Source organism: Hemiscyllium ocellatum, chromosome 37 (assembly GCF_020745735.1).
Source record: "Hemiscyllium ocellatum isolate sHemOce1 chromosome 37, sHemOce1.pat.X.cur, whole genome shotgun sequence".
NCBI classification, from domain to species: domain Eukaryota; kingdom Metazoa; phylum Chordata; class Chondrichthyes; order Orectolobiformes; family Hemiscylliidae; genus Hemiscyllium; species Hemiscyllium ocellatum.
This window is the reverse complement of record NC_083437.1, coordinates 43,454,318-43,695,774: the sequence shown is the minus strand read 5'-3', so window position 1 is coordinate 43,695,774 and position 241,457 is coordinate 43,454,318. Positions and strand designations below refer to the sequence as shown.

The 241,457-nt window shown below is 40.8% G+C and overlaps 1 protein-coding gene across 2 annotated transcripts; it reads left to right on the top strand.

Moving 5' to 3' along the window:
• Positions 1–20,146: 20,146 nt before the first annotated feature.
• On the top strand, positions 20,147–221,644 carry cfap74 (cilia and flagella associated protein 74). Of its 2 annotated transcripts, XM_060852039.1 has the most exons (39): positions 20,147–20,178; positions 23,209–23,269; positions 35,152–35,239; positions 46,610–46,741; positions 66,095–66,193; positions 70,422–70,526; positions 77,354–77,515; positions 84,717–84,827; positions 87,212–87,314; positions 88,854–89,008; positions 96,003–96,222; positions 100,605–100,766; positions 101,381–101,551; positions 106,618–106,736; positions 111,847–111,913; positions 113,912–114,001; positions 115,404–115,550; positions 116,489–116,519; positions 121,378–121,427; positions 136,468–136,590; positions 141,628–141,749; positions 150,335–150,463; positions 156,653–156,740; positions 159,098–159,271; positions 165,342–165,475; positions 178,615–178,891; positions 180,838–180,984; positions 183,295–183,428; positions 183,707–183,841; positions 185,999–186,108; positions 190,970–191,025; positions 199,353–199,472; positions 204,043–204,195; positions 206,776–206,905; positions 207,488–207,642; positions 211,850–211,970; positions 216,804–216,931; positions 219,990–220,124; positions 221,323–221,644. In XM_060852039.1, the coding sequence occupies exons 2-39, from the start codon at positions 23,233–23,235 to the stop codon at positions 221,413–221,415; spliced, it is 4,713 nt and encodes a 1,570-aa protein (XP_060708022.1). In that variant the 5' UTR covers positions 20,147–20,178; positions 23,209–23,232; the 3' UTR covers positions 221,416–221,644. The 2 variants fall into 2 exon arrangements, with proteins under 2 accessions (XP_060708022.1, XP_060708023.1); XM_060852040.1 differs by lacking the exon at positions 159,098–159,271.
• Positions 221,645–241,457: the final 19,813 nt, after the last annotated feature.

Here is a 241,457-nt window from a genome sequence, read left to right as displayed (position 1 = left end):
TGAGGCGTTCTTCCTCCAGGCGTCTGGTCGTGAGGGAGCAGTGGTGAAGGAGGCCCAGGACCTCCATGTCCTCGGCAGAGTGGGAGGGGGAGCTGAAATGTTGGGCCACGGGGCGATGTGGTTGATTGGTGCGGGTGTCTCGGAGATGTTCCCTAAAGCGCTCTGCTAGGAGGCGTCCAGTCTCCCCAATGTAGAGGAGACCGCATCGGGAGCAACGGATACATGTGCAGGTAAGACTTTGATGGATGTGGAAGGCTCCTGTATGGCCTTGGATAGAGGTGGGGGAGGAGGTGTGGGCACAGGTTTTACAGTTCCTGCGGTGGTAGGGGAAAGTGCCAGGATGGGAGGGTGGGTCGTAGGGGGGGCGTGGACCTGACCAGGTAGTCACGGAGGGAACGGTCTTTGCGGAAGGCGGAAAGGGGCGGGGAGGGAAATATATCCCTGGTGGTGAGGCCTTTTTGGAGGTGGCGGAAATGTCAGCGGATGATTTGGTTTATGCGAAGGTTGGTAGGGTGGAAGGTGAGCACCAGGGGCGTTCTGTCCTTGTTACGATTGGAGGGATGGGGTCTGAGGGCGGAGGTGCGGGCTGTGGACGAGATGTGTTGGAGGGCATCTTCAACCACGTGGGAAGGGAAATTGTGGTCTCTAAAGAAGAATGCCATCTGGTGTGTTCTGTGGTGGAACTGGTCCTCCTGGGAGCAGATACGGCGGAGGCGGAGGAATTGGGAATACGGGATGGCATTTTTGCAGGAGGTAGGGTGGGAAGAGGTGTAATCCAGGTAGCTGTGGGAGTTGGTGGGTTTGTAAAAAATGTCAGTTTCAAGTCGGTCATCATTAATGGAGATGGAGAGGTCCAGAAAGGGGAGGAGGTGTCAGAGATGGTCCAGGTAAATTTAAGGTCAGAGTGGAATGTGTTGGTGAAGTTGATGAATTGCTCAACCTCCTCGCGGGAGCACGAGGTGGCGCCAATGCAGTCATCAATGTAGCGGAGGAAGAGGTGGGGAGTGGTGCCGGTGTAATTACGGAAGATCAACTGTTCTACGTAGCCAACAAAGAGACAGGCACAGCTGGGGCCCATACGTGTGCCCACGGCAACCCCTTTGGTCTGGAGGAAGTGGGAGACATTTTTTACAAACCCACCGACTCCCACAGCTAACTGGATTATACCTCTTTCCACCCTATCTCTTGCAAAAATGCCATCCTGTATTCCCAATTCCTCCGCCTCCGCCGTATCTGCTCCCAGGAGTTCCACCACAGAACACACTAGATGGCCTCCTTCTTTAGAGACTGCAATTTCCCTTGCAACGTGGTTAAAGATGCCCTCCAACGCATCTCGCCCACATCCTGCACCTCCGCCCTCAGACTCCACTCCTCCAACCATAACAAGGACAGAACGCCCCTGGTGCTCACCTTCCACCCTACAAACCTTCGCATAAACCAAATCATCCACCAACATTTCCGCCACCTCCAAAAAGACCCCACCACCAGGGATATATTTCACTCCCCACCCCTTTCCGCCTTCCGCAAAGACTGTTCCCTCCGTGACTACCTGGTCAGGTCCACGACCCCACTACGACCCGCCCTCCCATCCTGGCACTTTCCCCTGCCACTGCAGGAACTGTAAAACCTGTGCCCACACCTCCTCCCTCACCTCTATCCAAGGCCGTACAGGAGCCTTCCACATCCATCAAAGTTTTACCTGCACATCCACTAATATCATTTATTGTATCCGTTGCTCCCGATGCGGTCTCCTCTACATTGGGAAGACTGGACGCCTCCTAGCAGAGCGCATTAGGAAACATCTCCGAGACACCCGCACCAATCAACCACACCGTCCCGTGGCCCAACATTTCAACTCCCCCAACCCACTCTGCCGAGGACATGGAGGTCCTGGGCCTCCTTCACCGCCGCTCCCTCACGACCAGACGCCTGGAGGAAGAACGCCTCATCTTCCGCCTCGGAACACTTCAACCCCAGGGCATCAATGTGGACTTCAACAGTTTCCTCATTTCCCCTTCCCCCATCTCATCCTAGTTTCAAACTTCCAGCTCAGCACTGTCCCCATGACTTGTCCGGACTTGTCCGACCTGCCTAGCTCCTTTTCCACCTATCCACTCCACCCTTTCCTCCTTGACCTATCACCTTTATCTCCTCCCCCACTCACCCATTGTACTCTATGCTACTCTTTCCCCACCCCCACCCTTCCCTAGCTTATCTCTCCATGCTTCAGTCTCTCTGCCTTTATTCCTGATGAAGGGCTTTTGCCTGAAACGTCGATTTCGCTGCTCGTTGGATGCCGCCTGAACTGCTGTGCTCTTCCAGCACCACTGATCCAGAATCTGGTTTCCAGCATCTGCAGTCATTGTTTTTACCTTGAAAACAATTTTCTACAGGTTTCATTGTAATTGCATCAAAGAACTTTTATTCATATACACGACTATATGCGCTTTTTAAAAAAAAGTGCAAAATGAATATAATTTGTAATCTAATATAATTGATTCAAGGAAATCTGAATTCTCAAAACCAATTTTAAAACTGACTGTGAGAACTATGAGCTGACATACAATGAAATACTGGAGTGAGAATTCAGTTAAATTACCCCTCAGTAAAAGGAGAAACACACCAAATCTAATCAGCCCTAATTAATAGTACTAAAAGGATTACTTAAACAAACCAAACATTTCCATGTTCCAGCCTTTAAGGGAAATTATTTGAAGATTTCTTGCAATGAGTGATTTAATAAAGCTCAGATAGCACTTCAGAAGATCATTCTAGAATATTGAAGGTAGCACTTTAATTTGAAGAACTGTAATGTAGAGCAATGCTGTGAAGAGATAAATTAAAGTGGTTACAGGCAACTGGGAAGCATATATGATGTACAACAATTGAATTTGCACTCAGGCATGATAAAAAATATGGCTATTGTAATTAATGTGCTTCTATCATATTTCTTGTGTAAACTGAAGAGGCAACCCCTCTTATGAGCATAATCATTTGTTTAACATGGAAAATGTTATTACGGGATACCTTCAATGAGTGTTAAGGTAATACAATGCAAAATGTAACACATGCACATAATTCATTTGTTTCTCATTTCTCTGACGTGGCTATTTTTCAAAAGCACTTCAGTGGTTGTGAAGAATATAAGGATGTCCTGAGGTCATGAGAGGTACAAATGCAAGTTTTCCTTACTATTTTGATTTGCATAGTTGGAGAAAGTATGAAAGTCAGAAAGGAAATGCTTGATTCTGATGAAGCTTGGTCTATATAAAAAAACAGTTGAAATGCTGCAAATTAGTTGGTGTTAGTTAGATTATATGGCTGTCTATCAAAATTATTTTGTTTAAATTTTCTCCAGTGAATTAGTGGCTAACTGTACCATATACTAAAACTATAACATTTAGTTATAATGCACAGAAGAAGACCAGTCAGCCCAATAACTACAGTACTCTTAATGACAAGTTTGAAATGCATTTTCTGTGCAGCGTTTGCTTATCAGGTTCAGGGCTACCTGTCATGCTCCTGACAATAAGACATTCTCCCAATACTAATGATCTGAGAATGCACAATAAAATGTTATCCCTTGTCATCCCTGGAGTGAGACACTGGCAAAATATTGATTGGTATGTGTTGAATTGCATCCTGGAAATGCTTAAAATGCTCAACAGATGAGGAAAAGAAGGGAAATAATTGACAAAAAAAGCAACACTGCATCCAGATTTCTTTAGTCATTATGCATTTTGTCATAAAGTGCTTCAATTTATGTAAACTGACTCCTATCCAGAAGTTTACAGTTTATCCTCCTGAGAAGCAGATGCTTATCATTTTACTGCAGATGTTGGAAATCGGAAGTATCTTTCATTTGATATTGCATTCATGCTTAAGTCTCCTCCAGCAAGTATTATAAGCATTAGCACATTTGTAAGTTCAAATATAGAAAAGTACAGAATTATACACAGTTTGTGACTACAGTTATTTCTCAGCAGCTCTCTTCATTTAGTAGTATGTTCAATTCTTTTTCATCAATCAAATACTTCAAAGGAAGTCCTACCTTCCGCAAATGAGCTCAGTGTACAACATTTGTTATATATTTATTTTGTATTTGACCAACATAAGTCTCTTGTAATAGTCTGCAAAACCAAGGTGTATATTGACTTGTCAAAAAAATTGAAGAGAGGTTATATTCAATTGAATTACCATATACATTTTAATTGTTGTAAATGTATATACTGATCTTCAAGTCACCTCTATGTTTTGTTTACACAACCAGGATCCCTGGGCCTTATTAACTACTTTCCAAGTATTATTATGAACAGATGATCTTTGGAATGACTACAGCGCTCCTTTGAATCAAGAACTTGTGGTGGATATTCTATTTCAATTTTCTATCCAGAAATACTCGTACACACAACTGAATGTTTTTCTCCCCATCACCAAAACACCCATGATATTCTTTTCACCTATTAACCACCAACAGTAAACAACTGTGTTTCCAGCTGAATAATTTACGTCAAAGCCTGATAAGGGCAATGCAAACCATCAAAGGTGAGGGAGAGGTAGGAAGAGGGAGGAGGGCTAAATCAAAATAGAGTTGAAACAGGGTGGGTATCCTTCGCTCTCTCTGCTTTAACTTTTCTCATCTGTTCTTCCTAAGGTTCTGTTTCTGCTGGTGAATCATTCAACAGGTATTAGCCAACTGCTCAATCTGGCACCTGGTAACAATCAGCATTTCTCCACATGGGTCTAGAAACTGCCAGCTACCTGTTCAATCAAAATAAAATCTCAACCCCGTGCTGTAGTACTCACATTAAAGTGATAGCCACAGACACCAATGCCGAGCCACAAATCAACTTGATATTTCTCCTCTATCTCATAATATATCCCTGATTATGAGGATTCATTTTGCATAAACGACATCTAATGTTACTATTTACAAATGCAATTAATTTGTGCAGTTTATTTTATTCAGTTGCGGGGTATGGGCATCACTGGCTAGCCAGCATTTACTGCCTGCCCCTTGTTGCCCTTGAGAAGATGGTGGTGAGCTGCCTTCTTGAACCACTGTAGTCCACCTGCTATGGGTTAATCCACAATGCCATTAGGGAGGGAATTCCAGGGTCTTGAACAGTGAAGGAATGCTGACATATTTCCAAGTCAAGATGGTGAGTGGCTTGGAGAGGAACCTGAAGGTGGTGGTGTTCCCATGTATCTGCTGCCCTTGTCTTTCTAGATGGAAGTGGTCCTGGGTTTGGAAGGTGCTGTCTGAGGACTTTTGGCAAATTTTTTCAGTGCATCTTTTAAATAATACAGATTGCTGCTACTGGAGGGAATGGATGCTTGTGGATGTGGTGCCAAACAAGTGGGCTACTTTGTTCTGGATGGTGTCAAGCTTCTTGAGTGTTGTTGGAGATGCACCCATCCACGCAAGTGGGGAGTATTCCATCAGACTCCTGACTGGCACCTTGTAGATGCTGGACAGGCTTTGGGGAGTCAGGTGTTTCTCACCACAGTATTCTCAGCCTCTGACCTGCTCTTGTAGCCACTGTGTTTTTGTGGTGAGTCCATTTGAGCTTCTGGTCAATGATAACCCCCAGGATATTGACAGTGGGGGATTCAGTGATGGAGACACCATTAAATGTCAAGAGGCCTGGTATTTGTGTGGCGCAAATGTTAATTGCCACTTGTCAGCCCAAGACTGGATATTGTCCAGATCTTATTGCATTTGAACATGGACTACTTCAGTATCTGAGGAGTTGTGAATGGTGCTGAACATTGTGCAATCATTGGTGAATATTTCTACTTCCGACCTTATGTTGGAGGGAATGTCATTGCTGAAGCTGGTGAAGATTGTTGGGCTTAGGACACTACCTTGAGGAACTCCTGCAGAGATGTCCTGGTGCTGATATTAGGTTATTTTCCCAAGGTTTCACATAAGAGATGCAATCTGCACGCACCAACTTCTGCAAACAGTCAAAGTTTATTAAAGTTTGTACAAGCTAGGTGACCCCCTTTGACCCTCTTCGCAGGCGTGCAAAGTCGAGTCAAAAGATGCCCTGAACAAAGAAAACACATCCCATTTATATGGGTCAGTTGGTAATGCGCACAGATACTCTGGCCACTCTCCCCATAACCATATGTTATTCTGGGTACAATAGGAGGATGAGGTCATCCTCGGAGATAATGTAAATGTAAATGTAAATGTCCTAATCCTGGGGAATCGTTATGCAAACAATTTCCTGATTCAGTGATATCCCAAGACAATGTAGGTGTGATATGTCCTAGCTTCGCGGATGGCTATGAAAACATTTCTGAATGGAAGGGACAAACTGATAGTTTAATTTGATAATAGTAGGGGAGCAATAGCAAATGACTGTTTAAATGGTGTGGGAGTCATCCGCATTCCTGCATGAATGTTGTCCCCACCCACTTCCAGATTGTTCAGTCAGTGCAGTTTAACTCTTTAATATTACACTAATGTCCAGAGAAACAGTCCAATTTAATCTTTTAGCATTACATTCCACCCTTTTATCATTCCATGATAACCACATAGATGACACTGCCAGCTTTAATAAGACTCTGACAGCCAGTATTAAAGCAAGTTATTCAGCAACGATGAAATCAAAATTACTAGTCCATGCAGTAAATAGAATTTGCTGAATCCTCCCATGTGAAACAAAAGTTCACCAGTAAAGTTCTTAAATCCACAGTCTTTAGTGACCACTCCGCCCCCTCCAAGTTGAGTGGAAACGAGCCAGTTATGCAAAATCTCCTTCAGTAAACTCCAATGTGGAAACAAAATCCAGTCTGTCCTTGTACACCACTCCATGGAGAAATGTGAATTCTTGGATAAGGGCAGTTAAATACTTAATAAAACTGACGAGACTTCTGACTTGCAGAAATGCTTCAGATGGAGGATACCAGCGCATCTGAGCATGCAGCAGCTGCAGACTAGCATTCTTTGCTGCTTCTGCTCTCGCTCTGCTGTTAAATGTAACAAAGCCAACTGGCTGTTGTGATGTTAGCTTGATCAATGAACTTTCATATCCCTTAAATGATCGAAAGACAAGGTAAAGCTCACGTGATTTAATGCCCATAGGAAGGCCACTGACAAAAAGCATACGGACCTCCACTTCATTATTGTTAGTTTCTTCACTTTTCGTGCTCATGACTGGGGAGCTGATTGAATCCGTTGGATCAGGTTGTGGAGGGACTGGTGGTGGTTCGAAGATATGCTTTACTGTGAATGGAGAAACTCTAGAGATGATGTTAACTGCTGAAAGTACCTTTGCATTTCCTCTCTCATTCATTCCTTGCCAAGATGGCTATCAATATGAAGACAATCGCACATTTCACTACAATAAATTGTGTCTGCCTATTTCAACATTCTCAGTTGTCTTGAAGCCTGTTACTGTGTTTGCTATTTATCACATTATCAAGTTTTATACAATCCATAAACTTCTAAATTGTACTGCCTAAACAATTCAGTCATTTATAAACAACAATCAATGGCCCTAAAATTAAACCCTCAGGGGTCCTCATTCAGGTTATTCAAAATTATTTTCCTTTGACAAATTAATACTTGGCTAATGTGAAAGCTGTCAGGGAAAGTATTTCAAAACTCTGGAACAGCAAGAAAACAACATCCCCTTCATATGGGTCAGTTGGTAATGCTCACAGATACTCTGGCCACTGCCCCTATAAGTTATAGCTGGGGGAAAGGCAATTATGATGCAATTAGGCAAGATTTAGGATGCATAGGATGGGAAAGGAAACTTCAGGGGATTCGCACAGTTCAAATGTGGAGCTTATTCAAGGACCAGCTACTACATGTCCTTGATAAGTATGTACCTGTCAGGCAGGGAGGAGGTTGTCGAGTGCGGGAGCCATGGTTTACTAAGGAAATTGAATCTCTAGCCAAGAGGAAAAAGAAGGTTTATGTTAGGATGAGATATGATGGCTCAGTTAGAGTGCTTGAGAGTTACAAGTTGGCTAAAAAAGTTGACCTATAGAGAGACCTAAGAAGAGCCAGGAGGGGACATTTTGTTGGTGAATAGGACCACAGAAAACCCTAAGGCTTTCTATAGGTATATCAGGAATAAAAGAATGACTGGAGTAAGATTGGGGCCAATCAAGAATAGTAGTGGAAAGTTGTGCATGTAATCAAAGGAGATAGTATTCACACTAGAAAAAGACAATGTTGTCGAGAGAATACTGAGATACAGGCTACTAGACTAGATGGAATTAAGGTGCATAAGGAGGAGGTGTTAGCAAACCTGGAAGGTTTAAAAATAGATAAGTCCCCCAGGCCCAATGGGATTTATCCGAGTATTCTCTGGGAAGCCAGGGAGGAGATTGTCAATCCTTTGGCTTTGATCTTTATGTCACTACTGACTATAGAAATAGTGACAGAAGACTGGAGGAAAGCAAGTGTTGTTCCCTTGTTCAAGGAGAGTAGAGACAACCCTGGAAATTATAGACCTGTGAGCCTTACTTTGGTTGTAGGTAGTGTTGGAAAAGGTTTAAGAGTTAGGATTTATAATCATCTAGAGAGGAATAAGTTGATTAGGGATAATCAACATGTTTTTGTGAACAAATCTTATTGGGTTCTTTAAGAAGGTGACCAAAGAGGTGGATGAGGGTAAAGCAGTTGATGTAGTGTATATAGATGTCAGTCAGGCGTTTGGTAAGGTTTCCCACAGTAGGCTAGTGCACAAAATATGGAGACATGGGATTGAGGGTGACTTAGTAGTTTTGATTAGAAATTAGCTAGCTGAAAGAAGACAGATGGTGGTGGTTGATGGAAAATATTCATCCTGGAGTTCAGTTACTAGTGGGGTACCGCAAAGGCCAGTTTTGGGTCCAATGTTGTTTGTCATTTTTATAAATGACCTGGATGAGGGCATAGAAGGATGGGTTAGTAAATTTGCGGATGATACTAAAGTCAGTAGAGTTGTGGATAGTGATGAAGGATGTTTTAGGTTACAGAGAGACATAGATAAGCTGCAGACCTGGACTGAGAGGCAGCAAATAGAGTTTAATGCAGAAAAGTGTAAGGTGATTCACTTCGGAAGGACTAACAGGAATGCAGAGTACCGGGCTAATGGTAAGATTCTTGGTAGTGTAGATGAGCAGAGAGATCTCGGTATCTAGGGACATAGATCCTTGAAAGTTGCCAATCAGGTTGATAGGGTTGTTAAGAAGGCATACGGCGTGTTGGCTATTATTGGTAGAGGATTGAGTTTCGGAACCATGAGATGACACTGCAGCTGTATAAGACTCTGGTGCAGCCACATTGGAGTTTTACATATAGTTCTGGTCACTGTATTACAGGAAGGATGTGGAAGCTGTGAGAAGGGTTCGGAGATTTATCAGGATGTTGCCTGGTATGAAGTGAAGGTCTTACAAGGAAAGGCTAAGGGACTTGAGGCTGTTTTTGTTGGAGAGAATGTTCATAGGTGACTTAATTGAGACATATAAGATAATCAGAGGGCTAGATAGGTTAGACAGTGAGAGCCTTTTTCCTCAGATGGTGATGGCTAGCATGAGGGGGCATAGCTTTAAATAGAGGGGTGATAGATATAGGACAGATGTCAGAGGTAGTTTATTTACTCAAAGAGTAGCGGAGCAAAAGACGCACTGCTTTCAACAGTAGTAGACTCTCCAAATTTATGGGCATTTAAGTGGTCATTGGATAGGCATATGGATGAGAATGGAATGGTGTACGTTAGGTGGGCTTCAGATTGGTTCCACAGGTCGGCGCAACATTGTGGACCAAAGGGCCTGTATTGCGCTGTCATGTTCAATGTTCTATAACCACGTTACCCCAGGTACAATGGTAGGATGAGGTCATCCTAGGAGATAATGTAAATATAAATGCCCTAGTCATGGCAAATCGTGTTGCAAACCATTTCCTCTATCAGTAATTCCCCAAGACAATATAGGTGTCATATGTCCTAGCTTCGCGGATGGCTATGAAAGCATTTCTGAATGGAAGGGGCTAAATGATAGTTTAATTTGATAATAGTAGGGGAATAGTAGCAAATGACTGTTTAAATGGAGTGGGAGTTATCCGCATTCCTGCATGAATGTCACCTCCACCCACTTCCAGAATGTTCAGTCAGTGCAGTTTAATCCTTTAATATACATTATTGTCCAGAGAGATAGTACAATTTAATCTTTTACCATTACACTGAGATGACTGACATCTAATAACCAAAACCATCTTAGTGTGTGTCAGGTATGACTCCAATGACCAGAGAGTTTGATATCTATTGATTCCAGTTTTTCTGGCGCTACTTGATGCCACACACAGTCAAATACAGCCTTGATTTCAAGGGCTTTCACTCTCACCTCAGCTCTAGAATTGAGCTCTCCTGTCCATGTTTGAACCAAAGGTGTAATGAGGTCAGGAGCTGAGTGGCCCTAGCAGAACCCAAAGTAGGAGTCAATGAGCAGGTTATTGCTGAGTAGGTGCTGCTTGGTAGCACTGTTGGTCACAGCTTCTATCACTTTACTGATGTTTGAAGGTAGACTGATGGGGTGATAATTGGCCAGGTTTGATTTGTCCTGTTTTGTGTGTACAGATTATACCTTGGCAATTTTCTGTCAGGCAGAAGTCAGTGTTGTAACTGTACTGGAATAGCTTGGCTAGGGGAGCAGCAAGTTCTGGAGCACAAGTCTTCAGTACTATTGCTGGAATGTTGTCAGTGCACGTAACCTTTGAAGTATCCAGTGTCTCCAACCATTTTTTGACATCATGTAGAGTGAAGTGAATTGGCTGTCGACTGGTATCTGTGATACTGTGAACCACTGCAGGAGGCTGAGATGGATCATCCACTCACGCTTCTGGCTGAAGATGGCTGCACTTATGTGCTGGACTACTCCAACATTGAAGATGGGGATATTTGTGTAACCTCCTAATCCAGTGAGTTGTTTAATCATCCACCACCATTCATGACTAGGTGTGGCAGGTCTATAGAGCTTAGATCTGATCCTTTGGTTATGGGAAGCTTAGCTTTGTCTATCACTTGCTCCTTATGCTGTTTGCCTTGCAAGTAGTCCTGTTTGGTGGCTTCACCAGGTTGACACCTCATCTTCAGGTATGCCTGATGCTGCTCCTGGCATGCCCTTCTACACTCTCCATTTAACCAGGGTTGATCCCCTGACTTGATGGTAATAGTTGATTGGGGGATATGCCAGATTATCAGGTTACAGATTGTTTTTCTCAGCAATTGAACAAAAGGTATCAATAGTATTAATGACATTTCATTGAGTTAAGTGCTTCTCAAGCATTTTCAAATAATAATACAGCATTTTTAAATACTGTGACTCTGAAGGACTCAAAAGGTCATTTTGTGATTTTGCAAAAGCCTACCGTCAAATACAAATGACTCCTTTAGCTTATGGGTAAAGAACTATGGGACTGGTACAGATCAATGCCAGTCAGAGTCACTACGATAATATATAACAAATTGTCTAAATTATAAACACACGCAATCATGTAGTCTATTAAAGAAGCAAACATAACAAACTATTGACGATGTATGATGCTATATGTATCATGTCCCTATGTGATTGTGATCAAGATAGTCTCAACTTTCTCAAGGTGGTCAATTATAACATCCTCCTCCAATTCCTTCCATTGATAAGACTGCTCTCACTTGGTTCCACCCCTATATATTCAATCAAAGCTAGAGAATCTCCTCACACCATATTTTTCTTATAACTATATGAGGAGTCACTTTGCCATCTAAGCAGAAGAAGCAATTGTGGTTCTAGGACACTGATTTAAATGGGACCCGAGGGTGACTTTTCACATATAGGGTGGTGCATATCTGGATTGATCTGCCAGAGGAAGTGATAGAGGCAATTAATTAACAACATTTAAAAGACATTTGGATAGGAAAGGTTTAGAGGGTAATGGCCAAATGCAGGTAAATAGACTAGTTCAGTTTAGGAAACCTGGTCAGCATGGACAAGGTAGGCCAAAGGATCTGTTTCCAAGCTGTGTGACTCTGATTCTACTATACCGCCTGATACTATCCTTATTCCCTTTCTATACCTCATGCTTTCATTAACAGCATCATGCTAAAACATGATTTGATTCCACACATGTGCTAAAGACACGACCGGCTCTCTTTGTAATGCCTCATTACTTCAAATCGTCCTGCTGATTTTCCAATATCATGTAGTAGATGAAAGAAATTTCCTTCAAATAAATAATACTTACACCTCTGCAATATCCTCTACCTCGATTCATCTCCCACCAAATCCTCAGCATGCTTTTGTTATTTCAGACTCAATTATTTTAATGTTCACACCTATCCACCTCTGTAACCTCCTCCAACTCTACAGTCCTTTGAGATCTCCGCAGTTCAAGTTGAGCCTCTTGTGTATCTCCCATCGATGACCATCAGCTTGAAAAAAAGAGAACTGCAGATGCCATAAATCAGAAACAAAAACAGAAGCTGGAAAAGCTCAGCAGGACAGACAGCATTTGTGATGAAAAGTCATTTCGGGTCCCAGTTCTGAGGAAGGGTCACCAGCCCTGAAACGTTACCTTTGATTTCTCTTCACAGATGCTGCCAGACCTGATGACCATTAACTGCCTGGCCCCCAAGCACTGGACTTCCCTCCTAGATTTCTCTGATTCTCACCTTCAAGTCAGTCCTTAAAATCTACCTTTTATACCAAACAATTGATCTTATGCCCTAATACCTTTTAGTCATTCTGTCAAATTTTGTCAGATAATAATCGTGTGGAATGATTGGGATGTTTTATTGACAATAAAAGCATTATGTAAATATTAATTGTTGTTTTGAAACTCAGTAGCACACACTTTGTTTATTCACTCATGGAGTATGGGTATTGCAGGGCCAGGTTTATTGCCTGACCCTAGTTGGCCTTGAGAAGGGGGTGGTGAGCTGCCTTCTTGAAGCACTGCAGTTCGCCATTATTTATTCAAACACAAAATACCCAAACTGCTCATATGCAATGACTAGAAATTGACATCTGAAGCATGTTAATTTTCCTTTAGAAAGTTCACTACCATCATTTTAAAAGGGTCCTTCCTTACATAAAAGTGCTCAACAATCATTTTACTCAATAGAATGATCAAGCCATCAGAAGCATTCTTAAACCATGAAAATGTCATTGCTTTATGCCTGATATCTCAATAAATGCTATGTGCAGCTCCCCAGGGTAATTTTTTTTCACTTTCTAAACTAAGCATCTATTCAAACCAGCCCAGTAACAATATTCAGTGCATGGAAGTGTGCAACTGTCTCAACTATTTCCGTCAGTCATTTTGGAAATATAGGTCACTTTATCCTAGCTTGTTTATTGCAAGCAAATTAATCATCAACACATCAGTTATTTCCCACATATTTTTCCAATATTGCATCAGATGATTTAATGTTTAGTCACTATTTAAAATATTGTCTGGATGTAAAATTCATCCCTGCAGCACCAATACTTTGAAGGTCTGGTACATTTTTTTGTGGATGCTAAGAGGGCTGTGAAATCGGGCTATTCTGACATCACACAGTCTGCAATAACAGAACACCTGAACTGGATCACACAGGTTCAGCTTGCTCTCTTCGTAACTCCTTCAGCTGGGAAGATGGAACCTCTTGGCTAACTGTGGGCAGAAATTCAGCATGGAAGGTGTAGTAGGGAACAAGACATCCCTGGTCACATAGGAACACAATGACAGGCTCCCTGTTCTCAGTGACCTGGAAAGCGTGGATTCTGCCGCAGCCATTTCCAGAATGCTGACAGCCATCCCCTTCATAGAGGTCAGCAACTGCTCAATTTGTTGGGCTTTGTTTTGCTTCCTTTTTTAAAAATCCTTGTTTAGATTCCCTACAGTATGGAAACAGGCCCTTCAGCCCAAGTCCATACCAACCCCCTGAAGAGTAACCCACCCAGCCCCATTTACCCTTGACTAATGCACCTAACACGATGGGCAATCTAGCCTGGCCAATTCACCTGGCCTGCACATCTTTGAATTGTGGGAGGAAACCTACACTGACACAGGGAGAATGTGCAAACTCCCCACAAAGTCACCTGAGGCGAGAATCCAACCCAGGTCCCTGGTGCTGTGAGGCATCACTGAGCCACCATGCTGCCCCACACCTGCAAGGCACTATGAAGCTGCCTCAGCTATTTGTGTCAGACATTTTGAAATACAGGTCACCTTCGAGTCAGAAGGTACATATGGAGCACCGTGTTTAGATGATATGCCTGCCAGCTGGATAGCTAGGGCTACAGAAACAGTAAGCGGTACTGGGAGGCTGGTATCATGGTAAGTGTTTAGGATTGAAGTAGACTATCAGGATCAAAAACAGAAACTGCTGGAAAATCTCAGCATGTCTGGCAGCATCTGGAGAAAGAAATCAGAGTTAATATTTTGGGTCTAGTGACTCTTCTTCAGAACTGATGTTAGATATAAAGAGTGACTGGATGTTAGATCTAAATCCTGAATCTCAGAGAGTCCAGCTGGATAAGTGATAGAAATGTGCTGTGTCGTGTTGGGACGGATTGGTAATATGGCAGGTAGATTTCACATGAGGACGCATTCACTGATCTTGACCACTCACATGAGGTCACTAGGCTGCTTGAGCCATTACTGCCAGATCATTGAGACCAGATTCTGGGAGATATTTACCCTGGCCACATCCTCTCATTCCACTCTCATAGGGGCCCCTCTTCAGCTACCTACAACTGCCTTGAAGCCTCCAGTACTACGTATCCGTTTGCTTTGATGTTTCATTTTCTATGTTGTAGATTCCAGCAACATTATTCATTGTAGCTTCCCCATAAGTAAGCTGAAGGGCTCTGGCCTGAAACGTCGAATTTTCTGTTCCTTGGATGCTGCCTGACCTGCTGTGCTTTAACCAGCAACACATTTTCAGCCCATAAGTAAGAAAGTCAACTTTAAGAAGAAAAAGGTGGCTTTATCAAATGCATTTTGCAAAATGCTGTTTTGTTCTATGAAAGCACGATACAAAAGGTCATATGACTTTATCATGAAGTTTATATGCTGTCTACCTGCGTGGAACCTCCATGGGTAGATCACAAATTGGGAATTTGCACCCAAGAAGCAGGGCAGGTCTATTTAACCCACAGTCTCCATTGAGCACAAGATGAAATTGTTCTATGAAGGAGAAGCATGGCATTTAAACCATGTTGAGTGGTTGAAATAACAAGAAACCAAATTGAGGAAAATTGGGAGAAATTAATAAAAGAATCACAGTTGAAACCATTGTTAAAATTAGTTACCAAATTAAAATAATCACGTATTATTGTAGCCATATTTTTGAAGTACAATTAATTCTGATGAAGGGATTTATTCAGTTTTGAGGTTTGTCATTCATTTGAAACAAATGGATATTTTATGCTCAATAATCTGCTTGAGGATAATGCTCTGCAACTAGCTGTCTGTACCAATGAAGTATATAGTATGAAGTTAATACAGCTAATTTCCTAGAGAAATGAATATCTGAAAAGGAAACTAAAATGCATTTCATATCATGGCTTTTGTGATGATTGGACTTCTCAAAGTGTTTGATTTCAAAGGATCTGCTTTTAAAGACCCCACAGTTCTGTGGATATCTGTTGTCCCCTCATCATAGACTCCTGTGCATTTCCAACCATAATTGGTCAGTATTGTTCCAGGCCCCAAGTTCCAGAATTCCTTACCTCCATCTCTGTGCATTACTCAAGACAATTCTAAACGTTCCTCTTTAACCTATTTATCGGTTATCTGACTTGATATCTCCTTATATGGCTTGATGTGTTTTAATGGTCCTGTGAGGCAGCTTGGACAATGTTTTATAATGTCAAGTGCTATACTAACGTAACTTATTGTTAGAATGCCGTTATTCATTTATGAGATGTGGGCTTCACCAACTGGGCCAGCATCATTGTCCAACTCTAATTGTCCCTGAGAAGGTGGCAGTTAGCTCTAGTTCATTTGGTGTAAGAGCATAAACAATGCTCTTAGGGTGGGACTTCCAGGATTTTAACCCAGTGACACTGAAGAAACAGTGATGCATTTCCAATTCAGGATGCTGAGCATCTTGGAGGGAACTTGCAGGTAGTGGTCCAATATTTCTGCTTCCCGTGTCCTTCTAGACAGTAGTGGTCAAGCATTTGGAAGATGATATTTAGGCAGCATTGGTGAATTTCTTCACACATTGTTGCTACTGAGTGTCAGTGGTGAAGGGAGTGAATATTTGTGGATGTGGTGCCAATTAAATGGGCTGCTTTGGCTTAAGTGGTGTCGAGCATCCTGAGTACTGTCAGAGCTGCACTCATCCAGGCAAGTGGGCAGTATTCCATCATTCTCCTGACTTGTGCTTTATAGATGGCAGACAGGTTTTGGGGAGTCAGAAGTTGACTTGCTGCAGGATTCCTAGCCTCTGACTTGCTCTTGTCACCATAGTTAATAATATGGCTCATCCAATTCAGACTCTGGTCAAGGGTAACTCATAGGGTGTTGAAAATATGAGCTGCTAAGTTGGTGCTGGCATACTATTCAGGTATGACGTGCTGTATACTCAAGTCTTTAGAAGAATCATTGGCCTGGTGTGTGCTGGAGTGGGACATTGAGACAGAAAGCAAGGGCTTCTTTAAATATACAAAAAGGGAGATAGAGTACATAGGCTCCTTAGAGAATGAGGCTAGGGGAATAATAATGGGGACCCAAGAAATTTCACACTTTGCATCACCTTCACAGCAGAAAACGCTAACTGCATTACAAAACTACTAAATAATCCAGGGGTAAAATGATGTCCAGTGGTTTGCATCCTAGGACATTAAAGTAGCTATAGAGATAGTGGATGAACTGCGAATAATCTCCCAAGAATCCTTAGATTCTGAAAAAAATCCCAGAGGATTGAAAACTGCCAATGTAGCACCTTTCTTTAAAAGGGGAAGGAGAAAAAAATGCTAACCATAGGCCAGACACTTTAATGTCTGTTATTGGGAAAATATTAGAGTCTTATTATACAGGATGCAAAAATAGAGCATTTAGAAATGCACAATGTATTCAAGCAGAGTCAGCATAGCTACATGAGGGGAAATAATGCCTGAGAAATTTATTAGAATTCTTTGAGTAGATACAATACAAGTAGCAAGAGACAATGAATGTAAAATATCTGGATTTTCAAAAGGTGTTTCATAACGTACCACATGTTAACTTACTTAAAATAAAAATTCATGACCCCTCGTGGCTTCTGACCTCACAGTCTCTGACCTGCCAGCCTCTGAGCATTGGACATCATGGCCTCAGAATTCTCGGCCTCCGACCTTGCAGCCTCCCAACTCAGGACTCCTGGCCTCTGCACAGATCCGATGAGGCATGTTCTCAGCCTGGCGTAGGAGCCTGATGCGGAGTCTTCTCAGCATAACGAGGCGATCTCCTAGTGGCCCACTGTGACAGTCCCTCAGCCTGGCATGGCCTCGAAATGGTTCCAGAGTGATCTCCCAGCTTCATGAACCCCGAGTAAAGACTGGCACATCCTAGAGTCAATGCCTGGTGCAGATGGAAGCTAGGTGCCAGCATGGATTGCGCTGGAAGATCACTGTACTGAATATTCTTTCTACATTTTATGAGTTATTCCTAAAATCAGACATGCTGGACTTTTTCCTTCTCTATTTTTCTAAGAACTATAACTGAAGAAGCTGTACTGAGGTACCTTGTACCTAAGATGGTGCCAGAAGCAGCGACTTATACACTTTTCATTGTATTCATTTGAGTACATGTGACACTAAAGCTCATTATAATTCTAATTCATGGTATTGGAGGTAGTAAAATAGCATTGTCAGAGGATTAATTAATTAATAGAAGGCAGAGAATAACTAGTGGAATATCACAGGGATCACTGCTGTGAACAAAATTATTTGCAATATATTTATGACATGGATAAGGATAGGAAATGTACTCTAGCCAAGTTTGCAGTTTGGGAATGCAAATGTTGGCAATTACTCAAAGAGTCTGCAGAGGGATATAGGCAGTTTACGTGAGTGGACAAAAACTTGTTAGACTGTACATGGGGAGGCAATGGCCTAGTGGTATTATCACTAGATTGTTATCTCAGAGACCAAGGCAATGTTTTGGGGACTTGGCAGATGGTGGATTTAAATCCAGTAAAAAAAAATAGAATTAAGAATCTCATGATGAGTCCACTGCCAACTATTGGGAAAAACACATCTGGTTCACTGATGCCCTTTAGGGAAGGAAACTGCCATCCTTTCCTGGTCTGACTCCAGACCCACAGTAATGTGGTTGACTCCTAACCCCACTCTAAGCAATTAAGGATGGGCAATAGATGGTTTGCCTAGCTAGTGATGATCTCAACCTGTGAATGAATAAAAAATATGAGGTTATGCACATTATTTATGCAATATTATTTAAAAGGAAAAGGCAATGAAGGAGAATTAAGGTCTTACTAAAACAAGGCACTGGTCAGGCCACAGGTTGAATCCAGTTAACAGTTTTGGGCTCCTTATCTAATGAAAGATATATCAGCATTGGAGGCAGTCCAGAGAGGTTCACAAGATCAATCATTAGTATAGATGGACAGTTTGATAAGGAGAGGGTGAGTCAATTGGATTGTACTCATTGGAATACTAGAAGAATGAGAAATCTTTATTAAAACACACAAGATTATTAGGGGTCTTTACAGGGTAGATGCAAAACATTCTTGGAATAAGAGGCTGCACATTTTAGAGAGAGGGATGAGAAGGAATTCCTTACCTCAGAGGGCTGTTAAGGCTGGGTCATTAAGTATATTAAAGGCTGAGATAGGTAAGATTCTTGATCAGTTGGGAAATCAAGGTTACAAGGAAATGGCAGGAACATGGATGTGAGGAATGTTGGATCCAGTTCAATGGCAAAGAAGGCTCAATGGGCTGAATGGTCTACTCCAGTGGGCTGGCACGGTGGCTTAGTGGTCAGCATTGCTGCCTCACAGAGCCAAGGACCTGGGTTTGATTCCACCCTCAGGTGACTGTGTGGCGTTTGGACATTCTCTCTGTGTCCTCCAGGTGCTCTGGTTTCCTTCCACAATCCAAAGATGTGCACGTTAAGTGGATTGGCCATGCCAAATTGTCCATAGTATCCAGGGGTTTTAAAGCTAGGTAAGGTCAGAAGTCACACGGCACCAGGTTATAGTCCAGCAAGTTTATTTGAAGTCTCAAGCTTTCAGAGTGCTACACCTGATGATGGGGCAGCACTCTGCAAGCTTGTGACTTCAAATAAACTTCTTGGACTATAACCAGGCGTTGCGTGACTTCTGAACTTGTCCATCCCAGTCCAACACCATCACCTCCACATCAGGCTAGATAGATTAGCCATGGGAAATGCAGGTTTAGAGGGAAAGGGTAGAGGGTGGATTTGGGTGGCATGCTCTTCCGAGGGGTGGTGTCGACTCGCTGGGCTGAATGGCCTGCTCATACACTGTAGGGAGTCTATGATCAGTACTGTAATTAATCTGTGCCTAAAGAAGCTGTACTTAGGTACCTTAGGTGCTGTAAGTGGCAACTTATAAACTTTTCATTGTACTCATTTGAGTAAATGTGACAATAAAGCTAATCTATTCATTCATTTAGTTTCGATTTCTTATGGTCTAAAGGACGATGAATCTGTGAACTTTTTTACAGCAGAGGGATTGAAGGCTGGCTGGTTAAGTCTATCTTACTGAATGGGAGAGCAGACTGGATGGGCTGAATGGTCTGCTCCTGCATCTTGTGATGTCTGGTGGATGGGAATATGAACAATAATTAATATTATTAATTATTACTGTACCAGGAGGACCACAGAAGCTGAGCCCCCACCTGGAGCGGACATTGCAGGGTGGATGAAGGAAGGTTCTGGAAGGTGTCCCTCCTCAGCAGCAGCTTCCCCAGTGACCGCATGTTCCATCGCAGCTTTCACACCCAAGAGAAAATCAGCCAGCAACACCCCAAAGCACTGCCTCACTCAGCCTCCTGTACATCAGGAAGGTTATGTATAATTACTGTGTTCACCATTCAGACACTTCGCTGCAGTTTTGTTGATTATAAACCACCCACCCCCGAAAATCGCGGACTGTTCCGCCCGGCCGTTACCATGGACACCGCCAAATGCTAGGCCCGAAGCCTGGGCCTCGGGTGGATAGGGGCGGCCGGCAGGTGAGGAGCGCTGGGGTTTACCGGCCCGGGTTCGGCCAGGGTTTTGTGTATCCCGGGGGGGCACACGGACCAAACTCCACCCTCCACCCTGGAGCTCTCCCCTCCTAATACCCCCCCCGCCCGTGAGCTCTCCCCTTCATACCCCCCCTCATACCACCCTGAGCTCTCTCCCCTCTTACCCCCCCCCAGCGCTCTCCCCCTCATAACCCTCCCGAGCTCTCCCCCCCCCATACCCCCTGAGCTCTCCACTCCTGATATCCCGCGCTCTCCCCCCTCCTAACCCCCCCCAGCTCTCCCTTCCTCATACACCCACCAAGCTATCCCCCTCATACCCCCCGAGCTCTCCCTCCCCATAACCCCACCGAGCTCTCCCCTCCTCCGACATCCTCCGAGCTCTTCCCCCGAGTTCTCCCCCCCCATACACACCCCCCAAGCTCTCCCTTCCTCATACCCCCCCGAACTCCCCCCCCTCATACACCCCCCGTGCTCTCCCCTCCTCATACCTGCCCCGGAGCTCTCCCCCTTATACCCCCCCAAGCTCTCCCTGCCATACCCCCCCGAGCTCACACCCCCATACCCCCCAAGCTCTCCCCTCCTCATACCCGCCCCCGAGCTCTCCCCCTCATACCCCCGAGTTGTCCCCTCCTCTTACCCTCCTGAGCTCTCCCCCTCATACACACCCTGAGCTCTCCCCTCCTTATACCCCCCAAACTCTCCCTCATACCCCCCTGAGCTCTCCCCCTCAAAACCCCCTAGGCTCGCCCTCCTCAGACCCCTGAGTTCTGTCCCTCATACCCCCGAGCTCTCCCCCTCATACCACCTTGAGCTCTCCCCTCTTCATACCCCCCCGAGCTCTCCCCTCCTCCAATCTCCCCCATGAGTTCTCCACTCCTCATATTCCCCCCAGCTCACCTCCCTTCCCTCATACTCCCCCCCCGAGCTCTCCCCTCCTCCTATCTCTCAAAACTCTCCTCCCTTCATACTCCCCCTGAGCTCTCCCACTTAAACTTCCCTGATCTTCCTCCCTTCTTCATTCATCCGTCAGAGTTCTTCCCTCTTTCTCCTCAAGCTCTCCCACGCAAATCCTACCAGAACTTACCCTGTCAGCAGCAGTCCCCCAATCTGCCCTCCTGCTAAGCCCCTACAAGAGCTCTTCACCTCTCTTTAGCCATCTGCCCATTCCCCCACCCTACCCCATCCCAAAGAACTCTCCCTCTTTCCTTCAACTTCAAGAAGTTCCCAAATTCCTCCCCCAACCCCTTAAAGCTACAAGAGTTCTCCAGTGGAAGCTATGTAGTGTGCTACTGAAGAATACAGACTTGAGCCTGATCCCTGCATCCTGCAGAGTTAATTTTATGAGATGTTGTTGGTCTTTGTGTTTCTGAAATAGGAACAAGTAAAACTATATCAAGCAGGATTTCTCTCCCTGATCCATATTCAGTGAGCTCCTTCGGGCATATTTGTGTGTGTGTGAACTATTGGCACACACAAAATTAGCTAAGTCTTAACTGTCCCCATAATCCAATAACCTAGCTGCCAATACTAGCTTTGTAAGTTTAACACTCAAGCATTGTACTAAAGAGTAGCTGATATCAATGGAACTGTGTCTTGATATAAACCAGACTTCAGCTCAGGACTATTTAGCAAAGTATAATGTGTAACGATAATGAATTGTATTTATACAGTATCTGGATGGAATAAAAAAATTCAAAGATTTTGTGTTAATTTGCAGTCAACTAATAACATGAAGAACTGGTGTCAAATGTTAGATTTTCCTTATTATGAAAAAAATTGATAGAATCATTGAATCCAAAAGATTCTGCACTGGACCATAAGTCCTCTTCTGCACCTCGTGTAAGTACATGTGACAGTAAAGCTAATCCAAACCAATTCAAAAAGAGGCCATTCAGCCCATCCAGTTTGTAGTGACTTTCCGAAGAACAGCCCACCTCGACCCAGACCCCCACCGCCCAATCACCGTAAACCTACAGGAGGTTTCCACCATGGCTAACCCACCTAACCTGCACATTTTTGAACTGTGGGAGGAAACTGGAGCATTGGAAGAATCCCACGCAAACACAGTCTAACTTGATGCAGAGTGCAAACTCTCTTAACAAACATCTAACAGCTTTCAAACATTATCTTTTATAATTGAAGATTGTAATTTCTTCATGTAGTAGTAATTAGATAGCAGTACAATTATTTTTTATATTTATTCACAGGATATTGGCATCATTGACTAATTGAGAATTTATTGCACATCCCTATTTGCCCAGATAGTAGTTAAGAGTCAACCACATTGCTGTGGGTCTGAAGCCACCTGTAGCTCAGGACTGCAGATTCCTCCCCCAAAGGGCATTAGTGAACCAGCTGGGGTTTTCCAACAATTGAAAGTGGTTATGTGGTCATCATTAGCCAAGCTGGTTATTCCAGATTTTCATTGGATTCAAATATCAGCATCTGCCATACTGGAATTCAACCCCATGTCCCCAGAATATTAACGCGAGGCTCTTACTGATGAAGGGCTTCAGCCTGAAACATCAACTTTCCTGCTCTTCGGATGCTGCCTGACGTGCTGTGCTTTTCCAGCAAACACACTCTCAACTCTGATCTCCAGCATCTGCAGACCTCACTGTCTCTGGATTACTGTTGTAGTGACATTACCGCTGCACCATTGCCTCCCCTTATTATCTCTTATTTGCTATGAAAAATGAACTTTGTGCAAGGTACTTTGCATCTAATGTAGTACATTTAACAACACTCAGCTCCACATGTTATGTTAATGCATAAATACTGTTAACTTATTGCACCTAATTATGGATGGTTCCCGAATAAATATATTCTGTGAATAATTGCTTAAATAGGGCAACATAGTTATGTGACTGTCAGCAGTTTTGTATGTGTAAACAGAAATTTGCTTAATTTGCATCCAGACATATTTTTTGGAAAGGGCATGTGTTTATCATTATTATTTAGGTTTGAAACAATTGCATTAAATGCATGAAATTCTTATTTCTATCCATGTTACAGCCACTGCAGACGGAATACTTGAATATGGAGGAAGAGGATGTTTATCAGGTTGAAAATGAAGGTGAGGGAGAAACAAAATCTGAATGAGAACAAGAATTAGGAATAAGTAAAGATGGAATTATTACTTTCAATATTTTTCTTCACAGATAGCATATTGCTAAGATATTAGTATCATTGCCTTAAATTGTAATAAGTGCATATGAGGGAGATCATTCAGTCCATCAGCTCCTCTTATTCCAGTTGTGTAGCCAGCTGCTTCCTGAATGACTGCAAAGTTTTTACCTAACCTATCCCTCTGGAGGACTAGCATGCATATTGTTTACTTTTTATATGAGAATGTGTTTATAGCAGTTGACCTGACATGATCTTATGCCATTATCATTTGCCAAAGTATTCAAATGACAATCAAAAGAATGTCTATTCAATTTACAGAAGACAAAAACTTTAATTGAGGAACATGCAATCATTGCAGAAGGGAGAAATTTAAACCCCAAATTACTGAAAAAAATGCTCAAGAACAAGCAATTGCTGAAAAGGTACAAAATAAAATTGTTGAAATAGTTTCCATTCCTTTGGATGGCTAATGAACAACATTGTTTCTTCGGCCATATGTGTTTGGTCCAGAAAAGTTACTATCCGTATGGCTTAGGTTTTAGTTCCACTTCCTAACAATGCTTTGAAACACCCATAATGATGCTTCTTTACATATTGCAAGTTCTTTGTCCCTCGATGCTTTTTGGAGGGTTTTTGCAATAATGTGTTTCATCATTGAGTCTAAGAATTAGTTTGCACAAAACAACCGAGCATGTAGCTTCCTGGATACTTTAATTCTGTGCATGACCTTGTGAGACTGTGCAGTTCTTCGGCACAGTGGCTCAGTGGTTAGCATTGCTGCCTCCCAGCTCCATGGACCCAGGTCCAATTTCAGCCTCGGGTGACTGTCTATGTGGAGTTTGCACATTCTCCCGGTTTCTGCATGGGTTTCCTCCAGGTGATCCGGTTTCCTCCCACAATCCAGAGATGTGCAGGTTAGGTGAATTGGTCATACTAAATTGCCCATGGTGTTCCGGGATGAATAGATTAGGTGTAATAGTCAGTGGTAAATGTAGAGCAATAGGGTAGGGGAATGGTTTGATGGATTATTCTTAGGAAGATCGGTGTGGACCTGTTTGGCCTAATGGCTTGTTTCCACACTGTAGGGATTCTAAAAAAAATGCTAACCAACTCTAGCTTTCAGCAGTTTCTTTGTCAGGGGTTATGAAACTCTGACCTTGTCAGTAATCAATGCCTTCATGGGGGAAGGGGAGAAAACAGACAGCAATGCGAGATAGATTGGATTGAGATAATGGGAAAAAGAAGTGAAAACTATGTGTACCCTCATTACTGAGAGTGTTGTGCACAAATCACATTTTGTTCCAACACAATAATGCATTACAGTATTCATATAATGGAACAAATGATGAAACCAAACCTTGAAAAGTTATCAACATTATCTGGATCCTAATATGTGTCACATTCTTCAAATATATTTCAGTGTGATTGCAAAATAGATCAGTACAGTTTCTGGAGTCAGGGTTGACCTTAGTTACAGTTGTTATAGTGGACATTGGCTGGAATTCCCTACTGAAGTAGAGTTTTTTTTTCTCGAGGTTTAAGAGGAAATCCCTTTTTAATATAATTTAATAATTATTGAAAGGAGTTAACAGGGTTGTTCCAACATAAGTAAAAGCACAATATTCTGACCTTTTGTCAGAATGTAGTTTAAGAGGTTTGACAGAAATCATCAAACTTAAGCATTAACCCTGTCTCTCTCCCTTCATAAATGCTGCCTAATCCATTGAGATTTTCTAGTATCCTCTGCTGTTGTTTCCTGGTTTCTGTCTTCCTCCCTTTTCTGGATGAAGAAGTGGACATCTACTCAATTCCATTTCATTTTTATGTTTCTAGCTAGCTTTCTGTCATATTCTAATGTTTCCCTCCTTCTTAATCTTTTTTCCAGTCTTTGCTTTTTAAAAATATGTTGCCCAGTTTGTTGACATGCATCTGTCTTTGTGAATTTTTTCTTAATATATGTTTTTAGCTTTAGTCCTGTCCTTGGAATTTTTCTTTCATATTGGAATATGCCTATTTTGTGGCGTCTGATGTATCCCCTTAAAGGTCTGCCACCATATCTCCCATGACTTATCCCTTAATCTAATTTGCCAGTTCACTCCAGCCACTCTGCTTTTATGCCCCATGACTGCCTTCATTTGAGTTTAAAATAGTAGACTTGTACTCAGTCTTCTCTCCCTCAAGCTGAATGTAAAATTCAATCTTATTATGATTAATGTTTCCTCGAAGTGCCTTCACTAAGAGATAATTAATTAAATCTACCCCTTTGTACAATACCAAGTATGGTACAGCCTGCTGTCTGGTTGGCTCCAGTACATGCTGTTCCAAGAAATTATCCTGAAAACATTCTGTGAAATTCTTTTTCAGCCCACTTTTATCCATCTGATTTTCCCAGTCAAAATGTGATTAAAACCCCTGATGATTATTCCCATACATTTCTGACAGTCTCCCATTTTTTTCTTTCTTGTACTGGGGTGTGTTGCTGAACAAAGAGACCTTGGAGTGCAGGTTCATAGTTCTTTCAAAGTAGAGTCGCAGGTACATAGGATAGTGAAGAAAGCGTTCAGTATGCTTTTCTTTATTGGTTAGAGCATTATGTAAAGGTGTTGGGTGGTTATGTTATGGCTGTACAGGACCTTGGTGAGGCTACTTTTGGAATACTTCATGCAGTTCTGGTCTCCTTCCTATTGGAAGGATGTTGTGAAACTTGAAAGGGCTCAGAAAGGATTTACAAGAATTTGAGCTGGAGCGAGAGGCTAAATTGGCTGGGGCTGTTTTCCCTGGCGTGCCAGAGGTTGAGGGGTGACCTTATAAAGGATTATAAAATCATGAGGGGTATGAATAGGATAAATAGACAAGGTCATTTCCCTGGGGTGGGGGAGTCCAGAATTTGAGGGCATTGGTTTAGGGTGAGAGGGGAAAGATAAAAGGGATCTAACGAACAACATTTTCACACAGAGCGGTGTGAGTATGGAATGAGCTGCCAAAGGAAGTGGTGTGGACTGGTACAATTACAGCATTTAAAAGGCATCTGAAAGGAAGGGTTTAGAGGGATATGGACCAAGTGCTGGCAAATGGGACTAAATTAAGTTTGGATATATGGTCAGCACGGACGAGTTGGATAGTAGGATGGAAGTTTCCATGCTGTACATCTCCACAATTCTGTGGTAATTACTGTTCGAGAGTTCATACTTTATGCCCAGAAGTGACTTGTCTTTATCATTTCTCCACCCAAACTACTTCTACATTCTGCTTTTCTAAACAGAACCTTTATTTTTGTAATCTTGAGCCGTATCTATTATTTTTCTTTTGGATATTTATTTTCAATTTATTCTTGACACAATTTTGATCCTTTGCCCACTATTTAGTACTTCCCCAATTATGAAGCTTGTTAAAACATGAACTAAAACATTACAGGGAAGACATTAGATGTTATTATTACAGAGTTTATAACAGGGCACTTGAAATGTTCCAGATAGTCAGGCAGGGTCAACATGGGCTTGTAAAAGAAAAATAATGTTTATCCAAACTGAGGAAGAAGCACATACTATGGATAGAACATAGAACATAGAAAAATACAGCACAGAACAGGCCCTTTGGCCCACGATGTTGTGCCAAGGTTTAATCCTAACGTAAAATATAATAACTTAACCTACGCATCCCTCAATTGATTGCTATTCATGTGAATTACTTAAATGTCCCTACTGACTCTACTTCCATTACCACAGCTAGCAGTGCATTCCATGCATTCACAACTCTCTGTGTAAAGAACCTACTCTGACATCTCTCTGCATAAAGAACCTACTCTGACGTCTCCTTTATACCTTCCTCCTAATATCTTCAAACTATGACTCCTCATACCAGTCAATTTGCCCTGGGGAAAAGTCTCTGGCTATTAACTCTATCTATTCCTCTCATTACCTTGTACACCTCGATCAGGTCTCCTCTCTTCCTCCTTCTCTCCGGAGAGAAGAGTCCGAGCTTATTGAACCTTTCTTCATAAGGCAAGCCCTCCAGTCCAGGCAGCATCCTGGTAAACCTTCTTTGCACCCTCTCCAGAGCCTCTGTATCTTTCCTATAGTAGGGCGACCAGAACTGGACACAATATTCCAAGTGTGGTCTCACCAGGGACTTGTAGAGCTGCAGCAAAACCTCACGGCTCTTAAACTCAATCCACCTGTTAATGAAAACCAAAACACCGTATGCTTTCTTAACAATCCTATCCACTTGGGTGGCAACTTTGAGGGATCTATGTATTTGCACACCCAGATCTCTCTGTTCCTTCATACTGCCGAGAATCTTGTCTTTAATCCTATATTCAGCATTTGAGTTCGACCTTCCAAAATGCATCACTTCGCATTTATCCAGGTTGAACTCCATCTGCTATTTCTCAGCCCAGCTCTGCATCCTGTCTATGTCGCACTGCAGCCTGCAGTAGCCCTCTATACTATCGACAATACCTCCAAATGTTGTGTCATCTGCAAATTTACTAACCCACCCCTCAACCTCCTCATCCACGTCATTATAAAAGCTACAAAGAGCTGAGGCCCAAGAACAGAACACTGTGGGACCCCACTCAACACTGACTTCTAGGCAGAATACGTTCCATCTCTCTGCCTTCTGTCGGCCAGCCAATTCTGAATCCAGATAGCCAAATCTCCCTGTATCCCATACCTCCTGACTTTATGAATGAGCCTACCATGGGGAACCTTATCAAATGCCTTGCTGAAGTCCATATACACCACATCCACTGCTCGACCTTCGTCAACCTATCTTGTCACCTCCTCAAAGAACTCAATAAGATTTGTGAGGCATGACCTGCCCCTCACAAAGCCATGCTGACTGCCTTTAATCACACCATGCTTTGCCTAATAGTCATAAACCCTATCCCTCAGAATTCTTTCCAAAACTTTGCTGACCACAGACGTAAGACTGTTTGGTCTGTATTTGCCAGGGATTTCCCTATTACCTTCTTGATAAGAGGAACAACATTCACCTCCTTCCAATCCTCCAGTATGACTCCCGTGGAGAGTGAGGAGGCAAATATCCTCATCAGCGGCTTAGCAACCTCCTTTCTTGCTTCCCAGAGTAGCCTAAGATAAATCTGGTCTGGCCCTGGGGACTTATCAATCTTAATATTTTCCAAAATTTCCAGCACATCAACTTCATCAATCTTGATCTGGTCAAGACTGTATCCAAGCTCCTCAAAGATTTTATTCACAACAAGGTCCGTTTTCCTGGTGAAAACCGAAGCAAAAAACTCATTTACGGCTTCCCCTATCTGCTCAGACTCCACGCACAAGTTCCCTCCACTATCCCTGATTGGTCCTACCTTCTCCCTGATCATTCTCTTATTCCTCCCATATGAGTAAAATGCTTTTGGGTTCTCCCTAATCCTCTTGCCAAGCCTTTTCCGTGCCCCTTCCTGTCTCTCCTCAGTCCATTTATGAGCTCCTTTCTAGCAAGCTTGTAATCCTCTAAAGCTGTGCTAGATCCTTGCTTCCTCCACCTTACGTAAGCTGCCTTTTTCCTTTTGTCGAGAAGCTCCTCTGTTCTCGTCATCCAAGGTTCCTTAAGTTTACCCCTTCTTACCTGTCTCAGAGGAACAAATTTGTGCATCACTCGCAACAACTGCTCCTTAAATAGTCTCCACATATCTGCTGTGCCCTTTTTGTGGAACAATTGTTCCCAATCTGTACTTCCTAACTCCTGTCTGATGGCATCATCATTTCCTTTTCCCCAATTAAATATCTTCCCTTGGTAACTGCTCCTTTTCCTCTCCAAGGCTATTGTAAATGTGAGGCAGTTGTGATCACTGTAACCAAAGTGCTCTCCCACCGCGAGATCTGACACCTGTCCTGGCTCGTTGCTGAGCACCAAATCCAAAATGGCCTCTCCCCTTGTCGGCCTGTCTACATACTGAGTAAGGAAATCTTCCTGAACACACCTGACAAAAATGGCTCCATCCAAACCATCTGCACTTAGGAGGTTCCAGTTGATATTGGGAAAGTTGAAATCACCCATAACTACAACCCTACTACTTCTGCATTTTCCCAGAATCTGCCCACCTATGAATTCTTCAATCTCTCTACTGCTATTAGGGGGTCTGTAGAAAACCCCCCAATGCGGTGGGTGTTCCCTTGCTGTTCCTAACTTCCACCCATACTGACTCAGTAGACAAACTTTCCTCAACAACCTTCGTTTCTGTAGCTGTGATGCACTCTCTGATTTGCAATGCTACATCCCCTCCTTTTTTAGGATAGAGGGAAGCTAATGGATTCACTGTACTTCAATGTCTGGAAAGCATTTGATCAGGTGTCATATCCACGATTTTCATGGGATATGGGCCACACTGATGGCGTTTTATAATTGATATAAATTACTTGGATGAAAGGACCGAAGGTATTGTTGCTAAATTTACTGATCACACAAAGCTATGTAGGAAAACAATTTGTGAAGAAGATGTAAGGAAGCTACAAAGGGATATGTACAGGGATATAATTGAGTCAACAAAAGTTTGGCAAATGGAGTCTAATGTTGGAAAAGTGAAATTGTGCTTTTTTGGCAGCAAGAATAAAATCAAGCACATTAGTGAGAGATTAGTGAGACCTGAGATGCAGGGGGATATGTATCCTGTTGTAGTATGCACATTCAACAGTAATTAGGAAAACAAATAGAATGTTGTGATTTATTCTGAGAAATATTAAATTCAAAAGTAGATAGCTTCTGCTTCATTTATATATCAGTGAGATCACATCTGGCGTAATATGTGCAGTATTGGCTAGCTTATTTGTTGAAGGTTGTAAATGCAATGGAAGCATTTCAAAGAAAGTTTTTTGAACTTCTGTCTGGAATGGGTGGGTTCTCTTATGAGGAAAGGTTGGAGAGTCTAGGCTTGTATTCGGCAGAATGGAGAAGAGAACGTGATGACTTGATTGAAATGTATAAGATCCTAAAGTGTCTTGACAAGGATGGCTGTGGAAAGGATATTTCTGCTTGTAGAGTTTACAGTATGGAAAGAGGCCTTTTGGCTCATCATGTCTGTGCTGGTCATAAAGAACCTGTTAACTCTAATCCCATTTTTCAGTACTTAGCTCACAGCCTTGTATGCTGTGACTCTTCAACTGATTATCTAAGTATTTTTGAAATGCTCTGATGGTTTCTGCCTCTTTCACCTTTCAGGCAGTGAGTTACAGATACCCAACACCCTCTGAGTGAAAAAAACGTGCTTAATTTTCCTCTAAGCTCCATCCCCTTTACTTTAAATCTATGCCCCCTGGTTATTGGCCTCTCTACTAAAGATAAAAGTTCCCATCCACCTTACCTACACCCTTCATAATATTGTACAGCTCAATCAGGCCCCCCCTTTCAGCCTTTTCTACTTTAAGAAAAACATCTCAGGCCATCTAATCTTTCTTCAAAGCAGAAATGCTCCAGGCCAAGCAACATCGTGGTGAATCTCTTCTTGCACTCAGTACTGCAGCTATGGCTGAACCAACTTATGCAACTAATTGGACAGATCTTACAGAATTGGGAAGATACAACAGGCTAAATGACCTGCTGATGTGTGATAAACTCTTCTGCCGACACCTGATAACCTTTCACCACCCCTTGCTTATTAAGAATGCACCTACCTCTGCCTTAAAATAAAATTCTGCAAAGATTTCACCTTTTGAGGAAAAGATTTCCAATAACTCAAAAACCTTTATGAGAAAAATATTCTCCTTATCTCTATGTTAAATGTGTGGCCCCTTATCGTAAGATAATGACTGCTAGTTCTAGATTCTGCATGAAAGGAAACATCATTTCCACAGAATTTTATACATTTCAATCAAATAATTTTTCACTCTTTCTAAATTCCAGTGGATACAGCCGTTGCCAGTCTAACCTTTTGCTCATCCTGGTATTAGTCGAGTAAATAAAAAAAAAATTGCTGATGAAGCTCAGCAGGTTTGGAAGCATTTGTGGAGAGAAAACAATGTAAATACTTTGAGTCTCATATGACTCTGTCATAACCCTCAGATCTCCAGTATCCATATTACTTCACTTTTGTTTTAATTAACCTTCTATGATATGCTTCCAATCACTTGCGTCCTTGCTTTCATAAGGAAACCAATGCTGTATACAGTACGGATATGGTCTTATCAATAGCATGTATAACTAAAGTATAGATTCCATACTTTTACATTAAAGTTCCTTTGCAATAAGCAATATCATTCTGTTAGCTTTCCTAATTACTTGCTGTTTACACATACTAAATGTTTGCAATATACAGTATATATTAGGACACCCAGATCCCTCCGTATCTCAGAGCTCTACAGTCTCTCACCATATAGATAATATGTTTCTTTTTATCTCTCTTGCCAAAATTGTCAATTTCATATTTTCTCTTCATTATACTTCATTTGTCAGCTTTTTAATCTATTCACTTAATTTATCCATATCCCTTTGTGGCATCCTTATATCTTCTTCAAAATTTACTTTCTTACCAATTTTTGTATAACCAGAAGCTATAACAGCTATACCTAATAGCTGTACCTATGGTCCCTTCAAGTCATTTATATAAATTGGAAGGAGTTGAGGCACCAACTGATCCCTGTGGTACGCTACTTATTACAGAAAATAGCCCATTTGTGCCTACTCTCTATAGTCTGTTTTCCCAAAATGTCACCTCCTTCATGATGAGCTTTTACTTCCTGCAATAATACATGATGTGGCATCATTAACAAATGCTTTCTAGAAATCCAGGTACAGTACATGCATCCCTTCCCCTTTACCCACAGCACGCTACTTCTTCAAAGAAGCTCAACAAATTGGTTAAAAATCTTCATTTTTATAATATCATGTTAACTCTACCTGATTATCTTGAACGTTTCCAATTGCCTTTCTATAACATCTGTTATAGTAGCTTCTAACATTTTCCCTATGTCAGATGTTAAGCTACCTGGCTAAAGTTTCATGTTTTCTATTCCCCTCCTTTTTAATAAAGGAGCTATTTACAATCTAATAGAATCTTCCTTGAACTAAGGGAATTTTGGAGAATTGAAAGCAATGTATCAATTATCTAATTAGCCCTATTTTTACAACCCTAACCATCAGGACCCATAGACTTGTCAGCTTGCAACTCAAATCATTTCCTTAGTACCACTTGCTTGGTGACTGGAATTTTCTAAATTCCTCCCTTCCGTTTTCTGATTTACAATGTTTTGGGGGATATTACTTGTGAAGCCTCCTCTAATTTTATTTATTTTTGACAATCTTATTGTTTGGTACGAGCACCCAGGTTCCATCCTTACTTTCAAGACATATTTCATGCTTTCTTTCCTCAGCCCAAGACATCTGATTCTTCATCCCCAGTAATTTCAGTCTTTGCTTCAGCATCCCCATTTCCAAGCTAATCTCCTTTTGCCTTCCTGTTGTGCCCTTGCTTTGTTCACCAGTTGGTGAGGAGTTTGGGAGGCTGAGACTACTCCCCTCTGAACAAGTAGGGATGGACAATAAATGCTGCCCTGGAAGTGATGACCACATTCCATGACTGATTAAATTAAATCTTTCTTTCATATGGCATCTTTACTGGAAAAAAAACCCAACCTACTTCACAGAGTGCAATTCAACAAAGATAACTAACTCTGAACCAAAGTAGGAGATATTAGGAGGGATGAAGAAGAGAGTGTTCGAAGATCTAGACATTGTCATCTGGCACCTGAGCCTGGATTATTGAAGGATGTCATTGAGGGCAGCATGCAGAAGAGGAAAGGTTCAAAGATAGATTGCTGAATTCTTCAGAGGTAATGTCACACTGTTCAAAGAGATTGACTGTAACCAGGTAAAGAAGAGAGGAAACCAAACAAGGGCAGTTCCACTCAGCTGGAAGATGGAGGAGAAACAGTTTGAGAGGTTGATGAGATACAAAAGTTACAGAGCAATTAAGCAGTATGAGGACAGAGAGTGTGGCATGCTCAATATCACCTCTCACAGATTCTAACAGTTGGTGAACATCTTTTTAAACAGTTTCCTTGAGTCCCCCTTTCTTCCACCAAATTATAGATTCCCCCAAGTCCTTGAACCTTAGACATGAACTCCCTCTAGTTTCTCACCCATACCCTTCCTAAGATAAGTCATAGAATGGTTTTGAAAGAATTTAGACTCTACTATTAGCTAGTGCTAAATACAGTAATTATAACTGACAGCTTAGAACTGTCTTGGTTTATTGCTGTAGTTGTTCAACTGCAGCAAATCTGTCCTCCTTTCATTGCCACTTGGATTGTTCTGTTACCAAATGTTATTTTATGACACAAATATTAACAATATATTATTGCATGACTACATTTTTAAATTGTTTATTTGTTGCCAAGGCAGCATTATTATTAAAGACGTTGAGCACATTTTCAGTTGTGAAATAGGAAATATTACACATCACCATGAAAAAGTGTTTCACATTTAATTTGCACATAGAAATATTTATCTCATACATTAATTCTGAGAACCTTTCATATCTTTTCAAACTAGTTTATGGTTATACATTGCTTCATTTTGACATCTTATTGCAGAATTTGGAATTATGAATAATTATTTTATTATTAATAAAATATACAAAAATATATTTCTAAATTTAAATAAGAAAATTCCATCTTTGCAAAACAATAGATGTTATTAATGGACCTTAACCATGACTTAATTCAATTATTTCTACTATTTGATCGGTTGCAAAATATTATAAATTGCTACAGAAGATATCTGTGATTAGCATGTGTTGGAGCCCTGTGTAAATGATTCTATTTTACAAAAATGTGCACTTGGAATTCTGCAGAACAGATAAAAGTAAGCACTCGGCAATCGATTTATATTTTGACGCCAAGGAAGCAAAAGGAGAACGGAATGTAGTATTATCAACTCAAGATTAACTTACTACCTTTAATCAGACAGTTCATAACCTTGACTTGCCTGGATAAGAACAACTCCAATAATGCTCAAGAAGCTTGACACTATCCAGGACAAAGCAGCCCACTGATGGTCATCCCATCTGTGACTTTAAATGTTCACTCCCTCCACCACTGTCACCAAGATATAACAACTCAGTAGGGCTCCTTCAGCAACATGTTTGAAATGCAAAATCATGCTTACCTGAGAGAAAAAAGACCAACAGACTCATACACCACTTCCTGCAAGCTTGCTTGCAAGTCTGATATTATCACAGATGGAACTACATCCAATTCTTTCACTGTCATTGCTTCAAAATCCTGGAATTCTCCTCCAATTAGCACTCTGGATATATCCACACTACATGAATTGCATTGATTCCAGAAAGCAGTTCACATCACCTTCTTAGAGATAATTGGAAATGGGCAATAAATGCTGCCTTGCCAGCAATACTCACATCCCATCAATGGATAAAACACTGATTGTTTTTCTATTCCCAGAGCCATGAGGGAATGCCTTGTTCAATAATTGTATTTAAGTAATTTACTAAGCTTTCGGAATACCTTTCATTGCTATTTTGGTCCATTCTACTTAGCTAGAGTCTGGTTTGTCATAGAGTTGTAGAGCTGTACAGCACAGAAACAGACCTTTCGGCCCAATTTATCCCTGCTGACCAGTTGTCCTAACCTAATGATATATACTTGTACTTTTTTAAAAAATTGACATCGTTAAACATGTGTGAAACCCTCAGTGATACAATGATCATATGGATGCTCTGGTGCTTTAATAGAAGTATTGAATAAGATGTTATGTCGAGCAAAGTGCACTTATAAGAACAATTTTGGCACAGAGTCACTTACAAGTTGTAGTTAACTGCCAAATAAATATTGACTTTTCTGTTTTTATTTGTAGGTATGGAAAAACAGTTTTATGTGTTCGATAAACTAGGCATGGAATGCGATGATGAATTTTCAGATGATGATGACTCTGAAATAACATGGTGAGTTGGTGAACTCAGTGGAGCATTGATTCAAGTTAAGCAGGTTAATTGGAGTAGGGAAACAGATCAGTTATGATCTAATTGAAAGGGGATGAATGGTTGTTCTTGTTTCAATATATTTTGTTCACACCAACATTTTTAGTATCCTCTCTGGTTTTCTTTTGCAGCATACAGTATTTCAAAATTTGCTATATCAATATAGGCTGTTCTGTTTTTTGATTATGCTGTTTTCTTCAAGAGAAACTCATCCTAATCTAAAACAATAAATGCATATATTATTTTAAATTAGTAACTGTGGTTTGCCAGATTAATTTTGATGGTGAACTTTCAACATTTATAAGATGAGCTAGAAAAATTATATTTTCAGTTTTTTTCAAACCTTAAAAGGATACTTTTACTTAGAAATTTCACCTGCTCTTCAATATATATATTATTGTGTTGGTTCATGCTGTACTTCAGCATCCATAGTAGAAAGAATGATATTTCTAAAAAAAACAAAAACAAATCTGTGCAAGGCACAGCAAGACCCCTTGTCCAAGAGAATTTTCTGAGTCTTTGCAAGACCCAGGGTTTCTGAGATAACCAAGTTATCTGTTTGGATTTTCAAAGGAAAAATACAAAATTAGGTTTTAAGCGAACTGATGGTAAAAAAATAAACTGACCTCAAACCGAACAGATAAAAGAAGGAACTGAAGAGGATTAGTTCACTTGATGGTTTCTGTAATTCATCTCATTGCTTTTCCCTGGAGGGAGGCAAGTGTGCCAGCACTCCCACTAACATAACTGTGGGTGTTGAGTTGGCAGCAGTATATTGCAAATTGTATCATAATTATAGGATTGATACTGTAAACTACAAGTGTAAACCTCAGGTGCTATGTTATATTACATGTGTCAAAGATTATTATGTTTCTATTACATTTGACTTAGTAATCAGAACTATTTCTGTTTAAACATTACACATTTGTAGCTAAAGAGGATGACATATTTTTTGTTTGTTATAATTATACATTTTAGGACAGATCTTACAAATTCTTGCTCCTAGTGCAGTTGCATTTGCCAGCTGTGCAGACTAGAAGTTTAAGCACATATGTCAAAAAGCCACCAGAGGATTTAGCAACTATTATTGTTCAGCTACTATTCTCTAACATTCTTGAACACTGCCTCTCTAGCTCAGTTTCTATCTTAAACAGAGACTGGGTATAGGTGTTCAGCAAGGCTCAGTGCTGGGCCCACAAACTTTCACTTTATACATTAATAATCTAGATGAAGGAACTGAGGGCATTCTGGCTAAGTTTGCAGACGATACAAAGATAGGTAGAGGGACAGGTAGCGGTGAGGAGGCTGCAGAAGTATTTGGACAGGTTAGGAGAGTGAGCAGAGAAGTGGCAGATAGAGTACAACATGGGAAAGTGCAAGGTCATTCACCTTCATAGGAAGAATAGAGGCATGGACTATTTTCTAACTGGGAGAAAATTCAGAAGTCTGAAGTGCAAAGAGACTTGGGAGTTTTTGTCTAGGATTCTGTCACTGTAAACTTGCAAGTTGAGTCAATAGTTAGGAAGGCAAATGCAGTGAAGGCATTTACATTGAGAAGTCTTGAATTAAAAACAAGGATGTACTTATGAGGCTCTATAAAGCTCTGGTCAGGCCATAATTAGAGTATTGTGCGCAGTTTTGGGCCCCATACCTCAGGAAGCGTGTACTGGCCCTGGAGCGTGTGCAGAGGAGATTCATGAGAATGGTCCAAGGAATGAGCACCTTAACATATGAGGAACGTTTGATGACTCTGGATCTATACTCAATGGAATTTAAAACGATGAGGGGGATCTAATTGAAACTTACAGAATATTGAATGGCCTGGACAGAGTGGATGTTGGGAAAATGTTTCCAATGGTAGGAGAGACTAGAACCTGAGGATATAGCCTTAGATTAAAAGGAAGATCTTTTGGAATGGGGACAAGGAGAATCTTTTTCAGCCAGAGAATGGTGAATCTATGGAATTCTCTGCCACGGAAGGCTGTGGAAGTCAGGTCATTGAGCATATTTAAGATTGAGACAGATAGGTTCTTGAGTATCAAGAGAAGTAGGGTTACAGGAAGAAAGTGGGAGAATGGGGTTGAGAAACTTATCAGCTATGATCGAATGACAAAGCAGACTTGATGGGCTAATTGGCTTAATTTCTGTTCCTATGTCTTACGGTCTTAAAGCCTACCACTTTAAACAAGTTTTTGGTGATCTAGACTAGCAACTGCATATAGAGTTATAGAGTCACATAGCATCGAAACAGGCCTTTCGGCTCATCATGTTCCATGCCAACCAACAAACATCAAACTACACAATCCCATTTACCTGCACTGATTCATAGCCTACAATGCCCTGGCATTTTAAATGTTCAGCTAGATGCTTCTTAAATATTGCAAGAGAACCTGTCTCCACCACCTCCTGAGTAGCACATTCCATATATTTAACACCCTGTGGGTGGAAACATTTTTTCTCAGATCTCCTCTAAACCACTTGCTCCAGCATTCTAATCTTATTCCTTCTGGTCTTAGACACATCTGACTTGGGGAAAATATTCTCATGATCTACTCTCGTCTGGGTAAGGTTTTTTTTCTCTCTCCCCTTATTTAAACGCGCAGGCGAGTCACCCGAGGCACTACACGAGTAGTGCCTCCCACCCTTCCACCTCCTCTAACCTAATAATAAGACCAATTGTGACTAGCGGGTAAGTGCTGCATTTTCCTTGTTTGTTTCTTTAGATTTAGTTGGTTTTTGTTTTTTTTTTAAGGAAAGCTTACTTTTAGAGGGATGGCAGTGCAGAGAGGGCAATGTTCCTCTTGCAACATGTATGAGGTGAGGGAAGCCATTAGCGTCCCTGCTGATTACACTTGCAAGAAGTGCACCCATCTCCAGCTCCTCCAAACCCGTGTTAGGGAACTGGAGCTGGAGTTGGATGAACTGCGGATCATTCGGGAGGCAGAGGAGGTCATAGATCGGAGCTATAGGCAAGTAGTTACTCCGAAAGTTCAAGATAGATGGGTGACAGTGAGGGGGAGTGGGAGGAGGAAGACAGTGCAGGGACCCCCTGCGGTCATTCCCCTCAAGAACAAGTATACCGTTTTGGATACTTGTGGGGGGGATGACTTACCAGGGGTAAGCAACGAGGTTCAGGCCTCTGGCACGGAGCCTGGCCCCGTTGCTCAGAAGGGTAGGGTGGAGAAAGGTAGAGCAATTGTTCTTGGGGACTCGATAGTGAGGGGTACAGACAGACGGTTTTGTGGGGGCGACAGGGACTCACGTTTGGTATGTTGCCTCCCAGGTGCAAGGGTACGTGATGTCGCTGATCGTGTTTTCCGGGTCCTTAAGGGGGAGGGGGAGCAGCCCCAGATCGTGGTCCACGTTGGCACCAACGATATAGGTAGGAAGAAGGGTGAGGATGTAAGGCAGGCTTTCAGGGAGCTAGGTTGGAAGCTCAGAGTTAGAACAAACAGAGTTGTAGTCTCTGGTTTGTTACCCGTGCCACGTGATAGAGAGTCGAGGAACAGGGAGAGAGAGCAGTTAAATGCGTGGCTACAGGGATGGTGCAGGAGGGAGGGATTCCGGTTTCTGGATAACTGGGGTCCTTTCTGGGAAGGTGGGACCTCTATAAAAAGGATGGTCTACACTTGAACCTGAGGGGCACCAGTATCCTTGGGGGGAGGTTTGCTAGTGCTCTTTGGGAGGGTTTAAACTAACTCCGCGGGGGCATGGGAACCAGGACTGTAGCTTTAGGGTACAGGACCTTGAGTGTAGGGAGGTTAGGAATAATGCAGCGATCTCTAAGGAGGGTGCCTGTAACCAGAAAGGTGGATTGAAGTGTGTATACTTCAATGCCAGAAGTATAAGGAATAAGGTAGGTGAACTTGCAGCGTGGGTTGGTACCTGGGACTTCGATGTTGTGGCCATTACAGAGACGTGGGTAGAACAGGGACAAGAATGGCTGTTGCACGTTCCAGGGTTCAAATGTTTTAGTAGGATCAGACATGGGGGTAAAAAAGGGGGAGGCGTGGCATTACTTGTCAAAGACAGTATCACAGCAGTGGAATGGACGATGGAAGAGGACTTGCCATCTGAGGTAGTTTGGGCTGAGGTTAGAAATAGGAAAGGTGAGGTCACCCTGTTAGGTGTTTTCTACAGGCCTCCTAATAGTCCTAGAGAAGTAGAGGATAATATTGCGAGGATGATTCAGGAAAAGAGTGAAGGTAGCAGGGTGGTTGTTATGGGGGACTTTAACTTCCCAGATATTGACTGGGAGAGCTATAGCTCGAGTTCATTAGATGGGTCGGTGTTTGTCCAATGTGTGCAGGAGGGTTTCCTGACACAATATGTCGACAGGCCAACAAGAGGGGAGGCTATATTGGATTTGGTTCTAGGTAATGAACCAGGCCAGGTGTTAAACTTGGAGGTAGGTGAGCACTTCGGGGACAGTGACCACAACTCGGTGACTTTTACTTTAGTGATGGAGAGGGATAATCGTGTGCCGCAGGGCAAGAGCTATAGCTGGGGGCAGGGAAATTATGATGCAGTGAGGCATGACTTAGGATGTGTGGATTGGAAAAACAGGCTTCAAGGGAAGAACACTAATGAGATGTGGGGAGTGTTCAAGGAGCAGCTACTGCGTGTCCTCGATAGGTATGTACCAGTCAGGCATGGTGTAAAGGGCCTTGTGAGGCAGCCGTGGTTTAGTAAGGAATTGGAGTCCCTTGTGAAAGGGAAGAAGGCGGCATATGTAAAGATGAGGCGTGAAGGTTCAGTAGGGGCGATTGAGTGTTATAAGGTAGCCAGGAAGGAGCTAAAGAGGGAGCTAAGAGAAGCGAGAAGGGGACATGAAAAGTCTTTAGCTGGTAGGATTAGGGAAAACCCAAAGGCTTTCTATAGATATGTCAAGAATAAAAGGATGACTAGGGTAGGTATCGGTCCAGTCAAGGATAGTAGTGGGAAGTTGTGTGTGGAGGCGGAGGAGATTGGAGAGACATTAAATCAGTACTTTTCCTCAGTATTCACTCAGGAACAGGACACTGTTGCTGATGTGAATATGGAATCACAAATAATTAGAATGGATGCCCTGGAAATATGCAGGGAAGAGGTTTTGGGAATATTGGAAAGGATGAATATAGATAAGTCTCCTGGGCCTGATGGCATTTACCCCAGGATCCTATGGGAAGCTAGGGAGGAGATAGCAGAGCCATTGGCCTGGATTTTTATGTCGTCGTTGTCAACAGGAATAGTACCAGAGGACTGGAGGATAGCGAATGTGGTCCCATTGTTCAAGAAAGGGAGTAGGGATAGCCCTAGCAACTATAGGCCAGTGAGTCTGACTTCAGTGGTGGGCAAAGTCTTAGAGAGAATGGTAAGGGATAAGATTTATGAACATCTGGGTAGGAATAACGTGATCAGGGATAGCCAGCATGGTTTTGTGAAGGGCAGGTCGTGCCTCACAAACCTTATTGAGTTCTTTGAGAAGGTGACCAAGGAAGTGGATGAGGGTAAAGCAGTAGATGTTGTGTATATGGATTTTAGTAAGGCGTTCGATAAGGTTCCCCATGGTAGGCTAATGCTAAAACTTCGGAGGTATGGCATTGAGGATACATTAGAGGTTTGGATTAGGAATTGGCTGGCTGGAAGGAGACAGAGGGTAGTAGTTGATGGATTATGTTCATCTTGGAGCGCAGTTACTAGCGGTGTACCACAAGGATCTGTTTTGGGACCATTGCTTTTTGTTATCTTTATAAATGATCTAGAGGAAGGACTTGAAAGCTGGGTAAGCAAGTTTGCGGATGACACAAAAGTCGGTGGAGTTGTGGATAGTGAGGAAGGAAGTGGTAGGTTACAGCGGGATATAGATAAGTTGCAGAGCTGGGCGGAAATGTGGCAAATGGAATTCAATGTAGCTAAGTGCGAAGTCGTTCACTTTGGTAGGAATAACAAGATGATGGATTACTGGGCTAATGGTAGGCTACTTGGTAGTGTGGATGAGCAGAGGGATCTTGGTGTCCATGTACACAGATCTCTGAAAGTTGCCACCCAGGTAAATAGTGCTGTGAGGAAGGCATATGGTGTACTGGGCTTTATTGGCAGAGGAATTGAGTTCCGGAGTCCTGAGGTCATGTTGCAGTTGTATAAGACTCTGGTGCGGCCTCATCTGGAGTATTGTGTGCAGTTCTGGTCGCCATACTATAGGAAGGATGTGGAAGCTTTAGAACGAGTGCAGAGGAGGTTTACCAGGATGTTGCCTGGAATGGTAGGAAAATCTTATGAGGAAAGGCTGAGGCACTTGGGGCTGTTCTCATTGGAGAAGAGAAGGTTTAGGGGAGATCTGATAGAAGTGTATAAGATGATTAGGGGTTTAGATAGGGTAGATACTAAGAACCTTTTACCGCTAATGGAGTCAGGTGTTACTAGGGGACATAGCTTTAAATTAAGGGGTGGTAGGTATAGGACAGAGGTTAGGGGTAGATTCTTCACACAGCGGGTTGTGAGTTCATGGAATGCCCTGCCCGTATCAGTGGTGAACTCTCCTTCTTTATGGTCATTTAAGCGGGCATTGGATAGGCATTTGGAAGTTATTGGGCTAGTATAGGCTAGGTAGGATTCGGTCGGCGCAACATCGAGGGCCGAAGGGCCTGTACTGCGCTGTATCCTTCTATGTTCTATGTTCTATGTCTCTCATACTTTTGTGTATCTCAATAAATTCTCTCTCAGGCTCCTCTGCTTCAATGAAAACAAACCCAACCTATCTAGTCTCTCCTCATAACTGTGACTTTTCATCCCAGGCAACACCATGGTGAATATCCTCTGCACCCTGGCCAGTGCACTCATGTCCTTCCGGTAGTATGGTGACCAGACAGTACACAGTATTCCATCTGTGGTCAAACAGATGTTTTATAAAGTTAAAACAAGACTTCCTTGCTTCTATATTGTAATCCCTGGTTAATGAAGGCAAGCATCCCACATGCCGCCTTCACCATCCTGTATACCTGCACAGATAAAATTCAGGGATCTGGGGACTCGTACATCAGGGTCCCTTTGTTCCTCAATACTCTCTAGAGATCTATCATTCAAGCATAAAAAATTCCTCCACCATTGCCCTTTGCCTCCTATTTGCAACCCAGTTGCCAACTTGTCTTGGATCCCATGGGCTATTATCTTTCCACGTGTGACATTGTTAAAAGCCGTACTGAAGTTCACTTAAATCACTTCAACTGCACAACCCTCATCAATATATTTAGCCACCTTATGAAAAAAAATCAATTAAATTCATCAGACAAAATTTCCCTCAATCAAATCCGTGCTGACAATCCATCATCAATCCCTGCCTTTCCAAGTTTTGATTAATCTGTCCCTGAAAATTGTTTCCAATAATCTCCGATCACTGATGTCAGACTAACTGGTCTGTAATTACCTGGCCTATTTATGCTGCCTTTCTTGAACAAAGGAACCACATTAACAGTTCTCAGTCATCTGGCAATTTATCTGTGACCAGCGAAGTATTAAATATCTCTGTCAGGGCCCTAGCAATCTGTTCCCTTGCCTCCTATTGCAGCCTGGGGTACCTTTCATCAGGCTTTGGAGACTTTTACACCTTTATGCCCACTGAAACATCTAATATTTCCTCCTTATTAATCTTAACATGTTCTAGTAACTCACCATCTCAACTGAAATACTCAGATACAATGTCTTTCTCATATGTGAATCCATTTAAGAAGTATCCATTTAAGACCTCGCCCACATTCTCAGGCTCTATGCACAGATTGCCCCATTGGGCAATTCTCACTCTTTCCCTAGTCATTGAGTCATAGAGTCATACAGCATGGGTAACAGACCTTTCAGACCAACTCATCTGCACCGACCTGACATCCCAATCTGACCTCGTCCCATTTGCTAGCATTCGGCCTATTTCCCTTCAAACCCTTCCTGTTCATGTACCGATCCAGATGCCTTTTAAATGTTGTAATAGTACTAGCCTCCACCATCTTCTCTGGCAGCTCATTTCAGACTGTTCCACCCTCTGCGTGAAAAGGACTCTCTGATCCTTTTTAAATCTTTCCCCTTTCACCTTAAACCTATGTCCTCTAGCTTTGTCCTCCTAATTTATTTTTTAAGCAATCCCCTATATCCCTTTTGAAGAGCCTCCCCTGTTTTTAATGCTCTGTACTTGACATCTGCTTCTTTCTTTTTATTTATCAAACTTGCAATATCTCTTGACATCTAACATTCCCTGGACTTGCTGCCCTTGCACTTCACTCTTAGAGGAACATACTGGCCCTAAATTCTCATTATACTCTCTCATACCCATCTGTTCACCCCCTATTGGACTGTTTTAGCATCTTTTCCAAATCAGTTTGGACCTTGCTCTCAATTTTACAGCTACTCTATGCCCCAACCCCCTGCCAAATTATTTAAAACTTCCCCAACAACACAAGCGAACCTCCTATCAGGGCTATTGGACCCATTTTTGTTCAGGTACAGCCTATCCAGGTTGCACAGGTTCCTTCTACTCCAGAAGCTATCCCAGTGATTCAACAGTCTGAAGCCCTCCCTCCGAGGGCTTTAACACATGTAAAGCCACCATAACATCCCTTTACCACATGTATAGTTGAGCTATCTTCCTACTCCTATACTCAGTGTTTGACACTGGAAGTAATTCAGAGATTACAGCATTAGTTGTTGACCTCTTTAATTTACTACCATCTCTCTAGATTCCTGTTGCAGGATCTCATTTCTTCTTTTTATCCATGTCGTTGGTACCCACTCTTACCAAATGTCCTACAGCTGATCTGAGACTTCCCTAACCCTGGTACCAAAGAAGCAACATGTCATTGAGAGTCTTGCTTGCTGCCACAAAACCGCCTTGATGTGAGAGTGTTAGACTAGGGTGGACAAAGTCAGAAGTGATTCGACACCAGGTCATAGTACAACAGGTTTATTTGAAATCACAAGCTTTCGGAGGCTGCTCCCTCGTCACGTGAAGACCACTGAAGGTCGAATATTTTAACTCCCCCTCCCTCTCCACCAAGCACCATTGGCCTCCTCCATCGCCAAACCCTTACCACCCGACGCCTGGAGGAAGAACGCCTCATCTTCCACCATGGGACCCTGCAATCACACATGACCAATGTGGATTTCACCTCATTTCCTCTTCCCCCTCCTCCCCACCCTATCCCACTCCCAAACTCCAACATGGCAGCGCTCCCTTGATCGGTTCTACGTGTCCATCTTCCTTCGTCCCACCCATCTGCTATACTCTCCCCTCCGACCGGTCACTTCCACCTGCACCTTCATCTACCTATCACATTCCTAGCTACCTCATCCCAGCCTCACCCCTCCCCCTCCCATTTATCTCTCAGCACTCCCCCTCAAGCCTCACAAGCCTCATTCCTGATGAAGGGTTTATGCCCAAAGCGTTGATTCTCCTGCTTCTTGGATGCTGCCTGATCTGTTGTGCTTTTCCAGTACCACACTTTCGAATTTGAAAGGGAGGTGGCCCCAGGGAACTCCTGCACCACCTGTCATAGTTATCAGTCTTCCTGGTGATCACCCAACGCTTTACTGCCGATGAAGCCCTTACTTGTGGTATGACCAGCTCACTAAACGTATTATCCACAAGGTCGTCAGCATCATGGATGCTCTATAGTGAGTCCATCCACAGCTCCAGCTACTCCATGTGGTCAAACCGGAACTGCAGCTGGACACACTTCCTGTAGATATGGCTCAGTGTCATACTTCTGTTTTATAGTGCTCCCAGGAAGGAAAATGTGAGCTCACAACTAGATTAACCATGATTTTAATGAATGGTACAGCAAATCAAAAGGGCCAAATGGCCTACTCCAGCTCCTAGGCCCTATCAGATTGTAATGTGTAAGAGCTAAAGTAGGTCACTTGACCCATTGAAAGTGCTGTGCCATTCAGTGACTTCATGGCAGATTTGATAAACCTCAATTCCACCTACTACATTATTCAAATAGTCCTTGATTCCCCCAGCTGATTAAAAATTGTCTACCTTAGCCTAGAATTGTTTAGCCACCCAGCCTTGACAGTCATCTGGGGTAAAGAATTCCATAGATTGACTACTGTCAGAAGAAATTCCTCCTTATCTCTATGATTATGCCCTCCGGTCCAATACTCCTTTGCAAGGGGAAATGACATCTCTGCATATAACTTGTCAAGCTCACTAAGAATCTTATATCATCCTACAAAGTCTGTTCTCATTCTTCTAAACTCCAATGAGTATAAGCCCAAACTACTTAACCTCACCTCATGAGAAAATCCCTCCACACCCAGAATCAAACAAGCTAGCCTTCTCTGGCCAGTATATCTTCATTTAGAGAGGGGGACCAAAACTGTTCACAGTATTTTAACTATAATCTGACTGATACCCTGTATAGTTTTAGCAAGACTTCTTATTTTTATGTCCCTTTAAAATTAATGCCACCATTCCATTTGCCTTCCCTGATACCTGCTGAACCTGAATGCTAGCTTTATGTAATTCATGCATGAGAACCACTAAATCTCTCTTATTTATTTATTATTCATTTATATCTCAGAATGTATAGTGAAAAGTGTTTTGTTCAATTTTTTGATTCATGCTGCCAAAGTGCTTAACCTCACATTTCCTCACATGATATTTCATCTGCCAAGTTTTTACCCATTCACCCACCTACTTAGATTCTTTGTGTCATCCTCCCTACATGCCTTCACAACTATGTTTGTGTCATTCACAACCATGGCTGTAGCACATTTACCACCATCATCTAAGTCATTAGTATACATTATGAATAATTGTGGCTCCAGTACTGATCCCTGTGGCACACTACTAGTTACAGGTTGCCATTGCTGAAAATATCTCCTATATCCCTACTCTCTGCCTTCTGTTAGTTATCCAATTCCCTGTCCATGCTTATATACTAGCCCCAACACCAAGAGCTCTTATCTTAGTAATTAGCCTTGTGTGCATTACTTAATCGAACACTTCTTAGAAATCTAAATATATTACATCGATTGGGTCCTCTTTGTCTAGGTTAGAGTGGTGCTGAAAAAGCACAGTAGTTCAGGCAGCATCCGAGGAGCAGGAAAATCGATGTTTCGGGCAAAAGCCTTTCTCGTTATCTACCTGTTTGCTACCCTCTCAAAGAAATCTAACAAACTTATCTGGCATGATTTCCCCTTTGTTCCTTTGGGAATGTCTTAGGACAAGTTTATTCTGTTAAGGGCACCAGGAAGTACCATAAGCTGTTTGTAAGCTAATGTTGCATACTGAGCAAGTTGTTGAGAAAACTGTAAGAGATTATTTTGATTTTGATTTAAGAATGTTATTCATTATTTTATTTTAAGGGAGGAAAATGATTCTACTAATGTAAAAGACCTGAGCTATCCTGAGACTGTGCACATCCAAAAACGCCAGAGAAGGCTGAAGGAGCTGGAGATACTGCATCAGGAAAAGGATTTGAATGTTCAAAAAATAAGGTACTTAATAATTTCTGTAAACCTTTAAGTGTTCTGGGTGAATTATGTTTTATGAATTGAAAAGGAGATATGTGAGTTTGATTTGGACATCTGCATATGAAAGTGAGATTTTTCTCCGTGCGTGTTTGACAGGATATTTTAATAATTTATCATTACAGTATCTGTATAATTTCAACATATATTTGTTTCAATATATATATTCATTGCTTTTTTTCTTTCCAATTAGAAATCATGGGCTGAATCTTACCATATTTTGGCAAAATGTAATTTTTTTGCCAAGTTTCTCTCCATGAGGCCTAACTGGTTTTCTCAAGCAACTGTCCCAACTTGATCTCAAATAAAATACCACACCTGTGTGGTGCCCCACTCGTCCGATGCTAGCTTGATTCTCGCTCCCACTTGCTATGGCTGAGCGTACTCACCAGATATCCTGGAACATTTGGCATATGTGAAATCTGTACCCTGCTTTGCGGACAAAGACCTGAATGTCCTGATAAATGAGTTGGTGCAAAGGATTGTGTTCAGTGTTGGAACACGGCATTCAATTCTGGTCTCCCAGCTACAGGAGAGATGTTGTGAAACTTGAAAGGGTTCAGAAAAGATTTGCAAGGATGTTGCCAGAATTGGAGGATCTGATCTATAGAGAGAGGCTGAATAGGCTGGGGCTGTTTTTCCTGCAGCGTCAGAGGCTGAGGGGTGACCTTATAGAGGTTTATAAAATCATGAGGGGCATGAATAGGGCAAATAGACAAGGTCTTTTCCCTGGGGTGAGGGAGTCCAGAACTAGAGGACATAGATTTAGGGTGAGAGGGGAAAGATTTAAGAGGGACCTAAGGGGCCACATCATTCACGGCCTGGGAAGATTCCACCCCATGGTGTGTTAACACTGGGACAGGTAAGGAAGGGAAATTGAGGCCACAATCACGTTAACCATGATCTTACTGACTGGTGGAGTAAGATAGAAGTGCCATATGGCCTACTTCTGCTTCTAATTTATGCTTTTGCATTCAACACACAATGTTTCACCAAGTGGAATTGTTAGCTGAGAAATAACAACACTTATCTGTCTGTCTTTATAAGTAAGCATCAGATTCAAACTATACAACTATGTTCGAAGGTAGTCTAATTTGGAGAAATATTTCAGATTGACCATGTTCAGTTTACTTCTTGTACTTTCATGATGCAGTTTGAGCAACATCATTCTTATGATGCAAAATGTTGCTCTGACCTGTGGAACCAATCTGAAGCCCATCTAACCTACATTGTACCATTCTCATATGTATGCCCATCCAATGACCATTTAAATGCCCTTAAAGTTGGCGAGTCTACAACTGTTGCAGGCAGTGCATTCCAGACCCCTACTACTCTCTGAGTAAAGAAACTATCTCTGAATCCTGACCTATATCTATCACCCCTCAATTTAAAGCTATGTCCCCTCATGCTGGCCATCACCACCCGAGGAAAAAGGCTCTTGCTGTCCAACCTATCTAACCCTTTGCTTATCTACAGTATGCCTGAATTAAGTCATCTCTCAACCTTCTTCTCTCCAATGAAAACAGCCTCAAGTCCCTCAGCCTTTCCTCCAAGGATCTTCTCTCCATACCAGGCAACATCCTAGTAAATCTCCTCTGAACCCATTCCAAAGCTTCCGCATCCTTCCTAAAATGCGGTGACCAGAACTGTACACAATACTCCAAATGTGGCTGCACCAGAGTATAGTACAACTGCAGCATGATCTCATGGTTCTGAAACTCAATCCCTCTACCAATAAAAGTTAACACACCGTATGCCTTCTTAACAACCCTATCATGGGTGGCAACTTTCAAAGATCTATGTATCTGGAGACTGAGTTCTCTGCTCATCTTCACTACCAAGAATCTTACCATTAGCTCAGTACTCTGCATTCCTGTTACTCCTTCCAAAGTGAAATCACCTCACACTTTTCCACATTAAACTCCATTTGCCACCTCTCTGCCCAGTTTTGCAGCTTATCTATGTCCCTCTGTAACCTACAACATCTTTCAGCACCATCCACATCTCCACCCACCTTAATGTCATCTGCCAACTTACTAACTCATCCTTCTATACCCTCATTTATATAAATGACAAACATTGGACCCAAAACAGATCCTTGCAGTACCCCACTAGTAACTGAACTCCAGGATGAATATTTCCCATCAACTACCACCCTCTGTCTTCTTTCAGATAGCCAATTCTGATCCAAACCGCTAAAGCATCCTCAATCCCTTGCCTCCATATTTTGTATAATAGCCTACCGTGGGGAACCTTATCAAACGCCTTACTGAAATTCATATACACCACATCAACCACTTTGCCCTCATCCACTTTTTAGATTAGACTTACAGTGTGGAAACAGGCCCTTCGGCCCAACAAGTCCACACCGACCCGCCGAAGCGCAACCCACCCATACCCCTACATTTACCCCTTACCTAACACTACGGGCAATTTTAGCTTGGCCAATTCACCTGACCCACACATCTTTGGACTGTGGGAGGAAACCGGAGCACCCGGAGGAAACCCACGCAGACACGGGGAGAACGTGCAAACTCCACACAGTCAGTCGCCTGAGTCGGGAATTGAACCCGGGTCTACAGGCGCTGTGAGGCAGCAGTGCTAACCACTGTGCCACCGTGCCGCCCACTTGTTTTGTCACCTTCTCAAAGAACTCAGTACAGTTTGTGAGGCATGACCTACCCTTCACAAAACCGCGTTGACTATCCCTAATTAACTTATTTCTCTTTAGATGATTATAAGTCCTATCTCTTATAACCCTTTACCCACAACAAGTAAGGCTCAGAGGTCACTAATTTCCAGGGTTGTCTCTACTCCCTTTCTTGAACAAGGGAACAACATTTGCTATCCTCCAGTTTTCTGGCGCTATTCCCGTAGACAATGATGACAAAAAGATCAAAAATCAAAGCCAATGTTCTGTGTCAGTGCATCAAGCATGAGATGTGTAAAACAGGTTCACTGTTCTGATCCATTTTCCTCGGTAAGTGACTTGGGAATTTATTGGAAGGTACGGAGCAGAAGTTATTTCCCCTTCGAGCAGGTGGAGTCTGGTGACATCAACAACTAGATGACTCAAACAATATCTGAGCATTAAGTGACATTCCTATTAGCAGAAATAACAGATCTAAAAGGTTTTTTTCGAAGAAGATCTTATAGCTTTAAAAGTTGGAGTTCTGCAGGATTAACAAACTTTCACAGGAGCTTTGTCTTGTGGATTGAGAAGGCCTGATACAAAAATGTGTGAGATTCCTTGTGGAGCCATTACCTACACATTCACACATGGGAATGAAACTGAGAGGCGATGCTGAGGAAACCAGTTTCATTATGGGGCTGGAAAGATGTAGAAGTATTTCATATGGACAAGGAGGGATTGAAGCTTGGCAAGTGAATGTGAACAAGTGAATGTGCTTGTGCTGTGCAACTAGTGCGAAGAAGATTTAAAGGGATGAAGCGAAAATGCTCTCAGGATATATACAGAAGAAGAGAATTTATTGAGGTGCACAGATTACTTCTTAGTTGAGAAGCATAAACTTCTGGTGCCCTACTTTATCCCATTTGGGAAGGTCAATGAACTTCTTCCACCATTGTGTTCTACACCTTCCCTATGCATTACTGGCCAATGCAGCTGGTATTCTGTTCCTTTCTGTTTTCGGGTATGCATTACGCCCTGTTGCTTTTGAATTTTTTTTCCTAATGTGACAGACAGCACCACTCTCATTGAGATTGTTACAATTTGCAGCAGCGTTTCTATATGCATCAGTGTCCTGACGAAGGGTCACTCAACCAGAAACATTAACTCTGATTTCTCTCCACAGATGCTGCAAGAGTTGCTGAGCTTTTTCAGCGATTTATATTTTTATTTCTGATTTCAGCATACGCACTTCTTTCGGTATTTATTTGTTATAATCCCATCTGATTTTATTACTGGATAAGTCGGATCTCAGACTGAAACTAAAAGATTTTCCAAGCTATGGGTGGTTACCCTAAGCAAAAAGCAGTTATTGATGCTCCGAACTGAAAGCCTAATGCTTTACTCTGCTCGTAAAATCTCTCCCAATGTAAACACATTCCCATTACACTCCAGGAGCTATTTCTACCGTGCTATTTCTTAAAGACATTCAGACTTTGGAAAACCTGACAAATTAATCATTCAACCCCTTCATTCATGCAGACCAATGCTTACATGCCACTCATTCAAAATCTAAACTTTATAATAAATGATGTTAAAATATATATAACATTTTACATCACAATACTTTTATCAAAGTTTTGTGAAGTCATTTGATTCCGTGATCATTTTGTCGCCATCTTATCGGAAGAGAAGGCACGAAACGTATTAAGCAGTTGAGTTTTAAAATAAGCAACAGCAGTTAAGTCCACGGCAAGCTTCCATACCTAATACTTTGAAAGAATTTTACATAAACTGACAGCCAGTTTTAGCCTTTTAATATGAAAAAGCACCTGAAATAGCTAAAACAGTTCCTTAACCGCACAAAAGAACCTAGGATCTGTTAATTACAATGGTTCTGCTAGGTTCTAGTTTTGCCTTCTTTTTCACAAGTTCCTGTCATCAGACTTTGGTTCTTTGGATTTACCAAAACTTGCTTTCATCTGGATGTAGCTGCACAAGTGCATGATGTCCAGAATGTATTCGAGTGAAAACCTGTGGAAATCAAGGCATGCCAGTTCTTTGCATATTTGATTGCCTAAAGTTTGACTTGACTTGGGATTTAGGTGTTTTTCTAGATAGGCTACTATTTCAGGGGAGTAAAAAAAAATTAAAATCCACTTTTATTTCAGTAGATTCCTGGAAATTTTGACTTGTTTATCTAAAGGTTGCATCCTTTCTTTCTGGCCATTTATAATGAATCCATTTCATTTTAGTTGACTGAATATCCTGTTTCCATTGCTTAGGATTGTGGTATTTTCTGGAAGTGATTCCCAATATGTAATGGGCAATATTCCATGTTACTAGCAGCTATCTGCATAAAAATTAGGAGTTGAACTTCACAAAGCCCTTTCCTCCTTGTAAAATTCACTCTAGATGCCTTTCCACCTTGAACTTGGGAGTCTGTTGTTTCATCCAAGAGTGTTTACAGTGTTCTGAACACAGTTCAATAGGTCAGCAATAGAAATAGTTCTGTGCATCCACTGGATATAATCGTGAGAATGTATTTTGGACAGCCAAGTGTTCATTTTTAGTATGGAGATTATAATACTTTAGATTCAAACGATTATTTGATAATAGCATTACAGCCAGAGCAAAATTGTTTGCCCTGAAAATAAAAGGGTGTTGCATTATTTGCAACATCTTGCAATCAGGCAGCTCATTTGCACATGGCATGTTGTGAGGTTGGGAATGATCAATGGCAGTAATTAGAACATCTCACTGAGGGATTCTGACACTTTACTGCATCATTGCTCTTTCAGCTGTTTAGATTCAAACAAAAAAATTTCCAGCAGATGTCTATGAACATGGATACCCGTATTACCAAATATGTTTATTTTTAGAACATGGTCTTCTGATATTTTGCAATGTTAAATAGTTATCTTAGATGCATTAGTCTATTTTTCTAGTAATCGTTTATCTAATGTAAATTTTCATTTCACTGCCATGTTAAGTCAGATTATTTAGATGTCTGAATGAACTCAATGTTGTTTTTAATACATTTCCAAAGTACATTTTCTTCTGTTTTCTTAAAATCCTACCTTTGTAAATACTACATGGTGTCATGCTAGAAATCATTCCCAACCTCTCAACACCAGGGATTCAGTTTTGATTCTACCCTTCAGGCTGTGTGGAGTTTTCACGTTCTCCCCAGATATGCGTGTGTTTCCTCCAGGTGCTCTGGTTTTCTCCTACAGTCCAAAGATGTGCAGGTTAGGTGGATTGGCCATGCTAAATTGCCTCATAGTGTCCAGGGATGTACAGGCTAGGTCAGTTAGCCAGGATAAATGATGACTTACATGGATAGGTTCTGGACCTTGCTTCAAGCCTATTCTTGATGTCATGTCTTCATTTTGCCACTTGGTGTTTTCATGTTCTTTCTTTAATTCAAGAAAACCTTCTGATTAGCTTGTTCATGTAAACATGTGTTAACTCAGTTTCACTTGGAGAAAGATATAGCTTTGTCTTAAAAAGACTTCAAGCCTTTGTTGCTCCCAATCGGGGAGAGGGCTGAAAAGAGGGGTTTCAGTTCATCTCTTCCAATTTGATCTTAACAGCGGTGATTGCATGATGCTGATTCTCCATAACCTATTTGGGATCTTATACATAAGATAACTCACTTGATTGTAACCGTCCTGAATAGATTAGAGATCCATTGAGAAAACTGATTGTATTTCAACACAGTGCCAGGGACCTGGGTTCGATTGCAGCCCTGGGTGATTGTCTGGGTGGAGTTTGCATGTTAGCCCCGTGTCTGCTTGGGTGCTCCGGTTTCCTCCCATAGCCCACAAACATGCAGGTTAGGTGGACTAGCCATCCTAAATTGCCTCATAGTGTCCAGGGATGAGCAGGCTAGGTGGATTAGCCAGAATAAATGATTTCTTACAGGAACAGGTTCTGGATCCTGGTGGGATGCTCTTCAGAAGGCCAGTGCAGACTCAATGGATGGAATGGCCTCTTTCTGTACTGTAGGGTTTATATGATTTTTCCTGCCATTTTGTATTTCAATATCAGGCGCCATGCATACATGCTGGTATGTCAATAATTATAAATTCTAATTATTCATTATCACAGGGCTTTCTGATTGATTGCAATTATCTATTTTATTACTGGGTAATAGTAAAAGCTAAAAAGAAATATATTTTCTAATATATTTATGATATAAAATAATCATGAATTCAGATTTCTTATGAATATAGATCAGCATCCATTTGTGATTTTGACTGACCGTTTGCCTGAGTATTAACTGACAAAACATAAATGACTGATCCTACGTATCTTTCATCAAATCAATTTAACTTTATAATATTCCTTAAGATGTCTTACTTATTTCAGATCTTTATTTCATCTCATACCAAAATAATTATTGTGGTTTGATTCTTTAATCATGTTATTTCAGTGAAATTCTACAGTAATTTTCTGTGGATAGCCCTCCTGAATTTCTGAAAATGTCCTGTACATGTTTACATTTCTGGATGAATCCAAAACTGAAGGTCACAAATATAACATAGTCACCAATAAATCAGGAGAAACCTCTTTACCCATATTGTGGTTAGAATGTGGAGAACTACATGGAGAACATGAAGTGAATGGTAAAGATATACTTAAGGGGGAAGCTGGATAAGTATGCAAGGAAGTAAGAATAGAAGAATGCCCTGATAGAGTTAGGTGAAATACAACATAAAGAGAAACGTGCGCTAATACAGCACTTCTAACAGAGTAAAACATTGTCAGGCACTTCAAAGGAGTATAATCAGATGAAAATTGTTACGAAACGAAATAATGAGGCAAGATTCAGAAACAAGAATTTTGGTTTTTGGGGATGAGTGTATTATATTATTATGACCAGTGAGATGGGATGGTTTGGCCATAGAACAGTACAGCACAGAAAGGCCCTTCAGCCCACAATGTTGTGCCAACCACTGATCCTCATGTATGCACCCTCAAATGTCTGTGACCATATGCATGTCCAGCAGTCTCTCAAATGTCCCCAATGACCTTGCTTCCACAACTGCTGCTGGCAACACATTCCATGCTCTCGCAACTCTCTGTGAGAAGAATCCACCTCTAACATCCCCTCTATACTTTCCTCCAACCCGCTTAAAACTATGACCCCTCGTGTTAGTCATTTCTGCCCTGGGAAATAGTCTCTGGCTATCGACTCTATCTATGCCTCTCATTAACTTGTATACCTCAATTAGGTCCCCTCTCCTCCTCCTTTTCTCCAATGAAAAAGATCCGAGCTCAGTCAACCTCTCTTCATAAGATAAGCCCTCCAGTCCAGGCAGCATCCTGGTAAACCTCCTCTGAACCCTCTCCAAAGTATCCACATCTTTCCTATAATAGGGCGACCAGAACTGGACGCAGCATTCCAAGTGCGATCTAACCAAAGTTTTATAGAGGTGCAACAAGATGTCACGACTCTTAAACTCAATCCCCCTGTTAATGAAAGAGAAAACACCATATGCTTTCTTAACAACCCTGTCCACTTGGGTGGCTATTTTAAAGGATCTATGTACCTGCACCCCAAGATCCCTCTGTTTTTCCACACTGCCAAGAATCCTATCCTTAATCCTGTACTCAGCTTTCAAATTCGACCTTCCAAAATGCATCACCTCACATTTATCCAGGTTGAACTCCATCTGCCACCTCTCAGCCCATCTCTGCATCCTGTCAATGTCCCGCTGCAGCCTACAACAGCCCTCTATACTGTCAACGACACCTCCAGCCTTTGTGACATCTGCAAACTTGCTGACCCATCCTTCAATCCCCTCATTCAAGTCATTAATAAAAATTACAAACAGTAGAGGCTAAGAACAGAGCCCTGTGGAACACCACTCACCACAGACTTCCAAGCAGAATATTTTCCTTCTACTACCACTCGATGTCTTCTGTTGGCCAGCCAATTCTGTATCCAGACAGCTAAGTTCCCCTGTATCCCATTCCTCCTGACCTTCTGAATGAGCCTACTATGGGGAACCTTATCAAATGCCTCGACCCTCATCATCTTTTCTAGTCACATCCTCAAAGAACTTGATAAGGCTTGTGAGGCATGACCTGCCCCTCACAAAGCCGTGTTGACTGCATTTAATCAAGCCATGCTCTTCCAGATGGTCATAAATCCTATCCCTCAGAATCCTTTCTAACACCTTGAAGAAGACAAACGTGAGACTGACTGGTCTGTAATTGCCAGGTATTCCCTATTTCCTTTCTTGAAGAGAGGAATTACATTTGCCTCTCTCCAGTCCTCAGGTACGACTCCAGTGGAAAGCGAGGATGAAAAGATCTTCGCAAGTGGCGAAGCAATTGCATTTCCCGTTTCCCAAAGCAGCCGAAGACAAATCTGGTCTGGGCCTGGCGACTTGTCAATCTTAATGTTTGACAAAATTTTCAGCATATCAGCTTCCTCTATCTCTATCCATTCCAACATGCACACCTGCTCTTCAAAGGTTTCATGCTCTACAAAGTTTGTTTCTTTCGTAAAGACAGAAGCAAAAAACTCATTTAGGGCTTCCCCTACCTCCTCAGACTCCACACACAAGTTCCCTATGCTATCCCTGATCGGCCCTACTCTTTCTTTGACCGTTCTCTTATTTCTCACATAAGTGTAAAATGCCTTTGTGTTCTCCCTAATCCGTTCTGCCAAGCCTTTCTCGTGCCCCCTCCTGGCTCTCCTCAGACCATTTTAAGCTCCTTCCTCGCCTGCCTGTAATCCTGTAGAACTGAGCTTGACCCTAGCTTCCTCCACCTTATGTAAGCTACCTTTTTCCTTTTGACGAGAAGTTCCACCGCTCTCGTCATCCAAGCTTCCTTTATCTTACCACTTCTTGCCTGTCTCAGAGGGACATATTTATTCATCACTTGCAACAACTGTTCCTTAAACAGTCTCCACATGTCTATAGTGCCTTTACCATGCTTCCTAACTCATGTCTAATCGCATAAGTTTCCTCTTCCCCAATTAAATATCCTCCCATTTTGCTTAATCCTCTCCTTCTCCATAGCTATGTAGAATGTGAGGCAGTTGTGGACACTATCACCAAAATGCTCTCCCACCACAAGATCTGATACCTGCCCCTGCTCGTTTCCGAGCACCATGTCTAAAATGACCTCTCCCATGTTGGCCTATCAACATACTGAGTTAGGAAACCCTCCTGAACACACCTCACAAAAACAGCTCCATTCAAATCTTCTGCTCAAAGGAGGTTCCAATCAATTTTGGGAAAGTTAAAGTCACCCAATCCACTTCTTAACCCCTTCTGGATCGATTGCAAGAAATATTTTACTTCTTTCTAGCTTGTAACTTTCAATGCACTTCAATTAAATCAAGGTCAAAATAAATGAAGCAAATGCAACATTTATTTGAATGAAAGAAACAGAAATGTTATTACTTATTTACCACTAGACATAAACATAAACCATGATATTAAACACACATACACCCAGACACCAACACAGGTACAGGGTTTTCAAAGAACTGTCACATACAGACAGGAAGAATACAGTAATTAGAATCCTGGAATGATTAAATTTTGACCTAAGACTGTAGTTGTTCAATTGGTGGTGATATCCTCAGTCGTGCAAATATAAAGATTATCTTGAGGCCGTGGTCACTGGTTGTTTTCTCTGATTTGCTTTTTTAACCAGGCACTGTTTTCATGATGATGAGGAACAGGCAGAGAAATACTTTCAATCCTTGCTGTTACAAATTTTTGTCTTTTGGTAAAAAGGCAATTTTAATTCAGATAATTTTGTTTATTGGTTACTGATCTTGTCTCAACCTGTCGTCAAATAACGCTGCAGCAATTTTAGATACATGATTAAAATCAAATGATGGCAGTTGAAAATTGAGTATTTATTTTACCACTATTGTGTCACTATTCAGGCCCTGAAATCTCAGTGTTCCTTCAGTTGACTCAGCATTGTAAATGCATTGACATAAACTTCCTATAATCATTATGTCAGGTTTTGTGAATGCACTTGAACAGCAAGAATCACGGCATTGTGCTTGTCTGTGATGTTACATTTTTCTGTCAAGACCTGTTTGAAACTGAGTTTCAATGTCACAATTTTTTTTAGAATGGAGAAGGAGAAATAATTATGTTGCAAACAATAAATGGCCAAAAGCAAAAAACTTTAGGTCTGATTGTCAACTCCAGTTCACAGAAAGTTTGTACTCCAATCTTCTGTCTGGCTGTTTGCAGCGATTTCCTGCATGCCCAAAATAATATTTGCCTTTGCTTCTTTTCCATCTCTCACTTCTGTCTGATATATATCTCATTGCAATTGTAATAGGCTGTGTGACTCCTAGTCTAACACATATATGCATATTATATACATAATATTTCACTTTGGATAGATATATCCATGGAGAAACTAAACTGTATACAACTATTCTGATGATGTCTTCCCCTTGTTTTCTGCTATGTTGTTAATTTTAAGTCTGAGATAGTTCATTTTTTGTTAAGTAAAGATATTAAGGAATATGGGCCAAAGGCAGACATATGGAGTTAGGCCACAGATCAGCATTGATCTCATTGAATGGTGGAATAGGCTCTTGGGGCTGAATGGCCTAATCCTGTTCCTATCTTCCTATTTAATTCAGCAAAGCAAGTAGATGCTTAATGTAACAACAGATGTAACAGTCTTAAATAATTCTTAAACATTTTCGATACTTGCTTAGAACTTAACATGCAATATTAATGTATGAATGGTTAATGTATTTTCATCACACACTTTATTATTTTTAGCAGATATATTAACCCACTCAAAATAACTATACTCATTAAAATATTTGATAGTGGTTTGTTGTGTGAGTGTTCAAGTGTTGCTAACAATTTCTTGGATATTTAGTTGTTTATTGATTAGTATTTTGGCAACAAATACAGCCACTGGCTCATCTCCCTGCCTATTTTGGGTCACTTTACAGTTTTGTATTGTTGTAGTTACTAAATTATTAGCAAATATATTTTGGTTGAGTTTTTTTCGACATCACAGATGTTTTAAGGAACATAATATATATCATCTAATAAAAAAGGTCACAACAGAGACCCAGGTCTGTTGGCCAATCAAATCATTGTTTTTTACTCCAAGACGTACCTACCTAGTAAAATATGGTCACCTCGATAATTTATTGAATATTTACATAGCGAGGGAGAGCATCAACTGTACAATCTGAATATTGATATTGTCACCTTTCATTACTGTTTGATAGTTATCGTTTTTGATGAATGATTGAAATTGAAAAATTGAAATTGAGATTGTCGTGAATATGAATATTTGATCATATTCACATTGGCCGATCAGTTTCACAAGCATCATGCCTGACGTAATCTTCTGCAGGCCATCTTAATATGTTTACATGATGGGAGCTGGTAACTCCTACCACAGTTCAAAGATTTTGGTAATGAGGAGGAATAATTATGTCTTTAGGATTCAACCACTGAATGTTTCACTTTGAAATTAATAGTAAGGTCTTCCTACATTTAGTTTTGCTAAAAGTTTATGTTTCCATGTTGATTTTAGAAAATTAAGTTTCATTCATCTTTTAGTTATTTATTTTTACTTTTGTCTTTAAATGGGATATAGACATTGTTGGCACAGCTGGTAATGCTGAAAATGTGTTGCTGGAAAAGCGCAGCAGGTCAGGCAGCATCCAAGGAACAGGAGATTCGACGTTTCGGGCATAAGCCCTTCTTCAGGAAGTACATTACCATTACAGCTGGTAATGGTTGAGCATCATTTATTGCCCTTTGAGAGCAGTTAAAGATTAGCCATATTGCTTAGGTTGCAGTGACATCTAAACAAGAGCAGATAAGGGCAACAGATTTCCTTGCCGTAAAAGGCATTAGTGAATGAAATGGGTTTTTATGACAATCAATGATAACTTCAATGATAATTTATTTTGAATAATGAGTTGTATTTAAATTCCACCAGTTGCTGAAATCTTGTCTGCAGAAATTAACCTGCACTTCTGCGTTACCAGTCCAGTGGCATTACTACTGTGTCACCATCTCCCCATGGCTGCTCATAACCCCATGCCATCTAATGTCCACACTCACTCCCTCATGTTCGCTCATTCCCCCATGTCAAGTCAATGCTAATTCCCCAGTGTCCATCATGAACAAACCTCAAGAGCCTTTTAAAGATGAAATGGTTCACTTTCATTCATCGTGGGAAGTGGGCATTGCTGACTGACAGCATTTATTGCCATCCCTAGTTCTCCTGGAGAAGTTTGTGATGAGCTGACTTCTTGAATCACTGCAATCCATTTGGTGTAGATAGACACAATGCCGACAGGGAGGGAGTTCCTGGATCTCGTCCCATTAACACTGATGGAATAGTGATATAGTGGGCGGCATGGTGTGGGCGGCACGGTGGCACAGTGGTTAGCACTGCTGCCTCACAGCGCCTGAGACCCGGGTTCAGTTCCCGACTCAGGCGACTGACTGTGTGGAGTTTGCACGTTCTCCCCGTGTCAGCGTGGGTTTCCTCCGGGTGCTCCGGTTTCCTCCCACAGTCCAAAGATGTGCGGGTTAGGTGAATTGGCCATGCTAAATTGCCCGTAGTGTTAGGTAAGGGGTAAATGTAGGGGTATGGGTGGGTTTCGCTTCGGCGGGTCGGTGTGGACTTGTTGGGCCGAAGGGCCTGTTTCCACACTGTAAGTCTAATCTAAAAGTCCATGCCAAGATGGTGAGTGACTTGAAGGGAAACCTGCAGGTGACAGTGTTCCAATGTACCTACTGCCCTTGACTTTCAGATGATAGAGGTTGTGGGTTTGTAAGCTGCTGTCTAAGAATGTTTGATAAATTCTGCAGTCCACGTTGTATTTGTGTACACTACTACAACTAAGTATCAGTGGTGGAAGGAGTTGATGTTTATTGATATGGTGCAAATCGAGAGGGCTGCTTTGCCTGAGTGAGATTGAGCTTCTTGAGTTTTGTTGGAATTGCACTCATCCAGGCAAATGGGGAGTATTCCATTACACTCCTGACTTGAATCATTAGATAATGGATAGGCTTTGAGGAATCAGGAGATGAGTTACTCAAATGATACTCCTAGCCTCTGACCTGGCTTTTATTTTAGATTACTTACAGTGTGGAAACAGGTCCTTCGGTCCAACAAGTCTACACCGACCCACCAAAGCGCAACCCACCCAGACCTGTTCCCCTACATTTACCCTTTCACCTAACACTATGAGCAATTAACCTCGCCAATTCACCTAACCTGCACATTTGTGGATTGTGGGAGGAAACCGGAGCACCCGGAGGAAACCCACTGCACACAGAGAGTCACCTGAGGCGGGAATTGAACCTGGATCTCTGGCATTGTGAGGCAGCAGTGCTAACCACTGTGCCACCGTGCCGCCCACAAGCGTGATATTTATTTGGCAAATTCTGTTCAGTTTCTGCTCAATGATAACCCCCAGGATGCAGATAGTGGGAGTTTCACTGATGGTACTGACATGGAATGTCAAGGGGCGATGCTTAGATTCTCTTCTATCAGTGAAGGTCATCGCCTGGCACTTGTGTGGCACAATGCCACTTCTCAATTGTGAGTTATTGTGTTATAGGCTATCTTTATTAATTCACTCATGAATATTCAATATAATATTAATATATTAAATTAATAACATACAATTCACCATCAGGGTTCCTGTTCATTCATTCACTAATTTAGCAGGGGATGGGAACCTAAATTTGAGTATACAGGAGGTTGAGAGTAGTGAGGTCAGAAATAAGGTTTCAAGGTGACAGGAAGGCACCAGCAAGCAAGAAGTTGGTTTGAAGTGTGTCTACTTTAACACCAGGAACATCGGAATAAAGTGGGTAAACCTGTAGCATGGATTGGTACCTGGGATTTCAGTGGTGTGGCCTGGAATTGTTATTGCAGGTTCTGGGATTTAAATGTTTCAGTAAGAACAGAGAAAATGGTAAAAGAGAGGGGGGGATGTGGCATTTTTACTTTTGTCTTTAAATGGGATATAGACATTGTTGGCACAGCTGGTAATGCTGAAAATGTGTTGCTGGAAAAGCGCAGCAGGTCAGGCAGCATCCTTAGAGAAGGACATTTGAGGACTCGTCTACTGAGGTACAATGGGCTGAGGTTAGACATAGGAAAGGAGAGGTTACCCAGTTGGGAGTTTTCTGTAGATCTCCAAATAGTTCCAGAGATGTAAAGAGAAGGATAGCAAAGATAATCCTCGATAAGCGCGAGAGTAACAGGGTAGTTGTTATGAGGGACTTTAACTTTCCAAATATTGACTAGGAATACTAAAGTTTAAGTACTTTATATGGGTCAGTTTTTGTCCAATGTGCAGGAAGGTTTCCTGATACAGTATGTAGACAGGCCAACAAGGGGCAAGGCCACATTAGATTTGGTACTGGGTAATGAACCAGGCCAGGTGTTAGATTTGGAGGGAGGTGAGCACTTTGGTGATAGTGACCACAATTTGTTTATATTTACTTAAGTGATGGAAAGGGTTAGGTACATACTGCAGGGCAGGAGTTATAGTTGGAGAAAAAGCAACTACAATGTGATTAGGCAAGATTTAGGAGGCATAGGATGGGGAAGTAAACTGCAGGGGATGGGCATAATTGAAATATGGAGTTTATTCAAGGAACAGTTACTGCGGGTCTTTGATAAGTATGTCCCTGTCAGGCAGGGAAGAAGTTGTCAAGCATGGGAGCCATGGTTTACTAAGGAAGTTGAATCTCTTGTCAAGAGGAAGAAGAAGGCTTATGTTAGGATGAGATGTAAAAGCTCAGTTAGGACACTTGAGAGTTACATGTTAGCCAGGAAAGACCTAAAGAGAGAACTAAGACGAGCCAGGAGGGGACATGAGAAGTTGTTGGCAGTTAGGATCAAGGAAAACCCTAAGGCTTTCTGTAGGTGTATCAGGAATAAAAAATGACTATACAAAGATTAGGGCCAATCAAGACTAGCAGTGGGACCTTTTGCGTGGAGTCAAAGGAGATAGCAGAAGCGCTAAATGAATACTTTTCATCAGTATTCACACTAAAAGTACCTTTTCGATTAGTAACCTATGATGCAGAAATTCCTAACAAGGAGAAAAAAAGACACAGGAAGATCCGAAGACAAGAACCCACAGCTGCCTGATTTTGAGATAAGATGTGTTGTTTTGTAAATCTTAATTGGGAGTTTTATCAGACTAGCATTATAGCAGGGAATGTAAAAGATAGGGTAGAGAAAGAAATTGTAAACGGTGGTTAATTGTTCTCAGTTATACCTTAAGAAATAAAGTTGTTAATTTTTGTTTGACATAGTTCTTAGCCACTCGAATTTTTACTGCACGGGATAAATCTTTTCTGTGTTGCTGGTTTTAAATCAAGCAGGAGAGTTTACCCCGTGTCATAACAGTTTTCGATTTTCCCCCAGTCTTAGACCCCAGAGCACTGGATTATGTCATTGGCTTTTAAGATTGTCAATATACTCAATTCAAACTTGATTGGGAATTGGTACTTTTTTGGGATATAATTTAAACTGATTGGTCGAATTTGAATTTGTTTTTGTCTCCAGGCAGATCATTTACAAAGATTTTAAATAGTTGAAGTTTGAGAAGTGAACCCTCAGCACCACCTACTTATAGTTTGCCATCCAGAGAAGGACCCATTAATCCCAACTCTCTGCTTTCTGTCAGTCAGCCAATCCTCTATCCAAGCCAATACTCTACAAGCCCTTAACCCTCTTCTAGATCAGTCTTTTATTCAGCACATTGTCAAATGACTTCTGGAAGTCTAGATCTACCACATCCACTGGATCCCCATTGTCCACCTTGCTGGTTACATCCTTAAAGAATGCCAGCAAATTTGTAAGGCGTGACTTGGCCTTCATGAAACTGTGCTGATACTGGTGAATTGCGCTTTGGTTCACCAATGTTGAGTTATTTCTTCCTTTATGATTGACTGCAGCAACTTCCCCACTTCAGAGGTCAAACTAACTGGTCTATAGTTTCCCACTTTTTGCCTATCACACTTAAAGTGTGATAAAAGTTCATGATATGTTATTGTTATCATTTGGAAACTTGGTTCTCATGTGGAGAGAATCTTGTTCAGTCTTAAATTTGATTTGTATTTCTATATTGTTTGGGTTAAGATGAATAACACTTTGATTTCTTTCTTGAGTTTTACAAATAACACTAGGGTGTCTGGAGATGCATTTACTTGCATGTAAATGGGTCTTTTTGAAAACAAAATCTGGAAGTGAATGATTCAGTGTGTCAGGAAGACTAAGTAGAAGTGATGGGGGGTGGGGGTGAGGGGGGTTAGTGGAAATGAGCTATTGCCAAGATGTCCAATAACACAGGAAGGCAAAAATATAAACAGTTTCCTTTCAGAAAGAGAGAACGTCCAGAAGGTCAGTGAGTGTGTGCAGGTTTCTTTCAAATAGAAATAGATGATGCAGGCAGAAAAACCTCAAAAGAACAATAGAGCAATTTAGCAGTTTCCTAAGTGGTCAGGCAGGAGAGAAGTCCTGAGTGATTTAATGTCAGTAAGTGAAAGTAGATGCTGTGAAAGAGTTTAACGAACTAATTTTAAGAAATAAGTATGCTATGCTGGCAGTTTTCTAAATGATCTTAAGAAAAGACATTAACCAAAGAAGATTGCGTCAGTGAAAGCAGAATTTTGTTATGAAGAAATCAACATGTCAACTGAACCGAAAACTTTAAAGTGGAAACAGGCTGACCCTTCCCTGAGAGTTGAGTATCTGTAAGATTGTTGAGGTAAAAAGGTGGAATAAATTTTTCTTATACTTGTAATAAAGACTTTAGCTTCTCTGCAATAATCTTTGATGTTCTTCTGCTAAAAGTATATTGGCAGCCTCTTGTGAAAATGTTCAGTGACTGACTGGCAAGACGACCAAATTGTAAAAATAAGATTAGTGATAGTTAAGCCAGATTTAACTCTGGGATCTTACTTTTGCAGTAATAATAACATTGGGATCATAAGCAATGTTTCTCTAATCTAGATAGAGGAACCACTGAGAAAAATCTCAATGCTGCAAAATTATTGGTGCATCCTCTTCTCCTCAAATGATGTGGAGATGCTGGTATTGGACTGGAGTGGACAAAATTAAAAATCACACAACATCAGGTTATAGTCCAACAGGTTTATTTGGAAGTACTAGCTTTTGGAGCACTGCTCCCTCGTCAGGTAGCTAGTGTCACAGGCTACATAGTGCCTACATAAGAGGGGAGATGGAAGTGTTTAGAGAAAATGTACAATAGCTTTTGCAAAATTAGCACTGGTGGTAATGAGAGAGAAGCATACCACAATTGACATTACTGGATTGGTTATCCATTGGTATTTCCCCACAAGCACATGAATGATTCTAGTCTTTCCTGTTCAGCCTCACTGTCTTCTTCTCATGGGCAGTAGAAGCTTTAGGTCTACTAATCCCCCACCTGTCTTCGACATGTAAACCCAGGTGTGAGCCAGTTTCTGTTGCAATGAGATGAAGGGAGGGATTGAATGTGATGGAACTGGATGCAAGAGCAGTCAGTGATCATGCATTACAGGAGAGGTGATTAAGTTTTCCTATTGAGTTTGTAGGAAGCCCAGTGGACAGGTTACAGAGGAAAAAGTGGGTGTCAGCCTTGAGTGGACATGATGCATGTGATGCTGAGTCCATCAGCCTTTGTGAGAGGTATCTGCAGTGAAACAATTAGACTGAGTGCTGGCCTTCAAGTATGAATTAGTAGGAAGTGCAGTAGATCATTGACTTTCTTGCACTGCGGTCATCCCTCTTGACCCAGGAGAAAATATGAGTTGGTCTATCAGGTTGGCTGGGATTGGTGGCATGGCCTCTTTCTGCAATCAAACAGGAAGCAGATAAATCTTACCGTCAGTGTCTCCAGATCCTTCTTTCAGAACCATGTGTTCACAGTATGGAAGTGAGCATCACAGTGTGATGCATCAAACCTTGTGGGCGGCACGGTGGCACAGTGGTTAGCACTGCTGTCTCACAGCGCCTGAGACCCGGGTTCAATTCCCGACACAGGCGACTGACTGTGTGGAGTTTGCACGTTCTCCCCGTGTCTGCGTGGGTTTCCTCCGGGTGCTCCGGTTTCCTCCCACAGTCCAAAGATGTGCGGGTCAGGTGAATTGGCTATGCTAAATTGCCCGTAGTGGTAGGTAGAGGTAAATGTAGGGGTATGGGTGGGTTGCGCTTCGGCGGGTCGGTGTGGACTTCTTGGGCCGAAGGGCCTGTTTCCACACTGTAAGTAATCTAAACATGTCAATCACATTATTCAATGAGAAACATGTCCAACATCTCGCTTGCATAATTAATAAGATGAAAGACAAACCCAGCCTTATTGCAAGATAACTCGCCCAGTCCATGGCAGTGTGGACATTGTGAAACTCCCTTGCCACCACATCTTAACTGCAAATCAGAAAATCCATCCTTACATTCTATGCCGAAACTTGAAAAGCATAATTGTTGCTTTTCATGTTATAGTGTTGGAATGCAGCCTCAGTGCACAAAGGCTAACTGTTGCGATTTCACTCAGTCCAAATGCAGCTTAATGATTCGATTGGAATAATAGTATTTCCTGAAATGTTTGATGCATGTTATTTTGAAAACTGTCTACTTACCTTTGCATGTTCTTATACTGACATATCTTCTAATTTTAGACAAGAATTAAAAGAATGCTGCATGAGAATAGAAACTTTGGAGAGAGAGAGGAAAGAAGTGGAGGAAGATATTCAACAGCAGGAACATGCCAACAACATGTATGTGATGTTTTTGCTATTTACTTCATTCTATTATGTCTCTGTATGAATCAGACTCTTTGTACATCTACTAAAGTTAATATTGCTTATTAGTTATTAAATATATTCTCAATTCTTTTCATAAGATCTTAACTTATCTCACTTGTTTTTTTCTCCCTTTCTCACAACATGGGAATCAACTTAACTTCTTGATGTTGGCTGCACAATACAGATAAAGAATTCTAATATAGTTTAATTTTCTTTCTTCTGATAACTAAAATGAGTCTATTATGAATTGCCTTTATACAGTTGTCATTGCTTTATGCTTAAAAAACATTTATTTGTTTTTTAAAGTATCTTACAAATAATGAACTTTGAAGATAAGCAAACAGCTTAAGACTTCTAAATATATTGGATTGAAAAAAAAACATCCACCATTTGTTCCTTAACTTCAGAATACTCAAGGGTGTTTTTCAGCCAATGAAATAGTTTTTTGCTGTAATGTAATAAACTTCAGCAGCCAATCTTTCTCACTGCAGGATTGCATGAACAGTACTGTGACACTAGCAAATTGACCATTCTTTACAAGTGTTGGCTGAGAGATAAACAACCAGGACACGGCAAAGCATTCACATCCACTTCTTTAAACTAGTGGCTTTGGATCTTTTACATCCAATGGAAAATGCAGACCAGAGTGCAGTTTAAGCCTCACCTAAAGGATGGAGCCTCCGACACATACAGAACTACCTCACTGCATTGGCGTGCCAGTGTAGCTTCTGTGCTGAGATGTACAGAGTGGGACTTGAACCCACAACAGTACGACTCGAGTGAAAGTAAACTACTAATCCATGACTGATAGATTATAACAATGTTGTATAGAATATCAGTTACTTCAATTTATTGTAGTATAGAACTTAAGTATTGCTGAAGAAAAGGCATGCTGTGGAAGTTTCAACAAGCTTGATTAGTATGTAAGCAGCTTTACTCAATTATTCAATGCCTTTACTGCCCTTACGTGAATGTTGGAAACACTGAAGGTTTTATTATTGATCCCTATTTCAAACTCCATTCTCTAGCTACCAGTTCCATCCTTTTCCCTGGCTGAGTTTGACATTAAACCAATTTGTTCAAATCTTGGTGTCAAATTTCCACCAGCTATTTCAACTTCAGTAATGTTGCCATGTCAAAGCATTTCTGCTCCTGAAATCCTCATTCATTCCTTTACTGCTTTACTGCATACCTGACTATTCCAACACTGTCTGGTTACCCAAAACTCTGCTGCTGTGTCATAATTACTGATTTACATTGGCTCCCAATCTATTTGTGTCTTGACCTAAACATTATCATCCTTGCTTTCAAATCCCTCAATGGCCTGACTATCCCTATCATTATATTCTCCAGCAGCTTCAAAATACTTCAAGATCACTGCAGTAATCTAATTCTCGTCTCTTGAGCAATTTAGTCACTGCCCCATTGATAGTCATTCCTTCAGATGTCTGGGCCCTGAGCTCTGGAACTCTCTTCCTAAACCTCTCTGCTTCTCTCTCTCTATCCTCCTTTCTCCTCCTTTAACATACTCCTTAAAACTTCCCTCTTGGACCAAGTTTTTAGTCATCCATATGAATATCTCCTTTTGTGGCTCAATGTCCTGTTAAGCGCAATGGAACATATAGTAATGTTAAATGCTGAACGTAAATATAAGTTATTGATAACATATATGCATTAATTGACGGTCCTAGTACTTGCATATTGAGCATTGTGATGGAAGGATTTTGATAGTGGGGGATTTAACAATGGGACTGTTATTACATGTCAAGGGGTGATGATAAGATTCTCTTTTGTTAGAGATGGTCATTGCTTCGGTACTTGTGGGTCATGAATGGTATGTGCTACTTGTTGCACCAAACCTGGATATAGTCCAAGTCTTTCTACATTTGAGCACGAACTGTTGTAGTGTCTTAGGAATCACAAATGGTGCTAAACATGCTGCAATCATCTCCATTTCTGACCTAAAAATGGAAGGATATTCATTGACCAAGTAACTCATCTGCTAACAAAGGGGAGTACTATTGTATGCCATTTGCTTCAGGTTATGGTAAAAGCTAAATGACAATATCATGACTCCCCTTACTAACTGTTTCTGAATTCAACAGTTCATGTTCAAACAGCTGGCCTAATTTATTCTGCACACTTGATCAGTTCAGGCGATACTCACCACTTCTACCTGGTCCCCAACACTAAGAAAATGGCTTATTCTTGCTGACTCATTTTTTAAAAATTACTGCCTCCTTGGCATGGATGTTAAGTCTTTTTACAATTCCTTGGCATTGACTTTAACTTCAAGCAAGGTTAGATCAAACAATGTATTGAGAAAGGCACTCAGTAAAATAAAGTTATTTTTAATTTCATAGCCTAGCATACTTAATCAGTCCATTTTTCTACCCATTATTTGTAAAAAGAGACTGCTCAGCAGCTGTTGGTAGATAAAGATCAACCAGTTTTTGATTTCTCATCAGCTTGCAGCAAAGTGGCGAGAGAATTGCTTTGAGAAGGAAGAGAGGAGTGAGCCTGGAGTAGGAAAGTTTGCGTCTCTCCTTGGCAAATCTGGAGGAGTCTCAACCTTGAACTAATGGAAATAGTATCAAAGAATGAAAGGAAGAGCAGATAAATGATCTATTATAATCATAATTTTAACTGGATATCTCTCTGGTTTTGATCAGATAGGGGGCTAATTTTTACCATGTTGCCCATTGAGTTGTGTTTATAGGCATTTCCTCCATCAAATGTGCCTGCAACAGCCTCAATTTGGTTGTCTTCCTCACAACCTGAACGAGATTTGTTTTAACTTAAATCCCATAAGTGAAGTCTATCTGAATTGTGTAACTTCTTTACCATATGTGAAACATTCCTTTTTCCAATCCTCCTCAGATCCCTCATTGACCTGTTCTTCTGATACATTGATGACTACAATTTCCCATTTCTACTTATTCCTCATTATGTATATTGTCCACCATTGATTTTTATCTTCCCCTGCCTGGATTCTCTCTCTCCATCTCTGACGATGAGCTTCCACTTATACTGATTACAATGCTACTCAGCATCAATTCCTCTTTTTTCTGAATGCATAAGAAGGAGAAATGGATTTGATTTTGTGCTCCTCCTCTCTGCCGATACTATGGCTTTAAGAGATATATTTTGTCCTGATTTTTTTTAATGAAAAAAGGTTGTGACAGAGATGACAGGCAGTCTGCTCCAAAGCCAATAAAATAAACAAATTGTGAGGCCTAGTTTTTTTTTGAAGAGTTGGAACAATAGAAGCAGCCTGAATGGGTATGGTCAAGCTCTCAAAGAACCAGGATTTTTAGTTTTAATTTTTCAATAGCAGTTGCTGCTGGGGTCTTGAAGCAAGGTTTGGAAACTGCAGTTCAACTCTTCCTACTACTCTCTCTTAGAGATTTATCTTGATGTTTTTCCTCTTGGGCTAGAGACTTGCATGAGAGATAACCTATTTAACTGAACTTGCCTTTGCCAAGGGTGTATTTATAGGATATTGCTATATTGGAACAGTTCCTGTTTAGTAGCTAAATAAGCTGTTATTATTAAGTTTTCCAATAAAGTTAATTATTTCAATTTATTCTTTCTTTTGTTGTATGTTGACTATAGTGTAATGAATAAAGTGTGATTTGCTTCAAGCATGTTGGTTTGACTAATTAAATTGCATGCAGAATACAGCACCTGGCTGTTGCCCTTAAAATAAGAAAAAGTGGAGTCTAGGCTACCTTCTTAATATATCTTGAGCGGGTCTGATCTGGTCCATAACACCCTCTAAGCCAGAAGATGAAGTAAGTAACGAAAAGATTAAGCATAAAAGAAAAGGAAGTACTTGTCTCTGCAGTCTGCAGCTTGGCGCTTATTGTGGTTAATTCAGATATACCATGACAAAGGTCATGTGCATTCATAGAATAATATTTTGTATGTATAATGTGAATTTATACTTATATAGTAACATTTTCTTTTCTGACTCTGTATAACCTTTAACCTGATTACAATCCGACTTGTGACTTGTGCCATTTTGCTGTTAAAATTGGTTTATAAATACAAATTGTTGTTTAGGTGGTTCCATAATGACAAATATGAAGAAAAGAATAGATGGTGAAAATTAGATGAAATGAAAAAAGCATTTATTGCCTTCAGCCATAATAATTTTGCTTATTATTAATATTTATTGTTTCTCCTGACGTTGTTCCAGTGCTGCTTTGTTTCGTCTTCGGGCACAACACAGACGACTGTGTGATGAGCTTCGAGGGGAGGAAGATCTTCAAGCGAAAATTACTTTGAAACTGCAAGAGAATGAGTGAGTTATAGATTGAACAATGACATTTGCAAATTCATTACTTTGCCATAGGAGTAGTTTAAATGTTTGTACCTGTTTGTGATATGCCCTGACAGTTGCTTATATGTGGTACTCAAAAGAAAATGTAGATGCATTTCTTCAAATTCTTATACTGATATTTTCCTGTGGTCTGTTGATGAGGATTGAATGACCTAACAGCACTATTTTACAGTAGTTGCATGTAAAAAACATCATGAACATAGCTGACATATGTGCCCTATTTTGACATAGAAACCTTCTTATTAGCAATAACTTCACAAAAAAATGAAATGACATTTCTCAGCAAAAGTAACCCAAATCAAACGTCCGAAGACATGCGCATGAACAAATCATTACTTTCTGGTTAGACTGATCATTGGTAAGAATTTGTACTAAGTTGAACTGTAAGAGCATACATAATTAAGGAGTTAAAAATCACACAACACCAGATTATAATCCAACAGTTTTAATTGGAAGCACTAGCTTTCGGAGCGCTGCTCCATCATCAGGTCGTTGTGGAGAATAAGATTGTACGACACAGAATTTATAGCAAAAGTTTACAATATGATGTAACTGAAATTATATATTGAAAAAGACCTGGATTGTTTGTTAAGTCTCTCATCTTTTAGAATGACCATGTTGGTTTCAGTTCTTTCATATATAAATTGCAAAACCTTTTTTAAAAAGTGAACTTTCATTCTCAAGTGAACTTTAACATTTGGTGTTATGTCAGCCCAGATAATGTATTGAAGGTGTCGGCTCCCTGTGAGACTGTCTGTGTCACAATGGTCAGACTGATTCTAATCTAAAAAACGGATTTACAGAATCTTACATGGATTCATGCAGTTTTTGAGCAAAGTAAAATGCAATTCTGCAAGTACAAATTCACCTCACAAACTTATATGTGTATGTGGGTCTTTGAGGGGGGGTGGCGGTGGTTATGATTGTCTGTGAGAGGATGTGTATACATGTGTGAGTGTAAAGGGATATAAGTCTGTGAGAGGGCATTTGTGGGAGTGTATGTGTGAGTGTATGAGAAAGGGTCTGAGTGTGTGTAAGTGTATGTGTCTGTGTGTGTAGGAGTGTCTATGTGTGTCCATATTCCTGTGTGTGCCCGTCTATCCGCGTGTGTGTGTATAGTGCAATGGTGGTCACCTGTAGTGTGACATGAACCCAAGGTCCCGGTTGAGGCCATCCGCATGGGTACCAAACTTGACTATCAGCCTCTGCTCGGCTACTTTTCGTTGTTCCTGAAGAAGGGATTCTCCTGCTCCATGGATGCTGCCTGACCTGCTGCGCTTTTCCAGTAACACATTTTTCAGCTCTAATCCCCAGCATCTGCAGCCCTCGCTTTCTCCCACTTTTCGTTGTTGCCTGTCCAGAAGTCCGCCTTGGAGGACGGTCAATCGAAGGTCTGAGGTCGAATGTCCCGGACTGCTGAAGTGTTCTCTGACTGGGAGGGAACACTCCTGTCTGTTGATTGTTCTGTGGTGACTATTCATCCATTTCCATAGCCTCTGTTTGGTCTCTGTTTGGTGTCGTACAATCTTATTCTCCACAATCACCTGATGAAGGAGCAGTGCTCCAAAAGAAGTGCTTCCAATTAAACCTGTTGGGCTATAACCTGGTTGAAAAATGTGTTGCTGGAAAAGCGCAGCACATCAGGCAGCATCCAAGGAGCAGGAGAATCCACGTTTCGGGCATAAGCCCTTCTTCAGACGTTTTTCCAGCAACACATTTTTCAGCTGTGATCTCCAGCATCTGCAGTCCTCACTTTCTCCTGGTTGACTATAACCTGGTGTCGTGTGATTTTTAACTTTGTCCACCCCAGCCCAACACCGGCATCTCCAAATCATGACTACCATCGACACCACTAACTGCCGGCTTAAAGTGGAGAGGATCTCCAGGAAGATCACACGTACCAACACACACATCGAGTTTCTACAGAAATGCAAGCAAGCAGGAAAGATTACGGATCACAAACTTGCTCAAGTCGACCTACAACACAGACTACGCGGAGAGACTTTGCCATCGCACCTCTCGCAAACTCCTCAATCACCTCGTGCACCAATTCTACAGCAAGGGCCACAGCCTTGAAACTAAGATGGAGTCCACGCTCTCAGCTTGCGCTCAGGATACAGCAGTACAGTTATGGGAAATTGCCAACAAGCAAGGTGACAAAACTACATCACCTACAAGTACACCAAGAACAACAAATTGGAGAACCTTGGCATAATCACCAGCAGTAGCCAAGCCCACCCTGGCACCAAAGTGGATAACATTATAACCAACTTCGACAACTTCGATCATCAACTTTGCCACACCCTTCAACCGGAAGAGATTGAAGTTCTTAGCAGGGGTCTCAATTTCTGCCCCACCACCAAAATGGACCCCATGGTTCTTGCAGCAGACATGGAGGAATCCATCAGACAAATGAGACTCCGGGAATTCTTTCAAGATGCCAGCAGTAACCCCAATGAGCCCACTGGCGAACCTGAAGAGTCATCACAGGGATCTGTAGAGGAGCGACCAAAGAAGGAGTCAACTTGGACTCCACCGGAGGGCCGCTGCCCTGGGCTTGACATGTATGCTCAAACCATCAGGAAATAATATAACTGCCTGATTCATCAGCCATACCCACAAGGTGAAGCAGAACATCACCGGATCACAACGCAACGCCATCCATGCTCTCAAACTCAATCATAACATTGTCATCAAACCAGCAGATAAAGGAGGAGCCATCATCATTCAGAATAGAACAGGTTACTGCAAGTAAGTGGACTGACAACTAAACAACCAGAAACACTGCAGGCAACTACCAGCTGATCTGACCAAACAGCACACCCGTGAATTAAACACATTGATCAGGACTTTGGATCCAGTCCTTCAGAGTTCCCTACGCACATTCATCCCACGTACCTCTTGTGTAGGCAACTTCTGCCTTCCGAAGATACACAAAACCAATACACCAGGACAACCCATCATATAAGACAATGGGACTCTGTGTGAGAACCTCTCTGGCTATGTCGAAAGCAGCTTGAAACCCATTGTACAGGGTGTCGCGACACTTCATATTTCTCACAGAAACTCAGCACCCACGGACCAATAAAACCGGGAACATTCCTCCTCACAATGGATGTTTCAGCACTCTCTACACCAGCATCCCCCACAATGATGGCATCGCAGCAACAACCTTAGTACTCAACACCAACAACTGTCATTCTCCAAGCATCGTCCTACAACTCATTCACTTTATCCTCGATCACAGCGTCTTCACCTTTGACAACCAGTTCTTAATCCAGACACATGGAACAGCCAAGGGGACCAAATTTGCACCCCAATATGCCAACATTTTCATGCTCATGTTCTTCTCTACGCAGGACCTCCAACCAACATTATACACCAGGTACATTGGCAACATTTTCTTCCCCTGGCCCCATGGAGAGGAGTCACTGAAAAAATAACACTCTGATATCAACAAGTGTATACCACCATCAAATTCACCGTGGACTACTCTCTACTATCTCTCATTCTTGGACACATGCATCTCCATCAAGGATAGGCACCTCAGCACCTCACTGTACCACAAACCCACGGCTACATTTCTCCAGCTTCCAGCTGAAACTTATTAAAACAGCCATCCCCTATGGGCAAGCCCTCTGCATATACAGGATCTGTTCAGTTGAGGAGGAACATGACGGGCACTTGGAAATACTAAGGGATGCCCTCATAAGAACGGGGTACAATGTTCAACTGATCAACTGCCAGTTCTGATGTGCCACAGCGAGAAACCATAATGACCTCCTCAGGAGACATACATGAGCTGCAACCAACAGGGTACCCTTCATTGTCCAGTACTTCCCAGATTCTGCGCCATGTTCTTCACTGTCTGCAACACATTATCAATGAGGATGAGCACCTCGCCAAGACCTTCCACACATCTCCGCTACTTGCCTTTAAACAGCCACCAAACCTCAAACAGATCATTGTTTGTAGCAAACTGCCCGGCTTTCAGGATAATACCTTATCATGGTGGACGCTGCAAGATGTGTCAGAATATTGACACGGATACGACCATTACGCTTGGGGACACCTCCCACCATGTACGTGGCAGGTACTCATGTGACTCAGCCAAAGTTGTCAATCTCATATGCCCTGAGGCATGGTACATTGGCGAGACTAAAAAGAGGCTACGGCAATGGATGAATAGGCACCGCAGAACAATCAACAGACAGGAGTGTTCCTTCCCAGTTGGAGAACACTTCAGCGGTTCGGGACCTTCAAGGCCGACTTTGGGACAGGCAACAATGAAAAGTGGCTGAGCAGAGGCTGATAGCCAAGTTTGGTACCCACGGGGAGGGCCTCAACCGAGACTTTGGGTTCATGTCACTCTATAGGTGACCCCATTGTACTATACACACAACAGACAGACAGGGACACATAGACATATGGACACACATAGATACTCCTGGACACACAGACACACACACAGAACTCCTACACACACGGACCCTTTGACATACACTCCCACACAGACCCTTTCACAGACTTAAACCCCTTTACAGTCACACACATACACACACCCTCTCACAGATACTTATAACATCAGCATGGCACCAATAGTCCGTAACACCTAAATGTGTCGAAGAAACTTCAGAGTGAAGCAACTTGATATGATGAGGGGCTGAAAGCTCTCTGCTCAACAGCAAACCATCCCTGCAGGCTTTGTCCAAAACAACACACATCCTGTGCTTCTTGCTTTGAAGAATGCATAAGGTCAGGAGTTAAAAAGTCTGTTTCAACTTTCCTGGAGAGTGCTACTGAGACTGGACATTCTCACTTGTACCAGCCTGTGTTCGAGTGTTAGCGTGCTGTGAAAGTTACAATTGATCCCCAGCCTGTGTTGCAGATAAAGTCGCTTTCTCATTCAGTGCTGTAAGTCAGCTAGCTATCAACCAGTCAAAAGGAGATAGGATAACAAAAGCCCTCCCTTATTTTAAATGCTGGAATCCAGTAACCGGTTGAAGGGTATCAGAATCACAGAATCTCAATGAAAGTAGAAAGCTGAGGATTAAGAAACTGACTACTCAATTACCACCATCAATGCTACTGATAACCTCCATTGCAATATCCACAAAATTCAACTATCCGCTCTTCATAAACAATTCAGTGATTGATCCAAAACTTTTGTATTTTTGCACTTAACTCTTATTTCTAATCTGTGAGTATAGCTGTTGCGTTGCTAATTCTTCACATGTTTAATAATTATTAAACTCACTCTTTGTTAACTCTCTTAAAGCCTGGTTAAATGGGACAGCATGGTGGCACAGTGGATAGCACTGCTGCCTCACAGGACCAGGGAACCGGGTTCATTTCCAGCCTTTTGTGACTAGATGTGTGGTGTTAGCATGTTCTCCCCGTGGCTACGTGGGTTTCCGCCTAGTGCTCCAGTTTCCCCCCACAGTCCAAAGATGTGTAGGTTAGGTGGATTGGCAATTCTAAATTGCCCCGTAGTGTCCAAGGATGTGCAGGCTAGGTTAGCCATGGTAAATGAGGGGGTTATGGGGGATTGGCCAGGAGTGTGGGTCTAGGTGGGATGCTCTTCCAAGGGTCAGTGCACACTTGATAGGCCAAATGACCTCTATTTGCACTGTAGAGATTCTGTGATTCAAATAAAAATTAGCTTTTTTTAAAATATAAGTTCATTTGGAATGTGAGAATGGCATCCAAAAGAGAAGCAATCCTGTAAGGTTAACTTTGTTGCAACCAACTAAAAGGTAGGTGAATAAGAATATTCATCCTCCTCTCCAGGGAGCTTAATGATTTTGGGGTATCTTGTCTGGAATGTGCTGAATTGAAGAACATCGCCTAAGATCTGGTCATAATAAAGGAGATAATTGAACTGCCATTCAGGTGAATTTGTAGAAATTAGTACAACTTGTGCATTTCCCATTTCTTCTAATCTGAATTCACCTTAGAAAATCTAATTACCTTGATATCAATGACCCATGTTAAGGTATACTGTATTCTTTTGCATCAACAGTAAAGTGATACATTTTCAGCTGTGGTGGAATTTCTTGTCACTTTTGGGTGAACAAAGAACACTTCTGTATTTTATGTCGATAAGTTTACCTTAAGTGCCAGAAAAAGTGTTTAGCAATAGAGCAAATAAGCATAAAAATGGTAAAACTGAAATTTATTGAATTTAAACATTTTACCATATATATTTTCTATCAGATATTTTCACTGTAGATTATTTATATATAAATATTTTTAGAACAGTATTGTATGGTTATATTAATTGTGATGGCATATGGTTTATTAACTTATAGCTTCAGCTTTTAGATTAAATCATTTAATTGTTGTATCAATTGAAATTTTATCTCACAGCATTTTACAATTTTACATTTCAATGTTTGATTATTGTCTCATTTAATATTCCTAATATTTTCAACTATGATGTGGAGTTGCTGGTGTTGGACTGGGGTGGACAAGGTCAGAAGTCACACGACACCAGGTTATAGTCACTTCACCTGACAAAGGAGCAGCGCTCAGAAAGCTTGTGGTTTCAAATAAACCTGTTGGACTATAACCTTGCCTCTTATGAATTCTGACCTGGTATTTTAAAGTTTTTTACAATAAGAGTGGTGATAGCAAAGAAGCTGAATAATTAACTACTTACACCAGCATTTATTTTGAAACGGTGTTTATCTACTACAGAAGAATTCTCCTGTACACCGTTTACTTTTTGAGCTTTGATAAAGATTTGCTCAGAGATGTATTTTAGTTTGTTCTTTCCCCCATTTCAGACGTGACATGTTTGAAGTTGAACTTGAACAAGGAAAATTGATGCGACTCTATGAAGAACATAAGAACGATGATGCAAAATATGAAGCACAACTCTTACTAGAGGCAAAACAAAGACTGGAAGCTGAAGAGACAGCAATTTTACAAGCAGAGAAAAGAAAAAAGTTAGTGAAACCTAACCCAGTAATTTGCTTTACTCTTAGTCACTGCAACAGTATTGTTGTAATCTGACAAACAGTCATGCATTTCAGTGCGAGACCTTTCATGGTTTATATAAACTTTCTAAACCTCTCATTATTGGCTAAACATCAAAATAACATTGCATGTAAATGAGAGCTGCAGTCAGTTATTAGTCACTGGGAATATTTACTCAGTGTTTTATCAACATTTTTGTATTCCTTATTTACATAGGTTGTGCTTTAAAAAGATAATGAATAGAACATACAAAAGCAAAAACTGAAGATGTTGGAAATTTTTAGCTAAAACAAAAAATACTGATATATTTAGCAAATCAGAAAGCATATGTGGAACATTACATACCAGACTTGCTAAGTATTCCAGCATTTTCTGTTTTTATTTATGGATACAACATATTCCACCTATTGTTTGGTGTTAATAAAAAAAATTTCAAGCAGACATTTAAAAGTGAACAAACACTGTAATCTGAAACAAGGGACAGTGCTGAAAATACAATACCTGAACTGGAAAACAATGGGTTAATTTTTTCACTGTATCTCGTAAGACACTGATCCTGAAACTCGGTTTTACTTGGTAGTGAACATATTAACAGTGGAAAGCCTTTAATTTGTCATGGCCATGTTGAAGCCCCCAAGTATTACGGACATTTTTAACATGTGATTCTATAATTAGTTTTTTTTCAAAAGAGGTGTGATAAAGCAAAAAAGGGCTGCAGGTGTAAATTAAGTGACTGAGCGGAGAGAGTCCTTGGGGGCTCCGAAAGCTTGCAGTTTCAAATAAACCTGTTGCACTATAACCCAGCATCATATGATTTTTGACTTTGTCTAACCCAGTCCAATACCAGCACCTCCACATCGTACCTATATATATAATAAGGGAGCCTCAAACAACAACAATCCTTCAAAGAGTGAAAGAGGCAAGTCAAAACAGACTGGACTGTGATCTTTTGTGACTACAGAGATAATGGGAGACTGAAACCTTGCTCAACAGCAAGCCAACTCCTGCAGATGATGTACAAATAACAGATGTACAATTTGTGTTCTTCCTGTTGAAGAATACACAATTTCAACTCTGCTGGAGTGTTCTACTGGAACTCAATGTTCTCATACATACCAGCCTAGATTTGAGTGTCAGTGTGCTGTGAAGGTCACAGTCAAAGAATTATCCCCAAATTACCCCTGTATTGCAGTAAAGGACCCTCTCTGTCTCAGTCCCGAGTGCAAGAAGTCTACCAACTAGCTAGCTACCAACCAAAGAAAATGGACAAGAAATAAACCGTCACTCTGAATGCTATGATTAAATTCATAAGAGAATAGATGTAATAACATACAGGAACACAATTAGGCCACTTGGCCCATCAAGTCTACTCCACCATTCGACCCTGGCTGCTATGTTTCTCAACTCCATTCTCCTGCCTTCTCCCTGTTACCCTTGATCTCCTCACTAATCAAGACCCTATCTATCTTTTAAAAGGATCAGATCTACAGAATCCCAATCAGTTTACAAATTTCACCATCATGAAACCAATTATTCAACTACTAATATCAATGCTCCTGGTAACCGCCACTGCAATGATGCAATGTTCAACTATTATCATTTCAGAAACAATTTAAAGATTGATACATATATCTAATTTTTGGACTCACCTCTTATTTCTAATCTGTATGTATGAATGTTACATTAGTATTTCTTCTAACATTTTGTGATTAAAAATTTACACTTTTTGTTAACTCAAGAAGTTTTACTAATTTGGCTCTTTTTGAAAACATAAGTTCATTTTCTGAGATAAAAGTATTATTGTGGGTAAATCTTCACAACTTACCTTTAATTTGGCCACTTACTCAGAAATCTCACAGACAATGAAGTACTGAAACAATAATTCAAACTTTATTGCACGTAGTAAACCAAATATTAGCCCCTTCAAGTGAGCAACTATAAACCTGTGACCCAACCTAACTATTACCCGATTAATGGTGAAATCTGACTGGGACTTCAACCAATAACTGGCAGCTGGAAGTGTCCAGGGATCAATCCTTGTGCAGTGTCGTTCTTTGAAATGCTGCTGTTGTATTGTTCTGGTTTTCGATTCTTATACAGATTTTTGCCCTTCAGTGTCTGAGGTGATACATCGATGATTTTGTTTGTCTTTCATTTGAGTTACTGCAAGTCTGTAACTGGCCTTCTTATCAAAAGTAATTTCTTTGTTTCTTGTTACATTTGGCATTGACTGTCTATTCAAAGTCACAGATTTCCTGTGATTAACTCCTTAAATCCTTCTGCAGGGCAATCTTTGTCCTTTGTGTTAATATAGCATCCAGTTTAACAGGCGGGTGTCAAAACAGTTTTTTTAATGCAATCTCACCAAGACATGCTTGAGTCTCTGCATAATAGCTTGTCTTTATTCCTTAACAATTTATTCCAGATGGAGATTTTTTTGTTGTGTGTAATAGTTTATGATTTGTTGATTCATTCAGTCTATGAACAGTATTAAACTTCTTAAATCTATAATATTACAGGATCCACAAGGGAAGGGATCCTTTTAAAATTAACCTTGTTGTAACCAACTGATGGAGTGGGAGAATAAAGAGGGGAGCCAATTCATCATCTGGGGGTTTAATGGTTTGGTGAATCCATTTAAAACCATAATGGATTGGGGAATCACGCTTAGATCTGGATGTAGCAGTCTTAAATCACGTTCAGCTATTGAAATAGATCATGCTGTACATCTATTTATCCACCTTTATTTCATATTAATTTACGTTCTTACTATCACGGTTTGAAAGTGAAGTTGACCCAGCATCCACGGCCTTGAGCAAGAAGAGTTCCAGAGTTTCACTAGCATTTGCATGGAAAATTGCTTTGTGATTTCATCCTTAAATTGACAAGCTCAAAGTGTAAGGTTATGTTCTCATTCTGGACTCCCAAACCACCAGAAAAAAGTTTCTCGGTATCTATGATTTTGCATTCCTTAATCATTATGGACAACTTGATTAGATGATCTTTTAACTTGTACGTTCAAGAAATGATACCTGAACTTCAGGGGTTAACTTCTATGAGGGGAGATTACACAAATTAAGCCTGTTTTCCCTAGAAATTGTAAAGTTAAAAGATATTGACAGGAAAACTAAAGATAAGCTATTTGGGGGTTGGGAATTCTAGAACTAGGGGCATAGTCTAAAAGTTAGGTTCGAATTATTCAGAATAGTTTTGGAAGCACTTCTATATTCCCAGGTTGCAATAGGTTTGCAGCTCTCTGCACAAATGGCAGTTGATCTTAATCAGTTGTTATTTTTAAAATCAGACATAGGTACATTTTTGTTAAGCAAAACTATTTAGAGATATGGGCCAAAGGCAGGTATATGGAGTCATGCCACAGATCAGCATGCTCTCACTGAATGATGGTACAGGCTCGAGGGGCTGAATGGTCTACTCCTGTTTCTATGTTCCCATGCTGCAAGCAAATGACCAAATCTGATAGTCTAAAGGAAGCAGTTTAAAGTGGGATCAACAGGGCTGCAGTCAGTCAAGGGTGCCACCAAGAGGCTTGGCGATGGTCAGGCAGTTGGTCCTACCAGAACTGGAGTTCTGAGGAAGGGTCACTCAAACTGAAACATTAACACTGATTTCTCTCCACAGATGCAGCCAGACCTGCTGAGCATTTCCAGCATTTTCTGTTCTTGTTTCTGATTTACAGCATCCACAGTTCTTTCAGTTTTTATTTAGTCCTACCAGAATCCAGGCATCCATGTCTTTGTCGTCTGTGGATTTGGCCATGGCCATTCCTGCAGACCAAGTGCGACCAATCTGGGGGTTCAGTACAGAGAGATGCACTCCATAACTTTTGGTGAGATGCATGTGAAGTGGCAAAGTTAGAGTGAATGGTCACCCATTGAGTGTGTGGTAGCAGACCAAAGATAACGTTATGGAGCATAGAAAATCATTAACCTTCTTTCCGCACTGCTGTGTGTTTAGTATTAATCTGAACAGAGCACAGATCATAGTGGCACTCACATCCCAACAGACAGTGTCTGTTGGCAGGTTCTCCTTTCCTGGTCAACAGAATAATGCACTGCTCTCCCCTCCACTTAAGAAAACACTTGGAAAATGGGACAATTCAGCGCTATCACATTGCTGATTGTGGGAGCTGAGTGTGTAAAACTGGTTGACATATTTCCCAGGTTAGAATGACTACAATTCAAATACACTTAATTGGCTGCAGAAGTACTCTGAGACATCCTGAAGTTGTAAAGGGTGCTAATAATCACAAGGCATTTTAAAATATTGTGAGGATGGTTTCTTGTGATATTCTCATATGCATTTCTAGCAGAATGGAATCCTCACTGGGAATATACATACATTAAAATCAGCCCTCCTGAGTCCATTCACCAATATCTTCACAGTTGGGCAAACTAAAGGGCTAGCTTTCCAATCTGGGCCATGGACTGAATGTAGATGCTCAAGGACCAGTGTGAGAGGCACTTCCTGACTTGCAGCATCTGAAGTGATGTGCAGCAGGGCTTTCAACACAGTGCCAGTGTGTGAATGATGGAGGGTCTTTACAGAGTGCTTGATCCAGGCAATGCATGCTTAGATTATCATTCACTAAGTGTGGTCTGTACAATGCACCGTCACTTCCTGGTTGAATTGAATTGAATTGATTTAGCAACCGATGTCCATTCTTCAAGGATAGGAAGGTTAATTAGCCAATTGTGTCAGATTTTGCTTATTTCATGTGCATTCCTAATTAAACTGCGTCTGTATGTTCTTGATTAGATCAGTTTTTTTTAAATAGCTGCTTTTCTGGAGGCCTCCTGCCATGTGATATCTTTTACTATGGCTGTTGTGTTTGGAATGATTACTTTTAAAACAGTGACTGCGAAGTTACTTGCATAAAGCAATATCCAACTAACATAAAAGATCACCACAGTGGGTATGACTCAAAATCTATACAGAATGTGTGTGACATAGTTGGATTACAATCTCGAATATTTTCAAGGTATAATATTTGTGCAGTAATCAGTGATCAAAATCAAAGGGATTGTATAGCTCCAAAGCTAATAACCCACAAACAGATGTTAAATCTAATATAAAAACTGCATTTACCAAGTTTGAGTCAATGTTATTACTGAACTAAATTCCTAACTCCTACACTTAAGAAAACATGGGACAATTCAGCTCTATCACATTGCAGATTGTGGGAGTTTAGTGTGAGAAAACTGGCTGACATATTTCCCAGGTTACAATGTCTACAATTCATATACACTTAATTGGCTGTGGAAGTACTCTGGGACATCCTGAAGTTGTAAAGTTACTTCGTAATTGCAAGGCTTTGCATTTTAAAGAATTATGGGGATGGTTTCTTGTGATATTCTCATAAGATTTCCAGTAGATTAGAATCCTCACTAGGAATATACATTCATTAAAATCAGCCCTACTGAGTCAATTGAAGCATTGAAAGACAAATTGGAGTTATTTTGTTTGAGTAGGTTTGGAAATAAAGGCAATCTAGATCATTGGGCTGAACTACTGCTTTCTGTATTCATATATGTATCGTTACTGTTTCATTTTGTTATCTGGCCCATTATGAATAATTTAGAATTACAGCCAATTTATGTCAGAGGTATAGTCTTAAATCCTGTTCAAACAAACAACATTAAAATATTTTCTCTCAACTCCAGGAGTGCTAAAATGAAATTTGGTAGTCTCTTGTGAATATACCTAAGTCCTGACGGATATGACCCATATGTAATTGGTATGAGTTTCTAAGAGAATTCCAATGTGACTAAGTTGCTGATATATCCTTGCTGAAACAAGAAAGTCCTGAAGTAAGCAATATCGGATGTGAAATATTAACTGTTTCACTCTCCACAGATGCTGTCAGATGTGCTGAGTTTCTCCAGCGTTTTCTGTGTTTGAGTCATGAAGAATGTTCAGTTCAGGTCGAAAGTGAGGACTGCAGATGCTGGAGATCAGAATTGAGAGTGTGGTGCTGGAAAAGCACGGCAGATCAGGCAGCATTCAAGGAGCAGGAGATTCTCCTCGCATGTTCCTGACCTGCTGTGCTTTTCCAACACTACACTCTTGACTCCGATAACTATTTCACAACCCACTATCTTAAGTGCCATGATTTTGAACAACTGTTATTTTGTGAGATCTTCCAGCTAAACTCGGTGAGAATGCTTTCAGTGAATGGCTCTTGAATGGCTGAATCAAACAGTAGTATCTGATCCTGTATCGAAAGAAGGAAGAATAACAATTATTCTTTAAATTAGATGTTTGTTCAAAATGAAACTGTGAGATATCCAAGTATGTTCAATTATCTGTTCCCATTACTTAATCCATTTAATAATATTGGGAGTAATTTTACTTCTAGAGCAAAACGAAAATCGTGGGAATAGCAAATGGGCTATTGCTTGATTCTCTTATTTTCTTGTGTAATATTGGTTATTTGTGTTTCATAGTTATTGTGTGCAAGCATCTGTATATAAAGGACAGTGTGTGAGGTTAAAAATCACACAACACCAGGTTATAGTCCAATAGGTTTAATTGGAAGTACTAGCGTTTGGAGGGACAACCACCTGATGAAGGAGCACTGCTTCCAATTAAACCTGTTGAACTATAACCTGGTGTTGTATGATTTTTAATTTTGTACATCCCAGTCCAACATCAACATCTCCAAATCGTTTTGTGAGACATAACACTTGCTGCCAATTTGTCACCATGTTTCTTTTAGGCCATTGGTAAAAATAAAAATTATCCCAGCATCTTTAAATGATTTAAAATAATTATTGAGTTCCTTCAGAAAATAAGTCTACAATGTAGGAATGAAATGTGAATTATTATGTGAATAAAATGGGAATTGATTTACAACTGTTAGCGTTTATGATGCAACATACAGCCCCTGTGCTGATTTAGAAGCAAAATGGAAAAAAAGGAAGAAATTGGCAAAGCACAATACATTGGGGAGAGAAAAGTAGCAAATGAATTTCAGAAAATGTGCAAATTAAAACACTTCTGAATAACATATTGGTTTCAAACCTTTGTTTATTTCAATTTTATTTTGCATTGTTCTAAAGTGATTTCTTGGAATACAAATAACCTTGGTGGAGTGGACAGATGACTGAGTAGCTGAAATGTTGACATTTATTCTCCTCTATTCACATACAGGAAGTCAACAAAAGATGTTGAAAAACAAAAGCTGGAGCATAAAAAAGCATTTGAAGATGCTAAAAAATACAATCAAAAATCCATACAGTATCTGAAAGAATCTATGGCCAGGTAAAGCATACATGTAATACTATAAAGTGAAATGACTGTTTTGCGAGGATGAAATAATCAAAGAAGGTTTTTATATTTGTTGCATTCAAGACCATTTACCTTTTTAATCACGTATGAGGATAGCAATCAGTAAAATTTTGAGATTTAAAGATAGGACTGCTCCAATTTCTCCTTGCTAATTATTTTTATACATTTTTTATTCCTAGTGTCAGTTAGTGCATTAGTGAAATAAGGAATTTTTTATTTTTATTGTTTTGCTAAATTCATATGTTTTGGTAATACTCTCTATTTGAACCTAAAATGAAAATGGATGAACAGGTACTATCAGTATTTCACTGCATTAGTCTTACCTTACTAATGAATGCAAGAAGGGAACATTTCAGAATATACAGAATAAATAAATTCCAATGTCTAATAAAAATGCCAAGAGCCAGACCCAGCAACCATAGTTAACTAGAAATGGATGAAGGGGAATCAATGGATTTCCATTGTTTATATTTTACATAAATGATTTAGTTGAAGGGATGGAAGGAATGTTGACAAATCTCCTTATTTATCTCAGTGCCAAAGGTTGTTCGATTATGCTACCGTGAATCATTTTTGGGTATCTTACTGTCTTAAAGGCATCATATAAATACAAGTTATTATCAAACATGAATTTGCTCTATATAATTCCCTTTTGACTCAACAAGTCACAGTTCATTTGTTTATTCCAGTTTTGCAGAAATCTCTGTGGGAAAGTACTTCAAGAATTAATATCGTTGTTACCATGTTAGAAGATCAGGCATTTCAAATAAATTGTCTCATCTATTTATATCTTTTGAGATCTGAATCATGAGTTAAATCTTATGCTCCTTCACTGGCATGTTTTCATTGGGAGACATAAAATAAATTGGCTGTTAGCTCACCACCTTTCTTTGCACCCAAGTTCACTCCCATAACACACCAGGTAGGCAGGTGCTGAAATCAACTAGGTGAAAGTGAGGACTGCAGATGCTGGAGATCAGAGTCTAAATTAGAGTGGTGCTGGAAAAGCACAGTAGGTCAGGCAGCATCCAAGGAGCAGGAAAGTCAACATTTCGGTCAATAGCCTGATGAAGGGCTTTTGCCCGAAATGTTGATTTTCCTGCTCCAAGGTGCTGAAGTCAGCAGACCTTCTGCCATGATAAATAATTAAAGGTCAATTAGGCTTATAAGTAAGCCAGTGGACTGGGACAGTATTCTGGTATGTACAAGCAAGTACAAGTGAGCCAGCTGTTTCTAAAGACCAACATTAAAAAAAGGGAATGCTTCACTTTGGGATTTCTGTGTATATCAGGACCACCGCTCCTGTAAGATGTTATCCTCATTTCTTAACCAACTGAGTGACAGAACCCAGCCTCCCAACCCTCTTCTACTCCTCCCTGGATTCTGGGAATCACTTCCCATTCAAAGCACCTGGACTTGTCTTTTTGGGGCAACCATGGTCATCTTCAAGCCACTTTCTGCAATCCCAGATGCATCTAGTCCTGAGTACCAGTCCTGCCAGGGAGTGATGGACCTGCCAGTCCTCCAACCGTCGGTGAGATCTCACAAGGCCAGGGCTTACTCCCATGACAGGGGTGGATGTCCCACTGTTCACTGACTTTCCTTCTAAGATATTTGCGAGTAGTTCACCTCATTGTGAAATCCATTTCACATTAGTTTATGGAAAGCTGAATGACTGTGTGTTGCTGTTTAAGCAGATTAATTTCTCCTTTAAGAATTCAGGAAATCTACTACTACTACATGGACAATTAGAATATGAGTATTGACTATGTCGAAAATTTGGTATTCGCAGTGCATAAAACCTTTGTAGGGAAAAACTTACAAATTTAGGGAGGACTTGCAATGTTGGTGATGACTGGCTTGCAGCAGAAAGGGTTCAGGTAAAACCTAATGAGCAGAACTGAAAAATGATAACCACAGTGAATTATTCATTGTTAACTGTCATAGAGTACTATTAAAATTGGAGAAAGATGATTGGAGTTGTTGGCTCAGGTTGATTATATTGACTAATGGAATGTGGGACATTGTAGTCTGTCTGTTATAGGGAAGTTCAAAAACAATCAGAGGAAAATATGAAAATAAATTCATTGCGAAGGTATTGTTTGCTCATATAAAATGCATGGCAGATTACTGGAAGGGATGCTGTGTTGAATCCACTAAAATGTGGAAATTGATAATTCTGGGATCCATTGATCATTGAATTGATCATTTATTTCTCATTAGCATGGCTGCTGCCAGTAGTGCAGGGAGGAAATGAAACTTTATGGCATAATGAGTTCTGTATCAACCTAAGTTACAAGAATAAACTGAAGTGAATTTCTGAGCATAATGTAATGTGATGTTTTGTCCCAAAATAGAGCTCGTCAAGAACAAGCTGATAAAGAAGTAAAGATAAGAGAGGAGCTGGAGAAGAGGATGCAAGTCATATTGTCATTGAAGAAAAACATTACAACAAGTCGAGTAAATATTGCTGTGATAGCGGACTGGATAGACTAAATCAAATGACAGTTTTATTGATTGACAGAAGTTAAGTTGTTCATCCATCAAAAAAATCAAGATGATGAGGTCTGGTTCTAGTGTAATAACAACTTTCAGAACTAGAACACATTTCAGGTGTGGGCTTTTACTCAGTTTCACAAGCAATTAGATACGACTTCTGCTAGGCAATTTAGAGGGAAAACAAATTCCCAGCTGGGGGAAGTATGTATGCAAATTAAACATTAAAAATCAAAGAACTGCGGATGCTGAAAATCAGAAATTACTGGAAAAACCCAACACTCAGACTTGGGGAAATGTCCCTGGACATGAATTATTGGCTGTGCCTGCACTTCCCAGATGCTGCCAGACTTGCTGAGTTTTTCCAGCAATTCCTGATTTTGTAACCGTTTGCACATAGCCTTTTAGTAATGGGTTTACAAAATATTAGTAACATCTGGAACATCTCAGATTGAACAGAAGCATTTAGAGAAAAGGAGAAATAATATTGACTGAATATAGTAAAATAAATATAATTTGATTCATCTAATTTTGATTAAATTATAACAAGATAAATACTGTTTTAGTCTTATTCACAATTCATCAAACAGAGCTCGAAATATACAGAAGTCTGACAATTATTAATTTATTTACTCAATTCACAGACATACCCATGTTTTACTAATGGTGTCCACAATGATGCTATCACTGTGTGCTTGCCCTGCGGCCTATGGAATGCAGTAAGCAACAAGTACCTAGCACACCATAGATAGATTTATTCATGTTTAATATTTACAAACTCAGAAAATCGTTGATTCCCATACTCCACAGGGAATCGTTAAATCAGTCAGCAAAAAAAACTATAATAAATAAAGAAGAATAAATAAGTGCACTAAATAAAATGCAGTGCTGCCCAGAATAGAGTCAAAATTGCAGACGTAAACCACACATTTAAGAAACTACATTCCCTGGCAGTCTTCAGCAGGTTAAGTTTTAAATATCACCCCAAAATGAAGTTGTTACTCACCTGAGCTAATAGTATAGACTGGCTGAAAAATTCCCAGCTTTGTTCATTGGAAATACACCAAACTTCACATCTATTTGTCCAAAATTTTAATAGTGGTGTTTGGTCAGTTATTGTGAAAGGGAAGATAGCACATCTGAGACTGTTTCAATTTCCATTAATGCATAATTCCAACAAGGATCTCTGGATATCGAGATTAAAACAGGGGCTTTGGCTAATTCTCCTAACTCACCCACTGTAACCCAAAATCACTGAGATTGAGTGTAGAATTTCTACTGTCAGCTTGAATTAGCTGAGATCAGCTAACTTGCATTTAGTTTCTTATGACTTAGTTGCAAAGCAAATACAAATACAGAACAGTGAGGGATTTTAGTTTAGCATATTTAGTGTTAGGTGATACTGCAGGACTGTAAGTGTTGTGTGTCATATACTGTGTTCATTATCTCTTACATTTAAAAAGTTGTCACATAAAATTATGTTTATTGTATACTTGCTAATAGGAAAACCTACAAGCAATGCAGGCGAGGAAAGCTGCTAAGTCTACAACAGAAAAACAGAAGAAGGACAGACAAGCATCAATGGTCTCAGAAAGTGAAAATTTCCAACAGCAAATGCTTCAGAAAAAATACCTGCAAGAGTTTGAGAAAAAGAAGCAGTGAGTATTTTTGACTGTTCGATAAATTAATTGTTTTTACGTTTATGTAAGGTTTGCAACTCAAAATTTTACAGTCAAAGTACTGTGTAATTGAGGACACAGTACAGAGATACATCCCAAAGAAAAGAAAGATTACACAGGGGAGGGGGGATTAGACAACCATGGCTGATGAAGGAACTCAGGAAATGTATCACAGAAAAAGAGAAAGCCTATAAAGTGGCCAAGAGCACTGGGAAATCAGAAGATTGGGAAGACTACAAAAACAAACAGAGGAGAACAAAGAGAGAAATAAGGAAGGAGAGGATCAAGTATGAAAGAAAGCTAGCCAGTAATATTAGAAATGATAGTAAAAGTTTCTTTCAATACATGAGAAACAAACGAGAGACAAAATTAGAGATTGGGCCACTCCAAGTTGATGCAGGAAGGCTCGTGATGGGAGATAAGGAAATAGCTGAAGAACTTCATAAATACTTTGTGTCAGTCTTCGCAGTGGAAAACATGAGTAATATCCCAACAATTAAGGAGCATCAAGGGGCAGAGTTGAGTATGGTAGCCATTACAAAGGAGAAAGTACTCGACAAGCTAAAATGTCTAAAAACTGATGAATTTCTTGGCCCCGATGGGCTACATCCTAGAGTTCTGAGGGAGGTGGCTGAAGAAATAACAGAGGCGTTGTAATCTTTCAAAAATCACTGGAGTCAGGGAAGTCCCAAATGATTGGAAAATTGCTGTTGTAACCCCCTTGTTCAAGAAAGGATCGAGACAAAAGATGGAAAATTATAGGCCTAACCTCGGTTGTAGGTAAAATTCTGAAACCATCGTTAAGGATGAGATTTCTAAATTCTTGGAAGTGCCGAGTCAGATTAGAACAAGTCAGCATGGATTTAGTAAGGGGAGGCCATGCCTGACAAACCTGTTAGAATTCTTTGAAGGTGTAACATGTAGGTTAAACCAGGGAAACACAGTGGATTTTATCTACCTAGACTTCCAAAAGGGTGCTGAGTAAGGTGAGGGCCCATGGCGTTCGAGATGAGCTACTGGCATGGATTGAGGATTCTGGATTAGTGATGCTGGAAGAGCACAGCAGTTCAGGCAGCATCCAAAGTGCAGCGATATCGACGTTTCGGGCAAAAGCCCTTGATCAGGAACAAAGGCAGTGAACCTGAAGCATGGAGAGATAAGCTAGAGGAGAGTGGGGGTGGGGAGAGGATTGAGGATTGTCTGTATGACAGAAGGCAGAGAGTTGGGATAAAAGTTTCTTTTTCGGAATGGCAGCTGGTGACAAGTGGTGTCCCGCAGGGTTCAATGTTGGGGCTCCAGCTATTCACTTTATATATAAATGATCTGGACTGGGGCATTTTCTGGTGAAGTTTGTCGATGATATGAAGTTAGGTGAACAGGCAGGTAGTTCTGAGGATGTGGGGAGGTTGCAGAAAGATTCAGACAGTTTAGGAGAATGGTCCAAGAAATGGCTGATGAAATTCAATGTGAGCAAGTGCGAGGTCTTGCACTTTGGAAAAAATAACATAGGCATGGACTATTTTATAGACGGTGAGAAAATTCATAAAGCCAAAGTACAAAGGGATCTGGGTGTACTAGTACAGGGTTGTCAAAAGATTGACTTGCAGGTTGAGTCCGTGGTTAAGAAAGCAAATGTAATGTTGTCATTTCTTTCAAGAGGGTTGGAATGTAAAAGCAGTGATGTGCTACTGAGACTTTATAAAGCTCTGGTTAGGCCCCATTTAGAATACTGTATCTAGTTTTGAGCCCCTCACCTCAAGAAGGACATACTGGCACTGGAGCATGTCCAGTGGAGATTCACACGGGTGATCCCTGGAATGGTAGGCCTAACATATGATGAATGGCTGAGTATCCTGGGATTATATTCATTAGAGTTCAGAAGGTTGTGGGGAGATCTAACACAAACTTACAAGATGATGCATGGCTTAGAAAGGGTGGACACTGGGAAATTGTTTCTAATAAGCAGGGATACTAGGACTCGTGGGCACAGCGTTAGAATTCGAGGGGATCTATTTAAAACGGAAATAGATTTCTTCAGCCAGAGAGTGGTGGGCCTGTGGAATTCACTGCCACGGAGTATCTTCAAGGCAGAGATTGATAAATTCTTAATCCCACAAGGAATTAAGGGATATAGGGGGAGTGTGGGTAAGTGGCATTGAAATGCCCATCAGTCATGATTGAATGGCGGAGTGGACTTGATGGGCCAAATGGCCTTACTTCCATTCCTATTTCTTATGGTCTTAAAATACAAACAGATAAATGATGCAGATAACATATATATGTTCAAAACTTTTTAAAATTAATTTGTGCATATACTATAAATCAAAATTTCTGTTAACCTCATTGTCAGCTAAAATATGTTGGAGGCAGAGAGGATCTTGAATAGGACTAAACAAACAGTGCATTTTTGCAGTAAGATCTATTCACAGTGAACAGTCTGTACATTACAACAACCCATAGAGTCTATTGAAGAAGAGACTCCACAAACTACAGCAAATAGAGCTCATGACCACAACTGTGGGAACTCTCCCAGTAAAAGCAGGATGATTCCTCAGGTAAAAAATGAGGTCTGCAGATGCTGGAGATCACAGCTGAAAATGTGTTGCTGGTCAAAGCACAGCAGGCCAGGCAGCATCTCAGGAATAGAGAATTCGACGTTTCGAGCATAAGCCCTTCATCAGGAATGAGAGAGAGTAGCCAAGCAGGCTCAGGTAGTTGAAGGACAGTCACATGCATATATGACCACAAAATCAATCCTAGTTACTTAGAGCAGTGCTGTCTGCAGGTACGATCGTTCGGGGAATTATCTAATAATGCCGACTCTTGCCAGCAATAATAGTATTACTGTTTGCAGCTGGTACAAGTTGATGTAACCTGTACATTCCTTCTTCCAAACATTATTCAACAAATTGTGAAACTAAGAAGCTGTGACCTGTAGGCAGTCAGTCACTGCAGCTTTTGGAGAACAAGAAATTATATTTTAATGGACTTTGCTTATTTTGCTCTCTACCATCTCTGTGCAGAGATAATAATGGGAGACTGAGTGGTGGAAGAGACTAAAGAATCTAGAATACATTTAAATGCCTAATATACCTGCAGGGAGCAGAATTTTACTGATAAATTTTACTGGTAAATCGATAAGATTTGAATCCTACTCATATCAGCTAAAAGTTGTTGCTGTTTTATAAATTAATTATGTTACTCATCTGATGATTTAAATTTGAACTACCTCAAAGTTGATTTTATATTGAAGTCAATTCAAATGCATGGCAGTATGAACTATAGGCTGACTTGTAGTCCATCCCATTTGCTCAGTTTCAACAACTTGTTTTGACTACTTTTGAAATACCTGCACATATGGACACACTGGGTCTGACATATGAACTCACTTTTTGGCATGCGTATTAGCTCTGTGAGTTTGTACTAAAAATGTAACCATGAAGATGATCATGAAGATCATGACAGCTAGGAGTATTAATAGCATACACAAATCTAAATAATGAGCCCAGATTGTAGCACTGCGTCTTGGAAAAATGATATTTGTGTCATGCTGTTTCATGTGGGGTGCACAGGAATTTACTGTCGTTTAAAATTCATGAGTACAAGATGTTTAATAATACACTTCAGAACTTTCTTTGTTTCCAATTCCAATAGATTTCATGTTTTCACCAATGAAGCTTGATTTGAGTCCCACCAACTCTGATGGGCTAGAGGTTTACTCCTTCTTCTCTGTAAAGGGAATACTTTAAGTAGTCTGAGCTGATTTTGGTGAACGTGCACAGCAATAATCACCACACCCTCGTGGTGAAACAAAGTAGATATTGTAAAGTTTTGACATAATTCTGTCTTCATCAAAATCATTTTAAAGTGAAAGAAAAAAATAGAATTCTGAACTTTACAGAATAGGAGAAATTGGAGCTGGATCTAAGTCCAAGGCCTCAGTTTTTTTATTGCCAAGTTGAGTAGTGAGTAACATTCCCAGCTCTGCAAACCTGACCCTGAAGGTGTGATTTTAATTCAGGGAGGGGGCGGAATGAGTTTGGAGGCAGCCACGGAGTGGGGAGGTGGGCTGTGGGAAAGAGATAGTTTGGTGATCCAGCACATTGTTGTGAATGTTAATAAAACAAGAAACTAATCACCAGCCCTTGGCTCTCTCTCTCTCTCATCCACACACACTACCCATGCCCATCCATATCAAACCATACTACCCCATGCCCTATTTTTCCATTCACCCCATGGCCCATCCTAGCTTTATACCAACTTATTCCTCTCCAGGCAGCCCTAACCACCACTTACTGCCCTTGCACCCTCCATGCCAACTCAGCAGTATCCACCATGGACAGTCTCCAGGACCCATGCTGAATTCTACATGTCAAATGCAGACTTTATTGAAAATCGGGTGGGAATCAGAAAGCTTTCCAATCAGACCTGGAGTCAGGCAGGGCTGCCCACTTGTTCCTGCCTTGTTTATGTGTTGTATAGAGCCTTTTGCCGAGTCTATTCAGGAAGGATGCGCGTTTGAGAGGGGTAAGTGATCGGGCAGTAGAGACATGCAGGTCAAAGCCTCCCTGTACATGGACGAAGTCACTGTTTTCGGCTCTGATCCGCTGTCAGTGCACAGACTCATGAGAATCTGCAACCAGTGTGAACTGGCTTCAGGTGCCAAGGTAAATCGAGGCAAATGCAAGGCCATGATCTTTGGGAACTGGCTTGACCTTTTATTAGATTAGATTTCTTACAGTGTGGAAACAGGCCCTTCGGCCCAACAAGTCCACACCGACCCTCCGAGGAGGAACCCACCCAGACCCATTCCACTACATTTACCCCTTCACCTAACACTACGGGCAATTTAGCATGGCCAATTCACTTAACCTGCACATTTTTGGACTGTGGGAGGAAACCGGAGCACCCGGAGGAAACCCACGCAGACACAGGGAGAACGTGCAAACTCCACACAGACAGTTGCCTGAGGCGGGAATTGAACCCAGGTCTCTGGTGCTGTGAGGCAGCAGTGCTAACCACTGTGCCAGCATGCTGCCCATCATCCTTTAGCCCTTTCACCATCAGGATAGATTACCTGAAGGTGCTAGGAATATGGTTCAGAGGGGCTGGGGCATGTGCAAAAACTTGAGAGAAGCATATCACCAAAGTGAGGCAAAAACTGGGCTGATGGGAGCACCACTCCCTCTCTGGTGCAGTAAAAACATGGTCATTGGGTGTGAGGCACACTCAGTAATGTTTTATGTGGCACAGGTTTGTTTTATTCCCAAACCTGCACCAGCTAAATCACCCAAGTCAACCTTTATTTCATTTGGAGTTTGAAGATGGATTGGGTCCAAAGGGACACCATGTATAAAGCACTGGACAGCAATGGGAGGAAGAACCCCACTACCCAGTCCCATCTTCATTGTGAAGAACATCTTCATGTGTGGCTGTGTCAAGCCATGTGTAGATACTCAATATACTAACACCCAGTGTCACTACTTACTGACGTTCTACTTGTCCCCAGTGTTACGAAGGATGGGTGTGGCCTCACTGTCACAGAGCACTCCAAGCAGTTGCACTGTCCTTCATGGAGACATTTGAAAAGAAAAACGCCTTTGACCACAAGTCCATCAGGAAGTGGTCAGCACGTAGTGTCCTTGAGACTCTGTGGGAAAAGGAAAGAGCTCCCTGAGTAAATTGTCCAAGTCATTTGGCAGAATGCCTCATCGCCAGAGCTTTCCAACAAGCACCAAGACATTACTTGGCTGGTGGTGAGAAGGGCACTACCTGTGAGATCCTTCATGTACACCCAGTTGGTCTGTGTCACTGCATTTTGCCCTTGAAGCGACTGCGACGGGGGATGACACTGTCAATATTTCTTTCTGGAATGTGTCTTTGTAAAGGAAGTCTGGAGAGAGATGCAGTAATTTTCGTTGAGGTTCATCCCAAACAGCTCCATGACACAGTACTCTATGCTCTACAGTCTGCTCCCCAGGATACCTACCGAAACAAACATCAACTGTGCCTGGAAGTCCTTCAACTCGGTACAAGATGCTCTTTGGTCTGCCCGGAACTTGCTGATATTCCTGTTGAAAGAATTGACCCTGATCGAGTGTTGCAGGCTGGCACATTCCAAGGCCCAGGACGATGTGCTGAGGGACACACTAAGCTTGAGGAAGCTACTGCCAAGGTGCAGTGGGGAAAGACCACTGTCTAAGGTGTCCGTTCAGTTCTTGGACCCTCCTGACGCCTCAGATACACGTAAATAGTTCTTAGTACCCAGATTAAAGAAATGACTTTAAATTAGCTGTAACTATCAAAAAAGTCAAACCCCAATGTTTGTTTTCTTTTCTGGATGCAAAACCTGTACAGATCGAAACTGCATCAGTAATTGTGTAAATACATAAAAGATTTCTATTTTTATGAATAAAGTATACTTTTGCAAAAATAATGGAGAGGAAATAAGATAAAAATTGGTCTCGTGATTAACAAGATGTGTCCCCTCCACACTTCAGCTCTGATAAAGAGTCATCTCAACTTGAAACATTAGCTTGCTCTCTCTCCGTGGATGCTGTCTAATCTGCTGTGATCTCCAGAATTTGATCTTTTCAGCTCAAACTGTAAATATTTTATGTTTAATGTTTAATTCAGTGAACAAAAATAATCTATCAGTAGATAAATCATAGTTTCTGAAAAAAATATTTTTTAAAGAAATGTAATTCATTGAATTAATCTATATTTGGATGATATGTATCTGCGGTTTATCTGTGGTAGCTATATGGAACGTGCTACCATATTGAACAGCTGAGATGAGTATATGTTAAAAATAAAGTTAATAATGAAGGATAAAGGAATGGGAGAATGTGTTAACAGTGAGAGATGATACAAGGAACATAACCTTCAGGGAAAGCCTGCTGGTCTGAATGCCTTTTCATGCCAATAATTCAGTATAAAAACTAGAGTTTTGTCATATATTTACCATTGAAAGGGAATTTGCAGAAGAGCAGAAAACTTTGAAGGCAGAAATTATGGCTAAGATCCTCAGGGAAGAATCCACTATGGAAAAGAAGAAGAAGATCTATCCTGTACTATTTCCAGACGCACAGAAGAGTGAACATAAAACATCAGAGGTGTGGAAATTCAAGGAAAAACTGCTGCAATACATAGAAAATAGCTCTGAGGATGACAGAGTCATAAATACACCTGAAGTAAGTGCATGAACTCATCTGTCAAAATAGTGAACTTTATTATAGCTATTTGGTAATATTGAATTTGAATATTGCTGACAAAGACAAATTTTGTCTAAGCTGTTTTTCTTGCACTCATCAGGACAATTTGTAAGAATACCACAGTAAAATAAAAGCAATACAGTATTGATATTGTAAAAGGCAGTACTGATTGGTTGGCAAGTGAATTCTAATTGCTACATTGTCATAAAGAGGAATACTCTGCTTTTGTATCATGTGAACCTTGTTTTCTCTTTATTTTGGTATTTCCTATGAATTGTCTTGCTGAATACAAGATAAAAAGTTTCAACAACATGTGTTTTCAACAGTACTTAATTTTACTATCCATATGTTTGTTGCAGTTCTATTTTGCAACACACAATTGTAAAGGTACATATGCCATCTGACTGTGATGAAAGAATTCTGACAGTCTGCAGAATATATTAAGCAAAAATTTTCAATGTTGAGTGCTGCAATAAAAAAAAGACTCAGATTGATGACTTAGGAATTAAGATCAGTCAATGTGAAATGTTCACCAAGTTTTCTACAGTATACACAGATATAATGGTGTTACATAATTTACCCCTTGCAGCTATTGAGTAATGTGTTTATATTAAGGATGTATGAATTGAGAAACTGGTTCTTGTTGAATGATTGACTTTGCAGAGCATCATTGGATCAACCTTTCTAATTAAGAGGTGCAGAAAAACTTTTCATAGTAAATTAAGGTAACTGGTTGAAGCTGTAAATGGAACTGAAAGGTGCTGTGTTTGTTTTCTATTGTAATTCTGAGGCTGTTGATGCGATAAACTAGCTTTTCATGTCATGCTGTTAAGGTAGTGCCGTGATCTATTCAAATGGAAATGTTTGAACTCAGCACTATAACTCCTGCGGTGTTACTTCTGGAACCCACAATCGAACTTTGAGGGGATGTACTATATACCCAAAACCTGGGAGGAGATGCAGTAACCAAGTTTCCTAATAGAGCTGGAATGCAGAAGGGCAAAACCCTTAGCAAAGGGCAGCAGGTAACAGTGAGGTCCTGCTGCTGACAATGGGGTTAGCAAAACAGGTGTTTGTAAAAACCTTCAGTAACTCAGCTTTGAAAGTAAGGGCATATCTATATTTTTTCTGTTTGATGGTGCATGTAGATGCGGTGGCATCTCAAAGAGACTTGATTTTTACTCTACCCAGTATTCAGGGAATAGGGACAGGAGTAGACCATTCAGCCCCTCAAGCCAGCTCCACCATTCAATTAGATCATTTTCCTGTTCCTGCCTTAGCCCCATAACCCTTGATCCCACTATCTTTAAGAGCTCTATCCATCTCTTTCTTGAATGTATCTAGAGACTTGGCCTCTACTGCCTTCTGGGGCAGACCATTCCATATGTCCACCACTCTCTGGGTGAAGAAGTTTTTCCTCAATTCTGTTCTCAATGGCCTACCCCTTATTTTTAAACTGTGTCCTCTGGTTCTGGACTCACCCATCAGCAGAAACATGCTTCCTGCCTCCAGAATGTCCAATCCTTTAATAATCTTATACATCTCAATCAGATCCCCTCTCATCCTTCTAAACTCAAGTGTATACAAGACCAATTGCTCCAATCTTTCAGCGTAAGGTAGTCCCACCATTCCGGGGATTGACCTCATGAACCTACGCTGCACTCCCTCAATAGCCAGAATATCCTTCCTCAAATTTGGAGATCAAAACTGCACACAGTACTCCACATGCGGTCTCACCAGGGCCGTGTACAGCTGCAGAAGGACCTCTTTGCTCCTATACTCAATTCTTCTTGTTATGAAGGCCAGCATGCCATTAGCATTTTTCACTACCTGCTGTGCCTGCATGCTTGCTTTCATTGATTGATGTACAAAAGTACCAAGATCTCGTTGTCCGTCCCCTTTACCTAACTTGACTCCATTTAGATAGTAATCTGCCTTCCTGTTCTTGCTATTAAACTGAATAACCACACATTTATTCACATTAAACTGCATCTGCCATGCATCCGTCCACTCACCTAGCCTGTCCAAGTCACCCTGTATTCTCATAACATCCTTGTCACATTTCACTCTGCCACCTAGCTTTGTGTCGTCAGCAAATTTGCTAATATTACTTGTAATGCCTTCATCTATATCATTAATGTGTATTGTAAATAGCTGCAGTCCCTGCACCGAAATTTTTGGTACCCCACTGGTCATCGCCTGCCATTCTGAAAGGGACCAGTTTTAGGGACCACTACTCTTTGCTTCCTGTCAGTCAGCCAATTTTCAATCAAAGTCAGTATTTTGCCCCCAATACCATGTGCCTTAATTTTGCTCACTAATCTCCTACGTGGGACTTTATCAAGCACTTTCTAAAGCCCAGATACACTACCTCCACTGGCTCTCCCTTGTCCATCTTCATAGTTACATCTTCAAAAAATTCCAAAAGACGATTTCCCCTTAGTAACTCCATGCTGACTCTGGCCTATCCTGTTACTGCTATCCAAATGAGTTGTAATTTCATCTTTTATAATTGACTCCAGCATCTTCCCCCACCACTGACATCAGGCTAACCGGTCTATAATTCCCTGTTTTCACTCGCCCTCCTTTCTTGAAAAGTGAGACAACATTAGCCACCCTCCAATCTGCAGGAACTGATCCCCAATTGATAGAACATTAGAAAATGATTACCAACGTGTCCACAATTTCTAGAGCCACCTCCTTAAATACCCTCGGATACAGACCATCAGGTCCCGGGGATGTATCAGCCTTCAGACCTAACAGCCTATCCAACACCATTTCTTGCCTAATGTAAATTCCCTTCAGTTCATCCATTACCCTGGGTCCTTCAGCCACTATTACGTCTGGAAGATTGCTTATGTCTTCCGCAGTGAAGACAGATCCAAAGTACGTATTCAACTCTTCTGCCATTTCCTTGTTCCCCATAATAAATTCACCCGTTTCTGACTTCATGTGTCCAATTTTAGTCTTAATCATTTTTTTCTTCTTTTCGTATACCGAAAAAAGTATTTACTATCCTCCTTTTTTTTTAGCCAGTTTGCCTTCAAACCTCATTTTTTTTCCCACATAATATCTTTTTAGTTATCCTCTGTTGTTCTTTAAAAGTTTCCCAGTTGTCCGGCTACCCGCCCATCTTTGCTATGTTATACTTCTTCTCTTTTATCTTTATACAGTCCTTAACTTTCCTCATCAGCCACGGCCACCCCAGCCTCCCCTTAGGATCTTTCTTCCTCTTTGGAGTGAACAGATCCTACACCTTCTGCATTATATCCAGAAATACCTGACATTGTTGTTCTACTGCCATCCCTGCTAGAGTACTGAACTATTGAACTTTAGCCAGCTCCTCCCTCATATCTCCATAGTTCCCTTTCTTCAACTGCAATACTGACACCTCCGATTCTCCCTTCTCCCTCTCAAATTGCAGATTAAAATTTATCATATTATGGTCACTACCTCCTAATGGATCATTTACTTTGAGGTTCCTGATCAAATCCGGTTTGTGGCACCTGCTTAAATAGCACACACTAACCTTCCCGACAGCGTCTGTGCTCCGACCTCACTCCGCCCAGCTCCCGCCGCGCTCTGCTGCAAGAAAACTTGATTGTTAGCAACCAGAAAACAGCACTTATATTTTCATTGCTGGTATTTCATTGGTCTGTCTTTACATGAATAACATAAGAATATATTTTTACTTTGTAACCCAAGCAAAAAGCCTGCACCACAGACTTGATTAAGAATTGGACAAAAGCTGTTAGTTTATGAGGTCAGGCCTGCCACAGTTATCTGCAGTAGTTCACTGATAATAGTTGGTCTTTTAAGCCACTTAAAAAAGTTGTCTCCAACTCTGCTCCATATTTATTGATGTGTTCCTGGCTCCTGCAAGCCAACAATCAATTTCAATTATTCTCTAGTTTGGATTTTCATGTAATATACACACTTTTATTCTTTTCAAACCATGTTTAATATATTTCATATTGTTTTTAAAATTAATAAATGCCTTATTCCACTGCAGGTGTGCAATTAAAGTGATTGGAAACAACAAAATTCAACTGCTTAGGTACTGTAATATAAATAAAGAACTTGTGCATTAGTGCAGTCAGGAATTTTGTTTGGTATGAGAAAGTAGGCTAACTCTGCTATTTGTCCTTTGAACAGATTAATAGTGCAGCATATGATTAGCTAAAGCCATGAATGGATTTTAGATAAGCTCCTTAAAGCTCAGGTTTGGATCTAATTCATGGAAAATTGGTTCCAAAATTCTGAATCCTTACACTGAAATTGATCTTTCTGATTGGCTTAATTCCTCGATCAGACATGTTTATAAATGCAGAGACATTATGGGTTTCTTTCTTTCCCTGCAGCAAGAATGGCGATCCCCATCACAAATATCAGATGAAGAAACGGTCACAGAACAAATCCCAAATCATTTCACACAGGATGTCAATGACCAGCTTGTGGATGAAGAAAGTCTTAATTTGCCTGAATTTCCAGGGCTTTGGGATAATGATCATACACCCAGCAAGGTATAAAAGACATTTATTCCAGCAATGATTGGTCGTGATCATGCATCAGAACATGACACAAAGAGTGGCTCATAATAATACATATTTATTAACACTTCTATAAAGCTACCTACTTTGATATTTTTTATTCAGTGGAACTCATTGAGTACATTATTGTAAAGTTTGAATTATATATCACTCTAATATGTTACAATCACCATTACAGTAAAAATAAATTTGTGGTAATTGCAGAGAATAAGCAGAAGCAATAAAAATAAAGGATACAATTAAAAAGTGGAATAAATGAGCACGAACGATTGCAGGTGACAGGGTTGAAAAGGTATATGAAATTATCAAATATACATAACCTCTGATATTCATTGCTTTCCAGAGTCCTACCGTTCATAATGTCTTGTCAGCCATTTCCAACTGCATTATCTCACACTCTTCTCAATTGAAATAAGGCCTGTTTTAGTAAATTAATAAATTTTTTGACAGTACATTTAAACAAATGCCTTTTCTTTTGAAAACTGTGTCAATGTGTAAAAAGGCTAGGATGAAAGATATATATATATATAGGTTTATTTTTAAAACGCTTTGTTACCATATATTGAATATATTTCTGTATCACAAAGGATGAAACAGTCAGCAAACGTTTAGGAGTGGGTACTAGTAAAATGGAACAAGAGATTTTGGCACGACAATTGGAGAAGCAAAGAAGTGGGATCGTCCAGAAACAAGTAGCAGCTGGTCGGGAATTCAAAGGCTGCCCTTTCTACAGCAAGCCCGATGTTATTCACTTCAAGGTTGGTGTCATATAATCGATTCAGATTGTTTTAAGTTATTTAATGCCAATGTAGAAAGTAACATCGTGCTTCATTAACTTCCTACGCACAAAGAGCAAGTTATTAATTTAGAAAACTGTAGGTGTGTTTCCTTTGTTCAAAAGCTGCATGTTTGATAGCAAGGAGGCTGCTGCATAAACTAAGTGCCACTTCCTTTATTTACTTGAAGATCACAAAGTTGGGTCAATTCCATTATAGTATTCATCATCTTAAATCTTGGGCAAATATATATCATATTCTTCCTTTTCATTTGTACCTCAAATTTAAAATGTTTTATCATAAACCCTAAATTCTGAGGTCCTTGTATTCTGAGGTCCCACTGTCCGTTGATACAGTATCCACTCACTGTGAAGAATCATGCAACCCTTTACTGACTGCTGGTGCCCAACACTGAAGTTTGGGTAGTTGCCACATCATAAGTTAATGCCAAAAAAAAAATCAGTGAGCTGATTTTTCTTTACAGTTATGTGCAGGGCTGCACAATGTTGAGATAATTTAATGTTGAGCCTTGTTTTCAAGAAGTCTACTGTGATAAAGATGTATTTTAGTTTCTAAAAATTAATACCATTTCAGTGCATTTAATCCTATGATAGTTAACAATTATTAGGAAATGGTAAATATATTGTAATTAGTTTAACTGAGCATCCAGTCAATGAATGTCATTTTTCTTTCTCCAATCCCGTTCATCTTGGTTTTCTCGCCTGTTTGTGTTGGCTGCTTTCCCTTGAATCCCTGCTCATTTTGTTTATGTCTCCTCACTGCTGGTAATGTTGTTCCTGTCTGCGTCCTCCTGCTGATTTTCCCTTTCTAATTTCACTTCTCAAGTGTTCCTGTTTTTCTCTGGTAAGTTCACTCGTTCAATTTTTTCTTTTCATCTCATTTTCATAGATAATGTCGATGAAGGCTGGTCGCTTAACTTGGAATTTGAATGTAGAACTAATGAGCATAAGTATAAAATTAATGAACTGAGAAAATATTTAGAGTAAAATAATGTTTTCTGCTACAGTCTAATGGGTACATGGAATAGCTCCTAATTAAAATAGTTAATGTTGTATCAGTGAAGAGCTCACAAAATAACAGTTGTTCAAAATCATGGCACTTAAGGTGTTGGGTTGTGAAACAGTTATCACAATCGAGAGTGTGGTGCTGGAAAAGCACAGTAGGTCAGGAAGCATCCGAGGAGCAGGAGAATCGACGTTTCAGGCATAAGCCCTTCATCAGGAATCAGCTGTGCCTACAGAGGGCACAATCAAAAATATACAACATCACAAATTCAAAAAGCTGAATCAAGCTCTCCAATTTTATCCCTGAAATATAATTAATTCTATCCTTACACTGGGTTGTATTTATAATAATGTGACGATGTGGCCTTAGTAGTTTGCTTGGGAGTCTATTCCAAACATTTATAACCCTGAGTAAGTTTCATTACCTGTTCCGACATTATTCTTCACAGGATTTTCACAAATATCCTGTGGTCCTACTTAGTTGGTATTGTATAAAGTAATAATATAGTGTGTGTGGAATAATGTACATACACTACAATTATATGATTTGTGTATAATTTTATAAATATTAATAGTATTTTTGGATTTTGAGTTCTCAGTTTTAGATAGATGACAGTTGGTTATTTCGGTAAAGGGTTTCCGTTTAAAAAAACAAGGTCAGAAAGTTCTTTTGGAATAGTGAACTAAATCCAGAATTTGTCAGAAACCAGGTGACTGCAGACCCCGAGGAAGATAATGGAAAAATGTTTGTGCTGTTAGGTTTATGACAGGGAGAGTTACCTTTGTTTTCAGCTTGGACGAATCTAGGATTGAGCAAGTTTCTTTTTTAAATCTGTTTGGAAAACACCAGAACTGAGTTTAGAAGCATATTTAATTTCTGGCCTGTAGGAGTTGAAGGCAGTTCAGGGAATTGGTCCTCAGCAGAAAGGTTTAGAGTCATAGTCATAGAGATGTATAGCATGTAAACAGACCCTTCGGTCCGTGCCAACCAAATATCCCAACCCAATCTAGTCCCACCTGCCAGCACCCAACCCATATTCCTCCAAACCTTTCCTATTCATACACCCATCCAAATGCCTCTTAAATGTTGTAATTGTACCAGCCTCCACCACTTCCTCTGCCAGCTTATTCCATACACATACCACCCTCTGTGTGAAAAAGTTGCCTCTTAGGTCTCTTTTATATCTTTCCCCTCTCACCCTAAAACAATGCCCTCTAGTTCTGGACTCCCCAACCCCAGGGAAAAGACTTAGTCTATTTACCCTATCCATGCCCCTCATAATTTTGTAAACCTCTATAAGGTCATCCCTCAGCCTCCGATGCTCCAGGGAAAACAGCCCCAGCCTATTCAACCTTTCCCTATAGCTCAAATCCTCCAACCCTGCAAACATTCTTGTAAATCTTTCCTGAACCCTTTCAAGTTTCTCAACATCTTTTCCGATAGGAAGGAGACCAGAATTGCACGCAATGTTCCAAAAGTGGCCTGTACAGCTGCAACATGACCTCCCAACTCCAGTACTCAATACTCTGACCAATAAAGGAAAGCATAGCTGAAAATGTGTTGCTGGTTAAAGCACAGCAGGTTAGGCAGCATCCAAGGAACAGGAAATTCGACGTTTCGGGCCAGAGCCCTTCCATTCCTGATGAAGGGCTCTGGCCCGAAATGTCGAATTTGCTGTTCCTTGGATGTTGCCTAACCTGCTGTGCTTCAACCAGCAACACATTTTCAGCTCTGATCTCCAGCATCTGCAGACCTCACTTTTTACTCATAATAAAGGAAAGCATACCAAACTCCTTCTTCACTATTCTATCTACCTGTGACTCTACTTTTAAGGAGTTATGAACCTGCATCTAAGGCCTCTTTCTTCAGCAGCACTCCCGAGGACCTTACCATTAAGTGGATCAGTCCTGCTAAGATTTGCTTTCCCAAAATGCAGCACCTCACATTTATCTAAATTAAACTCCATCTATCACTTCTCAGCCCATTGGTCCATCTGATCAAAATCCCATTGTAATCTGTGGTAACCTTCTTCGCTGTCCAATACACCTCCAATTTTGGTGCCATCTGCAAACTTACTAACTATATTTCTTGTGCTCTCATCCAAATCATTTATATAAATGATGAAAAGTAGTGGACCCAGCACCGATCCTTGTGGCACTCCACTGGTCACAGGCCTCCAGTCTGAAAAACAACACTCCACCAACACTCTCTGTCTTCTATCTTTGAGCCAGTTTTGGATCCAAATGGTGAGTTCTCGCTGTATTCCATGAGATCTAACCTTGCTAACCAGTCTCCCATGGGGAATCTTGTCGAATGCCTTACTGAAGTCCATATAGATCACACCCACCACTCTGCCTTCATCAATCCTCTTTGTTACTTCTTCAAAAACTCAATCAAGTTTGTGAGAAATGATTTCTTTTGTTTAGGTAGGAAGCACAAAGCTATGTTGACTATCCTTAATTAGTCCTTGCCTTTCCAAATAAACTTATATCCTGTCTGTCAGGATTCCCTCCAACTTGCCCACCACTGATGTCAGGCTCACTGGTCTATCATTCGCTGGCTTGTCCTTACCACCTTTCTTAAACAGAGCCACCACGATAGCCAACCTCCAGTCTTTCGGCACCTCATGGCAGTATTGGAAAAGGATCATCAATTTGTCTCCACAGTAACACCAAAGAAACTGTAAGTCAGTTAAACGGAAGCTTAAAGGTATGATATGGGACGTACTTTCTCATTATTTGAATCTCTGGAAAGGTTTGCGAGAAGATTTGTAGCTCGGGTGCTCATTGTTGTGGTTCTGTTCGCCGAGCTGGGAATTTGTGTTGCAGACGTTTCGCCCCCTGTCTAGGTGACATCCTCAGTGCTTGGGAGCCTCCTGTGAAGCGCTTCTGTGATGTTTCCTCCGGCATTTATGGTGGTTTGTCTCTGCTGCTTCCGGTTGTCAGTTCCAGCTGTCCACTTCAGTGGCCGGTATATTGCGTCCAGGTCAATATAGGTCAAGCCAGACAGAGAACAGCCAGGGAATTCCTAGAGGCATGGCACTCATCCACAGATTCTATCAACAAACACATCGACCTGGACCCAATATACCGGCCACTGCAGCGGACAGCTGGAACTGACAACCGGAAGCGGCAGAGACAAACCACTATAAATGCCGGAGGAAACATCACAGAAGCGCTTCACAGGAGGCTCACAAGCACTGATGTCACCTAGACAGGGGACGAAACGTCTGCAACACAAATTCCCAGCTTGGCGAACAGAACCACAACAATCTCTGTAATAAATAGTGTCAGGAAACAGGTTGTGTATTTGAAGATCATTCTCTATGCCTTTTATATTTAGCCAGCACAGTTTGTTCTTTTCTGTAACAAATGCCTGTGCTCGTGTTAAAGAAAATCTGCAGGCTCAGCACTACCTACCTAAACAAAAGAAAATGAGATGAGTGAAGCCAGATTTCATTCTGGGGTCTACCTTTTTCAGTGTTCAGCTGGGTTCATAAACTTCATACATATATCACACTAATGTGTCTGAAATAGACAGATCATTCATGCTGCTTTTTCCACAATAAAATTTACAAAAATTTGTTCATCGACCAAACTTTCTAATCAAAGACAATTAATAAATTGGCCTCATTAAGGAACTTCCATTTGGCCTCATTAAGGAACTTCCATTTGGCCTCAGAGTAACCCTGTATAAAACAATTAGATCTGTTTCTCTTTCTACTGTTTCCTGTTTCACTCAATCCTGTCAAGCAATTCTAACAATACCTTTTCCATTTCTAATAAAATATTAGCATTCAGAAAGTGAAAACATCTCCTTATTTTACAGATGCAGACTGACCTGTTGTATTTCTAACATCTTATGTTTTCCTTCAGAATTCAGCAATTGTCGTATTTTTGATTATTTCCCTGATTTTTATTTTGTAACTTGAAAGTCACCATCTTATTCTGGTCTGTCATAGCTTGCAATACAAACAAATTGATGTAAAATAATAGTCATGTGGTAAACTGTTGTATTTTTAGAACTTTGACATCAGTCAAACATACAAGAAAAAGGCAACACTGATAAATGCTTCATACGGTATCACTTTCTGCAGGCTGATTGCCATCACTGATTGCTTAAAAGACTTCATTGAGGTTGAGTGAGTATTATATATAAAGCTATGAATGTTTTATTACCATTGAAAAGGCATTTGCAATTAAACAATTAAGTTGTGTATACTTCAATTCAGTGGTTAAGTAATTAAAATTTAATTCTTCTTTTGCTCAATAAGTACATAATGTAACCTTCACACTATGATGTGACCTTGACTCAACATATAAAAATCTAGGTCTATAGCTTTAGATTTGAAATGGCATCCATCGTGTTAGCATTAAATATCATGGGCCGAATCTTTAATTTTTGGTTAAGCTTCGTCAGATTCCATGGAGGGTTTCTATCGTGCAATCTCGCAAATTTCTTGCTTCACCTGACAAGCTCATCTCATGAACTCTTCGAGTAAAAAGTGAGGTCTGCAGATGCTGGAGATCAGAGCTGAAAATGTGTTGCTGGTTAAAGCGCAGTAGGTCAGGCAGCATACAAGGAGCAGGAAATTCGGTGTTTCGGGCAAAAGCCCTTCATCAGGAACCATGAACTACCTACGTTGCCGCTGTAGTACTCATGATTAGGAGGTGCCGGTGTTGGACAGGATGGACAAAGTTAAAAATCACACAACGTCAGGTTATAGTCCAACAGGTTTATTTGGAAAGTACAAGTTTTCGGAGTGCTGCTCCATCATCAAGTGGCTGGTGGGCAGGACCATAAGACACAGAATGTATAGCACAAGATCACTCTGTTATGTAATTGATACAATATATTGAACAAAGCTGGATTGCTGTTAAGTCTTTCATCTTTTGGAATGGGTTGCGGGTTTCAATTCATTAATATGTAAATCCCAGAACTTCTATGGTACTCCTCTTACCTGAGTCTGGCTCCATTCCACCACATGCAGTTCCTGGAAGAAGTTGCATTCACGGGATATCTGCTGAGCAATGAGTATCCCTGGTGACGAGGCCAAATGTAAAAGGCTGTGAAACACCAGGACAGCACTGGCATTCTAAGCTGCCCTGACTGGTGATGGACAGTCCTTCTGATGATGTCAGAGAAGGGGTAAATGGCACTGTGGTTCTCCAACAGCACCTGAAGATCCTGATAGAGAAGGTGGTCCAGAGTAGGATCTTCTCTTCCCAGATATCTAGCAGAGGAGGCCATGGTCCTGTGTCACCACCCAGCATGGTGCTGTTTCTACAGCTTGGCGGAATGGACAGCAGTTCCTAATGGATGTCATTGACTTACTTATTCTGCCAAGATACGTGCCACACTCATCTCTCTGCCACCTTATACTCTATCTCTGTTCCTGCACCCACCTCCCACAAAGGCTGATGCTTGGTGACTCTCACAATTGCATGCAACATTTGCAATCATTCATTTTGTTTCCCTCCAACCCTCCACATCATTAATGCTACAGCTGCATTGTCTACTCACTCATCCATGACAACTCTCCATCTTTCATCCACCTGCACAAGCACTAACAACTGTGCCAGCCATTTTGACCTCACTGCTTTATAGGAGAGAACAGCCCATAGCAACACAGAAAGAGCCAGGATAGGTGGATGCCCAACATCAGGCTCCTCATTCTTTCCAAAGAGAAAATTCTGTTCCTCACAGAGAACAGGGGTGCCAAAATATCCATGTCCCACAAACCAAGTAAATACTATTCTTCATCTCACAGCAACTCTGACATTAATCCCACGATCAGAGTCATTCATTGTACACAACTACTAACCATCAATCAAGACACCTTCTCTGTCACATCCTGTAGATGTCAGCAGGATGGTCCAAGCAGAGAAATGGATTTGTTCACCAGAAAGGATCTCCTCAACCTCCCAGCAAGAGAGTTCCAATGCCTCTGCGGAAGCATCAGCAAAGCTGCCTCCTTCACCCCACCAACGCAGATACTGCTACCTCGGTATCAACACCAGGTGTTGAACTATGTTTAAGAGCATGATCTAGTGAGCACTTTACTGTGACCACTCTATAGTTGCTAAGGAAGTAACACCCAGACCCGCAGGCACTCGGAAGACTTCTGGATACCAGGCACCCGCTTAGCTCAGGAGAGAACCCTATCGAGCTTACAATCAGGGAATTTGGCAGAATGCACGACCAAGCACAGGAGTAGCTGGCAAGGATGTTGCAGGAAATGCCCTCATCAGCCTCATAACTACACAATGGAGACCCAGCTACCTCAAATATGTTAGCAGTGCCATGGAGAGCAGGATCCTGCGCCAACAGGGACTGCTGGAGAGGGTACGCATGACTGCACTCCATTGCCCCAGCCATTCACCTCAGGATCAAAGATATGGGGACAGGGAAACTGGTGAGCACTCCAGGTGCCTCTTCATCACAAGGAGCGAGGCAATGCCAGGAGGCACCCAGTCAGAGGAGGAACCACACACAGGCCACTCAGAAATCTCCCCTCAAGACCCTCCAGAGGTGGCTGGGCTCTCCACCTCCACTTTGCCTTCCCCACTCCGGGTCTGAGCACAAATGCCCCTGGAGTCATTCAGGACCAAAGAGCTTCACTGCCACTTTTCCTGCCCTTAAAGTATTTGCCTTAAGTGAATAGTCATCAGTACCTGGGGCAAGGTGATGAACAGCACACTGGGAGCCAATGCATTAGGTTTGTGATGCATTATGAGGATGAAGGTCTGTGTTGGATGCCTCCATGGACTTCGGTGAGGGCTACTCCCCTAAGACTTTGAGACATGGTTGCTTGCTTGTTGTACATGCAGTGTATTTGCTGTGTAAACTGATGGCATGTGGTGCAGGTTTGAGATTAACGTGGTACAGTGCCAGGGAGTAGGGTTTTAGCTTCCTTGACTGAGGATTGCCAACTAGGGGGGATGGTTAGCTAAGTTGGCAACACAGAGTGACACTAGCTTTGTGGGTTTAATTCCCACGATGACTGAGGCTACCATGAAGCACTCACTTTCTCAACCTCACCCCACCTGAGGTGTAGTGACACTCCGGTTAAACACCAGCAGTCATCTCTTTCTAATGAGACAGCAGCCCTATGGTTCGGTAGGGCTGTGGCAACTTTACCTTTATTGGTTTGTGGCGTGATGACCAAGTTGTTGATAAAAATCATTACCCTATTAGTGTGATGATGCTGTGACTTAAATAGGTTATTTTGTCCTGATTTCTTTTAAAAGAGAGAGATTGGAGGACATGTACCAAGCAGTCTGTGAGAAGATAAACAACCTGTGAGTTTTTGGTCAAAACAATAGAGCAGCCTGAGTGGTTGTCATCAAGCTGTCACAGATCCAGTTATTGCTGGGGTCTCAGCAGGGTTAGCTGCTGCATACACCTCTTTCTAGCTGAGAGGTTTGCAAATAAGACAATCTATTTCTCTGAATATGCCTTTCTGCCAAGGGTGTATTATGGCATGTTGCTATATTGGAACAGTTATGATTTAGTCGTAAAAAAAGTCTTATTTTAAGTTGCCTAATGGAGTTAAATTATTCCACATTCCTCTTTTTATTGTTGTATTTTAACTATAGTTTTTGAATAAATTGTATTTTGCTTAATGTCAAGCAGTTTAACCAACTGAGTTGCATCAGGAACACAGCACTTCTACCTGTGAAATAAGAAAAACTTAGAATCTAGGCTACCTTCTTAGTATAGTTTTAGGTGGGCTGGTCTGATCCATAGCATCAGCAACTATGTGATTGACTGCTGGATAGTTGAACAGCTTGTAAATGGGAATGATATTGCCAGAGCCTTTGGACCTCTGGAAGCAATTGTAGTATGTTTCTCACAGTAGAAAGTATTTGAAACATGAAGAAAGCCAGTTCTCTTCTTCCATCAGTTACTGTGAACTGTTGCTTTTATCTTATATGTCATATGTTATAATTTGTGAACTGGTCACTTTGTATCTCCTGCAAAGCAGTGGGAAGTACCTAGACAAAAGAGATTGAATAACAACAAGTCTTGTATCAGACCCAAGGGCACAGCATCAAATTAAGGGACAATCCCTTAGAACTGAGATGAGGAAGAATTTCTTCAGAGGGAGGTGCATCTGTGGAACTTATTACTGCAGAAGACTGTGGAGGCCAAGTCATTGAGTGTATTTGAGACCGTCATAGATGGGTTCTTGATTAGTAAGGGGATCATGGGTTATGGGGATAAGGTGGGAGAATGAGATTGAGAAACATATCAACCATGATCAAATGGCAGAGCAGACTCGATGGGCCAAATGGCCTAATTCTGCTTCTATATCTGCTCTTATGGACTATTGCTGATTCTAAATGCACAAAGGAATTGGAATCAGAGTGAAATTTGAAGTAAAAGAAAATCCTGTTGATATTCCTATTTGCCTATGTGATCTGTTGCCTGATTGTTTCTTGCTCATAGAACCATAGAAATGTACAGCATGGAAACAGACCCTTCGGTCCAACCTGTCCACGCCAACGAGATATCCCAACTCAATCTCGTCCCACCTGCCAGCACCCGGCCCATATCCCTCTGGAGGGGCATAGGAACCTAGACTGTAGCTTTAGGGTGCAGGACCTTGAGTGTAGGGAAGTTAGGAACATGGCATCAATCCTGTTTAATTGCATTCAATTATTTCAGTCATCTCAGTAACAGTGACTGACTGACTAGCTCAACTTAACCTATTCAAGCAAATTCACTTGCTTTTTATAAAGTAGAAAAATCACAGGACACTCAATATACTCCATTTTGTGTTATATTCAGCTTGTGCCAGACAGTAAGTGAGTTTGTTCCAGTTGTCTTTGGGATGTATGGTTGTTCAAGAATAAGTGTCACAATTCATGCTACCATCCATAGTCGAGTTTATTATGATTGGGATGGTTTATCAACCCAATTTTGTACATCAGTATGTCAGTCATATAATTGCTTTGTTTTTTTTTGTCATAATTTCAGAGGAAAGGTTTTGATTGGAAGCTAAAAGAAAACTTGAAGAATTGTCAAATTTTGTTCTGAAAACCAATCAGCTAATATTCTAGATGACCGTTGGCTTTAAAGGGATTGCGATTATATTTGTCCCAAACATACATTCCATCCCATTCTACAGTTATCTTTCTTGAAGCAGCATTTCTAGTTTCTTGACGATGGTTACAGATTTAGGATATAGTTGCTGTCTTATCAAGTTTCTTGTTACCTAATGTTTTATTATATTTATTTATTCCTAGCTTCAAGCCTCCAGGTCAGATTTCAGCTGGTATGTCTTGTGAGATGGCAGTGACTTTCAAACCTCTGGTAAGAAGAAATATATGCATGATGAAAGACATATGTGCCACAAGTATTTTGGGAGTAAAAATAGCCACTGGAATTTTTTTTTTAGTCAAGTGGTTCACTAATAACTCTGTAAGCCTTAAGACTGTGCAAATAAAGGTGTACAAAGTTAAAAATTACACAACATCAGTTTATAGTCCAACAGGTTTATTTGGAAGCACTAGCTTTCGGAGCGCTGCTCCTTCATCAGGTGGTTGTGGAGTATAAAAGTGTGTCTTACAACTGAATTTCAACTTCTTTCCTTTCAAAAGGTCCAGTTATAAAAGCTGTGTATAAATTAGTTCCCTCATTGGACAACCATCCATTCTAAGCATTGACCTCGGAAACCTTCAAATGTGTCTGCTATTGAAAAATACAGAGTCATTTAGCTACATACATTAGAATATCACAAAAAACATAAAAAGCAAGTTGGTGAAAAGTACTGAAAGACCTTCAACTAACCATGTAGGTTAAGAATGCATTTCTGGTGTAGAATAAAATCAAAAAATTGAGGATGGTGGAAATCAAAACCAAAAACACAAAGTGCAGGAGAAACTCAGCAAATCTGATAATATCTATAGATAGACAAACAAAATTAACATTTCAACTTCAGGGTCCAGTTTTGATTAGAAGTCACTGGACTCAAAAAACATTAATTTTATTTTACTCTGTACAAATGCTGTGTTTCCCCTGCACTAACTGTTTTTGTTTTATAATGTATTTCAGTAACAATGAGCTATAAGAGAACTTTGAATAGTTTTTATAATTGATTTTAAAATAGTATTGAATTGTGATTGTTGATTAAATCCACATTAATTATCCAATTTCTCTCTTCTTGAGCCACAAATATTTCTAGCCAGGCTGGAGCAGATTTTTGTTCTTACCGCCTTATGTTAAGCATCACCTGGATGAGTGAGAATCGGGCAGGAAATAGACCCACCTGATTTTTCCTTCCACCTGAATTAATGGAATTATAAATGACAATTTTTTCTTCATTGTATTGCTTTTCTAAAATTCCAAGTAGTATCATTTTCATACTTCTCCATTTTTGTTTTCATGTATAACTGAAAAATTTGCAACTAAACATAAACACCGGTAAAATAGAACTTGCATTTATACTCTGTCTTGTTTACCCTCAAAATATTCAAACATTGAATAGGACAAGTCAGTCGCTAATGTCTTGTTTTTTACCGGTTGAGAGATTATTATTGACTATCACACCAGAAGATTTCCATGGTCATCTTTAAGTAGTGTTAGGGAATTTTTCAACTGTTCCTGGTTAAGCAATTAATGAAGTTTCAATTAAGGGTGCTTCAATGTAACAGTATATTCTGCGTTGCAGCACTCCCTCATTAAGACACAGAAATCATGGGAACTCACTTGCTTCTGTCTCTGGAAATCTGTTTCAAGAAAAATCATGAATAAAGGGTCAGTGTGAGCCCAGACCCATTTGAAACATAGAAAAATATATTTTAAAAATCAGCTTAATTTTCATACGTTTACCTTGCCTTCCTGTCTGAACCTTTCCAAGTGAGTTTTGAAATATAATTTTCTTCATCATGATGTCCTAATCCAAGGAGCTGAAGTCTGTGAGGGATCAGGCAGAATATTCCGGGACACTATTTAAACAAGACACATGTATGTGATATTTTGCCAGTAAGATAGGGGAACAAAGCATAGGGGAAACATGCAGTTAAAGGTGATGCAAATTATGAAAGATACTTAGCAAAATGTTTAAAGGCTAAATTGAGAAGACAGAGATTAACACTGACCAATTAGGAGAAATATACAGCTGATAATGTACAGAAATAGGTCAGATGATGCAAAGAAAACTGTACGTTTTACAAACCTTTACAGAAAAACATTAAAATAAATTTATAAGAAGAATGTAGGATTATCCTTTTTTGAGTAGCCATTGTTGAAGAAAAAAGTTTGATATTTAATGCATAAATCCATGAAGATTATTTTTATGTTTGTATTCAGGTTAATAAAGATTTTCAAGGAGAAATAATGTTTCGGACTCATATTGGTTCCTTTGCTGTTCCACTTTATTGTACAACTAAAAAATGTGATGTAAGTCTTGACACATTGCATGTGCACCTTTGTCATTGTTATATTTATTGTTTGAAATAAAATGTACAAAGACAAACTAACTTCTCCCTAATTCCATTACGATACCTGAACTATTATAATAAATGCTCCTACCAAATTCTATCCACAGAGCTCTGAGATACTTAATAGACAAGGCCAAAGACAAAGGCTCCAAGACTGCAAGGCAGACTTGTAGATGTCTGCCTTAGTGATGCTGTCACTGTGTCTTGTTGATTTGATGACTTTAAAAGTGAAAAAGCTAACTGCGGTATTGTTATTCTCAGTTATTGAACTACTGAGACCTCAACGAGTTATGTTATGTCCATTTCTTGACAGCTAACAATAGAAGAGTAGAACACAGAGTCATAACAAGAGTTCAACATCTTCAGAGGCATATTGCTTATCTTGTTCTTCCCAATTGTAATCTAAAAGAAAGGGAAAGTAGAAAGCAAAAGATTTTTTCCTTATGTCAGTAATTTAGTTCCACCTTAATGAACTGATCTGGAGCTCAAATTCAATGGAGAAAAGAGGGGCAGCACGATGGCTTAGTGGTTAGCACTGCTGTCTCACAGTACCTCAGTCACTTGTAGGGATAAAATTCAAAACAATGTTCCAATCAATTTGAAAGAATCCTTTGTTCCAAATTTACTTTATTTCAAGGTTTTTTTTAATATTTGGATGGGTAAAAGATATTCTTATATTTTTAAATTATGTAGATTAGAAGTACTCCAAGTTAATTCCCATGTTGAGTTCCTTCTTTTCAGCTTCTCCAGGCAGCAAGACAACTGAAATAGCTTACAATGTGCAGAGACTAAGGATAGGCAAAATCACGTCCTGACCATTATTTGTTATGGATGTTGGCTTTGGCCTTTGACATACTGATGAGGGCAATGGAACTGGCCTACCAGTATTCACAAGAATAAATATCTGCTAGGACCAGTAGAACATTGCTCAGATTTATTGTCTGCAATATTACTACTCAAGTAGTTATTGTTTTCATATATAGGTGTGCTTTTTAACAGGCACCATATATCTATCTAAAATCAAGTTATTTTGCTGCTAAAGTAAAATGAAATCTATTTCATATAAATGTGTCGAGTACTCATACATACATCACTGTCACCAACCAATATTTCCAGATTAATATCACAGGAGAGGTCAGGTCTTCAGAAGGAAAAGGAAAAAAGCCAAGGAGAAAATGTGACATTGTATCTGTGTTGGCTTTTCAAATTGCTTTAAACTTTCTGCATAGGCTGAGTGTTTACAATTGAATCCAAAGTCTATAGTTAACTAGAAAGATCAAACTTACATATTCTGTAGAAGGTTTTGTTCAAATATATACATCAATCTGCTCTGTGTTACAACTTTATATTTGTTCCTGCAGCTTGTTGTAGATAAGCAAGTTATTGATTTTGGATGCCATACTATTGGTGAAACAATTACTCGGACCATCACTCTGACAAATCGTGGAGCACTGAACACATATTACCAGTTTTTGAAATCTGCTCCGAAACGATTGCTAACTGGAGAGGTAATTATCAGATTTCTTTTAAGTAAACCATCACGATATTAAAGTGTACAAAATTCCAATTATTTTAATTCATTTGCTCATACTGTTTATGAACATATTTAAATAGAAAATTGTTGTTCCAAATCGATATTGATCTTTTAATTGTACAGAAATTTTGCAGATTGAAGGATACAATGGACGGAGGAAATTTTTGTGTGATGACAGAAACTGGACCTTAAAAGGAATATTGCTGTTATTCTTGAGAGAGACAAAGGATTGAATTGAATAGTACCCAAATTTGATTTATATTGGATGGGACAAGATGTGCGAACATACTCTATCTGAATGAAGTACTGCAGACCACAAGCAAACTTTGAATTCATAGCTCTTCTCATTGTGGTGTGCAGCTATGTAACAGTAAAGTACACAGTACCAGATGCAGTCTATTTAAGTAGCTATTCCCACCTTAACTGGGAGGTTACCCAGAAATTATGCAATCCTAATGTAATTGAGTGGTCAGCCCATAAAACTATTTTATTAAATGCCCTGGCATTAGAATTGCTTATTGTAAACAGGCGCTATCTGGGGAAATTTGGCATTCACATCATCCCTCATTTATATGAATCCTGCCATGAGTTACAGTCAGAGCTCATGAATTGGAATTGTTTATATTTAGGCTGGTCCGATTAGCTCTGTGGCAATATGACTAATGTGCATTTCAAAATAGTGTCAACAGCGCAGGTTTGATTCCTATTCAGCTGAAGCAGATTTGAAGCCAGCCTCTGACAGGTGGAAGACAATGGCATACCGCCACAGTCAAAACTGCTGAGGATGAGTATCAGCAGACCATGAGCAAGGACCTGTCTTTGGCCAGAGCAGACATAAATGAATTAAATGAATATTTAGGCTAGCTGTCATTATAGAGCATGTCATTTCATTTTACTTTATTATTTTTCCAGATGACTGAATTGAGTGTTCCAACTTCAGAAGGTAATATGCTAAGTTCAGAAGTTGAATTTAAACACCAAGAAAATGATTGAAACTGTCCTCCAATTAAATATCAGGAAGAAGAGACACACTATCTTTGGCCACAAGCTTTACACATAAGCCACAGACTTTAATCCTCTCCCTGGCAATTGTCTGAAGCTGAACTTTGTTATGCACAAGCTTAGTGACATACACCGAGCTGGAAGTTTTTGCTGCAAACGTTTCGTTCCCTGGCTAGGGAACATCATCAGTGCTATTGGAGCCTCCTGTGAAGCGCTGCTTTGATGTTTCTTCTGGTATTTATAGTGGTTTGTTCTTGCCGCTTCCGGGTGTCAGTTTCAGCTGTAGTAGTTTGTATGTGGGGTCCAGGTCGATGTGTCTGTTGATGGATGTTCTTGCCGTTTCCGGGTGTCAGTTTCAGCTGTAGTGGTTTGTATATGGGGTCCAGGTCTATGTGTCTGTTAATGGAGTTTGTGGATGAATGCCATGCCTCTAGGAATTCCCTGGCTGTTCTCTGTCTGGCTTGTCCTATGATGATAGTGTTTTCCCAGTCAAATTCATGTTCCTGGTTGTCTGAGTGTATGGCTACTAGGGATAGCTGGTCGTGTCGTTTTGTGGCTAGCTGATGTTCATGGATGCGGATTGTTAGCTGTCTTCCTGTTTGTCCTATATAGTGTTTTGTGCAGTCCTTGCATGGTATTTTGTAAACTACGTTAGTTTGGCTCGTGCTGGCTATTGGGTCCTTTGTTCTAGTGAGTTGTTGTCTGAGTGTGGAAGTTGGCTTGCGTGCTGTTATGAGTCCTAAGGGTCGCAGTAGTCTGGCTGTCAGTTCTGAGACGCTCCTGACGTATGGTAGTGTGGCTAGTCCTTTTGGTTGTGGCATGTCCTCGTTCCGTGGTCTACCTCTTAGGCATCTGGTGATAAAGTTGCGTGGGTATCCGTTTTTGGCGAATACCTTGTATAGGTGTTCCTCTTCCTCTTTTCGCAGTTCTGGTGTACTGCAGTGTGTTGTGGCTCTTTTGAATAGTGTCCTGATGCAGCTTCGTTTGTGTGTGTTGGGGTGGTTGCTTTCATAGTTTAGGACTTGGTCTGTGTGTGTTGGTTTCCTGTGTACCCTTGTGGTGAATTCTCCGTTGGGTGTTCTCTCTACTAACACGTCTAGGAAGGGGAGTTGGCTATCCTTTTCCTCTTCTGTCATGAATCGTATTCCTGTGAGTGTGGCGTTGATGATTTGGTGTGTTTTTTCTATTTCTGTGTTTTTGATGATTACAAAGGTGTCATCGACGTATCTGATCCAGAGTTTGGGTTGGATTTGTGGTAGGGCTGTATGTTCTAACCTTTGCATAACTGCTTCTGCTATGAGTCCCAAGATTGGTGATCCCATGGGTGTTCCGTTGATTTGTTCGTATATCTGATTGTTGAATGTAAAGTGTGTGGTGAGGCACAGGTCTAGTAGTTTAAGTATGCCGTCCTTGTTGATAGGTTCCGCCTCCTGTGTTTTGTTATGTATGTCCAGTTATGTATGTACATAACAGAACACAGGAGGCGGAACCTATCAACAAGGACGGCATACTTAAACTACTAGACCTGTTCCTCACCACACACTTTACATTCAACAATCAGATATACGAACAAATCAACGGAACACCCATGGGATCACCAATCTCGGGACTCATAGCAGAGGCAGTTATGCAAAGGTTAGAACATACAGCCCTACCACAAATCCAACCCAAACTCTGGATCAGATACGTCGATGACACCTTTGTAATCATCAAAAACACAGAAATAGAAAAAACACACCAAATCATCAACGCCACACTCACAGGAATACGATTCACGAGAGAAGAGGAAAAGGATAGCCAACTCCCATTCCTAGACGTGTTAGTAGAGAGAATACCCAACGGAGAATTCACCACAAGGGTACACAGGAAACCAACACACACAGACCAAGTCCTAAACTATGAAAGCAACCACCCCAACACACACAAACGAAGCTGCATCAGGACACTATTCAAAAGAGCCACAACACACTGCAGTACACCAGAACTGCGAAAAGAGGAAGAGGAACACCTATACAAGGTATTCGCCAAAAACGGATACCCACGCAACTTTATCACCAGATGCCTAAGAGGTAGACCACGGAACGAGGACATGCCACAACCAAAAGGACTAGCCACACTACCATACGTCAGGAGCGTCTCAGAACTGACAGCCAGACTACTGCGACCCTTAGGACTCATAACAGCACGCAAGCCAACTTCCACACTCAGACAACAACTCACTAGAACAAAGGACCCAATAGCCAGCACGAGCCAAACTAACGTAGTTTACAAAATACCATGCAAGGACTGCACAAAACACTATATAGGACAAACAGGAAGACAGCTAACAATCCGCATCCATGAACATCAGCTAGCCACAAAACGACACGACCAGCTATCCCTAGTAGCCATACACTCAGACAACCAGGAACATGAATTTGACTGGGAAAACACTATCATCATAGGACAAGCCAGACAGAGAACAGCCAGGGAATTCCTAGAGGCATGGCATTCATCCACAAACTCCATTAACAGACACATAGACCTGGACCCCATATACAAACCACTACAGCTGAAACTGACACCCGGAAACGGCAAGAACAACCATCAACAGACACATCGACCTGGACCCCACATACAAACTACTACAGCTGAAACTGACACCCGGAAACGGCAAGAACAAACCACTATAAATACCGGAAGAAACATCAAAGCAGCGCTTCACAGGAGGCTCCAATAGCACTGATGATGTTCCCTAGCCAGGGAACGAAACGTTTGCAGCAAAAACTTCCAGCTCGGCGAACAGAACCACAACAACAGACACCCGAGCTACAAATCTTCAACCAGACTTTAGTGACATACATATATGATCCTTCAGCCACAAAACAGTGTCATCACGAGGATTGCCTATTTCTACTTTTGTAACATTACCTACTTAAGCCCCTGCTGAGTATTTTTGTCCCTGTAGATTTAACTATTCCAATGCATTCCTGATTGGACTTCCACATTCTACCCTTCATAAATTTGAAGCCATCCAAAACATCCATTTAACTTGCGCTAAATCCCATTCACCCTCGCTCCTGCACTCACTGATCCACACTAGCTCACAATTAGGCAGAGCCTGAATTTGAAAACCTAATTTTTGTGTTCAAGGTCTCCATGACTTCACTCCTCCCACTTGATTCTCCTAATTCCAGTCACTTGACTATCACTAGGTTTAAGTGCACCAACATTGCTGGCCACATCTTCAGTTGCCTAGACCCTGAACTCAGAAATTCCCCCTACATCTCTCCACTTTACTCCCTCATTTTCCTCTTTTATAACATTCTTAAGACTTTAAGTAAGTATTTGGTTAACTGATGGAAGTTCTCCCTGTTTGGCTCGGTGACATTTGGGTTTAGAATGCTTCTATGAAGTGCCTTGAGAGGTTTTATCAAGTTAAATGTTACCATATAAATGCTAGCTGTTCTGATTGATCCTTCATGAATTCTAGAACAACAACATGTTTACAACTTTCTCATATTAAGTTCAAGAAATTATACTTCTGCTCAAGTGACTGGATAGGCAGAATGCACAGTATTTTCACAGAACAGAGTCGTACAGCACAGAAACAGACCCTTCAATCCAACGAATCCATGCCAAACACAATCCCAAACTAAACTCGTCCCACCTGCCTGCTCCTGGCCTATATCCCTCCTTTCCTATTTGTGTACTTATCCAAATGTCTTTCAAGTGTTGTAATCGTACCCACATCCACCATTTCCTCAGGAAGCTCATTCCACACGCAAACCACCCTCGGTGTAAAACATTTATCCCTCATGTCTACTTTAAATCTCTCTTTTCTGCCGTTAAAAATATACCCCCTAGTCTTGAAATCCCCCATCCTAGGGAAAAGACAATTACCATTAACCCTATCTGTACCCTCATTATTTTATAAACCTCTCAATCTCCTACACTTCAGTGAAACACAATGATACATGTAGCTGGACTAGCAGGTCTTTGAAGATGGGAGAGTTCACTTAAAATTTAATCAGTGCCATGCTTATCACCTGTCTGCCCAGCCTTGCCTCAATCACAATAATACAAGCACAGATCAACAGCCAGAAAAAAAGTCACTAAAGAAACAGGAAACAAGATTCAATATAGTATAATGTAGCGATTAGCAAATATATCCAACATCGTAACACGTTTTATTTTGATTTTGGTAGCAATATGGAACAGCTATAGCCTTTTCAAGCACACTAATTTGCATATTTCAACTCCCAAATTCCTTCACTCTTCTGTCCCATTTCAATCTCACTATTCAAGCACTCATCTAACACTTTCAGTGTTCATTTCATCCACTACCAATGCAGTGGCAGCAGTGTATACCATATAAAAGATGCACTACAAAAAGTCACTAAGACCCCAAACCCAGGGTCTCTACCACCTCGAAGAACAAGGACAGCAGGTACCTTAGACCACCACCACTTACAAACTCCCCTCCAAGCCACCCTGACTCAGAAATATATTGCCATTCCTTCACTGTCACTGGGTCAAAATCTTGGAAATTCTTCCTTTACTTACACCCACTGGACTGCAGTGGTTCAAGAAGACAGCTTGTTGCTATCTTCTCCAGGATAAGAAGAATGCCTTGGAGAAGATGGTGGCCTAGCCAATGACAACCCCCCCGCCCTCTCATTATATGAATGATTCTTTTTTAAAAAAGCATTAAGTGGTTTTCTTATCAAAATGCAGCACCTCACATATACATAAATTGAATTCCATTTGCCAATTACTCATCAATTGGTTTATGTCTTTGTATTTATTTGAACTTCCAGATTTATTTGATCTTGACAAACAGCTTCATCAAGAGATCAAAATTGGAAAGGTAAGAATAATGAGAAATGGTCTAAAGATTAAGAAGAGCCTTTTTTTTTCAATATTTGTGTACACCAGTGTAGTCTTGATTTCCAATGTTGTAACAGATCAGAAAATGGCAATCAATGAAAACATCTTAGGCTCTGTTCTCCAATTCCTTTGTCACTGGTATGTTAATTGATCTAGATAGGAGTATACTCCATGATTAACAATGCTACATCTTCCTCTAACCGTCTTGCCACTCTCTCCCCCTCCCCCACCACCCTACGTCTTAGCAGGGTGCCTTATATGTAAGAGAGACAAATAAAACTGCAGATGCTGAACTCCAAAATAACCTGGCAGGAGAATGGAAGAACACAGCAAGCCAGGCAGCATCAGGAGGTGGAGAAGTTGACATTTTGGGTGTGACCCTTCTTCAGGACTTGGGGTGGCTGTAGGGGAAGCTGCAGATAAAGGAGGTGGTGGGGCAGGGTCATATGTAAGATTGGTCATAATGCCCAAACTGGGCCATTCCAGTCAAGGCAAAAATTATAAAACCAGAATTCCCGTTAATTGCCATCAAAACCTCAAATGCTTTACATGAAAACTATGAACACAGCTATTAGTTGCAATTTATTTTGTAAAGGCAAACTGTTACAATCTTAGAGTAGAAAATTATTCATTACATTTTCAGCTGATTGTCATGTAGGTGGCTTCCTGAAATGTCAGTTCTTCCCAGATACACACTTGCTGACCAACCTATGCCACATATTATTTTATTATTTTTCTGTTTCCTTGTTCCCTGACAAATTATTTTTAATTTCTCCCTCCTTATATTGCCTATATTGCTGAAGTTATGTAGTTACACTGCTTATCCTACCTGTTGCTTTATATCTGTTGCCTTGATGTTTTCTCTTTAAAGTAACCTCTTTATAGTTACAACCATTCGACAACAGGACAGAGATCAGGGCACTCTATCGCTTTATTATTGTATGTCTTTATTTTCCAGTTAGATTTTCCAGCATGCTGGTGCCTGTGGAGCTGGAAGTGTAACCAGGATCAATGAATAGCTCCATAGACAATGGGATTCCTGCCCATCCCAATTGGAAAATTGAAATTTTCTTGAAATTTCTTTAAATACATTATTTAATTTCTCTTGAAGAGTTAATTCATCTTCACAAACTGACAAACAAGATGACAATTCAATGTGTTTTACATCATTGTTTGCTAATGTCTCACCATTTATTTAAGTCTTTCAGTGTCAGAGGAAGGAATGCTATTTGATAAGCCAAGAATTCCTTAAAGCCTGCAAATTGATTCATGCTGTGGAAGTTCCTGTCAAGATTGGCAGAAACAACAATTTAGGATTATGGTGGCAGAGCTAATACACTACTAACTGGAATTACAATGGCGGCTGACAATATCCAGTGCTGCCTGTTTACTTCCTCCCTCCTCACTATCCAAGGCCACAGACACATCTTCCAGATGAAGCAGCGAATTACCTGCACTTAACTCAATCTAGTCTAGTGTACCTGTATTCACTTCTCACAATGTGGTCTCCTCTAGATTGGGGAGACAAAACACAAACTGGACAACTACTTTGTGGAACATCTTTGTTCTGTTCATAAAAATGACCTTGAGCTTCCTGTTGTCTGCTGCTTCAACACACCAGTGTTCTCCGGCCAACATCTCTGTCTCAGGCTTGCTTCAGTGCTCCTACAAAGCTCAGCTCTGCTGGAAGAACAGCATCTCATTTTCCACTTGGGGACCCAGCAGCCTTCAGGACTCAATATTGAGTTCAATAATTTTCAGGTTTGAGACACCTTCTCCCCTATCTTTACCCCAACCCTCACACAGCAGGCCTTGTCATCACATGGGCTGTTATCACAACCATCCTATTGTCAGTAGCTATTGATTTCCAAGGCTAACCTTTACCAATTCCTGTGTTGGTCCAACTGTTGTTCTCTCTCTCTCTCTCGGCTTCATCTCAACCTATTGTTCACCCCTTCCTCCCCTATTCCCCCCCCATCTTCAGAATATATACCAACCTTTTTCTTGCTGTGGTAACTCTGTTTCCACTTCACAGGTGCTGCCAAACCTGCTGTGTTCTCCCAGCAATTTTGTTTCTAATATATAGTGCGGGCCCATGTTTAGATATTGTTTGGATAGTTTAACTATGCTGCTTTAGGTATAGAATCAAAGTTAGTAATGGAAGTGTAGTGCAGTTATCCCAATATCATTGGATGGAGATAAATGGATCTGGCTGACTGGATGCATTTAAGCACCAATAGAAAACAACGGAAAGAAGAATGTTAAAAAAAATGTGTGACCACATTTGACACAGATGATTTACATGGGCAATGCAGCACAAAAGCAGACAATTTATAAGCTGGAAACGTAGCAGAGATTCAGCAGATCTGGCAGCGTTTGTGGAGAGAGAAACAGAGTTAATATTTTGAGTCCAGTATAACTTCTTCAGAACAGACAGAAACAGACTATTTTGTTCAATCTATACTGCATTTATATTCCACTTGAGACCCCTCCCATCTTTCCTAACCTAAACCTATCATTATAATCCTCTATTCCCTTCACTGTCACGTGCTTCTCCTTAAATCCATTTGTTTCAATGACTTTCTGTAGGAGCAAATTTCACGTTCTCATCATTCTCTCACCAGCTACCTGCATACAATACTATAAGCTAACATTTACCCAAAGGTAATAAATCACTGACGTCACGTTTTCAGTGCAAACAATAATAGTTAGTTCATAAAATCTCATGTTATGAAACCATGTGTTATGGATTTAAAAAATGAACCCTATTTTATGAGATCTATCTGTTTGAAAGATGATTATATTTACCTAGCAATGTTTTATAAAGTTTAAATTGTGAGGCCAAATTAGAGTTTGCAAACTTATTGCAAGTTGTAGAAAGGATACAAAAGATGTCCTATTCCAGAACAAATTGTAATATTAGCAAGAAAGACATTGGATCTTTACCTGAAAAGGAAAGAAATTGCAGGTCTGTGAGGAATTGATGTTGGAGTGGCAATATGTGATGTGTTTCTTCGGGGGCAAGCACAGACACATGGGTCAAAAGGGCACCTCTGTGTTTTTATGATTTTCTGATTTTATGATGATTGTGCCATTATCTAAATGTAAAGTATGGTAATTTGTGTACATTTTAATGTCATTATAATATAATTTTAATATAATGGGCAGCACAATGGCTCAGTGGTTAGCACTGCTGTCTCTCAGTGCCAGGGACCTGGGTTCAATTCCAGCCTAGGGCAACTGTCTGTGTGGAGTTTGCACGTTCTCCCCATGTCAGCATAGGTTTCCTCCAGTTGCTCCAGTTTCCACCCACAGTCCAAAGATGTGCAGTTTAGGTAAATTGGTCATGCTAAATTGCCCATAGTGTTCAGGGATGTGTAGGTTTGGTGCATTCACCAGGAGTAAATGTAGTGTAATAGGATAGGGGAATGGATCAGAGGGTCGGTGTGGACTTGTTGGGTCAAATGGCCTGTTTCCACACTGTAGGGATTCTATGACTTTTTTAGAGTTTGGATTTGACCTAGAGGCATATGGGCACAGTTTATGTGTCTGAAGGGGGTTTAATGATTAACTTCAAAGTGGTTCTGAAGCCATGTGAATTATTTCAAAAACAATCTGAAACAGATAGCTTACGAAGGTTAAAAGGAATTTGTTAGCATTGGGAGTTTACAGTGCACAAAGTAATCAATATAGTGTCTTACGTTTTCAGATTTAGGAATTATTTTGGGCTTGAGGAAGCACCCACAGCTTGGGAAAAAAAAGTGTACTTCAGTTTTAGTTTAGGAGTTTGTAGAAACCTTGGCTGAAGCTGAATGTATAAAACAGTTGCTCCTGAGAAAAGGTGTTAGTTTAAGACTGTTAAGAAATAGGCTACCTCAATGTAAGGAGTTTAGCTTAAAAGTTCCAGTCAAGGTGTGTTTAGTTAAAATTCTGGTTATTTTAATCTGAGATAGTCTAACCTCAGTTTCATAGAATCCTTACATTATGGAAACAGGCCATTTAGCCCAACACGTCCACACCAACCCTCGGAAGAGTAACTCACCCAGACTCATCCCCCTAACCTACGTTTACCCCTGACAAATGCACCTAGCCTACACATCCTTGGACACTATGGGACAATTTAGCCTATTAATCCACCCTAATCTGCACATCTTTGGATTGTGGGAGGAAACCCATGCAGACACAGGGAGAACGTGCAAGCTCTACACAGATAGTTGCCAGAGGATGGAATCGAACCCGGGTCCCTGGCACTGTGAGGCAGCAGTGCTCACTACTGAGCCACAGTGCCACAGCTGTATGACTGTGGAAAGAGGTTGCCTCATCCTTAAAATGTGAATTTAAACTACAGGTAAATTAAGCCATATAGATATAAAAGAGAAAATAATTCTGTCTGGTGTGAGAACTGTAAGGATTATTTTTTGGGATGAGTGGAGTTTTAATTTACTAGATTTTTTAAATATTTAATTTATGTTGTATGTAAATGGTATGGTTTATACTATTTTATCATTTCATTTGCTCAATCAACTTCCATTTTATTGCTAAAACTGACCCTACAATATTTCATGTTCATATTTTAGTGGAAGACTAAATTATTACAACTATAATAATATATAAAATGATCCATCAAGCCAGGTTTCAGTCTGCCATCTGACTTGTCCAGTAATAACCATTAGCTGGAATTATAACACAGCATTCATTCTGGCCCTGTCTAGAACACATGCATATTAGTTCGAATTAAGCAGTTGGTCACAAATTAAACTAGCTTTCTATTTTCTGTTTTATCTCAATCTCCATATACTCCTAATTATATCGGATAATACTTTGAGCTGCACTGCATGTCTACACCGTGTCTCTCTCATTATATTCTAAACAACCCATCATGGGCTGTGCTTTTGCCAGCCATTTATATTGTCATGGAACACTATTCAGCACCCCATGCAGGGCACCTACAGTTGAACACATGCTGTATGGTTGACTGCATTGCTTCAATAGTTTTGAAATGTGCGGAGAGAAAGAACACTAGCAATTAATGGCAAGAGAAAACAGTAGCAGATGACTGGCAGCTCTAAGTAATATCAGGTTGTCATGCAGAGTGTGTGAGGGAGAGAGATCAGTGCCAAGAAAAAAGTTGGGGCGAAATGGCCAAATATTGTGTGTGGCATATCCTCTGGCCTTACCATCTGTTTCTGTCCACAATGTCCATGGTGTCCAACTCCATTGGCATAAAGCCTTTGTAGATGGCAGCTTTTCTCTAGTTCACATCAGCATGTGCCAGATTGCACTATAAGAAGTGTAGGTGTATTATTCCTTCAGCAAGAACCAGACCTATTCCTGGCAGTGATGAAAACTGCCTCATAGAGTTGAGGGTATTGTACAGAATTCAGTTAACTTCCACCCACTCAAAATGAAGTTTGGGAATTGGAACAACATTACCTTCATGAACACTATTTAGTCATCTTGGGACTTGAGCAGAAACTCTTATCCTCAATCCCCTGACAGACTGCCTAAAAGAGAGAGAGAGAATTATCAGAGCCAGTGTAAATTCCTGGACTACCACTGATCTCCTAAAGGAATCAGAGAGAAATTTCTCAGGTGATTTTACCCTGAATTGGCCTCCATTCATAATCTGTTTCTCATCTCTCCCAGGCAGTGGGCTACTCTCGAAAGATTTTTAAAAATGATATGTTTTACCCCTGCTGCCGTGTTTATTTGAATATTTTTTTTTCTCTTTGATCATCCATTTAATATATTTTTGCATGACCTGATATCCACACTGCCTAGATTCTCTTTTTCTCTCTGCAGAATTTCTTCAGCACTTTGTTTTTTTGTGTGTGCTTCATTTGTGAGATCAAGATGAGCATTGTGTCCCTTGTTCACTGAGTCATGATAAAACCATGAAGCACACTTTCCAATTCTGGATCTAGACCAATTTAGATCAGGCTGATTAAAATCCTCCTCCATAAAATATTCGAATTCTCACATACCTTTAGAATATCAAACATTACAGCGCAGTACAGGACCTTCAGCCCTCAATGTTACGCCAATCTGAAACCTAATTATCCTACACTATTCCATTTTCATCTGTATGTTTATCCAATGATCATTTAAATGCCCTTAAAGTTGTCGAGTCTACTACTGTTGCAGGCAAGACATTTCACGCTCCTATTACTCTCTGAGTAAAGAAACTACCTCTGGCATCTGTCTAATAAATATCACCCTTCAATTTAAAGCTATGTCCCCTTGTGCTAGCCATCACCATCCAAGGAAAAACGTTCTCACTGTCCACCCTATCTAACTCTCTAATTATCTTGTATGTCGCAAATAAGTCACCTCTCAACCTTCTTCTTTCGAACAAAAACAGCCTCAAGTCCCCCAGTCTGTCCTCCTAAGACCTTCCCTCCACACAAGGCAACATCCTACTAAATCTCCTCTGAACCCTTTCCAAAGCTTCCACATCCTACCTATAATGTGGTGACTAAAACTGCACGCGAAACTCCAAGTTCAGCCACACCGGAGTTTTGTACAGCTGCAGTATGACCTCGTGGCTCCGAAGCTCAATCCCTCTACCAATAAAAGCTAACACACTGTATGCCTTCTTAACAACCCTATCAACCTGGGTGGCAATTTTCAGGGATCTATGTACATGGACACCGAGATCTCTCCGCTCATCTACACTCCCAAGAATCTTACCATTAGCTCAGAACTCTTTATTCCTGTTGCTCCTTCCGAAGTGAATCACCTCACACTTTCCTGCATTAAACTCCATTTGTCACGTCTCAGCCCAACTCTGCAGCTTGTCTATTTCCCTCTGTAACCTGCAACATCTTTCAGCACAATCCTCAACTCCACCGACCTTAGTGTCACCTGCAAATTTACTAACCCATCCTTCTACACCCTCATCCAGCTCATTCATAAAAATGACAAACAGCAGTGGCCCCAAAACAGATCTTTGCGGTACGTCACTAGCATTGAACCCTAGGTTGAACATTTCCCATCAACCATCACATTCTATCTTCTTTCAGGTAGCCAATTTCTGATCTAAACTGCTAAATCACCCTCAATCCCATGTCTCCATATTTTGTGCAGTAGCCTACCATGGGGAACCTTATCAAATGCCTGACTGAAATCCATATACACCACATTAATTGTTTTACCCTCATCCCCCTGTTTAGTATCTTGTGAGGCACGACCTTCTCAAAATCATGTTGCCTATCCCTACTCAATTTATTCCTCTCTAGATGATTTTAAATCCTATCTCTTATAACCTTTTCCAACACTTTACCCACAACCAAAGTAAGGCTCACTGGTCTATAATTACTTGGCCCTAATCTTACTCTAGTCATTCTTTTATTCCTGATATACCTATAGAAAGCTTTAGGGTTTTCCTTGATCCTATCTGCCAACAACTTCTCATGTCCCCTCCTGGCTCTTCTTAGCTCTTTCTTTAGATCTTTCCTGGCTAACTTGTAATTCTCAAGAGCCCTAACTGAGCCTTCACGTCTCATCCTAACATAAGCCTTCTTCTTCCTCTTGACAAGAGATTCAACTTCCTTAGTAAACCATGGCTTCCACGCTCAACAACGTCCTCCCTGCCTGACAGGGACATACTTATCAAGGACACGCAGTTCCTTGAATAAGCTCCACATTTCAATTGCGCCCATCCCCTGCAGTTTCCTACCCCATCCTATGTATCCTAAATCTTGCCTAACTGCATCATAATTGCCTTTCCTCAGCAATAACTCTTGCCCTGCATTATATACCTATCCCTTTCCATCTCTAAAATAATTCTACCAAATTGTGGTTACTATCACCAAAGTGTTTATCTACCTCCAAATCTAACACCTAGTCAGGTTCATTACCCAGTACCAAATCCAATGTGGCCTCGCCCCTTCTTGGCTTGTCTACACACTGTGTCAGGAAACCATTCTGCACACATTGGACAAAAACTGACCTATCTAAAGTACTCAAACTATGGTATTTCCAGTCAATATTTGGAAAGTTGAAGTCCCCCATAGCGACTACCCTGTTACTCTTGCTCCTATCCAGAATTATCTTTGCTCTCCTTTCCTGTACATCTTTGTAATTATTCGGAGGCCTACAGAAAACTCCCAACAGGGTGACCTCTTCTTTCTTGTTTCCCACCTCAGCCCATATTACCTCAATCGATAAGTCCTCAAATGTCCTTTCTGCTACCGTAATACTGTCCTTCTCCAACAATGCAAACCCTCCCCCCACCTTTTACCATCTTCTCTGTTCTTACTTAAACATCTCAATGCAGGAACCTGCAGCAACCATCTCTGACCCTGTTCTATCCATGTCTCCGAAATGGTCACAACCTTGAAGTCCCAGTTACCAACCCATGCTGCAAGTTGAAATAGATTAAAATAGATTACTTACAGTGTGGAAACAGGCCCTTCGGCCCAACAAGTCCACACCGACCTGCCGAAGCGCAACCTACCCATACCCCTACATTTACCCCTTACCTAACATTACGGGCAATTTAGCATGGCCAATTCACCTGGCCCGCACATCTTTGGACTGTGGGAGGAAACCGGAGCACCCGGAGGAAACCCACGCAGACACGGGGAGAACATGCAAACTCCACACAGTCAGTCGCCCGGGAATTGAACCCAGGTCTCAGGCACTGTGAGGCAGCAGTGCTAACCACTGTGCCGCCCACCTTATTTTGGATGCTCCTGGCATTGAACTAGACACACTTCAAACCACCTTCCTGCTTGCCGGTGAACTCTTGTGACCTTGAAACCGTATTTCTGATCTCACTACTCTCAACCTCCTGACACTGGAGCTACAATTTAGGTTCCCATCCCCCTGTTGAATTAGTTTAAACCCTCCTGAATAGCATTCATAAATTTCATCCCCAGGATATTGGTACCCCTCTGGTTCAGGTGTAGACTATCCTGTTTGTCGAGGTCCCACCTACCCCAGAATGAGCCCCGATTATCCAAGTTTCCGAAACCCTCCCTCCTGTACCATCCCTGTAGCCACATGTTCAGCACCTCGCTCTCCCCATTCTTTGCCTTGCTCGCACATGACACAGGCAACAAACCAGAGATACCAACTTTGTTTGTTCCAGCATTAAGCTTTCATCCTAACTCCCTGAATTTCTGCCTTAAATCCCCATCCCTTTTCCTACTGATGTCGATGGTGTCTATGTGGATCACAGTTTGGGGCTGCTCCCCTCCCCTTCTTGGATTCCCAAAACATGATCAGAGACATCACAAACCCTGGCACCTGGGAGGCAACATATCAACCATGAGTCTCTCTCGTTCCCACAGAACCTCCTATCTATGCCCCTAACTATGGAGTCCTCAATGTCTAATGCTGTGCTCCTCTCCCCTTCCTTTCTGAACAACAGGGACAGACTCTGTGCCAGCAACCTGTACCCTATGGCTTACCTCTGATAAGCTGTCCCCCGTAACAGTATCCAAATTGGTTTATTTGTGAGGGGAATGGTCCCAGGGGTTCCCTTTCCATTCCCTGAGTGTAACCCATCTGCCTTTTTCTTGTACCTGAGGTGTAACTACCTCCCTGTATCTCCTCTCAATAACCCCCTCCACCTCCTGAATAATCCGAAGTTCATCCAGTTCCAGCTCCCTAATGCGGTTTTCGAGGAGCTGGAGTTGGGTACAGTTCCAACAGATGAAGTCGGCAAGGACACTAGTAGTGACCCTTACCTCCTCCATTCTGCAGGAAGAACATTCAACTGCCCTAACTGCCATCCCCACTTTCTAAATTCCCAAAGGGACTGTAGAAAAATAAAGAATTTTTAAAAACTAGTTACCTCATCAACCCAGCACACAGAACCTTTTGTTTTGGTTAGAGGAGGAGGATGGGTGGGCAACACTACTTAAGTAATGTTTCGGGTAACACAACCACCCAAATATATTACTTACTTAGCAGCCCCATGTCTGCTCCTTCTCAGCGTGCACTCTGCCTATTCACTAGGTAAGTTTATATAATTTTAAATTTACCTTTCTGGCAGGCCCCGGTCCTCACTGTCGCTCCTCCCACTGCTGCTGCTCCTGGCAATATTGCTTAAATCTTCAAGCAGAACTCCCTCTTTCTGTTTAACTGATGATCTGCAGCACATTTTTTTCAATCAGCTATAGCTATCCATACTAGTTCTTCATGTTGCAAAAAGATTTGAGATCAATTTCATTCACTCCTGTACTGTTTTGGCATACATGATAAGCCACCTTATATTCTCTTTCCTTAAGTGATGTTTAATTAAGTTCCACCCTCTGTTTTAGCTCTATTTCTGATATTCTCAGCAGTTTAAATTTGCCAGCTACCACAGCAGCTCTAGTTCAATCATCTCATCTCACCAAAACAAGTAATAGCATAGAGGACCAGATTGTGGCAGAAGCAACTAGGGAATAGGCAGTTCTAAATTTCGTGATGTGTAATGAGGCAGACTTGATTAGGGAGCTTAAGGTGAAGAACCCTGTAGGTAGCAGTATCTATAGCATGTTAGAATTCACCCAGCAGTTTGAGAAGGAGGAGCTGAAATCAGATGTGACATTATTACAACTGAGTAAAGACAACTGTAAAACATGAGGGAGGAGTGGCCTGAGTTGATTGAAAGAGCGGCCTAGCAGGGAAGATGGTGAAGCAGCAAGGGCAGGGGTTTCTGGGGGTAATTGGAGAGCTACAACAGAATTTCATCCAAAGGAGGAAGAAACATACTCAGGGGAGGACAAAGCAACCATGGCTGACAAGGGAAGTCAGGGTCAGCATTAAAGGACATGAAAAAATATACAATGTAGTGAAAATCAGTGGAAAGCCAGAGGATTGGAAAGCCTTTAAAAACCAGCAGAGGATAACTACAAAAAGCAATGGGGATGGTGGGAGAAAATAAAACATGAGAGTAGCTCGCAAGTATTGTAAAAGAAGATTTCAAGAGTTTTTTAAATATCTAAAAGGTAAGAGGCTGGCCAGAATGGATATTGACCAACTGAAAAATGAGGTTGGAGAAATACTAGTGGGGAACAAAGATATGGTGGTGGAATTAGGTTGGTACTTTGCATCAGTTTTCACAGTGAAAGGCACCAGCCACATACCAGAATTCCAAGAGAGCAGGGGGTAGAGGTAAATGTAGTCGCTATCGCTAAGGTGCTGGTAAAACTGACAGGTGGACAAATCATCTCGGATTAGATGGACCGCTCCCCAGAGTTCTAAAAGAAATAGCTGAGGAGATTGTAGAGTCAGCGGCGGTGACCTTTCAGAGATCGCGAGAGCTAGGTAAGGTGCCAGAGGACAGGACAATGACTGATGTAACACCCCTGTTTAAGAAGGGAGTGAGGCAGAAAACAGGAAACAATAGACCAGTTAGCCTGACCTCAGTCATTGGTAAAGATTTTAGAGTCCATTATTAAGGGTGAGATTGTGAAGTACTTGGATAAAATAGTGGTGGAGTCAGCATGATTCGTCAATGGGAAGTCATGCCTGATAAATCTGTTAGAATTCTTTGAGTAGGTAATGAGCAGGTTAGGCAGGGGTGACCCAGTGACTATGATATATCTGGATTTCCAGAAGGTCTTTGACAAGATGTTGCATGGAAGGCTGCTAAATAGGAAAGAGCCCATGGTGTTAGGGAAAGATACTGGCATGGATAGAGGATTGGCTGACTGGCAGAAGATGGAGAGTGGAGATAAAAGGTTCGTTCTAAGGATGGCATTAATGATCCAGATGAAGGAATTATGGACATTGTTGCTAGGTTTGCAGATGAAATAGAGAAAGGTGGAGGGGCAGACAGTATTGAGGAGGCAGAGAAGCAGTAGAAGGATTTGGACAGGCCAGGAAAGTAGGCAAAGAAGTGACCAACAGAATACAATTTGGGGAAGTGTGAGGTTACGCACTTCGGTAGGAAGAATAGAGACATTGGCTATTTTCTAAATGAAGAAAGACTTTAGAAAACTGAAATACTAAGCAACTTAAGAGCGCTGGTTCAGGATTTTCTTTCAGTTAACATATAGATCCAGTTGACCATTAGGAAGGCAATTGCAATGTTAGCATTCATTTCAAGACAGCTAGAATACGAGAGCAGGGATTTAATGCTGCAGCTGTACAAGGCTCTGGTCGGCTGCATTATGAATATTGTGAACAATTTTGGACCCCATATTTAAGGAAGGATGTACTGGCCTTAAAAAGAATCCACAAGAATGATCCCAGGACTTAAGGGCGTATTGTGTGAGGAATGGTTGAGGACTCTGGGTCTGTAGTTGTTGGTGTTGAGCAGGATGAGGGAAGATCTGATTGGCATTTACAGAATACAGAGAAGCCTGGATAGAGTGATTGTGAAGATATTTCCACTAGTAGGAAAGACTAGAACCTGATTGCACAGCTTCAGAGTAAAGGGACAACCCTTTAGAACTATGAGAAGGAATTACTTCAGTCAGAGGTGGTTAATCGTGGAGTTAATTGCCACAGCAGGCTGTGGAGGCCAAGTCAATTAATGTATTTAAGATAGATTCTTGATTGGTAAGGGGATCAAGGGTTATGGGGAGAAGGCAGGAGAATGGAGTTGAGAAACATGTCAGTCATGATTGAATATCAGAGCAGAAGATTGGTTGAGTAGATATGAAGAGATGTTGAGTAGATTAGGATTGTTTTCATTAGAAAGACAGAGGTTGAGGGGGGGACTGATTGAGGTCTACAAGATCATGAGAGGAAAAGACAGGATGGATAGCAAGGAGCTTTTTCCCAGAGTGGAGGGCTCAATTACTAGGGGTCAGGAGTTCAAGGTGAGAAGGGACAAGTTTAAGGGAAATATACATGGAAAGTTGTTTATGCAGAAGGTGGTGGGTGCCTGAAACGCATTGCCAGCGGAGGTGGTGGAGGTGGGCATGGTAGCATCAGTTAAGATGTATCTAGACAGATACATAAATGGGAAGGGAGCAGAGGGATGCCGATCCTTAGAAAATAGATGCCAGATTTAGATGAAAGATCAGGACTGGCGCATGCTTGAAGGGCCGAAGGGTCTGTTCCTGAGCTGTAATTTTAATTTTCTTTGTCCGAACTCAAATGGGCCAAATAGCCGAATTCTGCTCCTGTATTTTATGGTCTTATGATGTAAACCAAAAGTAGTGTCGGCTGCTTTTGAGAGGTTTTTAGTTGTTGAAACAAAATGAAACATGCAATAACTCTGTTAATATCAATGAAGAGAAAGCACAAGTCAACTTGCATTCTGAGAATAATTCTACACCCTAAGCACCCAAAGCTTTTCTGTCTATAGATCCTGATTGCTCCATTGTTTTTAAATTTGTTCTCGGGCTGCAAGTATTGTTGACTGAACTAGCATTTATTGCTCATTCATAAACACCCTTAAGAAGGCAGTGAGGGTAACCTTGAACCACTGTATTTCATGCAGCATAGGTGCACCCGCAGTGCTGTTAGTGAAGGAATTTTAGAAAAATGTTTGGGTTTCTTGTTGTGCAGATTTGACAGACGTGATCATCTTTTTTAAATTTTAAACTGATCACTAGTTTAAAAATGACACTTTACTCATGAAATTAAACACAGATCCATATGAAAAGGTGAATTGAAACAGATACATGAAAACTGCAAATTTCAAATGAATACTTTTGCAGCTGCATTTATTGAGGAATGAATTTGAGTTGTTTGCACAGGTTTGAACCCAAGCATAGACACAAAGCAATGAAAGCTGGGCACTTTTTAAAAAACAGTGACCTACCATGATATATTTAGGAAGAGTCAAGTCAGTATTCAGTCTATTCCTGAATTCATCATATTAGAGGCTTGTGGTTGTTTAATGGCGGAAACATTAATGGTATGATGAAAACATCGTAACAAATACATGCATATTTGAAAGTTGTGCAGACAATCTCATCTCCTGTGTGTATCTGGAACATTTTTTAATGAGCTGTGGGTATATACATGGCACCTGTAAGTTGCATCTGACAATAGTGTACAGTCTGTATCTCCTAATTTCTCTGCATTTTTGATTATGGACTGAAATGGGAAAAGAGCTGTTTTAAAAGCTGAGGATAGCTGCACATTTTTTAAAAGTAAATTACCTGACACTCATTGTAAATGATGGTTACACAGCAGTTGATTCAAGCAATGGGGAAAGCCTAGTTACAGGTAAGCTGAAGTCAGGGGACTGTGTACAAATGAAGATTTGGCTGATAGCTAGTAACTGATTGGTCTGTGAAATGGTGATCAGTTATTAATAACAAAAGCCACCTGTCTGGCAACAATTATGCGATTGGCTCCCAGGCAGCTGAACAGCTTCGGGAGTCAATGTTCAAAGCATGGACTTCTGGAAGAAGAGCTGTTTTTGCTCTATCATAAAAGGCATCTAAAACCTGAAGAGAGCCAGCTTATTTCTCCTTGTAAGCTGTAATTTTTAATTACTAAGTCATGATCTGCATAACTGAAACCTTGTGCCTCCTGCAAACATGTGAAAGTGTCTGAAGAAGAAGCATTCTGAGCAGCAAAAGGATCTAATTCAACAAACCCTGTGAATAGCGACCACTGAATTACTTATTTCTTAATTCTTCACTCTGCCCTTAACACTTTTTTTGTGTGTATCTGAATATGTTTATAGAGAGGAGTTTATAAGTGGATTAGTGTTTTAACTAGTAAAGTTTATTACTGTGTAAGTGGTTCATAATCTGTAGTCAGAATCTTTTAATTTGTTTAAAAAAAGTAATTATTGCAAAGTACAGAAATGTAGTCCATGTCAATCTGCATGTAAAAGGCAAGTCATTTAGGGAATTCTGCGCTGTTTATAAAATCATTAACTCTTGTAATGACTCTGGGAATAGTGGGGCTAGATTTCTAGCATAGTACCCCAGTGAGGCACATCGATTCTTCTAACACTGTTTCTGTCAATACAGACTGTTATTTGTAAATTGATAGAATCCTATTAATTAAGACAAGAATATGCTAAAAATCAATGTCTTTGCCACTAACTTTTGTTACTTTTAATCATCACATGTTTCTGTTTATAAATCATCACTTTTTTTTTGTTTTAGATCACAGCGGATGAAATTGGTGCATTTACTTCTGTCAAGTTACCAATCATCTTTGCACCTTTAATCCCTGGTGAAACACAAATGGATTTTGAATTAGTGTTTTCTGATCCAGCATCCAAAAATGTAAGTCTCATGCCTAGTTAGTTGATTACATTAATAACTAAGCTTTAAATTTGAAGGAAGATGAAATAACTGCACCAAGGCCAGTACTGTATCACCAAGTTACCCTTTATTTACACATAAACCATCCTTAACTATAGTATTGCCTCATACAGAGTCAGACACCAGGGTTTCTGTATCTCTGACACTCCTTTTATATGTCAGCCAGGGTTCCCTGATTGGACCAGATTAACAGCCCCAGTCAGGGAACTCATATTCTATAATGTGAAGCTTGCTGACCTCATTACAATCACTACAGAAGAAACAGCAGGTTGCGTAGAACATAGAATTGTACAGCACAGTTCAGGCTCTTTAGCAGTTGATGTTGTGCCAACCTTTATCCTGCTCTAAGATTGAACTAACCTATATATCCTCCATTGTACTAACGTCCATGTGCCTATCCAAGAGTCGCTTAAATGTCCCTAATGTATCTGACTCTACTATTACTACTGGCAGTGCATTCCACACACCCACCACTCTCTGTGTAAAGAACCAACCTCTGACATCTCCCTCAAACCTTCCTCCAACTGCCTTAAAACTATGCCCCCTCATGATCAACATTTCCGCCATGGGAAAAAGTCTCTGGCTATCCACTCTATTTCTGCCTCTCAACATCTTGTACAAATCTATCAAATCACCTTTTATCCTTCTTCACTCCAGTGAGAAAAGCTGTAGCTCGCTCAACCTTTCTTCATAAAACATGCTCTCCAGTCCAAGCAGCATCCTGGTAAATCTGCGCTGCACCCTCTCTCAGCTTCCACATCTTTTCTCTAATGAGGTGACCGCATTCCAAGTGTCGTCTAACCAGGACTCTATAGAGCTACAGCATTGGATGGATATGCGAATAGGAAGGGTTTAGAGGGATATGGGCCAAGTGTTGACAAATGGGACTAGATTAGTTGAGGATATTTGGTCGGCGTGGACGAGTTGGACTGAAGGGTCTGTTCCCATGCTGTACATCTCTATGACTCTATGACTCTATAGCCTCACGGCTCTTAAACTAAATCCCCTTGTAGATGAAAACCAACATACCATACGCATTCTTAACAACCCTATCAGCCTTGGTGGCAACTTTGAGGGATCAATGGACATGGACCCCAAGATCCCTCTGTTCCTCCACACTGCCAAGAATCCTGCCTTTAACCTTTATTCTGCATTCAAATTCAACCTTCCAGAGTGAATGATTTAACACTTTTCCAGGTTGAACTCCATCTACCACTTGTCAGCCCAGTTTGACATCCTATCAATGTCTTGTTGAAACCTACAACAGCCCTCCACACTATCAACAGCTCCACCAACCTTAGTCATTGGCAAACTTACTAACCCACCCTTCCACTTCCTCATCCAAGTCATTTATAAAAATTACAAAGAGCAGAGGTCCCAGAACCAATCCCTGCGGAGCACCACTGGTCATCGAGCTCTAGATTGAATACTTTCCATCTACCACCACTCTCAATGATAGTCACACAGATGGAAACAGGATTTGGCTGGTCAGGCCTTTTATTTAGTGTGATCAATGCCTTTTTCCATTCTACCTCCTTAATCCTTTATACCAGTGATAATCAGAGATCTCTCATCCTCTACTTTAATTATATCCAAAGACTGAGTTTCCACAATCCTCTGGGATAGAGAATTCCAAGGATTCACAAACATCAAAGTAAACCAATTTCTCCTCACTTCAATCTTGAATGGTATCCCCCTTATTTTTTAATTGTGCCCTGAAAGTAGACTCTCAGTTAAGGGAAACTGCTTAATGCTTGCTAGTACATTACCACCTGGCCCACATACTTTAACTTTGTTAATCAACAGCCTGTGTGGAACCTCATCGAAAGCCCTCTGAAAATCCAAGTATGCAACATTCATTGACTTCTCTTTATCAAATTTGTTCATAACAACCTCAAAAAACCTCAAATTGAGTTCTCATTCACAAATCCATGCTGACTATGACCAATCAGATAATTTTTATGCAGTGCCTATTTATCGCACCCTTTATCATACTATTACTGATATAAGGCTGACAGATCCAAATCGTTTAATATGTGTTGTGAATAGCTGAGGCCCAAGCATTGATCCTTGTGGTAACCCTGCAAATAGCTGCCTGCTACTCAGTAGGAAATTATTTTTTCCTCTCTGCTTCCTTTCTGCAAACCTGTTCTCCATCCATGCCAATATATTGCCCATTTTCTTTCTTCCTCCTTTCTTAAATAATGAAGTGACATGAACTATCTTCCAAGCTGCAGGAATCATTCCAGAACCTATGGAATCCTTCTAAAGTTAGTGAATACAAGCCATCTTCTCCCTAGAGGGACATCCCTGATAGCTGTGTAATGAACTGCCACCTCACTGTTTCCATGGCAAATATATCCTTTCTTAGATAGCAAGACCAAAATTGCATGCAATGCTCCAGCTGTGCTCTCACCAAGGCACTGTATAACTGAACTAAGACATCCCTACTTCTGAATGAAAATCCTCTTGCAATGAAGATCAATATTCACTTCGTGTTCCTAATTGTTTGCTCATCTACCTGTCTATGTTCATAGACAGTTATACAAGGCCAACCATATCCTTTTGTACATCTCACTTGCCAATATAGCACCTTTCAAATAATACCCTTCCTTTCTATTTTTCATATCAAAGTGTATACCTTCACATTTAGCCATAATACACTGTATCTGCTATGTATTTGCCAATTCACTCACCTTGAAGCGTCTTTTTATGTTCCTCCCAACTCACAATCCCACTCAATTTTGTGTCATCAGCAAATATGGAAATATTGCATTTGATTCCCTCATCCAAATCATTTAGTATGTGTTGTGAGTAGCTGAGGCCCAAGCATTAATCCTTGTGGTAACCCTGCAAATAGCTGCCTGCTACTCAGTAGGAAATTCTTTTTTTCGTCTGTGATTCCTTTCTGGAAACCTATTCTCCATCCATGCCAATATATTGCCCATTATCCTGTATGCTTTACCTTTACCCACTAACCTCTTCCAAGGATTTTATCAAAACCTTCTGAAAATCTGGATATGCCATATCCATTGGTTCTCCCTTGTCTATTCTATTAGTCACATCCTCAAAAAAACTCCAGTAGTATTGGTAAGCTTGATTTGCCTTTCACAGATTCTAACATTTGCCCCGTTACTGAAATTAGTCTAGCTGGTGTGAAACTCGTGATTTTTTTTCTCTCCCTCTCTTTTTAAATAGTGGGGTTACATTTGCCACCCTCCAATTTTCAGGAATTGCTCCAGAGTCTATAGAATTTTAGAAGATGACTATCAATATATTCAGTATTTCCAGGACACTTCCTTTTGTACCCTGGGATGTTGATGATCAGTCTTTAGGGATTTGACAGTCTTTAATCCTATTAATTTTCGGTACCATTTTCTTACTCATACTGATTCCTTCAGTTCCACCTCTGACTGGATCTTTGGTTCCCTAGCATATCTGAAAGAACATAGAACATTACAGCGCAGTACAGGCCCTTCAGCCCTCGATGTTGCGCCAACCAGTCATACCAATCTGAAGCCCATCTAACCTACACTATTCCATGTATGTCCATATGTTTATCCAATGACGACTTAAATGCACTTAAAGTTGGCAAATCTACTACCGTTGCAGGCAAAGCATTCCATACACTTACTAGTCTCTGAGTAAAGAAACTACCTCTGACATCAGTCCTATAGCTATCACTCCTCAATTTAAAGCTATGCCCCCTCATACTCGCCGTCACCATACTTGGAAAAAGGCTCACCCTGTCCACCCTATCTAACCCTCTGAAAGGTGTTGATACCCTTTTGTGAAGACAGAACCAAAGTATGTGTTCAATTCTCCCATCATTTCTTTGTTTCCCATTATAATTTACCCAACTTCTGACCTGATTTTTTGAGGGGCATCCCCTGCTACAGTGAAAAATGTACCAGAGGAATCTATTCATTGAAGAATTTCATCCCCTCAACATAGAAAACTATTGTTTAATAACTGGAGCTAAAATAATCACCAGACTATCATATGCATTATTTTCTGTTATAAACGTCAACATCTCCTTATTGTTCAACTCTATTTGGCCTTGAAAAGGTGGCAGTCAGTGACCTTCTTAAATCACTTCAGTCCATCTCATGCAGCTCAGTGCTGCTGGGAAGGGAGTTTCAGGACACAGTCAGTCACACATGCTTCTTCCAGTCCTGTTGTGTTTAAGTTTCTTGCTCCCAAATCTTTCCATCTGTTCTTCAGTCTTACCTTCCTGGCCATTCTATCTGTGTCCTCAGTCTCTTCACCATAGATGACCACACCACTTCAATCTATTCCTAGCTACTTTCTTGGATGTTGCCACAATCTTCACTGACCCCTTATGTACTACTTATGTTAAGAAACTTAAAACTTGATTTAAATTTATTTATTTCCACAGAGTTATGAATAAGACCAATTGGGAACTCACATTTCTAAGGTGCTTTCTTTCTATTTCTCCTGAGAAGTTGATTAATGAAAACGTTGCACAATTTTTTTGTATAACTGGTAAAACTTACTTGATTGCAAAGACATGCAGATTCTCTCATTCCATTTTGTTGGCAGATTATGGTCATGCCTTTCCCACATTCTCGTATGTGTGTAACTGACTTTAATTAGAAGGGCCTATTAATCCTTTGTGCTTTTTCTGCCATTCATATTTCCTTCACAAGCCACTCAGCCTTGTTCAATTTACTTCTCGCTTCGACAGGATAGACTGAAGATGCTCATCTTCTGTTGATACTGTTCCAAAACCAGCTGTCATTCAGTATATAAGATGTATCAGGGTCACCGGGCAAACCCTTCAGTGTTACATAAAGACATCATAAAAGATACAACTCAAAAAAAATTACAATTTTTTTCTGATTTGGGACTGTTCTGCTCTGCTTTTATTTGTTGTAAAGCAATAACTTTCTTGGAACTGTTGCAATTTTTAAACTAAGCACAGCATGTTATACAGATTAGCCCTGATAATTTGTTTTTTCCAACTCCTAAAAATAGATAACCATTACGGCTCGAGCAAAGGGTGTTGACGTACCAGTCTGGTTATCAAATCCAAATATAGACCTGAAAATCTGTATGTATGACCGGCTTTACCAAGACTCCATTTGTGCTTGCAGTAGGTAAGCTGATAAGAAAAAATGATCCTTTACAGTAGAGTGGATTTGATGTAAAGAGACAAGAGGTGAAATACATAGTGATTCTGCAAAGGATGACAGCATATAACTACTTCTCATACAGACACATGTTTTGAGAACCATGCCTTGGTGAAGGTCATTTTACATTGAGTAGTTTACCCGAGAACATTACATAACTACAGTAGAATTCAGTTTGTGTTTTTCCTTCCATATTTCTAATGCTTTCCTTAGCATTATAGTTGCTTATTGTGATTCTTAGAGAAGAACATTTCAAACAAATAAATAACAAATAAATTTGATTTACAAAAATCCTGCAAGTATAATAATTTATTCATTTTGGTGTGCTGGTCAAAGCCTGCTTTGGAGTTATGAAATAGAAAGCAGACTTATTCCAAGAGTGCTGCATTGGCAGTGCTTATTCCATTCTGAACCTATACAACATTGTAGCATGTAACAATGCTCAAATAATATATTGGATGCAGAATATGAAATATCTTAATATTTGCAAAGGTTATGTTCTCATCCAAACTACAAAAACACAATGCCTCTCGATCTGTCTCTCACAAAGAGATCCACAAAACATGCTGATACAAAATTAATAATGTTCCAGGAGTTCAACACCACCTTCTTGATGTGTATGCCTGATTAAATGGACATTTTGTCTTTGAGTACAAGAATTTCATATTTGTCCCATGTTCTTATTCTTTCCACTATTTCTCATTACAGTGTATACAAAATAATTTTGCTACTGATAATCAGCTGTCTTTCAAGTGGCATCCATACGTTATTCTATATTGTTATTTAAGTAATCCCTGTTTGCTTCCTGTTGTTTCTTCCAGCAGTTGATATAATAAATCAACATGTTTGCCTGAACTTTTACACACTTTGGGGATATCCTTCCTAAATAGAAATGGGATTGTAAGCCTTCATTTCTAGGACATGAAGGTGCTCAGAAAGAAACATTGTCTTTTTTGGCGTTTTTTAATACTATATTTGCACAGCTCACAAACTACATGGCATTTCTAGCACTCCAATGTTTGTTAGCCCCAAGAGAAACAGTAAAGAATCGTTATTTTAGAGCTATTTGTAACTGCTTGCTATGCTTCATAATAATTGATAGAACTACATTCTCAAGCAGCACATGCTAAAAAAACATAGTGTAATAACCCAGGAACCCAGACTAGAAAAGGAACATCATTTATTGTTGAATATGAAATACAGCCACTACTCATGGCTTACATAGGCTAATCTCAGCCTAGGACAGTCTGAGGTCCATCTCAGGGTCTGCTTTAATTTCTTGTTTAACCTGTTCTTCCAATGAAAATGTTCAGAGGTGTAATTACAAACCTCTGGAGCAGGTGAGACTTGAACCCAGACCACCTGGTCCAGAGATGTGGACACCACCAATGCATCACAAGGGAGCCCATGGATCTGCTTCCTAATTCTTTTGTACCAATGCACAACCAATTTATTCAATTACAGTCAACTATGGGATAAATTCCATATTCAGTGACTTATTTTTCAGCATAATTCATATACTATTATTATGGTTTATAAGCTGGTGAAACACAAATTTATCATTTCCAATTTCCAAAATTCATTAGTAACATAAACACCATTATAAAAAGGAAACTTATCTATGTATTCCACGACTTATTAAGAAATCTCGCAATCAAATATTGAAACAATCACTTAAAATTTATTGCAGCTATTACAACCCAACTTGGCTGTTACCCAGTTTATGCTGGACCTTGGCCATGATTCAGCTAACAGTGTCTATTTGTGGAAGTGCCCACGGTTTGATCCCTATATAGTGTTGTTATTCAAAGTTCTGCCACTGATTTGTTCTAATGTTGGATTCTTGTATTGATTTCTCTCTTCCAAGTTTGCAGCATGATATTTTTAATGATTCAATAGATTCTTTCATCCCAAATATTGATTAGCATCTCTGGAGACTTCAAGACTGTAGCTTCCTTTCTTATCAGTAGTACTCTCCTGTTCCTTATTACATTCAGGGATGGCCACCTGCTAAAAACACAACTTTTCCTGCAATTAACCCCTTTACTTCTGAACATTAACCTGCCTACAGAAGCAATTGCCCATTTGTCACGGGGTAGCAGGTTAACAAGCAATTGCTACCTTCTCTCTCTCAGGAAACAGCATGTTTATGCTGTTCCTTCTCAGAGATGGTTAATTTGCATGTTGCTTTTAATTCCTTTACAACAATTTTTCCTTGATCCTGTCATGATTATATTCCCTACAGTATGGAAACAGGCCCTTTGGCCCAACCAGTCCATACCGACCCTCCGAAGAGTAACCCACCCAGACCCATTTCCCTCTGACTAATGCACCTAACACTATGGGCATTTTAGCACAGACAATTCACCTGATCCACACATCTTTGGACTTTGGGAGGAAACCAGAGCACCCAGAGGAAACCCACACAGATATGGGGAGAATATGCAAACTCCACACAGTCACCCGAGGCTGTAATCGAACCTGGGACCCTGGTGCTGTGAGGCAGCAGTGCTAACCACTGAGTCACCGTGCCACCCCATCATCTCACGAAACAGTTTATTCCAGAAAGTTATTGCTGATTCTTTCAATGCATGAAGTTATTAAAGTTGTGAAGTTTACATCGTCATACTACAGCTTCTGTTTTGCAGGTTGAATATAAATAGATAGATATGGCAAAAATATTTGAAAACAACTCTTTTTTTAAAATCATGAAGCACTTTTGGGAAAAAGTCAGAGAAAGAAGGGAACATCCAGTTAATTATAATGTTCCAGATTTTTTTCACAAATGAAACTGTAAAAACAAATCATCACTAGGTACTATGGAGAATACTCATAATAAAATGGATGAATTTCCCTGTGTTTGTTGGTGACCACCAACTTCCTGATATTGGAAGTAAGGTTTAGTAAATACTATTTTCTCCAAGCTGGGTCTGCTTTCCTAAGGCATCCGGTATGCGGTCCACTCGGGCAGAGCATTGCCTGTTACCAAGGGAACTCCAACTCAATCAATTCCACAAGGTGATTAATTAGTTATTCCACATGGACCCTGTAAAGGTTATCGCATGTGAGTTCTCACCAAAAAATTTAATTAGAGGCTTTTTAATTTTTACATTAATCCAACTTCCAAACAAGTGTACAATGACAATACCTTTGTGATTTTTCAACATAATTGAAAGTAGACATATTATAAACCAGGTTCATTATATATTGTTATTGTCACTTCAGTAAATATTTCAGAAAATGACATTTTCCCCTTACATGAAATATACAGGAATAGCAAGAAAAATTCACTGCCAGTAACAAAATTCGTGCTTGGAAATTCTGGTCGAAGATTTTCAGGAATGGGTCCAGGCAGACGAGAACATCAAGCTTAGGATGTAGGTTTGCTCACTGAACTGGAGGGTTCATTTCCAGGTGTTTCATTACCCTACGAGGTAACATCTTCAGTGAGCCTCAGGCGAAGCAATGCTGAAAATTCCTGCTTTCTATTTATATTAGATTAGATTAGATTACTTACAGTGTGGAAACAGGCCCTTTGACCCAACAAGTCCACACTGACCCGCCAAAGCGCACCCACCCAGACCCATTCCCCTACATTTACCCCTGCACCTAACACTATGGGCAATTTAGCGTGGCCAGTTCACCTAACCTGCACATTTTTGGACTGTGGAAGGAAACCGGAGGAAACCCACACAGACATGGCGAGAATGTGTAAACTCCATACAGTCAGCCACCTGGGGCAGGAATTGAACCCGGGCCTCTGGCGCTGTAAGGCAACAGTGCTAACCACTGTGCCACCGTGCCACCCACGGTGGGTTTATTTGGGCTGGTGATGTCATTTCCTGTGGTGAAGTCACTTCCTGTTCCTTTTCTCAGGGGGTAGTAGAGGGGTCTAACTCGATGTACTTGTTGATAGAGTTCTGGTTGGAATGCCATGCTTCTAGGAATTCGGGTACATGTCTTTGTTTGGCTCGTCCTAGAATGGATGTGTTGTCCCAGTCGAAGTGGTATCCTTCCTCATCAGTATGTGAAGATATTAGTGAGAGAGGCTCATGTCTTTTTGTGGCTAGTTGGTACAAAACTAGTCTGTATCCTGGTGGCTAGTTTTCTGCCTGTTTGTCCAATGCAGTGCTTGTTACTGTCCTTGCACAGTATTTTGTAAATGACATTAGTTTTGCTTGTTGGCTGTATAGGTCTTGCAAGTTCATAAGCTGCTATGTTAGTGTGTTGGTGGGTTTGTGGGCTACCACGATGCCAAGGGGTCTGAGTAGTCTGGCAATCATTTCCGAGATGTCAGTGTTTCGTCTGCTTGTTTGGGTTTGTTGCTGAGAAATCGGCGGATTTATTCATTGGGTACCCGTTCTTTTTGAATATATGGTGTAGATGATTTTCCCCTGCTCTGCATAGTTCCTTTGTGCTGCAGTGTGTGGTGGCTCATTTAAATAATGTTCTGATGCAGCTTTGTTTGTAGGTGTTGGGATGATTGCTTCTCTAGTTCAATATTTTGTCTGTATGTGTTGTTTTTCTGTAGACGCTGGTTTGAAGTTCCCCACAGGAAATAACATCACCACAGGAAACTACATCACCAACCCAAAGTAACTCAAGCATATAAATAGAAAGCAGGAATTGTCAGCATTGCTTTGCCTGAGGCCCACTGAATATGTTACCTAGTAGGGTAATGCAACATCTGGAAATGAACCTTCCAGCTCAGCGAGCAAACCTGCATCCAAAACCTCAACCTGAGCTACAAATCTTCTCAAAACTCATTAAGAACATCAAGTGTCAGTGGTAAACCCCTTTTTGGTGGGGATGTAAATATAAGGCAGCATTTTCTTTTTTATATCAGAATGCTGACATCAGGGCATTGCAGGACCAACCTGCACTCATTGGAACCAATCAGCTAACATTATTTTTGAATCATTGCTCAGTAAGTGGCCAGAGGACTCACTAGCAATTTATAAGTGGCAGGTGAGCTCCTGAGGCAGGAGGACCAATGAAAGACTCTCCAGCAGACACCACCATGATTCCACCTTCTGGATTAGGAGCTGCAGAGAAACAGAAAGAGGGAGGAGTGCCTCAAAATGGAGACACAAGGCAACCCCTTTACTGGAAGGACAGTGGCCACAGCTGTGGCCCAGTGAGTGCAAGGTGAGAGGTCCTTACGAAGATGGTAGTCCACTTTCAGCTGGGAGACCAGTGGGCTGAACTATTGCACTTCAGTTGCTATGTGAAGCTTGCTGCTGAATGGAAAATTCCAGTTGATGTGATCAAGGGACCTTAATGCGCCCCCATGTCATCTTAATTGCCTACCCACAGCTTTCAGGGGGGATGCTAAAACCACCTTGGGGATGCCAGCAACCTGACATGCTAGCCAGCAATGCAAAATGATGCCTCTCAGTTCTTCCCTGCCCATGATACAACATCAGGGCCAGACACCAAGACAAAACTGCCAACTTCTGTGATTGACTGATCATCTTTTAGAAATATGTTTCTAAAATCTCAAATGCTCTCCAACGTCCTGAAAGAGAAAGCTACGCTGTTATCATTCACATCCAGTCTTACACGGATTACAGCAAGTATAATGTATGATGTGTTATCTTCATTTGAATGATGACATAAAATGCTCAGAATTTTTGATGCCTAAACAAGAGGCAGAGAGTTTGATAAAACAAAGTACATCACAACATTCTGCTCTAGCCTGCATGCTCAACCTTATTTTTGCAGCTCCTCAGTTGTCAGTCTTCAATCTCCTGTACTCACTCATTGGTTTTATTTCCTCTAGATTCACCACTGATGCTCATTTATATTTTTCTTCCATATTACTTTCAAGAAACAAATATAAAACTTATGAATCATTGTATATAAATCCATTAATGCTGCAAAAATATTCACAATGCCTCAAGCATCACTTCTATTAAATCATGCATGTTTCATCTAATGCGAAACATCTGGAATAAGCAGTTATAACTCTTTTCCATTACAGTAAGAGTGTACAGTGCTCGCTTCAGCATCACAAATACTAAAACTGGAACGATACAGAGAAGATTAGCACAGTAAGCGTGTACAGCAGGTTCTTTCTTAAATAGGCCTTGGGAGACTGACTAGATCATCCACTTTCTCTCAATTTATGTTTCTCTTTAATTTGTAGTCATTAAGACCCTTAGAAAATTACCATTATCCATCTTAGGATTTTTATAACCTAATGTAAACAGTTACCTCTATTGAAAATTTATAGAATCAAAGCTAAGATTGTAATTATTGCCTCAGGTTGTCTGTAAAGCAAGTGACAATTCTTATATTTATGCAACTTCTAGTTTATGTGTGTCCCTTTGTGTGCTTCATCTTGAAGAAAGCACACAAGCTTACGGGTTAGGAGCAAGAGAGTATGTCATCCGGTCTCTTGAGCCAGCTCTGCCATTCAATAAGATCTTAGCTGATCAAATCATACCTGAACTTTGTATTGTCACCCAGTTCCCGATAATCTCTGGCTTCCTTGTTAGTCAAGAATTTATCTGCTTCTGCCTTAAAAATAGTTAATGACTCAGCCTGCAGCACTCTCTGTACCTCAGGATTCTGTGAATTTACCATTGCAGGAAACACTGGTTTACATTCTTCCTGCCAACATTGACAAGTTCACACTTTTCTCATTGTATTACATTTGCCAAATGTTTGTCCACTCATTAACCAATTTATGCCATGGAGCTGCCACTGCCAGACTCGTGTGGACAAGGTCAGAAGTCAGACAACACCAGGTTATATTCCAACAGGTTGATTTGAAATCACAAGCTTTTTGATCGCTGTCCCTTTGTCAGATGAAGTGACAGAGAATCACACAGGTACAGAATTTATAGGCAGAGAGATCAATGGGAGAGAGATCAAAAGATCATACAAATGGTGTGAGAGTGTCAGATGGAGTGAGTAAGGTATCAACAGCTGAATAACAAGTGAAGAGATGACCTGATTAAATGAGGCAGGGGGATAATTACAAACATTAAAAATAAGGTGGTGCTGGAGACAAACCAAATGACTGGAATTACATTATAGGTATAAGAGTTGCATGCCGAGGGTCTAACCAAACTAATAAATAATCCAAAACTATACAAGCTAATTAAGGTATACAGATCATAACAATTTATTAAGGTGATGGTGTCAAAGCAGGACAGTTAGGAAGATATTACACATATAGAACAGTGTAGTGGGGTTACGTGGAGTGTGGCATGAACCCAAGGTCATGGTTGAGGCCACACAACCTTATTTTTAATTTTTTGTAATTATCTTTCTGCCTCATTTAATTGGATTATAGGTAATCTCTTAGCTTGTTATTCAGCTGTTGACACTTTACTCACACCGTGGACACTCTTGATCACCTACAGACACCTATTATTTGGCCTGTCGAAACTCCTCTCACACCATTTGTATGATCTTTTGATCTCTCTGCCCATTGATCTGTTGGACTATAACCTGGTGTTGTCTGATTTCTGACCTTAACCAATTTATATCCCTTAATTCCTCTCCACAACTTACGATACTGCCTATCTTTGTATTATCAGCCAATATAGCCATGATACCTTTGTTCTCTTTATCCAAACCATTGATATAATTTGTAAATAATTGAGGTTCCAACACTGATGCCTAGATTCACAACTCAACTTGCTAACCCAAGATTTCACCCATTTATGCTACTCTGAGTTCCATTAGCTAATTATTCCTCAACCTGTTGCAAATTCATTAGCTTTCTACACCATGAGTTCTTATTTTCCATAATAATCTGGATAAAAACTCATCAACTTCATGCCACTTCTGTAAGTAAAAGCTGGGTGAGAGAATCCATGGGCAATTTTCTCAATTCACCAGCCATTAAAGGCATTAAGCGGTTAATTAAGAGCCAGCTAAAGACCACAATTTGCCTTGGCAGCAATCAGAGGCCCAAATAATGATCAAGGGGTTTGCCTGTTCTTGCATGTGACTCCCCAACCCACCAATCTCCTCTGCCCCCACAACCCTACCCTGTGAGAACAAGAGAAAAACGTCTTACCAACTCCTCACTGCTGTGTAGACCTCAATCAGCCGAATTCCGAACCCAGATGCTACCCACCCGTGATTGGTGAGCAAGGGTAAAGCCTTTTTGTTTAGAAAAGAAAATCTGAATTAAAAGCCAGCCTAATGGCAATCATGTAAGCGCTGTTAATTGTCATAAATTCATTATTGTCCTTTCGGAAAGGACGTCTGCCAGCCCTACTAGTTACCCCAGACCCTCAGCAATGTGGTTAACTCTTGACTGACTATAGGCAATTAGGGAGAGATCATATATGCTGGCCTGGCCAGCCCATGAACAAATGAAAGCAAATGGCTCTTGAAGGAGCAAGAATATAAACTGACTTAGCAGATGTCTCTCTGCATCTACCTATTTCTTTGCTGTCATTTCTGTGATCGAAACTCATGGCTCAGAACCAAGTATTGTTTCTCAGCTGATTTATCATGTATATACCAATACATCATTGCATTTATTTTACCAATTATAGTTCGATCTGATTTATGCTTTATTTCATCAGGGCAAGCACAGCTCTCCAGCTAAAATTTGAAGTGTGCTCCGAGTTGAGAAATCATTTGGAACTTCTGCCAAAAACTGGTTATATCCAAGCGCATTCCAACTTTAGCTTTCAACTCAAATTTCTACCCAGGTAAGTGGATCATTAAAACATTGATGACCACAAAACCAGCAAAAGAAAGATTTATAAATAACTGTACCCAGAGATTTGCAGCCTCAATGCTAGCAATAAATTAGCAGACGGACACCTTGTATTCGTATAAATTTTTGAAGATAGGAAACAAATATAAACAAATACAGAAATGGAACTGAATCACAGTGCTGAGCCTGAAGACCTGGCCATGAATATGGGGTTTTAAAGAAGTTAAAGATGGATTGAAGAAGTGTAGGGTTCCAGAAATGATTTTCAGGTAGATTGTTGTGTTCCCAGTGCTGGAGGGTGTGGGGAACACAGAAACTATGAGGACTGGAGGATACAATGGATGGCATAAAATATAGTGACAAAAGGTTAAGTGAAATAAAATGTGACAGTGCACAAGTCATATTCTATTACAGTCATAGATGACATGATCATGTAACTTAAACAATGCATTTTCAGTAATATGCAGGGTCCTCATGGCTCCTTGAAAGTGAAGTCAGAGGTAGACAGAATGATGAAGAAGGGGTTGACACTCATGCCTTCATTGGTCATAACTTTGGGCGTAAGACTTGGAATGTTGCGGCTGTACAGAACATTGATGAGGCCATTTTTGGAAAACTGTGTACGATCTGGTTGCCCTTCAGTAGGAAGATGTTGTTTGTGGACACCAGCCACCTCCCCTTTACCATGGATGTGCAATCCCTTTACATGCCCATGCCTTGTCAGGATGGTCTCAGGGCTCTTTGTTTCTTCTTGGAACAAAGGCCTGGACCGCCCCCATTCATCACCACCCTCCTCTGCCTAGCCAAGCTCATGTTCACTCTGAACAACTTCTCTTTTAACTCCTCTCACTTTCTTCTGGTCAGAGGGGTGTCCACAGTTACCTGGATGTCTATCTCTTTGTGGGTATGTGAAACATTCTTTATTCCAGTCCTGTTCCAGCCCTGCACAATTTTTTCTCTGCTATATCAATGATATCATCGGTGCTGCTGCCTTCTCTTGTTCAAATTTGAGAAGTTTGTCAATTTTGCTTCCAATTTCAACCCCTCTCTCACCTTCACTTGGCCCATCTCTGACTCCTCCCTCCCTGAGTGAGATGGTGGCTCAGTGGTCAGCACTGCTGCTTCACAGTGCCAGGGACCTGGTTTTGATTCCAGCCTCAGGTGACTGTCTTTATGGAGTTTTCACATTCTCCCCGTGTCTATGTGGGTTTCCTCTTGCCTCTCCAGTTTCCTCCCACAGTCCAAAGGTTTGTAGGCCAGGTGGATTGGCCTGCTTCCACTCTGTAGGGATTCTATGATACCCTCCCTTAGCATCTCTATTTCCATCACTGGGGACAGCATGGCCACCAAAGTCCATGACAAAGAAACTGACTCCCACAGTTACCTTGAGAATACATCCTCACACCTGTACTTCCTGAAAAGATTCTATTCCATTCTCCCAGCTCATCCATCTCCATTGCATCTGTTCTGAAAATGCAAACTTCTTTAAGCAGAAGTATGTGAATGCATCTTAAATTGCTGCGTACAATGAAATTGTTTTCTTGTTATTCTGTATGTGCATGTTAACAAAATGCTTCATGGTAATAGACTAGTCTTCACAATTCATTAATTTCTTCAATTGGTTTCTATCTCAGTTCTTTATAAGACCATAAGAAATAGGAAAGGAGTAGGCTGATCCACTTTCTTGCATTTTTAACATAACTCTTGATCCCCCTACTGAGCAAGAATGTATCCACCTCAGCCTTAAATATTCACAAGGGCTCTGCCTCACAGCTCTCTGTGGCAAGGAATTCCAAAGACTCCTAGCCCTCTGAGAGAAGAAATTCCTCCTTATCTCAGTCTTAAATTGGTGCCCCTTTATTCTGGGACTAGCCTATCTGATTGTAGACTTTCCCATGAAGGGAAACATCATCTCAGCTTCTACCCTGTCTTGCCCCTTAATAATTCTACATGTTTAAATGAGATCACCATTCAACCATTCATTTTTTTATACACACAATAAGTAGAGTCTCAAATAATCTAGCTTTTGTTCACAAGACAAGAGGAGGAATTTCTTCCAGGATGCCCCAGGTTCAAGACACAGGCTACAGTCTGGTCCACACCGCCCATGTCTGAGTCAAAGCTGGGATCAGAGGAACCACACCTGGTGCGAAAACATCCAAGGAGGAGATACAAGGAAAAGAACAGGCCTACTTCCATGGATTTGGGGGTTGTGGAAATGTAGTGATTGGAATGAGGGTCAAGTGATCCTCATTGACTATGAGGTTCCTGACTGGAGCTGTTAACCTGGGCCAAACAGGGAACCCTGGCTGACAGATATAAACAGGAGTCTCAGAGATTCTCATCATTCTAGGGAGTGGCTCTGAGCTTGCTGGTCAGAGTCCATGTACAGAGAACAAAGAAGAAAGAAAATATATAGCCCCGGAACAGGCCCTTTGGCTCTCCAAGCCTGAGACGATCCTAATCTACTGTCTAAACCTGTCACCCAATTCCTAAGCATTTGTATCCCTCTGCTCCCCACCTACTCATGCGTCTGTCCAGATGCATCTTAAATGAATCTACCGTGCCTGCCTCTACTACATCTGCTGGCAACACGTTCCAGACAATTACCACCCTCTGTGTAAAGTACTTGCCGTGTGTACCCCCCTTAAACTTTTCACCTCTCATCTTGAAAGTGTGACCTCTCGTTATTGAATCCTTCACCCTGGGAAAAAAAGCCTATCTCTATCTACCCTGTCTATACCCTTCATTATTTTGTAGAACTCAATCAGTTCCCCCCTCAATCTCCTTTTTTCTAATGAAAACAAACCTAACTTACTCAACCTAAGTTCATAACTAGCACCTTCCATAACAGGCAATATCCTCATTAAACCTTCTCTGCACCCTCTCCATAGCATCCACATCCTTTTGGTAATGTGGCGACCAGAACTGTGCACAATATTCTAAATGTGGCCGAACCAACGTCGTGTAGAATTTTAACATGACCCGCCAGCTCTTATACTCAATATCCCGTCCAATAAAAGCAAGCATTCCATATGCCTTCTTGACCACTCTATCTATCTGTGCAGCAACCTTCAGGATATAATGGAACTGAACTCCCAGATCTCTCTGCTCATCAACTTTTCCCAAGGCTCTTCTATTTACTGTATAATTTGCTCTAGAATTAGACTTCCCAAAATGCATCACCTCACATTTGTCTGGATTGAACTCCATCTGCTACTTCTCTGCCCATCTCTCTCCAGTCTATCTGTATTCTCTTGTATTCTTTGACAGTCCTCTACACTTTCTGCGATTCCACCAATCTTTGTGTCATCTGCAAACTTGCTGATCATACCAACAGTGCCCTCTTCCAGATCATTTTGTATATTACAAACAACAGTGGCCCCAACACTGACCCCTGTGCAACACCACTGGTCACCTTTCTCCATTTCGAGAAACTCCCTTCAACTACTACTCTCTGTCTCCTGTTGCTCAACCAATTCTTTATCCACCAAGCTAGAACACCCTGCACACCATATGACTTCACTTTCTCTATTAGTTTACCATGGGGAACTTATCAAACGCCTTACTAAAGTCCATATATATGACATCAACAGCCCTTCCTTCATCTATCAACTTGGTCACTTCCTCAAAGAAATCTCTTAAGTTGGTGAGGCACAATCTCCCCCACACAAAACGATTTTGCCTATCACTGATAAGCCCATTCTTTTCTAAATATAAATAAATTTTATCCCTCAGTACCTTCTCCAACAACTTTCCCACCACTGACATCAGGCTCACTAGTCTGTAGTTAACCAGAATATTCCTACTGCCCTTCTTGTACAGAAGGACAACATGAGCAACCCTCCAGTCCTCCAGCATCTCACCTGTGTTTAAGGATGCTTCAAAGATATCTTCAGCCCCTTCTCTCACTTCCCTCAGCAACCTCAGATAGATCCCATTTCGTCCTGGGCACTTGTCCATCTTAATAACCTCTAGCCTACCCAACACATCTTCCCTACTTATGCCAACGTGAACCAGACTAATCAAACTTCTATCTCTGACCTCATTATTATCATGTCCCCTCCCCAGTGAATACTCTTGCAAAGTAACCATTCAAAATCTCACCCATTCTCTCAGGTTTGACACACAACCTTCCTTTCTTATTCTTTAGTGAACCAATCCTTTCTCTAGTTACCTGCTTGCTACTTATATAAGAATAAAAGGCTTTGGGATTCTCCTTAATTCTGCTCACTAAAGCTATTTCATGACCCCTTTTAGCCCATTTGCTTCCTCATTTCAGACTGGTCCTACTCTTCCGATATTTCTCCAGGGCCCATTCTGTTCTTAAATGCCAGGACCTTATATACGTTTCCCTTTTCCCCTTGGCTAGTCGCACGATTTCTCCTGTCATCCACGGTTCACGAATCTTGCCTTCCTATCCTTTGTTTTCAACAGGACATGCCTATCCTGCACTATCTTTGAAAGCCTCCCACATATCAAATATGGACTTCCCTTCAAATAACTGTGTCCAATCCACATTTCCCAGCTCCTGCCTAATTTTGATATAATTGGCCTTGGCCCAGTTTAGTACTCTTCCCTGAGGATCACTCTCATCTTTGTCTATGAGTATTTTAGAACTTACAGAATTGTGGTCACTGTTCTCAAAGAAATCCCCCACCGCAAGTTGTACCACCTGGCCTGGCTCATTCCCCAACACCAGGACCAATATAGCCCCTTCCCTCCTCAGACTATTGACATGCTGCTCTAGAAAACTCTCCTGGACACTTCTTACAAGTTCTGCCTCATCCAAACTTCTGACACTAAGTGTACCTCAGTCAATGTTGGGAAAATTAAAATCTCCCATCACCACTACCCGGTTGCCTCTACATCATTCCATAGTCTGTTTACCTATTTGTTCTTCTACCTCACGCTCACAGTTGGGAAACCTGTAATACAGCCCCAACAATGTAACTGCACCTTTTGTATTTCTCAGCTCCACCCATAATGCCTCACTACTCAAGCCCTCCATAGTGTCCTCCTTTAGCACAGCCGTGATATCGTCCCTGACCAACAATGCGACTCCTTCCCCACCCCCCGCACCCCCCCCCAACCCCTTTTACTTCCTTCCCTGTCCTGTCTGAAGTATCTATATCCTGGAACATTTAGTTGCCAATCATGCCCTTCCTTCAATCAAGTCTCTGTAATTGCAATAACGTCATACTCTCGGGCACCAATCCAAGTCCTAAGTTCATCTGCCTTACCCACTGTACTCCTTGTATTAAAGTATGGCACTTCAGGCCACCAGTTTTTTTGCATTCACCTGCTCTCTGCCTACTCTTCCCCTTATTAATGCTATCTTCATGTGTAAACAAAGAGTGACTTAGTGAAAGGATATTGGTCTCCATGTTATCTCTGTCTGCCACCTGTCTGCCGCCACAACACTGAGCACAGCTTTGTATTTAATTTTTGAAATGTAGAAATGACTGAATTTACAAGAACTAACAAACAAAATGAATAAATATCATGAGCTTGAACTATTTGTTAATATGCTGGGAAATTGAGAACAGCTTGAACCCTTTTCCACACCAAAATATAGAGTCACCAGCTGTTTCACATCGTTCACCTCAGTATGTCATTGGTCATTATAGTATCAGCTCTTATTTCTAATGAATTCATTATTCACTAAAATTGCAATATCTACTGACAGGGGTCTTTTTATTGGGACAATGCTCATTTTCCTGACTGTATTCCAATCAGTTTGTTCTATTGGTCAAATTAGAATGTAATTAGTTGGATAGCATAGATTACAATAATTAATTCCTGACTAGCAAAGTACAGGTAGTTCTTCTAAAAAGCAATGATTGTGTTCTTGTGCAACCCAACAGTATAGAAACAGCTTTAGAAACAGCATTTAAAGTGTTGGCGATGTAATCGTGTTACAGCCATTACACATTGTAAATTTTCGTACTTTAGAAATAGTGTCCCCAATTTGTCAATAACATTACAGTGAATTCACATTAATGAAATATGTGTTATTGCAGAACAAACTGTAGAACAATATATTTGTGAGGCATATTATAAGTTTTGAAATTTTTTTCTGGATTAGAAACTGGCAGAAAATCTTTTGTAAGGTTTGTACTGTGTGTTTTTAAGACTGCAAATGACAATGAAAATTTCAAAGTTATGTCATCTATTTCAGGAAATCTTTACCAGAAGATGCTAAAAAATATTTCAACAAGGAAACGAGAGTCCTGGAAGCTCCAATGAACATATTGGTGGCAAATCAGGTTGCTATTTATTTTTTGTAATGTGCCAAAACAGAGTCCACCTGAGACTTGAATGTTTACTCTCGCCAATGAAATAGTTAATATTAACAATGTTTTTAAATCAATTGCTATACTTCCCAGAACACGTAATAGTTCATGCACACTGTTGCAAAATTGGGGCAAAAGCAATAGACTCCAACCTTATACTATAGACTTTGAAGTTAAGTAAACAGCCTCCAGAAAGATGCCTCCCTCCATGTTCCATGGTATGGCTACATCTGTGTTGGAAATACAGTAGTTGGTACAGAGTAAAACATATCTTTCACCACTTAATGACATACATACTACAATACAGAAATAGGTGTTTTACCCAATCAATCCATTTATCCTGCATACACACTGTATTTCTATTCCCATACCACAACCTGTTCAGATGTTTCTCTAACCCCAGTCTAACTTATTCTTGAAGATTGTTCTAAGTGTACCTTTTCAACTTACCACCTAAGTTGCTTGTAAATCGCAATGAAAATTGCTTGTCAACTCAAAATCAGATGGATTCTATGAACAGTAGGCAATGCAATCCTCTTGGACACTCTCCATGCAATTAAGACAAATATTTGCTTCAGGCAATCATTTCAAAAGCAAATTCCACAATTCAACCCACTTCTGTCAATTAATTTTTGTAATTTAAATGTGACCGGTAGGGCTAACTTATGGTGTCCGTCCATAATTGTCTTTGAAAGTGATGCTGCACTATCTTCTTGAACCTCTGCTGTTCATATCATGTAGGTACAACCACAATGCTATCAGGGAGGTAGTTCCAGTATTTAAACTAGTGACTTTTGGAAGGACTGATAATAAGGTTATAAGTTAGGATGCTTTGTGACATGAAGTAGAAACTTGAAGGTAGTTCTGTTCCATGTGTCTGTTGTCCTTGCCCTTCTAGATGATAGAAGTCACGGGTTTGGAAAAGGCTGTTAAAGGAACCTTAGCAAGTTGCAGTGTAATCATCTTATTTCTGCTTTCTTGTTCTTAATTTCTAACATCTCAACTTATCCCTTGGTTTCCACGTCCCAAGTCCCTCGTACACTGTAAATTCAGTTTCTACCTACTCTGTCAGTTCTTAATCTAATAAGCCTCTATCAAATCATTCCTGTTTCCTAATGATAACACCCCACTTTTTCAAGTGTGTCTTTGTATTTTCCTCATTTGATATGGTAACCTAATAAACTTGTATGTGGTTCTCTATTAAGCCAGACTACTGATAGTGTGAAGCCCAAAACCGCACACAATATTTTGATAAATACAAAGTACCATGGAGATCTCAAATCATGACAGAGAATGCTGGAGAAACTCAGCAGGTCTGGCAGTATCTGTGGAGAAAAAAACTGTTGACATTTCAAGTCTAATATGACTCTTACTTAGAACCAGTTCTGGTTAACTTTCCACAGTACTATAATTGTCGCCTTTCAAATGTTTTACATACAGTAAATTCACTGTTATGTCTCAGCTATTCTTGCCATAAAAATCAATATGACAGCACAATGGTTGTAGAATCATTGAATGTTTCAGCACCAGGAGGCCTTTCAGCCCCATGCTGGACTTCTAAAAGACCAATATGACTTTCCCCATATCCTTTTACATACTTTTTAACTATCCATCCATATCCCTTCAAAACTTACCACAAATATTGCTTTCGTGACTTCTCTCTTTAAAATTCTTCATAAAAGTCTTCTAATTTTTATGGTAATCTGAAATGTTATACATTATAATTTTTGATTTTCCCATCTGTGCAAGCTGTCCTTTATTTAGCTTATTAAAGCACTTCTCAGTTTTGAACTACTCTATCAGATTTCGGTGTTAACATGTTCTGTAGCTGAGAAAGGCCGTAGTCTGACTCCTCTCTCATCATCATCAGAGCTACTCTTTTTTATTTATTGTTATATGACAAAAATGGAATGTTCACTCATTTGTTACTAGCATTTATATTTTATAGTCCTTCATAGAGATAGCCAAACCAAAATGAGTTTTCATTATGCATCATTATTTCTAGTATGTTGAATAAGAAAATCAAAAATTCAGTTCCTATGGCGTAACTGGAGAGGCTTTTTTTGAATGGTAATGGTTGTGTACAAAAAATAAATAAGTAGTTAATGACCCATAGTGCCTCAGTATATTTTGGTTGTTTGAGGGTTAGACAACAAATCAAGATCTGAAGGAAAATGTTAAATTTATGTTTTTTCTCTCTTTCTAACTCTCACTTTCTCTTGTTCTCTGGAGTTTCTTGGCTACCTCTTGTTGTTTTAGAAAGAATATAATTTTTAAAACTTGCAAATAATTCTACTTGAAGGCACTCATGGGATTTACCTTTCTTTTAGACTAGATCAATTCCTTTCATTGTTCACGCAATTGTCACCAGTTCGGACTTAGAGATTGATAGTCAAACGATTGACTTTGGTTATTGTTCGATCTATGAGTCTGTGTGGACTACTATCAGTCTCACAAACAAATCAATCCTGAGCCAGGAATATGGATTTGTTGATATTCCAGAGGTAAGAGAGAAGTTATTGAATTTCAGTCCTGCTGGGATGATATTTATCAATAAGTGAAAGAAAATACAGGATAAAACACAGCCTATTGACAAATATCTGGATTAGTGGTTTCCAGCATCTGCAGTCATTGTTTTTACCTATTGACAAATATGGCAGGTCCATGGTCTCATCTGGCCATGGTTCCTCATGCTGACTTGGTGGGGAGGTCCTACACAGACCTCTAATTATGTGGTCCAATGAAGTCATTAAAATTTAATCTGCATGTTTAAAGAAGGGTCCCGTTGACTTCCTTTGAGCATTCCTTTCACCAGCTCAGAAGTGTATGTTAAGATTAGAATCCACAGGAAACTCAAGCATGATAAAAATGCACAGGCCATTTTAAATTCCACGGGCTAAATTATTGAAGTGTAGTTGTGTCCTAAAACAAGGAAATGACAGACACAAGCCCTATCATTGTTACTGGCATCCAAACTTTAACTTCCCTGTTGCACCATGCATCCAGCACAACATAAATTTGTAGCACCAAACTATTTTAATGAGCTGCCAAATCTGATTTATTGAGAATGGACTCCTGAAAAATCTGAAGGATAATGGTTCTGATGGTGGTGCAGTATCTCAGTCATACAGGATAATAGAACAGGTTGCTTTGTTTGAATTGCTGTTTTTATAACAATGTATTTTTCTCAGTTTTTTGGTATCAAAAGACAGAGCTCTTTTAATGACTAATAACAGGGATCAATATTCCCTCATAACATCACAAGCACAGACAAGAACCTGGACTCGTAATCAAAGCTTTATATCAAGCTGTAAAGTGAATATTACTAACAGGTAACAGAATACACTCTGTGCAAAATTAACCTGTTAAAATTTGGGATTATAATTTTCTAGTTTATTTCCATAATTGTTGATCAGTAATTTACAACAGTTTTCAGCAATGTTATTAAGGTCTCTATTGTGTGTTAAATTAAAGCTTAAAAATGAAGAGAGTTGGTTTCAGTTCAAGGTGAATTAGAGCATGATTTGTTTACTTGTATTACTCCTCCACTGGCCACAATAAAGCTTGAATTTTAAAAATGAGATGATATTGCAATATATCAATATTGATATATCAATATATCAAACTATATATCACTTAGTATCAGTAACAAGTCAGCCCACTACCTTACATTAGAAAGAATTAGCTTACTCCAAGCAAAACTTAAGCAATTATGAACAAAATTGTTTATACTGCAAATGTATTCAACTATCATTCTTGAGAATTAGCATACACACACACACGCACACATATATGTACATATGACTGGGAAAAGATATAAAAAGACTGCAGACTTAAGGTACTTTGCCAAGCAACAATAAATTCAGAAAAGGGACAGTTCACAGATTGTCCCAAATGCTGGTGTGCAACTGAAATCACTTTCCATACAAACTGGTGACTCTCAGATTTCTTCCTGGACTAGGAATGGCTGGATGATTTTGTTTTATCATGAGAGTAAAAATAATTCAGAATTCTCACATAAAAAAACTTTCCTCTTGAAGTGTTGAGTCATCCACTGCTGTTCCAGGCAGGTTATGTTTCTGACCATCAATGTTCAAATCCAATTACCTTATTACACTGAAAACATGGACCATGTGACTTCAGTCTGAAAGTATTTTAGACTCAGTGGGCTGAATTTTCCCAAAGGTCAGCTAGTTGTCAATATTGGAGAGTTTTCCTCTGAATCCCAAATGGTTCTTCTCTCACAGTGTTACAGTGCTCGCCTCATTAATTCTGCAACATGCCTCCATAGCTATCTTGTTCTGGGCAGTAGAGAAATGCTTGTCACTGACAGGACCTTATAGCATTCATGTTACAGACATCATATTTAAACCCAGAACTTGGGGTGTGTCAAACACTGCCAAACTGATCTGAAATAGTCATTTGGGTTAGCGCAATGTTCATGATTTGGAGGAATGAAATCAATGCTACAGGAAATTTAATGACCTTCTGCACTCCACAAGGTGAATACTTCTCTCTGATCTTATTAAGATCTTCTCTCTGCTCCCTCACACTCACTCTAACTTTGCCATTTCTCCCAGCAAGGCCCATAGTCCACCAATCTCCCTATTTCATGCCACATCCTTTCTCAATGGTTCTTAACCCACACCATTCTCCCAAACTACTAACCTGCCCTGCCCATGCACTTAATACTTGTTCGTTCAGACACAAAACCAGCTTCCTAACAGACACAAAACCAGCTTCCTAACAGACAAAGGACCAGACCCCTGACTGACCATAGTGCCCTGAACTGTACTAAGAATTACTCCCCTCAGACTTTCAGACATGGCCATTTGGTTGAAGCATATTGAGTCATAGTAATAGAATTATACAACACAGAAACAGACCCTGCAGTCCGACTTGTCCTCACTGGCCAGACATCCCAATCTGACCTAGTCCCACTTGCATTGTGTTTGTCATGTAAGTTGCTCCCAAATGCTGTGATTGTGATATTGACATAGCACAGTGCCAGTCAACAAAATGCCCATCATCTTAACTGTTCATGCTGGCAAACAGTTCAAGCTGGACTTCACCAGTTTCCTCATTTCCCCTGCCCCCACCTTGCCCCAGTTCCAACCTTCCAGCTCAGCACTGTCCTCATGACCTGTCCTACCTGCCAATCTCCCTCCCCACCTATCCACCCCACCCTCCTCTCTGACCTATCACCTCCATCCCCACCCCATTAACCTATTGTACTTTTTCCTACCTTCTCACCAGCCCTGACCCCGACTTATCTCTCCACCCTGGAGGCTCCCTGCCTCCATTCCTGATGAAGGGCTTTTGCCCGAAATGTCCATTTTCCAGCTCCTTGGATGCTACCTGACCTGTGCTTTTCCAGCACCACTCTAATTAGACTCTGGTTTCCAGCATCTGCAGTCCTCACTTTTGCCTAAACAGTTCAAGCTACCTAGCTTTCTGTCTGTTCTAAAAGGAAATACAAGGCAAAGCAGGGATGCTTTGGGCATCCAAGTAAGCAGAGGGTGAGTGAATTTAAAAACAGCACGTTAACAGCTGCAAGATGCACCCAGCTGTGATCATGAGTTGACTGCCTGTTCTTGTGTGCTAAGCAATGATAGTATCATTGCAATGTAACACGTCAGTTCAGTTCCAAAGTACAGTCGTAAGGTGCTGAACTGCATTGGACCATACTAATATGATGAAGCCAATGCCAACCATCATGAATGAAGGGTGCAGGTGTTTGCTGTCCATTGGCCGTGCCGTGAAGTGGTGAGGTGTTGCACAATATGGATGCTTGGAGAAAAAAGCAGGAACACCATAAACATTACAGCACAGGAACATATGTCTGTGCCAATGGTGATGCCATTCTAAATCAATCCCAACTGCCTACTCCTGGCATATAATGCTCTATTCCCTGACTGTTTATGTTTTTGTCTAAATACCTCCTAAAAGTTGCTTTCGTATCTGCTTCTACCACCTCCCCTGTCAGTGTATTCCAGGTACGTACCACCCTCTGGGTAAAAACCCTACATTGCACATTTCCTTTCAACTTCTCTCCCTCTCACATTAAACCTAGCCTCCAGTATTTTACACATTTCCCCCCGGAAAAAAGATTTCAGCAATCTGCCGTATCCATGATCCATCTGTGAAGATGCAGAGGAAATGGGAAGAATTTTAAATGAATTCTTTGTCAGGGGATGATGTGGATGTACTAATCCAAAAGGGTTCCAAAATCCATCATGTCACACTTGTCCAAATTAAACTCCATCTGCCATTTCTTCGTCCAACTTTCCAACTGATCTGTATCCTGTTGTGGCCTTTAATAAATCTGTCATGATCCACAACTCCATCAATTTCAGTGTCGTCTGTAAGCTTACTAATCAGATCACTTACATTTTCATCCAAATCATTTATATATGTTATAAACAACAGAGGTCCAAACCCTGACCCTTGCAGAAAACCACTGGTCACAGACCTCCAGTTAGAAAAACACCCCTCCAATTTGCCTCTGTCTTCAATGACCCAATCAATTCTGTATCCAACTTACCAACTCACCGTTGATCCCATGTTACTTAATCTTCTGGACCAGTCTACTATGAGGGGCCTTGTCAGATATTTTGATAAAATTCATGTAGACAACATCCACTGCTCTGCCCTCATCCATCATCTTCGTCACTTCGGGAATAATCCAAAGAATACAACCTATAGATCCAGTTTTTCAACTTTCTGTCTAACTCTCTAAATTCCCTTTGCAGGACCTGATCTCTCTTCCTGCCTTTATCGTTAATATCAGTATGCACCATGATCTGCAGCTGCTCACCCTCCCTTTTCAGAACGTCCTGTGTCTGCTCAGAGACATCCTTGGTCCTGGCACCAGGGAGGCAACACACCATCCTGCAGCTACAGAAATGTCTATCTGTGCCACAACTATAGAGTCCCTACCACTACTGCTCACGTACACTTCCACCCTCGCTGCTGTACAGCAGAGGCAGTTGTGGTGCTGCTGATCTGGCAGCTTTTATTTCTTTCCACCGAGAGGCCATCAACCCCACCCCCCAATAGTAACCAAAACAACAAACTTGTTTCAGAGACAAATAGCCACAGTTGGTTCCTGTACTGCCTGAAATATTGAGAATTTCACTTTTTTCATTCTTACCATTATTTCCTTTCTTTCCTGCCATTGTCCACATCGTTCAGCTGGGAAAGTTCAGCCCATTATCTGCCTTGTTCTTTGTACCTAATTAGTCATCATTACTATATTTATTTTGCTCATATTTGTAAGGCAAAGGATCTTTTGGTATTTCCATTAAATCCTGGAGTTCTGCCATTTATTTTCTTACCCTCAGTTCTCCACATAATCTGTTTTTTTTAAGTGATTATGGCCTATCAAGCCAGATCCTAACAAATAAATTGTCCAGTATTTTCATAACTGGGATCACATTTTAGTGATCGTTAACGTAGTACCTCACACAAGAGTTGCATATGCTTATCTTTTAATACTTGAGCTACGAATTAAAGAATTTCAAAAATTCAGATTACATTAGTGATGCAGAGGGGAAAAATATTACTTTTTGAAATAATTGCTCAGAGGCTGGTATCCCCTGTCCAAGTCACCCTTCATTTACATGTGCATAGTACACTGGCTGTAGCCAGCCAGTTCGGAGTCAGTCCCTGAACTGAGGAGTTTCTAAATCACCTCGTTTTTTTTAAGTAGGTTCAGGCAGCAACAGTAGTAGTGGTGGAGGTAGTGAGTAATGCAGCTGAACACATCCCAAAGAAACAAAACAAAAACAAACAAACCAAGGTAATGTCTTCAGGCAGGAAAGCTTTTCCCCAGAGTACACTGGCTGTAGCCAGCCAGCTTGGTGTCAGTCCCTCAACTAAGGAGATTCTAATCTTATATTTATTTTTTAGCTTTCTTTTTCTGGTTAGTTGTTTTTGTTTCCCCCCACACTACTACCATAAAGTAGTAGTGCTCATATTCCTCAGCACTCATGTTGTGTGTGTGCAGGCACAAGATACAGTGAAAAACACCAAGTGAAAATAACTTTTTTCTGGTGATGGAATGTTAATAGATACCTGTGCGGCCAATGAACCAAGCAAAGCCCAGAGCGAGTAATGCTTACGTGAAAAAGATCAAGGGGAGGGTAGGGACTAAATCAAAATAGAATTGGACGGGAAAATAAAGCACTGCATTCCCCAAGGTGCCTACCTCTGCCTAAAGAGGCCAAGAGTATTGGTCGATACCATGTTCTCCATCATCTCTGAGTTATACTGGTCAGCCAGGGCTTTTCTGATTGACCCAGGTTAACAACCTCAATCAATGATCTCATAGTCAACAAGATCCAGCTGGTTCCAATCACTACACTTTTATCATTGTACTTAAACGTGTCCTATTATGCAGTCCTCAGCTCATAATCCTAAATGTAAAATTTGACAGTGTAAAGCTCAAAGCTAGTTTACTTGACCCCAAATGCTAACTCTGATTTTTCTCCACAGATGCTGCTGAGCTTTTCCAGCAATTTCTGTTTGTGTTTCTAGTTTTTGTTTTCTTGTCACTCCTTCTGTTTTTTACAGTATGTGGAAGTGCAACCTAATGATGGGTTTGGTGTACTTTTACCTCTGGAAACTCTGAATATTGATATCATAGTCAAAGCCAAAGAAGCCAAAGAATACACCTTTGAGTTAATTTGCAAGTCTGAGATTAACAGGTAATCAAAGCTTATGTGGAGAATCTGCTTCTAACTAGAACTGATTTTGTTTTTGGAATTACTGAGATACTTTATGCCGTATAATCCATTAGGGCCCCTAAGATCTGTAGTATGTCTTTACAATCATGCTAGTGGTGGTAGACTCCTAATTATTTGTGTTTGTCCAAATTGTAAATGATTTTGTTGTCTTTAGTCAACTCTCTCATGACTGAAGATTTCAATGTGAATACAGTAGGGACCGACACAGAATTATCATGACAAGAGAGTCAAGGATTTAGGGAACAGGCAAAAAAGTGGCATTAAAGCCTCAATCTGATTAGTCATAATCTGATTAAATGGCAGAGCATGCTCAATGGACTGACTGGTCTACTCCTGCTCCTATCTCTTATGATCTGGTTGGTGTTTGGGGTAAGCTTATTATTGCTTATGTTTATTTTGCTCAGGTTTATAAAGTAAAGTTTCTTTTCGTGTTTCCATTTAATCCTGGAGACATGATATCCGCTAATGTGGTGTTTCCTAAGGATCAAACTGAAATACTTGTTCCGGTATTAATATAAGACACTTCAACCTGTTCACAAACTGACAAACCTTGAAATATTGTAAAATAAACTCTCACGATAGACCGTAGATATATTAGAAGTAACTAATAAATTGTAGCAAGAAAGCAGTCATCACCTCATGCTTCTTTTACAGAAGAAAAAGTCAGTTCCTCTTCCCTCAGAAACGTTTTCACTTTGAAGATAAGGTTGAGACAGAGGAAATCAAAAGGTTTATTTTAATAATAAATTTAGTTCTTACTTAAATAAAGTTCAAAATCAGAAGTCTCCAGAGCCTAAAACTGGCAAGGAAGATGACAATCTAATAATCTGCCAGATTTAATGGTATGATAATTATATACAAAACAATTAGGACAGCTTTGTGATGAAGTAACAGTACTAATTTATTTAAACAGTATTAGCATATTCTGCATCACCTTTCACCATGCAGCCTTGGAGTTAGCTAATACTCAAAACCCAATTCTATCTTAGTGAATGCACAGTTCTTAATTATTTTGAAAAACATCTTATTTTAATCCTAAAGTACCACAAAGAGGAAAGAGAACATCAGGGAATGGACAAAATACTCTTTTTTTTTATCTTCAGTGTTACTTGCTAAGAACAGTGGCCAATAACAAATGGTGATTGGGCTGTTGGTGTTTTCTGTAAGACTGTAGCAGGAGGAACACTTATACTCAAGACCCATGACTTCACCAGTTTCACCATGAGTGTTACTGCGTTGGTTTAATCACCAAAATGTCCCATTCCACTCATTTGTATTTCCTACCAGACTAAAAGAAATGTTGACTGGGCTTATTTAATTAATTCAGAACTAATATGTATATTATGGACAAAACTCATTCTTAAAACAATTGCCAACTATTGATTAATACCTAGGCTATGGTCCAGAATTTAAGTGGGTATCCCATTAATTCTTAACCTAGACACACTCAAACAACACAAAAAGGTAAGTCTCTGCAGAGATGATAAGTTGTGCTTTTTTTTAAAAAAAAGCAAAAGGATTAAAAACAAAGCCCATGAGATAAAGTCTGAAAACAAAATTCAAATTTTGCTAACTTCTTAAGTCTGCTGAAATTTCCTGTTGACAAAGCTGACTTGCTGACAGCTGAAGATTGCTGATAAGGGTCCAGTTCTGATTCCAATCGACTTAAATTTGTGTTGTCAAGAATTGGTCACAGTCCACCGCTTAAGGATTCACCTGATAAACGGAAGGACTGGCATTTGGAAACTCTACCAGATACCCAGGGGCTCCTTTAAGAAACAAGAATTCGAGAAAGCTTACAGCTACGGAGTAATTCCTCTACTCACACTAATGTCTGGGTTGCAAAACAGAATTCTGAGGCCAGAAACAGTTGTATAGACACCCTGTCCTCTCAAAGCCATGCTTTTTGCCAGTACTTTAATCCCACCCCACCCCGCCAGTAAACTCCATTTCTTATCTGCTTGCCTTTTGCCTAGCTGCCTTTTCAAAATCACTTGACTTCCCAAAGCACAGCAAGTGGTTTTCAGCATACATTAAACTTCTAATGTCAGTAATTATCAGATAACAGCCCACATACTTCTGAACACAATTCCAAGAAATTACATGATCCTATTTAATTGAGAAAATGTCCAAATAATTCCATGTCTTAATGTTCACGCATTTGTAAATATAAATGTGCATTTCCAACAATCTTTCCAATATGGATAATGTCAGCATTATCCCAATGAGGTAGTAATTCAGTGCTAAAATGGAAAAGCTCAATTCGTTACCGAGCATCGCTCTGGGAGTACCATCACCACAAGGACACTTACAATCCAAGAGGAAAGCAGAGCAGAAAGGCAGGAGTAATAAATGTGGTTTTGCCAAAGTTTTCACATTTCTCTCCCCCCTGATTTGGAGATGCCAGTGTTGGACTCGGGTGTACAAAGTTAAAAATCACACAACACCAGGTTATAGTCCAACAGATTTAATTGGAAGCACTGGCTTTCGGAGCGTTGCTCCTTCATCAGGTGGACAATCACCTGGACAACCACCTGATGAAGGAGTGACGCTCCGAAAGCCAGTGTTTCCAATTAAACCTGATGGACTATAACCTGGTGTTGTGTGATTTTTAACTTTGCCCTCCCCCCGATTTTTGTTTTTAAATGCTAGAAATTTGGGATTGAATACAAGGATTTGCAGCTTAGGTAATATAAAAACAAAAGGAATGCGATCATGGTGAGATTTGAAACGGAGGAATGGGATCGTGGGAGATATAGCAGTTTGGATCAGTAATTGGCTTGCTGAAAGAAGACAAAGGGTGGTGGTTGATGGGAAATGTTCATTCTGGAGTCCAGTTACCAGTGGTGTACTGCAAGGATCAGTGTTGGATCCACTGCTGTTCGTCATTTTTATAAATGACCTGGATGAGGGCGTAGAAGGGTGAGTTAGTAAATTTGCAGATGACACTAACGTCGGTGGAGTTGTGGATAGTGACGAAGGATGTTGTAGCTTACAGAGAGACATAGATAAGCTGCAGAGCTTGGCTGAGAGGTGGCAAATGGAGTTTAATGCGGACAAGTGTGAGGTGATTCACTTTGGTCGGAGTAATCAAAATGCAAAGTACTGGGCTAATGGTAAGATTCTTGGTGGTATAGATGAGCATAGAGATCTCGAAAGTTGAAAGTTGCCATCCAGGTTGACAGGGTTGTTAAGAAGGCATATAGTGTTTTAGCTTTTATTAATAGAGGGATCGAGTTCCAGAACCATGAGGTTATGCTACAGCTGTACAGAACTCTAGTGCGGCCACACTTGGAGTATTGTGTACAGTTCTGGTCACCGCATTATAAGATGGATGTGGAAGCTTTGGAAAGGGTTCAGAGGAGATTTACTAGGATGTTGCCTGGTATGGAGGGAAGGTCTTACGAGGAAAGGCTGAGGGACTTGAGGCTGTTTTTGTTAGAGAGAAGAAGGTTGCGAGGTGACTTAATAGAGACATATAAGATAATCAGAGGGTTAGATAGGGTGGACAGGGAGAGTCTTTTTCCAAGAATGGTGACAGCGAACACGAGGGGGCATAGCTTTAAATTGAGGGGTGATAGATATAGGACTGATGTCAGAGGTAGTTTCTTTACTCAGAGAGTAGTAAGGGTATGGAACGCTTTGCCTGCAACGGTAGTAGATTCACCAACTTTAAGTACATTTAAGTCGTCATTGGACAAGCATATGGACGTACTTGGAATAGTGTAGGTTAGATGGGCTTCAGATTGGTATGACAGGTCAGCGCAACATCGAGGGCTGAAGGGCCTGTACTGCACTGTAATGTTCTATGTACAAAGATGTCAGTTTTAAAACAAGGCATTACTGGTCTAGAAATCAAGGTAAATCAATGTACCTATCCAGATGTACCATCTTCACTTATAGCATTGCTAAAACTTATTAATTTGATAGCAAACAGGGAACAAACTAGGACCATCTTAGTCTATATATGATTTGGCGATAGACTTTATAACCGAGCCATCAGAACAGCTAGGAATTTATTCTTGATGTATAAGTATTCAGAACAGAGTCATAGAGTAAATACAGTGCGGAAACCAAACCTTCAGTCCAACCAGTCCATGCCAAACATAATTTCAAACTAAACTAGTCCCACCTGTCTGTTCCAGGGTTATATGCTGTCAAACCTTTTCTATTCATCTAGTTATCCAAGGTTTTTTAAACGTTGTAAATGTACCCACATCCATCACTTCCTCAAAGTTCATTCCATACATGAATCACTCTGTGTTAAAAAATTTGCCCCTCCTTCCTCTCACCAGAAAACTGTGCCCCTTAGTCTTGAAATCCCACATCTTAGAGAAAAGACAACTGCCATTAACTCTATCCATACAACTCATTATTTTATAAATCTCTATAAGGGCGTCCCTCAACTTCCTATCCTCCAGTGAAAAAGGTCCCAGCCTATCCAGCCTTTCTTTATAATTCAAACCTTCCATACCCGATAACATCCTGGTAAATCTCTTCTGAACCCTCTCCACCTTAATAATATTCAGCATAAGAATAGTTATTGCTTAGAAATCAAATGTTCATTGTTTCCTGTGGTGCACAAGTTATTAGACTTATAAAAAACATCTATCTGTTTCCAGCTTTGGACTTTCTTCTGTGTGTGAAAAAATAAATTTTTGCTTTTCTTCCTTTTGTAGTTTATTAATAACCAAGTGTGAATGTAGAGGGGACACAGCTAAATGTAAATGTTATCTTTGATTTGGTGCCATGTTGCTGTTTCATTTCTCAAAGGATTTAAAACATTCAGCTGTGGCATGTCTTCCTTTCATCAAACTGTGACCTTCATAAATATATATATTATATATATATAGATTATATGAAATATACGCTGAATATAGAAGTTGGGATGTCATATTGAGATTGTACAGGACAATGATGAGGACTCTTTTGGAGTACTGTGAGCACTTCTGGTCATGCTGTTATAAGAATGATATTATTAAGTCAGAGAGGGTTCTGAAGAGATTTGCCACGATGTTGCCGGGAATGGAGGTTTACGCTATAAAGCGGGATAAGCTAGGACTTTTTCACAGAAGCTTAGGTGATTTTGTAGAGGTTAATAAAATCATGCAGAGTATAGATAACGAAATGGCAAGTGTCTTTTCCCTAAGGGGGCGGTTTTAAAGACTAGGAGGCATATTTTTAAGGAGAAAGATTTTAAAAAGTCATGGGGGCAATTTTTTTACACAGAGTGGTTCGTGTGTGGAATGAACTTCCAGAGGAAGTGGTGGATGTGGGTATGTTACAATGTTTAAAAGACACTTGGTTAAGTGCATGAATAAGAAATGTTTGGAAGGATATGGGCCAAGAGCGGAAATGTGGGACGAGTTTAGTTTGGGATTATGGTCGGTATGGACTGGTTGGACCAAAGGGTCTGTTTCCTCTGCTGTATGACTCTATAAATGGAAACCTTATCTTGACAGATATTTCACTAGTAAAGAAAATAGATAACCCATGAGAATGATGGGCATAAATGAGTTATGATCATCTTTCGCATGAGCAAAGCAACACCTGGAAGTTGTCAGCAGTGGTGAAGAGTCATTTTTAATAATTGTGCATTTCTCCAGTCTCGGAATAGAATTTTGAGCCAATTAATTCAGGAGCAGAGGCTGCCAGCAAATCATTCAGTTGCCCAAGAGTGGCATCAAACCTGGATACCTAGTGCTGTGAGGCAGTAATGCTAACCAGGCTGCCCTAAATGTAATAATCTTTTCAGAAATGAGTTGGTTGCTGAGACTTATTAAAAATAAAACAAAATTGAATATATCTGAATACATTTACTATAAGGAAGAAGGTAAATGAGCTTGTGGCACAGATCGAAATTGGCAGGTATGATGTGGTGGACATCACAGAGATGTGTCTGCAAGGGGATCAGGATTGGGAGCTGAATATTAAAGGATATACATCCTATCAGAAAGATAGGCATGTGGGTAGAGGGGGTGGGGCTGCCCTATTAGTAAGAAATTAAATTAAATAAATAATAAGAAACAAAGTAGGGTCAGATGGTGTAGAATCTGTGTGGGTAGAATTAAGGAACCGCAAAGATAAAAAAATCCATAGTTGGAGTCATGTATAGCCCTCCAAACAGTAGACAGAAGCTGGGGCACAAGATAAGCCAGGAGATTAAAAAGATGTTTAGGAAAGGCAAAGTTACAGTGATCACGGGGGATTTCAATATGCAGGTGGACTGGGAAAATCAGGTAGGTAATGGCGACAAGAAAAGGAATTTGTAGAATGTCTACAAAATGGTTTTTTGGAGCAGATTGTGATTGAGCCCACTAGGGGACTGGCAATACTGGATTTAGTGTTGTGCAATGAGGTAGACTTGATAAGAGAGCTTAAGGTGAAGGAACCCTTCAGAAGCAGTGATCCAACCTGATCAATTTATTCTGCAATTTGAGAAGGAGAGGATACAATCAGAAGTAATGATATTACAGCTGCCTAAAGGCTGTAGAGGCATGAAGGAGGAGCTGGGTAGAATTGACTAGGTGAGGAGCCCAGCAGGTAAGACAGTAGAATGGCAATGGCAGGACTTTCTGAAAGTAATTCAGGAGACACAGCAGAGATTCATCCCGATTAAAAAGGGGCATGGTACAAGAAGGATGAGACCAACCATGGCTGACTAGGGAAGTCAGAGAAAGCATATAAAGTAGCGAAGAACAATGGGAAACCAGAGGATTGGGAAGCTTACAAAGACCAACAGAGGGCAAAAAAAAGGAGGGAGAAGATTAAATATGAGGGTAAGGTAGTCAGTAATATAAAAGAAGACTGTAAGAGTTTCTTTAGATATATAAAGGGCAAAGGAGGGGCAAAAGTAGACATTGGACCACTGGAAACTGACGCAGGAGAGTCAGTAGTAGGGAACAAAGAACTGGCTGAGGAACTGAATAATTACTTTGCGTCAGTCTGCAAGCGGGAAACACGAGTAATTTCCCAAAATTTCAAGAGAGTGAGGGGTAAGAGCTGAGAATGATGGTCATCACCAAGGAGAAGGTGCTAGAAAAACAGAATGGCCTGAAAGTGGATAAATCACCTGGACCAGAGGTCTAAGGGAGATAGCTAAAGAAATAGTGAAGGCGTTAGTGATAATCATTCAGGAATCTTAAGAATCAAAGAGGGTGCCAGAGGACTGGAACATCGTTAACGTAACACCCCTGTTTAAAAAGGGAATAAGGCAGAAGATGGAAAATTACAGACCAATTAGCCTAACCTTGGTCGTGGGTAAGATCCTGGAATCCATCGTGAAGGTTAAGGTTTCTAAATACTTGGAAGTGTCTGGTAAAATACAGCAGAATCAGCATGGTTTCATCAAGGCAGATCATACCTGACAAATCTGCAAGAATTTTTTGAGGAAGTAATGAGCAGATTAGATCAAAGAGAACCAATGGATGTTATCTACCTGGACTTCAAGAAGGCCTTTGACAAGGTGCCACACAGGAGGCCACTGAGTGATCTAAGGATCCATGGTGTTAGACGCAAGGTGCTAGGATGGATAGAAGCTTGGCTGTTTGGCAGGAAGCAGAGAGTGAGGATAAAAGGGTCCTTCTCGGAATGGCTGCGGTTACAAGTGATGTTCTGCAAGACTTAGTGTTGGGTTCACAACCTTTCACTTTATACATTAATGATCTAAATGAAGGAACTGAGGGCAGTCTGGCTAAGATTGCAGATGATACAAATGTAGGTAGAGGGATGGGTAGCATTGAGAAGGCAGGGAGGCTGCAGAAAGAGTTGGACAGGTTAAGAGAGTGGGCAAAGAAGTGGCAGATGGAGTACAACGTGGGGAAGTGTGAGATCATGCACCTTGGTAGGAAGAATAGAGGCATGGACTATTTTCTCAATGGGGAGAAAATTCAGAAGACAGAAGTGCAAAGAGACTTGGGAATTTGAATCCAGGATTCTCTCAAGGTAAACTTGCAGGTTGAGTCAGTAGTTAGGAAGGCAAATGCAATGATGACATTTATTTTGAGAGGACTTGACTGTAAAAGCTAGGGTGTACTTCTGAAGCTCTGTAAGACTCCAGTCAGACTACATTTGGAGAATTGAGCGCAGTTTTGGACCCCATATCTCAGGAAGGATGGACTGGCCCTGAAGCGTGTTCAGCGGAGATTCACAAGAATGGTTCCAGGAATGAACAGCTTAATATATGAGGAACTTTTGAGGACTCTATACTTGATGGAGTTTAAAAGGAAGGGGGGGGAACTCATTAAAACATAAAGAATACTGAATGGCCTGGACACTATGGATGTTGGGAAGATGTTTCCATTGGTAGGAGAGACTAGAACCTGCCACAGAAGGTTGTGGAGGCCAGGCCATTGAGTATATTTAAGATAGTGATGGGTTCTTGATTGTAAAGGGGATCAACGGTTATGGGAGAAAGCAGGAGAATGGAGTTGAGAAACATATTAGCTATGATTGAATAGCAGAGTAAACTCGATGGGCTGAATGCCTGATTTCTGCTCCTTAGTCTTATGGTCTAACAATGGAGAACTTTTAAATAATCAATACCAACAAGTGCCCTGTCTAAAAAGAATTATCCCATCCACCTTGTCAAATCATTTTCGTAATTGTTCACTTTTCTTATTTTGTTCTTGGTTTTCCCCACACTTTGAAATGTTGACATTTTTGAAGAATTCACTTATTTTTAATTTGATTGATCAGATTATTTTCACAGAAGCTATTTGTTCTTAAAAAATGATGCAATTCCATAGATTTAAAATTCCATAGATTTTTAAACCATTATTTAAAACCAAAGTCATAATCCAAAACATGAAGAATTAGGTGAAAGCTTTGACGCAGTATCTTACTATGAAGAACCAGATGATGCCACTGTATTGCAGTCAAGATTGAAGAAAATTGGTTTGAGCCAAATTCATTCCATGACTGAATTTTGCCAAAAATATTGCCCAAGATTGGGGCCCAGAGGAGCATATGGCAAACTGAACATTCCAGGTAACCACTGACTATAACACCAGGAATTGTCACCATCTAGTTTCTAGCTGGTGTGTGGCAAAAAGGAAACTACATCAATGAGGTGAGATGGGGTAATAATAGTACAAAAAGACATGGAAATAGGCCTCTTGCCTGTCAGTAGCGAGATTCTCATCTCACCATTCAAAATTTAGTTGCAGAATTAGACAAATTTTTCTCAATGTTGCAAATCTCATTTCTCTGATTTTCCGATATGTTCCCTCGTGACACACCATTGTCCACATTGTTCAGGAGCTGGGAGTATACCATCCCAGGTCTTCAAAGCATAATCAAAATCCAACCATTAAAATTGTGGCCAGCATCAGAATTGCTTTAAAAAAACTTTGCTTAATTTCAATATTCAATTTGTAATTCTGATAAAATGGAAAAAATGTGATGGTTTCCCTAATATCACTTGGATTTAAGCTTGTGCTGAATGTAGTAATTTTTGTTGGAACTAGAGAATTTATAAAAAAAAGGAAAAAACCTTGTTCCCATCTTAATTTTGTGAGTGTTTTTTCAGGTCATCATTTGATAACTACGAGAGAGTAGGCATCATTTTTATTATTCTTTACCAACTCTGAGGTGATTGCCTATGCTGTTCAAGAGAAGCTTTGATGCATTTTTTCCTTCTGGAAATTTGCTGTATTATGGCAGGTTCCTCCAAATGACTTCATTAAGACTTGAGATAAACAACTGTGGTGTCAGAACTCAAGGAGAAGGTTAGATATTTTAACACTACATGGCACTACCAGTTTCTATATCAACAGCTCAAATCCTCTGCTTTCTGCCAAAACAGAGAGGTCACTAATGGCAAATGACTCAATTAAAGTTCAGTACACAATGATACTGATTGAAAAAATCCTCACTGAAATTAGGTAAGGCAGTCTTAGTCTTGTGGGCAGAAGTTGGCAGCATAAACCAGTTTATAGTTAAGTGCATTACTGAGGCAGTTTTACTCTATATCTGGCCATAGCTATACGTGATCTAGCAACATACAATGTTGGAAATTGAAATAGTTATTTTTCACATGCTAAGTGTTATGGGTGATCAAATGTGGTAGAAATTGGTACACACCACATTCTAAACTACTGTCCTAAAATGTTACTATTTCAAGTAACGTATGTTTAATAGTTGCCACATCTTGCCCCCCGAGACACTTATAGCAGAGGTGATGGTTGGACTGAAGGATCTGTTTCCCTGCCGTTCAACTCTATGACTGTATGACCACAGCAAGCCACTTCAGCTGGGACAACACATCCATCTAGGACAAGCCAAACCAAGACACGCACGAGAATTCCTTGAAGCATGGCATTCCCACCGAAACTCCACCAACAGATACATTGACTTGGACCCCCCCCCCCCCCCCCCCCCCGAGAAAAATAACAGGAAATTACATCGCCACAGGAAATTGCAGCACCAACTCAAGGAAACCTAAACACATAAATAAAAAGCAGACCATACCACCAGTGCTTCATCAGAGGCTCACTGATGATGTTACCTAGAATGGTGACGAAACGTCTGAAAACAAACCTTCCAGTTCAGCGAGCAAGCCTACATCCAGAACCTCAACCTGACCTACAAATCTTCTCAAAACTTGCTAACAGCAAGCCAGCCAAAATACTAAAGCCACAATCCAATTTCTCCAAACATTCTACTTTCAGAACAATAAAATTATATGCATCGACATTTGTAATTAGGCACATTACCAAGTAAATGGTCTCAAAGATATTCTAAATTTCATTAACGAAACAGAATGTATCCTTTCTCAATTCCACTTCCATCAGTATCTGTACATGCAATGTATACATAGCCTTTAAAGTTTGCAGGTCTCCTAATGGTATATGTGGGCACTGTCATTGGCTGTTCCTAAATCTGTTTTTGAAAGTAACAAAGGACAAAGTGTGGAATGGTCAGACCACTGTCAGTCTGGCGTTTAGGTGTATATGGGTTTTATCAACATAGGCAGATATCTCTGGAACCTTTGCAAATGCAGCTCACTTGGAAGCTACAGAATCAATCATTCTTCAGGACACTCTTTGTTAAAATCGCCACATTTCATGTTCATTTCACAACAAAGAGTTTTTCGGAAACAGGAGAGCTGAATAGAAAAGCCTTCTTTCTTTTAGCAAGCTTCTCTACGATTACAAATCCAGTGCAACCTCCACATTGGCAAAACACTGTTCAGACATTGGGGTAGAGGAGAGGGATAGGGGACCGGAGTAGCTAAAAGTTTACCTGGAGCGCTGGCTTCCTGGCCTGCCACCGGGAGGTTATTAGGAGAAAGTGAGGACTGCAGATGCTGGAGTACCAGAGTTGAAAAATGTGGTGCTGGAAAAACACATCTCCTGCTCCTCGGATGCTGCCTGGTCTGCTGTGTTTTTCCAGCACCACATTTTTCAACACTGGGAGGTTACCTCCAGGTAGGTGTCCTTGAGTGTTTGCATCACTGGGATAATTCTCCTGAATAGACATTTTAAGGTCCTAAATTGATTACCAGAAACTTGCACAGGTGGATGATCCTACCATTCTCCATCCCACATCAAGAAAAGGGTAGGGACTAGGCATGATGCTTAGGCTTTGTAGCATGTCAGCTAATTTCCACACCAGCCCTCTTCCGTGCCCACTCTCATCAGGGTTAAAAATCTTGCCACATGTCTTTATTTGGGGAACCTCTATCATGAAAGAATCAGATTTCATTTTCATAATGGAATACTTTAGAATTTTTTAAGGGTATGCTTTAGAATTAATGGAGTGAAGTTTATCTTCAGTGAGATTAAGTTAAAAATCACACAACACCAGTTTATAGTCCAACAGATTAATTTGGAAGTACCAGCTTTTGGAACATGCTCCTATGTCAGGTAGCTCACTACAGAATATGGATCTGTAGTGAAACTATAGCAGGATCTACAATTCCCATCAAGGGCCTTGATCACATATCCTTTTTACAACCATACGGTGGCCAGCCTATTAGATATGCAGAGACATAGGGTCAGGCCCAATCATGTGGCAGAGACAGACAGGAAGTCTCTAGCCGCCATGATCTCATTTGGTTGAAGGTCTGGGCACCAAGCTTGAACAGAAGCCAATCAGATCATGCATTAGTCTTGCTGTTGGTGAGGAGTGGAATATCCAGACCTGTTGATTCATACAGCATGGCATTTTGTGAATAGATTAAGAGATCTTACAGCACCACATTCCCCCTTGAATCTGAGTGAAATAATGGTGGTGTAGGCTATTCCTGATGAAGGGCTTATGCCCGAAACGTCGAATTTCCTATTCCTTGGATGCTGCCTGACCTGCTGTGCTTTAACCAGCAACACATTTTCAACTATCTGGCATGTCAATCCAGTACTCTTTCGTGATCAATCCAAAAATGTGTCACAATGACAATGTTTTTCAGTCTAATATTGAAAAGAACTCCATAGATTCACAGAATCATCGAGTTGTGCAGACTCTTTGGTCCAACTCTTCCATGTTGACCAGATATCCCAAATAAATCTAGACCTATTTGCCTTAATTTGGCCCATATCCCTCTAAACTCTTCCTATTCATGTACTCATCCAAATGTCTATTAAATGTTGTAAGTGTACCAGCCTACACCATTTTTTTGAATAGGCTTGGGGGGGGGGGGGGCGGTGGCGATTTCCCTGGAGGCTGAGGGGTGGTCTCTCAATCTCAGTGCTATCTTTCTATACTGTATTGCACAAATAAGATAAAGACATGCTGAATAATGCAGCTATTATGAGGCCAGCACCTCCATAACAGAGAGGGCAGCAGAGAAGACAACATAACAAAATGCTCCACTACTACAAAATACTATATTGGCCGTATTAAATATTCTCTTTTCTACATCATTGTTACTTGAACAAACTCAAAACTTGTACCGTAAATATAGAAAATCAGACAGTGCTATTGAGTGATGCTTTTACAAGTATGATTGTTGCAAATTAAACTTTCATCATTGCTAACCAAATGCATTACATACAATCTCAAAAGGATCATTCTTACTGTTTAAGAAATCATTGATATTTTGATATAATTACGTTTCAATAAGCAATATTTTTACTAATACACTTTGTTTTATTATTTAGGGAATTCAAGATTTCCTGCCAAGCTGTTGGTGTCTTCCCTCCCCTGAAGTTATCCCATTCAGTGATTCACTTTGCTGCTACAGCTTTAAATGATACATCTACCGTGACTCTGTATGTGGAGAATTCACACACCAGCCAAAATGAATTCATTCACTCCGTGCCAAGGATTGGAAAAGGAGAAATTGCTCCTGTCGGGCCAACATTATTTGAATTTGTCATTCCGGAATATTCTTATTTATCTATTGCACCTGCTGTTGGAACTGTAATGCCAGGAGAGGTCAGAGTTGGTCTACAGCTTTTCCACAGAACTCAAAGCAAACTGATCATGTGCTAAAATACGAAAAAGAAGTTGTGTTGGCGCTGTGACAGGAAGTTTGAACTTTCTTTCCCTATTAAGCAAGTTCATTTAGTGTGTAAAGATAACCCCTGGTTTCTTTCCTGCACTGCCAACCAACTCCTTAATCCCCTTTTCCCCTTATTTCTAATAAGAAATGAAACTTATCAATTTCATCACCACCCATGTAGAGAGACTCGACTATTGTTAAGTGGCCTTTGTTGTTCCAGTGCCTTCTGGTTTGCCACCAAGTCAAACCTACCTACTCCATCCTCTTTGTTGCCCGAGACCTGAAGCCTCATCTCTTTCAGATTCCATCTCTGTTCTGGCCCTTGTCTCAGCCTGAACCAAACTTTTTGCAGACTCTTTATCCCACATGTTGAATTCCCACACTTCATAGCTTTGCCCCCCCCCCCCCCCCCCCCCCAATCTCTGTGACTTTTTCTGTGCTTGTACTAACCACCACCTTCAACCAGATTGTGTTCCTCTAGATCTGGCTCCTTGTGTATTCTTCATTTCATTAAGAGCCATGCCTTCAGCCAAGTAAGCTACACATTTTACAACTGACCTCCCTCTCCTTTGAGGAGAAAGTGAGGTCTGCAGATGCTGGAGATCAGAGCTGAAAATGTGTTGCTGGAAAAGCGCAGCAGGTCAGCAGCATCCAAGGAGCAGGAGAATCGATGTTTCGGGCATGAGCCTTCCTGAAGAAGGGCTCATGCCCAAAACGTCGATTCTCCTGTTCCTTGGATGCTGCCTGACCTGCTGCGCTTTTCCAGCAACACATTTTCAGCTCCCTCTCCTTTTGAGACTTCTTTTAAACCTGTCGCTTTGTCAAATCATGGCCAATCTTTCTTTCTTTGCTTTCTATGAAGGAAATTGAGGTATTTTATTGTAGATTTTACCTCTAGGATGGGTATTGAAATATTTTACATGCAATAAATGTGATAAAAAGTTATGTTGTTAATATTGTGGTTTCCATAGATCTGCAGAAATTGACATTTAACTAGAGCCATCATTGGTGAGCCAAATTCAGCATGTCTATGGGAGCTTGTACAGAGCATTGGCTAATCCTCATCTTTTCACTTCTGTTACTTAGATTTGATTTAGTCATGAGCAAAGGGACCAGCATCACAAATTAACCTAATTTTGCAACTCTTCTCAAGATACATATGAGGATAACTGACCTTTGCAGTGGAAAAGTTCTCACTGATGTGGGAAAAGTGTTCTCCTGATGTTGGGGATGTTTTAAGTGATAGAGTGAAGGTTGAAGGAGCACTGCTGTACGTCAAACTGGGCTACAGCTTAATGTATTCGATGCAGGCCCTGCTTGATTAAAGGGAAGCACGCTCCCATATGTCATCCTTTAAAACCACTATTTGTAACACATATCAGAGTGAGGTATTTTGATAAAGATTACTGATTTGGTTATTCCTGCTTGAGATAAGCTCATACCTGTTTTTTCTGCTCAACAAATTACATAAATCTGTATTTAAACATGAAAACTCTGAGAATGCAATTTGACTGAGAGGTTGCTAATCCAGGAGAGAAAGATGAATTCTATATTTTTGTATTTAAACAATGGCCCAAATCTTCCAGCCTCTGGGTCATAAGAGGTGACCAGACGAGTGACCCAAGATGGTTTATGGGACACAGCATAGGAAATGCCAAGTAGTTTGAACTTGCAATGGACAGTCCTCCTGCTTCCCTATACCCTCCGTAATGTGTCTGACTCTGAATTAGATTTGGAGATTAAGACATTTCCTATTTAATTATCTGATTAGTTACCCAGGGAATGGTGGACAGGATGATCCTAGTTTAACTCCTCAGTAGCTACACAACTCTCCTCTTTGTTATTGTAAAATACTACCCATTCTATCTGTGAACTACAGAAATGTTTGGTACACTTGATATTTAAACCGACACTACCCGACCTGCTGGTGCAAAAAGAAGCTGTACGAATGCTGTGCCAAGCTGCAGAAACAGAGAGGATTTTGGAGAAACAAGAAGCTGAGAGCTCAAAATCAGATGAGTTATCTGTAAGAAAATTTTGAGTATTTAATTTTGACTGTTTAGAAATATTGTTTTTATAATTACATTTCACTTTTATTTGGCATGGGCAGTAAATGTTAACTTCTAGTTGTGACAATTCACTTCACAAAACTTCTGTATGATTAATGCTTTATTAAATTCTTATTGAGAAAGTTAAATGGAATTGACCAGAGGATATTTATATGTGAAGATAATTTTGGTGGCTGCTGCTAACTGGCATTAGCAGAATATTGCCTTCAGTGTGTAAAGCATGTGTGCAATAGACCGGTGAATTACTTGTACCACACGGTACAGCCAGTTCTTCTAGAATGCGATGGTTGCATTCTTGTACACCCCACATTGTTGAAAAATCAGACTTTTGAAACAGCGCTTAAAGTGTTGACGCTGTAATCGCGTTACAGCCACCATACGTTTTAAACGTTTGTGCTGTAGAAGCAACATCACCAATTCATTGATCGCATTACAGCGGATTCGTGTTTATGAAACATGTGCTATAACAGAACGACCTGAACATGCTATGGAATGTGTAAAATAGGCAAAACAGAAAACAAACATAGTTATATCACAATTAATGATCTTTAATCCAGTTTTAATGTAGTAAATATTGGTGGAAATGCAATCTGTGTGATCACAAACTCTTGTGCTTTTGTTAGGCAGATACACTTTGAATTTTGCATTTTGAAAGTAACAAAATTTGTGAAATATACATGGGCTAGAAGTCAGTAGTCACAATAGCCTTATGAGCATAAGGTCAAGTCTGACAAATTTAGTAAAGACAAAACGACAGTTGGATGACAAGATAGGAAGACATGAAATGGTGGATAAAAATCTGACTGATATCCTTTCACTTAACATTGTGGATAGATGAGTTCATGAATATATGTGACTTCATATTAAAAACATTTGGCTATGGATTATGAATAAGCTCGGTAAAACTAGGTAAAAACAATGACTGCAGATGCAGCTCACTGCCTTTATTCCTGATGAAAGGCTTTTGCCCGAAACGTCGATTTCGCTGCTCGTTGGATGCTGCCTGAACTGCTGTGCTCTTCCAGCACCACTGATCCAGAATTATGAATAAGCTGTTCAGTAGATATTTTTAAATGCAGTCGGGGTCACACTTGAAGAAGAAAACTATTTGTTGTGTTGTGAGGAAAGAAAGGTGGACTTTCTGGATTATTGTTTGGAAGATCTGACACAAAATTGATGGGCCAAATGATCTCTTCCATGCTGTACTACTCTGTGATCTGTGATTACATAAGACACATTGAATATATAATGGATGGTTATTTGAGATTAGCACCAATATTTTGCAAATTAATAATGCAGAATAAGGAGATGGGACCATAAATGACTAAAGATTGAAGCTGAAAATCTGTTCAAAGTTTTGTGCTATCTGCTGCGTATTCTGATGACATAATATTAGTAGTAAGCATGGACATCAATGATATGGAGGTGCTGGTGGACTGGAGTGGACAAACTCAGAAGTCACATGACACCAGCGCTCCTAAAGCTTGTGATTTCAAATAAACCTGTTGGAATATAATCTGGTGTCATGTGACCTCTGCCCATGGACATCAAAGACTCTGGAAGGCAGTGTAAGTTTTGAGCACAGAATCTCCCACAGTCGTTGTTTATTTACAGATGGTAATCAAATCCAGTGTTAAGTTACAATGAGTGGTCCTGTTGGCAGAGTAAGTCACAAGAATAAAATTAAAAATCACACAACACCAGGTTATAGTCCAACAGGTTTATTTGGAAGCACTAGCTTTCGGAGCGCTGCTCCTTCATCAGTTGGACTATAACCTGGTGATTTTAACTTTGTACACCCCACTTGAACACTGGCATCTCCAAATCATGACAAGAACAAAAAATTGCCTGGTTTATTATCACATCTCAGAATAACACTATTTGTTACAATGCGTGGGTTTTGATATGTGACCTTTCATAAACAGAAATACATCTCCACACCCAGAGAAAAATACTCATCCTGATATGTGAGGCTCTTTACAATTGACCAGCCCATTGTTATTCACTGTCTGTTCCCATATATACTGAAGAAGGGCACAGGTAGAATACTAGAATACAGCTGAAGCCAGTCAAGGATTTGATACTTTTAGAAAAGCAGACAGTGCAAGGAGGAGAAAAAATTTTCAGAAAAATAGTAGAAAGATTTTTCATTCTTTGTAGAAAATTTCTGAGGTTTCTATTATCCAAGTATTGACAAGTATTCCATTCACTGAAAGATTATCAAATTGGGGGCAAGTGTTCCTTATATTCTTTTGTTAATTCTGCAGAGCAAAAAGAGACCACTGCCAAAACAGATGGAAACAAGAGGAAGCAGCCCAAGTACCCCTAAACCTAAGGAAATGAACAATATAAGTGACAGCTCTTTGTTTGAACCTCCCAATCCAGTAAACATTCCACTTGAGTAAGTAAAACTACATTTACCATATGATTTTAGTCACTGGGAAATGAGAGGTATTGGGTTGACCCTCCAAAGAATGAGAAAAGGCAACCATGAAGCCACGATTCCCAAGTCTTCATTAATGGCAAAAACTAGGAGTGCTTTAAAGGGGAATCACTAAAGTTTCGTGATTGTCCAGATGTGCATTTATGAATTCTTATACCTTTGACAGGACCTAATTTATGCCCAAAGGCTAAAAAAAAGCCTTTCCTTTCAAATAATCCTGTTCTCTATTCTTTCAGTTCTAATGAATATAATGCAGCCCTTGCTTCAATGCTGAGGGATTTCAAAGAAGACTTTCACACGTTTGTCATTCCCTGTTTTGTTAAATATCAAGGATCAACAGACCATAAAATACCAGGTTACTCTCCTTACAGGTAAAATAGCATAAATAATGTTGTACGTTCAATAAATTTTGTCTTGGCTTAACCAACTCAGCATATATACGCTCATATATTGAAACATGTAAATATGTCATCTGTGGCCCTTATTTTTCACAAGTCATAGAAATTACATAAGATATATGACACAACAGGCTATAGGCTGAAATAGTTTATTCTGCAGTTTATGTTTCTCTTTCCTTATCTAAATTATCATCATTACCCTGTCTTGTACAGTTTATGAAGCAGCATAATTGATATTATATATGTGTTGAAATATACTTTTCATGGCCAATTTTAATTGCATGGTATCCAACGGTTTGTAATTTCTAGCAATTTTATTAACCAGCAATAATCACAAGATTCAACTTGCTGAAGGTTCTTTGCAATAGTGATTTTATGTCCAATCTTTACTGTCACTTTTAAACTGTCTATTTCTAGGTACTGGTTAATTCATGGAACCATAGAGCTCAAAATTCTGTTCTGCCATTAGTCTGTGATAACAATGGCTTTTGATTGCTGAAAATTGAGTAACTATAACATACGATAAAAGCAAAGCTCTTAAAACCTTAACTCTGTTCTTCTCTCCACATATGCTGTCAGAACTGCTGAGTTTCTCCAGCACTATTTGTTTTTATTTTAGACTATTACATGGAATAAGGTCACATTAACATCATGAAGCAGAGTCAACTGGTGTTGTTTGGGCCATAAAATCGATCAGTTGTTTGATAATACAAAATGTGATTAAACTTATATCATGTACTTATATTTTGGAATTTAGATTTCAAACTGGTGTGGTTCAGTTAACTCTGTGGAGTTAATCTTTCAGAAACTTATTTGGAACAGTGACGTAAGTGCATCATTTCCAAGAAAGCAGTTGACTGCAGTCAAATGTTTGGAAGAACCCCTGAAGTGTTAGTGAATGAAATGTTTAGTTTGCTGAGTTTACAACAAACTAAAAAGTCATAACATTAGCTTCTGACTTCAGAAAGAAGTTTCAAGGTCTCAGTTCAGAGGAACCAGAAGTTCAGTTCAGAAGGGAGAAAAGTTTGTCTCAGCAGAGAATCACGTTTTATTTCATGGAAACCAGTGACGATAGCCAAAGTATCCTGTTTGAGGAACTTCCAAGCCAGGAGAGCTTGGGAAAGAAGTTTTCAAGTTTAGGCCATCAGAATTGTGAAAGGTTCATGCCAGTGGCCTCAGAAAGGAATGAGAAAACTATCTCTTCCATCCAAGAAAATAAACCTAGGAGAGGTTAAGGAAAAACTTAATGTTAAGACAAGAGTGAATTTCTTTGGAATTGAGTATCTGTAAAAGGATAGTGTCATGGAGCAAGTTGAAACTCTATCTTGCTATTTGTTGTTAGGACTTTTCTAATTCTCATATATACATAACTTGGTTTCTTTTCCTTGGGTAATAAGCTTATGTTCCATTGTTCGAGTGCATCTGCAGCTTCATATGAGTAAATATATCAATGAAATATATGATCTATCAAGCCAGGTTTCATTCTGGCATGTGACTTATCCAGTATTACCACCTTAACAATAACTTGAATATTGCTGGCTGAAATTTGTTGGAAGCTTTTCATCTTGCGTTCATCAAGACTGTTGTAAGAGTACAGTTGGAGAGGGAAACATTTATATTGTCTAAGATTGGTTGGCAAGTGGACTCTATCAAGTCTTTATCAATGATGTCTTTTTGCAGCAATGCACCTTAAGAAATGCATTATCAATGTTAGAGGTGATGTTAAAATTGAAAGGGGAGTTCAATATTTTCTACGCACTTCACCTAAAATCGAAATAGATATGCAGTATCGACAGATGACCAATAAAACTGCAGCAGTTACATAAGTATACTTCAAAGCCATATATGATTAATCAACTGTGCTAAATAAACTCTATCCATTGACATTTGAAATAATAGCTTGTTTAAAGGGCATATTATTGTTGAGGGATTAACAATGGAATAGACTTTCAATGTAAACATGAAACCTAGGAAATTCTTATACAACTAATGCCTGATCCAAAATGATGGACTTTTGCATGGGTAAGAAATTGAAAATTTTCCTCCTCTTTTACCCAGTTTGTGTTTTGAAGCTATGGTCATATTGATGCCAATAATGGAAATAACTATTGATACTTTATGTATTTGCAGCATCCACAACACCCTATATCTAGAGGTGAATTGCCCTACAGTTGCCCCACCAATCATACTCATTTCTGGTAACAAACAGAATATGGTGGACTTTGGAGCAATTGCAGTAGGTGAGAAGAAATGATTTAACTAACTGATTATAGCGTTTTAATAAAACAAAGAACTGTGGATGCTGGAGATCTGAAACAAAAGTAGAAGTAGCTGTAGAAACTCAGCAGGTTTGGCAGTATCTGTGTGTCACAACCCATCCAACCTGGTGATTTAAAAACACAGTCAATTGATGCAACTTACAACATTAGCATTTCATACAATGAAGTAGCTTTGACAAGTGGCTGAACTTCAGAAGTTGACCAACATCTATCAGAATTTGCTTCAGCTAGCACCTTCTGGGAGGAAGGAAAATTTCAAAATATAGAATTCTTATAGAAGATGTTTCTTGAACAAACACTTCAATAACTTAACCAGGTTTTGAGTTGTCAGTCCTACAGTTGTGTTGTGTACAACTTCAGTAGGTATGCCGTTATAGGTGTTCATTTCCTCCAGCTACATATCCCTCGCAAAAGACTGAGTCAGCTTTCCAGACACTCTGTCAGAGGCAATGAAGTTTCACATGCTTAGATCAAGCATTCTGCTAATTACTCCTACTTGTCTAGGTTTTGTTTTTATTTGTTTTCATATTTTTCAATAGCATTCAGTGCCAGCAGTGGTCCATGCAGTTAAATCCATAGTAAAAGAGCTGGTGCAGGAGGAAGGGATTTATATATCTGAATCATTTCTAGGGCAGGAGAAATCTGTACAAAAAGGACAGGTTGTAGTAAACTGGAGGGGCACCGATATCCTTCAAGGAGATTGGCTAGTGCAATTCAGGAGGGTGTGGCAGGAGGTGGAAACTGGACGAGTAAGTCAGTATGTGGAGTGATTGTAAAGGTTAAGTCAAGTAAATCTAATAGGAAGAACAAGCAGGGTCAGGTTAATGGACACAGCAAGACTGGCAGCCTGATGTGTATTTATTTCAATGCAAGAAGAATAGCAGGTAACGGAAATAAGTTTATAGCCTGGATCAGAACTACCATGTTGTTGCTATTACAGAAACCTGGTTGAGAGAAGGACAGGACTGGCAACTCAACAATCTAGCATTTAGATGTTTCAGGCATGATAGAGGGGTGCCGGGGGAGTTGCAGTACTGATTAGGGAGAAAGTCACAGCTGCACCATCATCAATAAGAGACACTCTAACCACCATCCCTTGACATTTAACGGTATTACCATCACTGAATCCCCTACTGTTAACATCCTTGGGGTTACCATTGACCAGAAACTCAACTCATCACAGATGCAATGCAGAAGTTCACCAAAGAGCCTTAGACAGCACCTTCGAAACCCATGACCATTTCTATATGGAAGGACAAGGGCAGCAGGTACTTAGGAACACCACCACCTGCAAGCTCCCCTCCAAGCCACTCACCACCCTGCCGTAGAAACATACCGCCGTTCCTTCACAGTCGTTGGGTCAGAATCCTGGAATTCCTTCCCTACCAGCATTGTGGGTTAACCCACAGCAAGTGGACTGCAGCGATTCAAGAAGGCAGCTCACCACACCTTCTCAAGGGCAAATAGGGGTGGACAATCAATGTTCAATCAATAGGGCATCAGTGGGTGGAATGCAAGCAGAATCAGAAAGGTGCAGTCATTATAATGGGGTTATACTATAGGCCTCCAAATAGCCTCTCCAACATGTCCATCCTTGGTCTCCTCCATTGCCACAGTGAATCAAACCACAAATTGAAGGAACAACACTACATCTTTCACCTGGACAGCCTACAACCCAAAGGACTCAACATTGAGATTGCCATCCCAACCATCCTCTGATTCACTTTCCAGTCCTGCCTCCTCCCTTCCATCCCTCCGTCTGACCCCTCCTTCCAGCTACCAACCGGATTCATTCCTCCTATCCACCTACCAGGTCGTACCTACCACCTGTATTCACCTAGCACCACCTTAATACTTTGCCCCTCTACCCCCCCCCCCCCCCCAATCTGAAACTTGCCCTATCTGCACCTCCATTCCTGAATAAGGCTTACACCTGAAACATCGGACTTCTCCATCTCCTGATGCTGCCTGGCTACTGTGCTCTTCCAGCCTTCTGTTTGTCTACTCCCCAGTAGCCAGCAGGAGAAAGAGGAACAGGTATGTAAGCAGATCATGGAAAGGTGTAAACTCAGCAGAATTGTTGTAGAAGATGATTTTACTTCCCCAACATTGACTGGGACTCTCTTAGTACCAGGGGTTTAGGTGGAGCAGATTTTGTTACGTGCATCCAGGAGGGTTTTTGAAACAAAATGTAGATAGTCCAACTAGGGAAGTGGCTATACTAGACTTTTTAACTGGGAAATGAGCTTGGCCATGTGATTGAAGTTTGGCATTTTGGCAACAGTGATCATAAATCCATAAATGTTAAGATAGTTACAGATAAAGGTTGGCATTGTCCTTGGTTGAAAGAGCAAACTTGGAGGAAGGCTAATAGCAACAGTATTAGGCAGAAATCATACGGGAGTTGTTCGAGTGTAAATTCATATCTGATATTTGAAATCTTTTAAAGGCCTGTTGATTAGAACCAGCATGTTCCTGTGATGAAGAAAGATAAGGATGGCAAGAAATAGTGAACGTTCGGTCAAAAAGGAAAAAGAAGCATATGTATGGTTTAAGAAACTGAAATCAGGCAAGGACTTTGAGGATTAGAAAGGAGGCAGGAAAAAACTTAAATAAGCAATTGGGAGGGATGAAATATCCTCAGCAGAAGGATTAAGGAGAATCCCATTAAGGAGAAAGCATTTTAAGTGCATATTAGGAACAAGAGGTTAGTAGCAAAAGGGTGAGTCCACTCAAGGACAAGGGAGGGAATTTATGTTTGGAGCCAGTGGAGTAGGTAAGGTCTTCCATGAGTGCTTCTCATTAATATTCACCAAGGAGAAGGACATCAGTGATGGGAAGGTTAGATAGGGCTATGCTGATATTCGAAAGCAAGTCATTACCAAGAAGTGACAGTCACATAGATAAGTCCCAGGGCCTGATGGGATCTATCACAGGATTCTGAAGGAGGGAAGAGAGGAAATTGCTGGGTCTTCAAAAGATCTTTCTACCTTCTTTAGCCACAGGAGAGATGCGTGAAGACTGGAGAATTGCCAATGTTCCTTTGTTTAAGAAGGGCAATAGAGATAATCCAGGAAATTATAGACCAGTGACCCTTACATCAGTGAGCCGGAAACTATTGAAGAAGATTCTTAGCTACAGGATTTACTCACATTTAGAAAAGAATGGACTTATTAGGGATAGTAAACATGGCTGTGTGGGAGGGGAGATCTTGTCTCATAAATTTGATTAGACTTTTTGAGGAAGTGATGAAGGTGATTGAGGGTATGGCAGTGGATGTTGTCCACATGGATTTTACTAAAGCATTTAACAAAGTCCCTCACAGTAAACTGGGCCAGAAGATTAAGTCACATGGGATACATCATAAGTTGGCAAGTTGCATACAAAATTGGCTTGGTCATAGAAGATAGAGATTAGTTATGGAGGGTGTTTTTTTTTTGACTAGGGGTCATGAGACTAGTGATGTTCCACAAGGATCTGTGCTGGGACCTTTGTTGTTTGTAATTTATGTAAATGATTTGGATGTAAATTTAGGTAATTTGAGTAATGTGATTGCAGATGACATGGAAATTGGTGGAGTTGTGGATAGCGAGGGGGGTTTGTCAAAAGACACAGAGAATATAGATCAATTGGAAAGTTGTGTAAAGAAACGGCAGGTGGAATTTAATCCAGAAAAGTATGAGAGGATGTATTTTGGGAGTTAAATGCAAGAGGAAAGTATACAGTAAATGGCACAACACTTGGGAGCATTGTTATTCAGAGAGATATTGGGGTGCAAGTCCATAGCTCCCTGAATGAGGCAATACATTGGATAAAGGGTCAAGAAGGCATACAGCATGCTTGCCTTCATCAGTCGGGGAGCTGAAGATAAAAGTTGGCAAGTCATGTTGCAGCTGTATAAAACTTTGTTAGGCCACATTTGGCGTATTTTCTCACCTCATTACAGGAAGGATTTGGATGTTTTCAAGAGAGTGCGAAAGAGGTTTCCCAGGATGTTGCCTAGATTGGAGTTTATTAGCTGTAAGGAGAGTTTGGACAGACTTGGATTGTTTTCACTCGAGTGTCAGAGGCTGAGGGATGACCTGATAGAAGTAAAATGTTTTGAGAGACACTAGCATGGATAGTCAGAGTTTGTGGGCAGCACAGTGGTTAGCACAGCTGCCTCACAGCGCTAGAGGCTCAGGTTCAATTCCCATCTCAGGCAACTGTGTGGAGTTGGCACATTCTCCCCGTGTCTGCGTGGGTTTCCTCCAGGTGCTCCAGTTTCATCCCAAGTCCAAATATGTGCAGGTTAGGTGAATTGGCCATGCTAAATTGCCTGTAGTGTTAGGTGAAAGGGTAAATGTAGGGAATGGGTCTAGGTGAGTTGCTCTTCGGAGGATCGGTGTGGACTTGTTGGGCCGAAGGGCCTGTTTCCACACTGTAAGTAATCTAATCTAATCTTTTTCCCAGGTTGGAAATGTCAAATACTAGAGATATTAGGCGAGAGGGGGAACGTTTAAAGGAGATCTGTGAGGCAAGCTGTTTACACAGTGGATGGTAGGAGCCTGGAACACGCTGCCAGGGGAGGTGGGAGAAGCATCGTTTAAAAGGCATTTTCACAGACACTTGAACAGGCAGAGAATAGAGGGGTACGAACCATGTGTAGGCAGATGGGATTAGTTTAGAATGGCATCATGCCTGGCAGGCCAAAGGACCTGTTTCTGTCTGTAATGCTCCATGGTCTATGCCTGATGTTGAAGCTTTTAAAAGGGCCAATTGTCCTTAAGGATTCATTACATGCTTTACGTTAATACAATTTACTTTCATGTTATTATTGCAGAACAGAGAGTGCTTAAAAGAATTGAGATTCAGAATATTTCTCATTTCCACCTGAATGTATCCTTCTGTATTATAGTCGTACTGAGTTCCTTCATCAATAAATATGTGAAAGGTGCCCTTGTGTGCAGTCTGAGTTTATATTGTTTTTATTTATCTTTTGGCCTTAATCTCTTGTAATCTATGCAATTGTCCAATTGGATAGATATATCAGTATTTGTCAATGTTTTATTTAATGAATGTCCACAGGTGTGTTAACCCTTGCAAGACCCATGGGCAATCACTAATTAATCTCCATGCGAAATGCATTGAGTACGAGTTCCCTTGGTAACAGGCAATGGCCCGCCCAGCTGGAATTCATCACTCTTTTTTATTCATTCATGAGATACGTACTGCCATACTAGTCTGAAAACACCTGATCTCAGAAGCTAAGCTGACTCAGAGGCCCTCTTCTGGTGCAGTGGTAGTGTCCCTACCCCTCAACCAAGAGACTCTGAACAGGTTGTTTAGTAAAATAGGTTCATTCACGTGATGAAGTTATCGCTGACTAGGCCAGCATTTATTGCCCATCCATGATTGCTCAGATGGCAGATAAGAACAGGTTACATTGCTCTGGAGTCACATGTAGGCAGTTCAGGTAAGGATGGCAGTTTCCTTTCCTAAAGGACATTAGTGAACCAGATGGGTTTTCCAACAATCAACAGTTGATTTATGGTCATTATTAGACTCTTAATTCCAGATTATTATTGAATTCAAACCCAGGTCCCCAGAACATTACGAGAGTCTCTGGACTGACAGTCCAGCTATAATCCCTCTAGGCAATTGCTTCCCCCAAGCCCTTTCTAAAGCAAACTCAGGGGTGGGTCTGTAAAACTCTCTCTCCTGCCTTAACCTCTGCTCCCAAGTCAAATAGATAAAGAACAAAGAAAAACAAAGAAACTTTACAGCCCAGGAACAGGCCCTTTGGCCTTCCAAGCTTAAGCCGATCCAAATCTACTGTCTAAACCTGTCCCCCAATTCCTAAGCATCTGTATCCCTCTGCTCCCCACCTACTCATGCATCTGTCCAGACGCATCTTAAGTGAATCTGCTACCTCTGCTGGCAACACATTCCAGACACCTATCACCCTCTGTGTAAAATACTTGCCGCATGTATCACCCTTAAACCTTTCACCTCTCACCTTGAAAGCATGACCTCTCTTTATTGAATCCCTCATCCTGGGAAAACGCTTATCTCTATCTACCCTATCTATACAATTCATGATTTTGTAGACCTCAATTAGATGTTCTTCACTTGCTATTTCCCATAAATATTCTCACAGGACATCCATCATGTAGGGACTATAGGAGTCTTGCAAGTTTGCAATGGGTTGCTAAATTTCATTCTCACTTCACGTTGTACATTATGTTGCAGTTTTGACTAGGTTTCTGCACAGATTGGTATGTTAATCTGTAGAACACTGGAATGTAGATTAGAAAGTCCAATATGGGATTTTTTTCTTCATTCCTCCCTGGGATGTGGGCATTGTTGACAAGGCCAGCGTTTGCTACTTATCCCGAATTGCACCTTGAGCTGAGTGACTGCTGAGCTCTTTAAGAGTCAACCATATTGTTGTGTGACTGTAGGCCAGACCAGGTAAAGGTGGCAGATTTAGATTTATCGAGTATTAGAGCACCGAAAGAGTCCCTTCAGCCCATCATGCCTGCTCAGGTCATTAAGCACCAATCTACTCTAATCCAATTTCCCAGTACTTGACCTGTCACCTTGTATGCTACGGCTTTTCAAGTATTCATCTAAAAATTTCTTACAGGTTGTGATGGATACTACCTCTGCCACCTCTTCAGGCTGTGACTTCTATATATTAACTACTGTCTAGGTGAAAATATTCTTCCTTAAATTCCCTCTAAACTTCTTGCCCCATAGATTAAATCTATGTCCCCTGGTTATTGACCCCTTCCACTAAGAGGAAAAGTTTCTAACCTATCCATTGCCCCTATAATGCTGTACATCTCATTCAGGTCCCCCTTAACTTTCTCTGCTTCAAATACAATAACACATCCTCTCTAGCTTCTCTTCTTAGCTGAAACACTCCAGTCCAGACAACATCCTGATGAGTTTCCTCTTCACTTTGTTCAGTATAATCACACCCTTCCTCTTCTGTGGTTATCAGAACTGCACACAGTATTCCCTAGAAGGCTTTTTACGATGGGTTTTTACAACTCACAACAATAATTTACTGGTAACCATTGTAGAGACGAGTCACAGAGTCATAGAGATGTACAGATTGGAAACAGACCCGTCGGTCCAACTTGTCCATGCTGACCAGATATTGTAACCTAATCTAGTCCCATAAGCCAGCACTTGGCCCGTATCTCTCTAAACCCTTCCTGGATATACCCATCCAGATGCCTTTCAAATGTTGTAATTGTACCAGCCTCCACCACTTCCTCTGACAGCTCATTCCATACATGCGACACCCTCCATGTGAAAAGGTTGCCCTTTAGGTCCCTTTTATATGTTTCCCCTCGCTCCCTAAACCTATGCCCTCTAGTTCTGGACTCCCCCACCCTAGGGAATAAACCTTGTCTATTTATCCTATCCATGCCTCTTCCGATTTTATACAATAGACAATAGGTGCAGGAATAGGCCATTCTGCCCTTCGTGCCTGCACCACCATTCAATATGATCATGGCTGATCATCCTTAATCAGTATCCTGTTCCTGCCTTATCTCCATAACCCTTGATTCCACTATCCTTGAGAGCTCTATCCAACTCTTTCTTAAATGAATCCAGAGACTGGGCCTCCACTGCCCTCTGGGGCAGAGCATTCCACACAGCCACCACTCTCTAGGTGAAGAAGTTTCTCCTCATCTCTGTCCTAAATGGTCTACCCCGTATTTTTAAGCTGTGTCCTCTGGTTCGGCACTCACCCATCAGCGGAAACATGTTTCCTGCCTCCAGAGTGTTCAATCCTTTAATAATCTTATATGTCTCAATCAGATCCCCTCTCAGTCTTATAAACACAAGGGTATATAAGCCCAGTCGCTCCAGTCTTTCAGTGTAAGGTAATCCCGCCATTCCAGGAATTGACCTCGTGAACCTACGCTGCACTCCCTCAATAGCCAGAATGTTTTTCCTCAAATTTGGAGACCAGAACTGCACACAGTACTCCAGGTGTGGTCTCACCAGGGCCCTGTACAGCTGCAGAAGAACCTCTTTGCTTCTATACTCAATCCTTCTTGTTATGAAGGCCAGCATGCTATTAGCCTTCTTCACTACCTGCTTACCTTCATTGACTGGTGTACAAGAACACCCAGATCTCTCAGTACTGCCCTTTTACCTAAATTGATTCCATTTAGAAGTAATCTGCCTTCCTGTTCTTGCCACCAAAGTGGATAACCATACATTTATCCACATTAAACTGCATCTGCCATGCATCTGACCACTCACCTAACTTGCAGGTCACCCTGTAATCTCCTAACATCCTCATCACACTTCACCCTACCACCCAGCTTAGTATCATCAGCAAATTTGCTAATGTTATTTCTATATTAACATATATTGTAAAAAGCTGCGGTCCCAGCACTGATCCCTGCGGTACCCCACTGGTCACTGCCTGCCATTCCGAAATGGAGCCATTTATCACTACCCTTTGTTTCCTATCAGCCAGTCAACTTTCAGTTAGTACTTTGCCCCCAATAACATGTGCCCTAATTTTGCTCACTAACCTCCTATGTGCGACTTTATTAAAAGCTTTCTGAAAGTCCATGTACACTACATCTACTGGACCTCCCTCGTCCATCTTCAGAGTTACATCCTCAAAAAATTCCAGAAGATTAATCAAGCATGACCTATCCTGTTACTACTATCCAGATGTGTTATAATTTCATCCTTTATAATAGACTCCAGCATCTTTTCCCACCACTGAGGTCAGACTAACTGGTCTATAATTTCCTGCTTTCTCTCTCCCACCTTTCTTAAAAAGTGGTACATCATGAGCCACCCTCCAATTCGCAGGAACTGATCCCGAATCTATTGAACTCTGGAAAGTTATCACCAACGCATCCACGATTTCTCGAGCCACCTCCTTCAGTACCCTGGGATGTAGACCACCAGTCCCTGGGGACTTATCAACCTCCAGACCTAACAGTCTCTCCAACACCAATTCCTGGCAAATATAAATTCCCTTAAGTTCAGGTCCTTCAGCCACTGTTATCTCAGGGAGATTGCTTGTGTCTTCCCCAGTGAACACAGATCTGAAGTACCAATTCAATTTTTCTGCCATTTCTTTGTTCCCCGTAATATATTCCCTTGTTTTTGTCTTCAAGGGCCCAATTTTAGTCTTAACCATTTTTTTGTCTTTCATATACCTAAAAAAACTTTTACTATCCTCCTTTATATTATTGGCCAGTTTACCTTCGTACCTCATTTTTTCTCTGAGTATTTCCTTCTTAGTCATCCTCTGTTGTTCTTTAAAAGCTTCCCAGTCCTCTGTTTTCCCACTTATCTTTGCTATGTTATACTTTTTCTCTTTTAACTTCATATGTTTCTTAACTTCCCTCGTCAGCCACGGCTACCCATGCCTCCTCCTAAGATCTTTCTTCCTTTTTGGAATGAACTGATCCTGCATCTTCTGCATTATACACAGAAATATCCACCATTGTTCCTCCACTGTCATCCCTGCAGAGGTATAAACCTCTGTAAGACCATCACTCAGCCTCCAATGCTCTAAAGAAAACAGTCCCACCTTATTTCAGCCTCTGCCTGAAATGCTACAACCCTGGCAAAATTCTTGTAAATCTTTTCTGGACCCTTTCAAGTTTTACAATATCTTTATGATAAGAAGGAGATCAGAATTGCAAGCAATACTCCAAAAGTGACCTAACAAATGTCCTATACAGCCGCAACATGACCTCCCAACTCATACACTCAATGGTCTGACAAATAAAGGAAAGCGTACCAAACGCTTTCTTCACTAACTTATTTATTTGCAACTGTACTTTCAAGGAATTATGAGCCTGCACTCCAAGGTCTCTTTATTCAGCAACGCTCACCAGGACCTTACGACTAAGTCCTACTCTGATTCCCTTTTCTAAAATGCAGCACGTCGCATTTATCTAAATTAAACTCCATCTACTACTCCTCAGCCCATTGACCCATCTGATCAAGATCCTGTTGTACTCTGAGGTAACCTTCTTCGTTGCCCACTACACTTTCAATTTTGGTGCCTTATTGCAAACTTACTAACTATACCTCCTCTGTTCACATCCAAATCATTTATATAAATGAAGAAAAGTAGTGGACCCAGCAACAATCCTTGTGGCAAGCCACTGGTCATAGGCCTCCAATCTGAAAAGCAACCCTCCTCTCTGTATTCCATGAGATCTAACCTTGCTATCCACTCTCCCATGAGGAACCTTTCGAACATCTCACTGAAATCCATATAGATCACAGCCACCGTTCTGCCCTCTTTGTTATTTCTTCAAAAAATTCAATCAAGTTTGAGAGACATGATTTCCCACGCATGAAGCCAAGCTGACTATCCCAAAGCCTTGTTTTTACAAATACATGTAAATCCTATCTCTCAGGATTCCCTCCAACAACTTGTCCACCACCGATGTCAAGCTCACCAATCTGTAGTTCCCTGGTTTTTCCTTATCAACTTTCTTAAATAGTGGCACCACATTAGCCAACCTCCAGTCTTCCAGCACCTCACTTGTGACTATCAATGACACAAATGTCTCAGCAAGGGGGACAGCAATCACTTCCTTCGCTCCCCACAGAGTTCTAGGATACACCTGATTAGGTCCTGACTATTTATCCACCTTTATGCATTTCAAGACATTCAGCACCTCCTCCTCTGTAATATAGACATTTTTCAAGATGTCACCATCTATTTTCCCACATATTTTCCATGTCCTTTTCCACAGTAAATACTGATGCAAAATACTCGTTTAGTATCTCCCCCATCTCCTGTGGCTCCACACAAAGGATGCCTTGCTGATCTTTGAGGGGCCCTATTCTCTCCATAGTTATCCTTTTATCCTTAATGTATTTATAAAAACCTTTTGGATTCTCCTTAACCCTATTTGCCAAAGCTATCTCATGTTCCCTTTTTGCCCCCCGCCTCCCTTTCTATCCTTCCTATCGCACTTATATCCTGGAACATTAAGCTGCCAGTCCTGTCCATCCCTGAGTCATGTTTCTGTGATTGCTATGATATCCCAGTCCCATCTTCCTAACCATGCCCTGAGTTCATCTGCCTTCCCTGTTAGGCCTCTTACATTGAAGTAAATACAGTTTAATTTATCAGTCCTACTTTGTTCTCTGATTTTGTCCTTCCTGCTCTGACTGTTTGACTCAATCCCTTTCCCAACTGTACCAGTCTCAGATTGATCTCTTTCCTCACTATTTCCCTGGGTCCCTCCTCCCCACCTTGTTAGTTTAAATCCTCCCAAGCAGCTCTAGCAAATCTCCTTGCCAGTATATTAGTTCCCTTCCAATTTAGATGCAATCCATCCTTCTTGTACACATCACTTCTACCTCAAAACAGCTTCCAATGATCCAAAAAATGTGAATCCTCCTGCCATACACCAGCTCCTCAGCCGTGCACTCATCTGCTGTATCCTCCTATTCCTGCCCTCACTAGCTCGTAGCACCGGAAGTAATCCAGATATTACTACCCTCAAGGACCTCCTTTTTAGATTCCTATCTAACTCTCTCTATTCTCCCATCAGAACCTCATCCTTTTCCCTTCCTATGTCGTTGGTTGCAATGTGTACAATGACTTCCTGCTGATCCCGCTCCCTTTTAAGAATATTCTGCATTCTCTCTGAGATATCCTTGATCTGCCACCAGGGAGGAAACACAACATTCTGATTTTTCGCTGTTGGCTGCAGAATCATCTGTCTGTGCCTCTGACTAGAGAGTCCCCTATCACAATTGATTGCTTGGAAACCGACGTACCCCTCATTGCATTAGATCCTGTCTTGATACCAGAAACTTGGTTATTCATGCTACGTTCCCCTCAGAGTCCATCACCCCCTAAATTTTCCAAAACCGCATACTTGTTTGAGATGGGCATAGGCACAGAAGATTCCTGCACTACCTGCCTACTCCTCCTACCTTTCCTGGAGTTAAACCATCTACCTGACTTTAACTGCAGCTTTTCTCCCTTCCTATAACTGCTATCCATCACACCCCCTAGCTCTTGTAAATTCCTCATTGCTTCTAACTGTTGCTCCAACAGATCCATGTGATCTGATAGGATTTGCAACCATAGACACTTCCTGCAGACATAATCATGTCAGCAGTAATATGTAAACTGTCACACCTGACAGGAAGAGCATACCACTCTACTACAGGCCATCTTTGCTCCTTCACAGTCGACAGACCCAGAAAATAGCACTGTCTATTTGCTCTAAAAAACAGTGCTGCAGGCTAACTTAGCACTTATGGTTTATATTTTTAAAGTTTAATAAAGTATCAGATCTCAATAAAACATATAATCAAGAAAGAACCCACTCAGTACTGCAGACTTTCTAGTCTTTCAGAAAAAACATATTTTATAAATTAACTATAAATTCCACCAGCAGCATTAACCTGGCCCTTTTTATTATGAATTGATTGATGTTGCCACTCGTACTGGGGTGTTGCCAAGCTTCTTCTCCAAAGAGAGAACAGAAGGTACTGCGTGTAGAGCAGCCAGTCTTTTGACTCTAATAGTGCAATGCATAACCAAGAAATTCAAAGGAAGGGTTCAAAATAAAAGTATGGTTATTTTGTTGAATTGCATAACATTCACAGCATGTAAACTGGTCATTTAGTTTTGATTCCTATGTTCCACGTCACCTTCTCCCTACCCCACATCATCTAACCCTATCCATACATTCTGACTTTGCTTCTTGTTTTTTTTTCTGTCCTACAGTTATACTGTGTGTTTCTGTAATGTATCCTTTTTTTCCTCTTTTCGCTATAACAAAGGATTGTACCGAGGTACTACTGTATCTAAGTGGGGACTTATAAACATTTCACTGTACTCATTTGAGCTAATTCATTCATTCATTCATTCTTCTGTTCATTTCTTCCTTGTTTGCTTGTTTAACTTCTTCTTAAAGGTATATATTCCATTTATCTCAACTACTTCATTTGATAGCAAGTTCCACATTCTATTCACTCTGGATAGAGAATTTCTCCTGAATGGTTTAAAGGATTTATTAATCAATGTCTCTTCTTTATATATTATTTATCTTACGGATTTCAATTAAATATGTAGCACTGTATACTTTGCAGAACAAGCAAATTAAATGCTATTGGGTTCATTTAACGCCATGCCTTTAGTTTTCGGTAGTCTTATCCAAATCAATCCTTGACTAACAATGTTATAGCTGAAATCATCTGTTCTGGATCCTTGTGGACCCTTCGAATTGTTAAATTCTCTTCGATCTCTCCAACCGGGAGCAACTCACAATCTCATTTTTTCCTTCACGCCAGCAAAGAGCAAAATGGTAATGCAGTTTATTTTCTTTAATTTATTCATGTTATGTCCAATGTACAAAACAAGGAATTGTAATCTTTCTGTTTGTTTTCATTTCACAATAACAGTGACACAACGTGGTGCTGATATTTAGTGCAGTACCACCCACATTGAAACCTGCCACCCACATTGCATACTGCTTGTGAAAATGCACACATGCATATTGGGCAGATTTTAATTTGGGCACTGTGAGAGCCCCACATTGCCTCCAATGGAGAAGGCCTGTCATAACCACTGGCTTTTTGCAAGATTATGGACCCCCCACCCCCCAGAACATAAATTCTGTCCCCAGCCAGACACTGGAAGCTCTCCATTGTCCATCAGTACCATTCGCAATGGTGATCACTGGCAGTATTGCACCCAACGATACCCACAGTCAGTGGGAGACTCCAGGGCAAAGGTGCATAAGGGTGGTGTATTGATTGGAACCAGGAGGATCTCATTGACTATGGAACCTTGATAGGGATTGTTAACAGATATAAACCTGAGATTCAGGAGTTTCTTGACTTCATAGATGGACTCTAAGCTGACTGGTCACAGCCAGTGTAGTGTGCACTTAGTGTGTCCAACAGGTTTATTTGAAAACACAAGCTTTCAGAGCTCAGCTCCTTTTTCTGCTAGCTACCAGAAGAAGAATTGAGGCTCCAAGAGCTTGTGTTTCAAATAAACCTGTTGGACTATAACCCAGTGTCGTGTGATTTTTGACTTTGTCCACCCCAGTCCAACACCGGCACCTCCACATCATGTAAATAAAGGTGACTTGGTGAAGGGATACGAGCCTCCGTGCAGTTATTTCAGATGGGATGGGATGGGATGGGAATTGTGTGGGGTTCTGTAGATGGGGGTAGTAGGGAAGATAGGAGGTGTTTTCTTCAGTGACAGACCTCTCTACTTCCCAATACCAAGTTCCTCAATCAGTCACTGAATGCCCTTGTTCCCTTTGTGGTTTCATGGAGGCAACTCCCTTGCTTCTCGATGGATGAATATCAATTCAGTAGGATGAGACCGTAGGAAATGTTAATTGCTCATGTAGGGGTCTCAGTTAGCATCTGGTAGGAAAGCATCCCGCCCAGCACTTATCAGATGGAGGAAGGAAGACAGTGGGATTCCCCCCTGCCCCCGTCCTCACTTGATTAAATACCTCCCCAGATGTAAACTGACTGAAGAGGCATTAAATTCCACCCACACAGTAGGAAATGTAAAGCATTGTCAGGCAATTCAAGAGCACTTGGGTGAAGCAAATGCTTTTTGTTCACTGCTGGTGAATTCATGGGGTTAAAAAATGATGCCCAAAAGGCACAGCAATAGGCAGAGTGATTCTTCAGCACCTAGTCTGGGCCTGCCAGAAATCCAAACCAATTTCACCTGTAGGTTTAATTTCACTGGGAGCAGACACTGATGCTGCTTGCCTGATAAATTCTGGCCAGCTTTGCCATGTCATTGGCCTGCAGTTGGTAAGCAGGGTGGCGAAGCAGAAACCTGAAGAAAAGGGCCAAGGGATGGAGAAGAGACCGGGGAGGGGAGGGGCTGGCAGCATCTCAGCAGAATTTATCTGTTACTGAATATTGCATTCTTATCCTCTCCAGTTTCACGAAAGTATAAGTTTTATGAAGTTTTTAGTTCTCTCTTTGTATGACTTCCAGTATTCCCTTGAAGAATGATCATTTCAATCATTTGAGCCCTGGATAATGAGGCGGATTCCAATGGAGGTGGAAATTTCCTGCCCATTGCACGCAATTAATTCCTCCCTGTATCCTGCTGCTTCCTGCTTCACAGAATGCATAAAGAGCAATTTGCATATTCAAATATTTAAATCAGGCAGTAGTAAACAAAATCTTTCGGTCAAAAAATCATTGGAAAATTTACTTCTAAGCTGCAAAGCTGAATTTCAGATTAGCTCCAAATAAAAATATAGTTGGGCTTCATTAAAAACACGGTGGTTCCGTGGTTAGTATTCCTGACTCACAGTGCCAGGACATGAGTTCGATTCCACCCTCGGGTGACTGTCTATGTGTGGTTTGCATGTTCTCCCATGTCTGCATGGGTTTTGTCCCACAGTCCAAAGATGTGGAGGTTACAGGAAATTGGCCATGCTAAATTGCCCTGTTGTATTATCCAAGGATTCTGGATCAGTGGTGCTGGAAGAGCACAGCAGTTCAGGCAGCATCCAACGAGCAGCAAAATCGACATTTCGGGCAAAAGCCCTTCATCAGGAATATCCAAGGATGTGCAGGCTAGGTGGATTAACCTTGGAAATGCAAGGTTACAGTGATAGGGTGGGATGCTGTTCAGCGAGTCAGTGCAGACTTGATGAGCTGAATGGACTCTTTCTGCATTACTATGATTCTGGTTTCCTGTCAGCCTAGCATTATGTACCTGGCTACTTTATTATCACATTATCATGATGGAAACATAGATTACGTTCCTGAAGAGAAACTCTTGGAATCGTGTCACGGTTTATTTCCATCTCATCGTTGTGAATTAGTGTGTTAAAACGCAGCTAACTTTTGGAGTAAGAGGAGATTTAGACAAACCCAAAAATACTGTTACAGAATTGCACCTACCTAACAGAAGGTAGGGACCCTACACAAGCACAACCACCCCAATGTTCCACCCTAGTGTCACCAGCCACAACAAATAGAAATTTACCCGGCCCCTGGGAAGTATTGAAGATCAGAGGGACCTCAGTGCGCATATCCATAACTCAGGACAGGCAGTCTGCAGCTCACTGCCTGAAAGGGTGGTTGTCTCAGACAATTGCATAACATTTAGTGTAGCCTATAACACTTTTAGAATTTTTAGCCAGGATCTTTAGTGACCCTATTCCACTCACATCACACTTTTTGTTATCTTTCATGAAAAGACATTGTTTCAAAGCTCTCCGGTTCAAGGTGAAGCAGAAAGGCAAGTCGGCAGAGATGTGATCATCTCGCCTTGTCGACAGTCTGCCCTTAACAAAGGCCCTTATCCATTTCACATGTGGCTGTGATTGCCCATATTTTAATTTGGTATTTGATTTATTTTCAAGTCTGTTTAGAGGTGACATTGCTAAAAAAGCTATATCCATTTCTAAACATTTTTAAATTTGCAATACCTTCAAGCATGTACTTGGCAAAAGAAGTGGCGTCACAGTCAGTTGTTTGTGAAGTTATGAAAATCTAACAAGTCCAATCAGCTGCTTAACATTTAAAAAGAGTTAAATGAAGATGGTACTGAAGTGGATTGAAATAGTTAAGTAAAGGGTGTTAGACAAGCCAGCTAGCATGAGATGGATAAAACCACTGACATATTTTACAAAGGTAAAATTGAAGGAGATAAACTAGAAGGTTCTTACTGATAATATAAATGGGAATGTTACAACTTCATAATTTGTGAAATAAGCATGTTAGGAATGTACATTTCAAACAATACCTTTGTGATTTTCTATCATAAACAAAGATTGAAAACAAAACATAATAAAGTACAGGATACTTTTCGTGGCTCATCACAGCAATTGGTAATTAGTATAAAATGCTGTTTGGATCACACTTGCAATATTGCATGGGGTTCTAGATACCACATGACAGGAAAGAATAACTACATAAGAGAAGGTGAAGAGGCGATTTGTGATGAAGGTCTGAGCTATGAGGAAACATTGGATATGCTGTGGTTGGTTCCTTGGAACAATGAAGGTTAAGAAGGAACCTGATGGATGTGCCTAAGACTATGAGGAGATCGAAGGTACTTTTTTTCCAATAGTAGTGGAGTAAATAACCATCGACGTTGGTTTTAGGTAAGAGGTAAAAGGTTAAGAGGAGATTTGTGATTTTGTTTCTCAGAGGGTGCTGAGAATCTGGTACTCACTGCCTGAAAGGATGGTTGAAAGAAACTCTCATAAAATTTCAGCAATATATGGATATTTACTTGCATTGCCATAGCCTCCAGGGCAATGGGCCAAGAGCTGGAAAACAATATTAATGTGGCCAGATGTATATTGACTGGTGCAGTCATGATAGGTTGAATGGCCTCCTCCTGTATGTAAACATTTATGAACCTACAAGTTCATCTTCAGAACTGTCTTCCTCAAAGAGCAGTGGAGACTGCACCATTGAACATAATCAAGGCTAAGTTGGCAGTGTGTTGACCTATAAGGGAGTCAGAGTAAATGGGGAACAGATAGAAATGTGAAGTTGAGGCCACAATCAGATGAATCATGATTATACTGATTGATAAAGCAGTCCTGACAGCTGAATGGTCTACTCCAAGTTCTTACATTCTTCTATTTTTATATTCTAAAACTCTGTTGGAAAAGTACAGTAATGTAAGAGCAATAGAAGTAATAGAACATTATAACTAAAATCTATAAGCAGAGTATAAGTTGCATAGCTCCTTGCTGAGATGCTATTTATCATGACTACACATCCTGTCTATTATGTAATAATTGTGTGATAAATATATTTTCATTGTAGTGTAGTGTTTAGCAAGTGCCAGGATAAAATTAGAGAGTGAATTATCTGTATTTACTGAAGCCCAATTTGAAATAATCCATCGTCTTTTCACAGTACTATGAACCTTTGGAAATCCGCAGTGTTAAAGGAAATCTTTCTCTAATCCTGACCGGATGTGGTATCGACCCATCAGTGACATGTTCTGTAGAAAACATATTGGATGTGGGATATGTTCTTGCAAATCAAAGCAGAACAGTGACATTTCAGGTAACTGACACCAATGCTGCTTATTTCCATCTTCACTCACCAGATTCTTCCTTTCTCTCTTTTCTTGAAGTGTTAATTTTTGCTGGTATATGGTCTATAATGCTTGACAATGAATAACAGTTAAGCCCAATTCATCTCTCACCTTGTGTCTATAAACTTGCACTTCAAGCAAGGCTGTCTAAAGATAATGATCATATACTGTACAGGTAATCTGCCTGATTTCTCCCTCCCTAACCCATGTCACAAATAATAATTGTCAGCCCCTAAAGCAATTAACATCAGCCAGCAGAGCACAGATTGAGAGCCAAATACAGTACCTTGGTAGGCTGTCTGATTTAACTGCTCATTAAATAATCTCACCATTAGGTCAACGGTACATTTTGTAATTAAAGTTTCAGAAATATATCATTACATAGAGTCATAGAGATATTCAGCATGGAAACAGACCTTTCGGCCCAACCCCGTCCATGCTGACCAGATATCACAAACCCAGTCTAGTCCCACTTGCCAGCACCCAGCCCATATCCCTCCAAACCCTTCCTATTCATATACCCATCCAAATGCCTTTTGAATGTTGCAATTGTACCAGTCTTACCACTTCCTCTGGCAGCTCATTCCATACACGTACCACCTTCTATGTGAAAAAGTTGCCCCTTAGGTCTCTTTTATATCTTTCCCCTCTACCGTAAACCTATGCCCTCTAGATCTGGACTCCCCCACCCCAGGGAAAAGACTTTGTCTATTTATCCTATCCATGCCCCTCATGATTTTGTAAACCTCTATAAGGTTATCCCTTAGCCTCCAATGTTCCAGGGAAAACAGCCCTAGCCCGTTCAGCCTCTCCCTATAGCTCAAATCCTCCAACCCTGGCAACACCTTTATAACTCTTTTCTGAACCCTTTCAAGTTTCACAACATCTTTCCGATAAGAAAGAGACCAAAATTGCACGCAATATTCCAACAGTGGCCTAACCAATGTCCTGTCCAGCCCCAACATGACCTCCCAACTCCTGTACTCAATACTCTGACCAATAAAAGAAAGCATACGAAATGCCTTCTTCACTATCTATCAACCTACAACTCCATTTTTAAGGAGCTATGAATCAGCACTCCAAGGTCTCTTTCAGCAACACTCCCTAGGACCTTACCATTAAGTGTATAAGTCCTGCTAAGATTGCACAACAAAGTTTACAAATTAACATATGGTAATAACTATATTTTGTTAAATATAAATAATTCACAGACTAATTTTTTGTATTCAATGCTAATTGTTTATTTTACTGCAAATCATATTATTTTTGCTATTGCACTTAATCAGTTTTCCCTACAGAATTCATTTAACCATGCCCAGAACCCAAGCAATACATTAGTGTCTCTGTCATGAACTTTATCAGTTTTGTTTTCTTTACAAATTGCAGCTAAGTTAGAGTAATTATAATGTGAAATGTTAGGATTAATTTAAAGAATTTGTATTCCATCCAAATGATTAAATTCTGATGTTAGTTTGAACATTTATTCCATCGCATTGTAAAGTCCCAAAGACACAGACGCTCTTACTTATGCTATTGCTCATTATTAAATTCTGTTACATGAGTACAAATGTATTCTCAAAGAGTTTACTGATTTAACATAAATCAAGTCATAGAGCCATAGAGATGTACAGCATGGAAACCCGTCCATGCTGACCAAATATCCCAACCCAATCTAGTCCCATCTGCCAGCACCCGGCCCATATCCCTCCAAACCCTTCCTATTCATATACCCATCCAAATGCCTTTTAAATGGCAATTGTACCAGCCTCTACCACTTCCTCTGGCAGCTCATTCCATACACATACCACCTTCTATGTTTCTCCTTAGGTCTCTTTTATATTTTTCCCCTCTCACCCTAAACCTATGCCCTCCAGTTCTGAACTCCCCCAAATCAGGAAAAAGATTTTGTCTATTTATCCTATCTATGCCCCTCATGATTTTGTAAACCTCTATAAGGTCATCCCTCAGCCTCCGACTCTCGAGGGAAAATAGTCACAGCCTCTTCAGCCTCTCCCTATAGCTAAAATCCTCCAACCCTGGCAACATCCTTCACGGGAGACTGGTTAGCAAGGTTAGATCTCATGGAATAAAGGGAGAACTAGCCATTTCAATACAGAACTGACTCAAAGATAGAAGACAGAGAGTGGCGGTGGAGGGTTGTTTTTCAGACTGGAGCCCTGTGACCAATAGAGTGCCACAAACTATGGTGCTGGGTCACATCTATTTCCCTACATTATACATCTTCCATATCCTTTTCCACAGTAAATACTGATGCAAAATACTCGTTTAGTATCTCCCCCATTTTCTACTGGCCAATCTCAAAAAGAATGCCCAAAAAGTTTGACTGACCTAAGTAGATGCGTCAGGGTGCTTTAATTAATCTGGTGGTATACCAAGTCATTGAAGCTACCTGAAGACAAATAATCAAAACCCATTTACAGTCCATTCATTGAAAACTAAAAATTCACATGCTAATTTATGTTGGAAATGCTGTCTGAAAATCCTTGTTCTCAATTTAGCTGAACTTTATTAATACACTATTTTGACAGCTGGAAAATGCCACAATCCTTAATGTCATGTTCAGTGTGAAGCTGGACAGTCTGTCTTACAGCAAACACAGAGAAAAACAGGTGCTGCCAGAATTCTTGGCACCTGATGGAACATCTGGTTCGTTAGTGGGTAAGGTCTGATTCTCTTAATTATTTGAAACCATTTTCAATCCAGCAATTTTATAGCCAGACAATTCTAATTTTACTGCATCTTCACTGACTTTCTCTCCTGAAGACAGAAATGCATTGGTGAGTTAGAGTTTTGTAAGCACCTGCTAGCAGATTTTACTTTACCTGAGATTCCATTTTTTATGTGCTCACCCAATGTCTAGATATGTAGATTTGTGGAGAAAGTGAGGACTGCAGATGCTGGAGGTCAGAGCTGAAAATGTGTTGCTGGAAAAGCGCAGCAGGTCAGGCAGCATCCAAGGAACAGGAGATTCGATGTTTCGGGCATAAGCCCATTTGCGGCAACATTGCTGGTTAGCAGTCGGAAGTCTGAGAACTGGAAAACATTGCCCATTATTATAGCATCTTCCTTGTCACGATTTGGTCAGCTCCTGCTGGCTGTTTTATGAAGTTGACTAATATTTAAAAACTCTCAGGATTCCTAGTGAAATAATTGAAATTTTAGGGAGAGGTCAAGAGTAAAAGTAACCAAATATAAATAAAATGATATATCTTTAATTCCATTATTTTTACATTTTGACAGGTACTCAAAATTATGGGGATCAAAGTGTCTTCAGTGTCACTCCTATTAAAGGGTCCATTGGACCAATGCAGAGTCAAGAATTTGAAGTTACATTCAGTCCTGATCATGAAAGTATGTACTACTCCGATGGCATGCAAGTGGAGCTGTTTGATAAGGTAACAGGATTGCACCTCGCTATCTCCTGAAAACTTTTCTATTTACAATTACCTTTACCGTACTACGGTTGCATTCTTTCACTCAGTTGCATAGATCTTGTTTTTATCATTGAAACATTGGCTTAACATTCCTTAGGACTTTGTTGTCAACTGACCTGTGCTGGAAAATGTTGTGGACAAAACCAGGTTCAACTGTGACACCCCACACTCAAATAGATTAAAATGAACTTAACCAACCTTGTATCTTTTAAAGCTTTTGTAGCATTATTGTGTAGCATAAGAGGAGTTGATGGCATAATGGTAATATCACTGCATGAGCAATCTGGTACCCAGGTTCATACCATGGGAACATGGTTTCAAATCCCACCATGACACATGTTAAAATTTGAATGCATTAATTTAAGAAAGCCTGAAATTAAAAAGCTAGCCTAATTGTAATCACTGCTGATTGTTGTAAAAAAATCACCTGGTTCACTAATGTCCTTTGGGAAGGAAAGCCTTACTGGTCTGGTCTATGTGTGACTCCAGACCCACAGCAATGTCATTGAGTTTGGGATGGGCAATAAATACTGATCTACCAGTAACAGCCACATCCCATGAACAAGTATAAAAAGAACTCCCATCTTACCTTGGAGACAATACAATCCTTAAAGCAGACATGTCAATGAAAGATTTATATTGTCCTGCTTATCAAGATGGTAAAAATACATCCTGGATTTAAAAACAATCTTGCCCGAGCCTTGATAGTTTGGTTGGGTGTTTCCTCGTTTGAGAGAAGAACCAAGCTATACATTTCAACCAAATGAACAATTAACCAATCATAGACAGATTTTTTTGTGTTTTCTTAACATCCATGTTTAAAGTATATTACGTGTGAAGTTAATGTAGTTTCTATTCTCAGAGCAGTTAGTCCGACTTGAAATAATTTCCAACAAGCTCTCCTAAATCTAAAACAAAGAGGATTATTTACATGCGGTCTCCCACATACTATCATGAACATAGAATAGGTACTGAAGTTTAAAAACGATTACTGTCTGATGTTATTTCAAAGCCATTTATTGTAAGCCTTTAGTTTTCTAAGATGAATTGATGCTTTAGTAGTGCAGGCCTTGTCTCACATCAGATTCTTCGTAAGGTGTGAGGCTACGTGTAGTTAAATTGCCAGGAGATCCACTCTCAGGCAAAACTGAAAGAGATAGAGTCATAGAGATGTACAGCATGGAAACAGACCCTTCAGTCCAACAGGAAAATCTTTCTCCCACCTTAGGTATTTTAATTTGGCTGCATTGTTGTCTTGCGGCTTGTTGAGTGTATTTTTGGATGATGTTCCACATAGCGTTTTGACAGAACAGCATCTACTGTTATTGCTTAAGAGGCAGTTCATAAATGTAGACATTTTAACCAAGTGATCCATTTAAAGTACAAAGTCCTTCTTCCAAGAACAGGTAATGTGGTTGGGTGTACACATCCTGTGTTGCAGCCTTTACACCTTGAAACAGCTGGGGTCTTTGTAACTTAGTGACCCCACACATCTCACATAACGCTTTCATTATCTTCCATGAAATGGCATTGAGTTTCAATTGTCTGTCTGGCTTAGGGTGAAGTCGAAAGGCAACCGGACAGAGTTGTGACCATCTTGTTTTGTCAACAGTCTACCCTTAACAAAGGAAACATCAGCACCTACAAATCCTAATAAAGATCTGTGAATTCCACATGTGCCTATGATTTAGGCATTTGATTGATTTTCAGCACTGTTTAAAGGTGATATTTCTAAAGTCATATGGTAAATTGTTAGCCATCTCAAAACCAGTTCAAAACATTTTTAAGTTTGTAATATCTTCAAGTGGGTTCTTGATATGACAAAAGAAATGGTGTCATAGTCGGTAATTTTTGAAATGATGAAAATTTAATAAGTCCAATCAATGTTTAAATGAACATTTAAAATCAGGGTTATATGAAGATGGCACTGAAGTGGATTGAACTGTCAAGGAAAGTGTGGAAGACAAGCCAGTGAGCATGAGCTAGGTGAAAACACTGGGAGTGGTTTACAATGTAAAATTGAAGGATAGAGATTAGAAGATTCTTACGTTAATATAAATCAATGTAACTACTTTGTAATTTGTGAAATTAGCTTTCTTAAACATCTAAGTTTAAAACAATATCTTTATCAGAATCAGAGAATCGTAGAATCTTTGCTCCATCACAAACAAAGGCGAGACAGAGAACTTAATAATATCTATGTGGTTCATCACAGCAGTTCGTGAGAAGCAAGAAATGCTAATTAGACAATATTGTGTGCTGTGCTGGTCACTACATAACAGGAAAGATATAACTTTGTGAAAGAGGGTGCAGATTTACCAGGTTGCTGCCCAGTTTGAAGGATCTGTGATGTAAGGAGCAATTGGATAGCCTGAGGTTGTTTTCCTTAGAGCAGTCCAGGTTGCCAGCACAGGTTGATAGAGGTGTGTAACATTATGAGAGGCATAGGTTGAGTGGGTAACAAGGCACTTTATTCCATTAGTAGAGGCATCAATAACCAGGGGGCATTGATTTAAGGTAAAAGTTAAAAGGCTAAGAGGAGAGTTGAGATTTTATTTCACTCAGAGGGTGGTTGGAGTCTGCAGCTCACTGGATGAAAGGATGGTCGAGTCAGAATCTCTCATAACATTTGAGCATTATTTAGGTAGTCACTTGCATTGCCATAAGTTGCAGGTCTATGGACCAACAGCTGGAAAATGGGTTGAATGTAGTTGGATCTTTGTAATCAATGGACTGAATGGCCTCCCTCTGTGCTGTTAACATGTATGAGTCTAGAAAGTTGTTTATTCCGGCCATCTAATCAAAAATCTACACAAGTAACAAGACTCCAGAAATATAGTGAGTGGAAAATTACTGATAAAAGTGATCTTAAATTCTAAAGTAAGGGTGCAAAGAAACCGACGGTCACCTCATCATGACATGCTTTGTTACAGATGCATAAGGGTTGCTGTGAAACTGAATCATAATATCATAAGATACAGGAGCAGAATCAGTTATTTCAGCTGATCGAGCCTGCTTTGTCATTCCATCATGGCTGATGTTTCTCAGCCCTGTTGTTTCTCTGTCTTCTACCCATAACCCTAGATCCTTTTATTAATCAAGGACATATCTATCCTGATCTTAAATACTCTTCATGACTTGGCCTCCATAGCTTTCTGCAACAATGAGTTCCAACGATTCAGACCACTCTGGTTGAAGAAAATCATCCTCATCTCAGTTCTAAGGAGTCATTCCTTCATTCTGATACTTGTGTTCTACTCTGGAAGCATCTCCATGTCCACTCTGTCCAGCCCTTTCGAATTCTGTAAGTTCAATCAGATCCCCAAACCTCCTTCTAAACTCCATCAAGTACAGACCCAGAGTCCTGAACCAATCCTCATATGACAAACCCATTATTCCTGTGAACCTCCTCTGGACTCCTTCCAAGACCAGCATGTCCTTCCTTAGGTACAGGAGCTCAAACTGTTCACAATATTCCAAATGCAGTCTGACCACAGTCTTATACAGCCTCAGCAGTACATCCCCACTCTTGTATTCTGGCCCTTTCAAAATGAATGCAAGCATTGCATGTCCCTTCCTCACTGCCAACTGAACCTACATTTCAAACATCAGAGAGTCCTGTTCTAGAACTCCTTAATCCCTTTGTTGCTTCAGATTTCTGAACCTTTTCCCTATTTAGAAAATAGTTTATGCCTCTATTCTTCTGACTAAAATTGCATAACTTTATACTTTCCCACATTATATTCCATCTACCACTTCTTTGCTCACTCTCCTAGCCTGTTCAAGTCTTTCTGCAGCCTCCCCACCTCTTCAACACTACCTGTACCTCCACCTATCTTTGAGTCATCTACAAACTTAGCAACAATGCCTTCAGTTCCTTCATCTAGATCTTTAATATATAACATGAATAGTTGTGCTCCCAACACTGACCCCTGTGGAGCTCCACTAGGCACTGGCTGCCATCCTGAGAAAGCCTTCTTTATCACATGTTATTCGAAAGCTCAAAGCTCCAGTTGAAAGTGATGGCCTTTTCACTGACAGTGTGGCCTGGTGGCTGACTATTTAAATCAGTTTACAAACTGCTCAAAGCCACAGCATCATTTCTTTTTCGGTATTTGTTGAGGAAATTGATAGACAGATTATTGTTGAATAATCAATCTTTTTGCAGGTTGCTCATACGATCCAGCTGAAAGGAGCTGCAAGAGAACATTTGATGTTTGTTGAAGGAGGAGACCCAGTAGATGTTCCCGTTGAATCTTTAACGATCCTACCAAGTTATGATGTCTCAGGTATATCTGCACCTAAATAATGGAACAGGAATAGGCCATTTGGTCGCTCAAACCTGTTCTACAAATCATTGAGATCAACAATGATCTGTGGCCTAACCCTGCCTTTGGCCCATAACCCTTAATACTTTTGCCTAACAAAAAATTATCAAACTCAGTTTTAAAATAACAACTGATCTAACATCCACTGCTCTTTGTGGAAGAGAGTAAAGTGCTTCCTAACATCTCTCCTGAACAGATTGGCCCTAATTCTCAGATTATACTGCCTAATTCTAGTGGAGTGATTGTCACGAGGTCAGCCAGATGGACCTCATACAATATGATTTCCCTGATTGGGGCTGTTAATCTGGTCCAATCAGGGAGCCCTGGCTGACAGATAAAAAGAGGAGTGTCCCTCAGCAATATTAGAAGGAAGACTTTTCAACTAAAAAAGAGGAGTGTCCCCGCCAACTCTATTTTGATTTAATTCCTGCCCTCCCCTTCACTGTTTGATCACACAATATTGCCCTTTGATGTGAAGGGCACTGCTTATCACTGGCCACTCGGGTGTTTCCTTTCTTCCTGGTGGTGGAAACCGAATAAAGATTTGTGCACCTTGTGTCTTTCACTGTGTCCCACACCTGCACACACACAACATGGAAAAAAAATAGGAGTGTCAGGATTTGAGTTTCCTCATTTCCCTGAAAACTGATTGAATGTTAGGTTTTGGAGCTTGGCTTTGCTGCTCCTCTCCCTTGTAAAAGTGCTGTTTCTTTGTATACAGCTGTTAATGTTAACTGTTTCTTGTAAACTGTGTCTTGTTTAATAAAATACAAAAGAAATGTCAGACATCCCGACACTCTGAGGGAGCTGGACCAGTGTCAAGGACTCTCCCTGTGTAAATAAAGGATGATGGTGATGGTGACGGTGATGGGATACCGTCCACTGTGGAGGTATTTCACCGGCAAGGTTACCATTTCATGCCTATCCCTTTATGAATGTTACATTAGCAAATCAGTTTCAGCTAATTTAAAGTCTGACATATTTTAGCTCCAAACTTTGGAGCCAAGGCTCAATAGCATTGTCTGCGATTCCAACTCATCCACTCCCAGGACCTCGATAATGTGGCACCCACAGTTCAGTACATTTAGTTTATGTAGCGCCTCCCAAGTAGTGGAAAGATTGCAAAGTACTTGACAGGAGTGGAATCAAATGACCTTTGACATCAAGCCATGAATGAGATTTTAGGACCGATGACCAGCAGGCTGATCGGAGAGGTACGTTCTAATTCATGTCTTAATGGAGAAGAGAATGAGATATCTTTCCTTTCTACCTGTAACCTGCGTGTCTGGCATCACCAGCCATCACTTGTTGATACATTCCACCTCTCTGCTATAGGTAGCAGTGCTGATAGAAGTTGCCAACCCCCAGGATTATTCTGGAAACTTCAGGAAATGTTGAATAGTCTCAAAGCAACATCCATAGGAAACATCTGAGAAAGAATTATGGTTTACTTTTCATTTTACTTGAACATGCCTCCATTTTACATGTTAAAGTACAAAGATAACAGAATGTGGTTATTTGAGTCAAGAATTGTCCAGTCCAGTAAGGAGAAGCCTGTTTGCTTCCCAGTTGGTTGTGGGAAAGTGGGTGTCATGGTGATGGACATGTTGAACAATATCACCTGAACAATATCTAATGCAAAGAGCATCTTCAAAATTCTGGCATTATACCCTGTTTGGTGGCTCTGTGGGATTTGGGGCCTTCAGTCTTCAACTACTCTTCTCAATTGTAGTAAAATAAAAATTCAAAGCCTTTTTCTTTATAAATCACAGGTTTTGATTTGAACTGTTTTAGCCAGTTGCCTGATAATGATAACTGTAAAAGAGTTCCTCTCACATTGAAAAGAGCTTAAAAAAAAGGGGTGTCAGACATCCTGACACTCTCAGGGAGCTGGGTCAGTGTCAAGGACTCTCCACCCGATGGGATACTGGCCTCTGTGGAGTTAGTTCAGGTGCAATGAAGAAATTTGCTCATAACTGTCATCTTTGAGTTGGGGTAAGCATTTCTGGCATCATGTCATTATTAGGGAAGCTTGTCTCATTCAATCCTCCCGTCAAAGACTGGACCCAGTATGTTGTGAAAATGCTTTATTTCTTCCAGACAAAGTAATTTGCGTGGCAGCTGGTGGACCTGCAGCTTTTTCAGTTATTTGGAGCCGAACTTTCCCTCAGGCACCAGATACTAAAACCTTTCAAGAGTTGACAGATGCAGTTAAGGAATATTATGATACCAAGCCTCCTCTAATTCTGAATTGTTTTGTTTTTAACTTGGTAATTCAAAACCAGAAAAGTCCATGTTGGGATTTTTGACTAGGTTAAGATGATTGGCAGAGCATGTGACTTTAGTTTAACGTTAAATGAGACGTTGAGAGATTATTTGGTATGTGGGATTAATGATGTAACCATACAAAAGTGCCCACTAGCTGAAGCCCAACTGGACTTCAAACAGGCACTCCAACTGGCTTTATCATTGGAAAATCTGGCTAGTAGAGTATATGAGTTACAGGCTATTCCAAAGGGAATAGACAGCCTTGCCAGTCCGACAGAGCTTGGGGAACACCATTTGAGTGAAGGCAATTGTAAAGCCTCACTCAGGACATAGCCTGAACAGAGGGACTCTAGGTCAGCCCACAGGAAGGCCCCAAAACAAACCCAACCTCAGCCAAACAATTAACATTTATTTCAGGATCTGGTATGGCAAACCATTGTCGTTGCTGCCAGTGTGCAGACTTGAGCCAGCAAAGGAGTCTCACTGGACCTAAATTGAGTAAGAGAACTCATTAGCTGGTGTCCAAGGAGTGTTCACATCCTGGAACGTGCACTTACATCTGGTTTGGAGCAGCTAAATTGATTAGCAACATCCAAATCAGAACCAGTCAAAATAAACATCTGGTTAAATGGTCACCTGGTTCTAATGGAGGTCAATACCAGTGAGGATCTGAAACCTGAATACAGGCTGAGGTGACTAATTTTTGTCAGGGGCAATCACTTAACAGATGCTCTTAATAACCGAAGTGGCAACAAGATGGCTTCTCAATGCAAATAACATGACAAAATGACTTCTAGGCTGCAAACTGACAATTTTGTTAAAGCTGCATAAAATGGGTTTTAAGTTACTAACTGCTAATTCTGTCAGAGCTGCATAAGTGACTAACCATAGTCTGCTTTCATAGTGATTAACAGACAATGCGCTCTTTAAAGCATAGAAATAACTTGACTAGATAAAACATTACTAGCCATCCTGACTGACCTTCGAGTACAGGTGCAATGGCTTGGTTGGTGAGGTAAGAGTCGCCTAAGTGTTAGAAAATAAAGTTGCTTCCCAGGAAATATCATTGGACCAAGTAACTGTCAAATAAAGCAATATCATTTATTGATTGGTAATTGTTTGAATGTACAATGCAATCATGGCCTGTACTCTTTAAGACAAATATAAAAATGTCTTTATTTTAAACCATATGTAGCTCCTCTGAGGAGTACCGATGTGCACAACTTCTGTGTTTCTGGATGCTCTGGACCCGGCCGTATGAAAAAAATAAAGAATCAAGTCCTAAAGAACCAGACTGATTGATTGTGAGTGCTTATTGACTGATCACGGAACACAGAGGCCACTACCACAACTGGATAAGTACTCACTCCCTCACATAAAGGATTTATACACCAAGCTAGCAAGAGGGCTAGCCTTGACAAAGTTACCTTCATCCATTGGTACTGGCAACTGTGGTTTGATAAGGATCCCAGAAGTATGCTACAATTAATACACGTAAGGGTTTGTACCAACATACGAAAATACCATTTGAGGTATCATCAGCCTGTGCAATTTTTCAGTGGACGATGGAGAATATTTTACAGGATGAACCCCAGGTTGCCATTTATCTTGCTGGCATACTAACAACAAGGAAGACTAATAAGGAGCTCTTAGAGAACTTGGACATACACTCCTTTGGAGAAATGTCTAAGGACTATGTCTCAGAAAGGAAACATATGTGTTCCAGGCACTCCAAGCAACCTACATGGGCTACAGAGTCGACAAGATCAGGGTATGCCCATTGGAAGTGAGGGTGATCAGTGATGGCCCGGCTTCCACATTTGTACCAGAGCTGAAGTCTTTCGTTGGGGTCAATGAAATAGTATGGAAAGTTCATCCATAACCTGACCTGCATCCTGGCACCTTTGCATCAATTCTTAAACAAAATTCAGCCTTGGAAATGGTTGTGTAGCCAAGCCATTGCATTCAGGGAAGTGAAGAGACAGCTATGATCCTCGAAGGTGTTGCACACTATGCTCCCAAGTGAGATCTGGTAGAATAGAAAAAATAGAAACTAATTGCCACATGTACTTTTACATGAAAAATGCAGTGAAAAATTTTATAAGTCGCCCCACCACAGCGGCGACATCGATAACAGAAGTCATACATAATAATAAAAATAAATAAAATTAAGACAGAGTTCATCACAGTTCAGTTAATGGCTCCTGAGCTCAGGGAAAACCGATTTAGGAGCAATGGGAATACCCTGAAGATGCAGCTGGTACAAAACAGCCTACTGGGCTGCTGGAATATCTGGAGCCAAAGACAAAGAAGACCTCTTCACGCATGCATACGTTTCCATTGCTTCTAATATGATGTGTTTCCCATGGTACATGACTGCCAAAATATTTCAGTCTAAATATGTCATTATCACCAACTAAGTGCAGACTTTAACTCCTGGTTGAACTGGGGTGGGTATAGGAATATACCGGGAGAAGTCTGCTTGTGGAGTTTGTAACAATTACTTTCTCTCATTGTTGTTTGCAGATATTCCCCGGGTACTGAAGACTGTACAGCTTACTCTAAAGAGCACTAAGTTTGACGATAAATTGACAACAGCTTTGAGAGAATTCCAGGTGGGATGTATCCGATCAACCCAAGCTAACGCGAGAAAGGTGACATTTACATTCCTCTAAATTGTAGATGTGGAGCATTTATTTTTAAAGAATTAAATAGGACGCATTGGTCCGGAATGAGCTGGAATGTGGTCGTGAATTTAATACCTGCACCATTTATTCATGTGTGTATAATTAAAGTGAGGGAAAAATACTCCAGGAGTTGTGTATTATCACAATTTGTGAGCAATTTACTTCAAGAAGAAGAATTTCTCTATCAGCCTCCTTGAGAATTTCAAGAAATGGCTGTATATGCACTGTTAAAATAAATTAACCTCTCCACAGCATATTTGGGTGTTCATTTGCATGAAAAGACTCAGGGCACAAAAGGCCCATTTGGCCCATCATACTTGTGCTGGCTGATAAAGGTCTAACAATTCTTATCTCAACAACTTGCAGCTCTTGTCCGTAGTCTTGTATGTTTCGGCACCTCGAGTGTGTTTCCAAGGGTTATATAAATGTGACTTTCTGCTTGTGCTGTTCTTTCAGGCAGAGGGTTCCAAACTTTCAATGACCCTCTAGGTAACCATAAGAACATAAGGAAAAGAAGCAGGAGTAGGCTTTTCATCCTCTCAAGCACACTCCACTATTCAATAAGAATAGTGGCTCAGTGGTTAGCACTGCTGCCTCACAGTACAGGGTCCCACATTTGATTCCAGCCTCAGGTGACTGTCTGTGTGGAGTTTGCACATTCTCCCCTTGTCTGTGTGGGTTTCCTCCGGGTGCTCCGGTATCCTCCCACAATCCAAAAATGTGCAGGCCAGGTGAATAGCTCATGCTAAGTTGCCCATAGTGTTAAATGCATTAGTCAGAGGGAAATGGGTCTGGGGGGGTTACTCTTCAGAGGGTCAGTGTGGACTTGTTGGGCCGAAGAGCCTGTTTCCGCACTGTAGGGAATCTAATCTAATCATGATCTGATTTTAGCCTTAATTTCACTTTCCTGTCTTCTCAGATTAAATCCTTGACACACTTGTCAATCACAGATTTGTCTAACTCAGTCTTGAAGATATTTAATAACCCAGCTTCCACTGCTTTCTGGGGAAGACATTTCAAGACTTTGTTTTTCTCTCAGAGAATCAATAATGAAGGAAGATGGATATATTTCCAAGTGTAGGAAACCTCCAAGTGATGGAACTTCCATGCATCTGCTCCCCTTGTCCTTTGAAGTCACAGGTTTGGAAGGTGCTCTCAAAGGAACCTTGATAACTTTTACAGTACATCTTATAGATGGTATGCACTGCTGCCACTGTGCATTAGTGGTAAAGGGAGAGGATGGGGAACACGGCAGATACAGTGTTAATCAGGCTTTTGTTGAACTTCTTGAGTATTTTTGGAGCTGCGCTCATCCAGGCAAGTGAGGAGTATTCCAACATACTCCGGACTTGTGCCTTATAGAAGGGTGATAGGCATTATGAAATGAAGACGTGAGTTATTCACCAGAGAATTTATAACCTCTGACCTGCTGTTGCAGTCACAGTAATTACACTGCTGTTCTGGCTCAGTTTCTGTTCGTTGGTACCCTCCAAGGTGTTGATGTTGGGAATTTGACAATAGTTATGCCATTGAACATTAAGAGGCAACAATCAGATTATTTCATTTTGGAAATGGGTATAGTTATGCATTTGTCTGATGTGAATGTTACTTGCCATTTAATTTGCTTGTCCAGTCATGCCACTTCATTCAGTATCTGAAGAGTCGTGAATGGCGTTAAATATTTCGCAGCTGTCAGCAGACATGCCCACTTCTGACCTAATGATGGAGGAAAGGTCATTGATGAAGCAGCTGAGAATGGTTAGACCTTGGGGATTACCCTGAGAAAATCATGCAGTAATATCCTGGGACTCAGATGATTGACCTCTAATAACCATAGTCATTTTCCTTTGTGCTAAATATGTCTCCAACCAGCTAAGTGTTTCTCATTGATTGTTATTTGCTCCAGTTTTCCCAGTGTTGTTTAATACCATACTCTGTAAAGTGCTACCTTGCTGTCAAGGTAAACAGGCAGGAGGCTGGAAGAACACAGCAAGCCAGGCAGCATCAGGAGGTGGAGAAGCCAACATTTTGGGTGTAACCCTTTCCTCAGGACTGTCCTTGCAAGGACAGTTAGTATCCCCCTCACCTCGGAAGTTAAATTGTTTTATCCATGTTTGAGCCAATGTAGTAAGTAGGTCAAGATCTAAGTTGCCCTGGCTGATCTTAAGCTGATTGCCAGTGAGCATGTTATTGTTGAGTGAGTGTCACTTGCTAGCATTGTCAATGGCTCTTTCTGTCTTTGCAGATAATTGAACATAGCCTAATGGGGCACTAATTAGCAGGATTGAATTTGTACCACCTTTTTGTGGACAGGATATACCTAGGCAATATTTCACATTCTTGGGTAGGTGGTAGCGTTGTAGATGTACTCAAACACCTTGGCTGGGCCATGGCTAGTTCTGAAGCACATGTCTTCAGTTGTTATGGGCTGGCAATTGACATTCTGTAGACAAACTATAATGTAAACAGAGACCAGAAAAACAATATGATTAGATTAGAGAAAACCAGAGCACACCCACGCAGACAATGTGCAAACTCTACACAGACAGTCACCTGAGGCTGGAATCGAACCTGGGACCCTGGTGCTGTGAGGCAGCAGTGCTGAACACTAAGCCACTGTGCCACCACAGTATATGAAGCTTTACTGGAATAAGGAAAGAAGATTCAGGCCAATTGCAGGTGTATCAAGCTAATTTGAGATGTCAAAGTGTTTTTATAATAATGTTAAAGAGATACAAGCCAATATTTAATTTAGTCTCTGGGCCAAAAACATCAAGCCTGATAAAGTACTGTAAATCTTCATCATGAAATGAAGTTGTAAGAAGATCATATAGTAGCATGAACAAATTCAAAATTACAATTATATTGAATATAATTAAATTTCCAGCCAAACAGTTTAGAAGAATGGATTTGTACCAGAAAATTAGTATTGTTCAAGTTTGACTTTACAGTTCAGCTGTTAGACAGGTTTTTTTCTGTAATTTTTTTTGCAAGTTATAATAGGATGGTGTCATTTTTCTTGTAGAATGTGGAGTTCACCATTGACAGTCCTCAGGCCCTTCACGCAAAAGGGTTCGTCATTGATCCAGTCAAAGCCATGGTGGAAGCTGGGACCGTGAAGGTTGTCACTGTTAGCTGGACTCCACCTAGTGGACATGATGTATGTCATTATCTTGTGAAATCTCATAACTCTAATCCTGGCTGAGGCAACAATTTTATTATTTGGAAATGAATTAATTACTTTGTTTAGCTTAGACCCAAGTTTACTTCTGAAAAAGAAACTTGTGGAAGAGTTTAGATAGAGTAGACAGTAACAAATAGAAACCAAGAAACACAGCTTTATTGATATGTACACTTCCTCTGGTTCAGGTATTTGAAGTGTATCCCACAAAGCTGAGGGCTGAGAATGAGGGCTGAGAAGTGGAATGAGGCTGCAGAGTTCTGTTGTGGCTGACACAGATTAAATGGGCTGTTTCAGTGCAGTTTTTAAAATGTTGTTTAAAACTTGTTTTAAGTATATGAGTTAGGTCCCTCTGCTGTTTTAAGCCTACATTTAACAATCTGTTGTTATAGTCAGTTTCTCTAACTGTACCACTTTGCTTATTTCCAAACAATCTGCAAATTTCTGTTTGCAGCAGATTTTATCATCCAACTCAGTTTTTCAGATTAAAATCAGCAGGAACCCAACCATGGATCCTCAACACTTCCTGTCAGTTAACATTCCTTAAGTTTTTAGATAAGGTGAACAGCCATGGTCTTTTCCCCAGCCTAGGGGAGACCACAACTAGAGAGCATATGTTTCAGGTGAAAGGGGAAAGATATAAAAGGGACCTGAGAGGCAACGTTTTCACACAAGAAGGCGGGGTGTGTATGGAGTGAGCTGCCAGAGAAAGTGATAGAAGCGGAAATACTTATAATATTTTAAAGGACATTTGGATAGGTACATGGATGGAGACAATTTAGAGGGATATGGGCCAAATGCAGTAAGGTGGAACTAGTTAGGTTTAGGGAACCTAGTCTACTAAGACAAGTTGGGCTGAAGGGCCTGTTCCAAGCTGTAAGACTCTTTAACCATATTCTTATTTAACTCTATGTTCTGCCCTGCGTGGAACTTCATGAAAACTTTTTTTTTTCTCAAAGCCTCAGTTAGCTACAATTTGGAAGTATAATTTTCTTTGGGAATTTCAATGTTTCTCTGGCTCAATTAATGTTGTCTGTGTATTATTTCTGAATAATGTTTTCTTAAAGGAATGCTGGAATATTGTACCATTTTAAACTACAGCTAGTATATTTGAGTTAAACAGATTAAACAGTTAAATAGATATTTAAATATATAACATTTTAATTTTGTTTTCAAGCCACTTCAGACGATCTCAGCTACCGTTAAAATGTCTATTAAAGGAGACATCACAGAAAATTACCAAATCATTTTAACAGCAGTGGTTGGATGAACATAAGATGAAATTGAATGACGGAGGAAATTACTGGGAAGATTCTTACATTATAAGATGCTTATTTTGCAGAAAAGGCCAAAAGTTTTTAATTCATATATTCAAGTTTTTAAATTTAACCAATGTTTAACTTTATTTACTCATCTACAATTTCTATCGATATCATTCTACAGAAGCCTCTTAAGTAAACCTTTTCAAATCGAAATAAACAAGGAAGAATTTATTCTTATTTTTTTCTTCGTGGTTTGAATGTTCATATTTGCATTTTCTAAAATGCTGTAGCCTGCTCATTCTTACAGAAGAGTCCAAAGACTTTTTTGTCTTTATAAATATGGCTAGTGCAAGTGTCCATTCTGCTTTCATTCTATTGTCCTTATTTACTAACTGCTGCCTTATCCAGCGTTAAATTTGTTTACAAAGAACATTCTAGGAGAAAGTGAGGACTGCAGATGCTGGAGATCAGAGCTGAAAATGTGTTGCTGGAGAATCGACGTTTCGGGCATGAGCCGTTCTTCAGGAAGGGCTCCTTGATTCCTGAAGAAGGGCTCATGCCCGCAATGTCGATTCTCCTGCTCCTTGAATGCTGCCTGACCTGCTTTTCCAACAACACGTTTTCAGCTCTACAAAGAACATTGTTAACTTGAGCTTCATATGTGCATTTATGACCAAGTTATTTCTGAGTAAAAAATGAGGTCTGCAGATGCTGGAGATCACAGCTGAAAATGTGTTGCTGGTTAAAGCACAGCAGGTTAGGCAGCATCTCAGGAATAGGGAATTCGACGTTTCGAGCATAAGCCCTTCATCAGGAATGAGAGAGAGTAGCCAAGCAGGCTAAGATAAAAGGTAGGGAGGAGGGACTTCGGGGAGGGGCGATGGAGGTGGGATAGGTGGAAGGAGGTCAAGGTGAGGGTGATAGGCCGGAGTGGGGTGGGGGCGGAGAGGTCAGTAAGGAGATTGCAGGTTAGGAGGGTGGTGCTGAGTTGAGGGAACCGACTGAGGAGATGACCTGGGGGGTGCAGTGAGAGAGAGACTCACTGAAATCCTTGTAGAGGGAGGAAGAGAGCTTCTTCAAGGAAGGCATCCTTGCAAGAGGATTCGCAGTAGGTTAAAATCTTCGAGTAAAAATTTAGGTCTGCAGATGCTGGAGATCACAGCTGAAAATGTGTTGCTGGTTAAAGCACAGCAGGTTAGGCAGCATCTCAGGAATAGGGAATTCGACGTCTGCAGATGCTGGAGATCACAGCTGAAAATGTGTTGCTTCTGCAGTTATTTCTGAACCTATTTGAGGTTTGTTTAGCTTAGTTGGCTGAACAACTGGTATGTAAAGCAGAGTGACGCCAAGAGCATGTACTGCTTGACCTTCAGGTTAAACTCACAACCAGTCATCTCTCCCTCATGAGAGAGCAGCCCTATAGTCCTCTAAGACTGTGGTGAACTTTTGACAAAACTGTCTGAAGATTGACAAGGTACCTCACAGAAGGTTAAGCCATAATGTAAGAGCCCCACAATGTTGGATGTAGTGTATTGGTGTGGATAAAGAATTGGTTCATGGGCAAGTAACACAAGTGGGGATAAGGGGTTATTTTTCAACTTGGCAAATTGTAACAGTGGGGGTTCCACAGAGATCAGGGCTGGGGCCACAATTGTTAACAATATATACGAATGACTTGGAAGAATGAGGTGAATGTACTGTAGCCAAATTTACGTAACTTGAAATGGAGGTTGAGAGAGAAATACAACAATTTACAGAGCGTTAAGTGTGGACAAAAAAATTGGCAAATACATATTAATGTGGGAAAATGTGAAGTTGTTCAGTTTGAAAGACCAAACAAAAGAACTGAATATTATTTAAATGGAAAAAGGTTGCAGAAAACTGGAAATCAGGGATTTGGGGTTTACTTGTGCCTGAAGTACAAAGCCAGCACAAGGGGCAGCAGGAAACCAGGAAGGCTATTGGAATATTGGCCCTTATTTCAAGTAAGTTGGAATATAAGAGTAGGGAAGTCTTACTGTAACTGTACAAGGTGCTGGTGAGACCACATTTGAAACACTATCAGCAGTTTTGGGCGACTTATGTAAAGAAAGTTATCATTTCTTTGGAGGCCGTTCAGAAAAGATTCACTGAGATGATCCCTAGTATGAAGATTTTGTCTTATGACCAAAGAATAAACATGTTAGGCCTCTACCTACTGGATTCTAAAAGAATAAGAAGCAATCTCATTGAAACATATAGGATTCTGAATGGTCTTGATAGGGTAAAGGTTGAGAGGATGTTTCCCCTCTAGGAGAGTCCAGGACCACAGGGCAGAGTCTCAAAAATAAGGGTTGAGATGAGAGTCTTTGAAACAAGATCTCTAGGGCAGAGTTATTGTGAAAATTTAAGGCTGAGATAATAGATTCTTGATCAGTAAGGGAATCAAAGGTTACAGGGAAAGGGCAGAAAAATAGACATGGCAAATGTCAGATCAGCCATATCTCTATTGAATGGTAGAGCAGACTCAAGGGGCCGAACAGCCTAATCCTGATCCTGTTTCTTATGATCGTCTTATAAGGATCATTTTTGTAATTCACGTTAACTGTATATGTATAGATTTATGTGTGTCTGTAAATGAGCTAGTGTGCCAGTTCTTAGAATCCTAGAAACCCTACAGCGTGGAAACAGGCCATTCGACCCAACAATACTGACCCAGATGCATTTCTCTTACCTAACATTTACCCCTAACTAATGCACTAAACCTACACATCTTTGGACTGTGGGAGGAAACCAGAGCACCCGCAGGAAACCCACGCAGACATAGAGAGAGTGTGCAAACTCCACACAGACAGTCACCCGAGGCTAGAATTGAACCCAGGTCCCTGGCGCTGTGAGGCAGCAGTGCTAATCACTGAGCCAACCTGCTGACCTTTACAGTTGAAGGTCTGGTTAATGGGAGCCAGTTATTCCTATTTTTCTAATCAACCTGTTCAGAGATGTTACTACATACCTGTGGAGCAGGTGGCATTTGAACCCAGGCCTCTTGTTCCGGAGTAGGGATACTGCCACTGCAACACAAGAGGGCCCAGGGAGCAGGATCTTTAGTTTTGAAAGTTGGAGAGGAATGTGGAACCAGTTGAGTTCACTCAGGAAGTGTCTTGAGTTAGGTGAGAATTTTGGTGTGCTTTCTAATTGATGCAAAGTACTGAATACTAGGGAGTAATCAGAAGATGGATGAAGTCATTGTGTGAAAAGATCTGCAAATTAGAAGAAAGGAATTTATGATGGAGAAGATGCCCTGTGAGGGAAATCATATCTAGGGACCAGGGGTTTCTGTGCAGCATTTTACCTCCCTGTACATGAGAGGTTTCTGCTGAGTAGTCTGTTCTTTGTTTTTGTCTTGATACTAGATATTACTTTCGGGAAATATTTGGAGAGCCATGGGTGTGATGGAGGGAGGGAAGAACAGAGGAATTAGACTCATTTGATGGCTGTTTTCAAGATCTGCCTCTGATGATCGAAATAGCCTCCTTCTCAGCTGTCTCGTTCCATGCTTCAGTCTGTTGCTACCATCAGACAAAGTGGTATTGGCTGAAGTGATTTGTATCAGGTTTTCCAACTTGTCATTTTTATAAACATGTTAGAAAGGATCTGATTTATTCTGCTAGATTTCTTCAAAAAGTATCACAGGGTTGTAAGGTGCTGGTGGATGATGTGCAGATGGGAATAGAGAACAACCATTTCTGTACCACCATCTCACACCCTTTAATGTTGACTGGAGCCTTGAAAGAGGACATTCCTAATTTAATGCTTCCCAGTCAAGTGTGCTACTGCAAACCTTTCATGGGCCACTAAACTACAGGGACGACACTGATTTCAAAATTCAACACTGCTCACTTTATATATTCTATCCATCGACGAACCTATTACATTAATGTTATTTTAACTTTTTCTTCAAAATTTGGAGCCCAAATATTTATACTCCAAGAACTTGCAGTGTACTCAAGAGAAATTCCTTTCTAAAATATTTCTCTGAAGGTGTGTGACCATTCCTTGCTCTCTTTCTCATTGTTAATTCATTCTGAAACCAGACAAAGTAGCAAACCAGTCACCAATCTTTTACCTAATGCTAAGATTTTTCACAAAATGCAACATGAAAAATGTCTGCCTTCTTCATAACCAAAACCCAATATTCTAGAAGTTTTCTTTGTACTTTGCACCCTTCACAACCTCAGAACTTCCCAAGCAATTTTATAGCCAATTAAATATCCTTAACGTGTAGTTTCTGTAGTAACATAGAAAGATGCAGCCAAGCATACTACATGCAAACTAAATTCTCAAAGTACCTTATCAGTCAATGCCCTCCATCTGTATATCCTTAACTTGAACAATATAATTAGCATGACATTAACACACAACCCAACATTCATATGGAAATGTGCTAAAACATTAACTTTTAACTCTTTTAATGCAGTTTATTTTGAGGGGCAGTTTTCCTTGGTTTTGTACTCCGAGGATACCCAGTTCAAAGAAGAAAAGGAAGTGGAAAGAGGAATGGTCCACTGCCAGGATTTAGAGTTCACCTGAAAACATGGCAGCTTCGACTGAGTAATCTGAACTTTGGCTCCCAGGTCAGGAACGCAGAGTCAAGAAAAGTCCTAGCTCTTTAAACCCGATTTGGGAGAAAGTTAATCAGGGGGTGTTAGTGAAAGTTAAGCTGTTGCCCTGCAAAAGCGTAGAAAATTTTATTTGCAGGGGTTTTGCCAGTCACAGCGACAACATCAGCCAGAAATTGCCTCAATTCAATTGACATCCTTTGGACTGAAGACTATCTACTGTAAGATCAGGATTCAATTACTCAAAGTTTGCAGATGGTACCAAGTTGGGTGGGTGGGTGAACTATTATGAGGATGCAGAGATCTGTCAGCATGATTTGGACAGGTTGGGTGAGTGGGACAATCAATGGCAGATACGGTATAATTTGCATACAAGTGAGATTATTCACTTTGGAATCAAAAACAAGAAGGCAGCTTACTACCTGAATGGCTGTACATTGGGAGAGGGCAGTGTGCAGTGGGACCTGGGTGTCCTTGTGCACCTGTCGCTGAAGGGAAGCATGCAGGTGTAGCAGGTGGTAAAGATGGTAAATGGAATGTTGGCCTTCATTGCGAGAGGTTTCGAGTACAGGAGCAGGGATGTGTTGTTATACAGGGCCTTGGTGAGGCCACACCTTGAATATTGTGTGCAGTTTTGGTCTCCTTTTCGGAGGAAGGATGCTCTTGCTCTCGAGGGAGAGCAGTGAGGGTTTCCCAGGCTGATTCCGGGGATGGCAGGACTGACGTATGAGAAGAGATTGACCGGCTTAGGATTGTTTTCACTAGAGTTCAGACGAATTAGGGGGGATCTCATAGAGACTTTTAATATTCTAACAGGACGTGACAGGAGGGATGCAGGGAGGATGTTCCCAATGGTGGAGGCGTCCAGAACCAGGTGCCACAGTCTGAGGATTCAGGGTGGGCCATTTAGAATGGAGTTGAGGAGACATTTCTTCACCCAAAGTGTGGTGAGCCTGTGGAATTCATTATCACAGGAAGCAGTTGATGCCAAAATATTGAATGTATTCAAGAGGTGGCTAGATATAGCACTCGGGGCAAACAGCACCAAAAGTTATGGGGAGAAAGCAGGATTAGGCTGTTGGGTCAGACCACCAGCCATGATCATGATGAATGGAAGTGTAGGATCAAAGGGCCGAATGGCTTCCTCCTGCTTCTGTGTTTCTATGTTTCTCACCCTTTAAAGTATGCAAAACGCCAAACTGAGTAACTAATATGTCACTTTGTTACTGCTATAATTATGTACAGATCAGCAATTAATGATTGAAAACTCCCCGGTGCTACAACAGAAACTACACCTTAAAATGACTTATTTGGATGTAAAATACCTTGGAAAGTTGTAAGGTTGTGACATAAATGCATAATCTTTCCTTGACTTAACTGAAATTCATGGTTAAGATGTTTTAAACATTAAAATGAGATTCATGATGGTGGCTAATTTAATCTCACTCACGTCATGTCATAGAGTCATAGAAATATACAGCATGGAAACAGACCCTTCTGCTGGCCCACAGTCCAGGTAACTGGCTGTATGCTTTTTTTTTTGTTGAGGGTGTGTGTGTGTGTGTGTGTGTGTGTGGCATGTTCTCCCCGTGTCTGCGTGGGTTTCCTCCGGGTGCTCCGGTTTCCTCCCACTGTCCAAAGATGTGCGGGTCAGGTGAATTGGCCATGCTAAATTGCCCGTAGTGTTAGGTAAGGGGTAAATGTAGGGGTATGGGTGGGTTGCGCTTCGGCGGGTCGGTGTGGACTTGTTGGGCCGAAGGGCCTGTTTCCACACTGTAAGTCTAATCTAAAAAAATACTGATGTATACCCTTCAGGGAATATAGCACGGTCCTATCAGCTGAATCTCATTTTTGTGCTTTTATTACAAATAGCCCACTAATTGGTGTGGTACTTTTCCTGTGGTTTGTTTTCTGCACACTTGCATTGTTTTGTACATGGGCACTGAGCAGCTGTGTTGTAAGCTTAATAATTATTTAGCACGTATACAGAAATGAAAAAAATTTACATTTACTTTAAAGCTATCACTCTCTTGGGATAATTCAAAGCCCTTTCAACTTACAAAATATGTTTGCAAGTTTTGTGATATAAATAATGTATGTACATAACATCTGTTATAATTGTGTATCTAACCCTAACCGTATCTATATTCTGGATCTTTTGGAAGGAAGAATTTCTGATGCAAAAAGTGACTGGGTGCAGGAGAGAAAGGTGTATTCTCAAAGAACACAAGCTGTTTAGTTGGAGTCATTGGTCTATAATACTTTCAGACAGTAATCACCAGACCAAGTTTGTTTGTGTAATAAAGCTGTTGGTTTTGATAACAAACAGGCAGAGAGATAACTTGCTTGTAGCCTATGACTTCTCTCTTCCTCTAAACCCTCTCATTAAAATGTGTAAGTTGAAATCCCAATGGAAGGCCTCATTATCACGAGTGGTGATTCTTAAAGGAAAACTTGAAATCAGCAGCTGTTACTGATCTAGAAGAAATCCCAGTGTAAACAGCTCCTGTGGAAAATATGTCAGCTGCAGACCAGGCTTTGGGACGAGCTTTTGGAAAGTAGTCCTATGTTCTGAATTTATCTACTGCTTGGCCAAAGTACTTTTAAGACACCATTCTGCAGAGTTTACATTTTTTTCTAGACTGTATGTCTTTATTTTTCAAGAAGGGTAGTTGTATATATTTGCATAATTTAAACCTTTTGTTAGGAATCATTATCTTTTGGTCAAGTATGTTTTGTTTGGGGGGAGGTGGAGGAGCGTGGTCCCCAGTTCATTATAATCCTTGGTGAGGACGGAGGGAATGGGCCTCCTTCTTTATTCAAGCCCTTAAAAGGATCCCATTCCTTATAGGATACATTTTCCAAACCAAATATATTTATATTTTAAAAGCATTTAGCCAGGCTTTCTTCATTTAAAGGAAGAGTAGGTTTATTAGCTACTGAACTGTGATTCAATGTGACACATATACACACAGATTATAAATGAGACATGAGACCAAAAAGTACAAAACAGAGTGTTCAGCGGTTTATTGGTGATGAATAAATTGTGAAACATTGCAGCTGTTAAGGTGGTGATTCCAATCGCGGTGACATTGATGGTTGATGGATGTTGGAGATTCCTGCTTCTGCTGTTAGCTGAAAGGAATTTCTCCACTTTCCTTCAACAGCAGCTTTGCTAAATACTCTTTTTCATCGATCAGAGAGAGAGAGAGATAGACTTTATTTCTTTCTACCTGCCCACACGAGTGTTTGATGAAACTTTCACAGCTTGGCCACTTCACAGCATCCTCTTGGCACAGTGGAACTTCAAGCACCAGCTGGTTTATGAGCGTGCTAGCTCTCCAGTACAGTAAGACTAGGGGCTGCAGGTTATTTTTAAACTCTCTTCCCTTGTGTGTTCCTCACAGAGTAAAACACAACCATGTCTTTCACCCAGAACCATGATTTTCCTGACTCATATGTCGCAGTCTGGGGCAGAATCCATTGCAGCTAAGACTTCAGTTTTTTAAAAGCCGTCTCTGCCTTTGAAGTGTGCTATCAGACATTCCCTTAACATCCATCATGGGCAACATTCCATGATTCCTCTTGAGACTTCAGTGGAATTCACACAAAGGTTTCAGCCAGCAGCTGAAGTTACATTCTCAGCAATCCTTTGGCTTGTATGTTTTTCTTTTCAAAGGCACATATCATGCTTAAAGGTTCAATACAGAACAACCTCGATTATCCGAACAAGAAGGGAAGAACTGATCAGGATTCCCGTGGTGGGGGGCAATAGCAGGAACTGGGTTCCCATGGCAATGACAATAGCAGGACCTGGGTTCCTGTGGCGATGGCAATAGCAGAAACAAGGATTATAAGGATTATAATCCATTTTCATGATGGGGGAGATCCTGGCACTCTGCCTCACTTCCAGCATGAGAAACTGCTGAACTGTCCTATTGGGCACGTGTCTGAGAAGCTTGTACCAATGTCAGGCAACAATGTTTAACCACGGTGGTGGGTGGGTGGGAAGGGGGTGTGCGAAAGCCCAAATCCCTCCCTTACCTCCACCCATAACCTACTTTTCCAATGTCCTAGGAACCACTCTTGCAGCAGAGTGAGTGCAAGGGTCACTGGCAGATACATACTTCATGGTCTTTATGCTAGCCTGCAGATTCTCAGCCCTTAACCTCTCAACAGAGTCCTGAAAACCTTTGGCCAACTTAGTGCAGTGTGTCTCACCTTTCATGTAGTGTGTGTTCATCTTGACTTCCAGTACTTTTCCATTGTTAGCTTACACTGTCTACTACATCAAAATGTTCTGAGGCAAGCTTTAATTACATCCACTTAAGCATGTTTGTTACTTAATAAATCTCTAAAAACTGCTGATACCAATTTTTGATAAATAGTCATGAGTTTAATGGCGATGACAGTAATTTTCCCCAAGTGAGGAAAAGTACTGGGAAAATAACTGGGTTCAATTAAGTCTTAGCGCACAGATATACTGATACAGTAATGGTCTCAGCCTACTCTTGGTTCTTCCATTATTCTGTAAGTTGTATTTGCTACACACCGGAATTGAACACAACCCTGCCAGATTCATTTTATTGTTATAGTGACCCTGTAGAAAATGCCAATTATTTTAACACACTTTTAAAGTCGTCAATTCACTCTATAACCTGATCTATAACCTTGAGCAATGATAAGATATTAATTCTGTGGGAGGAGTAACTGAATATTGCTCAGCAACTAGTTTGTTAAATTATAACACCGAGCAGTTACAGCGCAGGAGGAGATCTGCCAGCTCATCAGACCTATGCTAGCTCGACCCAGTGCCAATGTCCTGCTTTCTTCCCAAATCCTTGCACATTATTTTTATCTAAATAATTATCAAATGCCTTCTCAGATGCCTCAAACATAGCATTGTGCAAATTATTCTGAAAATTACAAAATCCCTGGATGGCAGAAAGTGAGTCGCTAGGGACCAGTTTCAAGTGTTATCAAGTTGTATTTATATATGGCTGTTTTGAATATGTTCATCTTTATTAGACCAAAGGGGATCGATTTCCCCATTAATTCTATCCAAATATTGGGACTGATGGGGGTTGGAAGAGATTAGCAGGACATTAATATGACTGGCTTTCTGCCCCTCACCCAATGATAAAGGCAGCAGCTTCACAGCTGTAATATTAACAAGGAGGATGATGGGAGGTAGAGAAAAGAACTCAACTGGGCTCACCATACAAATGCAGAGGCTAGAAGAGCAGCTCAGAGGCTAGGAACACTGCAGCAAGTAATTCACCTGATCCCCAAAGCTTGTTCACCATCTATAAGGTACTAGTCAGGAGTCTGATGGAATACTCCCCACTTGCCTGGGTGGGCGCAGCTCCAACAACACTCAAAAAGTTTCACACCATCCAGGACAAAGCAGCCCACTTGGCATCACATCCATAAGCATCCACTCCCTCTACCACCAATGCTCAGTAGCAGCATTGTGTACTATTTACAAGATGCTCTGCAGAATTTCAAAAAGGATCCTCAGACTGCACCTTCCAAACCCAACACCACTTCCATCTAGAAGGACAAGGGCAGCAGATACATAGGAGCACCATCCCCTGCAAGTTCCCCTCCGGGTCACTCACCATCCTGATTTGGAAATATTTCACTGTTCCTTCACTGTTGCTGGTTCAACATCCTGGAATTCCCACCCTAAGGGCATTGTGGGTCAACCCACAGCACATGGACTGCAGCAGTTCAAGAAGGCAGTTCACCCCCACCTTCTCAAGGGGCAACGAGGGACAGGCAGTAAATGCTGAGGCAGCAAATGATGCCCACATCCCACAAATGAATAAATAAAACAGCAGTATAGAGTAAGTCCCAACAAGGCCAGGGACCTGACAGATCCTGCTGAAGTCAGGGGAAGGGCTTCACTATAATGCCATCTCTTTCTTTCTGGTTTTCCACCCAGCTGTCAGCCAAGGAGGGCAATATCAGACGAGGGGCAGATGAAATCCAGAAACTGTGAAGGAGGGGGTCTGACAGGGATCGCGTTTTAGGGACATGGGGTTGGGAGGAGGGGAGCCATTGTGGCAGTGCAGAAACCAGAGACTGAGCTTGGGGTAGGGGGGAGCAAGGGGTCAGGGCAGAGCATTTGCTGGTAGCAGCGGGATGGGGAATTGTGGAGGAGGGTGAAGGTGAGATTGGCAGAGAGAAGGCCAACACCATCTTGACATGATGGTGGGGTCAGAGTCAGGATTCACTCCTGCCACTGATCCCACAAGGAATGCTGTTAAAAAACAAAGAGGGACAGACCCTCACCTTCTTTAACCCAGCAGCTTCCTCCCCCTCCCACTGTGGGATAAACTGAACTTTTGGAAATTTATCCCAGGCTCTGAAATAAACCCTGCTCAAAAGCACAAATGAAGTGTCTCACCTCTCATGAGCAAAGCCCATCAGTAGGGTATGGCTGGACTTGATGCAGGCTGTCATAAAGGGGACCATGGTACCTGGGCCTACTTTATCGTGGGACACGTAGGAACAGGAGTAGGCCATTCAGCCCCTTGAGCCTGTTCTGCTATTTAATGAGCTCAAGGCTAATCTGTGGTCCCATTCTCTTCACACCTTTGCTTAACAAAAAATATCGATCTCAGGTTTAAAACTAAAAACTGATCTTGTATCCACTGCTATCTGTGGAACAGAGTTCCAAACCTTCCCACTCTTGGTGTGTAGAAACGCTTTCTGACACCTCTCCTCAACAGTCTGACCCTAATTCTCAGACTCTGCCCTACCTCTAGAATCCCCAACCAATGGAAATAATTTATCCTTATCCTGTCTTTTCCTGTTAATATCTTGAAGACTTCAATCAGATCACCACTTAACCTTCTAAATTATGGAGAAAAAAAGCCTTATTTGTATAAAGTTAAAAATCACACAACACCAGGTTACAGTTCAACAGGTTTAATTGGAAGCACACTAGCTTTTGGAGCGACGCTCCTTCATCAGGTGATTGTGGAGGGCTCGATCGTAACACAGAATTTAAAGCAAAAATTTGCAGTGTGATGTAACTGGAGTTATACATTGAAAAATTGATTGTTAAGCCTTTCATCTGTTAGAATAAAGTGATAGTTTCACTTCTTTCATGTGTAAATCACAAAACCCTTCTTTTTAAAGTTGCATTCTCGGGTTAGCTGTTAACAATGGTGATAGCTCGACAATATGTTGAAGGTGTTAGCCCCCTGTGTTCTCTGTCTATGACCTGATGTTTAGATTGATTAGATGTGTGTGTGTGTGTGTGTGTGTGTGTGTGTGTGTGTGTACCTGTGTCCGTGGGTATGTGAGAGTGTGTGTGTAGTGCAATGGTGATCACCTTAATGTGACATGAATCCAAGGTCCCAGATTATAATGGCACAGACAGTCTCACACAGGGCACCTCACACCTTAAATGGATTATTGGGTCGACATGACACCAATTGTTAAAGTTCACTTGGGAAGGTAACTTTAAAAAAGTTCTGTGAGTTACATGCAAAAGAACTGAGACCAACATGTTCATTCTAAAAGATGAGAGACTTAACAAACAATTTTTAAGTGCGAGCAGCAGTGGCGGCAGGACGAATTCAGAAGAATGCAGATAAGGTAGTTTTTATTAAAATTATTTACTGGTAGCGAGCAGCAGTATTTTTCTCTATCACAGAAGGAGCGGGAGCAGCGGAGGAAGTGATGGGGACCAGAGGGGCAGCCGGGAAGGAAAGCAATGACCATATATGTCAGCAAGGCAGCTAAACCTGAGACTCTACTACTGTAGAGTCTCCCACCCGCCCTCCTCCTCTAACCTAGTTAATAAGTAGGAAGAGTGGAAGCGACGACCAGGGGACTGCCAGTAATATATCTGGGCAGTGGCTGAACCCAAGACACTATACGTGTTGTGTCTCCCACCTCCCTCTCCCCACCTCCTCTAACCAAAAATAGGACTCCGGTTTGTTAAGGTAAGGATTTTCTATTTCTTTATCGGTGAATGGTAAAAAAATTTACTTTTTATGGTTTATCTATTAATTGGTTTTTAGAAAAAGACTATAGCAGAGAGGTATCAGAAAGTATTTTAACTATACAAAATAATAAAGTAATTAACTAAGCAGAGATGGCTGGGCTGGTGATGTGCTGTAGCTGTATGATGTGGGAGCTGGCTGATCCCATTGTGAATGGCAGTGACCACATCTGCAGCAAGTGTTGGTTGCTGGAAGAACTCTGGATCAGAGTTGATGATCTGGAATCTGAGCTTCAAACCCAGCAGCACATCCGGGAGGGGGAGAGTTACCTGGACACTTTGTTTCAGGAGGCAGTCACACCTGGGAAATTAAGTAATTCACATTCAGTTAGTGATCAGGGACATCAGAGTGTGACTGTAAGTGAGGCAGGTAGGGGGAACTTGAGTTCAGGAGTGCAGGAGCCTCAGCCCTTGACCTTGTCCAACAGGTATGAGATTCTTGCTCCCTGTACGGATGAGGAAAAGGGCTCTGGACAGGATGAGCCAGCTGACCACGGCACCATGGTGCAGAAGGCCATTCAAGAGGGGGGAGCAAAAAGACAAGTAGTTGTTATAGGGGATTCTATAATTAGGGGGACGGATAGTATCCTTTGCCAGCCGGATCGGGAGTCTCGCATGGTGTGTTGCCTGCCCGGTGCCAGGGTGTGGGACATCTCCGACCGGCTTGAAAGGATATTGGAGCAGGAGGGGGAGGATCCAGTTGTTGTGGTCCACGTTGGTACTAACAACATAGGCAAGACTAGGGTGGAGGACCTGTTTGGGGATTACGAAGCACTAGGCAGGAAATTGAAGCACAGGTCCTCAAGGGTCATAATCTCCGAATTACTGCCCAAGCCACATGCCATTTGGCATAGGGATAAGAAAATTAGGGAAGTAAACACGTGGCTAAGGGATTGGTGTGGGAAAGAGGGATTCCATTTCATGAGGCATTGGCATCAGTTTTGGAACAGGGAGGATCTGTACCGTTGGGACGGTCTCCACCTGAACTGATCAGGTACCAATGTTCTAGCGAAGAGGATAAATAGGGTGGTCAGTAGGACTTTAAACTTCTGAGTTGGGGGGAAGGGAAAGTGAAAGCGACAGGGAGTATGGAGTTAAATGGGAAGATAAACAGGAGGATAGCATGTGTGCAGGTGGATTTAACCTTGAGGCAGATTAGGAATGCAGCAAAAAGGAAGGATAACTTAGGACATCTTATGACTTCCAATATCTCTAATGATAAGAATGTTAGCATTAAGGCACTTTACCTGAATGCTCGTAGCATTCATAACAAAGTAGATGAACTAATGGCACAGATCATCGTAAATGATTATGATGTGGTAGGCATCTCAGAGACGTGGCTGCAGAGGGTTCAGGACTGGCAGTTAAACATCCAAGGATTTACAACTTATCCAAAAGACAGGGAGGTGGGCAGAGGGGGTGGGGTTGCCTTGTTAGTTAAGAACAAAATTAAATCTATGGCACTGAATGACATAGCGTCGGATGATGTGGAGTCTGTGTGGGTGGAATTGAGGAACCACAAAGGCAAAAAAACCATAATTGGAGTTGTGTACAGACCTCCTAACAGTGGTCAGGACCAGAGGCGCAACATGTACCGGGAAATAGAGAAGGCATGTCAGAAAGGCAAGGTCACGGTGATCATGGGGGACTTCAATATGCAGGTGGACTGGGTAAATAATGTTGCCATTGGATACAAAGAAAGGGAATTCTTGGAATGCTTACAGGATGGCTATTTGGAACAGCTTGTCAGGGAGCCCACAAGGGAGCAGGCTATTCTGGACCTAGTGCTGTGTAATGAACCAGACTTTATAAAAGATCTTAAAGTAAGGGAACACTTCGGAAGCAGCGATCATAATATGGTAGAGTTCAGTCTGCAGTTTGGAAGAGAGAAAGCAAAATCGGATGTAATGGTGTTATAGTTAAATAAAGGTAATTATGAGGGCATGAGAGAGGAACTGACGAAAATCAACTGGAAGCCGAGCCTAGCAGGGAAGACAGTAGAGCAAAAATGGCAGGAGTTTGTGGGTATAATTGAGGACACTGTACAGAGGTTCATCCCCAAGAAAAGAAAGATTATCCAGGGAGGGATTAGACAGCCATGGCTGACAAAGGAAGTCAGGAAATGTATTAAAGAAAAAGAGAGATCCTATAAAGTGGCCAAGAGCACTGGGAAATCAGAAGATTGAGAAGGCTACAAAAACAAACAGAGGATAACAAAGAGAGAAATAAGGAAGGAGAGGATCAAATATGAAGGTAGGCTAGATAGGCTAATATTAGAAATGATAGTAAAAGTTTCTTTCAATACATAAGAAACAAATGACAGGCAAAAGTAGACATTGGGCCACTTCAAACTGATGCTGGAAGGCTAGTGATGGGAGATAAGGAAATAGCTGGAGAACTTAATAAGTACTTTGTGTCAGTCTTCACAGTTGAAGACATGAGTAATATCCCAACAATTAAAGGGAGTCAGGGGGCTGAGTTGAGTATGGTTACCATTACAAAAGAGATAGTGCTAGAAAAGCTAAAAGGTTTTAAAATTGACAAATCTCCTGGCCCCGATGGGCTACATCCTAGAGTTCTGAGGGAGGTGGCTGAGGAAATAGCGGAGGTGTTGGTTGAGATCTTTCAAAAGTCACTGGAGTCAGGGAAAGTCTTGGATGATTGGAAGACCGCTGTTGTAACTCCATTGTTCAAGAAAGGATCAAGACCAAAGATGGAAAATTATAGGCCAATTAGCCTAACCTCGGTTGTTGGTAAAATTATAGAATCCATTATTAAGGATGAGGTTTCTAAATTCTTGGAAGAGCAGGGTCGGATTAGAACAAGTCAACATGGATTTCATAAGGGGAGGTCATGTCTGACAAACCTGTTAGAATTCTTTGAAGAGGTGACAAGTAGGTTAGACCAGGGAAACCCAGTGGATGTGGTCTATCTAGACTTCCAAAAGGCCTTTGCTAAGGTGCCACACGGGAGGCTGCTGAGTAAGGTGAGGGTCCGTGGTCTTCGAGGTGATCTACTGGCATGGATTGAGGATTGGCTGTCTGACAGAAGGCAGAGAGTTGGGATAAGAGGTTCTTTTTCGGAATGGCAGCCGGTGACAAGCGGTGTCCCGCAGGGTTCACTGTTGGGGCCGCAGCTGTTCACGTTATATGTTAATGATCTGGATGAAGGGACTGGGGGCATTCTAGCGAAGTTTGCCAATGATACAAAGTTAGGTGGACAGGCAGGTAGTACTGAGGAAGTGGAGAGGCTGCAGAAGGATCTAGACAGTTTGGGAGAGTGGTCCAGGAAATGGCTGATGAAGTTCAATGTGAGCAAATGTGAGGTCTTGCACTTTGGAAAAAAGAATACAAGCATGGACTACTTTCTAAACGGTGAGAAAATTCATAAAGCCAAAGTACAAAGGGTTCTCTAAAGGTAAACATGCAGGTTGAATCCTTGATTAAGAAAGCGAATGCAATGTTGTCATTTATCTCAAGAGGGTTGGAATATAAAAGCACCGTTGTGCTACTGAGACTTTATAAAGCTCTGGTTAGGCCCCATTTGGAGTACTGTGTCCAGTTTTGGTCCCCACACCTCAGGAAGGACATACTGGCACTGGAGCGTGTCCAGCGGAGATTCACACGGATGATCCCTGGAATAGTTGGTCTAACATACGAGGAACGGCTGAGGATCCTGGGATTGTATTCATTGGAGTTTAGAAGGTTAAGGGGAGATTTAATAGGGGCGGCACGGTGGCACAGTTGGGGCGGCACAGTGGCACAGTGGTTAGCACTGCTGCCTCACAGCACCAGGGACCTGGGTTCAATTCCCGCCTCAGGCGACTGACTGTGTGGAGTTTGCACATTCTCCCCGTGTCTGCGTGGGTTTCCTCCGGGTGCTCCGGTTTCCTCCCACAGTCCAAAGATGTGCGGGTCAGGTGAATTGGCCATGCTAAATTGCCCGTAGTGTTAGGTAAGGGGTATATGTAGGGGTATGGGTGGGTTACGCTTCGGCGGGTCGGTGTGGACTTGTTGGGCCGAAGGGCCTGTTTCCACACTGTAAGTAATCTAAAAAAAAACTTAGAAGATAATACATGGCTTGGAAAGGGTGGCTGCTAGGAAATTGTTTCCGTTAGGCGAGGAGACTAGGACCCATGGACACAGCCTTAGAATTAGAGGGGGTCAATTCAAAACAGAAATGTGGAGACATTTCTTCAGCCACAGAGTGGTGGGCCTGTGGAATTCATTGCCGCAGAGTGCAGTGGAGGCTGGGACGCTAAATGTCTTCAAGGCAGAGATTGATAAATTTTTGATGTCACAAGGAATTAAGGGCTACGGGGAGAATGCGGGTAAGTGGAGTTGAAATGCCCATCAGCCATGATTAAATGGCGGAGTGGACTCGATGGGCCGAATGGCCTTACTTCCACTCCTATGTCTTATGGTCTAATCCAGGTCTTTTTCAATATATCACTTCAGTTACATCACATTGTAAACTTTTGCTGTAAATTCTGAGTCTTATGATCTTATACTCCACAACCACCTGATGAAGGAGCAATGCTCTGAAAGCTAGTGCTTCCAAATGAACCTGTGTGATTTTTAACTCTGTTCACCCCAGTCCATCACCAGCATCTCCAAATCATTATTTGTATGATCTCTCCTCATAACCTAACCCCTGAAATCCAGCTATAATTCTTGTAAACTATTGTTGTACTCCCTACAATATTGTATCCAGCAGCAAAACCTCCTCTGATCATTCACAGGGACCTGATGCAGGATGCCAGTTATACTTTTATTAATGATTCAAATGAGATCCATTTTTCCTGAGACCACCATAACTTAGTCATAGCTCAGGAATTCACTGAAGAGTGCTCAGTTTCTCATGCCTCTTGTGTCTGATAGAGGGACCCAATATAGAAAGAGATGGCCATTGAGAGCAACTCCCTCCACATACCACCCCACCCACCCCACCCCCGCCCTTGCTGCCTGCGACCCACAATCCCTCGGTGTAGGGTCCCTCGGAGTCCGGTGCCTCGGGGATGCAGAAGGGGAACAGCTTCCTCTCCCACCCTCACTGACGACAGCCTTTGGTTGGCCAGCAGCTCTCAGTGGGTGGGGCCTGCCTCACCAGGGAACTGTTTTGGGGGAAGGCCTGAAGGAGATTCCTGCCATCTCTACAGACACCAGACCCAACAGCTTGACCCCTAGCCATCAGCCCTGCCAACAAAAAGCAGGACAAATTAAATACAGCCATGAGCACTCCATCAGTCTGCTCCCAATCATCGACCATGCTGTCAATTAACAACCAATGCTGGAACCCCCAAGAGGAATTAAAACCCAAGTCAGCCAAGCTCAGTTCAAGTAGAATTTAATTGTTTGTTTACGCTTGTTATGGACTAGACCAATCCCCCTCAAAATTCACTAAGATGATAGCCTCGACCCAAACATTTTCTTTTAAGTGTGAGACATTGCATTCCAGATGTAATTTGATTGGTCAAATTACTCAGCACCGCCTTCCTAACCTGCAATCTTCTTCCTGACCTCTCCGTCCCCACCCCACTCCAACCTATCACCCTCACCTTGACCTCCTCACACCTATCGCATCTCCAACGCCCCTCCCCCAAGTCCCTCCTCCCTACCTTTTATCTTAGCCTGCTGGACACACTTTCCTCATTCCTGAAGAAGGGCTCATGCCCGAAACGTCGATTCTCCTGCTCCTTGGATGCTGCCTGACCTACTGCGCTTTTCCAGCAACACATTTTCAGCTCTGATCTCCAGCATCTGCAGTCCTCACTTTCTCCTTGGTCAAATTACTCAACATGAAGCAAAACACACTTTATTTTTACTTTACAGTTAAAATACAAAATAAAAATAAAATAAAATAATTGGTTTAACTGTAACTATTGAAATGCTTAAGATTATATATAAATATGAACCGTTCCAATATAGGAATCTCCCGTAAACACACCCTTGGCAATGGAAAATGCAGTTACTGATTGTCTCACAGCAATTCTAGCAGCAGGAAGAGAACCCTAGCTTCTAGCTATAACAGAGAGAGGAATAAGAGCTTCTTCCACATCGAGCTTCAAGACCCGAGCAATTGCTGAAAGCCAGAACTAGAAATCCAGATTCTTTGGGAGCTTGACCCCACCCATTCAGGCTGCTTCTATTGTTCCAACTTTAAAACAAAATTAAGGCCTCACAAGCTGCTTACTTTATTGGCCTTGAAGCAGAGTGTTCTTCACTCTGTCTCAACCTTTCTTCATAAAAAAACAGGCCAAAGTACACCTCTTAATGTCATAGTATCATCAAATGATCTACTGATTTCACATGACTCACAATGAACTGAGTCCTGGTGAATGAGTTACTGCAGTTTATTTCATGGTATGTTTTAAAATATACTAGGTCACTTGAAACAATTTATTGTAAAAGTCCATCTCATTTGCTAATGTCATAGAAACAGAGAAAATAGGAGCAGGAGTAGGCCATTCGGCCCTTCAAGCCTGCTCCACCATTCAATTTGACCATGGCTGATCATCCAACCCAGGCCCTGGTCCTGTTTTCTCCCCATACCCTTTGATCCCTTAAGGCATAAGAACCATATCCATCTCCTTCTTGAAAACATTCAATGTTTTGGCCTCAACTGCTTTCTGTTGGAGAGAATCCAGAGGCTCCCCATTCACTGTGTGAAGAAATTTCTCTTCAACTCATTCCGAAATATCCTTTAGAGAAGAATACCTACGTGTGACTCCAGACCAATAACAATATGGCTGACTCTTAACTACTCTCTGAAATGGCTAAGCAAGCCACTTAGATGTATCTCAGGGCAACTCGGATTAGACAATAAATGCTGGACAGCCAGTGACATCTTCACCCCATGAGGGAATGAAACAAAACTGTGGAAACTGATGGTTTTTTATTTAATGTACACTAGCGATAGTCAATAAATTACAAATTTCAATCATAACATGATCCTCATGTTGTCAGGGACGGGATCAGTACAAATGGCACTAATTTATTATTCTAACAGATTTTCAGAAAACTCTGTCTAAAATGTATCTTATTTATTTGCTTAATATCAGCTCATCAATGTGTGAATAAGTAAATGTGCTTTCAATCCAAGAACACCAGACAATCTGAATCACAGGGAGCAATGACTAAAAAAATGTTTCTAATTAAAGACATACTGACTGAAAAATGTGTTCTAAAGTTAATCAGGTTGGACTATTTTAATTCCAAAGATTCCACAAGAGAGTGGACATGTGGGTGGGAGTGTGCGCCACTTTCGACCTGCTGCCTGTACCCAGCTTCCCTGCTGCACTCTGGCACAGTCCCACTCAGCTCTACAGTACGCAGCCAGGAAACTGAGCAGAGCTCAGCACCAGCCACCACCTTGTGAAGAAATATCACAGAGTACAACTCACTGACCAGGAACACACAAAAATATATGCAAT

Coding starts and splice junctions, on each gene's coding strand:
- cfap74 (XM_060852039.1), top strand. CDS start 23,233: ATGGAGGAAGAGGATGTTTATCAGGTTGAAAATGAAG. Junction 84,828..87,211: donor CTGAAAGAATCTATGGCCAG/GTAAAGCATACA, acceptor GTCCCAAAATAG/AGCTCGTCAAGAACAAGCTG. Junction 96,223..100,604: donor GAGTCATAAATACACCTGAA/GTAAGTGCATGA, acceptor CTTTCCCTGCAG/CAAGAATGGCGATCCCCATC.